The sequence below is a fragment of the Perna viridis genome, chromosome 3, assembly GCF_037379345.1.
Source record: "Perna viridis isolate PV_CMFRI_1.1 ecotype Kerala chromosome 3, ASM3737934v1, whole genome shotgun sequence".
In the NCBI taxonomy this organism is placed as follows: domain Eukaryota; kingdom Metazoa; phylum Mollusca; class Bivalvia; order Mytilida; family Mytilidae; genus Perna; species Perna viridis.
The window spans coordinates 3,976,341-4,194,987 of NC_142447.1; the positions used below are offsets into that span (position 1 = coordinate 3,976,341).

At 32.5% G+C, this 218,647-nt stretch overlaps 10 protein-coding genes across 24 annotated transcripts; 6 read left to right on the plus strand and 4 right to left on the minus strand.

Moving 5' to 3' along the window:
* Nucleotides 1-1,329: 1,329 nt before the first annotated feature.
* On the plus strand, nt 1,330-28,544 carry LOC148620709 (insulin-degrading enzyme-like). The gene is made up of 28 exons (XM_088574443.1): nt 1,330-1,466; nt 3,695-3,873; nt 4,303-4,379; nt 4,772-4,798; nt 5,206-5,309; nt 6,203-6,372; nt 7,300-7,422; nt 7,899-8,011; nt 8,678-8,767; nt 9,315-9,387; nt 9,616-9,708; nt 10,409-10,500; nt 11,521-11,601; nt 13,395-13,498; nt 16,044-16,146; nt 16,505-16,603; nt 17,473-17,579; nt 18,660-18,804; nt 19,141-19,251; nt 19,840-19,960; nt 20,532-20,623; nt 21,138-21,249; nt 22,588-22,755; nt 23,510-23,634; nt 24,162-24,309; nt 25,067-25,128; nt 25,521-25,676; nt 26,185-28,544. Exons 1-28 carry the CDS (start codon nt 1,387-1,389, stop codon nt 26,284-26,286), a joined length of 3,057 nt encoding a protein of 1,018 aa, XP_088430569.1. The 5' UTR covers nt 1,330-1,386; the 3' UTR covers nt 26,287-28,544.
* Nucleotides 28,545-30,943: 2,399 nt separating this feature from the next.
* LOC148620710 (transcription elongation regulator 1-like) lies at nt 30,944-49,097 on the minus strand. The gene is made up of 21 exons (XM_088574444.1): nt 48,915-49,097; nt 46,201-46,522; nt 45,656-45,823; nt 45,188-45,350; nt 44,571-44,612; nt 44,196-44,302; nt 43,640-43,769; nt 43,205-43,341; nt 42,952-43,049; nt 42,512-42,639; nt 41,992-42,040; nt 41,634-41,802; nt 39,751-39,959; nt 39,277-39,427; nt 35,362-35,529; nt 34,538-34,738; nt 33,975-34,154; nt 33,589-33,678; nt 33,027-33,127; nt 32,384-32,444; nt 30,944-31,752 (listed from the first exon to the last, which is right to left on the minus strand). The coding sequence occupies exons 1-21, from the start codon at nt 49,055-49,057 to the stop codon at nt 31,612-31,614; spliced, it is 2,958 nt and encodes a 985-aa protein (XP_088430570.1). The 5' UTR covers nt 49,058-49,097; the 3' UTR covers nt 30,944-31,611.
* Nucleotides 49,098-54,088: 4,991 nt separating this feature from the next.
* Nucleotides 54,089-74,066, plus strand: LOC148620711 (phosphatidylinositol 4-kinase type 2-alpha-like). 2 transcript variants are annotated; one of them, XM_088574445.1, is made up of 9 exons: nt 54,089-54,663; nt 64,144-64,344; nt 64,587-64,718; nt 65,036-65,189; nt 65,940-66,013; nt 67,804-67,903; nt 68,300-68,433; nt 68,638-68,697; nt 70,073-74,066. In XM_088574445.1, exons 1-9 carry the CDS (start codon nt 54,367-54,369, stop codon nt 70,241-70,243), a joined length of 1,323 nt encoding a protein of 440 aa, XP_088430571.1. In that variant the 5' UTR covers nt 54,089-54,366; the 3' UTR covers nt 70,244-74,066. The 2 variants fall into 2 exon arrangements, with proteins under 2 accessions (XP_088430571.1, XP_088430572.1); XM_088574446.1 differs by lacking the exon at nt 54,089-54,663 and adding an exon at nt 62,993-63,757.
* Nucleotides 74,067-82,469: 8,403 nt separating this feature from the next.
* Nucleotides 82,470-106,353, plus strand: LOC148620712 (condensin complex subunit 3-like). 3 transcript variants are annotated; one of them, XM_088574447.1, is made up of 24 exons: nt 82,470-82,531; nt 83,777-83,882; nt 84,773-84,997; nt 86,805-87,033; nt 87,184-87,414; nt 87,716-87,908; nt 88,365-88,514; nt 89,350-89,466; nt 89,888-90,101; nt 91,245-91,421; nt 92,642-92,749; nt 92,959-93,078; nt 93,548-93,760; nt 94,049-94,230; nt 94,846-95,020; nt 95,834-96,004; nt 96,582-96,702; nt 97,375-97,494; nt 98,081-99,571; nt 101,381-101,663; nt 102,310-102,405; nt 102,716-102,784; nt 103,798-103,860; nt 104,921-106,353. In XM_088574447.1, exons 2-24 carry the CDS (start codon nt 83,784-83,786, stop codon nt 104,940-104,942), a joined length of 4,869 nt encoding a protein of 1,622 aa, XP_088430573.1. In that variant the 5' UTR covers nt 82,470-82,531; nt 83,777-83,783; the 3' UTR covers nt 104,943-106,353. The 3 variants fall into 3 exon arrangements, with proteins under 3 accessions (XP_088430573.1, XP_088430574.1, XP_088430575.1); XM_088574448.1 differs by lacking the exon at nt 82,470-82,531 and adding an exon at nt 82,537-82,632; XM_088574449.1 differs by lacking the exon at nt 82,470-82,531 and adding an exon at nt 82,670-82,747.
* A 1,340-nt stretch (nt 106,354-107,693) lies between these two features.
* On the minus strand, nt 107,694-133,202 carry LOC148620713 (uncharacterized). Of its 4 annotated transcripts, none has more exons than XM_088574456.1 (7): nt 132,983-133,202; nt 125,199-125,679; nt 119,474-119,740; nt 117,758-117,924; nt 115,109-115,311; nt 111,233-111,412; nt 107,694-109,487 (listed from the first exon to the last, which is right to left on the minus strand). In XM_088574456.1, the coding sequence occupies exons 1-7, from the start codon at nt 133,031-133,033 to the stop codon at nt 109,316-109,318; spliced, it is 1,521 nt and encodes a 506-aa protein (XP_088430582.1). In that variant the 5' UTR covers nt 133,034-133,202; the 3' UTR covers nt 107,694-109,315. The 4 variants fall into 4 exon arrangements, with proteins under 4 accessions (XP_088430582.1, XP_088430581.1, XP_088430580.1 ...); XM_088574455.1 differs by lacking the exon at nt 132,983-133,202 and adding an exon at nt 129,793-130,073; XM_088574454.1 differs by lacking the exon at nt 132,983-133,202 and adding an exon at nt 128,600-128,817.
* LOC148620714 (zinc transporter ZIP13-like) lies at nt 127,116-159,049 on the plus strand. 2 transcript variants are annotated; one of them, XM_088574459.1, is made up of 9 exons: nt 127,116-127,261; nt 128,989-129,476; nt 142,857-142,961; nt 144,847-144,956; nt 147,966-148,136; nt 148,756-148,845; nt 152,112-152,225; nt 153,509-153,678; nt 154,411-159,049. In XM_088574459.1, the coding sequence occupies exons 2-9, from the start codon at nt 129,170-129,172 to the stop codon at nt 154,481-154,483; spliced, it is 1,140 nt and encodes a 379-aa protein (XP_088430585.1). In that variant the 5' UTR covers nt 127,116-127,261; nt 128,989-129,169; the 3' UTR covers nt 154,484-159,049. The 2 variants fall into 2 exon arrangements, with proteins under 2 accessions (XP_088430585.1, XP_088430586.1); XM_088574460.1 differs by lacking the exon at nt 127,116-127,261 and having other exon boundaries at nt 128,979-129,476.
* Nucleotides 159,050-161,414: 2,365 nt separating this feature from the next.
* LOC148620715 (uncharacterized) lies at nt 161,415-163,284 on the plus strand. Its single transcript, XM_088574461.1, has 4 exons — nt 161,415-161,689; nt 161,918-162,080; nt 162,379-162,554; nt 163,116-163,284. The coding sequence occupies exons 1-4, from the start codon at nt 161,531-161,533 to the stop codon at nt 163,266-163,268; spliced, it is 651 nt and encodes a 216-aa protein (XP_088430587.1). The 5' UTR covers nt 161,415-161,530; the 3' UTR covers nt 163,269-163,284.
* Nucleotides 163,285-164,119: 835 nt separating this feature from the next.
* On the minus strand, nt 164,120-170,620 carry LOC148620716 (PC-esterase domain-containing protein 1B-like). 4 transcript variants are annotated; one of them, XM_088574450.1, is made up of 5 exons: nt 170,534-170,620; nt 168,485-168,563; nt 167,683-167,762; nt 167,086-167,321; nt 164,120-166,390 (listed from the first exon to the last, which is right to left on the minus strand). In XM_088574450.1, the coding sequence occupies exons 2-5, from the start codon at nt 168,558-168,560 to the stop codon at nt 165,196-165,198; spliced, it is 1,587 nt and encodes a 528-aa protein (XP_088430576.1). In that variant the 5' UTR covers nt 168,561-168,563; nt 170,534-170,620; the 3' UTR covers nt 164,120-165,195. The 4 variants fall into 4 exon arrangements, with proteins under 4 accessions (XP_088430576.1, XP_088430578.1, XP_088430577.1 ...); XM_088574452.1 differs by lacking the exon at nt 170,534-170,620 and adding an exon at nt 168,292-168,362; XM_088574451.1 differs by lacking the exons at nt 168,485-168,563; nt 170,534-170,620 and adding an exon at nt 168,292-168,478.
* A 5,923-nt stretch (nt 170,621-176,543) lies between these two features.
* Nucleotides 176,544-193,188, minus strand: LOC148620717 (RNA/RNP complex-1-interacting phosphatase-like). 3 transcript variants are annotated; one of them, XM_088574470.1, is made up of 10 exons: nt 192,983-193,188; nt 188,814-188,889; nt 187,695-187,726; nt 186,847-186,946; nt 186,281-186,360; nt 184,905-184,951; nt 184,582-184,642; nt 183,912-183,958; nt 183,077-183,172; nt 176,544-182,873 (listed from the first exon to the last, which is right to left on the minus strand). In XM_088574470.1, exons 1-9 carry the CDS (start codon nt 193,069-193,071, stop codon nt 183,087-183,089), a joined length of 618 nt encoding a protein of 205 aa, XP_088430596.1. In that variant the 5' UTR covers nt 193,072-193,188; the 3' UTR covers nt 176,544-182,873; nt 183,077-183,086. The 3 variants fall into 3 exon arrangements, with proteins under 3 accessions (XP_088430596.1, XP_088430594.1, XP_088430595.1); XM_088574468.1 differs by having other exon boundaries at nt 183,077-183,146; nt 192,983-193,176; XM_088574469.1 differs by lacking the exons at nt 187,695-187,726; nt 188,814-188,889 and having other exon boundaries at nt 183,077-183,146; nt 192,983-193,177.
* Nucleotides 193,189-193,473: 285 nt separating this feature from the next.
* On the plus strand, nt 193,474-217,600 carry LOC148620718 (meiotic recombination protein REC8 homolog). 3 transcript variants are annotated; one of them, XM_088574462.1, is made up of 18 exons: nt 193,474-193,565; nt 195,261-195,326; nt 195,800-195,868; nt 196,501-196,643; nt 197,934-198,012; nt 198,724-198,835; nt 199,064-199,196; nt 200,632-200,714; nt 201,849-201,997; nt 203,870-204,011; nt 204,363-204,515; nt 206,375-206,435; nt 206,819-206,932; nt 210,034-210,137; nt 210,828-211,027; nt 211,934-212,122; nt 214,428-214,537; nt 216,166-217,600. In XM_088574462.1, the coding sequence occupies exons 2-18, from the start codon at nt 195,271-195,273 to the stop codon at nt 216,240-216,242; spliced, it is 1,974 nt and encodes a 657-aa protein (XP_088430588.1). In that variant the 5' UTR covers nt 193,474-193,565; nt 195,261-195,270; the 3' UTR covers nt 216,243-217,600. The 3 variants fall into 3 exon arrangements, with proteins under 3 accessions (XP_088430588.1, XP_088430590.1, XP_088430589.1); XM_088574464.1 differs by lacking the exon at nt 193,474-193,565 and adding an exon at nt 193,598-193,618; XM_088574463.1 differs by lacking the exon at nt 193,474-193,565 and adding an exon at nt 193,649-193,748.
* Nucleotides 217,601-218,647: the final 1,047 nt, after the last annotated feature.

Consider the following 218,647-nt stretch of genomic DNA (forward strand, 5'->3'; position numbering starts at 1 on the left):
AGGTACACAATAATAGAATATATGAATGGGTATGTCTTTTGTGCTGAAAAACATGAATTGCACTGATTTTCTTGCAAGACAAGTAGATGAATGGGGATGTTTTTCTTGTTCCAGCTGCACCCCGTATCCAATTTTCACAAATGTTGCCCCGTGTCCTTCATTTACATTCTTTTGGCCACCGTTCGAATCCATGTTTCCTCTGATTTTCCTTTGGCCAAGATACATGTGTGCTTCCTCTGTATACACTGAATCTGAAATGTAGACAACAAGATAACGAAAGCCGACTTTCATGCTTTGCGTGTGCATATTTTGATATTGTATCTCTGTGCTAAAAATGGGTAGATCGTGTTCTTAAAAACAGAGGTATATTGCTGGGTCGGTAAATGAAAAACTAAATCACTTCCAAAACTCCATTCTAATTTACTCACAGCAGTGAAGGGTGGGCTTGTAATAAAACCTTTTTTCACAAGTGGCGTGAATTAGATGAGGCTTCTAAAAACCAAAAGACCTTCGTATACAAGTGTATCGCCCCTAGTAGCATTAACCTTTGTAATAGTATATAAACTTTTGGTTATTTATTCTACCTATAGAACACAACATTCCACATGACAAGGTAGTAAAAACTATTTGAACAAACAGTGTGCCACTTTTGGTGGATCTGTTTGTTTATTCGCGTGAAGTTTTTATACGGGCATGCTACAGAGGAAAAAAGCGACAAGCCCAGTTATATATACAATTGTGTTATTTTTAATAACTTTCGAGAAAATGAGAGATAAGACAGATAACAGTCATTTAATATTATTTTAATTTAGGGCTTTTAAAAATCTTTTTATGTTATTTGTCTCGCTATATACAAAAAGTACATGTATATATAGGGTCTTTGTGTATATATAATATTGTATGCGCAACAGGGTATGAATTGTTTTTTTTTTTATGTAAAATGATTAACGGTTGTAAAATGCGAAAATATTTAGCATATACCTGTAATATTTAATTACAGGTCTCTGTATATAGGCAATGGCTATTTTGCCGGCTCCGTTAAAATAGCCAATTATAAAAGCTTTTACAAATTCTATTCTGTGATTTATTTTGTGTTCTTTTTGTGTGTTTCTTTCATTCCATGTCTGGTCTTGATCCCTGGATTCTTTTGATTTCCGCTAGAATCTTGGTTCCCTTGATTACTATTTCTAATAGCCCACAGGGGATCTGCTCCCACTATCGAATATGAAGCCCGACTATGATATATGAACACGATACACTAGTCATATTAGCCTAATCAACCCCAAAGGGCCCTATGCACTGGTCCGTAGAAATATCGTGTACATTCCGTCAAGGGGAGACAACATTGATTTTGTTTGTCATGATTTTGTAAAGTCATTTCAACATATGCTTTATTTGCGATCAGCTGTGCTTAGATTAGCTAGCTTTCAAAGTAATCTAGACAAGGGATTTTTCAAGAGACCCAGGTAAACCAAAATCTTGTCCATTTCAAAGCTAAAGAACTGTAAACTCGTCTCTAACCTAGCAACATTTTGTTAATCAAGATACTAATCTTGTGACATAATATTACTTCGTGTATTTCTGTTTATTTCTGACAAAAACACGCACACACATACCAACAAAATAGACTATCAATTATACAATTGAACAACAATTTCTGGTGAAGGGAAACATAGTCTTTTCTTTTCCTTCCATTCAGAATGCACCTCCATCAGAAGTATATTGTACATGCATATCCACCATCACAGTGAGCACACATAGGGTGCTACATAATGGTGAAATCTGTAACATCTAAAAAAAAATATGATGAAGGTGAAACCTTTTAACGCTCCCGAAGAAACATTAATAAAAACAAATTTTTTGTCAGCTTTTTTTTGATATGTTATACCTTTAAGTATGGTAAATTTTGTAATTATATATATTTGCCCTAAAGCATTATACTAATTGTCATGGTCTGATATGTCTATTTGCTGAAATGTCCGGCATTCATAAAGAATTATTGGTTTTCGTGGTCTGAAATGTCTTTGGGTCGAATTGTCCGGCACTGGTTAACATTATGGTTCTTAAAATTTGCGAAACGTTTTAAAAGATTTCTTTTATTGTATTTAGTTTCACTGCATTCTGTTTCATTTAGTATACTTTAATTATGTTTTTATTACAATTTGATTAATTTTATCTAATTGTTTTGTTTCAATTCTTTCCTTTATCGATTATTTTTGTTTCGTTTTGGTTTCACAATTTTTATGACCCGAGAATTATGGGTAATATTGATGACGTAATTTTCGTAAACATTCGGGAGCCATACTGCAGAGTATAAGGCCAACCCTATCGTGGAAATATTAGATTGATTTGTATTTAATTATCGAAGCTATTTTCCGAGACTGGTTTGGCGCTCAGTCGCACATACACAAGTATACGCAAATGAAGCTGCCATTGTGCTGTTTTTTAGCTCCTGAAAATGCAGGTACAAACTGGATATTGATGCTTTTTCTTGCCATAAGTATACAGAACCAAGTTGATAATACAACCATAAACACTCCCAATCATACTAAACTAAGGCTAAACTGGTTGTTGTCGAACAGGGTACACAAATTTATCCATGGTAATTTTATTTTCAATCAATGACTGTACCCTGGGCAAATTTATTTTCAGTAATCATACCTTTGATACAGTGCTTTGTCTTGCTAGTACACTTGTTTTAATCATACCACAGAAAATACCGCCCAATTGTTGCATTGGGAATTAACTTGTGAAGATGGTTAGTGATGTTGTTGATGTTTACAATATTACAAAATCATGGCATGGAGAGTAGAACAAGGGGGTCTTAAAGCACATTTGGAGTCCATTGAGACATTCACCTTGTCAACATTATCAGGAAAATGTGACAACAGAAAAATGGGAGGATGGTTTCCATAGTGACAGAGTTAGATTCAGTACAAAGGACAAGTTGCCTGTCCCAAGCAATCCAAATTCCCTGCTCTGGCTTGTATTGAGCAAAAACCTGTCTTAAAGTATCTCTATCTAACACATTTTATGTAAAATAACTTGTGTATAAAGACCACCTGTCTTATGTAATGCATTCTATATAAATTTTACATGTATATTAAAGATCCCCTGTCTTATATGACCATGATTTTGCTCTCCCTTGGCAGGTTACTTAAGACAGGTTTGACTCCCTGTACAGCTTAATTTTTATTTTAATTCTTAGCACAGGTGTTTCATTATTTTTTTGCAATGCAGGTACCTTTGATTTTGTAGGAGGTACTTTTCATCATTTTGTTTAATAGAAATGTATGTAATTTTAAAATTCTGGAGGTACCTTTCAGTAGTTTAGAAGGGTAAAAGTACCTCTTAATGAAAGGCCTGTTTTTAGCATAATTGCTTAACATGTTAATCACGGTTTCAGAAAAAAGTATATAAAAATTTTTTAAAAGGTAATTATACATGTCAAAATCACACTAACAAATGTGTTTTGAGATAAATGTAATTCTGAAAACACTAAAGAATCACTTATAGATTGACTTCTAAATATATTTCCAAAGAATGCACTGGGAAAGACAATTGTAAACACTGTTATGCAGATCCACACTTAAGTAGAATTTAAATGACTCATGACTACATTTGGTATAATCTTGTGGTTTTATTTCCATTTTAATTTTGCAAAAGTACTTACATTTTGTATTTTTTTTTTTAGATTTTTATCAGCTATGGCTAGCCAGTACATCAAAAGCAAAATACCACCAGACACAATTGTTAAATCTGCTGAAGATAAGAGGGTGTATGAAGGAATAGAATTGATAAATGGGATTAAAATCTTACTTATAAGTGACCCCGAAACAGACAAAGCTTCAGCTGCTATGGATGTCAATATTGGTTAGTTAAAAAATGTAAAGCTTTTCTTCAGTGTAGTGGGATGCATATTTAAGTATTTTTGCATTTTGTATAAAATCAGTGTAATGAAATGTGATTTTGCTAAAGTTCTCACCGACTTTGTATGTTAATACATGTAGATATACAAGTAGGTCACTGCAGGCGAAAAAATTATAATAACTTATAAATTTACTTTGAAATAGAAAATCAACTGCAATGAACATTGTTTTAGTATCATTTTCATATCAAGTTTTTTTTTTAAATTAAAAAAAAGTCTATGTACATGTATTAATATGATAATTAATTGGAAAGAGTGAATAACTGAAATATGATCACAAGTGCCGAAGAGCGCCTAGATTTATTAAGTATGCGGAACTTATAGATGTAGATGGATAACATGTAAAATCAGTCAAATATTTTTTTTTTATTTAGGGCATATGAAAGATCCTGCTGAACTTCCAGGACTTGCTCATTTCTGTGAACATATGTTATTTCTTGGGACTGAAAAGGTGATCTGGTTAAATGTGTTTTATATTTGCATGTAGATATACATGTATTTGAATAGAAGAGATTTGTGAAAAAAATTCTCTTTAAATGATTTTACTCAATCATTGATGAGGTCAAAGCTATCATTTATTATGTGTAATGAATAAAAGCAAAACGAAAGAAAAACAAACACAGCCATTCTACCATGAAACATAGTAAAATTCAGTATCTACACCATGTAGTTTTTGTGAATAGTTGTGATATATGTGATATGAACATTGGTATATATGAGGTGCATTGTGAATTTTGTTTGGTTTTTTTTTCTCACAATTTTTTAACAACCATTGAAGTCACCAAAACATAAAAATCTGTCATCAATGGCAATAAAAAACCTCTCCTCTTTTTCTCATTTCAGTTTGAACAAGAAAATGAATATAGTAAAGTAAGTATACATTATTGGGCCAAAGAAGGATAACCCTCTTAAACATTGTGTTGATTTTACTGAAGTAATAATCTGAATGGGACAATATTTATAATTCATATGAGGTATGAAAAAATCTGATTTTCTATATAAGAAAACCCTATGATGACGGCTGTATGTGGCCTTGTCAGCATTATCAGCCAATCAGATATTTTCAAGTGGTATGTCATGGACGATGGGCATTGATTGTGTCATATGTCATATCTAATTTGTGACTTTGCAACATAATAATCCTTCCATTTGAATTTACTTGTGTATAAGATAGAATTTCTCAACTCTTATGTAAAAAGTCCCAGATCTTCAATAGGTACTTGTTGAAGAATGTATTATTCTCTTACACCAATCTTCAAAAAAATTATTTGTTTCAGTTCTTGAATGAACATGGTGGTAGCTCCAATGCCTACACATCATCTGAACATACTAATTATTACTTTGATGTTTCACCAGAACACCTCTCTGGAGCATTAGACAGGTAAGTATTTGAAAACTCATCGTTTTTTATTGATTTATAAATGAAAATTACAAATAAAAAAATAATAATTGTTTATCACTTGAAATTTAAGCTCGAGATAATATATATTGCTGAACTTCATTGACTCAAACTTTGATGGTTCAAACACCTGGATTTTCTCAAATGCAATTCAATGTACCAAAATTTTCTCTTACATAATCAAGGTAAATAACTTCAGATTTCTCAAACACTCCAACTGACTAGTTGGTCCACAGGTTAATGAATCTTAAAGAATAACCCTCATTCTCTTTCACAGTGTTATCAGTTCTTTTTCTCCTTGTAAGGGAGATAAAGGACCTTTAATTTTGTGGAAGAGTTTGACTCAAACTTGTCAGCCATTTTGTCAGCTTGGGTAATAAAAGGTGTGAAAAACTGGAACCCTGTCATTAATCAAAGTGTCATTTTATGTGATTACAGGTAATATTTATGTCATCACTATTAGGTATTTTTAATTTAACAAAAAGTACTGATTGAAGTTCGTGAATGTTCTGAAGACCTCATGATGGAAGCATCAAAGAAAATGAAATGAAAACAAATTACTGACCCATGAACTTGAACTCTGAAAGTATTTAAAAGCAAACACAGTATTTTTGATATCAGCAAATCAACAGAACCTTCAAAAGCTAATAAAAAATATCCTAGAACTAACAAAACATCATAGGAAGTACCAGAAAGTAATTTCTAACAAGTTGAACTCGGACTGGCAATGAAATAAATCTAGAAATCTTTGAACTTCAATTTCTCAAACTCCCGATAACTCAAACACATTTCATTGGTCCCTTGGGGTTCGAGCTACCAAGGTAAGACTGTAATTTTATGGTATAATTGAAGTTAGAAATTAAAAATTTTCTTAGGTTTTCACAATTCTTCTTGTGTCCGTTATTCACTGAGAGTGCAACAGAAAGAGAGGTGAATGCGGTCAACTCAGAGAATGACAAAAATTTACAGAGTGATCCATGGAGGATTCATCAGCTTGAAAAGGCACTAACTGACCCATCACACGATTATGCTAAGTTTGGAACAGGTATGACCTATTTGATTGAAAACGTTTGATAGACCTTTCGTCAACAGGTTGGGAATATGGATGTATATGGTTGTCCTAATGTCCTTCCTTCAATCTCTCTATACATATAATTAAAGAACCTTTCTATAAAATCTTTTCAACCTGAAGCATAAAATAAAGGGTCAAAGTTTATTATGGTGTATGTTGCTTTAGTATTCATTAGTTACCGGTACATGCTTGCGCTTTTTCACTTTAAAATTTTTAAATGCAGGAGTAGTTGTGATCATCCTGTCAACTTCAATATCATAAGTGAAACAGTTTCTTGCTTTTAATACATAAATATATTAGGCACTTTTTCACCAAGGGAGTCACCCGTAAAAGTTTTATTAATGTTTTGTATTAAACTTTATACTTTATCAAGAGACCTGAACAACCACCCATATTCAAAGAATAAAAGTGTCTTCCCCCACACCTTATATGTTTTACTGGAACAGCCCGAAGCTAATTGTATTATGTACCAGTATAAATCTGATATTCATTTATGATGTGCTTAAAAAGGGCTTTAGTCTACAGCTGTAGTTAAACTTCGATAAACATATGATCTATATCATAGACTTACGACTGTCTTATTTCCAATGTGATGAATAAGTTTTACCCGATTCTTCAATTAGATATTTATGAAATCGGTTTGTTTTGAAGTACATGTAACGTTGAAATTGATATCCAAATTTTGACATTCAATTTCAAATGTAAGAGCTTTATGTTCAACACTAATATTATCCATGGTATATGTCTTTATGAAATCAGTAATGCTCATTTATTTTACAAAACTAAATGATAACACCCTAAATAAGATCACTAGTAATGAAAGTTTGACAAGTTTATCATATTAGAAGATTACAATTGAATATACATGTACATAGTTTCAGAATGTGCATTCTTTTGTAGGCAATAAAGATACGTTAGACACAATACCAAAGTCTAAAGGCCTGAATGTCAGGGAGGAACTCTTAAAGTTTCATGGGCAGTATTACTCCTCTAACATTATGGGCATGTGTGTTCTTGGAAAAGGTAAATATTCGAGGTGAAACCTGTCTAAACTGATCCCTGAATAACCTAAAAACCTGTCTAAACCAAACACTTTTTTTAAGTCCCATCATATCAATTTATATGTATTATGAACCTTGGTAAACCAAACACCTGTCTAAAAGAATTTATTTTCCTAAACAGGTTTGGTTTAGACAGGTTTTACTGTAATGCAGCAGTGTGTAAAACATTTAACACAGAATGTGTAACTTTAGTGTGAAGTTTGTTGCAAATAACAGTCACTGTTACTTTACTGTGTACTATAAACTTTCAAAAATGTCTAGCAAAACATACCATGTTCTAAGCTACTATAGCAATTATTAAATTTACCGATCTTTCTTTGCTTTAAAGATGAATTCTGCTTTTTAAATCAGGACCTTACTCTTACAATTTTTTTCTGTAATTTTTTTTATTCTGTATTTGCTTGTGATAATGCTTGACCTTCATTTATTCCCCTTTAGAAACAATTGATGAGTTGGCAGATATGGTCATACCAATGGTAGCCAATGTAGAGAATAAAAATGTTACAGTACCAGAGTGGCAGAACCATCCTGTAACTCAACAACAGATGAAGGTATGGAATTATCAAGTTCAGAAAATAAGTTGTGGAAAATTGATTTTTTGGTAGTTGAATTTACGGTAGATCAAACCTATTACAGGGAGCCTTTATTCTGTTACCTTATAAAATCACACAGAAGTATGTATTTTTAATGATCAAATAGTCTTTGTAAAGGTACCAAAAAATTTCTTAAAATTATTCAAAAATGTTTATGGAAATTTTTGTTTTTTTCATGTTATAAGAAATGATATACCTTAAGATACTTGCAGCCAGGACAGTTGAAGTTAGTCCTTTAATAGGTGTAGACTGTAGAATTGAATATTGGATACGAAGTGATGTCTTGAATTTCGGAAATCTTGAAAAAGTGTGAACTGGTTTTTCTCAGTTGAAAGCTGAAGGCTATATTCTTGTTCTATGTTCTGTTTTTTTTTTTTATATATATTTTACCTGCATCAACGATGGTGAAAACAGGTGTAGTTAGGATCATTTATTCTCTTTTCATTTTAACTTTGTGTACCCCACTGTTCATTAGACTTAGGGTCATTGCTGAAGTAAAAACTATGGTATTGTTGCCTTCTATATGAAACCAAAATTTGAGGACTAGCTTTTGGTATTCAGTTTTCTATGGACAATGTTTTAGCTTCAGCTCTTCAAACCTGTAAATATTGATATTTATTACAGAAAATATCCTACATTGTACCAGTGAAGGATGTCAGAAACCTTTCAATGTCATGGCCAATCATGGATCTCCATCCTTACTACAAATGTAATGTAAGTGTTCTAAAAAGTGAAAATTTCTCCTGTTTTTTTTCGTTTATTTGTGGATTTGATGGAATAAGACCTTTATATTACTCCTAGGCTGTAAGAGGGTAATATATTTTTGTATTTTTTTTCATATGTATGTTTGTGGATTTTGTGGAAAAACACATTTCTATCAATTCTAGGGTGTAGATTGGTAACTTTTACATCTGAAGTCCATTCAAGTAATTTCTTCACTTTTAAACCAATAAGGGAGGGAGGAATTTCTTTTGACTATTTTTGCCTCATAAGAGTGATTAGGGTGTGTTTAACATTGTTCTGAGCAAGAAAAAAATGATAGGGATATGCTTTTTGGGTTTTATATTATTGATAAAGTGTTAAAATGAGCAAATGATGCACCATCAAAAGAGACAGGAAGGGCTTGAGAAATAAGAAATTATATGTAGTTGGCCATAGTTGATGATTTGTGCTTATAGGAGACTATGGACAACTGTTCACACTAACGACTTAGTTTTCAAATAGTCTGGATAGAGCAATAATACATTGTTATTTCTTACAGCCAGGTCATTATCTAGGACATTTAGTTGGCCATGAAGGAAAAGGAAGTTTGTTGTCGGAATTGAAAAACAGAGGTATGATTTCCATTATACTACTTGTACTAAGATTAAAAATTTTTTATTGGCATCATACTTTTATTACCACCATAACCTTGGTTCCTTTGATTACTCTTATTAGAACATTTGTGCAAGCATATTTTATAAAGGTGAACTTAGAATCGAGCAAGCTCGCTACTGTGCAAAAAAAATCAACATTAAAATGCAATTTCCTTCAGAAGATTTACTTTAAAATGAAATTTTCAGGTTGGGTAAACACGTTATGTGGTGGTCAGTCTCCAGGAGCCAATGGTTTTATGTTCTTCAAGGTGGACGTAGATCTGACAGAGGAAGGCCAAGGTAAATGCTTTTATCTTTCAAAGGTCTCAGTATAGTGTTCTTGCCTCAAGTGCAGAAGGTCGTGGATTTGATTTGGGAGCAAGTTCAATTTTCTTTTGATCTGGGTATAACTTGTTTCAATTTTTTAATCAAAATGTTAATTATTGGGCCATCAAATAGGTAAAGGCTTTGTAAGACCTTCATATTGGGCCCCTGATATTTCAAGCATTACTTAAGGAGGTAGACCTAAGGTAATGGACACAACTCATACAAATCATTGAAACGTTTGTATTCAGCATTTTACATCACTCTCGTGTAAGCATTGAAGAAACTTGGATTGATTTCTTTCTGTCTCAAATGAAAGCTTGATAGGCTTTGGTGAAATTGAATATGATACAAACATATCACTGATTTTATGAGTTATGTCCCTTACCCTTGGTCTACCTCCTTAAATAAATGTTATTGACTGCCAACATACTTTATTTGAAACCGGTTTCATATCAGCTATGGACATTTTCCTACCACACCCATTTGGAAACCACATATGTAAAAAAAGGACAAAAAATGACAATTTTTGGTCGGAATATCCAATTTTGGTGGTGTGATACATTGTTCAAGAATTTTTTTAATTAATAGTAATATCTCTTTTGCAACATTTTGTTTGTATAAAACAAACTAGCTGTTTTTGTTAATAACAACTTTTTTTTCTGTGTACTTTCAGAACATGTTGATGATATTATAACTCTTACCTATCAGTATATTAACATGTTACGGAGAGAGGGTCCTAAACAATGGATATTTGACGAGTGCAAGGTAAATTGAACAATAACCTGACAATGCAGTGTTTCAAACTTTATTAAGTGTTTCTTAAATGTCAAGGTTTACCACCTATGTCATGCAATTGTCAAGGTTACTACTGATCCTACCATCAGTCAAATGTCAAGGTTACTACTGATCTTACCGTCAGTCAAATGTCAAGGTTATTACTGATTCTACTGTCACTCAAATGTCAAGGTTACTACTGTTCCTACCGTCACTCAAATGTCAAGGTTACCACCGATCCCATTGTCACTCAAATGTCATGGTTACTACTGATCCTACTATCACTCAACCGGCAAGGTTACCACCAAGCATACTGTCACTCAAATGTCAAGGTTACTACTGATCCTACTGTCACTCAAATGTCAAGGTTACTACTGCTTCTACTGTCAGTCAAATGCCAAGGTTACTACTGATCCTACTGTCACTCAAATGTCAAGGTTACTACTGATCCTACTATCAGTAAATTGTCAAGGTTACTACTAGTCCTGCTGTCAGTAAATTGTCATGGTCAGTTAGTTATATGAGGGGATGATATGCTGTGAAGGTAGACATCTTGGATAAGTGGTACAGTAAAACAATTAATTTTTGTGAGTGTAATAAAACAATTGAGAAAATATCCCCCCACAATATGAAATGCATGTTTTACAGAATGCTATTTGCAAAAGAAAAAGGGGGCAGTATTGAATTGATATCATGAAACACAAAAATCATTTGGGTTTACAATATTTTGGGGATTTTCTCAGTCAAATATTTCAGGTGAGTGTAAACTTTGTGGTCTTTTAAGAATTCTAAAAATGAACAAGGAAATAATTGTGTGCTAGTTATTTTCACAGATATTTTATGACCACAAATGTAGTGAAAATTTTCTTGTTACAATACACCCACATTTGCTTACACTTTTTAAAAAATCTTTTTTTTTTAGCAATATTATAAAGCAGCAACATAAACATACCATTTTATTTGAAGATTTGTTTAAAAGTAATTGGTGAACCACTTTAGTATCTATTTCAGGATTTGAGTGCAATGACATTCAGATTTAAAGGCAAAGAAAAGCCCAGGAATTATACAACACATGTAGCAGGTTTAATACACGTAACAAACTTTATTATTATACTTTATGTTGGTTTAATTACTTTGTGATCTGTTAGATTCTATTTATTTTCATTTAATTTTAATAGGAACAATACAATCAAAAGGTAATGATTGAATATTAATTTTATTGGTACAGGTATCTTAGCTGTGAACCTAAAAGCCTTATAACAAATTAAACCTGTAGCTAAATATTTATTTCTTATCTAAAACCATGTGAACCAAAACATCCATCTTTACCTGACAAACTTTTGTTATTGCAGCTATAATGTTTGTATTCCAGTAACTGAAATCAATACAATGATAGAAAAAAGGAATAGATATGGTGATATACGTCATTCTGCTATATAGATGACGTATTATCTTTAAACAATCCTAATTTCGGGGATTTGATACATCACATATACCCAAAAGAACTTTAGATAAAGGATACTACAGACACTGTGAGGTCAGCCTCATATCTTGACCTACACTTAGAAATCGCTGGTAAAGGACAAACGTGATGACTTTTCATTCAGAATTTTGTCAAATTTCCTTTCATTTGTGGCAACATCCCTTCAGCACCTGCGTATGGAGTGTTCATATCACAACTCATACGTTATGCCAGAGCTTGTCGAAACTATGCAGACTTTTTGTATTGCTTCAGAATTCTAACAAATAGGCTTCTGGAACAGGGTTATGTTGCTACAAGATTGAAGTTATCACTACAGAAGTTTTATGGTCGTCATCATGAACTCATGGATCACCAAGGTGTATCCATCTGCGCCATGAAAACTGATTTGTTCAACGTGTCATAGTTTTCCTTTCCTCTTTTGTCTACCTCAGACTTGACTTTTTATGAACAATTCAGTAGGTGTTTCTAGAAAAGCAGAGGATGCTTACCTACTGGTGCACCTGATCCACGCTCCCAGTTTTTAATGGAGTCCGAGTTGCTCATTTGCTTTTGTTACTTTGTATGTATGATTTTAGTTACTTTATGTTCTTTGTTGTGTATGTCTGTTTTCCATGTCTGGTCTGTCCCATGATTACATTCTTTTCATTACCGCTATAACATTGTTTCCCTTGATTACTCTTTCAAAATAAATAATAATTCAAATAATGACACAGAGACTCATGAATGACCAACATTGATATAAGGGCAAAATCATTCTTTTCTAACCAAGTACCATGCTGCTAATGCAGCAGACAACTTAGTAATAGTGGACAAACTTCTGAAATTGACAAAATTAGATTAAGGCAATCACCAAAAGCATGTTTCATTCTTAAATTATTTGTTGAAAATTTTGAATTTAATCTTGAACTTGATATCATGAAGAAATAAATCATGTGATAATAAACAATGCAGGGCCAAAATTTACTTAAAGATTTCAAAAGACATAAAATGAGATCTTCACTTTATATTGACTGTACTGGAATGCTGTTCAATTAAATCATGCTTTGAAGTCTCTATCTCAGTCTCTATACTATAAGGATTAACTGAATACCTCCCTAAACAAAACATGATCTTCTGAGAAGAGTCAGTAACACTAACCTGACCACAAGTTTGTGACTGGTAACTTTTGGATAGGATTGGCGGAGAATTATGAAAATTTAATTATCTGTGTAGCAAACTAAGTAAAACTTAAGCTCAGGGCTGGTTACATCTTTTAGTGAATTTCCAACAAGTCACTGTATTATTATGCAGAAATTCTGGTTTACTTGTCATGATATAATAACTGTTACATTTCAGTTTTTTTTTTAGTTTTATAATTTCAGACATTAATTTGATATGAACATTTTTGTTTTTCTATCCACAGAAATACAGTATTCCAGAAGTACTCAGTGGTCCATATCTGATGTCAGAGTTTCAACCAGATCTTATTACCATGATTTTAGATAAATTACAGCCTGAATGTATGAGGTAGGGTATTTAGTAATTTAATCCATCTTGTAATTCACACTTATTGGAATTAAATTATGATCAGAGTACTTGATATTCCTAAAGAATCATCTTGGACTCGTCTAATTGTAAAGTTATGCATACCTGGACATGTCCGCATGGCTTTATCAGCTGCATTCTATAAGTGGCAAATTTTGACAAATGAAAAGTAAGTCTAATTTCATAAATCATAATGATTTTAATTGTTAGACTCACCATGATAAAATTCTGAGGAGTACTCTTTAAGATTATCTAATTCTGCAAACTCCACATTCTATGGATATTTCATTTGATTAAGCATGAAACTTTATTCAGTGAATTAGGATGTGTCAGAATTTTTTTTATTACATGTACTTGAAGTATTTTTATTTATTGAGCACTATTTTCATATGCTGGTCTTTTGATGGATATATTATGGTATAGCAAGGCCATCCGTCCATCTGCAGATTCACATGTACTATAACACATAAATGTATTGAGGATTTTATTTGGGTACATTGTTTGTCTTTACGGAAGAAAGATATTAAAATAAGAAGCTTTTTTTGTTTCATTGTTTTTCTGATATTCCCTATCAGAGTTATGTGACTGGGTGGGGGGATGGGGTATCAAATGTTTTTTATATACTGGTTGCTATTTCCAGTTGGTTTTTATATGCCTGTCTAAGATGTGATGTATTTTTATACGCCTGTCTAAGACGGGGACGTATTATGGTATACCGTTGTCCATCCATCTGTCTGTCGTCCACAATTAGGTCAATAACTCATAAACACTATCACCTAATTTTATGAAACTTTAGTGATTTGTTCATATCTATTGACGTAAGCTCCCTTTCGATTTTTATAAATTTTAGATTTATCGTTTTGTGTAATCAATTTTTATACTTAAACAAGGGGGATTTTCAAGTTTCCAGACAGTAACTCAAAAACACATCACCAACTTTTATGAAACTTTGATGAATTGTTCATATCTATTGACATAAGTTCCTTTTCGATTTTTATAAATTTCAGATTGATTGTTTCTGTGTGATGAATTTTTTTACTTTAAAAAGGGAGATTTTCAAGTTTTCGCACAATATCTCAAAAAGACTTTCATCAACTTTTATGAAACTTTGATGAATTGATCATATCTATTGATGTAAGCTCCCTTTCGATTTGTATGAATGTCAAATTTTACATTTCCTTGTTTTGAAGTTTTACTCTTAAAAAAAAAGGTGGAAATGACCAAGGAAATTATATTTGTTGAATAATCGTTGAAAACAGACCATTTGTTATGATGATCGACTAATAAATATCAAAGGTACTTGGTAACCTTGTCAGAAAAGTATGTTTTGAACAAGAAAGAAATGTATCGGTGAAAAATCAAGACAACAAACATAGTTAAACTTGAGGTAGCCTTGATAGTGATAATTTTTTTTTTGGGTGGGGTGGGGGGGAGTATTTGACCGGGCTCACAGTATTTAAAGTTAATCATATAAATTCATTAAAAGCATAAGGACAAGTTAATAGATGGGCGTATCATGTACTTAAAGCGCAGCTCTTTATTGTTTATATGCTTAAAAAAAACTGTTATGGCACAATTGTCTTTGTCCATAGACTTTTAATTTCACACAATAACTTGAGAGTTAGTGTATTGATCTTTATGGTTCCATGAAAAATACAGTTGGGATTGAATTTAAGGGTTATTACTTTAATTGGGAATCAGGGGACAAAATAAAATATTTTACAATAACTTTAGTGAGATTCCTATTTACATTCAGTATTTTAATGGTGGATACTCAGTATTTGATAAATGCAGAATTGCAAATTTTCAATTTTTTAGCCACTTTCATTCTAGTCCAAATCTTACCATGTGTCAAACATTTAATCACAATCCAAATTCAGAGCTGTATCTAGCTTTAATGTTGTGCCTAGTACTTGCCACAAGTGGCCAGAGTTGGATCTCTGTAGTCGAATATTTTATTGTTTTTGTTTTTTTTTATGGATGGTCCAACAAGAATTAATGCCAAACACAATGTCCATTGGTTAAGCTATATTTGATATATTAGATGGGGGATTATACACCAACACAATGAGTTTCTAAGTTCTTTTTCTGGAGAAATAAATTTTTTGGAAATCAGATTTGTAGTCATCAACAAAAGACAACATCAAGCCATTTTGTAATTTATAGAACAGTTTTATGTGAAATAAACAAATAAAATTTTACTGCTATTTAACAGTTGTTTTATCCATCAATGCCGTTTTCTTGCATTTCATAGTTTGTATGAAGAACCATAACTAGCTTCTTATTTTTCTCTCAAAACACGCCGTCCTAATTATAACTTCTTTACCTGTGTGTGTTGGAGCATTAAATACAGAATAACCAGAGTGCCAACCTGTCCGTGGGCCCATTGTCAATTAATTCTTAGCGGGAGTACTACTTAATAATGTTTTGTCAAAACTACAAGAATTTGATTAAACACTTATATTGTAGCAAGATTTCTCTGTTACTTCAACTGCACATACAAGTACTATACTTTATATATTTTCAGGGTTTTTGTAGTTAGCAAGAAATATGAAGGGGAAACAAATTTAAAAGAAGAATGGTATGGTACAGATTACAGTATTGAAGATATTCCAGATTCCAAGATTCAGGTTGGCATTATTTGGGCACAGCAGAGCTAAAAAGCATTTTCTGACTATATGTCTGTTGTCAGATATATGAAAAAAATACTAAAGCAATATACAATGGTCAAAATGAAAATGATATTTGAAATTAAAGCTTTGTCCAGTGCTTACAATATAATTAAAAGGAGTATAATAAAATGTTTGCCTTCCCTTTTTCAGAAAGCTACTCTTTCTCAAGAATTTGTGATCAAATACAGCCAAAAACCAGTGTTTGTTTGGTTTGAGGACTATAACTTATTAAAGTAAAATGTATGTATCTCAATGAAATTTTGTAATACATGTTTTTTTATGCATCAAAGAATTAAAATATGTTACTGATTTATAGATGTGGAAGAAGTGTGGAGAACATGAAAATTTAACTTTACCACAGAAAAATGATTTCATACCAACAGATTTTGAACTGGTTCCTAGGGAAACAGAAGCTGTAAGTTGAATAAATTGTTGCGAGTTGTTCTTAAGTGGAGGATAACCTACCAGTTACCGTAAGCACTGATACAGAAGTGTTTCTACCGATAGCTTGTAAACTCTTACCTTTGAAAACAATATTTAGTATCTTAAATTGTATGTTTCATTTTCGTTTTCCTGTACATGGGAATCCTGACATACATTGAAACCAAAAAAACAATTTGTTTGACATGAACAGGTTGATATACTGGTCTAAACTTAGCGTTCTCTATTAGTTACTTCATTTTATCTATGTACATGTAGTTGTTTTTTTCTATTGTACATGTAATATACATATACTTAAATAGGGATTTCAGGCTTCAAGCATATTGTAACACATTATTATTTTAATTCAGAATTATTTTTGATTAAAGAAAATAAGTAAAAAAAATATTTATGAAACTTATTCCTACTAAATGGGTTGGTCATGCCATCATTGCTTAGTTGGTTGGCAGTGGGGTGGGGGGAGGTAGTAAGTTTTCCTTGCCTATTGTTATCCAACTACCTTACCCCCTAGCCATGCCAGCATGACTAACCCCCTTAGTAAGGGTTAGTTTCTGCAAATTAATCTTTTGGTCATTTTAATATACATGGACAAATGGCATCAGTATTTGAAGAAAGTTGTTTCTCATTGGCTACTATTAAAGAATTTGGGTAAAAAAAAGTTTCTACAATATGCATTTCACCACAATCCAAAAACCAACTGTTTACCATGTAAGACCACCTTATTTTGTACCTGTAAAAGCCCAAACTGTCAATTGTATCATAAATGCATTTACAAATTGGGTGAAGAATGATTCAGTTAAAGGTTTAATCTTGGCTAAGTTTAGAATCATTTAAATGTTTTAGGCTGCTTTGCCTGAGTTAATAAAAGACAGTGCTATGACACAGCTCTGGTTCAAACAAGATGATACATATCTCCTGCCAAAAGCCTGTATAAGCTTTGAATTGATTAGGTAAGTCAGTAGGTCTCCTTCTGTTATAAACCTTTAGTTGAGAAGGTAAGCTCTAAGCTTGTACATTGCAAGTCAGATTATTGGTCTTAGTGGTTGTTTCAAGCTTTTGGAACAGTTTTTAAGTTGAAAGCCAGTCTATTAGTGATTTTCCTTGATCAATCACAATTCTGTTTTTTTGGTTATTTTTTATCATCCTTAGTTTTATCAATAGCTGTTTACAGTATTTAGTTTATTTTGCTACTTGAGGTTGATCTCTTGTCTACTCCTGTTAACCTTGGTGTGGAGTACAAATGTATACTTCTAGTTTAAAAATTTCGAACATTTACTTTTGGGGAAGTTATTTGTAGAAAAAACAAATTATAAGGGAAACTTTTTTTAATCAATTAAAAATCAATTGTTGATTTAACAAAAAGAACTTAAAATTTTTGATACAAAAAGTCAGTGCAATATTTTGTTGTTTTTTTTTCTGAAATTAGTTATTGTATTTCTGAAAATGCAACTTCCAAGTATGGAATTTTTCTAGGTCACAAAGAGCCCAACAACTGTAACTGAATGTACCTATTTCTTATCATTTCTGCCCACTAGGTAACTCAGACCACAATAACTAAAACTAGATGTACCAGTAGCTATTCTTTATCATTTCAGCCCAATAAGTCCCACAGATCCTAACAACTGTTGCTCGATGTACCTATTCCTTATCATTTCAGCCCACTAGGTCCCACATACTCCAAAAAATGTAACTTGATATACCTCTTCCCTATCATTTCAGCCCACTAGGTCCCACAGACCCCAACACTTGTAACTTGATGTACCTATTCCTTATCATTTCAGCCCATTAGGTTGCACAGACACCAACAACTGTACATTGATGTACTTATTCCATATTGTTTCAGCCCACTAGGTCACACAGACCCCAACAATTTCAGCTTTATGTACCTATTCCGTATCATTTCAGCCCACTAGGTCACACATACCCCAACAATTGTAACTTGATGCATCTATTCCTTATCATTTCAGCCCACTTGGTCACACAAACCCCATTCAACTGTAATTAGATGTACTTATTTCTTATCATTTCAGCCCACTAGGACGTACAGACCCCAACAACTGTAACTTGATGTACTTATTCGTATCCCTGTTTAAAGATGCTTTAAATGAGTATGCATATGATGCTGAGTTGGCTGGTTTACATTATGGACTAGAGTGTACTATTTATGGAATGCAGGTAAAACTGATCATGACCAAGTAATCTTACTGTATCATGAATTCCATTGTATCTGTTCCATGGAGATCTATGATTTTTCAACATTACAGTGAATTTTATTAATTTTTGGTACAATAATTTGTCTTTATGAGAAGATGCTGTCCTTTGTTTTTCATTGTTATCCATTTTTTCTTTTCTTAGTTTTTGGACCAAAAATAGGTAAAAGGGGGGGGGGCAACATTCTAACAAGTCAATATATTTGCTACGTTGCTAGTTATAAGTCTGATCAATGCTCTTACTTTATTTAGGTCAGGTGAATAATTCAGGGTCGTTATATGCTCTCGTTTTTTTTTTCAGCTTTCCATTGGTGGATATAATCAAAAACAGAAAGTTTTACTGACGAAAATTCTGGAAAAGATGACAACATTTAAAGTGGATCCCAAGAGATTTGAAATTTTTAAGGAAATGGTATGTTGAACTAAATCTAAATGTGTTTGGAGTTAAAAGCTTCATGAAGTGGCAGTGACTGATAGTTTTAATTTGTTCTGAATAAGCATTTCTGTATATGAATTTGTCAGAACAATTCGAGTGATTGAAATAAAATGTGACTAATTATTGTGTTTCTGGGTTCTGTTGTGCATTAAGGGTTGAAAATTTACAATTTTGCCATTTTTTAAAGATTCTTTCCATGTCTGAATGAATTTAAAGCCGTCAAATCGGCTGAACATTTTTATTTATGCTGATCAACAATTTGCATATGTAAAGTGACTTGTTTAATGAGACATATACTTTAATTCTGTTTGTTATTTTATTGCCTTTACTAATTTTTTCCACATAATTTTAAATGCCACTAAAAGTAGAGCAATCTTACCTCAGCACAACCTGCCTGCAATCCTGAGGTCCTTAACATTATAAACCAATGTGCTCAGGGGAGAAAGGTATTCAAGTCTACAAAACTACCGCTTAAATCATATTAAAATGAAATATTATAAAAGTGTCAATTTTGGAAATACTAGCTTTTGATTTAGTTTGTAAAACCACAGTTCTTTTTTTCAGTACACTAGGGGTTTGAAGAATTTCAGTGCAGAACAGCCTCATCAACATGCTATTTATTACACATCAGTCCTAATGTCTGAGTTTATATGGACTAAAGATGAATTACTACAATGTGTTGATGGTAAGTTAAGTGTTTTATAAAAGACAAAATTGCCATAAATCACTCATTAGGACAGGGAGGCAAGATAAAGGCATAAAATAATTCCTGAAATCCATCACTTTCATTTTATGTTAGACCCATCAGTGAGTGGTATATTGGAATCACCTTGTCCATTCTTTGTCATTCCGTCCATCTGAATTTCTTCACAATTATCTCAACTCCAAATGGATGGATTGATTTCTAATTTGGTATGTGGCTTCATATAGATGAGACATATGTTGTAAGCAAATTTGATGTCTAACAACTTTCACATATGTCCAACTACATGTCATTGCTTAATACAAAACAGGATTAGCTGCTTGATTCCAGGTCCAAAACTGTAATTTTTTGTAGTTTTTACCTCTTAACTTGGAATTGTATTCAGGTTTTACCATAGAGATTAACAGTATTGTAAAGAATTGGAAGTGGTACAGTGCAATCAGTATGATTGAACATATTTTAGAGTTGTTTCCCCTTTCCTACTAAATAATATAGTTTTCTTCTTCTTGTACCTTTTCTTTGATTTTTCAACAGGCTGTTTATGTCTTTTCAGAATTGACAGTTGAAATGCTTGATGCATTTATACCTCAATTGTTGTCCAAGCTGTACATTGAAGGTTTGATATATGGCAATGTCACAAAACAGGTGAGAGTTTAGGCACTAAAATGTTTTGACATATATGATATCCTATTCTAAATCACTGTCTGTCTGTCCATTTGTCCACATGGTTTATAATAACTCAAAGTGGATTGGATAGAATTTAATCATGTAAAGGCATGATGTTTGATTTCATAAAAGTAAGCTTTGTTGAATTTTTATTGTTTTCCAATTTTTACTTCAATGTTATTTGGGGACAAAGGTACTGTAAAGGTATTTATTTTCATGTCATAATTTTCACAATTTTTATGTTGGAGAGAAAAGAGCAAAATATAGCATCCACAAAATTAATTTTTAACACTATAAACTGCTTTTCAGTATTGAAACCAGGAAGTTTGATACTGACCAATTTTTTTACTTGAAAGAATCTGCGAACATTAATATGTTTACAGCACTGTGTCATGTGCTGATGTGCAGCATTTTATTTAAGCAATTTTTGAAAGATTCAAAGGTTTAAGCTAGTTGATTGTTGTGGTTTCATGAATGTTATGTGTTTTAACAGGGTGCCTTAGATATAGTGAACACAATGGAGTCAATACTTACAGAGAAATGTAACACCAAGACCCTGCTACCAAGTCAAACAAAGAGGCTTAGAGAATTACAGTTACCTGATGGTAAAGTTTTATTTTTAGAATTGTAATGTTTACTTCTTTTTTCTATCATATAATTGGTTTAACTGAACTATTTCAAATGCAATAGTTAGAGATGATTTTTTCCCGCTTTTTAGCAGAATTCTGCTAATTGAAATAACGGATTTTACTGTGACAATTCTTTTTTTTTTACTGTTGATTTATTTCTGATTTTACCAATTTCCACTTTGTTTGACGATCTCGTAAAATCATCCCTGAATATTAACCATTCTTTTGTAAATTTGAGTTGAGAAGACAAAGCACATTATTGGCATTTTTCTCCATTCAGACCAATGTATCTGAGTGGGGTGGCATGATTACCTGTGGGATGTTGCTTCTGTGAGCTAGCACATTAAATATCCAGCTCAGCATGTCAGACAAGTACAAAGCAGGGTCTGGTCTATAGTAAAATCTTTTTGGTCCTATAGAATGCATGAAATATCTGCCATAAAATGTTTAACACAATCAATTGATCAATCAATCAGTCCATTCAGTATATGAAGCTGAAAACCAAATGGATTGACTAAATGGAAGAAATAGATAATAACACAAATTTAAATTGAATAACTTGCAGTGTTTAGATTTATTTTTAGATGTCAGTATTTTAATCCATGTTCTGTTGTACTTTACTCTGTAATCTTATAAATCAGTAGATGTAAATCAGGGGCAACATGTTGTTTTTGTTAGTTTGTGTCTCAGCCAATTGTCTTAGAGAAGTTAACAGTAATTGAGTATTCAACTTAGACCTGAGGTTGAGCTTCTCAAGTATTAGAATTTCAAAATGATAGGGGTCATGGAAACAGAAGAGTTTATAATCATGATTATCTAGGATATATTATACTATCGTAATAATAATAATAATAATAATAATACTTTATTTCAATAGTAATACTTTATTACTTTATTTATTTTATAAATGTTAGAAACTTCAAGATTGGTATAGTGGTAGGTTCAAGTAGGCCTATAAAATATTACCGAGAAAGTGTCATTGTTCATGGGGTACTAATTTTCATGGTTTCGTGGGTTTGGTAAACCATGTAATAAAGTTCCCACCAAAAACAAAATCACCCATTCATGTGTATGATGGAGTTGTCAGATCCACGTATTCAAGGATCTACGAACTGTCAATTTTCCCCTGAACCGCAAAAAATTGGTACCTTCACAGTATGCAAAATATTAAATCTGAAGGATATTGTCAGGGTTTATAACAGCTATTGCTTTTAATTACATATCTAGTTGATTTTCTAGTTATTATTATTATTATTAAATCATTTGTGAACCTATAAATCTGCATTTATTTAGTATGATTATCTGCTTTTTTAGGTTCTTCTTTTGTATACCATGAGAAAAATCATGTACACAAGAGTTCTAGCATTGAGATTTATTACCAGTGTGGCCTTCAGGAAACTGTGGCTAATATGCTGCTTGAAATGTTTGTACAGATAATAGCTGAACCATGCTTTGATATTCTCAGGACAAAAGAACAGCTGGGTAAGTTTAGTAGAGAATATCTCATTTTGTTAGAAATGGTTTTATACATGAATGTGTAGCACTACTTAAATTATGAATAAAGGTGAAGCATAAATTTGGAAAATTATTGCATTGTTTTTTAATATTATGAGAATATGATTTGTTTGTAATACCGGTAATTTAAATTCAAAATATGACTGAACTGTTTTTTCTCCCTACCCTCTAAGCTATAAATGCATTTTCTCATAAAATGACAAATTCACAATAGTTAATGTACTTTACCCCTGGTGGTCTAGTGGTAGTGTGTTTGCCTGAAGTGCTAGAGAGTGTGGATTCATTGTTCAGCTGGGTCATTCAAAGGACTTTAAAATTGGTAGTCATTGCTAGTCGACCAAGCACACAGCAATCAGAATAATGTGCCATAGTAGGACAAAGCTGCTTCCAATTTCAAAACTTTTGTGATGATCAAACATTGATCCCAAGACTTCTTCTACTCATAGAATAGTAAGTGGGGCTTTTGAAGACAAGTAAAACACACACGAATAAAAATGTACATACAGTCAAACCTGCCTTAGTATCCACTTGTATTCAGCATCAACCTGTGTTAAGAGACTTTGCTTAAAATATCTCTATGTAGTGCATTCCATGCAAATTAACCTGTATATTACAACCACCTGTATATGACTATGATTTTGTTCTCCATTGGAAGGTGGTTTAAGACTGTTTTGTTTGAAGAATTTTTTGAGCAATTGAATTAAACATATTTTTTATACAGGATACATTGTGTTTAGTGGTGTGAGGAGATCAAATGGAGTCCAAGGTCTGAGGGTTATAATACAATCTGACAGATCCCCTGACTATGTAGAGAGAAGAGTAGAGGCATTCCTAAATAGTATGGATGTAAGTCTAATTATGTAGGCATCAGTTACCATGTTATTGATTCATACATATACAGGTGTTTTTTCTTTGGTGTAGTTTCAGACTTAAGCTTCTCATTGAAAGACAAGAAGAAAGGAACTAGTAAATATTTTGTCGGTTACTTTTGGTAGCATTAATAAGGCCAAGGTTTGATGAATGAAATGTATTGAAAAGGAGGTTGTTTAGTTTCATTGCTTTAAAAATTGAGTCCTGTTGTAGGATGAAATGAAAAGATAAAAAAACACATGCATGATAAAGGGGAGGTAATAGTAGTTTACACATTGAGAAGTCTATAATATGATGTGCTTCACTTGTTTTTTTTTGTTTTTTTTTGCATGTGTAAGTTCAAGATCAGAGTTTATTTTTCTGACGAGTGTTTGTTGTTGTTCATTTTTAGACTATGAATATGGTTTATATATTTTTATGGGCAAATTATTTTAAGGGGTTTTCCTTAAATTTTTCTTTTATGTCGTATGGATTTCTAAATTATGTCTTGTTGCATTGTACAGGGTTATTTGAAAGAAATGGAAGAAGAAGCATTCCAAAAACATTTAAAAGCCTTGGTTACAAAACGTATGGAGAAACCAAAGAAAATCTCTGGTCAAAACAGTAGATACTGGTCTGAAATACTTTCACAACAGTATAACTTTGATAGAGGTAAGCATATTTTTATCTTTCATACTTCTACCTTTAGAAGGTGTTTTATAAAATATTATTGTTGCCTCTGTCCATCCATTTGACTGTCCATATGCTATCCATCCCAACCTTAAAGAAAACAATTGTTTGTATGGATTTGCTATTATTATATAGATAAAAAGGATAGACGACCGGTTTACTCAGAAGTAGCATAATGTATTCTGGTATGGTGATATACCAATTGGTATGTTGGGTTTCTGTGAATAAGCAAATTGAAAATATAACCTGTTGTTGTGACAGATTTAGCCTGTTGTTGTGACAACAAAAATGATATAAAAAATGACTACATGTTTTGGTAGAATGTTCGTCTTGACAGGAGGAATCTCCATTTGTTTCTATTATCTTTTTACTTTTTGTTTTAGAATTATTGAATTTCCAAAAGCCAGATGTGCATTTCCAGTGCTAAAGCTCAGACAGCTGTTTATTTTTATTTTTCTCTGCCAAAAAACTGTGGACCATATTTATTTTTAATTTGTGTTCAAATGGAATGATTAGAAAAAAAACCAGAAATGATTGTGATATATATTATGCAACAGAGATGTCGGAAAAAATTGGAACTTGTGTTATAAAATTGTTAACATTTATTCATTCATTCATTCATTCTTTGAATTCCAATATTATATACTTGAGGTGTATGTAATATAAAAGGGTTGTTCATTATCATGCTCATCTTTGTGGTGCCCAACTATGATATACAAACATACTTTGTTTTTTACAGAAAATGTGGAAGTTGAGTATCTTAAAACTTTGAAGAAAGATGATGTATACAAGTTCTTTAAGGTAATGTATTGTAGCTGGGAAGACAAACATAGATGTTTGAATTGAAAAGGCACTTTTATTTTCAATTGTTTCTCTTTTGAGCCAAATAATTTTTTAAATTATAGAAAAAATATCTCAAAATCATTCTTGACCAATATGATAGTGTGAAATAAAAAATTTTGGGGGAAATTTTATGAAACCTGACATTAATGGTCTTGATGTCAAAAAGACAATGTAATTTAAAATTGTATAATGTCAACAATCTTCATTTGAAAGAGGATTCAGTACAAAAACACCAGGAAAGTGTTGTATTTTTTGCAATGGTTGACACAAGTATAATTAATGTCTGTTGGTTTCTTTTTCAGCAAGGCAATTTACACAAAATCAATATTTTCTGTTACAATTTTTTTCAGGATAGAATAGCTGCTGATGGTCCTTGTAGGAAGAAATTTTCTATTCATATTGTTTCTGATGTTAATGGCACTAGTCCTGATAGCCAAAGCTCAGAGAATCAAACTGAGACTGCTCTAAATGGTGATAATCTTCTGCCAACACCTGATTTACCCCCTGTAAGTACTTATAACTTAGCATTCAATTCACCAATATCATTGTACTTTATTCTTGATGCATGGAACACTATCCCCTCATACATGTTTGATTTTTGCTATTAAGTTGCTTCATAGGTCTATATGATGAAATGTATAATTATTCATTCATATCTGTCTGCTCTTAGGAGATAATCCACATTGAAAATTCAATAGTTTCAATTGTATTTCAGTGTCATTTACAGAGTTATCTCCCTTAATTTTGAATTATACAGTGCATACTGTGTAATTTATATCTCATAAGTGCAAGGCTTATATTAAAAGCCACATGTAACTTTCTGTTTACTATAACATTTTAAACAAAATATCAAAAATAAAAAAATGTAGGGTTTCCAACCATGAATCGCAAAATTTTTATCTAGAGTGCTACTTAAGAACCAAATTTCTAAAAAGTATTATGTCGTATCATTGATTTGAAACTCATGTTAAAAATCTGAAAAAAATGCTTAACTAATTTCTTTTTAATTTTTAGCCTGTTGCTGTGACAAGTGTATCAGAGTTCAAGAGAGATATGGGACTTTATCCACTGCCTAGACCATTTATAGACTTACAGAAAGCTAGATCTAAATTGTGATGTTAACTCTATTTTTATGAAAGAAAAATTTTCTGATGTAATATAATTCTTGATTTTATAAAGCACAATGAATACTAACATGAAATCAGAAAAATCTGTTTGATTATGAAGTTTAAAATATGGAAGTCTTCTTCAATTGTTTCCGCTGGAGACTTTTTATTATTAGAATACTAAAAAATGATTTTTGACAGAGTTATATGTATTTGCCAATAAAATTGTCATTTTATTGAAATTATAATTAATAATTTCTTGGTTCTTAAGGTACAAATAGTCAAATTAATTTTAAGTTTCACCCACTGTCTGACTCTTACAGAAACTGACACATAAACAAAAATGTTTATGTACCATGATACCTAATTATTTTAAAGATTGTAAATAAAAATAAATTTCTGATACAACAAGTAGATTATGTGTGTTTTGTCTTCTTTGTAAGTTTTCTTACTCATGATGCTTCTTTTTTTGCTTGTTCAGCTGCCAGAAAGGAAAGTGAGGTTTTATATGGGCATTTACTTATTTTGTATAACAGGATACCTCACATAAATGGAACTTTATCATTTTGATTTGAGCTTTGCAAATATCTTTTTGAGAACTTTTGTTATCAACCATCTAATCAGAGTGTGTAATTGCCTTACAATGCATTTTCAACCATTTTATTATGTTGTTGTTTGTACAGGGCTGTTCCTGTAAAACATATACTCTACTGGGGGAAGACACTTTTTTGCCTGGTGACTCACCCAAAAAGTAATTATAATTTTCTGTCAAAGTACTTTTATTTGTAGAGATCTATTTTCGTGGATTGCAGACAAATTGTTTGGTCATGGATTCTTAAATTTGTGGTTTAACAATTCCCACAATACAAATAAAAAAAAAATATGTACTTTGTTGGGAATTTAATTTCATGGTTTGAGTCAACCACGAAATCCACAAAATTTGGCACCCCACAAATATAAGTACTTTCACAGTATATGTATTGTCAAGGTTTTTGACAACATTCCATTTGTGAATTAATAAAAGTGCTTTTCCCCACATCATCTATGTTTTACTGGAACAGACCTAAGGAGAATAAATTATACCAGTACATGTTGTCTCTTGGGTAGAACTTAGTACACAGGCAAATGTGCCACACATGGGAATCATATGGTTTGCACCATATGATTATCATATAAATTGAGCACCATGATAATCATATGATTCACTTGACATATGATAATCATATGCTTTCACAAACATATAATTGTCATGTTTTCAACCCAAAATTAACATGATTATCACATGACTATCATATGTTCGATATGATTTTTATGTGATTACCATATGATTATCATATATAGCACATTTGGCTGTGTATGATTATTAGTGAAAGGAGCTTCAAATTTGTTTTTTCTCTTGTTTCTGTTGTCAATGAGAATTGATTGTTACAGATTTTATCATGGCTTCATCTTACTGCTTATATTATTACCTCTGTTAATACCCTCTAACATATATTTGTCAAGAAGGAAGACCCATTCACTTAGAAAATTATATAGGTGCTAACCATTGAAAATTGTTAATGCTGGTGATCTCCCTCTAAATTTTCTCAAAGCCGGAGATTCATAAAGGTTTTGTTTTCATGACATGTTTTATAATGTATTAGCAACAGACCATTTTTTAACTTTAAATCCAATTTCATTGACATGGACATATAAGCCGGAGATCTGATCATTGAATTTTTTTCAGGAAATATAGGTAGGCTGCCCTAGAATCTGGAGACTCAACACCTATGAAATTAATTTTTGTGATTGCCATTATATATTTACTTGGTATTGAACTGTTTCTTGAATCAGTCATTAACAAAAAAAAAAAGAATTCTGGTGCCTTGCATTCAATAATATACTGAACAACTTGTTTGCTGAATTTTATAAGTGGCACTGTTTTTTTTTAATCTGGTAGGCATATCTTATTATATAGATTAGAACATATAACTTTGCTCAAGTGAAACTCAGGTACACCCACAATATGTACATTTCCTTAATAAAACAATAGATTTTTTTAAGTAACAATTTCAGTGTTTTTACCTAAAGAAAATTTAACCTTGGCAATCTCTTTGTAATAAGACCACTAAACATTTCCTTACATTTTTGTTCTATTTAGTTTACTTTTAATAGTACAATGATAAAGGTAATTTCTTCCTTAATTATGCTGTTGGATTTATTATAGTTGTTAGTGATGTCTTTTATCAAGAGATTATTTGACATGAAAAATAAAATGATCACTTCACAGGCTTCTGTTTTTATTCTATACTTACAAGTTACAGTTGACATAGAAATATGTGTTTGCTACTGGTATTATGGAATTGTTACTGACAAGAGTAGGTCAGGTTGCCATGGTTATTACCATAGAACTGTAACTGACAGCAAGAGTAGGTAAGGTTAGCATGGTTATTACATGAGACATAGAATGCAGATCAGTATCGACAGCAGGAATAAATCATGTTGTCATGGTTATTACCAGTGATCTGTTACTGACAGCAGAAATAGGTCAATTTGTCATGGTAATTGTCAGATATGTTACTTACTACAGGTATAAGGTTGTCATAGATCTGTTACTGACAGCAGAAGTAGGTCAAGTTGTCATGGTAATTGTCAGATATGTTACTTACTACAGGTATAAGGTTGTCATGGTTATTGTCAGAGATCTGTTACTGACAGCAGAAGTAGGTCAAGTTGCCATGGTTACTGCCAGAGATCTGACAGCAGGAGTAGGTCAGGTTGTCCTGGTTACTAGTAGAGATCTGTTAGACAGCTGAAGCAGTTCAAGTTGTCATAGTAATGGTCAGAGAACTGACAGCAGGACTAAGTCAGGTTGTCATGGTTATTACCAGAGATTTAGAACACGGATCTGTTACTGACAGCAGGACTAAGTCCGGTTGTCATGGTTATTACCAGAGATTTAGAACACAGATCTGTTACTGACAGCAGGAGTAAGACAGGTTGTCATGGTTATTACCAGAGATTCAGAACAGATCTGTTTCTGACAGCAGGAGTAAGACAGGTTGTCATGGTTATTACCAGAGTTTCAGCACAGATCTGTTACTGACAGCAGGAGTAAGACAGGTTGTCATGGTTATTACCAGAGATTTAGACAACAGATCTGTTACTGACAGCAGTAGCAAGACAGGTTGACATGGATATTACCAGAGATTTAGAACACAGACCTGTAACTGACAGCAGGAATAAGACAGGTTGTCATGGTTATTACCAGAGATTTAGAATACAGATCTGTTACTGACAGCAGGAGTAAGACAGGGTGTCATGGTTATTACCAGAGATTTAGAACACAGATCTGTTACTGACAGCAGGACTAAGTCAGATTGTCATGGTTATTACCAGAGATTTAGAATACAGATCTGTTACTGACAGTAGGACTAAGTCAGGTTGTCATGGTTATTACCAGAGATTTAGAACACAGATCTGTTACTGACAGCAGGAGTAAGTCAGGTTGTCATGGTTATTACCAAAGATTTAAAATACAGATCTGTATTGAAAGGACAGCAGGACTAAGTCAGATTGTCATGGTTATTACCAGAGATTTAGAATACAGATCTGTTACTGACAGTAGGACTAAGTCAGGTTGTCATGGTTATTACCAGAGATTTAGAACACAGATCTGTTACTGACAGCAGGAGTAAGTCAGGTTGTCATGGTTATTACCAGAGATTTAGAATACAGATCTGTTACTGACAGCAGGAGCAAGACAGGTTGACATGGATATTACCAGAGATTTAGAATACAGATCTGTTACTGACAGCAGGAGTAAGACAGGGTGTCACGGTTATTACCAGTGGTTTAGAATATGAGTTTTAGGACAGGAAGTGAACTAAACAATTAAGAACCTTAATTCCATTAAATTTTCAAATTAAGAAATACTCAAGCCATATGTGAATAAGAAATACTTTCTCCAATATAAGTTAACATATATCCTCAACACCAAAATACATAAAAATTAGATATTTCTATTCATGCAAGATCAATCCAACACTGGAAAAACCAAAACAAGATGTCAATATGTACTTGCCTTACCAGTACATTTTTTTTTTTTATAGAAAATCACATTTAAGAATATACCCCCAAAACCATATTTTCATATATTTTGGGTGAAAAGAAGAAAAATATAGATGTATGTACAGTATACAAGTATTCCAGAGGGTTTCTGTCCATTATTAAAACAATGAAAATATTGAGTTTTATGCTATCTGTGGGTCCTACATCACCTTGGAAGAATCTTAAGTATATGTTTGACAAAGTAGCTTCATGTATTTTGCCAACTATTTAAAAAATTGCTTCAGCTTAGTCCATACATTTGTAACTTCAAAATTTGTATCTCCTGAAGATGGTATCAAAAGAAACTAAACAGATAAAACATCTTTTAGTAGCAGACTTGTTCATACAAAATATGATTGGAAAATATTTAATTCAGTCCAAGTCAAATATTTCATCCATATCATTCATTTTCAGCACCTTAATGGACTAATTCATGACTCCAATGGACTCCAATACATGAACAACACAAATTTTTTGTCTCTTTTAGTCCAGATATTTTGGATATTTCAAGGTCTTATGAGCTCTACCACTTCCACATCTCCTACTTGTGTGCACAGAAAGATAAATAAAACAAGATATTCAGGACAACTTTATTTGAACTGACACATTCATGTCATACATGATAAAATGTTGAATTAAAAACCAACAAGGAATTTCTTAAATATGATGTCATAATGTTGATGTCTAAAATGATAAAATGATTGGGCCATGACGACTGACATAACATTACTTTCCTTAAGAATTTAAACTACCAATGAAATCCTTTGAATAATGAATAATATAATGAATTCACTAAAAATTCAAAATCTATGAAGTTGAATTTGGAAGATGAATTTAGCAATGTACAAGTACAATAAAATGTTAACGACTTGGACCATAATAAATACTCCTTCTCTGACCTAAGGAAGGGTACATATTTTACAATTTACATGTGTAGATACAGTAATTTTGAAAAGGGAACTTGCAAGCTACCATTGAACATTTTTGCCCACAACATCAAGAAAACTTTTCAACAAAATAGGGTTTCCAAAACCTAGAATACTCCCTTCCTCATTGACAATACTAAAATTTGCTACCTTTAAAATTTAAAAATGATCTAAAGAATCGCACATGGTCAGAGAAGCAAAATATTAATGGCTGCCTTCTTCACTGTTACATCACAAGTCACATAGAAAACAAATTTCCACAAAATTGCAAGTTAAGGAGTCTATTCAAATGACCAATGAATAGGTCAAAGTTCATCAGACTATTTGATTGAACGACGAGAGGGTTCTGAAGCGGTAGGAGGTGGGGGTACTCCTTTCTTGGCCAGGTCATCCATATATTGTACCAAAATTTTAGCTCTCTCTTCGGCTACACAATCTAGCACTAAGTATCTCTTGTCATTCTGGAAGAAAAAAAAAAAAAAAACAAGACATCAAACATTTTAATTTGTAACACTTTTTCATTCAACAATTTCAAGTGATAGAGAGTAGTTTATCATAGAAATTCTACTTATAGACTAACATTGTGACTTTATATAACAGTTGGTACCTACCAACTTGACTTCAACCATACAACTGTGATGCCTAAGAGTACCATATCCCAACATTTGAGAATGTAATTTTTTTTTCCAAAAGTTAGCAGCCATTTAAGGGAAACAGGAAACCAGAGTCTCAAGAGGACCTATAAGACCATTACAAGACACAAGTCATCCGTCTTTGAACAACTCAACATTGCCTGTGGTGACGATGTTTATTTTGATCAAATAATGTACAGAACATATCTCATTTTTTCCCTTGAAACATATTTTTAAAGATCTAATGGGTCTCACACATCAATGCATTGCCTCAAGTGATGAACAGTGTGTCCATTCCTTATGTAACAGTTTATTGTACCTGTGTGAGGTTTCATTCCAATCAGCTAAATTACAAGAAACAGGGCTCATAAAAATGTGAAAGACATATAAAACAAATCTACGTCTATCCTAGAAATGATGGAGAGATAACAATAGTAAAAAACTCCCTATTGAAGCTTACCTGAAGTATTGTCTCTATATCCTTCAAATGTGAGTCGGATTCTTCTATCAACTGCTTTGATCTGAAAATAAATGAAAATATGAGGATTCAGCAAGCAAGTATGCATGATATGTAAAAGGCACTACCTTAAATACCGACAAAGGCATTTTTCAGTCTAACGTTCAAATAAAAAATTACAGACACTGTGTATCTGTGCTGAGGTTTAAATGGACCAAGTTGTCCTTGTTCATGTGACTATCGGTAATTTCCAAAATATCTTATTATATTTTAGGTCTTATCATTTCTGCTGCAACAGGTATAGCAACTATGACATCCATACAATATTTGCTATCTTTGCTGGCATTCTCAAGAAAAAATGGTATCATACCACTACTACAATACAAGAGAGTTTTTTCCACCTTTTCTATATATATCTTTTTACACACTGAAACTTTGTTATCCCACTCATATCAAATTTTATCAATTAGTAAGAGAACAAGTTCAACTACTTAAGAGTTAGCAGGATATTGAAATAACATCACAGACATACAAGCTTAGAAAAATAAAAATTCATTATTCTGGTTGAAACAAAGACAAATCATGTCTTCACTTTTGGGTAGCTGTACAACTATAAGAGTTTTCAGTATGTTTAAGACAATCTTACTTGTAAGTTATAAGCTTGGTCTCCTTGAGTAACTCTCTGAAATCAGCCTTTGCTTGAACATATTTTTCTCTGAGATAATCATCAAACTCCTTTTCTCTCTTCTGCAATATAAAGTAACAATAGTAATAAGTAACACTTTCCAAAGTCTTAGATGATGTAATGACACAAAAATAAACCTAATCAAAGATGTAATGTATTTGGTTGAAATCATTTTAAAGATGTCAAATATTGAGCTTATTTTTATTTGTTGGGTACTAATTTTTCAGTTATTTTTGTGTAGTGTTGAACCAGGAAATTAAGATTCCACAAACAATAATTTCCAAACATGAATGTAATATTAGTATCATTTAAGTGACATGGAGGAAAGCTATATCAAGCAGTGGAGATCCTGTTAACTTCTATTGTAAAATACAATGAAATATCAATTGTTTACTAGGCTTATATTGCCAAAGGGATGGATTTTCTTTCTGAAGAAAAAAATCACTGACAGGCAAGTGCTTTGGGGTATGTGGTGGTGCCCGAGAACCTAGACTTTTTATTTTTAGTCTATCCAGATACATACCTTATCACTGCAGATAGAAGAAAACTTTGTGTATCTTGGGTCTTCTTTGATCATCTTCTTAGCTTCTTTCCAGCTTGTTGTCAAGTTAATCTATCCAAAAATAATAAATCTGGCCGTCAAAATATTTCAAAAATTAAGTATAATCTTGAGTGTTAAAAAAAACCAAGCCTTATTCTCCAGAGATATGTCCATCAAGCAAAACTTTAAATACGAACACTATCAACAGGATATTCAAAGTAAATCTTTTGCCCAGACCAATCTTAACCCAACCTAGACAAACTACTCCACACCAAAATTATCTGAAAAAAAAAACAACAGTGTTTTGCATACATCAAAACTAGACATCATGGAAAGTTCTTAATTCTAAACTCCAAAAGAAAACAAACCTCAGTAGTTTCATCCAGTAGCTTATGGAACATTTCTTTGCTCTTCTTGTAGAGATTTTCTTTGTGGTCCTCAAATATTTTTTCTTTCTCATCCCTCTCCAATAGTTCAGCCATCTCCCATCTATGATCCTTCCTCAACATTTTACGTGTCTCTCTCCATGATGAATCTGCGGTCTTTACCTAAAACCACAAAATTCATAGTTTACATTCTCCCTATCACAGAAATTATTTTACAAAGATCAGCATAGCAGCAAAAATGTGCAAAAAAATTTAGTTAAAATACAGTAAAATAGAGAAACAAAGCAGATAAATTGGGATTTGAAAAAGTGGAAATCTACTAAATACATTTAGCAGTAGAAATTATCCCTGCTAATAAGAGCCTAAAAAAACTAATTACACACTAATAAATATTTTCAACTTGTATCAAACAGACAAATTCAAAATAACCATTGGACATTTCTTTTAAAAATTTCTTTGTTTGTTTTTTTTAGCTATTTTCATGAGGTTATTTGATTTTTATCCAGTCTTTATTTTTAATCATCAGTTTAACCTGTGTTACTTACCAGATCAGCTAATAAAGCTTTGAATACTTCTATAGCTTCATCTTTCTTGTGTTGCTCCCTCTCCTTGTCTCTTTCCCTCAGGGAGGAAGACAGAGATTTCTGAACCTCCTCCTCACGTTTACGGATACTGGCTTCTATCCTTTCCTGTTTCTCTTTCTCTCTCTTTTCATCTCTTTTATCATCATCTTCCTCCGACTCAACCTTAAGGAAAAGAGAAAATAAATAAATAGATAAAAGGATAAATTTACCAAACTATGTTATACTGATCATCATCAGTGATACTGCAGTGAGTCAGAGAAAAATAAGGCATCTAATTGGACATTTATCATACTCTAATTTGTTACAAAAAATATTTATGGGTAAAAACAACTTAGAGTGGCAATAACTTTTGCAGACTTATACTTGATGACAGTCCATATTTTTTACAGTTTTCTATGGAAATGAACTGTAAAATCTTGAACCTTCTGAAATTTAAACAAAGGTACTATGGAGATATTCACAATTTGTAAAGCGTAATTTGCAGTCAAAATTCATAGAAAATACAGAAAAACTGTACAAGTAAACCCCCTGGCTTTGCATAAATAATCCAATCAAACTGATATTCAAAATTAATCAGTATTTATGATACTCAATAGACAAAGTTAAAAAATATCTTTCAATATCTTCTTTTAAATAATATCATCTTGAAATTTTAGTTTATTCCAGTTGATTTGAGTGGTCCCTTATACCCAGATAAACAATATGGACCAATCTACAACCAAAAATGTACGGAACCCTTTAGTTGAATAATTATACTTCTGTTGCACCTATACATCAACACTTACCACCTCCAGCTTTCTCACATAATCCCTAAACCAATCCTCTCTACGTGAGCTACTGTCCACAGCTTTGTATCGAGGATCAGAGTCAATTTTACGTTTGGTCTCACTCCACCGAGAACTCCTGTCCAATCCAGAAGTCTCTTTCAGCAAGGCAATAAAATCAGCCTTTAACTACAAGAAAAGAAAAATACAGAGATGAAGACAAAGTACGATATTTTTTTCATATTTTAATCAGTAAAATGGAATGGCAAAATATTTATTGAAGAATAATGTAAATTCATAGAAAGTCTGTCACTGAAAAAAGAATATGATTAGATTAAAACAGTGTACAACACCGAGCTGAAAAAGAGATGTCTGATTAAATTACAGTAAATTGAAGGAAGTACACACTTAGAAAACATTGATTCAAATTTTTTTTCTCTTTTTTAATCTTCTATTTTAGTAATAACAGATTATCAATTTATATAAGAAACAATCTTTATATCAACAAATAAAAATTTATTAACAATGCTTGATGCACATCCAGAAAAAATATAAAAATCTTTGAAAAAGATTACACACCAGATTTCACACAATATGCCTTATATGCAATTAAGATACCTTCATTGGAAGGTTATCAAGCAATGGGGTGACTCTAGACCCAAATTTTGTTCTAAAAATTTTGATATATTTAAATAGTCATCACATAAAAAATGCTATTGACATAAGGCATGAGAAGCTTGAAAGCCTATTTGGACATTGCCCATTCAGATAAATGCAAAATCAGAAAGGGAAAAAAGTACCAGGAGAATATCCGAATTTATTTGACATCCCATTACTTGATTTTCAGTATACATTTACAAAACAGTACGATAGAGAAAACAATATAATATAAGAAATTAAAATCTTTGACAATTTATTGAATTGACAATAAAAACCACTCCTTTACCAGAATAAAAATATTCATTTCTTGGAATATCAAAAGAATATACCATATAGCCTATCATTTCACAAAAGTATTTGCCATTCCAAAATATTCACCCTGTTTTTCTATTGTCAGTTCCCTGTTATGGAAGATATACTACTCCTTAGAAAATATAACCTTTTCCCCATAACTGACAATGTTTTTAGAAAGAACCAATGATGCCTAAAAGACTAGCTATTGGATATAAAAATGTTTTTGACCAGTTACCGTGGAGCTTGGCAGATATGATTTTGAAGACTGATATTCAGTTTTTAAAGTCAAGACAGAGACCCACATCAATCTAATTTCTCTTAAAAATCAAGTGAAACATTTTCTTTAAACAGAATAGGAATTCTTTTGTTTGCCACACTCTAGAATAGACTGTCCCAATTTCTGTTACACTCCATAACAATGAACTGACAGTTATTTGCACTGAAATCTTGCACTTCACTACTTAATGACCTTTTTACCCCAAAACATTATTTTTCTCTCCACCAAACTTGTGGTGTGATCAAGATAAATTTTATCACCAATAGGCAAACAATGCTTACCAGTATGCATACATGTACATGTTCTGTATTCAAAAACAGCTATTGAATGGCTAAGCAGATTTTTTTCACAATACATTTTTACCTCTTCATTTACAAACAGTGAGAATCAGACATCTTGAGCAATTCAATCTATAAACTGGAAGAGTTAGTCACAGATCACAAAACCCTAAGGCAATATTACTAAGGAGTACACCCTTCTAAAACTATTTAGAAATCTGGAGAAGTAGTGAGTGCAAGGTTTCAATGACCAAATTGATACAAACAGGCAAATAGAGAACTATAATAACTAATACCGCATGTTGGCCTTAAATTGATTGACTGTGGCTCCTGGTTTACAACAATCAGATTCAGCATCATGTGCTCTCGTTCTGAAGCTAGCCTCTTCAAGGGACAAATCAGAACAGTTAGATCAAACAAATTACCAAAATTTAACTTTATTTTAACATCTTACAATGAATCGATTATTGAAATATTAATTACATGAAATTATTATAGTGGAAAGATTAATAGGAAATTTCTATACCATTGTGGTAAAAAAAAAACAAACAAACAAACAAATTACGAAGGATTTATTCTTTGTGCCTTTAAATTCAGTATTATCCATACTTCAAAGAAACAATGTATTATATAAAACTATGAACCACATCAAGAGCACTTCTATGTCAAAAATATACATTATATTAAGTATTTGACTCTTTTTAAATTAAAAAAGCTGAAATAAAGTGCATGATTAGATCCTGAAACAGAAGTACATTTTAATTAAGGTTTCACAAATTTTTGCATATCACGTACATGAATTTACAAAATCTTTAATATTGTTCTTTTTGTGATGCAGCTATATTTTTCTCAGAAACAGAGGCCAGCATTCATAGACCCTATAATCCTTTTCTCATTAATATTAAAACAATGAACAGCTAATTCAAACCAATTTAACACTCACACCAAATCTTCACAGGAACTATGAATGCTAACACCAGTTTTAAGAAGAAATTAATAAGCAACTGTATTTTATTTTGTATAATACCACTAACAGAGCAATAAACATTTAATAAAGTTCCTGAAACATAAACAGAGTTATTAACCATGCAAAAAAAAACAAGAGACTTTAATAGAAATATCTATGTCAATGACTTGTTAACTGTAGTTAATCTAGTAATAGAAATTTGGTCCAATTCTTCTACTGTAAGTCTGTTATTAGAAAGTCAATTTTGTAGCAAATCAAGCCCAGTAAGCTTGATTAAGTTTTCCATGCGTATGCATAGTTGCAATGGCTGGTCAAGCCTTGATTTTTAACCAAGTCCTCGAGATATTATTTTTAAAGAAGTTAAGTTTTTTTTTAAATTGAAAAAGACCATGAAATTTTAATCAACAACTTTTTAATAACATTAAATAAATTGCAAGAAATGTGACTGAAAATGACTGATTCTGTTACATTCACTCTTTTTCTGGTATATTTTGCTTTGTTTATAACAATCCAAAAATAACAAAATTGTTTTCAAATGCAGAACTATTAATCTCATATATACTCTCAAAATTCTTCGGCTACAAAATAATACTTAAAATTTTGATTAAGTGAAAGAATAAGACTGACCATTCAGGTTTCAAGGGTGAAAAGTCCTTAACTCTTTTGAATCTTTAATGAAAGGATTCTATAAGAAAGTGAAAGGTCCACAGTAAAAGTAAACATAAATATAGTAGGTCAAGGACTTAGGAAAATAATATTTGAAAGACTCTGTATCAGAAACTGAAGGTCCCAGACCTCAGACTAATGCTAATTTAAATCCCTGGAAGAAGTAAATTTGTGTTTGGTAGTTTAACGTATACACCCACATCAACTTAGAAGTTAAAAAAATCCTTTCCCCCCACTCTCATAAGTAAAACTAAAAAACAAATCAAGCTTACCAGCCTATATCTACTATTTAGAAGATATTGTCAACAATGATTACAAATGAAAGACCATTACGTCAACAAATTACAAAGCTTTTTTTATAACAAGTCTCTTGTCTTTACAAGCACAGCCATAGGCCTCAAGTCTCGAGAAATAAAACTGAATTTTACTTGCAAGACACATAAATATTCAAATTCTAGGTCTCTTAACATAATAACATTAAAATTAAGAAATAATGATCATCTCAAACTTAAATATTTAACGAGCACAAATAATTTGTATCCTCTATTACAATCAGCTAACAATCACAACTTGCATTTTTTTTTTACAAATCATAGTTATTGATTCTGTCAAGAAGTAAGTAACTATAAATAAATTTACTTTTCATGGCTTAAACTAATTACACTGAGCCAACCAAACCTTACCATTATTTGGTTTGTGCTCAGGAAAGAACAGCTATATCAAAATATCATCAAAATGTTGAGACTTGAGGCCTTTATCTTATCTTCTAACTTACATCTTTCTCTGAGACCTACCTTTTCCCTCTGTAACGATTTCTCTTCCTTTTCCCTTCGTCGTAGATCGGAGCAGAAGTCACTGAAAAGAGCTTCTCTTTCTCTCATCTTTTCAATGCCTTTGAATCTTTCGTCCTTAGCATACTTTGCCGCAAACTCACTGAAGGATGACCTTAAATGGAATATTTATATCAAGTTTAATTACAGTTGCTTTTCAAACAAAAAAAATATTCAATACATATGTTTGTAGCAAACATATAAGCAGTTCACTTTCATTATGTCAGATTGTTCAGGTTTGATATTATTCATAAATCTTCTGGTGTGTGACAAGCTCATAAAGAAATTCACAGTTACTCGCATATAGCAAAGCCCCACTAGTGATACCCCATATCTCAACTTCAGTATACAGTCAAAATGTAAACCGAGTCATCAAACAGGAAGTCGTTGTAGCCCAACCCTAAAATCAAATCACAGAAAATCATACTGGGTACTCACTTTCCGTGTAATTTAGCATCTTCAAGCAATGAACGGAAAGAATCCTTCTTTTCTCTGAGTTTGCGATGCTTTTCTCTTCTCTCTTCCTCTGCTCTCTCCTTGACATACTGCTCAAATACCTGCTTTCTCTCCTTGGATGTCAGCAACAGATACCTCTGGTCAAAAACAATCTTGTGGAGCTCCTTTTCCCAAGTAGAAAATGCAGAAACCTACAAAAAATTAAAATAAGGGCAATAATATTTAATTCCTTGAATCTTCAGCTTTTTAAAATACTGTTATCACAGAGACACGTCTTGTCTGTCACACAATTTTACTGCTATTCAATATTTGATGGTGACAACTGGGCATAAGCATGAAACAGATATAGAATTGTAATGTTGTAATGCTAATGCAATGCATACCAAATATGACTGATCTAGCAAAAGCGAATCATATTAAACTGACTTACAAAGAAAACATTATCAGACCCATCGAAACCTGCCGGACCGTCAGACCTGTCCGGTAAAATTGTCCCGTGTCCGATAAATACATGTTGCTTGTCGGCCCATGTGTCCGATGTTTTTTTCTTACGTTAAAGAAGATTTTCTCAAAACCGAAGTGGTTTTTGTGAATAATAAAACTAGAACGTTTTAATAATTACGTGAATTAGTCTACAGTCTAGCGAGATAGTCAATCAATTTGATTGTAAACAATAATATGTAACTTCCGGTTCATTCGCTACACGTCATTTCGTCCTTTGATATATCGTCCCTTCCGTTGTCTCGCTACTCGTTTACATGTGAAACATGCGGTCATTATATTGTCAAAATAATAATGAAAAAAATAAATGAAACACAAAATACTGTTGATGTTATAATGACTAATGATGCAGATGTTGATATACTTGATGAAGAAAAGAATGATATTGATAATGTACAAGTTGAAGTTAACTCAACACTTAACATTGTGGAGAGCCTTTGTGACAATGACAATGATGATGATTATGAAGACAGTGAATGTTTTGACTATCAAGATGAAATGTTGAATTTTGAAATGATTATGTTTTATGCCAGAGATTGAGAATAGATTTTATAATTTAATAACAATACTTTATTTCAAATTTAAAAAATCAATAATATATAATACAAAGAACTCAAAACAAAGTACACATGTTTCGTTTATGAAGACTCATCAGATACACTCTAGCCAAAATGAATAATGGTGACAAATTAACAAATTCAAGAGCCCATACCCAGTAGTTTTAAAATCAGCTTGATAATAAAATGTACTTGGAGATTCCCACCCCCCATCAAAAATGTTAGCATGTCGATAAATTGTTCAGAGTTTTTTCGGTCAGACAAATTGTCGTTCGGTCAGTCAAGTCATCACCTTGTGTCTGACCGAATGTCAGATGTGCTTAAAAAAATTTCGATGGGTCTGCATTATAATTTAACAAGAAATTTGACATTTCTAAATCAATAGACCGTGATTGTGAGGGCATATGCATGAAGCAGATACAGAATTGAAATGTACTGATGTTAATGCAACTGCTTACACTATATAATTGACCTTGCACAAGTGGTTCATATTAAACTGACCTGATCAGAAAACTGAACATAAGATCTTAACATGGCCCCAAATGCCAACACTTGAAAAGCAATACCCTACCCTCGCCTTCTGTAGCAGACGAAACAAAAAGAACAGAAAAGCCTATATACTAGTTGAAAGATCTGTATTGATGCATGACCAAATAGTAAACCTTTTGTAGGGTTTTATAACATGGCCAATCATTTGTAATATTTGTCAAGCTTCAACCCCTATATACTTACAAAAATAATAGGGTAAGATTCAATATATAGACCTGTTTGTGTGTGTGTGTGTGCGTGTTTGTCAGGTGGACTTACATCTTTCTCAGACAACATGTCTCTGAACTGTTTCATCCTGATTTCCAGAGGTACAACAGCCCTCTGTCTGGCTGCTTGTACCTCTGCTTCTATGGCTGCTTCCTTTCCAACGTCAATGGTCTTCGGCCCACTTTCTTCTTCTTTCTTGTCTTCAACATCTGGGTCAAGCCTAAATTGCAATGACTCAGGTTAAAAGAAATTGAAAAAGCCAGTTGCATGGAGAGATATCTAAAAACTAATATAACTCATTAAATAAAAGTAAATATATGTGTCCTCAACCATTTACAGCTAAACCAGTGATTTTATATTACAAAATTTCTTATTGCTTTTTCAAATAAGCCCATATAAAAATTCATACTTTTGTTTCTTCATCAGAGGTTCATCATTTTCTTCCTTCTTCTCAGCTCCTGAAAAAAGAACAATTTCACTTTCATGTAATTTTCTAACAAATGCATTTGCTTATGAAAATTAAGATAATTTATAATCATTTCTTCAATTTGTTTATTTCCATTCTACCCAATAAAATACACATCCTTCTCATCTGAAACCATGATTTACGATATGGCACCAAGACATTGAGCAATGAGCTACAGACATATGAAAAGCATGCATTTTTGGTTAAAAACCTGAGAATAATGTCCCTTTTGAAGTTGAGAAAATATCACAATGAAGTAATAGGGTGAAGTTCTGTCAATGCTTTCAAAACTGACATTTTTTGTTGATCTATAATGTCTCAGTCCATTTGATGTAATGTTGTCATTGAAAATACCTTTCAGTATACCAGCTGTAGCCTGAAAATGAAACTATTAGGCAGTATGAAACAATGAAAAAAAAAAGATGAAAATGATGTATTTGACAATACAGACAACTTCTGTTACCTGGTTGACTTTGAACCATCTTGTCAACATCAGCTCTGCCTGCAAGCTCTTCTGGTCTCTCCCATAGAGATGATCGAGTACTTGGATTGTAGAAAAATACTCTGCTGTCCCCAGTCCATACAACACACCTGAAAACCAATTAGTACAAACAGTAGACATATGGAATTCATTAGAAAAGCATGATTTAATTCTAAAAAAAAATGATTAAAAAAATATCAAAATCCCCCCATAAGTGCTATCACAAATTTTGCATCTTGCATCATTTATGAATTCAAGAATATACTCTTTTTGGAACCCAGAATGTAGTAAAAGTAAAAAAAAAACTTTTTCACACAAAACTACATGGCACTATCAAATATATAATAATGCAGAATAAGTGAAATATTCAAACAACCTAATCAGACCCAGAAGGGATTGAAAAAGGAAGATTAATGACTTACCATGGAGTTCCAGGTACTGGGGTACTTGATACTGGCCTAGCTTTCTCTGCAGCCTTTTCTTCCTCAGATTTCTCATTGGATTTTTCATCTTTCTGTTCCTGCAAATAAAGGAATTTAGTCATTATTACCAGGCCAAAAAGCAATTTCATTTACATGTATATTGTATAAGCTTTTTCAACTTTTTAGAAGAGTTTTTCTAAAATTTACTTTATTTTTAATAAAATAAAACTTGCACCTTTTACAGAATACTCACTTCTTTGATTACTTCCTGCTCACTTGTTTCCATTGGTGTTTCTTCCACATGTCCATTGAGTTGCGGACTCTCCTCTTTGGCAGGCTGTATTAGGGTTGGAGGGGGCTGTTGGGTAGCCTGAAGCTGGGCCATCTTGGCTGAAATGGGAACAAACCAGTATAAAATCATGGACTGAAAGTTAGGGATGGTCTTTTATCTAATTGGTTTCTGTTTATAACAAATCACAAGTTTACTTAATATGAAATGCAGCATAATACAAAAACAAAATTATCAGATCATCACATTTTTTTTTGTACAATGTACTGAATGGTTGTATTTGAAGCTGATGTACTGGAAGTTATTTATATTTTTTACCCAATATTCTGAAAATTTAGATTATCTAGTCCAATGCATCTGGCATCAAGACATTTTAACCCTATTTACTGCTGAACTTACATTCCCAATCAACAAGAACCTGTGGTTTATCCCATGTAGATTCCATAGACCTTGAGTTATAGAAGTAAGATCTTCCCTCTGCATTTTTATGTTCAGACCACTCAGCAACTTCTGCTGGCTTCGGTGGTAACTAAAATAATAAACAGCATTCTTCAAATAAAGTTCAAAATGCATTTATGACATTCTCTACATTGCATAGAAGTGGATCTTTTGTGATTTAGATAAACATTTTATAATTACACATAAATCTTAACTTCATTTCATTTTTTTTATCTTTGAAACACCAATTTTACTTGTATCATTACTTGTTAATTTTCAAACAAAAAACTTTGATGAAGTGCTATATATATATAAAAAATAGAATTTGCAGTTGTATTATGGAATGTCAACTAATGTTGAAGACAGTATTAAATGAAGTTTGATTTATAAAACATAATTATGGAAGGCTAGTACTCTCAAAAGGTGTCCTAACATCTCCCTGATACAAGTAAATTAGGACAAAAAAAACATCACACAAGAATAAGTTTATGGTTATTGTATGCTCTTGACAAAATACCTGGACAGTTGATGGTTTCTGTAATGATCCATCAGTTGGTGACTGTCCGTCCATCTGTACTGGGGTTGGCATCAAAGGCATTCCACCCTGCTGGGGCATTCCCATGGCTGTAATCAAATACAGTATTTATTTTCAATAAATTTTCTTAAGTTCCTTGCTTTTTTCCACTTACAAAGAATTTGCTATGCAACTTTTCCTTCCTGAAGCTGAAGTTTACAATAGTGGTGACACTTCTTAAATCATCTTAATATTTGAATTCCATATGAACTTTGAACCAACATATTGAAGATTTGTGATTTTGAAGCCATAATTTCAAATTTATGACAAACAGTCCAGATCATAAGTAAAACATTAGCATGAAGACTGCAAATTTACCTGATGGATCAGCAACTGTTTGTGGCTGAGATGTGGCATTTGCTGCAATTATAAAATACATTGTATAACTGATACAGTAAAACATGTTTGAAAAGAGACAATAAGATGGTCAAACATATTAAATGTATACAAATAAGACAGATATCCATGTACAAATGTACCATTATTCTCCCTAGGGCCTTTTAGCATCATGGTAATGTAATGCTATCAAAACTGATTTTTCTTGATGTTATAATGTTAAAAATGTGATGCTACAATTTCAAAGGAAATGATGCAATCGAAGTTTTCTAGTAGATGCCATATGAATATTTTAGGGAGAACATTATGTATATGGTGTAACTGAACTTTGAAAAATATAAGTGTACATAATGTTAAGCATGACTTTGACATTATTAAGTCTCTGATCTTGAACCCCAGTCCATGCAGTTAGTCACTAGCCCCGAGTCCAAGACTAGTAAAATAAATGAAGGATAGTAGAAATAGGATAAAAGTTTGCTTGAATATTTAGAGTAAATACTTGTAATTGAGCTTTGGGTAAGCAGCCTAAAAAAAAGGTACAGGATCATAGTTTAAGTAAACCAGTAAAAGTCTAAAAATGAAGGTCAAACTTTCTGTACCTTGAGCAACAGCATTTTGTGCTGCTGTAGTGGGTCCACTTTGGTTGGTAGTTGACGCTTGCTGCTGTGCTGCCATTTGCTCTACTTCCGACTGTGTAATGATCTTAACATTCTCAGGCTTCGTCCAGGCTGCTTCTCTTGTTTTGGCATTGTAATAATAGGCCTAAAGAAAAAGAAAAATACCAAGTAAGGTCTGGCATTCTGTAGATTTCAAGACTACAAAGATAAAACCCTCTTACAATAGATCATATAACCCCTAAAACCAACCCCAGCTTTCAATTTGTGGCAAGGAACTGTATGTCAAAATTTTATAGAGGACCACTGACGAATACTAAGGGATGGCACAAAAACTATGGTACCTATCTAAGGATGATAGCAGCACTAACCATAAAATTTTGTGGTTGCAGAAAAATGAATGAGAAAGAGTATTATTGTGTCAAATAATAATTTTGTGTTTGAATATCATACCTTTCCTTCTGCTGTTTTAGTTTCAACCCAGAGTTCCTGTGATCCATCCATACCTGGTACACCAGGTGTTCCTTGTCCACCTGGAGGCATGAATCCTGGAGGGGGCATGTTGAAGTTAGGAGGAGGCATACCTGGAGGCATGCCAGGAGGCATCATGGGAGGAGGACGCTAAAAATAAAAATCATTTTTAAAATATTTACATTACATTAGCATCACTGCATGCTAATTATACTGATGTAAAATTTTGGAGTTTAAAATATAACATTCAATGTGAATATATTCTTGTAGCCATTATAACAGTACACGTACCTAATATTAAGAATTATGAGTGCTGGTGATAAGGAAGTTTAGGATTTACTGTACATATCAGTAATTTCATTAGGAAAAGCCTGAACAAACACTTCTTATAACAATGACATTAAAAACTTAGTATCATGATAACTTTATGCAAATGTACAAATTTGTTTTAAATCTACCTACTCCCAAAATATGGTTTTGACCTACAGATGAGCATTATATTTCAGAAAATATAAATTGGATCTTACCATCCCAGGCATCATTCCTGGCTGTGGTGGCATTCCAGGCGGTGGGGGCATACCAGGGGGAGGTGGCATTCCTTGATAGTTCTGTGGAGGTGGTGGACCACCGGGTCCTCCAGGGTGAGGAGGTCCATAATTGGGATCAAATGGTGGTCGGCCATATGGCCCAGGTGGGCCTCTCATTCCTGGAGGTGGAGGTCCTCGCATTCCAGGTGGAGGTGGACCTCGCATCCCTGGTGGTGGGCCACGCATTCCTGGAGGTGGTCCCCTATAACCTCTTGGTGGAGGACCACCTGGTCCTCCAGGGCCTCTGAATGGAGGTGGGCCTCTAAAAAATACAAAAATCTCAAGTGTATAGGCACAACCAAATATATTTCAAGAAGTTATTGTCCAACAACCCTAATGACTACAAGCAATATTGACAAATTTAATTATGATCATATAAAAATACTTAACAAGAATTGCCTTCACCAATGAACGGGACGTGAAATCAGGCAATACAAAGCTAAAATATCATTCTCCTGTGGTGGATAGAGTTGGACAGATTGGGGAAAGTCCTGAGAATTAGGGGTAACCCCAATTTAAGTTTTTTTTACCTAATACAAAAATTAAAAGAAATTTGGGATGAGGATAACCCCAATATCAGGATTTTCTCCTTGAGTGTTAGAGAGGAATCCTGGTCATTCAGCCCACAATCCTGTCGCTTCCCCGAGTCATTTCGCCAGTATTTCTGTTCACTCTGAATCAACTTGCGAAAGAAGTCCTTTGTTTTTGTTTGAAATGAAATTGATTTAATGTTGTTTTACTTGCATTGTGTGATGACATCTTAACCTTTAACACCATTGTAATTTCATTTGATATATTGGTTTTATTCTTCCTTATATAGCACATCTTAATACAACATGTTTTTGGGGTTTTTCTTTCCCGATTATGTTACCTAATTAACTGGTACTTATAAATTTGACACTGATTAATTATTTTAATCAGTTATATCACCTTTTAATTGTCATTTAATCTACTGTTATTCAAAATTTTTAAAATTTGATACTGATTTACTTATCAAGATATTTTTTGTTTTAAGTCACATACCACAAGTAAAAAATTCCCACCATCTGTGAAAATTTCCAAGAACTGAAATATTTACGGTATCTTTTCAAGTTAATCAGACCTGCTAAAACTAAAAAAGATGTTTCTAGAGATGCCTGTAAGGGTAACAAATAGTGAAGTTCTTCTAATTTATAAACCACTTTGAAAACAAGGGGGCACTGATACAATGCACCATATTTTCCAGGCTACAAGTCGATGTGGAGTATAAATTTAATTGCCTAATTTTGACCAAATTCGACGAAAAAATATAGATAAGTCGAATTTGCCAGATTAGTTGAGGGTCAGACATGTGCATTTATATCGTAAGTGTCAGCAGAGATCTGTGTTGAATGGTTTGTTTTTCGCTGCTTATTGTATCCAGCAGAGTTACTTTGTATAGTATTTCTAAATTAAATTACTATTTGTATTTTTGTTAAAGTGTACTTTGTCCGCAAGTTCAATTATTTTTTTTTTTTTATTAAATTACGTGCCAATTGCTCTGAAGCTTAAGATCATCAGATGTACGAAATCGAAAACATGTCAAGCGTTGGCACTCAGGGGTGAAATTAGTTTGACGAATAGGTTAAAATTACTCCGGTTTGACTGTTTGGGTGACAACTTTCGTTGATTGCAGTTTGCCCCAAGTTTTGAATGAAAGCAATCATAAATGAACTAAACAAATCTAATGAAATGCATTGTAGATGATCATTTTTTCTTGAAAAATCCTTATATAAGTCAAAATGGACGATAAGTCAAGGCTGGCCATTTCTTGAAAAAAATATTGACTTGAAGTCCCGAAAATACAGTATCTTTTCTAAAAAAAATGTTCAAAATTTGTGAAAAACAATTTTATACTTGTTGGAGACAACAGGGAGATAGTAGAAAGGATAATATAAGCGTGCAAATTGTAACATTAACAATTGTTAAAGTGTTGTTGTTTTTGTTGTTTGTTGGGGTTTAAAGTCCGAGCAGCAATATTTCAGCTATATTCAGACGATGAACATGAAATTGATGATAAAATGAAAAAGGGATGGGACACAAGGACAACAGGGTCGACAAATATTGATTGCCACTGGAAATAGGGAGAGGTGGGTAGGGTCGGGCAATTTAGCCTCCTGTGGCGGAGCCCTATGGTTCCTACTCCGGGAGAATACCACAGTAGGGTTATTTAAAATGCGAGGAATGTGGCATTTTTCCCAATACGGTGCACCACTATGGTTTGCGGTCAGGTTTTCCTTTATATAGCCTGACAACCCCAGCATGTAACATGCCAGGGGTACCCCATTCCACCACCTGGGGCACACATCCCAGTTGATCTGTGGGCAGAGCGCCCTAGCCCCCGGCTAGGATTCTGAGCACTATTTAGTTGCCTTTTACGACAAGCTTAGCGCTGCTGCAGGCCTATTCTTTTGACACCCGGACCTGCACGGGTCTTGTTAAAGTGGATAACCAAATCTTCGCAGTATTGAAATTAGTTCACATTCAATACATATCTAATGATGATTAAATTGGAGGGCGAGCATTAGCATAGTTACTAAGCCGACATGCGAATTTGATCTACAACTAGCAAAATGACCGCGGCCGTGGGCATGGCGAGATCAATTTTAAGTTAGTAAACTACAATCTGACTATACCTGGGACCTCTCATATAACCCCTTCCTCGTGGCGGACCACTGTAACTGTTGCCTCTATGCGATCTGTATTCTCTATCCCCATTTTCTCTTGGTCCATCTTCCTGTGGTTCCTGTTCTGGCGTAGCTGTGCGATCGTCGGCCATCTTTCCTTGTCGCTGGCGTTTTGTGGCTTGCTTGTATTAGTTCAATTGTACACGCCGGTTTCAGGGCATGTAGGGTACATTGTTAAGTAGTACTCTAACTAAGAATCATGCAAAAATCTGATTCATGGGTGAAAAGCCTACATATTTTGATATGTGATATTTTGTTTGAAATGCCATCCCACACAGAAATTAATATTCGGTTTTTCATATAACACATGCTCTTAGGAGATAAAAATTATATAGAATGCACTGTAGATTTCAAAACTAAAGGAGATAACTCTGTAGATGACACTCAAATAAAATAGAATCTATTGGAATTTCAATGTTGATTATATCCTAAGAGCAGGCAGGTTTGAATGAATAATTACAAATTTCATAATATAGACCCATAAATCAACTTCATATCAAATATAAAAATATGTAGCTTTTTTTAGGTGTATTGCATTTTACAGAATTTGCATGACTCTTACAAAGACTACTACCTAATTTTTAATAAATTTAATTAGCGCTATGAAATTTAATTAACACTATAACTAGCAACGTCAATAATCCCAGGACGAATTGTCGACTATCGTAAATCTGCATCGATTGGTTAGTGAAAATTTGGGTGTACTAAATATCGCATTTTTGAAGTTTACAGAGATTGGGTCTATGAAAAACTAAACTAAAAATTTTGTTAATACATTTTGAGATTGTCCAAAGCAACAAATATTGCCGTTTTATCAGAACTTGGAATACTTCCACTATACTGGGACCTTATAACACAGATATTCATGGATTGGTATAGACTTGAGATCTGACCATCAGAGCATTTGAAATCTGTATACAATGGAGACAAATGAAAGAAAATTTATGGTATTCCAACATTATCTTCCCGATCAGAAAATTGGACATAGATTTGACAATTTGAAAATGCATTAGCATTTAGAATGTTATTGATCAAAAAGAGAATAAAAGATTTTTTTTAAATATTGGGATATGATATTAAAAAATCTTATAACCAGGACCATGGAAAACTTAATACATACTTCAAGTTTAAAACAACCTCTGAATTTGAATGCTTTTAAGATATTAAGAATCAAGAAAAGCGTAAAAAAATCGAATAAGTAATCACTCACTCAGAATAGAAACTGGATGCCACGAGAGGAAAATAAACGACTTGGGCAAGCAAGAGATTTTTCCTCGCAGTGAAAGAGTCTGTCAAAATGCCGTTAATTGTATCGGAGACGAATTACACTTTATGTGTATTTGCCCCAGTATGATTTGAACAGAAAAATATTCAATGAAAAGTTATATACAACTTGTCCAAATCTACGTTTTAACCATGAAATGCTGTTTATCTGAACTTTAACCACTGGAAAAAAATTGAAGTTCTAACTTTCCTAGATGATTATTTGGAATCAAATTTGACAAAAGAAAGTTGTAAAATGCTTGGCTAGCATTATACGCAGACCATATGTGCAGGTATCTTGAATGGCTCTTCTATGTATACTCTTACCGTGATATCATTTTTTTTCTCTTTTTCTAAAATTATACGAATCAAATTAATGCACATAAGGTAAGAATGTTTGTGGTACTGTATGTCGTTATTTGTGGACTACGTTGCGTCACACTCTTCGTAGCGAAAAACAGAACGGGGGGGGGGGGAGGGTGTCAGCATTACACGGTGCAGGCGTGCAACAACAGTTTTCAGGTACAGGTCTGGAACTTTTTATTCTATGCTGTGAAATGAACATTTTGTCACAAAATAATGGTATCCATTTCTTCAAGAGTCTTTGGGCTTCCAAAACATACATTTTTTATATAAATATATCTAAAATAAAGGCTTGAATTGGTCGGATTTTCACGGTCAAAATGCTGTTTCAGAAAAAAAAACAATCCGCATCAAAAGGCAAAACAACTCACTAATAAAGAATCTGTAATTCATAGACAATCTAAGTTCATATTCTATTGATGATTTTATACTAGCATTTTGTTGGATAAAACCATCCAGTTTTTAAAAAATATCAAATCATGTTTATCGTTTTCACCTTTTGTTTATTCTTATATGTTACTTGAGTATATAGGGGCAACTCTTTTGCTGTATCTGTGTATAATGATGTTTTGGGGCCAGCTGCAGCATGCCCTGTGGTATGAGAGTTTCCTCGTCGTTCACTGAAGACAAATGGGTGGTCTTGGAGTAGCTGACATTTTCATCCCAGTGGGGTTGTTGTCCCTTTGACATATATACCATATCTATTCTCGTTCTATCATGTACGGTGAAGAATTACTACGGTTAGAATTACACAGAGGAATGATCAGCAGATGTCGGAAAAATTGCTAAATACCGGTGAAATGGAAGAAAATATGAATTTTTGAAAATTACCCTTTTTATGAAAAACTCATTATTGTCACATTGAAACTGAAAAATACGTGTCAGAAATTAGCAGATATGTTGGATACATCGATAATTAAAACACCTGTACTCAACATGTCTATTATACACAGTTTATATGCTAATAATTGATATTTTGGTAAATATTGTGGTAGTTTTTTCATGGGTAGGGGTAGCAATTTTTCTCCTAACTTGACTTGGAAAAGTTAAAATATTATTTGCTTGTATGGGTTCAGTTAAGAGACATTCGGCTACAATTTAATACTTATATATGTCAATTAACTTCATTTTGTAGAAAGAAGAAGTTCGAAGAAGTATAAAAAGTAGTCAAAAAAAAACAAAAATGCCTCAGTTTCTTTTTTTAAAATGATCCGTAAATGGAATGTGTAAGGGTAACTGAAAATCATATTTTGGTTTATGAGTGGGGGTGCAAGGGGTTTATCTCAGCCTACGTACTATAGGTGGCTGAAGATCTGAACAAATGTGGGACTTGACCATTTTCATGTGTAAAATTGACCAAAAAAATGGTAAATAACCCCCCCTTTTTTTCTGAGAAACCCTGGCTTGCACGTGTCTGCATCCGCCCCTGATACGTTACCCGATATGGATTAGTGTCATACAAGTCATGAATTTCTGTAAACCTACTATTTGCCAAGTTGTCTCGCAGTCCCTAAATTGGTGGCTTCTGTCCGGTTTTTCAATTGAGAATCCATGTATAGCCCTATATTTTCAATGAGGGGATTGTGGTGGCCATGGGGTTAAGTTTAAATGGTTTCAGTCATGTATTTTTAACACCCCGATTCGAGTTCTATGGAATGGGGCATAGTCGTTTTCCAGAAAGGGTCTAGCAACAAGTGATGGGTGGTTGTCAACAATGCTAATATATTGTGCGGCATTTATTGTATTTCTAACACCACATAAAGGTCCGATCCCATGATAGCATATCATACACAATTTACCCAGGCCATCAAACGGCGTATAACACAAATTCAAAATAGTAAACACAGATTCATAATTGTACAGTGCTACTTTTTAGGGTTATCAGAAAAAGCCCTGAAACGGCATCAGCCAGGAGGATGGGCATCAGCTAGCACAGGCGGATCAAGAATTTTCGAAAGGGAGGCGCTGTTTGCTTACTTGTTTAAGGAGGGGGCCATTATGACAGTTTTTTTTAATTTTCAATATATATTCAACCTTAGACCTTTACTTAATATGTGATTATATGAGCTCCCTCATAGCAAGATGGACTCAAAACGCTGACTTTAGAGGATGATGCAGACGGGAGAAGCATAGTAACCAATTATGCACATTAACAAATACCTTTCAGTTCCAAATTCAGGATGTACATTTCATAAACACCTGCTATACATATGCAAAATTAGCGAAAAAAATAAAAAATTCTTTATTTTCTTTATTTGCAACTTTAGCAGAAAAAATTAATCCCTTTTTTCTTTATCAACCATTTACGTAAAGAAAATGAACAACTACAATTGGTCTGCTAAAAAGTTTCTAAAGGTTTGCAATTTATTATTAAATGAAATTCGTTTTAAACTTCAGCATTACATAATGGTCAAATCCTTTGACCAAGGGCCAATTTGTGTATCGTCCTCTTTTAATATTAAAATAACTAAATATTAGATATCCTGATTCTAATAAATGCAGGGACGCGAGTTCTGTCAAGGTTGGTTAAAGGAGATTTTTCCATCATATCATTTTTTTTTAAATGTTCCCAGTTTTTTTTTCTTTCCAGAAGATCTACTTTCATCATCAAATAACAAGATTTTCCAATATGATATATAGTTATCCTCATTTAAAAAAATGCATGGGTTAGCTTGCTTGATTTTTCCAAACATGTCCAAAGTTTATCTAGCCTGAAAATGTTTCAAAAATTTGAACTGTGTGTAATGTGTAAATTATCAAAGTAAGACTTTTCAGGGGCAGACATGCATCTAAGAAAAAAGTGGTGCTGGAACATTATTTTTCATTTTTGTAATTTTTTCAAATGAAAATGACAAATTTTCCAATAAAAAGGAACCCCCTGCACCCTCCCACAGAATATAAGTCACCGCTTTATATAAGACAATTATCATCAAGCTGAATCAGCCAACAGTGGCTATAGATGAAATAGATAGGGAAAATAATCCAAACTATGACAAAGCCACTAAATAGAAGGGCTAAAATGTTCATTTCTGGATTCCAAACACTTAAAGTGAGTTTGTTTAAGGAATTCAAGCACCACACCTCAGAGCAATATGTAACCAGGTCTTGGAATGCATAGATATCTCTACCAAAAGACGTGAAACGTTATAACGTACCACTATCTATCAGTTAAGTGATGTGTCTTGTGACATTGACCGTAGGGATTACGCCGGTTTTCCTAATCAAGCATTAATTTATGCCCATCTTCGAACAACGAAAACGTTCATCGGCACCATCAACAATGATCAGAGTGGAGTTTTTATGTCATATTGAGTGGCAAATACAACTAACAATGTCATTTCCGAATTAATGCATAAAATAATTTTATTTTTAATAACCTGGTACTGATAACGCCAAAATTATTTCCCAGTTCACAAACTACTTGCCTAATCGAAATTTACTACAGACGATTCACTCGAATATGCAAGGAACCAGAAGCAACAGTCATCAGTGATCATGTGACAATTTATGTTCCCTGTAAATAGATGTTCTGAGATTTACAAACGAGAGTGAATAGTGTGTAGTCTATAGTAACAAGAACATTGATACGATAATTCTGTAAATGAATACGCACATACCATATACTATATTTTGTCATTATAGTGTAAAACCGTCTTTGTTGGTGTATGATTTGTTAATTGTTTGTTTCACTTGTCATTACCACATATAATTACGTGCTTCCACCTGTTGCTGTCCAATCTATACAGACTATCTAACTCAATTATTTTAATTGACAATGAGTTCCCATCAAATTGTGCCACCTCCAGATGTCACATTTGCAACCCCAAGTTCAACAGAAAGTCGACATCCCAGGTCTCCGACTCGTTCTAATGTTAGAGGTAATGAGGAAAGTTCACCACTACTGGCTCCAAGAGTTGAGCATGAATATGGACTTTTTGAGAACAATTTTCCTGAAGATCCTAAGTATCAAGAAATAATCCGAGAAGCAGAATCTGCTATTGAACAGGGTGTTCTACCTGAGAGGATATACCAAGGTTCCAGTGGCAGTTACTTTGCTAAAGATACAGATATGGTTAGTATAATAATAGAAATACAAAGTCTGGTAAGAAACTCATCATTAAAAATGAAATTGTGAAAATGAAATGGATGTGTTAGGAGCATGAATGCATTTGAATTTCAGAAAAAAAATAAGATACAATCTTGCAATTTGATCTTTTTATTGGACAGAATTTGCAGAAAAAGGAAATCAAGGGAACCAGGATTGGAATGATAATAAAAAAAAACTAGACAAAGAAAACACACACACACACACATCAAAGGACATGAAATAACCAAAATAATATGCACATAGGTACCAAAGTGAAAAGGTGAAATTAACCTGAAATATAAGTTGAATTTCATATAATTCCCAAACTACAATATAGTCTGCGATCTCCTGGTCCCACTTTTCACATGTTCTGTTGTGACATCATATAGTCATATATGAATCCACATATAATTGTTTCTTTTCTATTAATACATGTAAGGAATGTACTTTCAGAGAACTTGCAGGCATGTATCATAATGATAAATTGTTTAAAGATCTGAAGAAAAAGATTACATTTAAGATACTAGTCACACAGTTATGTATCTCCATTTTGTTAAAAAAAGATGATATGATATTCTTAGAATAGTGTAAGACAAAAATTGACAAAATTAATTGTGTGTTTCCTATTCAGGCTTGATTTTCTGCTGCTTATAAAAGTGGAATTCCATTTTTTCAACTCCAGATTTTTTTATTATAATTCTTTTTTAGCTCACCTGGTCGTCGTCATCGTCTGTCGTCGTCATTGACAATTATACAAAACTCTTCTCCCCTGAAACTTCTTGACTGATTAGAACCAAACTTGGTATAAAGGCTAGAAACCTCTAATTCCACTTCCCATAGGCTTTTATGCTAATTTCACAATATTCAATGGCTTCTCTGGACTTTACCTTAACTTTAACCTGCAGAGGACTATATATCAGCATGATTCTACATATGTCAGCTCACAATCCTCAGAATGGCATGTGGGGTTAACAGACTTGCAGTGCAGTACTGGCCACCGAAAGTGAAGGGTCTATAAATAGCATGGAAAATCCCAGTGTTTTCACAAGATAGGGGTATATTTAGAAACCATTATGGAGATTAGGCTTCACATCACAAGAAGCAAAATGCACCTACAAAATGTACAGAAATGTTTTTCCTTTCATAAACTGTTTAAATTTTTTAAATAAGATGAGAACTTTTTTCACAGCACTATAAGGAACAGGGGTAATTTCTGCGTAGAACTATTTTTGCGTACGTTCAAAATGCTCATTGGTTGAATTGGTGGTCTGTAACCTGAATGTTCCTTGGGGTATCCTGCATAGAACTGTTGTGGGGATTTTTGATTCGTAGAAAAACATGGCCACCAGTACTAAAAATAGAACATACGGGTCAGACAGCAGATTTTTGCATATATCTCCAAAACCGTTAGGGTTAGCTTAATTCTGACACGAGTGGAAGTGTTGAGCATGATAAGATCTATTTCTTGTCAAATATTGGTTTTAATCCATTAAGGTCTCACTAACCACTTCCGGGTCAAATGGCCACCCCCCTATGTAGTACCAAAAACACACTGAACCTAGACATATGCATTGTAAGTGCATTATTTGTGTGTATTATGATTAAAAGTAGTCAAAATAAAGCTGAGAATTTGTACTTTAAAATCATATATGTAATTAACTACAAAAGTGTATGAATATTGTTTACATGTGTGAGTAATTTGCCTCCATGCTGTCAGTTAGCAGAACAGGTAAAAATGTGGATTTTCAGTATTATTTATTCAAGTAAATTTTGTGAAGAATATCTACTATGATCGTACCATTAGCATAATGATTTTGGAAGCCTTATTTTCCAAGCTTCGCAACGGTATGCAGCTTTAAGATGTCATTTGTCCTGATAATTCACAGTGAGACTTTGAAAATTACTTTTTTAACATGTAAAGTAATGGAAACGTTAGAAGTGGTTAGTGAGACCTAAGCCATGTTGGAGTTACTGCCCTTTTTCAACAATTTTTGCTATTTTTAATGTTATTTCTTTCAAAAATCTGCTCCTCTGATACTACTTACCCAATTAAAACCAAACTTTGTACGAATGTTCCTTGGAGTATCCTGCATAGAACTGATGAGGGGATTTTTGATCCGTCAAAAAACATGGCAGCCGTTACTAAAAATAGAATATAGCGGTCATACAGTAGTTTTTCTCCAAAACCGTTAGGTTTAGCCAAATTCTTTCAATAGCTGAAATGATCCTTATTATTAGGACTACAAAAGTCTTCAGGGATAAAAGTTGTCAGATGCCTTCTTGTAAGAGTTATTGCCCTTGTTAGGTGAAAAATGACTTTTTTTTTTAACAGTTTTCAGTCAATATCTTGAAAACTATGATAAATTACAAGAAACTTTCAATTGTTGAAATGATCCTTATGATAAGCCCAACCAAAGACTTATTGAGTCAAAATTGTTGGACAACTTCTGGTTAAATTTATTGCCTTTGAATGGCTAAATTCAACCAGGTGGGTGATTCAGGCTCCTGGGAGCCTCATGTTCCTGTGTAAGTTTATTTTCTTCAGATTTTGCCAATTTCCCCTTCGTTGACCTTGAAAAATCAGGTATGTAATAGGTAGGGTAGGTTGTGTATTACAGGGAGGGAATTGGATGTATTATTGAAGGTGAATCTAGTATATTTTTTATTTATTTTGGTCATTTATACTCTGCATTAATGTGGGTAGTTCAGGCCTTTTAAAAATGTTAACTAGTTTGACCCTACTGTAGATTTCATGCGCCTGTCAACAGTCAGATGCTGGTCATTAAGGTGTCTTTTGTTATATTACTTCGTAGTTTGATTCTGAAGAATTTTCATCATTCTGTGGATTTTATAACTTTCATTGTTAAGGCCTTTCAGAGTTTACTGAAAGGTGTGTTTACACTTGTCAGTGTTCTCCCCAAGATTTACAGATAGCATCCTGGTAACCCCTGAATTTCAATATAGCATCACATTTAAATTGGACTTCATGGGAAGTTTTTTTTATGATAGCATCCTGGTAAAAATATAACATCAGGGCAATGTGATACTCTATAGCCCGGGGAATTATTGAAGACCATTTGGTGATCTCTGGATGTATTTTCTACATGTATTTTGTATTTAGATTATATGCTGATGTATTTCTTGGGTTTCACCATATCAATGCATTTCTCTTATGTAAAACATTTTGTTTTTCATAGTGTTTTTTTATAAGGTTCAGGCTTCGGCTTTATCCAACACTTTTTCATTTGATTTATACAGGAGTTAAAATTAGAGTTCAGCCAAATTTTTATGGAAAGTACAGACTTATTCTGACCTGAAATACATGTAAGGTTGAATTTTTACATGTATTGAAAAGAAGGAAATGAAGTAATAAGACCAACAAGAAAGTACAATGTGTTGTACAAGTGTAAAACAAACAATGAAACAACACAACAAACAAAAGCAAACAAACAAAAAGAGTAGAAAGTGGAAAATTATATTTTTTTTAAAGAGACAACAATATATCTACTTATTTATAGCTTTGTAAAAACTGCAAAAGGCATTCTATAGGCCTTCAATGAATGGTGAGAAATCCCCACACTCAGATTCTGACTTTGACTAACCCTTAAAACTACAAATATACTGGTTCAGTGAAATGGGCATCTCACTATACTCTATTTACATAGAAAAAAAATTGAATTCAAAATGATAAGAGATAAACATTGAGAAACTAGAGCTTCCTGACTTGGTACAGGCACAACAGATGCAACACAGAATTAGTATGTCAGATGTCCCATTGCTCCCCATCTCTATCAAATTCCAAAAACAACTAAGTACATATGATATAACACCCAATATTATACAAAAAAGAGGTTTAAGTCTACTGTAATTATAGGGAACATAACCAAGCAGAAAGCACTTTACAATTTACACAAAACTACTAGCAGTTACTTACATGCTAGCTCCAGACCTCAATTGAATTTAAATTTATGAAGAAGCAATTTTTTTTTCTTAGACTTGTGGCAATTTTAATTGATCAGATACCACTTTTTTTAATGGCAGGTATAGCCTTTTTGGTGCTGCTTTTTAAATTTTAATAGCTATCATTTATATTGACATTAACCAGGGTTTGGCACTGACTTCGTTCGTTTGTTGGTCAACTGGACTACTTCAGAGGTAAAACAGGTACTCCGCAGATGGTATTGACAATTCTGTTCTAAGATCTTATGAAAAATAAGGCAAAATGTAGATAGCCCATAGGACTATCACAAACATTTATTTAGTAGTCTTTTTTAAAATTATGGTGGCACAGGACTACTGGACTACTGTTAGTGTCAATCCCTGTTAACATCTATTACTATATTTTGCATATCCACAAACTATGAAGAATGTCAAAATATCACACAGGTGTTCATTATATTAATTAGTAGGACACATTGGTATTATGTAAGGCAATCAATAGTTTTGACTCTTAATTTTCACTAAGGAGACCTATCTGCTGAAGGACTGTTCAACTTGATTCAAATACCATAATCAAAGTCTCTACAATTTTGCAAATTGTCATTAAAATTTACCAGTATTTGAAAGTTTTATATATATTTCAATCAATCTAATCATCAAGCAAAGGATTACTGCAATCATCTATATAATACCTAATTTTCCTTTAAAATTATCAAAATTCATTGAGCAGTTAAGGAGGAGTTGGCCTTACCAGGTAATACCACTTAAACCGTTTAGTTTGGATTATCTCCCTTTGCAGACATCAAACAGAAATGATCATTCTTTAAATGAGATTTCATTAAAAAATCCATTGAGATTTTCAGGAGTTGAGATTACAAAATGTGTGGAAACAGATGAACAAGGATACAGACAGATACAAATGTAGGGTGATATACAATTATCCCCAAATTGTAGGGGAAACAATAGACATCAATCATTGGCTCTGCATGTTTAATTATTGTAAGAGATTTTTCATAAAATTTCTAGAGCTGTATTTGTCATTTTTTAAATTATAAATCACCGTGTAAGTCAATAAAAAAAAATTCCAGAAATTGACAAAAAAAAACTGGATGTGAAAGTAAATATTTTTTGCATGTGATTCAGAGTATCACATGTATTTGTGCATAGAGTTAAATATATCTATATACATGTATCTTGATTTGTGGAAGATAAAATAATCAAGACGGCAAATGCATTATTCAGGTGTGAAAAACCACAAACTAAACAAATTGAACACTTTTGTGTTGAAGTATTAAAAGAGGTATAGACAATATGATTGTATAAAAACCCTTAATTTGAAAAATATGTCAGATAAATACATGTAAATATGTTGTAAAAGTCTTATGGTATAATAATTTTCAATGGTCCTTAAGTTTATTGATTGTGCAATTGTTTTATTTTGATGATTACCTACTTTGACATTTTTAATGTGTTGCTAGGTACTTTGATATACTTTATGTTGATCGGCAGCATCAAAATTCAAAATATGCTCTGATCCATAAAGATACTCCTTTTAGAAATATTTTAAGTGTGCTTGCAAAACTTAGAAACATAGGACTTTTTTATGTATGTACCCTCTCAGTTTTCTGGTGATAATTTTAAGTTTTGTTTCATTCCGTTTGTTCATTGTGGCACCAGTATCGTATTGCATATCCCTGAGCAGTTGTATGTCAAAACATGGATGCTATAAAAATATAGTGCATTTTCTTTTTGCCTCTCTACAAACTAATGTTTTGTCAAAAGATATGAACAATGACTTATAAAATAGAGAAAACATCACACTGTAAGATGAAGAACTTTTTTAAAAGAAAATCTAACATAATATCATAAAAATGTTCCACTGAAAAGGTTAGTTTGGTGAGTGCAAAACAAAAGTGAAAGTAGGGAAAATGGCTATTTATAGTTCAAGACTACCTTTCTCTGATCTTCGTGGACTCACCCTATTTTCTTTGCAGGAAATTATTTTTTCACATGTCCTTAGAAATGTTACATAAGTGAAAGTTTTATTGAATCAATTTACATATTTTTTAAAAAATCCTGCAAATGTGCACTTCACTATAGGTACCAGTATCGTATTGCATATCCCTGAGCGGGTGTACGTCAAAACATGGATGCCATAAAAATATAGTGCATTTTCTTTTTGCCTCTCTACAAACTAATGTTTTGTCAAAAGACATGAACAATGACTTAAAAAATAGAGCAAACATCACACTGTAAGATGAAGAACTTTTTTAACAGAAAATCTAACATAATATCATAAAAATGTTCCATTGAAAAGGTTGGTTTGGTGAGTGCAAAACGAAAGTGAAAGTAGGGAAAATGGCTATTTATAGTTCAAGACTACTTTTCTGTCCAATCTTCGTGGACTCACCCTATTTTCTTTGCGGGAAATTATTTTTTCACATGTCCTTAGAAATGCTACATAAGTGAAAGTTTTATTGAATCAATTTACATATTTTTTAAAAAATCCTAAAAATATGCACTTCACTATAGAAGTCTATGGGAAAATTAATACGATACTGAGACCTAGTAAGCCAGTTTTTCAAGTAAAGTTGGATATTCAGCAAGTGGTCTTTACCAGCTGAAAAAGTAGTACCCCAATACAGGTAACACTTTTAAGATGAATTAGCCAACTTTTGAACCTGATTTTTTATGGTAGCTCAGGTTTTTTTCATTTATGGTTAATCTTTACCAAATTTGGAAATGCATTTTGTTTTCATGAATTTGTAGGATATCAGTTCAATAAAATTATTATCTTGACTATTTATGATGAGCATATCTATATTCAGGTAACCTAAAGCAAGTAATACTCCTGCATAAAGGATAGTTTTCAAGTTACAACACATTTTAAGTATGTGGTTAGGACTTGAAAATAGTCATTTTCCATACATTGCCTCTTATATATGAAAAAATGAATATTTTTTTTATTTTTTGTTTTTCTTTCAAATAAATAGCTAAAATGAGTTGCCATATAACTGTGTGGTTGATTTAAACACAGAAATGTCACAAAAGTCATCAGCCAATTTTTTAGTGGACTTTTTTTAGTGGTTCAAATGGACAGATTCTAATGCGGCAAGAAAAATAATGGTGTTTTTTCATATAAAAACTGAATTTTTTCAAAAAGTATCTAAAGCAGACAATTGTTATTATAATATTTATACCAGTAAACTATATTTCTTGCATCATAGCTATCTGTTTTAAAGAAAAAGTCTTTTCCCTGTCACATTGAGGTCCATTTGTATCTGCCTGGGGTACCAAGATGGCTTAAAATCTGTATTTTCTGCATATGAAAAGCTATATTTTTTTAAAACTATGATATTGATATAATTTTTTCTGGATTTATTATAATTGAAATGACCATATCTATAGTTTAAAACAGTTGGTTGTACCGGTCATTATACTTTACTTTAAACAAGAGGCTCCCTTGAGTTAAAGACAAAAAAGGAGGTTCGGATATTAATATTTCCATATATGGAACTCACAAGTGGGGATTAAATAATGATTTGGAACTCATAGTACAGCTCATGTATCTACCATGTCAGAATAAACCACAAAGTTGCTTAGTTTGATTAATGCAGCAGCTTTTTATCAAAAGTAATATTTTCTGGCTAACATTGAGATATTAGTCTTATGCCTGGAATAGGGTACCTATAGAAGAATTTTAATAGAAAACTCATGTTTGTAGCAGGGCAATGATATTCTGAATTTTCAGTATGGAAATGAATACTCTAGCAGAAAAACAACAACTTTTAGGATTATATTGAAATGTTTATTAGTAATAGGTACCAGTATCGTATTGCATATCCCTGAGCGGGTGTACGTCAAAACATGGATGCCATAAAAATATAGTGCATTTTCTTTTTGCCTCTCTACAAACTAATGTTTTGTCAAAAGACATGAACAATGACTTAAAAAATAGAGCAAACATCACACTGTAAGATGAAGAACTTTTTTAACAGAAAATCTAACATAATATCATAAAAATGTTCCATTGAAAAGGTTGGTTTGGTGAGTGCAAAACGAAAGTGAAAGTAGGGAAAATGGCTATTTATAGTTCAAGACTACTTTTCTGTCCAATCTTCGTGGACTCACCCTATTTTCTTTGCGGGAAATTATTTTTTCACATGTCCTTAGAAATGCTACATAAGTGAAAGTTTTATTGAATCAATTTACATATTTTTTAAAAAATCCTAAAAATATGCACTTCACTATAGAAGTCTATGGGAAAATTAATACGATACTGAGACCTATAGAAGTCTATGGGAAAATTAATACGATACTGAGACCTTGTGACTTTCAGTGCTTTGAATTTTTAGTATGGAGTTGTCTCCTCATAACAACCAGATTTGAGTTATGCCCCTTTATCCACGTAGCTGGAAGTAAACAACATTTGAAGTGTGACAATGTAAGTTCAAACAGCTGTCACATGGACGAAGATCATGTGTTCATTGCTGTGGAATGTCAGATTGAATGTCAACAAATCAATTTTGCATTTGAGCTGTAATTTAACGGAAGTTGGCTGCAAAAAAAAAACCGGAACTAAAATTTAAAGCGAGTGATGTATAATTTCACCATGCTTGTTTAACAATATTTGAAGGGATAAAATCGTTATATAACAGAAATTTATTGAATTAAGTGTGTAGAAAACATCTGATAAACATTAAATGCACTTGCCCGACTTGACATCTTACATAATCTTAATCGGAAGTGAAAGAACAATGTAACGTTCCCTAATCTTGAGATATTTTCAAGGACCTCTTAAAACCAGCTTATGACTCATGATAAGTACACTAATTTACTAATCTAACAGTAAACATGACAGTGATAGTAAGCATTACTAGCTATGGAAGTTAAAGATTCTGACACTGTAAATATCATTGTCAGAGAGGAACTGCCAAATAATGACAATTATGGGGCATGTGAGGATAGCCAACCTATTGACGTTAACACATATCATTCCCCATTTGGAAACAGATTTCCAAAGGATAGTGAATATGCTGAGATAGTCTATGATGCTGAATGTGCGATAATCTCAGGACTCAGTCCAATCCTCAGTGAAAAAGGGACAAGTGGATGTTACTTTGTTCATGGAAGAATGGGTGTATGTACATGTAAAACTGTTAAGTCATTCTGCCATTCAGTAGTTAAACTTTGCATGCCTTTGTCAGCTTTGAATGCAAATTACTATAGTTACAGGTACATGTGTAAATGCACAGAAGTAGATCTGTAAAAATTAGCAATAAAAGCCAAAGACACTTAAAGAGGTATACCACTGTTTGTTTGGAGGACACGGGTATCATTTGAATTTGTGCAGCCAGGTGTCAGTGGTACAGAATGTCCAAATAACAAAGATTAAGGACTTGGTGAAAATGTACATGGTTTACAGATCATTTTTGGAATTCAAAGAATTGTTTTGGTAATTGTAGTGCACAGTAAAACATATTTGTAGAATGCAGTGTTAATTATCCGTCTTTTTTTTTTTTTCAGAAAGTAATTGGTGTGTTCAAACCTAAGGATGAAGAGCCATATGGTCAATTGAATCCCAAATGGACAAAGTGGATGCACAAATTATGTTGTCCTTGCTGTTTTGGTAGGAGTTGTTTAGTCCCTAACCAGGGCTACCTGTCTGAGGCTGGTGCTAGTCTGGTAGACTCTAAACTTCAGTTGAATATAGTCCCAAAAACAAAGGTTAGGTTATTTTCACTTTTTAAATTAGAAATGGATACGCAGTTTCTAAATGTGCTGGCAGTACAATATCATTGCAAATGTGCAAAGAAGTGAGGTCAGAGGATTCTTTATAAAAAAATAATGTCATACTGAAAATCTGAAATGTGCTTACAAAAAACATGAGTGACTTATGTTTATTGATGTAGTTTGTAAGAATATTGTCTGCAGTAATCATTTTGTATAAATAAATTCTTTGTTTTTAGGTAGTGAAACTGTCTAGTGAAACCTTTAATTATACAGATATAGACAGGTTAAAATCTAGGACAAAACAAAGTATATTACAGAAAGTACCAGCTTTAGGAAAAAGGTTCCATAGATTAGGATTACCACCAAAGGTAATTATTCTTAGACTAGATACTAGCTTATAAAGGCCTGAGAAGCTGCATACATGTTCAACACATTTCTTATTTACCTCAAATTTACTGGAAACTGGTTTGCTGTTCTATAATAGACAAAAATTGGATTTTGGAAGTTCATTGTTAGTCCATGTATATTTGTCTAATTTGAGGCATTGAACTCAGAATTTACCGCAGCTGTTCTTTGAAGAGCTCAACTTGAGATGACTAAGTGCTGGTGAAAATCTTGAATAATCATTATCAAAACACTTTTAGGTGTTTACATATTCATAATTTGGTTTCTTTTTTTTTTCCAGACAGGTTCATTTCAATTATTTGTAACTGGTTTTAAAGATGCTGACTACTGGCTGCGTAAGTTTGACCATGAAGACCTCCCAATATCAACAGCGACTAGACTGCAACATCTGTTTGAAAGACTTGTAGTTCTAGATTATATAATTAGAAACACAGGTTTGTTTGTTTTTTTGTTTGTTTGTTTTTTTGTTTTTTTTTCGATATTATCTTTTTAAAAGTTCAGGGGTTCAAATTAGCACTGGTCTGAGTTCCTGGACTCTTAAAACTTTATTTACCTATCATATTTACGTTTAATCTGATTGAAGATCTTTTACTTTCTTAGGGAATCTTTTGTTTAGGATTCTAAAAAGTTTTTCTTGAAAGTAAATTTGAGCCACTGAAGTTACGTCATAATTTTCAGACCTTCATTGCTCCAATTTGTACATAGGTAATGATTGTACTTTCATTTTTTAAATGAAATAAAAACTGACTGCAGAATTATTTTGATCAATGAAAAAGATTGAACATTGCTGAAAACTCTTATCTGCTGATTAAGTGTTAACTTCAGGGCTTGCAATAAAGAGATACTATAGCGTAAACAAATTTGATGTCAAAATTTACAAATAGTCATCTTTTGACAAGACTTTAACTGTTGAAAATGAGATTAGGCCAAACTTTTCTCCATTGATATTTACTGGTGATTTCTCAGGTGAAGTATCATTGACATGATAAATTGTATGTATGTAGTTTACACTTCTAATTCTTCCATAGCCTTGCTTAATATTCATAAAGGCAAGATTGATGCAATTTAAAACAGGATGGGATGACCTTGGTATTGTGTCTTGTGTAACCTCTTGCTTTTTAGCCATGCATTGAAATAAGTAAAAACAATAGTGCTATTTCATTTGGAATTAATTTGAATTTCAGACAGAGGAAATGATAATTGGTTAATCAAGTATGAGCCAGTATCATCCAGAGGCTCCTCAGGGACAGATAATGAAGTAAGTTAACTGGTTTATCAAGTAGGAGCCTGTATCATTCAGAGGCTCCTCAGGGACAGATAATGAAGTAAGTTAACTGGTTTATCAAGTAGGAGCCTGTATCATCCAGAGGCTCCTCAGGGACAGATAATGAAGTAAGTTAACTGGTTTATCAAGTAGGAGCCTGTATCATTCAGAGGCTCCTCAGGGACAGATAATGAAGTAAGTTAACTGGTTTATCAAGTAGGAGCCTGTATCATTCAGAGGCTCCTCAGGGACAGATAATGAAGTAAGTTAACTGGTTTATCAAGTAGGAGCCTGTATCATCCAGAGGCTCCTCAGGGACAGATAATGAAGTAAGTTAATTGGTTTATCAAGTAGGAGCCTGTATCATCCAGAGGCTCCTCAGGGACATACAATGAGGTAAGTTAATTGGTTTATCAAGTAGGAGCCTGTATAATCCAGAGGCTCCTCAGGGACAGATAATGAAGTAAGTTAACTGGTTTATCAAGTAGGAGCCTGTATCATTCAGAGGCTCCTCAGGGACAGATAATGAAGTAAGTTAACTGGTTTATCAAGTAGGAGCCTGTATCATCCAGAGGCTCCTCAGGGACAGATAATGAAGTAAGTTAACTGGTTTATCAAGTAGGAGCCTGTATCATTCAGAGGCTCCTCAGGGACAGATAATGAAGTAAGTTAACTGGTTTATCAAGTAGGAGCCTGTATCATTCAGAGGCTCCTCAGGGACAGATAATGAAGTAAGTTAACTGGTTTATCAAGTAGGAGCCTGTATCATCCAGAGGCTCCTCAGGGACAGATAATGAAGTAAGTTAATTGGTTTATCAAGTAGGAGCCTGTATAATCCAGAGGCTCCTCAGGGACATACAATGAGGTAAGTTAATTGGTTTATCAAGTAGGAGCCTGTATAATCCAGAGGCTCCTCAGGGACAGATAATGAGGTAAGTTAACTGGTTTATCAAGTAGGAGCCTGTATCATCCAGAGGCTCCTCAGGGACATACAATGAGGTAAGTTAATTGGTTTATCAACTAGGAGCCTGTATCATTCAGACGCTCCTCAGGGACATTCAATGAGGTAAGTTAATTGGTTTATCAAGTATGAGCCTGTATAATCCAGAGGCTCTTGAAGGATATATATTGAAGTTAGTTAATTGTTTAATTAAGTAATCATCCATAGGCACATCATGGACAATTAATGAAGTAAGTTATTTGATAATATCAAGTATGAGTTTTTATCATCCAAAGGCTCCTCAGGGACAGATAATGTAGTTTATAAACAACAGCTAAAATTTATGATGCTAAATGGGTACCTTCTGAAATGCTCTTGTAGGAACAATATAGACTTGCCTTGTTCAATCAGTCCTCGATTCTGTTTTGGATAACATTAAACATTAAAAATGTAATCTTCAAATGTCCTATTGTACCTGACTACCTTATGGTCGCAGGGTACAAAAAAAAAGAGATGAAAAATCTCAAAATTTAAGTTGAAACCCAAACCACAGTCAGATTTATACGAACTTTGACTTGTTCTTTAAGCCATTTCATACATCAGTTGGCAATTTTAACATGTTTTGATAATAAAATTATGTAATTTTAACAGTCACAAGCCTTAACATGATGTTTTTTTTTTGTGAATAAAAGGTTCTTCCTGCACATATTTGTAGGAAATGTAGGTAATTGACTGATCAAGCGCACAATATTGATGTTTTTTGTCCCATGTACTATACTTGAATATGCATCATACACACCAAAATATTGTATGCAAGTTTTTTCATTGGAGTTAATTATTACAGGATAGTGACTGGAGTTTAGTAGACAATCCAGAAATCAACGTGGCAGCTATTGACAATGGTTTAGCATTTCCATTCAAACATCCTGATGAATGGAGGGCATGTAAGTTAAATATGAAGCCATAGTGGCTGATGCAGGAGGCCCCCCCCTCTCTTCTGTTGAAATATTTTGTTGATTTATGCTTAATTTGGGGAAAATGAGCAAATAACACCCTGGAAACCCCCGTCCCTCTTTTGATGATGCATTGTTTTTACCATAATTACCTAATTTATCTATCAAATAGTCCTGCAGGCTAACTAGCATGAAAAGTTAGTGTAAAACCCTGGACAGTTCATCAGGTATATGTCATTTTATGTCATTTTAATAATCAAGATAAGACCAACTCTATACTCAAAACATCATTATTGTATGCGCTCTAGAACAAAATTCTGCCAATAAAGACAATTATTTTCTTACATGTACATGCACATGTTAACCTTCTTTGTCTTTGTTCTCTAGATCCATATCACTGGGCGTGGCTTCCCCAAGCTAAAATTCCCTTCTCAGATGAAATAAAGGATTTAGTCCTTCCGCAGCTGTCGGATATGACTTTTGTAGAGGACTTAGTTGATGATTTACATGATCTCTTTAAAGTAAGTACGGATAATGTTTTTCTTTCTGATGTACCTATAAGTTAAGTATGCTTTTAGACATTGGAGAATTGAGCTATTTGTTATTACAAAACATGGGACTTTGTTGTTAACATGGATAATTTAACACTGTATTGTTACATCTCTGATGTCTCCACCAATTAGAACCACTGCATGATTCTTACAAAGGCTTTAATTTTATTTCAGACAGATAAAGGTTTTGACCGAAGAACATTTGAAAAACAGATGTCTGTTATGAGAGGACAGGTAATTAAAACTGTGTTACATGTACCATATTTTGGTGTGTATAATGGGCATATTTTTACATGTAATCATTTCCAGAGCATGTGAGTGCATATTATGCATCAATATATTAGATTTGCTCAAGAAATAAAAGATTTTTGTAAGAGAAAAGCGATTGTGCAATGAAAACAAACAAACCAGAAGTGAAATTTGACTGAAAGAAAGTTGATCTTCTTATCAAATTCATCTTCAAGTATTGGATTTTAAATGATATTGTCTTCAAATCATGTTTAAATGTCTTTATAACATGTTTCAGACATAGGTTTCTTTCTTATAAAACATGGTAAGAGATTGAAATTAAACAACTAAAAACCAAAAAAGTAACAAAGTCCTCTTTTTTTTGTCAAACCCTTCTTGTTGAATGCAGCTGAAAATGATTATTTTGAAACTGATGTTGATTGTTTGTTACAATTTTCTTTCTTAAAAGTATGTTTTAAAATGAAAAATCAGGTAATTTGAGTTACAACCAAAACCGGAAATTTCTGATTTTCCTGACATTGGATGTTGTTTTATAAGCCATTTCATACATCCTGTGTCAATTTTATTATGCAGCAAAATTAAAATTATCCAATTTATGTAGCTACTGATCTGTTCATAAATGCATACTATAAGAGTGACAAAAAACTTTTCAATGAGTCACAGTTTGATTAATAAATATAAAGACTTTAATGTAAAATAGCTGATTACTTAGTTCATGGACAACTTTCGTGCTCACCATTTATGTCAGATCCGGTGAAAACTGGTTTACTGTTTCGTATTAGTCAAAGAGAGGATATTGGATTTGAAAGCTATAAGAACAGTTATAGTCTCTGAATGTCTGAAATGTTTCTGTTATATATGTATCATTTAAAGATTCTATAGTGATTGAAGTACAGGTTTTATTGGCTCCCATTGCAATGTCTTCGATCTTTGACCCCAGTCGACATGGATATAAATAAAGAAATTTTCTGGAATGGAAGTGACTGTGAAAGTTGTCTTTTATTGTGTCAAAAAATTCATCTTGCAAAATACCATAAACCAACTTGTTTTCACAATTTTTTATTTTTTATTTTCAGAAATCCAATATCAATTGTATTTTTTTTTCTCAGAAATTTATACATTCTGTCTCCTGATAATGGGACTTATTCATACCAATTAATTTTCACTTTTTTTATGCTCATGAAAATAGATATCTTAAATATGAAAATAAGATGGTTTTATGGTAATACCCAGTATGTAAAATTCTGTTCAAAATATTGATTATACCAATCAGTGTTTTGAACAATCGACAAATGATCTTAATCAAATGATTCATCTTTGTAATTTTAAATTAATCAACAGGAATTGTTTTTGTTTTCAGATTTTAAACCTGACACAAGCATTAAAAGATGGGAAATCTCCAGTTCAGTTAGTTCAAATGCCAGTAGTGACAATCGAGAGAAGTAAAAATGCTGGAGTTCGTGGGCGAACAGACAGTGAAACGTTTACACAGAGCTTCTCACATAGGGCTCCATTCTTTTCTTGGTGCTAAATTGATGAACCAAAATATGTTCTCATGACTAAACTAGTCGTAGTAGGCTAAGCAGTGTATGAAAAATGGTGAAATCCATAATATTTGTATGGCTTGGTGGTGCATATGTGATAAATGGAAGAGCTATTTCAGGAATTACTATGTTGAGGGTTAACTATGGTATATAAAACATTAACTATTAATGAATCAAATTATGAAGGCAATTCAGGCAAAAATAATCAATATTAAAGAAAAATAATTGCAGTTAAAAAAACCCCAGATGCGTACTAGGTAAACCCATAGAAAGTAGTCACTTCTGAATAAATCTTTAAATGAATGTTTATGATTTGTTGTGAAAAATTCAATGACCATCTGATTCATGTATTTATTCCTAATTTCTTTAGTTTTTAACTCAAAAATATCCTTGGAACAAAGATGTCAGGTTCCACATATTCTTGAAAGAGTTTATACACAACTGTCTTCTTAAACTGTCTCATATTTTATGCGTACACAAATAAGTTTGGTCTTATAGATTTTCAGAATGTGTGTTTGACTATATGTTCAACCCCTACTTTCATGTACAGATTTTTTGTTAAAGCTTTCTCATTATGAAATAGAGTAAGTTCATCATCATGGTGTATTTGTTTAAATAAGGGATTAAAATACTTAGCCAATTAACTGTTAGAAATCCCAAATGGTGAAAATGTGTACCTTAACAAAAAAATCTGATCCAGAAATGGGCTGTAACTTTCAAAGAACTTGAGTCATTACACATGTATTTTAGTAATGTACAGGGAGTATGCTGTTATAATGTTATGTCCTTGTTTTTGAATTACATGTATTACACAAAATATGATTATAATTGACAATGGTACGCTATACAATAAAAAGATTATCCAAGTAACCAGTTAAAAGTTTAAGACAAATTTTGACACCATTATTCAAAATATGTGTAGGCTGAGGCCAGTGTTCTCCCTAAGATTTATAGATAGCATCCTGGTAACCGCTGAATTCCAATTTAGCATCTTGCATCTATAAATTATAGCATCACATTTGTATTGGACCCTATTGGAAGTTCTTTTCGGATAGTATCCTCATAAAAATATAACATTAAGGGAATGTGATAATAAATGGTCCTGGGGAGATCACTACCTCTCTTAAATGGTTCTTGTAGAATGCAGTATTTGGCTTCAACACTAGTATGAAGAATTTTAGATATGAAAATTGATGTAACACAAATTTTAGCAATATGTTCATGCCTATTGTTTCAACAATCAATCAGGTCAGTTATTTGTATAATATCATTTACACAGTATAAAAGTTCATGTACTTTGTACTTAAATTTCTACAAATAATGTTATACCACTTGTGTGATAAACAAAAACATTCCATTTGAAACTCTACTGATTAACTGTCCTGAAATTTTTATTCTTGATTGATTATGTATAACATGTCTATATTAAGGAGCAGCAATTTTATGGAAGGGTCTAGGATCTAATTTTGAATTAAAAAGGCCACACCAGTATTCACAATCCATTATGAGAAATTGGTTCTACTGGTATTACAAAAAATTTAGTTCATGATAAAGTAATTAAAATGTAATGAAAATAAATTCAGGATAAAAAAATGTTCTACCCACATCCCTTTCAATAAATCTAATTGTTACTCTTTAAATAGTCTTATCAAAAATGCATCATGCAAAATTCCCAAAGTGATTCATGAACTTTAAGTTTCAGCTGATAATATTTGCTTTACTTTTAATAATAGGTAGTAAAATTACTACTGACAATTTTTGCAGTTTGTGTTTTTTGTCAAATGTCACATGTATTTATTTTTTTCAATTTGATTTAAATGTACAATTTTCTAGATTGTAAATTAGCCAAAAACATCATACAATTTTAAGTAAAAATTGAGGATCATTTAAATTCATTTGAAGGATCTAGTCAATGCAGAATAGACCAGGTACTTGAGTCTATAAGACATCATTGTTTGATTGTAGTATTATCATCATTTTACAGGGAATAAAAAGTCAAATAGTTTAACTTATGGATGATGACTTTATACCGTACATCATATCTTGCATTTATCTTAACTAAGAAATAACACAAAGACCACTTTATATGATATTTTGAAAATATAAAACCTGAATTAACTAAGTTATATAACTGTTATATTATCACTTAAGTAAGCAAAAATTGATCAGTATTAATCTATATTACTGCTGATACGTTTAGTTTTTAACTGTTAAGCTGCATGTAGGATCTAACAAAACTCCATTCTACTTTCTGTGCAGATGAACTTTTCAGAATCCTTTGGTTTTTTCCTTTGAATAATGCTGTTATAGTCATGAAAGATGAAATCTAATTGGCTGATCAGAAAGGTCACTTGAACAGAAAGTAGAATATGTACCAAAAGCACATTTCCTGATGTTCCTGGACCTTATGGAGACAATCCTTTATAAAAAAAAAAAATTTAACTTGTTCAGTGTGGCTGTGGTTCCTCTTAGATGTAGATATTTTGAAAAGGGATGCTCATAATATTTGACTAAATGCGCAAAATGAACTTTTTTCCATCCACCTCCCTGGATCTGCCAATGTCTTTGTTTCACAGACAGTAATTTTTGTCAACTTTTACTATTAAAAGATAGAAAATAATTTATCTCCAAAATATTGCAGATTGATTGCTTTCTTTGGAAATAGCTTTATTTTGCTTTGTTTGCGTTTTTTATATCCAAGCCTCTGAACCATGTTGATCACTTGAAAGAATTTTAAAGGGAATCAATTTCACAATATTTTGTTGATATTTTGTTTTTCATGGATTGTGATAAGCACCATTAAAATTGCCAAAAAAATGCATATCCATATACAGCAAAATTTACCATTTCTCATTCAGAATAGGGTGGATTTGGAAATTTATTTGTAAACTTTGGTGAAGAATAGCCGCCTTGTGACATGTCTACAGATAGATTTCACAAAGAAGTTTGGAATGAGATTCTTGTTCAGAGATCTCTAGAATTATTTTCAATTTTTAAGCACAGAATTTCATATCACAGAAGTTAACAAACTGCCTTAGTTCAGTTCACAATGTCAATGTTTTTCTTAAATGTATTTATGAATTAGAGTGTGCTTTAAAGATTGACAACGTGGCCTTGATAATGTGTTAAGATTCTGCAATTTAAAAGTGGATCAAAAAGTTCTGTTATTTATCAAAATAGGCACTGTTTTGTAATTGATGGTGTTGACACACGTAGGGATCTCACATGCCATTTTTTTATTATATATAAATTTCTCTGCAGTTTGATAAACAACAAATTAGATACCTTCATGGAAAGATAATGAGGTAGATTTTCAGTTATAAGTACCAGAATTCTGACATTTGTATTAATAGATAAATTTGAAAGGCAGAGATATTAAGATTTAGTATGGTATATTGTGCCAAAAACTTAGTATGAACTATTATGAGAAAACACAATTCTACTATAAGCCATAATTTTCAATATTTATTTTTTATAATGAGGAATCACAATTGTAGTGGCTTTCCCGGTCCAATTCAGTTTCAAACATTGGACTATTAGCCTAAGACTGCTTGATATTTTCAAGATAAGGCTACTGTTACTTACTGGTACATAATTATTGTTAAGCCACTGGAAAGTGTAACAACTGGCTACTCTGTCCTATTGGGACCATAGTTATTCTTTAGGTATGTTATGAATAACCAGGTAAATGACTTGGTACTTAAAGAAATCTTGTGACTGTTGCAATATATGTATTATTGTGATATCTGTGCATAATTGTTATTCTTAACTAATTATTTAAAACAATGAAATAAATTTTTAAATCATTGACTTTGGTCATTTGTTTATTAAAATGTAAATGGATGATCACGTTACAAATAATGCTGAATTTGATGTTGTGCAATAATACTTGTTTGTTTTCATTACATCCTTATGTTGTTACAAGATCATCATCACCTACGACAAAAGTATTTTGGTAGTCATCATGAATTTTTGGATTGTTATGGTGTATACATCTGCGCCATGAGAACCAATTTGTTCACCATGTCATAATTTTACTTTCTGTTTTTGTCTATTCTGATAGTTACATATCATGTGCCTGTTTCTAGAAAAGCAGAGGACACTTACCCTTCAGGTGCACCTGGTCCGTGCTCCAAGCAGAGGACACTTACCCTTCAGGTGCACCTGGTCCATACTCCCAGTTATAAGTGGAGTCTGGTTGCTCATTTTATTTTTGTTTCTTATGTGCATGTTATTTAAGTTATTTCATGTTCTTTGTTGTGTCTATTTTTCTTGTCTAGTCATTATCTTTTGATTATGTTTTTTTATTACCATTGAAAGCCTGACTCTCTTCATTTCCCTATTGTAGCTCTACTTTGCTTGAAGTAATTCAGTTTTTTAAACAATTGTAAAAAATTGAAGTCATTTAATGGCTTGGCATTGTCGGCTTCCGTGTCTGTGGCTTGGTCTGTAAACACTTGGCTCATTACTTGAATATTAGTTGGTTGATCTTTATCAAATTTTACCACAAGGTTCCATACAAAAGGAAGATTGGTATTGTTTTCGGGTTTATGGCCACTGCTGATCTGGAATTAGAGGCTTAAACAAGTTTTTCAAAGAACTGAACTATTTTACTTCATTAAAAGCAAATGGATGTCTAGGATACTGTTCTACAATATTATATATCACTGGTTAAACTGGGATTGATTTTGGGGGTAAAGATTTGAACCGTTTATAAATAAGGGGCCAGAATTAAGTATTTTCCTGATGTCTGGACAATAAATTGACTCTGAGTAAATGGATTATTTCATATTCCTATACTTTACCTATTGCATACAAAATTTTCAATTATAAAAGGCTCAAGGCTAAACGACCTGACTGTTCTTGCAAAAACTCAACATTCCAACATTTGTCTTTCCAGCCACGTCATAACGGGAGATTTAAACTTCGAAATCGAATCTCCCGATAAATTGGAATTACAAATTTAAAGTCCTTGTGGATTTCGTGAAAGACTACGCGAGAAAATGAAAAAAAATGAGAAGAAGACATTGATTCTCTGTCAGGGTGAGTAGATGCTGTGAGGTCTCTAATTTTGAAACGTATGAGAGTTTTACATAGGTCAATGAGTGTCAACGTAACATCAATTTTCAAAGAACCTGATGTAGAAAAACGTTGTCGACTTTTCGTGACAAATATGTTGTGGTGCCAGCAGACAAAGACCAACACAACATTTTTTTGTTAGCAAAATGTATTGCATCCAATATAGTTTCAGAGGCTACTACACTATCCAAAGAAGAGATAGCGGAAAGCAATAAATCTGTGCTGTTCTCTTTTGGTCTCTCTACCAAAGACGATGAATGTTAAAAAAAAAAGTGCCATATAGCTGGATCTGCAAAATGCACCACCAAACCTATTTCGAAACTATTAACTTCTATACTCATACGAGAACATAAATACATTGATTCTCTGTCAGGGTGGTTAAAGGCCGTGAAGTCTTTGATTTTGAAACGACTGAGAGTTTTAAGTAGGTCAATAAGTGCCAATGCTACATCAGTTTTCAAAGGCCCCGATGTAGCAAAAACATATTCTACGATACATGACAAATATGTTGTCGTACAAGCAGACAAAGCCCAAATAACATTGTTTTTAGTCTGCAAAACATTTTACATCCAATATTTATTATCAGAGGTAGACGTAGAAAAGAAAACAACAATGATAAGACCTATACTGCTACCACACTCTCCAAAGAAAAGATTGTGGAAAACCATGAATCTGTGCTGGTCTTTCGACGATGATTGTGATTTACCGTCTATGTACTGGATTCTTAAACTGCACACGAATTCACACAAACAATGTTACATAGCTGGATCTGCAAAATGTACCACCAAACCTCTTTCAAAACTTTTAACTTCTATACTCACAACTGTCAAAGAGGGTCTGCAGTCCTACCACAACAATTGTTACTCCCGTAGTGGTATTAATTCAATGTGGATCCTGAAAAATTCGGAAGATCTTTTCCAAAAAAGATGGTACACCTAGATACAAATATATAGTTCTTGGTAGAGATTCCCACTACTTAGTGAAAAATAATTCCAAATTATCTTCCAAATATACAGAAGAAGTTTTCAAAATGCTGGAATTTTTAATCGACAATATTTGTCCAGTGTGATGAACGCTTTTTTCAACAAGCGGTCGGCTTTCCAATTGGAACAAATTGCACTCGTCTACTTGCTGACCTATTTCTTCACTCTTATGAAGCTGATCTGATCCAAAAGAAGGAAAATCGTTTAGCTAGGTTTCCGCTATATAGATGACGTATTATCGTTAAACAATCCTAGTTTTCGGGGATGTTATACATCGCATCTACCCCTAAGAACTTGAGATAAAGGATGATACAGACATTGTGAAGTCAGCCTCATATCTTGACCTACACTCTGAGATCGATGGCTAAGGAAAACTACCGACCATCTGTGGCAACATTCCTTCAGCCTCTGCGTATGGAGATTTCATATCACAACTCATACATTATGCCAGAGCTTGCCTTAACTACGCAGACTTTTTGTATCGCGATAGGCTGTTTACATTTAGGCTTCTAGAACAGGTTTATGTTGCTACAAGATTGAAGTCATTAATACAGAAGTTTTATGGTCGTCGTCACGAACTCAACCAATGTAAGAAAGTTGGCTGGCGAGCTATTTCGGGCTCAGCTCATTGCCATTGAAGTATGAAAGGTCATAATTCCAATCTCTTAAGTTGTGGAAATAGGAAAACAAACTAACACTCTTGAGAACTATAGTGTAAATCGGATGAACCGCGACCAATTAATTTTAATTTTTTTACTTTAAAGCTCTAATTCATGCATAAAAGGTCATGCAAGAAAGTTGACCAAAAAAGGAAATCTAACCCTTTCTGCATGAGATAGTGAAAGCGGGTTGTTGTTTCCCGATCATAATTCTAAAAAATCAATAAGTTTCAAATCAACTGTTCATACAAAGATTGTTTCATGCCTAGGTCTGCCAAGTGTATACTCTAACCCCTTTCGTAACTGCTTACTTTCATCTTGAAAGCAGCAAGAGCAAAGGGTTCCTTAAAATTATTGTGATTCTTACTATGCCAGGAGTGGCATTATTCAGATGTGGATTGTAAAATAATTCTAAATCAAGTGAAAGAGAACTAGAACTCTACTTTGGTTGAAAACTTTAAAAACGTTTTAAAACTACTAATGTCCGAAAACGGAATAGGTACTTAAGTGACCGAGATGATCTTCTTTGTACAGAACATCATTTTCCCCAGGTAATGAAACCAGAAATTCCTGTTCGTAGGTTGGATGTATTTGATGAAACCATTACTGTTTGTTCGACATTAGTGTAGACAATGTTCTACCCCGGTTTGGTAGACTTGGGTTTCAACGAACAATTATGTATAGACGTTCCAATGGGTTCTAACACCTGTACTTGCCAATATTTCTCTCTACTCACATGATGTAAACTTTATCCACAATTTACTCGATCAAAATTAACGCAAGTCGACAAAGTCCTGTATATATTTCAGCTTTTTTGTACATACATATAATGGTATATTATTGTTAATATTGTTATATAAAAAAAATGAATTTAAATAAAATAAAAATTTGAATTTCTAAATTAAAATTTTATATAACAATACTAAAAAATTAATTCTAGTATTTTCAATGGAGCAATGGTTGCCCATTTTATCTCATAGCTCAAACATTGACTTGACATTCGAGCAATCACATCACATCAACTCCCTGTGGTATAGAACATGAAATATTTAAACACAACATGGTTCTTATACCCATAGGTTGAAGTTTTATGGCCATCACGGCCCACAAGGTCTATAGTGCCAGTTTCAAACAATCAATCTCTGTCTACCATAAAAGCTCTTCCTCTTTCACTGGATATTACTATCAACAGACAACAAGTAAGAATAGGGAACTGCACGTCATTTGGATAACATTAGTTCATCGCCAGCTGGTTGCTGTGGAATTTGTTTTCTTTAGATATGCAGCGGCATAGCCAGACTTTCTTAGAAGTGGAAGCCCAGATTCCGCAAGGGATCTAGGGGTCCGCTCAAGGCCACAGTAGAGGACAGGGAGCGAAGTTCCCGGTGTATAAGCGTTTTAGACCCATAAACGCTAGTAAAAAATTATGCTGAAAATGGCTTTACTGCGAGATTATTTTGTGGAAAATGTAATTTTTTAAAAATTTGTTAATACCAGCAGTAACCGTGATCAGGATAAAACTCAAAGAAATTGTCCTTCCCAATTAGATATGTAGCATTTTGTATTGTTTTAAAATGCCAATTCTTTCTGCAACTGCGTATAGAGTTATTACATCACAACTCATACGTTATGCCAGAACCTGCTGTAACTACGCAGATTTTATGTACTGTATGTTACAATAAGATTGAAGTCATCACTTCAGAAGTTTTATGGTCGTCATCATGAACTCGAAAATCGTTACGGAGTATCCATCTGCACCATAAGAACCAATGTGTTCAGCGTGTCATAGTTTTCCTTTCTTCTTTCGTCTACCCCGGACTTGACTTTTTTATGAGCAACTGGACAGGTGTTTCTAGAAAAGCAGAGGATGCTTACCTTAGCAACCGGTGCATTTGGTCCATGCTCCCAGTTTTTAGTGGAGTCCGAGTTGTTCATTTAATTTAGTTTAAACATATTTATTCAAATATAAGCACAAGCAAATACAGTATACACATTTACATACAAACTCATGGTAGGATTCGGAAAGAAGCTAGATAGCTTATACAAAGTTCCGTGTCCTTAAGAGTCAACTTGCAAGAATATTCTTATAAATAAAATGCATGTGGAATGATTTTCATAATTGGCCAGTATATAAGACAAACGAATAGAAAAACAAAAATGGAATTACGAAATTAGTGTAGAGATGCAGTACATGGAAGTCATGCATTTATAAACCTTTTACTTTTGATAATAAACTTCTGAACTTTAAGAAAAACTTCTACATTTTCTTCAGCAATTAGAATATTTGAGCCATACAACAATACATTTACAGTAATAGGTACAACAAGTGCCATAGAAAATATGATTTCATTTCGTACTAAAGTATATTTGGGACAATAGAACAAAAATTGGAAGTTGATTCGACATGACCACATGTCCTACTGAAAAGGACACAGTATATCATGCCGGTACTATGACTTATATGGTCTAATTTTTCATCTCGCCTTTCTTACAAGACACCAATTAGTGCCATCAACCACTAACTAGTCGATCAGAGCAGAAAAGTAAGTGAGTAAAAACTAAAAACGCACCAGAAAATAGAAAACAGTCCTCATGTAAATATCCATGTAGAAACTGCAAAAAGGCAGTGACATGGAAAAAAACTGGTGTTTGTTTTGACTTTTGTAGTAAATGGTTCCACAATGTCTGTTTAGGAATACCGTGACCCTAATATACCAAGGGTTTACATACTTCTCATGGAACTGTGCATGACATCTGAGGCATACCCAACATTTCTTTACACATCTTTGATACGCCAACGCTTACAAGTGTGGATAGTAACAACTCACTAACTAATTCATCCTTTGAACTTATGTTCTTTGTTGTGTATGTCTGTTTTCCATGTCTGTTCTTTGCCTCCTGGATTACATTCTTTTGATTTCCGCTAGAATCTTGGTTCCCTTGATTGCTCTTTGATACACCAACACTTACAACTCACTTACTGATACATCCTTTGATATAGATAACTTAGGAAGCCCACCAGCCAATTCAGAAAGCTAGTCCTAACACTTACACTATAAAAACAAAGATCAGATACACCCTCAAGATTGTCAGTCCATTAAGAACATGAAACAAGAACTTGAAAATGTCTTAGCAAAGACGTGCAATTATTAGAAATAATCCAACCAAGGTTCATTCCCGTACAGAAAAAGATAGAAAATCTGACTGTCATGGAGATGTATTTATAATAGTATTTGAACCGACCTTTTTGTCAGATGTATAATTATTAGTTAAATTACAAATAAAAAGGGCACTAACATGTATGTTGGGAGTTTCTAGAAACCACCGATATTAAATGATGAATGCTTAAGTGTCAGTCACTGTAAAATTCAGGCAGTAGGTGAACATGGTATGAAAAAAAACATCATTTTGATAGTGTAATTCGACTATTTGCACCATCAGAATCAAGGAAAACAGACAAGATTTTCCAAGTCATGCTGGGCCATTGAGTTATAATTTAATTGAAATGCACTGAAAATGAACATTTCAAGGGCAGATAAGTCTGTCAAAAACCTCATTTTTCTAAGATTCTATTGAAAAACCAATGATGCAGAGATCAAATAATAATCTTTTCAAATAGAGAAAGTATCCTTGAGTGATGTTACATTGTCAGATTGGTGGGTTTTTGAAATGCATGTTTCTGATTTTTTCCGTTTTGCCTGATTCTTACAAATACTTACACTTAATGCATCTAATTTCTGGAGTATATACGTCTCCTATAGATACCACAATACCAGCAGTGTAACAGATATGCAAAACCATCTGCAATGGCCAACATTAGAACAAAGGAGAATTAATACTAGAGTAATAGTTTTATTTAAAAAGTTCATACTATAATTGCAGTGGACGCAAAACTTTACATCACTCCACAGCCAAATGTACATGTAATACAAATTTAACCCATTACAATTCCAATTTATAACTGCCAGAAAAAAAAAAAAAACTAAAGACAATGTTTTTTTTCCTCGATCCATAATTTTATGGAACAATACCGCTTACATATATAAATGCTGGGTCACTGGATCAATTTAAACAGTTGATCCGGGGTCAGAACATCTAAATCTCATTAACAGCTAAACTTGTATATATTTGCAAATTTGTTTTGTGCACTTTGTTGCTGAATGAGTTCATGGTTTGAGCTATATTCTACATTAATTGTTTTTAATGTCTATTAGCGCAGCACCGACGAGTAGTCATCAGTGTTGTGATGGATCGTCGTATTATGTAGATGCAGATGGTATACTTAATTTCCGGGACTAAATACCCCCCCCCCAAAAAAAAAGAATCATGAACATTGCAAATTACACATTCTCTGCTGTAAGCAAGGATTCATATATAGCATTTAACTCCTAGCTGTAAGTAAGAATATTATTCTCTCTTCGGGAGCGTTACCATGTTTCATATACACATGTAGTAACACAAAGTCACCGTTAGAATGAATAGATATATTCATAAAAGCAGTATAAGACCTTTTTTTGTAAACCCCACCCACAGAAAATGCGAGAACAAGAAGATAAATACAAATCCTTGATGAAAATAAAGATGCATGCAACAGAAAATGTTTCAATTCGAATCTACAGCATTATGTCCCATGTATGAACAGATATTTCTATGTTAAGCCAAAGTGGACAAAAAATGAGCATTTTCTAATATTAAAAAATGATTTTTAATATTACAAATTCATTTTCTAATATTACAAATTAGATTTCTTATATCACAAAACACTTTTTTAATATTAAAAAATCATTTGTTAATATTAAAAATTCAATTGAATTTCTAATAATAAAAAACTATTTTTGAATATTAGAAAGTGATTTTCTAATATTAGAAAACGGATTTGTCGTATTCAATGACGATTTTGTAATATTAGAAAATCATTTTGTAATATTAAAAAATGTGACTGATTTTATAATATTACAAATTCATTTTATAATATTAAAAATTCAATTTGTAATATTACAAAATGTGTGATATTTTATAATATTACTAAATCAGGAATTTGAAATATTAGAAAATGAATTTGTAATATTGGAAAAAATAAGTGTTTTCTTATACTAAAAAATGATTTTTTTAATATTACAAATTCATTTTCTAATATCACAAATTAGATTTCTAATAGCACAAAACAGTTTTTTAATATTAAAAATCAATTTTATTTCTAACATTAAAAAACGATTTTTTAATATAAGAAATTGATTTTCTAATATTAGAAAATGGACTTGTCGTATTCAGTTGCGATTTTTTAATATTAGAAAATTATTTTGTAATATTAAAAAATGTGACTGATTTTGCAATATTGCAAAGGGATTTTTTAATATTACAAATTCATTTTATAATATTACTAAATCAGGAACTTGTAATATTAGAAAATGAATTTGTAATATTAGAAAATGAATTTCTAATATTTTTGTCGTTGTAAATGTTCGGGATTGTGCATATTGTGGGAGTTTAGCATCAAGACCGGAAGTGAATCATTGGCGCGCCACCTTTGTTTTGAATTTTGTAAACAAGAGAGGTTCCTTTATCTGGTTCACTATTTACACTATCACACTAATACTTTGAATTGTACTTACTTGGTTAAGAATTTATCATTTCTTTTGCAATCAGAACGAAGTGGTAAGGTCTAAAGTGTGTAACCCGGATGCCGTACCCGTACCAACTTTTTCCCGTACCCGAATTATAATAATTATAAATACTATGTAGTCTATAGCCAATTTCTTCATTATTACTTGTAATTTCCAGCTGAAAATTAGTTCACATTTACAAAATGACGTGATGGCTAGGCTAGAATGAATGATTTGTATTTTTTTTCTCTTTCATAGGATCTAGAATGTGAACCAAAAATTCCAGTGTTCTATGATTTTTCAGAAATTGACGTTTCCTCGGGAAAAATTCATATTAAATCAACTTTCCCACAGTCAATGACTGCTTCCCTAACAAAACAAATCCTTATAGCATATGAAGTTTTCCACTTGCCACAGGAAAGTGTAACTAAGTACCTAACTTTTCCCGACCCAAATTTCACTTGTCCTGGGTAACGGGAAATAGGAATCCTAGAACACTGGCATAAATTTTTAATAATAATTAATTCTATGAAAATAGTTGTTTACAAATAAATATTTCAATTCTATTAAAGTAAAAGAGTTATAAAGTCACGTACAAAGTAACAAAGTATGATTTTTTTTATCTAAATGAAACAGTGAGTTTACAGAACCAAAACTAGATGTTAAATAACGAGGTTATAAGTTTTAAAAATAGGGATTCTATCCACGAAATTATCAATTGTTTATTTAGTTGTTTATTTGCCAATCTATTTGACGCTTAATGATATGCATATTAATGAATATGACAACTCTAATGAGATTGACATACTTTCCTATAAGGCAGACAACACCTGGAATGATCCATAAGGACAGAAATACTTACAAAACTTACTACATGTATGTGCAAACTCAGGCCTTTTATACAAATGTGAAAATAGAAACATCTTTGGCCAAATTGTTTGAAATGTGAAAATAGTCAGAAACGTCTTTGGGCCAAATTGTATGGCATTCGTAGGGAATTATGGGTCAAACTGATGAAGTCATTGCAGTAAACACTGGGAAAAAACACTTGGACTTAAATAATGAAAATAAAAATATTCTTCATTTGATAACATTAATCTTTCATTGTCTGTGATTGGTATAATGGTTCTTGTTATTTTCCACACATATTCACCATTTTATATTCTTAGTCATTTAATCATTACCATAAATTTTAGGGCCAACATGAAGCTGCCCACAATGAAGGATATATTTGAACAATGCCAGAACAGTATGAAAAGTCACAGCAATCTATTAAAGAACATGGAGAAAATTTATGACAAGGTATGTCCACTGTAGGAAAATATTTTAAGTTACAAGAAGTGTCTGACATTCAAAATGCTGCAGACATCCTTACAGAGATTGTAAAAATCACAATCAGGGAATGAGTCTGTCAGGGACCAAGTAACCAGTGCTGCTACCAATTTTATTTAGTCCCCAACTTTTTTCAGAAATATCATTGTCATTCTATACAAAAAAGTCCCTGTTTAAATTTTTGGCTCCTAGTGCAAAAATTTGAAGTTTATTCTTTGTGTTACATCAGATAATGTTAATGATATCGTACACTGAGTTGCCTACCGTTATGATTTTGGTGTAAGGCTCACAATTTATCAAGGTCATCTTACAATCTTTCAATTGTTGTCAAATAGTCCTTTCTGGTATGAAAATATTGAACAAAAACTTTGCTAAATGTAGTTCTGAAGAATATAATGATGCTCTTGGCAAGAAAAAGCATAAAACAACATGATAAAATGTACAATTGTATTCATTTTATTAATATATTCATCCATGGTATTTGGTGGTTTCTGTCAATAAAATCAGCTTTTTGCAACAAAAAATAAAACTTACCTTTTTTTATCTGTTTTGGGGGGTACTCCTTACTATTTTCATAAGTCTGCCTATATTTTTAATACTCATGTGTATCTGATGGTTTAATTCATTTATTTGATAAGAATATTATAACTTACTTAGTTTGTTCATACGTTTACACTTGTATCATTGCCTTTTTTTTTACCATTGTAGAAATTACTTGTACGTAAGTAGAAAAAAATCCACTTGAGCTTTTGGAAAGTTCTTCTGTTGCAAATGACAAAAATTGCATCAACAGCTAAGTTCCCTTAGAAATATTTTCTGAATTTTCAGCATCATTTTTAGATTCAATGATTGTTTTTCAGACTGACTTCACAGAATTTTGGCCAGAATTCAACCACTACTTAAAATACCCAATGATCTTTTTTCAACGTGAGCCAGTAGTAGAAAGAACCATAGATTTTATAGCTAAGTTTGTAACCTCTGTGAACCCTGACCCTAACACACCTGGCCCAGATCCAGATGATTCATTGCTTGATGAAGTATCACAGAACAAATTGCTGTTAGAAATGTTTGAGTTCCTTTTGAAGGTATGATGTATTACTTTAGGGCTGCAATGATACACCAAACAATAGGTATTGCAATATTGTGGACATAGGATAATATATATCACAATAGGTATTGTGAACAAGTACCCAAACACTAGTTCCACACCGGTTTCCATATTTATTTACATCACGTGGTGTACATTGTCGTTCACAATTTTTCGAAACTTTTCTCCTGTTGACACGTTTGGACATTTTTTTTTATGTTTTTTTTAGCTATTTTTAATGTTATAACTTTCTAAAATCTTCTTTTCTAAAACTACTGGACTAATTTGTACCAAACTTGGTATGAATGTTCCTAAAGGTATTCTGCATAGAACTGAAGTTGGGATTTTTGATCTGTCAAGAAACATAGCCACCATCAACAGAACATAGAATCACTTAAAAGGTTTTTGCATATATCTCCAAAACCATTAAGCTTATCCAATTCCTTCAATTGCCAATATGATCCTTATGATAAAGCCTAGAAAAGTCTGTTGGGATCAAAGTTTTGGATGACTCCTTGTTAGAGTAATTGCCCTTGAAAGGCAAGAAGTGATGTTTTAAGCAGTTTTCAGCCAATATCTTGAAAACTATAATAGATAGAAAGAAACTTACAATTGATGAAGTGATCCTTATGATAATTCCTACCAAAGTCTTCTTTTGTATCGAAGTTGTCAGACAACTCCTTGTTAGAGTTTTTGCTCTTGAAAGGCATAAATTTAACCAGGTGAGAGATTCAGGCTCCTGAGAGCCTCCTGTTTCAATGAAGGCCTACTTGAATATAAATTAATAATACAGAACATGAGTTTTGCACACAGCATAAAAACGAAGTTTTTTTTTTCCAAATTCAATATTTAAAGACGTATTAATGTTTGAATAAATGATACTGCACATTTTTGTACATTCTCAAAAAAAATTATATTGTCAGTATTGTTAGTGGCCTCACTCAGATTTAAATTTACTTGCTCACAGAACACCCCACAGGTAAGCATGTCACTGCACTTGGACACAATATTTTGATTTGGAGCCACATAGGGAGTGACTACCAATTTTAAAGTCTTCGGTATGACTTGCATACGGGCCCATGACCTGCACTCAAGACGAGACTGAGGCAGTTCATTCTGTTATATCATCTCCTGTCTATTAGAGTGTACTTTTAAGGTAGCCAATACCTATTACCGGTAGCATTCTTTTAAGTCATCTCGCAAAATCATAGAGACATACATATTTTCTATTAACTAATAGTGTATTAAATGATGCAAAATTAATTTATTTGAATTATTTCAATGATTTTTTTTTACAAAGTGTCTTTAAAGGGAAGATAATTGAGGGGAAAAGTTTTTCCAAGGGGAAATAAATGATCTATTGAAATGTGTAGGGTATTTTAGTTTTTTGATATTCTCTACAGAGTCCATATAAAATGTAGTAAAATATTGGCTTTTTTAAGGCTAGATTATCTCAAAATCAAATTTGGTGACTTATGTTTTTATATTAAACTTCTAAAGCATTGTCATTCAGGGTCATCTTTGAAAAAACTAAGAAAATTTATCTACTAGAAATATTATGTATATCTAACTCAATGATATTTATTTTTATTTCACAGTACAAATGTGGGCAATATGAACATTTATATTTATTCTAGTCCCACAGTGCTACATCCCGATCAGTTTTATATTTGTTCTGGTCCCACAGTGCTACATCCCGGTCAGTTTTATATTTGTTCTGGTCCCACAGTGCTACATCCCGATCAGTTTTATATTTGTTGTGGTCTCACAGTGCTTCATCCCGAGCAGTTTTATATTTGTTTTAGTCCCACAGTGCTTCATCCCGAGCAGTAAGATTCAGAGTATGCCAGTTGATCAACAAGATTCTAAACAACTTAGGAGATGATGCACAGATTGATGATGACCTGTATGATAAGATATACCAGTGCATGTTGGAGAGATTGCGAGATAAGGAGCCGGTTGTGAGATTTCATGCAGTGATGGCTCTGGCAAGGTTGCAGGATCCTAAGGATGAAAGTTGTCCAGTAATTAAAGGTATTTAATAATAACTAAAGCAACATTTTTATAATTATAGCAATATTAAGTGTAATTTAAAAAAAAATGAGAAATTTGTAGTGATAAATGCATGCATTAATTTCTCAATTTACAATATTTGAAGATTTAATGTCTTATTCTATTTTTTAGCCTACCTCTATTTGATCCAGTCTGATCCAAACCCAGAAGTAAGAAGGGCTGTTCTAACCTGCATTGCACCCTCTCCTAAAACACTTCAGGCTATATTAGAGAAGACAAGAGATGTCAAAGATACAGTCAGAAAGACAGCATACAAGATACTGGGTGAAAAAGTCCATATTAAAGCATTGTCCATCGCTAACAGGGAAAGGTTACTTCAGGAAGGACTTACAGATAGAGTTGGTAAAAGAAAAATTACAAATAATGACATTAACATACAGTTCTTGGGTCTGGATGTTTACACTACATTAAAGCATTGTCCATCGCTAACAGGGAAAGGTTACTTCACTTCTTGTGTCTGGATGTCAACGTATATTTTTACACCACCTGTTGTTTTGGAAATAGGTACTACATGGGTGCTGTATAAAAGTATAATATCTGTTTGATTTTAAAATCTCAAAACCAAACTAACCTTTGACCTGACACAATTTTTTTCTTTGAACCTTCAGTTGAGTTTCACTAAACATTTTCATGTCCTTTTCAGAAAGTGTCAAAGAGGCCTGCTCTTCAAAGTTGTTGCAGGCTTGGTTGAGAACATTTGGTGGAAATGTACTGGAGTTACTGGGAGCTTTAGATGTGGAATATGCAACAGAAACTTGTGAACTTGTGCTGAATACTCTTTTTAAATATTCACCTACATCTGAGTTAATTAAAAATTTTGACATTCTTGATGAAAAGTAAGCTGTGTGAATTCTTGGTGGTTAATTTTTTATTTGTATTGAAATGAAATGGAATAAGTTTCTAAACGTTATCATATACATGTAACATATAAAACCATCTTTTAAATATAAAGTAAAATAGTTTAGGATACAAGTCTCTTTTGAAGATCTGGAATCTTTTACCTAAAGAACATCAGTTAATATCATAAGAGTTTCTTCTGTAAAATACTGCAATTCACTGGCTTTCTATTTTAAGAGAGAATTCCTTCATTTCGCACAAATTTTAGCCACATTCGTTTTTCATGGTGAATTGATTTATAACACCTTTAATGTTTTTAATAATTTTTTTATTGAAATATTACTCATGTCAGATAGCTGTGTGTGGCCCTGTTTGTGTTAATATTTATCTTCAATGATACCAAACATTTTTTACAATTATTTTTTCAGACTAGTGTCTATCTGATTTCATTACAGGATCTTAATACCTCAAGACAAACTGAACGCAGAGAGTGTCTTGTATTGGAATATGTTATGTAAACATATCAATGGGCTGGGAACTGACTTTGATGCAGATTTAGAGAAAGTTCTACCTAACTGTTTGGAATTTGCAAAATATATGAAAGAGTATGTATTGTAAAAAACTTAATAATTTAGGAAAATATTTTTAAAATGTTACCTGAGAATTTATGTCAGTGATATATTTCTCACTATGTTAGATTGAGAAGTACATGTAGCATATTTGGAAGTATTTTTATTCGTGGATACCAATTTTTGTGGCTTAGGGACAAATCACAAATTCGTGGTTGTGAGATTTTCATTATACAAATCACATGGAATCTCTTTTTATTTGGGAACCACATTTCATGGTTTTGCCTACCCACAAAAACCACAAAAATTGCTGCCCCACGAATAATAGTACTTTCACAGTGCATTTGTATTGTTATTGAAACTTCTCTTACTATTTACTTTGCAACATGTCTTTAAATTTGTCTTTGTTTTTTTTAATGGTGTATGCAACTGAAATCGGTTATGTCTGTTTGCGTACCTACAAAATGTATAAGTGTAAAGCTTTTAGAATGAAGTAGTATTATTATAGGATACATTTTTTTAATCATTAAATAATTAAAGGACTTGTGACAATAGAACTTGATATCTGTGTAATGGGACAAATTAAATTAACTTGTTGATTATTTTTGTAAGGGCTTTGCAAAGTGGGGAATATAAAAATAGGAGTGTCCATACCTCCTCTTATCTGCAACACCACTTTCCTGCTGAATTGAATATGATGAAACTTTCACAGAAAAGTTTTTGGATAGTGAAGACATGCACCTTCTGTTTTAAATTATGATCAGAATGTTTTTTGTTTCTTAAGGGGGCTCCTATTGCATTTTTGTTATCAAAATGGAGAGTGTGGGGTATGAATTTAATGAGTTTCTGGTTCTCCTTTGTGTATTTACAGATATGTAGATACTCTAAAAGGATGTGATGATATTGATATACAGTTACAGAAACATTTTGTAATACAGCAACTTATAGCAATCACTGGTTATATGGATCTGGCAGATACTGTGTCTAGGTTTGTTAGTCTTGTTTGTTTTTGGTTGATAGGAAAATCAGACAGAAGTTCAAAAATTTTCTTTTTTTTTTTTAGATTTTAAATGATATGTGTAGATTTTATATATTTTGTTATGTCTGATAAAATCCTGGTCTTAGTGCCACAAAACTGAAGAATGTACTTAGTTTGCCAATATTTTAAGTAATGGTAACTCCATTCCTAAGACAACTGTTTCCAATATTTTTGGACTGAAGTACTTTATAAGTTTTGTAGCACCTGTGTCTGGTTTAAATTGATCAGGGGAAGTTAAAAACATAGTTCAAACAATTATTTAAGCAATAGTCTAAGAAATGTAACAGGACAAAAACAACATGCATCTGTTATACTAAATGTACAATCTCTATTTCATCCAACATTTTGATTTCATTTTACTTCATTTTAGGAAAGCATTGGAAACCTTATTGAACTACATGCTGACACAGGACCATGTTGCATTCAACCTGGTGAAACACATTGTTCCACGTTTGTGTCAGATCAAGGACTATTCTGAGAGTTTGGTTATTCAGATGGCTGAGACAATATCAGAAATTAGAGAGCCAATAACAACTGTGGAGAAAGATATCAGTGAAGACATGAGACGACAGAATGATGTGAAGGTAAAAATTCATTGTCTCTTATTGCAGGCCTGCAGTGTGACAGAGGAGCTTAGTAATGTTCTCCCTCCATTAATCCTTCCATCTGTCATCAGTATTAAGTGGGGTAACAGTGGTTGCGACCAATATTTTGATAATGGGGCACGTTTTTCTTATATCTGAAATAAGGATATTTATAATTTTAGCCAGATTAGGTAAAACATGTAGCATTTTTGATATCACAATAAAATGTTTTATGATGCAAAAACAATAAAATTACTGCAGGCATGGCGTTCTGAATTGGCATACTAATAACTTGGGTGATTTTAAGGTTTTCTAACTGGTTATAGCCTCTTTAGAGAACTTAATATCTAAGGTGTCTGAGATAACTCTGTCTTGCTGAAGGGAAAACTAAGGTATTGATTATCCATGTAAATATTTTAATGTTAAGTTTACTGATCAAGTCAATATAACATGAAGAGCATGTTCTAGTTCAATGATATTTATAGTTTATTTGCATTAGCATCACTACCTTGCACTTCTATATCTGTTTCATGTATATGCTCCCTGCAGTTAGTTTCAAATTTTGAATAACAGTGACCATATGAGACAGATTAAACCTTTATCTGTGGTAACAGTTTATTAATGATATCTAGTTTTTCTATGTGCCATTCCGTAACACTATCTTTAAAAAAAATTATTTGAAGGAGACATTTTCAGGTGGAATGTGATAAATGGTGCATAGCCCCCTCTTATCTAAATCACTGGGTAGTTGAAACCATGTAAATGTTACCTCGTCATTTTATTCCACAAACTTTACAGCTGTTATTGGAATTGAACAATTTGAATTTTCACTAGGGGCAAGGAGCATGTTGTTCTGATAGTATTTTAGATTTTGATTGGTTGCTTGGACACTGCTGGAGACATTTGATTAAGTCAAAATTGTGTATGCATGTGGTGATTAAGCCATGGAGACAACCAATCTTCAACAAATGAAAGATTTTTTTTCTACATTTTTTTTTTGCTTCAACATAGAGTGTAAATTGTATACAGCAGGATCATATGAGTTCAGAGGGTAAACAGCTATTTCTTCAAATTACTGGAATTTTAAATAGAAATAGTATTTTTTTAAAGGACTCGAGTAGTATTTTAATGTGATATTTATAGATTGCTGGGATAAGGGTCAAGATCAACCAGCTGAAAGAAGAATTAGATGAAAGCATTAGGAGTCAGGATTTCAGTAAGGCACAAGACATTAAGGAATCAATTAAAGAATTAGATGAGGAAAGAGACCAACTGTTGAAAGACAATGAGCCACAGGTTCAGGAAGTAAGATCAGAAAAGGTCAGTTTTCATGGTTTAGTATATACCCTCCATAGATTTTTCTGCCTGTAAGTGAAATTCTGCATTTTTCATATCCCGATTTTACCAGTACAATTTTTTTTTTAATTGTGTGTTCACTCCCAATTTTTGCTATTTTGTGTTTTTTGTTAGTGTCGTGAAATCAGATCTGCCTTTCAAAATAAAGTTTTGGATGTAAGTCTATGTGTCAAGCTATCTGTTTGGATATGTCTATGTGTTAGGCTGTTTGGATATAAGTCTATGTGTCAAGCTGTTTGGCTATCTGATACAAGTGTATGTGTCAAGCTGTTTGGCTATCAGATATAAGTCTTTTGATTGCTTTTATTCAAAATTTTTGGTAAAATGCAATCAACGAAAGCCGTCACTCAAACAGTCAAACCGGCGATTGAATTTGAATATTATTAATCGCTGATGCTATCCTTTATAAATGAATATGATGATGTTAATAAGAACTGAAACTTTGAAACCGGGTAAAATATATAAATAAACTCTATAGAAGATATGTTAACAAAACTCTTTTTTAACTTGGAAAACATTATCGAGTGTTTTGGAGTTACCGGTCCTTTAATATGCAAATTTATACCCATTTACGGTATGTCGTAATACATTCGCACATGGCTCAAATTATAATGAGTTGAAGTGTTATCTAATTGGCTAATGGCAACCAAATTTGCAGGTAACAATTATCTTTTATTGTATTTCGTAATACCAGGTAATATTGTTTTCTAAGTACCGCTCGTAATTATGACCAATTCGTCAAACAGATTTTCGGTGCCTGTGTTTGACTTGTTTACGTTTTCATTCTCCTAATGATCTAAAGCTTCAAAGCCATTGACACACCATTCAATAAAAATAATTGAACTCCCGGACTAAGTAGACTTTAACAAAAACAGAGATATTAATTTATTTCAGAAATCTTATCCTAAGTAACATCGCTGGAATAATATGCTGTTGAAAACAAACCGCTCAACTCGGACCTCTGCTGACATGTATGATATTAATGCACACGTCTGACCCTCAACTTATCTGCTGAATTCGACTTATCTATGTTTTTTCATCGCTTTTGGTCAAAATTTGGCAATTCAATCTATACTCCACATTGACTTATAGACGGAAAATACGGTATTAAAAGATCCTAGTGTCTAAAAAACAGAGTTTGCTGGAGCCACACACTGTCAGTAAGGTATTATTTCTTTTTTCAGACTGATGTTGCTACATTGCTCAAGTGCCAAGCTATTGTTGCTGAGATGTTGGAAGCCTTACCTCTGAAAACCCTTAATCCATCCTTACAGACTCTTATAGAAACTTTGGTAGGAGATATTTAATTATACCCCCACACAATGTCGGTTTGGAATGATAAAGAATTGATTTGTCATAAAAATCCCAGCTTCCCCTAGATGCCAGGATCAATTTTACATTGTCTCTTTAATATAATTCTCAACTGATTTATATGATAGAAAGTCATGCCTTTGAACTTCAAGTGTTGTGTTTTATTACACTGACTTTTTGTTATTTGTAGATATTACCTGGTATTATGAATGAAGATGCTGGAATAAGAAACTTAGCAGTCAGGTCACTTGGCCTCTGTTGCTTGTTAAATAAAGATTTGGTGCTTGTTCACTTACCACTTTTCATGCAGGTAACAATTTTGTTTCTTTAAAGTACTTTAAAGTGATAAAAAATTATACCAGAACTTTTTAATTAATAAGAAGTTGATATTTATATGTAGTTTACTTAAATTCAGTAATTTTTACCATATTCTTGTTTAAAGTTTTCAAAAAAAATTGATGGTGAAAATAAATTTTGCTTTGGTTTTAAGGTTCTGAATGATGAATTGTACTGTATGTTGCACTTCTTTTTCTTTGAAAGTAAAGTTTCTCACAGCAGACTTAGTCTGAATACATTTCTTTTAGTTTTACAATCCATATATGAAACAAATTCAGATCACATTTCTTTTATGATAAAGGTTTGTATTAATTGCAATATCATCCTAAAAGAAAAACTCGAAATATTGGGGGTTAAAACGGGATTGGAAGAGCTTGGAAAGTCTGTAGAAGTTGATAGCTTTTGAATTACAAAGCTTTTAACATCATTGTGTTGCTTTATAGGCATCCCAGATAGATGTTGAGGTAGTCAGAATTACAGCACTAAAGGTAATGATAGACCTGTTACACATGCATGGTACAGAAGCTATCAAACATGGGTCGACAGGACAGAAACCAGCGGATCTTAATACCAGTGGTGATCTATATGAAGAATCAGATAATTCAGAACAAGCTTCAAAATTGGTGGCTTTCCTTACAGCTTTCCTTGACAGTCAGGTATGAAGCATTCTTTTTCATGAACATATTAGGAAGCTGGTTTGCTTTTTAACAAGCCTGTAAAGTTTTTAGTTGTACCATACACTTGCATGTACACACAACTGAAATGATGATTGTGAAGTATTCTGCATACTTGTAGCCTCAACATAACTATCTTTTCTTTCTTTTAAGATTTTGTAGCATTTTACACTGTTGTAGGAAGAAATATTATGAAAATATTTCTTCGGCAAAAATATCATATTTCTGAGCTTGAAAAAAATTTAAATAAAATAATTATTTCTGTTGTAGAATTCTGAATTACGTACCATTGCTGCTGAAGGTATGGCTAAGTTGATGTTATCAGGCAGAGTAATATCTTCTAAGATACTGTCTCACCTGTTATTACTATGGTACAACCCAGTAACAGAAGATGATACCCACCTCAGACATTGTCTTGGAACATTCCTGCCTATTTTTGCATTTGCTGGAAGGTTTGTTTTTTTTGTTTTTTGTTTTTTGGTCCTTAAGGATCAAAATACCTTATGTTGCCAGTTCATCAATGGAACTTCCCTACTATTTCTGAACACTACACAAAAATATAGTCCAAATGTAATTCCTATCATCCAATATCTCTTTCATATCAGTAAATATGTTTCTGGCATTTATTCAGCTCAGTATTATTCTATCATTTCTACAAATAAAATTAAGATCTATAGTTCAAACCAACTGAAGATTTGAGTGACTCCTTTTTGGCCATGAAAGATATTTAGTAACAAATTTGCATTTAGGGAATTTAGTTCTTGCAGTAATGTGTCTAGAATTATTAAATGTACTGTGCTCCTTTAATTACTTATTTTTACTGTTTAGAGAGACAGTTTTAAGAAATCAATGTTTGCTTATATGTGTATCAATACAATATGGATTTCCTGGAAATTAACAATTTATTCAACCTTCTCGAAACTATTGTTAAAATTATATTTATCATTTGTATGTTACACCATTTTAAGAAAGTACAATGTTGCATAATAGTATTTTTCCAGTCAATGAGTTTATAATCAATTGAAACATAGTAAATCTAAACTGAAGCCAATGAGTTCCTGTTCTAGATCTAACCAAGAGACTATAGAAGAAGCCTTCCTTCCCACACTGAAGACTATTGTGGGTGCTCCATTGTCCAGTCCTCTGGCTGAAGTGAATGCTGATAATGTCGCTGAACTACTTGTACAACTCACCAACACAAAACTGCTTCTAGAAAACCAGAAATCTGAGGAACAAATCTCTGTAAGGGATGGTATATTTATATAATTTAATTTCAGATGTAATATGCTTTTATGATTGGATGAAACATTTTGTCCATCATCTCATAGACCAAATTTTGTAATGTGACTGTGACGTCATCAACCTTCTTTGCTGATTTATTCGTTAAATTTTGATACTAAAATTAAATTATAAGAAATGACTATTATAGTTTTTCAGTGTATTTGAAATAACCTCAATGTCCATGGTACACCACATGATTTAGGTTATTTCCTCATATACAGAAAAACTATAACAGTCATTCCTTAAATAGACAACTTTTTTCCATAACTTGACTATTAAACACAAAGTGGAGAAATTTATACACTTAACTTGATTTAGTTATTTTTCTATCCCTATCCTCATTTGTAAAAAAAATGCAATGTATGATATTTTTAAGCCCCCACTCAGTGAGTGGGTGGTATATTGGAATCACTTTGTCTGTCCTGTTATTCAGTCCATATATGGATTTATTTCAAGCTTGGTGTGTTTCATATAGATGAACATACATTGTAAGAAATTTTTGGTGCTGTCCAATATCAACTGCCTGTACAATTTTGGGTATGCCTTGGAACTTTATATTTTCCTTTTGTTCAGAGTTTTCTTTTAATGCAAGGACTAGTACAACTTGAAGATTAACACTGCTACTGCTTACGTTACAAAACTTGGTGTTATTGTCTCTAATTCAGACAGTTATGCCAAGAAATGATATCATAAGTTTGAAGGGGCTGAATCCATTTATTCACATATGCCGATCTGTTTTAGGTACAATTTTAAAATAATTTACCTTTATTTCAGGAGAACCCAGGTCATGATAATTTGAGTATTGCCATCTGTAATGAGATCCTTTCCAACCCAGAATCTAGCAGTCTCAAACTATTTGTCAGGGTTCTAAACCAGCTGGAGCTATCACCTACTAATATTGTCAACCTGAAGGAGGTTGCTGTTCTTACTGACAAATTATCCAAGGTACAATTGAATGTGGTTGTACATGTATATTGATTATAATCATTGGTATTGATTTTCTTGGATTAAAACCGCTTTGGTAGTCTCATGGTAGGATGATTTCTTTGATCGCTTGAGGTTGAGATTTCGATCATCAGGAGAATCATGCTAAAGACTAAGAAATAAATTGGTATCAACTACTTTTCTGCTACTTACGTGGCATATATGAGATATATGGAGGACTTGTTGGCTTGAATGTCAAAATGTGGGCGAGTGTGTCGATATGCCAATTTACAGGCTGTTAATTCTGTGAGCTAGCACATTTGAAATAAGGTTCTGTGTATCTGACTTGCATGAAAACAGGGTTTGTTTGATAGACAATTTTTTCTTAAAATGGATGAAATATCTGCCATAGAATGTTATAACACAATCGTAGATAGAAGATTGATTGGTGAATTTTCATAGATAGAAGATAGATGGTGAGTTTTATTTATTGTGATTTATTAAGTTACAATAGTGACCAAGTCTGGAATAAAGAGTTTTTTTTTCTTTCTGCCTAACTTTTTTAATCTTACAAATGATAAAATTAAATATATTTCAGGTTGTCAAAGATAATATGTGTCTAAAAACTATTGAAAAGGTCAAGAACCATGTAAAGTCATTGTTGCCTGAAGAAACATCAACAATGGAGGAGGAATCAACAGAAAACAAACCTGCTGAAGGTATATTTAAAAGCTTAACAAAACTTATGGTATAAAGCATTATTTTTAGCAGTGTAAAATTGTGCAATATATTTTCCACTCTGGTTAGATTTGAAAAGGTGGAGGATTGTGATCATGCCAAAGTACTTTAACCCCGCCACAGTTTTTGCACCTGGCCCAAGTCTAGAATTTCTGGTTTCTGTCTTGTCTCGTTCTCACTTTCAGTTTATTTATGTTGCTGCTCCACACTTTTGTGAGCACAACAGAACCAAGGAGACAAAAACAAACTCTTATTCTATTATGAGCTACCCTTGGAAACTAGATTTTTTTTTGGTTGAAAATCCACATTAAAGACAATGAGTTATACCATACAAGTACATGTATTAGTCTGTAAGTAACTTTCATCAGTTTTTATTTATTTTAACATGAAGTTCTAGTGTTTCTTTTATATCTGTATATGATATTTATCAAGGCCCTTATCCAGGGGTTATGAAGCACCCCTCCCCTTCGGTAGAAAAAACTCTTAAACTTGACCTTAAAATTTGCTAAGGTTTATCAAAGTCCTTTAAATTTAGTCCAATTAAGCTCCTTCCCAGTCCACCTAAAACATATTTGGGGATAGGCCTTATTTTTTTAGGTAAAACGTACGCAATGATTTGTTACTAAAATATGTATCTGCACTATTTTTTCTAGGAGAACAAGAAAGAGGTGCTGGTGACAGTATGAATACAACAGTAGATAGATCAGGTCTGAATGATACTGCGCAACAGTTAGATGGATCACTCTTCCAAGAATCTAGGACTCTTAAGAGAAGTAAGCCACTAAGAAAATTTTGAATGGTTTGGTATCTTTGATTACCAGGGCCTGGTTTCATGAATAATCTTAAAGTATTTTCCTCATATCCTTTCTAAACTCAAACTTCGACCAATCAGATTACTTGAAATTAATGATTTGAGGAAAATCTTAATTTGAGAGTTTTTATGAAACTAGACTCTGATAAACTTTCTTTAGTTGAGCATTATGATGATTATAATTTTTGTTGTTTATTACCTTATATAGGTTTATGCATGTTTTATAAGAATATTTAAGTCTGTAAGCTGAAGCTATGATCACTTTCTATGCCACTCTGATTCACTTTACATGAATGATTCTTTGAAAAACAAATATCCCTACTTGATTTTTCAATAAAATTACTAGTGTTCTCTTCAGATAGGTTTGGGTGGGTGTGGGCACCCTGCCATTCTCGCTAAAAGGATGTTAATGCTTGCATGATATGCCTTTGCATTTGCCCTGAACGTGCTAGAGTGCCCTTTTTTTACTGGCCTCTTTCAAAAGCTTCAAGGAATACTTCTTTTTTTATTTAATCACAGAATGAATTGTCCTGATTATTTTTTTCCAGTAAAGTCAACAACTTCTACAAGGTCTCTGGATTCAACTGACTTGGAGGTTGATGTACGAGAACTTCAAGTTTTCCCTGATATTCAAGAGGAACCAGAAACACCCAGATTAATTGGTGTCAGAACTCCAAGTAGTAAAAAGACCCCAGCTAAAGGGTCAACCCCAGCTAAAAGTCATACACCTGCTAAAACCTTGAAACCCAAGAAGTTGGCAGAACAGGAAAATGTGGAAAAAGACAGTGAAAAGGAGAAATCTGTTGATGAAAAGAAAGAAAGCCCTTCACTAAGAGGAAAGATGCAAAGTAAGAGAAAAAACACTGAAAAAGAAATTGTTTCACCTAAGAGTAAATCTCCAGCAAAAGAATCTTCACCGAAAGGCAAATTATCTGGAAAGGACTCTGGTGGTAAAAAAATTAGGAAAGATTCTCCTGTCAGGAAGGAGTCTCCAGCTAAAAAGTCCAAAGCAGGAAAAGATAAATGTCCTGCCAAAGAGCAAACTCCTACAAAGAGAAAGTTGGTTGCTGATGAAAAGAGTCCTGTCATGGGAAAATCACCAAGGAGAGGCTCAGGAATACTTGCATCTAAGAAAGATAACTCTCCTGAAAGAGGCGGTACTCCATCTAAGAGAAAATTGGCAGTTGAGGATAAGAGTCCAGTACAAGGGAAATCACCAAGGAAAGCTCCCACACCAAGAAAAGACAACAGTGCAAAGGAGAAAAATTCTAGAGTTCAGAGGTCAAGTGTACGATCAGCCCCACCAAGTAAAGAGAACTCACCAATGAAGACTCCTACTGCATCTAGAGTGAGGTCTCAGACTGGAAAGAATGATTCACCAGCTAGGTCAGATATCTCTTCAAAGAACAAGACTGGAACTCCTGTCAGAAATAAAACTGGTGCTGTTGAGAAAGGTACCTTAGCAACACCTCCACTGAGAAAGGGTACCAGAGGAAAATCACCAGTAGGCATGGATTCACCTGTGCAAAAACCAAAAACAGATTCTAGCAAAGTTGTTAAGTCCAAGACTGACAGCCCTTCAACCAAAAAGACACATGGTGCTCAAAAGAAAGAGGATACTTCAACACGTAGAACTAGGACACATCAAAGCAGTGACTCCCCATCACCTGTAAAGGCCACAAAAACTAGGGGCAAGAAGACTTCACTTGTTTTAGATGAGGAAAAGGAATCTCCAATTAAGTCACCAAGGGGACAAAAGAGAACCATACCAGCCTCCTCTGAAGAAGATGAAATTCCTTCAACTGATTCTTCCCAAGTATCTGTCTCACGGAACACACGTAAAGGAGTCCCAACGAGCAGGTCATCTGTTGCATCTACCTCAAAGAATACCAGGAGAGGTAAGACTCTCTTAGAGGAGGATATGGCATCAACTGATTCCACAGTGAAATCGTCTCCAAAGAAAGCCAAGAAGAGTACTGCAGTTAAACAAGGAAGTAAAACTACAAGAGGCAGTGCTAAACCATCCTTCGATGATTCAGGTAAGCTGTCTTGATAATTTATACTTCCATTTTATTGACCTAGTCAGGTATCATTTGTTACCACATGTACTTCTTTTGAAAGGATTGGACACCCCTTTAAGTGCTTGAAAAGAAAAATTAAAATTGTTTTGGGGTTTTTGATCCTTCAGAATCCAAAAACCTTCTGTCACCGGTCTACCACTGGAACTTCCCTACTATTTCTGAATACTACACAAAAATATTGTACAAATGTAATTATACCCCAGGGTATAATGTTTTTGACCATTCAGTCTGTCAGTCCATCTTCAGTTTTCTGGACTTTTTATTCTAGACACTTGCAGACATTGACATGATTTTTGGTATATAAGTTCACCATTTGTTACAGGTCAAGTCTAATTTTCGTTCTGCTCTGATGATTTTTACCAAAATTACGGGCCTTGAACTTGGCGAAATTCGCAGAAATAACAGTTTTTTTTACTTTTTTTCTAAACGTTTGCAGATATTGACGTGATTTTTAGTATATAAATTCACCATGATAAGTTACAGGACAAGTTTGTAGTTGGATTCCACTCTGATGATTTTTACCAAAATTACAGGCCTTGAAATAAAACTTAGCTGAATTCACAGATATAACCATTTTTCAGAATTTTTTTTTCTAAACGCTTGCAGATTATGACATGATTTTTGGTATATAAGTTCACCATGATAATTTTCTGGTCAATACGTTTTGTTCGCGACGATATTTACTTTGGATTAACTAAAACTCTAAGAAAAGGAGTTTGAAACTACCATTCTGAGTAACAGAATTTTGTTAGAAGATGAAGGTCTAAAGTCTCAAAAACACTCTTATCCCTTTTTTTTTTTTTTTTATCAGAGTCCTTCTACATGTATTTCTCTTATGAACAAATTTGCTGGAGTATCCAATATGGGGACATGTAGGGTATGTGAGTGCGCTTGCTAAGGTTCTTTATTTCCTTTTATATCATTCAATAGCTCTTTTATAAACAGTAAATATGTTTCTTGCACTTTATTTGCTCAATAATATTCTATTATTTATGCAAATAAAATTAAGATCTAGTCTTCATATCAACTTGAAATTTGAAGAACTTCTTTTTGGCCTTGAAAGATATTTAGTAATAAATTTACATTTAGGGAATTTATTTCTGGTAGTAATGTGTCTGGAAGGATAAATGTGTTAAATATTATCATTTTAGCACACTTGTAAGTCAAATTATCCATCCTATCATTAATATTTTACGATTTATAAACAGGAAGCGAAGAGCAGTTATTTTTAACTAAGTAAAATTGGTGGGAAAATTCAAATTGATAAAAGTGTCTAGTTTTTGAAAATCTTGTGATAAGGAAATTATTTTCTGAAGCTGATATTGGTTTTGTTTAAGTATAATTGTTATGTAGGATTTAATATTGTGGAAAACGGTGAAATGGAACAAAAATTTGTAAATGTGTGTGAAGTTGGGTCAGTAGTATAGATTGACTTTCAGTTTATACATATTAAAAAAAGGAAAGTTCTTAATAGTATTTTAAATGCAATGCACAATTTTTTTTTTTTTACATCATATAATTGAAATTTTGTTCATACTACAATTTTTACAAGAATCAAAAACTGCCAGTGCTGCTTGTGCCAAAGCAAAGTATTGAGGTCAACTTGACCTGAAATAAAGGTAAATTACAAATAATTCTTTTTAAAAATTTTATCTAGAAGTTTGGCTCATTATTCTGAAAATGTGTAGTTTGCACTGTGACAAAATTATATGGAAATCAAATGCACTCAGCTACTTATTTATGGTTTTTTTATTTACACCTGAATAGATGATGATGACATGCTGTCTACTGACACATCAATCAGATCAGTGACAAGAGTTACAAGAGGTAAAGCTAAAGATTCTGATTTAGATTCACCTGTGGCATCTGTAAGGTCATCTAGGGTCAAGGCAGGTCAGAAATCAGACAGTGATTCCAAGAAGACTGTTATACGAAAGAATGTACGAACAGCAGCTAAAAAAGTGACAACTGACGAGGACACCGACTCTTCTATTATATCTAATCCTAGAACAACAAGGAAAAAAAGTAGTGCAAGACCTATAAATGAAAGGTACAACTTTAAAAATTACTGTTAGATTCTAACTATAAAATTAATTCTATGACATGCTCCAAAGCTCTTTACACCACAGCCATGGTAAAAATGTGATAAATGCATCACCAACATTCTGTGCAATTCATAGGCTGTGTCTATTCAAAAATATGACAGAATTAGTCCTATTGGAATCGATATAAATCACTGAAACTCCATTTTATCATTATTTTACCACGGGGTAAAACCTATGTGACATAAATGGCCAGCCCATGGTAAAACAATAATAAAGTGAAGTTTCTGTGATTCATTTCGTAAATATACAGAGAGTTCAGGGCTTATAGAATTTCTCTGTTCAGCTGTTCATCACTGAAACTGTAAGTTGTGTTCAAACGTTTCTATGAAGTTGTGGTCATATCATTTATATTACCATATTATTAATTGTTGAAAAAATTACGGTGGACTCAAAAGTCAACTTATGGATCACACACTTTCTTGTTATTCTTTTCTTCATGTGTAGGAATTTGAACTCAGCCTTATTTTTCTCATAATTAAAAGAGTTTAAGTATTATTAAAGTATAAAAGTGTTCAAATAAAACATGAAATTGCCCCTATGATTAGTGGCAGGAGTGCAAAACAATAAAATTTGAAAACTTATTTATTTCAGTGATTCAGAAACTAGTTCTCCTACAAAACCCTCTACCAAGTCCTCTAAGTCTACAAGAAAGTCTGCCAAGGAGTTACAGACTATTTTAAGTGACAGGTATAGTATTTCAATGAATGTATGGAATCTGGGTTCTCTATATGTAGGCCAACATGGTTTGAATTCCCTTAACTATGGTTGAAAAAATCACTTCCATTGTGTAATTGACGTCCATCGTGATTTAATTGTATAGGATTCCTTCCATGAAATTTTAGAAACTTTTCATTTGACATACTTTTGGGGCTATATGGTTCTATGGAGTGGAGCGAGGCAGGGGTAAGTGGAGGGTCACCAAGTGAGCTTTGTGCACATTTTTTCTAGTTTTGTTGTGGCTGTTTAAATTCTAAATTGTGTTTTGTTCTATTTTCAGTGATTTAGATAACACTGTTTTTGATTCTCCAGCCAGAAGCACAAGATCTGGGAAGCCATCAACTGCTAGGTATTTAATCTTTAATAGTAGGAACCACCTTGGTACCAGTTATTGCTTAGAGAAAGAACAGTAAAACCAATCTTAACCAAACTCAGAATAACTCCGAATAATCTGAAAACCTGTCTAAACCAAACTCTGAATAATCTGAAAACTTGTCTAAACCAAACTGAATAATCTGAAAACCTGTCTAAACCAAATTCTGAATAATCGGAAAGACTGTCTAAATTGGACACATTTTAAATTCCTTAATATCAGTTTAAATATGCTTTGAAAGTTTGTAAACTGTACATCTATCTAAACTGGATCAATTTTAAAGTCCTAAAGGGATTGGATTTAATCTGGTTTTACTGTACAAAAAAACATACCTGATTTATTGTGAATATAGGTTTTCTGCCTTTTTTTAAGCTCAGTTAAAGACTGTAGCTTTCATCTTAAAAGTAAAAATAATACATGTCTGAATTCCTGAAGCTTTGTAGCTCAATTTCTCAATTTAAAGTCCAGTATTTACCATTTAAGTCTTTTTTACTGTTTATTAATGTTACAATTTTGTCAATTACTGTTCTGTTTATTGACCTCTTAAAATCAGGTCAAGGTATAAAATAATACTTTTTTTTATTAAAGTATTAGATTGCCTTGATGAGTGCCATTGTCTATCTATAAACGTGTGTGTACTCCTAGATGTTTCATGGATTTCATTGTACCTGTGATAGTATGGCATTATAAATGCATATCGATATGCAAAATGTTGAAAATCTAGCATCTCTGAAAGTGACAGACAAAAAACGTCTTTGAAGATTTGTAACACCCTGATGGCCGTTATTTCTTTGTAAACATGCTAAGTTAAAATACACTTCTTCATCAACATTGTTCTATCTTGCATGATTAAGAACAGAAAAAAATGTTCAAAAGTGTAAAAAAATCTGAACTTCAAGAGATCATCCAAATAAGGATTTAGTTGAGATTGTCTTCTGTTGGTAGTACAAAGTATTTTTTAGTAAAGTTTGCAATTTTAAAAATTGCAGTCAGAAGCCAACAAGACAGACAGGGAAGCTGAAAGAAGGCATTAGGACTGCATCATCTCTTAGGTATTGTTGTTTACTAGTATGGTAATCAAATGAATTGAAATATTGGTATGTGGAAATTCCATTTAATCTGAATCGAAATATTGGTTTGTAGAAGTCTCATTTAATCTGAATTGAAATATTGGTATGTGGAAATTCCATTTAATCTGAATCAAAATATTGGTTTGTGGAAGTCCCATTTAATCTTAATTGAAATACTGGTTTGTAGAAGTCCCATTTAATCTGATTTGAAATATTGGTATGTGGAAATTCCATTTAATCTGAATCAAAATATTGGTTTGTGGAAGTCCCATTTAATCTGAATTGAAATATTGGTATGTGGAAATTCAATTTAATCTGAATTGAAATATTGGTATGTTGAAATTCCATTTAATCTATCGAAATATTGGTTTGTGGAATTTCCATTTAATCCGAATTGAAATATTGGTATGTGGAAATTCCATTTAATCTTAATTGAAATATTGGTTTGTGGAAGTCCCATTTAATCTGAATTGAAATATTGGTATGTGGAAATCCCATTTAATCTATTTTAGTCCAGTATTAATTTATATCTCAAGTGATTTCCAGTTTTTTGGTGTGAATTGGCAGGAACTAATCTAACTAAAAAGTAGTTTCATGTATGTCTTGCCAACAAAGTTGGACATTTAAATGTTTATTTCAGGGTCTGCGATAAAGCCAGTTTTCTATTAAGACAGTGCTTAAATCATTATAGAACTTAGTACTCAGCATCATGATTTAAACTTTGTTGTAACATAATTATGGTGGTGGATCCACATATTTTGAAGAAGAGGGTTTCAGAAATTGGTGGGGGGAAGGGGGGGTTCAGGGTTTTCTTTGCTTATTCTACCCAAATTTTTCTGTCTGACTGTCTGCCAGTATCAACAGTTCTGCTCAGACTTGTTAGATTTTGTTGAATTTTTTTAAGAGTTGATAAACACCACATGTCACGCTGCTATTTATTAGATTAGAAATTTATAAGAGATTTGGATTTAAATTTTACCAGTGGCAAGGGACATATCGCTACAATAGGCAATTTTTAATTTTTTGTTTTATTAAATTTCAGGAGAGTTGCAAGAAAGAAGTAGATTGTAAAGAGTATGAGTGGATGTACTTTGGATGAAGTTTAATTAATTATGGACATGTCTTTAACCTTAAGACAGCAGTGACTTTTAAGACAAACTGATTTTTAGCTCACCTGGCCAAAGACCAAGTGAGCTTATGCCATCACTGGGTTTCCGTCATCGTCATTGTGGACAAATTTTATAAAATCTTCTCCTCTGAAACTACTGGACTGACAGGTTTTATACTTGGCATGATTGTTCCTTAGGGTATCCCGCACAAAATGACCGATTGTTGATTCATGAAAAAACTTTGCCGCCGTTACTAAAAATAGAACATAGGGGTCAGATGGCAGTTTTTTGCAAATAACTCAGAAACCGTTGCCTTTAGCAAATTTTTGTGTGGATAATATTGTTCAGCATCATGAGACGGACCTATGCCAAAATTTTCAAAATGATTGGTCAGCTGATGTAGGAGTCACAGCCCCTGAAACAGTTTTTTTTGTATTTTCGCTTGTGCAACTTTGAAAATTTTCTTCTTAAAATCCATTGCACAGAATTCAGTGGAAGTTGGCATATATGTTTCTTATGGTATCCCACACAAATTGACTGTTGGGATTGTTGATTCATGAAAAAACATGGCCGCCATTACTAAAAATAGAACATAGGGATCAGATGGCAGTTTTTTGCAAATAACTCAAAAACCGTTACCATTGCCAAATTTCTGGCATGGGTAAAATTGTTAAGCATCATGAGAAGGACCGATGCCAAAATTTTCAAAACCATTCCTTGACTAATGTAGGAGTTGCAACCCCTGAAACAGTTTTTTTGTAGATTTTTTTCACATGTACATCTTCGAAAATTTTCTTCTCTAAAACCATTTAAGATCATTGAATGAAAATAAGCATAATAGTTCTTTAGTGTATTGTGGTCACAATGACTGTTGTGATTTTTAATTCGTGAATAGATATGGCTGCCGATGCTAAAAATGGAACTTAGGGGTCAAAAGACAGGTTTTCGAAAGAAATTCAAAAATTGTTGCCTTTAGCAAAATTCTGGTTCAGGTCATGAAAATGCTATGAAAAGCATTTCCTGCATTTGACAATTTAGTTGATTTTAACTTAGCCTGTGTCATTCCTCAAGTTTTTCAAATAAGCAAATGGTTAACCAGGTGAGCAATTCAGGCTCTCTTGAGCCTCTAGTTAAATAATTCATACAGAAAGTGGAATCAAACAGACTAAGGCGCTGGTCTTATTATGTTACATGTCAAATATATAATTATTAATCACAGAATGTGTTCATAAACTCTTTGTTAATCACTTGAAAGTGTTCACTGTAAAGATTTCTTATGTGTTTAGTTTTAAAACAATTTTTATGGAATGTTGCATTTATGAAAAGTAATGTATGTTTTTTTATTTGCAATAAAAATGTAGATTTATTTATTCTTTATTGAACTTCAATTTAATTTAGTTGTAAAGATTTATTTATTGTTTGCTCACCTTGCCCAAAGAACCAGAAACAAGCATTTTTAAGGATGTCTTGACAAAACCTGTATTTTGAATGTTTCTCTTTGAAATTGTACCACAATGAATCATACCACAAAAAGAAGGCTTGGATTGATTTTGGAGGATCTGACTCAAACTGTTATGGTATTAGGGGCCAGGAACAAGCATTTTCGAGTGATGCAGACAACAATTTGAGTAAATGTGAATGAAATTATACCACAAGGTGTCATACCACAAAAGGAAGGCTAAGATTAATTTCGGGTTTTTGATATATCAACCAGTAAAGAATTGGGGAAAAAAAAACAAGTAAATTCATGACGTCTTGACAATTACTTGATTAGACACAGACTATTTTCTTATTTTCTTCTTCTTGTGGGGAGGGGGGACTTCAGCTTTTATTCGGAGTTAGAATTATTTTTTTTTTGCACCAACGTGAAAGATAATTAATTTTTTTTTTAAAGAGCAGCCAAAGTTAAAAATTTTTATTTGAAAATCTACATTGTCAAGTTACGGGGGGGAGGGGGGGGCTAATATTGAATCATATTTTTTTCTATCCATAGCTTAGTAAAAAAAATTTTTTTGCTCAACTTCGGAATAACTCAATTTTTTTCCAACAAAATCGCAGGCCCCGGTAATAGTAAATGGATTATTTTTGAACTTGTTCCAAAAGGTGTCATACTATCAAAAGGAAGCCTTGGATTGATTAAGAGTTATGACTTCAACTGATGAGGAATAAGAAACCAAAAACAAGCACTTCCCTGATGAACATAAAATAATCTGAGTGAAAGTGAATGGATCTCTGAAATTGTAGGGTGTAGCTTTTGATTTTCTGCATTAAGATGGGTCATTTCAAGATGATGACTTTCATATCACTCATGGTGATGTTTTACTTCGAACTTTGTCCTCAGTGTCTTAATGATTTTGCATGACAGATTAATGTCTGGGTTGCAACTTTTTTGTCTTTAGGTGTATGCTTCAGAAATTTGCATGATGATTGACCAGCTCAAGATGATGTGTTGCTACTCGTAGTTGTTGACCTTTGACAAGATTAAAGTATGATTTCAGCATTATATTACTACAGCAGGGTTCACAGAGATATATATCAACTCAATTATATCTAGTTGTCTCTCTGAACATGAGATAAGTTAGATTTCAGGAGTTTTAGCATGTTTGAATATTGACTTTTACATTTTGATGTAATAGTATTTCTATGACAATTGATATTGATGTGAAGTAACATATACATTATCATATAACAAAATTAAACCTGATGTATGTATTTTAAATATCATTTTATTTTAACATTCCTGCATTGGATTGTCATAGATAACATACAAAATAAATGAATAATATCTAATTAACATAAATAAATAAAATGTGTAAACTAAAATACTGCCATATGAACTAACAAATGTCAATAAAAATTTGACATTGTCATGTGTTGTGGACAAGATAGAACACACTAAAATCAATACTGCACTTCCCAGTCTAATATAAATCTTTGGTTTTTCTCTGATGTAGGGATGTGTAAAATGCTCAGGCAAGATAACGAAACCATTTCTTGGAGGAATAAGGGCTTGATGGTATATTGTCATTGTACTCCCATACATGAATTATTGTCTAAAATAAAGGATCCAAGACACCAGTAATATCAATGCCTACCCCATAGCTTCCCACCATTTATGAAATTGACAAAAGAAAAAAAATCTCTTACAGGAATATACTGGTCCTTTATCATTTTCAGTAATCTTTGTCAACTGTCACCTATTCAAAGTTTTGTTTAGTACACAGTTATATGTTATACTTGTACTTATAACATAATAATGATAATAGTACAATAAAAACAACCTTAAAAAATCTCCAAAATTGGATTTTGAAAAATAATTTGTTTTTTAAATGCTAACATTAACCATATAAACATTATTTTTTTTAGAAATCACCATTACTAAATGTATATGTGCAATGACTTTGCTGAATATGTGCTTGGCACTTTTAACTTGTCACTCATCATCATAAAAAATTGTATGCCACAAATATTTATGTAAACTGAAAAAGGAAAATAAATCAATCTGTTACACCACATATATGAATTTATCAGAAAGTTTGATTTTCAATTACCGGTACATTGTTACACTATACATAGTGAAATACTTCATGGCACAATTTATGTCCTGAGATTCTTAAACAAGAATTACAGTTTGAAAATCCAGCAACTTCAGTTTTGATGATGAACTTTCTGATTCATAGGTCGAAAAATACTGGTAACATAAAAATATATTTCTACACACATAAAATGCTTGAAATCTCCTTAAAAAAAAAATGTCATGTTCATCGCTACATTCAAACAATATGTCATTAAAATGATGTAGCCAACTGTCAATACTAATAGAAATACTCTTAAGCAGATTAATTTTCGCTATTTTTGTGGTGGTTAAATAAGCACCAAAAGTAGTACCTTAGAAATTTATTTTTAACACTTTGAAACACTTATCATTCTTTAAAACCTTGAAAATGGATACCCAAAAATATGCTCACCTGACAGAATCTTGGAAAATCAGCAATCAAAAATATCTGAAGCATACACCTAAAGACAGAAAATTAATCCGTTTACAGTATCTAGTAAAGGAAATATGCCAAATTCAGTTCTAATACTCAACATTCAAAACTTAAACAGAATAGGAAATCAAATTCCAAGATTCCATGATGAAGTCTCCAAATCTGAGGAATCAGTTACCACGGAACCTACGATAAATGTCACCTCTTCCATGTGTTTCACTATCAAATGGAAACAATTACCAAGGAATCTATGATAAATGTCACCTATTCCACGTGTTTCGCTATCAAAATGGAAACAATCTCTAAGGGGAGTTAATCCTGAGTTGGTAAATGATGGATTCAGTTAAAGAGTAAGTCATTATAATGATTCAGCAGGCTTACAATACTGGTACAATAATTTGTTGTTGTTCGGACAACTTTCTGTCTGTCAGCTCTTTCAAAGTTTGATTTGACCATTTCATAGTACTCTCCATCACTCAGTGTGAAAGATTTTAGATAGGGACATCTCAATCTGAAAAGAAGACAATTTTATATCAATTAAGAAAGATGTTATATAAGTATTAAAGTACCAGTCCATATAAAATTCAGAAACTGCATGTGGTAAGGTGATTCATGGTGTAGAAAAACCCATGGGTCAGATGATGTTTTTTTGGTCTTTTTTGTGACGATAGTCCCTTCTGTATTTAGATCTGTACTTTTGAGAAAACTACACTAACTTCCCACTAAAATCAACCAAATGAAATTAAATCAAGAAGGATAACTCATGCAAAGTGCTAATTTCATGTACAGTCTATATAAATTTTATTTCAAAAGTGTAACCCCCAAACGAAAAACTAAGGCAGGTTATATGGTCTATAGCTGTTTCTGAGCAAGAAATAAAATTGATTTCATTTGGTTTTGGACATTCATGAAGCACTACCTGTCTGATTCTTACAAAGACAACTACTTCAGTAATATGGAAAAAAAATAATAAATTCTTGTCATCTAGTGTATTTGATAAGGTGTGATAACCAAGGTGCTTTGAACTAAAAAAAAAAAAAAAAAAAAAAAAAAAAAAAAAAAATAAAGAAGTAAAATTTAAAACTGAAAAATTAGGAATTTTATTATAAACAGAAAATAGGTTCTAATGTATTGTAACTTTACATTCTTTTGGATTTTCACACCATACAATAAAATTTTAAGTAACGTTTTTTGTAACTATATTATGTTTCAACAGGTTCTGACGATGTTGACAAACCAGACTGTTCTACAGTAATGTTATAGTGCTGACAGACAGTTAAAACTGGAGTATGTTAATGTTTCAGAGGTAAATGTTTATATATTGTTCTAAGAGAGAGATTGTTTAACCATATTATAGCTTGTATATAAGGCCAAACATAATGATTTGTTTGTTTGGTTTTCCTCTTCTCAGTTCATAGATAGGTAGGAAAATTAAATCTTATGGACAGACACTCAAAGCCTATCATAATCATTAAAAGCCCTACTATATATGACTGCAGATACAGATCAAGGAGAGGATAAGATATTTTTGTCAATAAAATGTTTTAATAGGGAACCTGTTTTATGAGTAAATAGAGAACATCAAATAAAAATATTTTTATTAGGCCTAACGTGAAAGTTTAATTTCTTACTATTATTACTATTACTCTAAACAGTTTCTCAGAGATGAATGATCAAATCAACAAAGTATGGAAAAATAGTGCATAGTTATTGATGAGAGGAGTTCTGTGTTTTTATCACTTTTTGATTACTTGAATTTGTTTGAAATTTAGAAGGGGTTTCAACTATCATCTTAGAAAGAAGTTTTTTTTCATAAAAAAATTCTAGAAAAAAACGGAAATCACCTTCCTAGAGGATAAAGTCCTCATAACAGTAATCAATACGAATTTGACCTATGACCTTATTAGCATTGAGAGCCCGATTAAGTCTGACATTGACAGCCTGATTTAAGTCTGACACTGAGAGCCCAGTTAAGTCTGACAATGAGAGCTGATTTTTTAAGTCTGACATTGAGAGCCTGATTTAAGTCTGCCATTGAGAGCCTTATTTATGTCAGACAGGGAGTTAAGTTGTAATACAGAGTAAGTATCTTTACTAGTTTAGTATCTTTAATAAAAACAAAATGTTCATAGCTCACATCTTAAAATTGTATTGAATATATCTTGGCTAATGTAAAACTGTAAAAAGAATAAAAATATTAATACACATGTATTCAACTCCTACAGGTTACATCTGCCATATATTAGGGCTACATACCGTATGTGATCTATAAATTTACTGCTTTTGTCACTGAACCTAATGGTGTCTGGATCCCACTGAATCTCTAATCTCAGCATCTTTGGACAGTTCTGAGCTATGCCTTCTATGATCTGATCAATATGGACTCTGCTTTGAATCTTCAAAAACCAACCATTAGCAGTTCCTAGGACACAGATCCTGTTGAAGAGTAGAAACCATGACTGTTAGATTATGTGATAGACTATTACCATGTAGATAGCAATGATTTACCAAATGTCAGTGTAAAAATTTTCGAAATTTCACACTGTGAAATAAATTTGATAGTTCCCTCTCAGTCTTTTCCTGCCAAAACGTCACAGCACATATATCAATCCACCACCACTGTTCACAAAATAAAAAATTTATATTGAAAATAGCAACTCATAATGGAGGAAATCTATATAATAAACAGAATAATCGATGGGTTATCTTGTATAATCAAAATATGATCACTCATGCCAAGAACACATAACTCGTATGGGGAACTAATTCCACACACTTGTTAAATCTAGGCATTCTTTGGCACTCTTGACCATATTTTGGTTATTCACTCTTTCCAACTAATTATCCTATTATTATTGGCACTTTCTATTCAAATACTTCATGTACAAAGGTTTAAATATTTGGGGACACAGTACCAATTTTATAGCGATAAAAAAAGCAAAGAATAGTACTGGTACACAGTCAAAAACTTTTATGTCTGTCCATACATCTTGTAAACCCTAACACTCAAACCACTCAATGGGTTAAATTGAAACTAGGGTTGGTCATCAGACAAATGTACATTAAACAAGATATAAAGCATTGTTTAAAGTTTGCAAGAAGAGGTGTTCCAAGTTAAGAGTTTTACATCTTTTTGAAACCACTGCATATAATTATTGTGATTACAATATTGGTACACAGAATTTAATTTATGTACTAGTACATATATTTCATTTATGAAAGAGGATCACTATCATTTAAAAAAAAAACAAAATTGAATAACAAAATAACTTGCTAAATTTGTAAATTATCCTAAGAATTATTGTAGTTTTTAATGGTAAAGTATAAATAACTGAATGAGTACTGTAAAATGCAAATCTGTGAAGGATCAGTAAGTTCTGAAAAAGGGGGAGTGGGCTTCAGTGTTTGTTTTTGTAATCAACCAAAATTTTCCATGCTCTTTGGATCAGCCTGTGCATATATATAACCACAATCATTGATTTCAGATATGTTTTTTATTCAGATATATACTAGACCTAAATAATAGTCAATGTTGGAAAAATGATATTTTACACTAATAGTTAAATCTATAACAAGTTACGTAATATGGACACTGAATCAATGTGATTTGTGCTTTTGATATGCCAATAAATACAAGCTATAATGTAGTTTTTCGATTTAATAATTATAAAAAAGCATTTGTCAACGAGTGTGTATGTAGTGACAGAATTAATATGATGATCAACACTGTATTATGAACTTGGCATTCTAATATGAGGTGCTATAAACATCAAACAATAAATAATAGGTAATTTTTCAGGGTGCAAATTTTGGCGTATCTTGGCAGTTTGTCTAAAAACACCAAATACGTCCAGCAAATTATTTACTTAGGGCTTAAGTACATAATGTACCACTTAGCATCCACAAAAAATTAGAAAGGCAAAAAATCATTGTATACTTTTTTGCCTAAAAAAAGCAAAATTCTGCACCCACTAAATTAGCCCACCCTACAGTGTATATTGCCACGTATATATAACTCTGGGCAATTCAGATGCTGAAATTGTCTTTTTGTCATATTAGAATAGACATAGTTCATGTTAGGAATAGTGTGCACAGGTTCAGTGTTGGCCTTTTAATTCCACTATTTTAGACGTCACTTATGCTTATGCTCTGTATTTAAATAATGAAAACCCAGGCCGTGTGTAAATGAGTACAACAGCACCTCCATGAATTATTTCTTTAATAAAATAAGAACTGAAACATTTTTTATTTTATATTAATGACCATACCATACTTATTTAATTATGGTTAAATAGACTTTTATTCAATGTTTCTAAAATACTGAGTATCACTCCAGACCAACATAGATGATTCAAGTGATCTCAGTCATGTTACAGGAGTTTTCTTGATAATCTTGATATTATCTTTATTATTTTTTAAGGTTTTTTCCAATTAATCAAAATTAGGGGATAAATTCTCCTTGGTTCTTAATCCTTTGGAAATGAGACTTTATACTTGGCCTTGAAGAATGCTTGTATAATCTATTTGTAGCTAAATACAGCTAAACTTATTGGAACTGCCAAATGAATACACCAATTTTCCCTCTTTAGAATTCAATTAGCTTTTCTGACAACAAAATCAATATAATTACACCTTTTATAGTATTTTTAGTAAAACAAATAGATTGGAAAACATGTTCATAATGGAGAGGGTTATAAATTGACAACAAATCAATATAGCCTCTGTAATTTGTACAACTTGGTTTTCCAGTGAAGTTCAAATAAAAATAAATTGATCTCTAACAAATGGCTTACGCTGTAAAATGTATGGTTGATTTCTGTCAGATAAAGGCAACAAGTTTAACCAATAAGGGAGTAAATAGTTTATTATTTGAACTGGAATTTTTTATGATTGCCTAAACAGAATCTGAAATTATTTCTATTTCTAAACTAATGAATTTAAATAAATGTAATGAGAACTACAAACCAATGACTGTCATTGCAACTAAGTTGCAATTTTCTCAATAATAAGAATTAAAAGAAAAATTATTATACAGTTAAACCTGTTTTAACTGAACCCTTGGAAAACTGGTTTTCTGTGTAAACCAGATATCTTCTGGCCCCAGCTCCACAAAACTTGAAAAATTACTTATGTCTAAGAAAATTCTTAACTGTTTGTTACGTCATCAATTTCAAAAACTTTGATTGGAGTTACCATGGAAGTTGAGAGTATTCTCAGACTTGAGTATTTTTTTAAACTTTAATGGCACCTAAGCCTGAAGTCCCTTCATTTCACTTTTAATACTTTGATCCTGTGAAAACCAAGCACATATGCATATACAGCATACGTTTGCAAGTTATACAATTGATGAAATTTTTGCAGTTCTATGAATCTCTATGAGATTTGAATACTATGATTAAACTGGAAGAATGGTGTCCATATAGGATAATTATGCAATTGAACCCAGCCCCCAACACCCAAAGCTTGTCTCAGGCAAGGTACAACTCATCATGCTGAAGCTGCTTATAAAATTTCAAACCATTTCTATGAATAATTTCTAAGCTTTAGCTAACATTTAATGTGCCAGCTGCCTTCACAAAATAAAAAAGACCTTTGCTATCAACGAGCATTCAGAGAGTATTAGCAATACTAAGTCCCCTCCCAGAAGAAAAATCTAAAGAGAAGATTAGAAACTACATGCATTATTTGCTATTGAAGAAAGCGTTTAAAACTGAGTTTTTGCATTTATATAAGTCAAAGGGTCATATCTCAACAAATAATTAACCAGAACAAATTTGAACTTGGTTTGATACTTGTCATGGTAAAGCAATTCACCAAATATTAAAGGACAATTTGCAAGTGTGACTAAAAAAAGGTGCAGAAAACTGAGTTTTTGCATTACTTATCAAAATCAACGGGACATAACTCAGCAAAAAAAAATTAACAACTGCTAGAAAATTCAACCATGATCTGTAACTGTAATTGTTAAGTTATGGTATGTATGGTACAAATCTTGAAGCACAACCCAAAAAGTGTGAAAGACTGATTTCCTGGACAGACAGACAGACAGACAGATGGACGTAGTGCAAACCTTAACTCTTCTTTGACAAAAGTCACTGGTAAGGGACTAATAAACATGTTTAATTAACTTACTCAATATTCTTTAAGAAGGGTATGACGTTAATCCAGAAGTTCTCTGTTAGTTTTGGTTTGCCATTCAACATCAACCCACTGAGTTGTCCGCCATGTTTCTGGATGAACTTGTATATCACATTCTCTGACAGAGCATTGGTGTTACTAATGTCTATAGCTTTCAGATTTGCAAGTTTTCCTCTCTGAACCAAGAGCTCTAAAATCTGAAAATATAGAGGGGTAGCAGTTTGTCAATATAATATGTTATTTGTCTCACACATCTAATTTTTCACACAAGTTTTTACATAAATCTGTATATTCATTTAATAACTACAGTTAAAACTGTCTAGACCAAACCCCTTCTGGACTTTAATGAATATTGGTTTGGTTTAGACAGGTGTTTGGTTCATCAAAGTTAAAATTGTATTTAAGCTGTTTCAAAGGGACTTTTAAAATGTCTGGTTTAGACAGGTTATTGGGTTATTCAAGCTTGGTTTAGACTGGTTATTGGTTTATTCAGTGTTTGGTTTAGACAGGTTGTTTGTGCATTCAATGTTTGGTTTAGACAGGTATTTGTTTATTCATGGTTTGGTTTATACAGGTTATTGGTGTATTCAGTGTTTGGTTTAGACAGGTTGTTGGTTTATTCAAGGTTTGTTTTAGACAGAATATTGGTTTTTTCAAGGTTTGGTTTAGACAGATTATTGGTTTATTCAGGGTTTGGTTTAGACAGATTATTGGTTTATTCAAAGTTTGGTTTAGACAGATTATTGGTTTCTTCAGTGTTTGGTTTAGACAGGTTATTGATTTATTCAAGGTTTGGTTTAGACAGGTTATTGGTTAATTCAAGGTTTGGTTTAGACAGATTATTGGTGTATTCAAGGTCTGGTTTAGACAAGTTATTGGATTATTCAAGGTTTGGTTTAGACAGGTTATTGGTTTATTCAGTGTTTGGTTTAGACAGGTTATTGGTTTATTCAAACACGCAACTTCCTGCACTTTAGGTCATCAGGTTAGCAAGCTACCTTTAGGAAAATTAGGTGGTAAAAATACCAAATAATCCAGAAATTGACAATTTCTATATGAGCTATGTGTTGACATTTTATTTTTTTGCAAATAGTATTGGAATGAGCAGAGAGAAAATAATATTTCAGATTAATTTTGTTGTTGCAGTGTATTAGTATCACTAAAGTAAAGCACAAATTTACAGTAACATTGTCAAAACTTTGTATTTTTTTTTTTTAATATATGCTTCAAAGGAGAGAGATCACTTCTAAACTAAGCTCAGTATGCCGAAATCTTGTTCAAGTCCAGTGGTCTAGAATTTTTTTTTTCTTACAAGAAGTTGCCAAATTTACAAGTAACTCATTCAACTGAATTTTTCTTGCCACAGGAAACAGAAAGTCTAAATCCATGCGGTGTCCCCAGAATTTGATTTATTGATGGATGACAACCATGACTCCTTGTTAAAGACAAGTTACTCCATTCATCATGACATTAAGTCACTTACACATATTTTATTCCCAGAGCCGTGTGACATTTGATTGAATTGATCCCTGTTCCATACTTAGTTTTATTCTCTATCATTAGCTGTATGGAGTGAGTTAATTAAGAGGTTATAATCAGACCTAGTACAGCACTGAGAAACTGCATGACTAGATCATTAGGAATGGACACTGTAGGATATAGAGAATAGTTCCAAGCTTGTTTATACACTGTAGGATATAGAGAATAGTTCCAAGCTTGTTTATACACTGTAGGATATAGAGAATAGTTCCAAGCTTGTTTATACACTGTAGGATATAGAGAATATTTTTTGTTTACTGCAATAGTTCCAAGCTTGTTTATAGACTAAGTACTGTAAGTCTCTACAAAATATTTATCTTCTATTAAATGAAGAAAGTGACTGTAAGGTGTTTTTTATGAGATATTTTAGGTGTAATGTGTTATGTCTCCTTTAAGCAAAAAATTCTACTAAAAAGTCCTTACTTTTCAGGATACAAATTTTTCCTGACTTTTAGATTTATTAAAAAAAAAAAAGATAAATGTAGACATTTGTGAAAAAGAGATTAGAGTGAACTATCCATTGAGTGGTGACCATTTACAATATAACTAGTACATATACTGCAAATACATTGATTGATTATGGTTTAACATCCTATTGTATATTATATGCCTTTCAGGACAAGAACAACTGACCAATGGAATAGACCCTTATTTAAACAAGTCTGACAGCTGAGCTGGATCTTTATTGTGCTAGCTCACAGAAACAACAGCCCTCTGGTATATAGGCATGCCAATCAGAGCTTGTGTGTTTTTTTCATGGACATTTTACTCATCACTTTGTTTCACTATGACTGCTTTGGTAGTTGTCTGAGGGACATTTTACTCACCACTTCCCTTCACTATGACCGCTTTGGTAGTTTTCTAATGGACATTTTACTCACTTGTTTACATCACTCATGACAACATTTATAATGACTGGTTAAACTACTGGTATTGTTCAATGCTTCTTGCTCACATTTAAAAGCAGTACCTATATCTTATTTCACAAAAAATGGGTCAACAGAATGTTCTTAAACCACAAAAATAGTGATTACAGAATAAACATCAAAATTAAGTGTATCAATTTAAAATGCATTCTTCAGACATGAAATGATAGAAGCTTACTCTATCTGTGAAGAATTCACAATAACCAAGTCCTAGGTATGTAAAATATGGAACTCTCAACAAAATGTTTTCTAGACATTCCCTGGAAAGCTCAGTTGATGTCAAATCCAGTTCTGTTACAACAGATGATTCCCATGGTGCATTCTTCATGTGCTCATCTTCTACACCTACAAAAATAAAAATAAATTTATTTTTAATTGATGGAGTGACAGTTCAGTTAATTACTAAGTTTCCTGGTTAGAATTAATCTTTAACTATTACACTTGCTTTAGCATGTAGGCAAATATGTTTTATGAATAGGTTGAAGAATTATGGTTATGACAGGAAAAAATTGAAGAGTGTGAACTGTTTAATGAATTGGTTTTGGAACTCTGCAGATTAAATTTTAATTACGAGTATCTAATTTTAACTAAGATCTATAATCACTTGTTGATTTTGTCACGCATATAGAAGGGTGAAGTGTTTTGGCTTCAACCATTACGGTAGTATCAAGCTAAACCCAGAGAGGCATGGTTTTGTTTTATTTGTTGTTTCAGTTTCTGCATCCATGACTTTGTTTTTGTTCCTTTACATTTGATCTGTATATTATTCTGACAGAATTTGTCTTTGTTTTAACCCAGACTAAGACAGAGTGACTATCTCCAGACAGCTAACATTTCTGCCATTGTTTCAGTTGATTTATTATAGATATTTTCTACATGCAAATCATCAGTTTGACACCTTCGGTACTAAAAACCTTATCCAATGATTGGATTAAAAGTACTGTTGTAACTGAAATGCTATAGATCAGTCAGGGAATTATTGATGATAGCAGAGAACATCTTTTCCCTAGGTGGGTTTTAAATATGCTCAAAGTTCACATAACATTAAAAATTAATCGGATTCTTTGAAAAACTTTTCTGAGCTCAGACAAAACATGATTGCTTCTACAGTGAAACATCATCTCCAGACAAAATATAACTTTATTTTCAAATCAATAAGGATAATGTTCCCTTAGATAACTTAATTTTTCAGAGCGATCTTATTCAATAAGCTGTTGGAGTCATTTGTTCACATTGGTATTAGTTTCTTGCCTTATGACACGGATACATCAGGAGTAATGGATTGATTTTGACTCAATCTCTATTTCAGGAGGCCTTTCTTGACAAGCTTGGATCAGAATTATAACATACGTGACAACTTGGCAGAGGGTTGTTCCTTTGGTTGAGTAAAACTATAAGAATTGATTTGGTAGTAAAAAAAAATTAAATAGACCCTTTCGTGAAAATTGTGGGATAGTCCTGGAGGAAGTATAAATAATAATAAACCCTTGCATGTAAACTGTGGGATAGTCCTGGAGGAAGTATAAATAATATATAGACCCTTTCGTGTAAACTGTGGGATAGTCCTGGAGGAAGTATAAATAATAAATAGACCCTTTCGAATAATCTGTGGGATAGTCCTAGAGGAAGTATAAATAATGCATGATCTCAATACCAAAGGTTATATTATTGACAAGCAAATGCAATTTTATGACCTTGATGATTAAGACAATGATTCTTCTAAAGATATCATGTATGTGAAATACATACACCCATGTTCCAAATAGTAAAAACCAAGGTCAAATGTCAGAGAGTGTAACAGACGAGCAGACTGACCAGTGAAGAGTAATGATTTTATGGCACCATTTTGCTCTATCAAAAGAAAGTTCTGCAATTAATTTAGACACTCACATACCTGTGTGTTGCAGCAGTAGTGATTTCAACTTCTTACATCTTTGAAGAAGGGTTTTAAAGGATGAACCTTTTACTCTAAGACAAAAGTTCAAAGCTAGTGTTTCCAGATGGATGCAGTTTGATGTCAGTAGTTCAATATGTGAATCATCTATGAATGATATTCCGTACAGATTAACCACTTTCAGATTTGGCGTGTGGGATTTGATTTTTCCAATGTTGACAACTTCATAAATGTCCTCCTCCGCCTCAGTTGACATTTCAAAAGTACCTGAAAGTAATAAACAATAATTTGACATAAATGACTGGATATGAAGCAGGCTTGTTTCTATTTGACTCGTAACAATTCTACACTGTAAGAGGATGTTATTGAGTACCCAGGCAGTGGGTGGAACATGCCCAGGCGACAAATCTACACTGTAAGAGGATGTCTATTGAAGACCCAGGCAGTTGGTGGAACATGCCCAGGAAACAAATCTACACTGTAAGAGAATGTCTATTGAATACCCAGGCAGTGGGTAGAACAAACCCGAAAAATCTACACTGTAAGAGAATGTCTATTGAATACCCAGGCAGTGGGTGGAACATGCCAAATTTCATTTCAAAAACATTTTTTATTCATTAGAGATGACAAACTCATGTTTACTAAAATTTGAATATTGGTTTTCATTTTATTGAAATTGTAAGAATAAAATAAATTACGTGGAAAGCACTGGAAATTTAAAATAAAGGGAAATAACTTTTTGATCTGTTCATAATTAAGTTGAATTGTGAGGGAAATTTGAACATATTTCCTGAGTCATCCAGTTTTTATACAGAAAAATCCCTTTTCCTTCAGATACATAATGAGATAAAAATAACATTGGAACAAAAAAAAAGAAGATTTTTATCAAATGTACTCAGTGCTGCCTATATCATAGGAGGATAATAACAAAATCAATAAACTCTTAGAAATAGTCAAAAGAAATAGTCATAAAGGAAAATCTGTATAACTAACCACCACAATGGTTCTGACTTGGTACAGGTGGAAATGGTGGGTAAAAAAACAAGTTTTATAGCACATGGATTAAAGTTGCTCAGTAATTATTTCCAGGATGTTACAACACGAACTGGCATTACAAAAATGTCCAGTCTCTTACATGTAACTATTCTCTGTTTATCTGCAGTACAAAGACCTTGTGTCACTGATAGATAGTTTTAAAATTTATTGTACATGTGTAACCATATTTAGTCTGAATGAGGGGGCTTTTAACGTCCTTGACTACCCTGTCGAGTCTCGTATGGACTGCCCAATTTGATGGGCTTTAAATAAACATTATATTTAGTGCTTGAAAAAATAGAGAGGGACTAGTAGCAAGTCTAGCAGACTATGAATGTTAAATTAGAAAAGTGTGTCATTTTTACAAGACCATTGCTCTGGTTTCCAACTTTCCAATTATTGCCATTTGTACCAATTTCTTTTTTTACCATTTCCTGTAACTGTTGCCTATGGCTTATTAGTTCTGTGATTTTTATTATAATTCATTACTGTTAAATTCAAAAGGCCACTCTTTACATATTTATACATCATTGATTTACTGCGAAAATGCTACTGTATTTAGACTATTTTTCCACTTTTAAAGGCAAGAATTAAATACATTTGTACTGTTAATACTACAATATTTTTTTTAAACTCTTTTGATGGGCAGAAGGCACTGAATTTCACTTTTCTTGTCTAGCTATTAAGTCACTGGTATTAGTTCATAATGTATTCTTTCATGGTAGTATGATATTACATTTATATTCAGTAGCAGTCTTTATAAAAATCAGACAGGAGGTGATTCATTAGTTTTAAAAACTCACATATTCACTTTTATTTGTCATTCAGAAACAGTTACAGACTGCATAACCAGACTTAATTTGTTATTTTGAGATAAAAATTGTTAAGTTTGTATATGAAATTGGCACTTTGTAAGAGTTATCATTCTTGATTTGATTGATCTATGTGGGAGGTGAATGTACGATTTTCTCAAATATGCAGATCTGAAAACAGGAAATTGTTATTTAAAATTTAGTATATGTAGACCAAGAAGACATTGTTTGGTGGGTTTTTCTTCACCATGAATCACTTCTACCATTGGTTATGTCTGAATTTTATATGAATTGATACTTAATGCTTCTTTTAACAATGGGAACAAATTGTGCTCCTTTACTTGCTGACCTATTCCTTCACTCTTATGAGGCTGACTTTATAGCTGATCTGATCAGAAAGAAAGAATATCGTTTGGCTAGATCCTTTAATCTCAGTTTTCGTTATATAGATGATGTATTATCTTTAAACAATCCTAATTTCGGGGATTTGATACATCGCATCTACCCAAAAGAACTTGAGATAAAGGATACTACAGACACTGTGAAGTCAGCCTCATATCTTGACCTACACATGGAAATCAATGGTAAAGGAAAACTATTGATCAAACTTTACGACAAATGTGATGACTTTTCATTCAGAATTGTCAACTTTCCTTTCATCTGTGGCAACATCCCTTCAGCTCCTGCATATGTAGTGTTCATATCACAACTCATACATTATGCCAGAGCTTGCCGAAACTACGCAAACTTTTTGTATCGCGCTAGAACTCTAACAAATAGGCTTCTGGAACAGGGTTATGTTGCTACAAGATTGAAGTCATCACTACAGAAGTTTTATGGTCATCATCATGAGCCTGTGGATCGTTATGGTGTATCCATCAGCACCATGAAAACTGATTTATTCAACGGGTCATAGTTTTCCTTTCCTCGTTTGTCTACCCCGGACTTGACTTTTTATGAGCAACTTGGCGGGTGTATTTAGAAAAGCAGAGGACGCTTACCCTACCGGTGCACCTAGTCCATGCTCCTAGTTTTTAGTGGAGTCCGAGTTGCTCATTTGCTTTTGTTACTTTGTATGTATGATTTTAGTTACTTTATGTTCTTTTTTGTGTATGTCTGTTTTCCATGTCTGTCTTTGTCCCTGGAATACATTCTTTTGATTACCGCTATAACCTTGGTTCCCTTGATTACTCTTTAATAGCAAGCAATTCTATTTCTTGCTACATGTTTTATGATAAGAAGTAACTTAAAAAATAAAATTCCTTGTTGCAGTACAAATCTAGCCACGAAAAAAAAAAAAAATACATAACCTCCATTTTTTCATTGAGGCTTTTCAACTGTAACATTTTATAGCTAATTCCTGTGTAAATGACATGTATAGTCGACATTAAACTACGAACAGAATAATAGAACACATGACCTTTCCAAAAGAAAAAAAGCAGATGTGATCATCTCATAAAATCTTGTTTATTCCATGAACATCCTCAATATATATACTCATTTACTTTAGTGAAGAGTTTGGAACATTCTAAAATCATGCTTTACAGTATCTGATAATTGACTTTGTAGCGGTATTTGTGGAATAAATTGGATATTTGTATGGTTATTTCCAAACTTCCTTGTTACAAACATTGCATGCTGTGAATCAGTAAAATTACTTGAAATTTGAATGCTAAAATGCAATCTTACAGAGCTACAATTCGATAACGAAAGTTCTTTAGTAATGGAAAAGTCTCCTATTTGAAGTTATCAATTTGTTATATTTGTCAATTGTCCTGATTTTCAAATGTCTTAATGGCAAAAACCTTTTATATTGAGGAGTAAGATTACTGATAAAAACACATGGGTGAACAATTAAATAAGTATTGTTTATTTGTTCATCCTGTGTTCTTATTATGAGCATTATTTTCTGAGCAGGAAAAAGCTATTTTGGCCATTTTTATGTGCAATTATCAGTATTCCATCCATCTAATAGAATTACATTTGTATCTTCATAGAAAAAGCTATTTTGGCCATTTTAGTACACAATTATCAGTGTTCCATCAGCCTATTAGAATTACAATTGTATTTCTATAAGCATGTTCGCTTAAAAACTGTACTAACTTGTTACTGGTAGTTACTAATAATATGTGGCCTTTATCAGTTTAGAGAGAGACTCCATGCAAAAACCAGGCAGTGGTTGGCACATGCCAAATTTTGTTTTCAAAAAGATTTCACCCATTTCATACCATGTAAAGAGAAATAAATTGCATAGAAAGCATGGAAATTCACTGAAAAGGGGAGATAACTCTTTAATTTGAGCAAAATATTGTTACATTGTTAGGAAATTTTAAAGTTAATTGTCAATTTAAAACACTTATACTATTTGACATACAAAAGATATATACATAACCTTGGAACAAAACATGTAGTGGGATAAAATTTACCCTGCGCCACCTATAACAGGATCTGCTTGATTTTTACATGGACAGTCTCTTGATGAAATCAGTTGCCATTTTTTCAAATATTCATCAGAGATTTCATGCACAGAAGTCTCACACAGTTGCAAATGTACATTCAATAGGCAGTTTTGATGATTAAATTGGCTTTAAATTCTAAATAAGGTGAACAATTTTTATTTGATTTAAGATATAAGGTAGGTAAAAATTCTATAACACCTTTGGTGATCTCTGGATTTTTTATAAAGGTTATATGATGGTGCATTTGTGGCATTTCACTATATCTTTTTTTTCTAATGCAACTTTGTCATAACAGTTTAAATGGTGGAAATAGAAGAATTATAAATTTACTCTCTGTTTAAAAAAATACTGAAAAAGTTCTATCCTTGATTGAATGTGACCACCACCTGAAGAACTGTCTTATGGAGTCAACTGAGTTATTTAAACACTTCCTACCAGACATAGATTCAAATACTTAGTTTAAATATCCTTGTCAATGGACTGAAACAGACACTGTATTGCATTCTGGGATTGTCATTATTCATGAATCCTCATAGGTCAAAACATATTTTAAGAGAACACTGCGATGACACAATTTTGTTTACAAAAACTATGTAAGGCAGTTCATCAGGTAATGGTTATTCAATCAATGGAAGACCAACTCTAACCCATGAAGTTTACTATTTTATTTGCTGTAAATTCCTAATTACAACCTGTGTATTGTACAGCTGACTAAACATGGTTTTCATGACATAACTCTTTATTAAGAAATTTTGTTGTTGCTCAAAGCAGTGAAAGCAAGGATGCATGTGATTTAATTAAGCAAAAGTAATGAAGGGAAATTATCAACTGCATTGATCAAGATGATTTCTTTAAGCCAAAAGATCATTATGTAGGTTTCTCATGATACTTTGATAAAAAAAAATGCTGTATCAGAAAGTGAAGAATTTCATATGTTTCAAATGTTATTTAAATTTATATTCTATAGGTGTTTATAAATGCTATAATTTGGGAGAGTACCAGGGACATAGTTTATATTGCTCTTTATTAACTAAAAACTGTTAAGTTTTTTTCCAAAAAAAAATATCAGTTGGATTTTGTTCAAATTTTTTATAATTTTAAGTAATGAATATATTCATATTGTAGTAAATGTGCATCAGTCTATTAGTTTAATAATGAAATGACTCTGAATAGATTTTTCCTCAATGTTAATCCAAAATCATGGTTAGGCTCTGAATTCAATGATCATAGCCTTCTCTCTCCTGATATCACATGGGTTCATACATATAAGAACTGGGAGAAAATCAGAGCACCAATAAAGAATTCTACTAGCTCTAATGTTGTGATATTGGTTCATTAGATAAGAATGTTATTTCAATTTCCATGGTTACAAACCAATTAGAGGCAACTATTTGATATAAAATGTGTAAACTTAATTACCTATAAGATGCAGCACCTCTAGGGAAGAAAGACAGCTGTAGATTCTTCTCATAAATCCTTCCAAAAATATAACCTCAGACAGGCAAATGCATAAGGTTCGGAGATTACATGGAAATGCATTTAAATCATTAAAGTCATGTAACTGCATAGCATTTGAGAAGTCCAGTGTCATATTTTTCAAAATGGGACACTTGTTCGAAAGCTCATGAAGAACTGGAGCTGTTATCAGCTCACTGGGAAGTTCGATAGCTTGCATGGTATTTCCAAAACGTATTCCTATCAACTGCATTAGAATTTCAACATTGTTGACATGTAAGCCACCGAACTCCGGACGTAAGGACACATTTTTCCAAAGCTGAGTATTGTACACTATCATGCGCCATTTCTTGCAGACTCTAGCTAGTTTACCATAATCTTGGTGCTTTATGTAGGAAAATATTTTCATCAACAACTTTTCTGGAAGCTGGTGGATCTTTAGTGTCTGAAAAGGAGGAAAAAAATTCTGATTTAAATGATAAGCATCCAATGACAGACTAAATCTATAAAGGCTTTGGTGATGTGGTAAAATGCTTGGTTTGTGGGTCCAATACCAAGATAAGTTTAAATTAGGTGTGGCTGTTAGACAACAGAAAATTTTCATACCTTTTTTGGAGTTCTGCCCTTACGAATTTAGTTTCTTGAAATGCACATTATCTGACATGCAACTTCTCACAAACTACTAAACAGAATTTCGTGAGACTTGGTATGTTATAAGGACACAATATATATATTACCACAAGAAATTTTGATCCCTCAAATTATGTAAGACTTATTGATGCCCCTTTTAAACTTAGTTTCCTGAAGTACACTCCTGAAGCATCTTGTCATCGCAACTCCTCTCAAACTACTCAACTGAGTTATATGAAAATTGGTACATAGTATGGACAAATTATGCAATTGTGTGTATTTCTAGGAAATTTTTTCCCCTAAATTTTGTTGGAGTTATGCCCCATTTTTAAATAGTCAACTGAAATGCATTACATAATAGTGAATTTAGTGCAAATTTTTTTCAGGAAAGATTTGTTGAAAAAAAAAAAATTAACTCAGTGACAATGCGTTGTCTGAAGATGTGTGAGTAGCATGACATAATGATTTCATTTAGGAGATCTCCCAGAATAGAAATCAGATGTCCCTTCCATATTAAACAAATTGTGTGGGCTAGTATTTTATTTCAATGTTTAGTTTGAAAGACCTTTTAAATTCTTTTAAAAAAAGCAAGAGCCATAAATAAAAGTAAAGAGACTATGGACCAAAAGTGATCCCTGCACTTCAAAATATATTGTCATCAGACAATAAAAAACAGAAAGCTATAGTTAAGGCCATTCAAAGTTCATTTCATGGTTCTCATGCCTATTTTCATGAAAACCAATAAGTGAGGGAGGGCATTACATTTTACCTTTTTATTGCTCTGGAAATGGGATGAGTTTGCTTTTTATATTGTTCATAGCCAGAAAAAAATATGAGGGGTGTATTTAAATTTTTTGTTTTGTATTTTTATATGGCAATAATACGGGTAATGAAGCAGTCCCAAAAGAGGTGGGGGCAAGAGAAAACAAGAAATTAAATTTGATTGGCCTAACAGCTTTCTGATGTTTGTAGAAAATTTTGTAAATAAGAGCACTGACTGCAAAAACAAAAACTGGACAAACCCTGAAAATAAACTTAGTTATTAAAAAGTTAATGACTAAATCAATTAGGTGTTTTATATTGAATGAAATGCAATACAGCAACCAGAAAAGAATCAAGTTTTGTATTATCACAGTAGGATGTTTGATGGAACAGATGTTTTTGCAATAAAAATAATATATTGAACTTAATGCTTACTGATAAACAGTCAGTGTATTTATAAAAGAGTGTTTATAGATAAAATGATGTGATGATGTGCAGGAAGGCTGCTGGAACTTTAAATAAAAGATATCTAAGTGATTCAACATCCTTCTTGCAAGGATTGCTCCTGGGAGCTTTCAGGACTGCAAAGTTTGGTGCTTAAAATCATATATTGAGAAGTTTTGCTGCATAAAAAGGTAATGAATGGCAAAAAAATCTCTGCATTTAGCAGTTATAGAGAATCTCTCTTTCAATGAGACTGAGAGGCTTTAACAGACCCTTTTAAGATAATCTGATGAGCATGCTCACTATATTATTGTAACTTTCCCTAGTTTGGGCTTGGGAAGTGGGTATTGAGGGCTTGGGTAAAAAAATAGGTGTATATTGAGCATGGTCTACGCATGTTCAGACTATCCTATAGTTAGCACAAAAGGGTCTATTGGAATTTTTATAAAATTAATTTAAAAATACAAATTAAAATTTTTTATGTACAAATAAAAATCTGTAAAATCGTCATAATCATTCATAATGAATAGTCCTTGTTCAGATGTTTAGAAAATTCTTAATGATTAAAAAATTGAATGTACTAAATTTTCCTATTTGTTATTTGATGTGAAACTGTCAGACGTGGATCAAGGAAAGGTATGCTGGGCATATGCCTCACCTCCTAAAAAACAGGAATTTTTAGAAATCAATCTTGCTTTTTTACAAATTCTATCTCTCATATTTTTTCTTGCTTCACTCAGCTTTTAATTCTATTCATGTACGCTCAACTGAAATTTTTGATCCATCTCCTGGCTGCATTTATTCATATGTGGTATAATTTGGTACTTTGTTTACTTTTATTAACTATTTATGTTTGATAACATCTGAATTACGGGTAAAAACTTGCATAAATAAATACCTCTGCAAATATTGAAAAGGACTGGTTTGAAATCCCCATACTGGTCAGAGAGTAGATCTTACCATTTTCAAGACAGAAGCATTTCTCGCCAATCTGCTCACCAAAATTTTATTCCTCAATGAAAATAGTTGTATAGTTGCTCAGTTTTGAGAGCAAAACGTTTTTCCTTAAATTTTGGGCATGAACTTGTTTCGGAGGAAACAAAAAATTTGTTGGTGAGAATTGCTTGCCAGGGAGAACTAACCTGGCTGAACACAATTACTACAGACACACTTTTTCAAACGATTGAAATTGTTTCTTGACCAATAATGTTAATATTGACTTCTTCAAGCTAATGGTAAATGGTTTGAAAAAATGTATTAACATATTTCACACATTCCTATTTACTAAGTAATAAATAATTTACAATGCAACACTTTGTTAGAGAAGGTACTTCATATTATTACATAGTAATTAAAAAATGTACAATAATTACTAAACTATACATGTACTTTTACAAGTAGATCTACGTGTAGTAATTTAAATGTACTTGGTAATTTTCTTTAAAAGGTAAGGTTAAAATTTGATTTGTCCTTTGCTAACAAAACGTTACTACAACTACTATCAAAGAAAAAATAGAGACTGTACCAACCGATATCACAACGAATTGATCAAACCCATCCTGAGGAGAAATCGCTAACTTGGTCCTCGCTGATTCAATGTCAACATCATAAATTGTTGTTTTTGTAAAATCCATGACAAAATATTTTTCTGATACATCATATACCACGATCAAAAAAGAAATCTAACCTACTGATTGAGATTAGGATGCCGGCTGGATGCTGAATGAAAAAATCGTCTGCATATTCTGCAGAAATCATTTTATTCGGGATTTCTCTAATCTTTTCCTTGCGAGAAGTAAGATCGTTAATCTAGCATTAAATAGGGATGATGTGAGATTGTAAGCTATCGATTAGACCTAATTGTACATATATTTAGCGTCTTGTCTAGACGGTTCAAATTGACACTTCAATCTTGCAGGCATTAGGATTGAAAGACACAAGGGATTCCACGGGAAAAGATTTGAAAGGTCAAGGACTTTTACTAGAGATACCCCTAATCACTTAACTAAACTCCCGAGAATCTCGGATGTTCAAGTATGAATGGGATTTCCCATGTAAACAACAGCTCATCATAGAAGATAACGATGTGACCACAAACAATGACAGCTGAAAGCCGAAATTTGTTAACATTCTCTATCTGTGTTATACTGATAGCCCTGACAAATGGAGAGATACATCGAGCTAAAAGTCCAAATACCAAATCAATCGTCAGAAACACGAGGACAACATCTGCCGAAGCTAACGTGGCAGAGAATTTCGAAGAAAAAACTAACAACATGGATGATGGACGGGATCCTTACGAAGTTTGGATCTATTCTGTTTGTGGCTCAATAGCTGTGGGACTTAGTGGCATATTCCCATTACTGGTGATACCGATTGAAGCCGGTCCTGCCCTGAAGCATGGGGGTAAGTTAATAGCTTTTTCTGCCATGGGGTATCGGGTTTCAAACAGATGCTGGGAGATTTGCGACTTATATAGAGTGTATTGATGTGGAAAATATGTTTCTCAGCGAATTCAATGTCATTGTTGGAGAAACGATGCAATTAAATGTCACTTAAACTTAATTTTGAAATATCAACACTTGAAAGAAACTGAAAATTACTTGTAAAATGCATTATTTTCAGATTTTTTAAAACATGACAAAATATATTAAAAAGAGATTTTAACTTATGATAACAATTCTTAAGATTTACTTTTGCATAAAACAACTTATTTACTTACTGATAAATATGGAGACAATGTCTCTCTAAAGCTCTCTGAGGTTTTTACTTTACTTCCCATTGTCATTGTGGAGATTATTTCCCAGCCACAAAATATGTGAAAAGCTCTTTATTGAACACTTGTGTTTTTTCACTTTCTATGTGTTACATCCACTTAACAAATCTGCAGTTACATGTTTTATCCGAAATTTCAAGGTCAGTGCAATATAGTCATTTGCAGAAATCTGCCAAATGATTAGCCCACTACATGCAATACACACAGGAGAGAGAGAGAGTGATCTAATTAAGACAAGATGTATAAACATTGTGACTTTTCATGATGGTAGTCTGGGTACCTCTGTAATTAATAAACAGATATACATAGATTTCTTTTGTTTAAGTTGCAAGGATAATTTCTTTTTTCCACCTGTTCAGCTTTTCAGATTTTATGATGCAGTTGTTGAGGTCATTTATTTCTTGTACATGTAGGTTGATGGCAAAGATTATACTGGTGTATTTGAAAGATAAATCTCTAGTTGTTGTTCAAAACTAGGAAACATTTCAAGAATGGAATTTGGATAGGTTATTGTTCAGCATATCCCCAGTGGCAGATAGGGGGTTAAGGGGGTAGGGAGTTAGGAGGGGAGTTTTAGTCCACTTAAAAATGATAAAATAAAAATGCATTTTTGCTTGAAAACTTCCTTTTACACAAATCTTGTTATTTGAAAAGTTAAAATGTTTTGGAGAAAAGTGTTGTGATTTTTGTCTTCAAATCTTCAAAAGAAAAAGAGCCTTGCTTCACTAGGTAATTGATTAAGTCTATGCCCCCTAACCTGAAATCTTCAGGGAAGAAAAATATTTACACTCCCACCTGCAAAGTGGTTTAATACAGTGATAGGGGTGTCCCTCTTTCCTTCCCTCTGTTAAGCATAAGGGGACACATATCATATTCATTACTCCTCCTACATCACTGAATGGTATTAAATGTATTTAGATATTTTTCAAATGCAAAATTTTGTATGGCAGTAATATAAAACTAAATGGATCTGTAAGAAATTTTAACGTGGTGTTCTTCTATACATGTATTTTGTTATGAAAGTTGACAATGTTATCCAAAGTTGTAAACTAATACTTGCAGAGTTTAAAACAATTGCCTAATAAACATGCATAGTGATAAATTTCAGTGTAGTTAAAAATGCCTACATCTTGGTAAATTTTGATGAGGTATGTTTTAATTTGTTTTTATTTTATACTGCAATCAGTCCCTTTTCTTTTTGTTAACCAATGATCTTGATATGACTTCAAGAAAATGTAAGGATATTTTTAAGTTGTATCCAATTTTTTCTTCAAAGCATTTTTTTGTACATTTCATATATTAGATAAGAGAATTTCCTCTTCTAAACAGCTGAACATGTGGCAGGTGTTTTAAATGAAATTACTTTGTTTTGTTTTCTGTGTTCATTTAAGAAGCCTTTCTTTGTTTACTTGAGTTCATCCTTTGTACTTTACAGCTAAGTGGAATACATTTGTACATTTGTTATCTAGTCAACAGTTCTTGTACGTTCTTGTACATAAACTACATTGAAAAGTATTTTATTGTTCAATTTTACCGAAATAAACATAAGTTAAGGAAAATAAAGGAAATATGTTGTTTGTTGACTGGTTGTACTTGTAAAGTTTTATGATGTGTATGTGTATATGTATGTGGAAAAGAGAACTTGTTTTATATCTGTATATGCAAGTATTTAAACAGGCTATTATACATGTATCTTACATACAGTGAAACCTAAACTAAATCCCCTGTTTGACTGATTTTGATAAGTTTAGTCAGTTGTCCAGTTTACACAGGTTCAAAATACATTAAAACTGATATGAAGACTTCAGAAAATGTCTGGTTTAGACAGTGATTAAATTCAGTGTTTTGTTTAAGGAGATAAATCTAGGATAAGTGACACAACTCTTACAAATCATTCAAACACTTGTATTCACCATTTCACATCAATCTTATGTAAGCACCAAAGTAACTTGGACTGATTTCATTCAGTTTCAAATGAAAGCTTGATAGGCTTTGATGAAATGGAATATGACACAAATATATCACTGATTTCAAGAGTTATGTCCCTTACTCTAGGTCTACCTCCTAAAATAGGTTTCTCTGTAGATAATTTGTGAATTTCAAGTCAAAGGAGGACTTCATTTCAATAAACAATTTATTACCTGTACTATGTTGCAAGTCAGGGATTTGTTACATAATACAGGTCAAAATAACCTTACATGACAATTAAGTCCTATACCTTTAAATATGTCAATATCATAGTAGGCCACCTTTTGAAATAAGCTAACAAAATCACTACATGTCATACAAGATGAGAAGAAAGGTACATGAACTCAAATATTGTAAACATAGATTTTTCTTAATGTACTAATTTTCCTTTTTTTCCAAGGTGGACAAATAAGCCAGAAAAATAGTACCTGCAAAATTTATTATTTTACATATCATGGATGCTTATCATTTTTCTAAATCAAATACTTGGCATGTTTATTTGATTCTTTGAACATAAGGAATCAGGAATAATTTATCTCAGTTTTTGATGTAGATACTTGAGTCTTTAAATTTAGACAGCTCATTAAAAAAAATTGTAAACAAAAATAATTTGGACCAAGGTGTTATTTCTTATTTTTCCCTGTAATGATACTGTCTGCTCTAGAACACATGCTGCAGTGGGGGGTATTCCAATATTTAGACCTTTTTAGGACATGCAGTTCTCCTTTCCAAGAGGTGATCTTTGTACTTTTATACACATACAACTGTATTTTCATATGTTAAAAACGGTCTCTGTATCATTTTTAAATTAATGGTAATATTATCCTTTTATAAAAAAAATCATGGTATGACAGCTTCATGAACTATTCATTTTGCAGAAAGTAATATGGTATGTATATCATATATTATTCTTACAATCTTCAACATAATATGAGAAATCTGTTTGAAATAGAAATTAAATGTTACAGTAAGAGCCTAAGATTATCCAACTTAATTAAACTACATGTTTGAATAACTAAAACTTAATAAACAAAAAAGCACATTACTTGAACATTCTTTCAAAATTTGGTAGAAAAAAAATTGCAGAGAGGTAATTTAGAAATTATTGTTAACATATGCTCTGGTACAGTTTCTATTATTTCACTTAATTTTGAATTAATTGACTTACTGAAATATAGAGAATAGATTCCACTTGTTGTGCTTCACTGTGTAGAGTCATTTCTCTTATGCAAGGTTCACTGCAAATGAGATTAGGTCATCCCAATAAGAGAAAGATAAGTCCTTCACAGCGGGTGCTCTTTGTAAACTATATCAGTAATTGTTAATCACATTAATAATTTAATGGAAAAATATGCCACCAATTGATTAATTGGTACTGTATTTAACTTCGGCAAACTTTGGCTAGCATTGATAATGATCGCTTTTGAATTGTTTCTATATGCAGCTTCAATTGGCAAACAATTAAAAGCGAAGCATGTTTAAACCTTACTATAACATGGATGCGTTGGTTTTCCTGCTTTTTTTTTAATCATAGAGCATTAATATTTGAGTGTTACTTTCGTGGTCTAGTCAGGAGAAATCAATAGAATTATTTATGAAGCTAAAAGGTAACAATATATTACCATGTTCAATATCGGTAGATGAAAATTGTCCCCCAGTTGAATTGAACAAAGGCTTATATCTCTCTTGTAATATCTATAATTGAAATTATGTTCCATTTGTTTGTATTGTGGATAGAAAAATTGTATTTTTTATATGAAATTATTAAATCAATTATTAAATAACAAATGGAATTAAGGACTAAGTGAGCAAAACCTGGTAAGTAATGAGCTTGTTAAGCACAGGTATTGTAGTGGCTCACAATGGGTTCATTTGTACTTAAAATTTTAGCTCCTATTGGAACAAAGTTGTTTTATCTCTCACAGGAGATTTGTAAATATAGGCTTTTTTTAAAGTTAGGGTTTGAAAAATTGTCACTTCAATGGTAAAATTTCAAAAAATAATTCTTGGAAGCCATGTTACATTGTTATTTTACCATGACTCAGCAATAATATGGTGTTGGTGTACACTGTATATAGGACAAAGTGATAGAAAAGGGAACAGATATAGTTAAATGCCACAAATGCACCATCCTATAAAAGAGATCTTATAATATAGATGGCAGTGAATAATCAAATATTTTCTGTGTAATTAATTTCATGACTCCATTCTTTTGATATTAAAAAAAAAATCATCTGTTCATGTTTAGAATTGAGTACACAGTCAGACTTTCTTATCCCTAGTCTGGATCGGGCCAAACTATCTCACTTTTTTAATTCCACATTTTGACAGGATATTTTTTTTTAACTTCCTCTCAGAATAATTTCATATTGTTCAGAGATTCAAAGGTCATAGATTAAATTGGTATAGATTACTGTTGTGAGGACTTTGTCGTCTGCTATTATGTTATATAATGGAGGGACAAAATAAATTCAATGCTAACCTTAACCAATGGTAAAATAGCAATAATTTATATCCAGAAAAATAGTTTCGACTGTTCCTTCACAGTATTTATGCTCCCCACTTTGCGGGAGTGATCATGGTGTCCATTCCTCCATTCTTCCGCCCCTTGTTCCAATCTGCAATTCCTCTGAAACTGCTGAATGGAATTTGATGAAACTTTCATAGATTCTTTATTACATGATGCCAATTTTAGATTTTCTATTTTCTTTTTCTATCGGAATGCTTAAATCACCCATGAGGTATCCTATATGGTTTCTGGGGAGGAAAGGAAGGGGGTATCACCAAGTGAGCTTTGCTCCCAGTTTGATTAGTCATGACTGTAACCTAATTAATTTACCACTTTAGATACTCTTATTAGGAATACATAGATATTGTGAATGTAGACTTTGATTGAATATAATGTAATGTAACCTTCCAGATCACAGCACTAATGTTAAACTATTGTAACATAATATGTAAATAGAAAAGTTTCTGTAGGAAGTAGACATGTTCTATAATATAGTTTTCTTACTAACAATCTTACTAACAATCGACACAATAAGGATGAAGCATGAACTGATAGGGATGAAGCATCACATGTATGTAGATCCTCTGAAACATAAATATGTCATTGTAGGAAGTAACAAATTTTGAAAAGTCAAATGATTTTAGCTCCATCACTTATGGGCAAAGCCTAAAATCATAATACTAGGAAAACTGACTTCTCATTTGAAACTGTTTATTATTGTACCCTTTAAATAAATTGTACCACTTTTCTACCCTTTTATCAGTCTATGCCATATGAAATTTTATGAATTTTTAACAACCAGCCCAAGCTAAAAATATTTAATGAACTTCTATAGTAATCACATTGGCATTTAAGCCAAATTCTGCAAGCCCACCAGCATTTTTACCAGCCATGGCTGTCAGGCTGGTGGTCAATTTCAAAGACTGTTTTATTCCACCATCTTTTATATTCTTTGGTTATGACATTTATTGCAGATGGTAATTGTTGCATATGATTTATATAAAGTGCCATTAGAAATAAAAGTCAATTGATAAAATTTCTGATGCTATAGCTTTGTTTATTTTGTAACTTTTTCTCTTGTACCCTGTAAATTATCTCCCTTTAGATAAAATTTCTATAGATAATGTAATTATAAATAGGTAGTAAATTCAGGAAGCTGTAGCAAAATGGGGGAAAATGGTATACATTATCAGTGTGATTCACTATAATTTATCATATATATGTATTGGGAAATAGTATCATGTATTTGTTGGACAAAAATAACTTGCACCATCCACCTACTCACTGCTACATTGTATTATGTAATCACATTTGGAGAGAAATTTATTGAAAATCATCCAACCCATTAACTGTTACTTAGATGTAAAATTTGAATAAAGAAAAATGCAAAATTTGATCAAACGAGAATTGTATTCAAGAGAGTTATATGGCAATATAGGCAACTTTGCTGGCAGTTGATCTTATGAAACAAAGACCAGGATGTGCCAATAATGTATAAGGCGACTTAGAAGCCTGAGCACAAGCCCAAGTTGATGACCGAATTATCTGTGCCCGATCCTAAGAAGATGACCTGATAACTTTTACTGAACTCTAGAAGATGACATAGCAGTGATTTGAGCCTGAGCCTATGATGAGATAGTGATTTGTGCCTGAGCCTAAAATGAGATAGTGATTTGAGCCTGAGTCTAAGACGAGATAGTGATTTGTGCCTGAGCCTAAAAAGATAACTTAAGATAATATGAGCCTAAGTCACAGAAGATATAAAATTTGAGTCTGAGCCCAAATGATGACATTGTAGTCATATGAGTCTGAGCCCAAAATGATGACATTGTAGTAATATGAGTCTGAGCCCAAAATGATGACAATGTAGTCATATGGGCTTGAGTCAAAAGTGATATCAGTCTCTGACTAAACCAAAGAAGATGACTGATGTAGTCTGAGCCTGAGCCCAAAATGAAGAAGTAATCTGTGCCTTACTCCAAGAATCTTTTATGAGATAAAAACCGTTAAAACTGTGCGCTCTACAAAAGAAGTGTACAGACAAAACTTCTTTTTTTGTTTTTTTTACACAAAATCTTACTGGAGCATGTAACTGATATTTTTGTATCTCTAATGAAATTAAGCTGCTCATACATTGATATAGTCAGGTGTCAAGATTTTGTGCAGGACTGTACGAGGCACTATTTTAATGTGATATGACGAGTCCTGTCATAGCATGGGACCCTAGTAGTTTCAACTTGTCAATGATGAACAATATTATTTGAAACATGACAGGCACATTTTTTACATTCCCAGAAAATTCCCCTTTTATTACTAAATACTGTTTTGCATGATTTACAAGTGGCTGCATCTTCAAGGGAAAAATAAACAACATATCCAATGTTTGTATTTAGATGTTTGATATGTTTTGTACATTAAATATCAATTATATCTCACTAATGGTCATTTTTTTGCTGATCTTGGACTGAAATCTATGTAATAGACTTTCCCCTTTGCTGTAATATAAAGTGTAAGTTCTTGTAAGAATCAGGTGAAATGGGAAAAAATAGAAACATGCATGCTGAAACCCACCCAATCTGACAATATTATTTCAATCAAGGATGCTTTCTCTATTTGAAAAGACCATTATTTGATTTCTGCATTACTGGATTTGCTCAGAAGTTTTTCAATAGAATGTTAGAAAAATGAGGTTTTAGACAGAGTTATCTGCCCTTGAAATGTCAATTTTCAGTGCATTTTAATGAAATTACAACTCAGTTTATCAAAGCGATATGGAAAATCTTGTTTTTTCCCCTTGATTCTAATGATGCAAATTGTTAAATTACACTTTTAAAATGGTAGCCTTTTTTTATGCTATGTTTCACCCACTGCCTGATTCTTACATATACTGACACTTTAGTCCTATACAGGTAGACTGAAATGTCTCTTGTGACCATTTTAGGTTAAACTATCAAATCATTTTACAGAACTTTTTTTTATCTCCACAATGCAATGCATGGAATCAGATATGCTAGGCATATGTGCATTAGTGTATCCGTATGTCACACCTTGTTAGCATTTTTACAGATTTTGGTCAAATTTAAATATAAATCAAAGGTTGATACCATGAATCTCTCAGTTCTTAAATTAATGGTTAAAAGCAAAAATTGTGATAGTTACTTTTGAATATCCCTTGGAAATTGAAATTTCTTTAAAATTTGTTTTGTCTGCTATTTCACACCCACTCTTCTCAGTGGATTTGGATAAATTTAATTTGAATTGTTCGTTCAGTCATTTTTTCTAGGCTTTCAGAGTGTTAAAATAAAATTCTATCTGTTTGTGCTCCTAATTGTAAAGAATAGTTTGGAATAGCATGGAACAAAATTTAACAAAAATACAAGTGAACCATAATGGTTAAAGTGAAGTTGCATAAAGTGTATCCTCTCTCAATTGAGTTCATTTGGCTTAAAACATATAAATATGTTTAGAGTTAATTTAAGAAAAATGGGTCAGGCACATTGTATGCAGATATTATCATTTATGGGTAATTGACCTTTTTGTGTGACAGTCAAAAGACAATACTTGTATGCAATTGATATTGTAAATGTTTATACATATAACTGAAGTGAAGGTAGAGACACAAGATCACTGGGTAGGTTAGTAATTAACAACTTTCTCATAACGAATAAAAAAAGCTATTGATGGAAGGACATTTTTTTTGTCTGACATGAGCATTATGACATCACTGGTTTAGACAGGTTTCCATGGTTACTGTTTCTTCAAAAAAAGTTACTGTTCTTCCTGTATTGGTAAGGAATCTTTTCTTGTCAAATATATTTGCAAAGGGAGATAATCCATTTTCACACACAACAATAAGAGATCTCTTCAATATAATTTTGAAAAGACATCAGTTTATCTCTGATAACTTCAAACAATTATTAATCAGGGAAACGTTAATAAAAAAAACCTAAATACAGCTGAAGCTTAAGGAATTTAAGCCTTATTATAAGTTAAGAGTATTAAAATGCTGAATCGTAAGATAAACACCACCTAGTGGTAATATACTTACATAGGTAGAACGAGAAACATCCTTCAAGCATGATTTTATATCAAACTTGTACTGCTTTGATATCATTATCTGCATTTGGGAATAATTCTCTAAAGTAAGCTCCTTCAGGTCTTTCACAGACTGAATTCATTCAAGAGGAAATTGGAACTATCCTTATCTAGAACAACACATATAGGTTGTATATTTTACAACAGCTTTTACAGAAATGTAGAGAAGAGCCTCTAATTTGATTATCCTAAATGGGTTTTGCTATTCCTTGTAGATAGTTACAGAAAGAAATTTACTCCAGATTTTAGAACTGTTTGCATTTATCCAGAATATGAGACCTAATTTTCTGTTTTAGTTTGGTTCAACATGTTAATGTTCTTTAAATTAGGTTCTGCCATAGCTATGAATATTGGTCTCCATTCTTCAAGAAAAACTTAAAATGATTACCAGTCTTAATTTCCTTTTAAGAAAATGAGTCCATCTATTTTTCCGCCAAAAGACTTGAAGTAATTCTGTTCATAGTTTTATTCATTTCAAGCTTTTGTAAGATCCTTTTAATTCTATTCCCCTTTTTTGTCACAGATGATGATTACAATTTACTTTTTCAGAAAATGAATTTATCTAAGAAGTGATGCACGTGGTGTTAATATCCTTCTACAAAAGAATCTGATTAAACAAAGCTCTTTCTAAAGAATAGGTCGTGTTGAGTGATTTCTTCCAAGTACAAGCAGGTCTATATTATCTATTCATTCCCTCAATAAAACAACTGGGTTTATTTACATGTAGTATCCAGATATAGTTTTAATTGTGTTAATTTCCTTCACAATGCTGCCAGAATTGTTTTCTCCAAAATAGGATAATAAACAGAACTTAAAACCTCTTTAAGGGGCACTGCACTTATAGAATGTTTGAAGTCTCTATTTGAGTAAGCTTATAAAATGGTCATTTCGATTGTTACTTTGTTTGTATAATGGTCTCGTTCAAAACTTAAGTTCCGTCCTTAATGTCACACTTGCCAATTATCTTGAAATGTATTCCTAGAGCAGTGCTAGGAACAACACTTATCACTTATAAATGAATTCACATTAAGAAACTTGTCAATAATTTTCAACATAAATGCTGCAGTTTGTCACTCTTCCTTACTATCAAGCCTTCAAAGGAATCTCTTCACAGTGTTTAATTCAATGAATTCCTCAAACAGTAAATTTGCTGTGGAAGTTCTTGCATGAAAAACCAAGCCAATTTGTCGGAGGAATTTTTGTTCTCCGAAAGCATTCAATCAAAGTCATGAATCAAATGCAAGATTTATTTTGTAGAAAGAAATAGAATTATTGAATATGTAACTATTGATGGATGAAGGTGTCGGATATTGGAACAAGTCTGTGCCGGAATTTCTCGTCAATTTATATTATCTTGGAATAACTTTTTTGCAACAGCATTCTATGATGTAAAGGGATGGTTTATAAAGCTATGGGGCTCCTTATGAAAAAAAGACATGGAAAAAAAAATAATTTGGTCTTCTTTTGTGCACGAAAGCAATATGTAGGAATCGAATCAATAAAGTTGTTTCTGCTAGTAAGATCTTTGGAAGGAAAATATAAGTTTAAAAATAAAATTGTAGTTGGAAAGTTATGCTGAATCAATTTATTTGCTATATTGTTTTTAGGTAAAGTATTTGAAATGATAAAATCTAATCCAAACTCTGAATTTCATGAAAACATGATCTAAACCAAACCGACCATTTCGTAGATATAAATTGAAATTGAATTTTCAATGTGTGTAGAGAATCTGACAATATTCAATAGTAAGTTACCTAAGGAGTCAACACAAGTACTTTCGAATTCTCTATGATTTCTTTTAAAACTGAATATACTAACCAAGATTTTGAAGACAGCCATGTGATTTATCTAATCATAATAACAGATTCAATCTTCATTTATATACAGAATAAATGGAGAAACAAACATGAACCATGTTGATTTCTCATATATTTCAAGGTACCTGATAAGTGGTCAATTCCAGTCCATATATTTTTTTCGAAGCTTGATGGCTTGCTCAATAATGATGCCCTCTTCCATGACCTTTTGGCTTGACCTTTAATGATGTAGATATAAATCAGCTCAGGCTTTTTTAGAGTTTAGTTCTTGTCAACAAAAGGCTTTCATATCTTTCTTTATTTCATTTGTCACAATTTTACTTTAACAAACTTTGTTTTGGATCCTAAGACAATTGCAGATACGGGGAGCATGCTAGGGGTTAGAACCCAATTTTATTTTATTTTTTTTTAGAAAATTTTGTTTATTTTATGTAAAACTTGGACAAAACTATAAAAACTGTAACCTGATTACCCCCCCCATTTTTTGTTAACATGCACCTTTTGACTTCCATATTGATTTGGATCAAAATCTAAAATAGGGGGTGCACAATTGGCATTTGTAATAAAGATTCTGTGAAAGTTTCATTCAATTCCATTCTGTGGTATCCAAGGAGTAATGGATAAAAGATGGGTCCCCCTTGTGTAACAGAAGTAAGGTAGTACGGACGGTATGATAGGAAGTCACCCCTATCAGTGATATTGTTTGCCTTAATTTACCTCCGAAATAAGGCTGTTTTCTCTAATGAAAGTTTCCCAATTTGTCTGAAAAATGGCTAGAAAATAACCCTAAACAAGATAAACTCACAACATTTTCCAATTAGTAGTTGAAGGGTTGGAAATAGTGTTTTTTTTTTTTGAATTATATTGATTAAATGATTTCTAGACATTCTCTATAAAATTAATCATTTTAAGATTTGTATGCTTAGTCAGAATTTTCCAATTTAAAAAAATGATGCATATTTTCCCAATAAAATAAGGATTTAAATTTTGAAAAAAAAGGCCAACAATATACACTTCCTATCACTATTCCCCCCCCCTCACTTTGCAAGTGGCAAATGGGGGTGTAATAAGCAAGCAATGACTTGAAAACCTCCTTTTTATCAATTTCTTTCAGACCACGATGGTACTGAATTTAAAGCACTGAAACCAAATTACCTCTTCAACAGCCTCCGAAGCTGTTTGACTTGTGTTTAGTTGTATCATGAATACATTGTCGTGATAACGTTTTGTTGAGATGTAATTGAGGGCCACTATTGATCAAATATTTTATTGGAGATAGATTTATGGCCACATGTTACTGTATTAAGAAGTACTTTTTACCTAATCAATTGAAAATATCTCTTTTTATGTGACGAAGATTAATAAGGCTTGTTTTGTATTTGAAAAAAATGATGCTTTGTAAGAGAGACGATAATGAGAGTAGTATTAACTCCATTATGAATTATTTAATCAATGCAAAATAAGTAGAGACTGTTATTAGTATGTTCTCTTAGTGAACAACAATTTCATTTTGATAGAGCAGGAGAATTGTGTGGGGGTTGATTCAAAATACATGAAAATATATGTGTCTCATATGTTTGGGTCCTCATTAAAAACATGGAAAACATATGCTTTGGACAAACAAATTGATTTATGAAAAACAAATTAATAATATAAAAAAATCAGCATTCAGTTTTAAAAAAAAATTAAGTGTAAAATACATTGTAAGGTCTGACATCATATTGATAGTGTCATTTTCTGTTGCACTGTCAGAACTTAAAATCAATTTTACTAATGCTGTGAAAGTACTTTTGTAAGTAGAGTACCAATTTTCATGGTTTTTTTGGGTAGGCCAAACCATGAAATTAGGTTCCCAATGAAAAGGAGTTTTCCATTGATGTATATACTGGAAAATTCAAAAACACAAATTTAAGAATCCATGAAGTTGTGTTTCTACCCTTATCCATTTTTACAATATATGTACAGCTTTTTATTAAATGAACCACAGATCCTATCCTTTTCTTTTTCAATCCTATCATCCTGTGTTTTAAAATGTTGCAAGGGCTCTCAATACATATAACATAAAACAAAACAAATAAATAAAAACTAAGTAAGACTTTAAAGAAATAATAAATCGATTTTTTTTGCTTGAAACTAATTGACATGTACCTATAACTCTCTTGTATTTATTTTCTAATAAATACAACACATTTCACATGTCTGCTATTCTTTTAATATTAGGAAAGAAATAGTCTTAAATACAAGTGAACTGAATTAAATTTCCTTCCTAAAAAGGTCCAAACTTACCATGTAGTCAATATTTACATTTTAAGAGGATATTCTACCAGAGTCTAGGCATTGATCCAAGGAAAGTTGTGCTTGGCATATGCAACCATAAATTGGGAGAAAATAATTTTGTTGGCATGAAATCTTGATTTTACACAAATTCTAACCCTGACATATTTTTGCCTCACTCTGCTTGGCCTTTAACTATTTTATGCCACTCTTATCAGGAAATCCTGGATCTACCTTTGAAATATATGTATAAAAGAGCAGGCCACACTTATAATAATACCTAATTCCAAATGAACCCCACAAGACAAATTACTCATGCCAAGTAAATGCTTTTTTTCGGTTTTCAGAAGCAGCTAACAAATTGAAGTTGTTGTTAAGTTTTGCTGTTGGTGGATTGTTAGGTGATGTCTTTTTACATTTGTTACCAGAGGCTTGGGAGAGTTTAGATAAAGGTAAGTAAAATTGTTATCAGAGGCTTGGGAGAGTGTAGATAAAGGTAAGTAAAATTGTTACCAGAGGCTTGGGAGAGTTTAGATAAAGGTAAGTAAAATTGTTACCAGAGGCTTGGGAGAGTTTAGATAAAGGTAAGTAAAATTGTTATCAGAGGCTTGGGAGAGTGTAGATAAAAGTAAGTAAAATTGTTACCAGAGGCTTGGGAGAGTTTAGATAAAGGTAAGTAAAATTGTTACCAGAGGCTTGGGAGAGTTTAGATAAAGGTAAGTAAAATTGTTACCAGAGGCTTGGGAGAGTGTAGATAAAAGTAAGTAAAATTGTTACCAGAGGCTTGGGAGAGTTTAGATAAAGGTAAGTAAAATTGTTACCAGAGGCTTGGGAGAGTTTAGATTAGATAAAGGTAAGTAAAATTGTTATCAGAGGCTTGGGAGAGTGTAGATAAAAGTAAGTAAAATTGTTACCAGAGGCTTGGGAGAGTTTAGATAAAGGTAAGTAAAATTGTTACCAGAGGCTTGGGAGAGTTTGAATAAAGGTTCCAGAGGCTTGGAAAAGTTTAGATAAAGGTTAGTTGGATTTTGAAAAATTGGATAGGGGTAAGTTGAATAGTTACCATGGGCTTTTGAAAAATTGGATAAGGGTACTGGTAAGTTGGACAGTTAGCAGAGGCTGTTGAGAATTTGGATAATGATAAGTTTGACTTTTACCAGAGGCTTTTGAATGTTTGGACAAGGGTAAGTTGGATAGCTACCAGATGCTTTTGAGTGTATTGAAAAGATTGCTTTGTACAACTAGGATGTTGTACTGAAACTACACAGGAAACAAATTCACACAAATTGATCACATTTATTCAAAACAAAGTATAAAACCTTCAAGATATTATGTAACTTGTTATACCTGTAAGAAAACTAAAATATTTCTCTCTTTTCACAATTGCTTGGCAAGAACAGCAGAAAATAATTACTCTTAGAAATAAAAAAAAAATATGTTAATTTAATCATGGGCCAGAGATGAAGGTCACTTGAAGGTCATCATGCTTCATGATAGGCCCCATGTACATGTACAAAAAATGTACTTCTGTGGTTGCCATGAATATCTTGAGGATTTTATAGAAAAAATATGAAAATTGATGCAATAATGCATTCCCTCATGTTGAAGTTAACTAAGGACATGTAGAAAAATATGGGGTGTCCAAGAAAATCAGGAAGAGAAGTGGTTTTGAACTGAAAATTGCCATTTTCTCTACTTTCACTTTCATTTCTACCTTTTCATAACATTTTCATGTTATTGTGTTAAATTTGTCATGGTGAGATGTTTATTTTATCATATAAATCATAGTTTATATTTTTGTTGACAAAATATTACTTTGTAAAGAGACAAAAAGTAAATTTACTATTTAAATGATACCCTCTATGAATTGACATACACCTGCTCAAGGATATGAAATATAAGACTGGTTTCTATTACACTGATACAGCTACATGCCAGAGTTTTGCTGCTTAGGTCTAAAGTATTTAAACAAGTTAAGGTGAGACATCCACAGATCCAAGGTTATAGTGGTAATCAAAAGAATGTAATCCAGGGCAAAGACCAGACATGGAAAACAGACATACACAACAAAGAACATAAAGTAACTATAATCATACATACAAAGTAACAAATGATACATTGAACAAATCAGTTTTCATGGCATAGATGAATACACCATAACGATCCACGAGTTCATGATGACGACCATAAAACTCTTGTAGTGATGGCTTCAATCTTGTAGCAACATAACTCTGTTCCAGAAGCCTATTTGTTAGAATTCTAGCATGATACAAAAAGTCTGATTAGTAAAATACCTCAGTTTATTTAAAGCTTATTTCATTCAATTTTTTTTTTCAGATAGCCATGACCATAGTGGACATTTATCTGTTGGATTATGGGTATTAGCTGGCATTCTCACATTTTTGGTTCTGGAAAAAGCTTTTGCAAAAGAAGGAGAATTTGATCATGTATGTACAGATATTGTAAATTATCAATGCTATGAAACTAAGGACTGTTCTACTGAATTTTTGACTTAATAAAATATATTATATTGTATATTATATTATATAACCAAACAGTTAATATCTAATGAACTTTGACCTAAGTGATATGCAGGTAGTACTAAAGAGATTCTAGATTCTAACTGATACTTCAATGTAATGCTAAAATTTCACTGCCATTAAGATTCAGTATTGGTAAGAATCAGGCAGTGGGTGAAACATGGAATATGATAACCTGCCACTCTGACAGTGTAATTTGATGTTTTGTACAATCAGAATCAAGCATAGTCCTTCTCTTTATATTAAAGAATATATAAAAAAGTTTATTGATTGCATGTATCTCTCTGACAGCAAATCTACTGATTATTTTGGGAGAGGAGAAATTCACAGAAATTAGTAGTGGTGTTATCAGAGGTTAATTACATAGATTTTCTGTGTCATATAGAAGAACTTGTAGCAAGTATAAATCAAGCAATAAAGGCAAGATTTTCCATATCATTTGGTTAATTGAGTTGTAATTTTATTTAACTGCACTAAAAATGAACAATTCAAGGGTAGACAAGTTTGTCAAAAACCTTTTTTCTTACATTCTAATGAAAAATTTCCAAACACATTTTATCAAATAGTGGTCATTTCAATAAGACCTATTTGCATGAAATTATAGTATCAAATGAGTGTTTTTTTTATGCCCATGTTTCAGATCGATTCCCATTTTGCCTGATTCTTACAAAGATTTGTACTTTAAAAGATTTTTAACAGTGAACCAAGAGCTTGTTTTCAGCTTTTATAATGGTGTTGCAGAGCCTTACCTAAGGTTTAGAGACTGACTTAGAAATATAACTACACTTGTTCAGCTAATATTTTAACTGAAGGGTCAAAAGTTTATTATTGTCACTTTCAAGGCTCCCTGAAATCGTGATAAGTGATATGCCCAACCAAAATGATTGTGAAAAATACATGGTGGCCTTTGTAATCAACATCTAAAGGCATTTGGCAATATGTTTAAACACTCATTTCATGATTACTTATTTTATGCACGTACTCTTGAATACTTTTTGAAATGGCAAAAATTGATACTAAGAAACATGTATCTTTAAGGCATTTATATATATCTGGTAAGCAATAAAAGTCATTATGAAACTTTAATGATCTGCCATGTTACATGTCAAAATGTTGACTGAATAATTCAGCAGAGTCAAGCATAGCTAGGATCTTTTCTTGTATGAAATTGCATTCTGTTAATTCAATATGCTAATGTTCTTTTACACTCCAGGGATGTCAGTTGCATTCAGAAATGTAATTTAAATGTTATTATCTTTATTGTATTTCATTTATTTTATTTGATTACCATGAAATTTGCAATGCATGTTTATTCAACGAACACTAATATCACAATGTTCTGTATGCAGTAAAATTTGCATTCATGGGGTATGTTCATTTGTATGTTAGTATTCTCAAATAAGCTGTTTTTTTTTTTTTTGTAACAATTGTAAATACAAAGGGATGATGTATGTATCCTCTCACCCTTTTATTATTACATTATAAATATATGGTAATGTTCTGTCATTGGAAATAGGCAAAATTAGACTCTACAAATATGATTACCAGTAGATCTATATGGTATACAAAAAAAAACTTATGTAGAAAAAGGGAAATATGCTGATACTTATGATCTTGTTGAAATACAGATAGCGTGTTTGATGTCTGATATGTTTGAAATGCTATAAAATAGTCTTTCATGCTTTCAATAAGGTGATTAACAATCTATCATATTGTAGTCTTCTTAAGAATGGCTCCAAATAAGAGTTATGTTGAAACAGAGAGATAAGGTATTACATGCACATCTTTTTCTGGACAGAAATGCCTAAAATGGACTTCATATACAGCATTTTGATAATGAGAGCCTAAGTGATATTTTTATTAGCATTTAGAAGATAAATTTCATCTTAAATTCAATTAATTTTTGTCAATCTTTTTTCTTGATATACAGTCAAAAGTGCTTTGACACGTTTAACTCGATTTTTACTGTAATATCCAGGCCGGAATCCAAGTAAATGTGTATTTGGTGTATGTCCCACTTAAATTTGATAAAAGGATGAATTTGAAATCTAGTTATTTTACAAATTCTACTCCATGCTCTAGACTTGCTTTGCTCATCTTTATACTGCCCACCTAACATGCAATTCTAGATACACTCCTGATCTCTTGATATAAACATAACAACTATATAAGTATAAATTAAATTAGATATGTCTATCACATTTTGCATGATTTAAGTACAAGTATTTGTTAAAATCTGGCATTTTGTTAAATCTTCAGCATACATGTAAAAATATAAGACTGCCTGATTCTTGTTTGGAATGGATCTGTCACAGAATTGTGTCTATGTTTTTGTTCAGCAAATTGTTCTTTGAAGACAAGGTTCACTAAGGGATATTCTAGACTCCTAATAGTCTGAAATTCTAAAATATCTTTATGGAAATGCTACCAATTTGCATTATTAGTAAAGGAAATTTAATGTACTTCAACCCTAGTACAATATTAGAATTTATTTTTTTTTTTTTTTTTTTTTTTTAGAATAACAACAAGTTGATTGTAGTTAAAAAAAAAAAAAGACAAGCTAGATTTTTATGACAGTTAGGTCATATATTTTGTAATGCCTGTACCAAGGTAGACCTGCCAAACCTTCATGAATAAGGATAAAATGATAAAAAAAAATTGTTTGCGAATATCAATAATTAACATTGTTATTGAAGCAGAAACACTTATATCATGTTAAAAGGAAAATTTACTTCCGGGTTTTCAAAATTGAAGATAATTCACTAATTATGACACAAATGTGCAATACAAATAATGGGCAAATTTTTGTTCCATGAATAAAAAGTTGCTTGGATTCAAACATCTATTTTCACGAAAAATAAACGGAAAAGGTTTTATCCATAAATGTACCTCATCCTTTATTCTTTTATGTTTCAGTTAGGTGATGAATGTGAAGAACCAACAGTACAGAATGACAAACATAAAAATAAAAAAAATAAAAATTTACGACATCGAGATCGACATAAAGGGAAGAATACAGAGAATGGGAACGTTTCTCATAAAACCAAAGTTCAGTCTAATAATACTGAACAAAATAATAATATAAAAGTAAGTCAAAATTTCAGGCCTGTATCAAGGCAGATTTGGTGGATGGGATTGGAATGAACTCTGTTAAAAAAGCTTATAACTTGTTGAGCAATATTAAATGAACTTGAAGAAATTTTGAAAAAAAATCGTCTAAATACCCCCATTCCAAAATTTCTTGCTTTTGGTCTGAAATCAATTTTTGTTGTATGTGTAGATCGGAGCTTATAAGACTGCAGTTTGACAGTACATCCTCTGGTCACATTATTTTGAAAAACTTTTGTTCACATCTTGCCCAGCACTTTTACATGTATTTAACATATTTATGTTAATTTAATTTGGATGGAAAATAATGATTAAGTTCTTGTTAAAATCAACTTTTTTTTAAAGATGTATTATAGTTGAAAAACAAATTAATGTAGTGTTTCCAATTTTGATAACTTATAGAACTGTCACAAAGGGGAAATAACTCATTTGAAAGGTTTATGATGATTGGATAACTGTTCAAACTCTTTTGATTAGCAGCTCTTACCATTTTGGAAATTGATTTGTTTCAAAAATGAAATATGATTTATTTCTGTGTAGCTGTACTAATACATTTCCTTTGTTTTGCCAATTGTAACGTGCTACAAATATTTTTCAGATAAGTGGTTGGTTGAATCTATGTGCCAATGTAATAGACAATTTTACCCATGGTTTAGCTGTAGCTGGTAGCTTTGTAGTTAGCAATAAAGTAAGTTCTAATAGGAATATAGCTATTTCAAATATATGTATAAGCAAACCCTGGATATATCAGAAACCTGTGTACACCAGTCCCTACATTTAAATTTCCATACATTTTGAATTTGTGTAAACCCAGCAACTGCTTAACTAGATAGACATAGGGCAAGGGTCACACCTGTTACAAATCATTGGAACATTTGTATTCACCATTTTACTCTAATCTCATGTAAGCATCAAAGTAACTTGGACTGATTTCGTTCTTTTTCAAAGGAAAGCTTGAAAGGCTGTGGTGAAATTGATACAAACATATCACTGATTTTAAGAGTTATGTCCCTTTCCCTAGGTCTATGTCCTTAAACCAAACAAATAATTCATCCTGAAAGGTTCAGTTAACCAGGTTTCTCTAAGTTGGTCCTTTTCTGGTCATAGTAAGGTTGAATTTTAAGATTTTATATTTATCTACCTATTTGGTCAAAAGATTGATTTATAATTATATAGCCAAAGGAAAAAGCATTTTGATACAATCAAGTTTATACCATGAGAATATTTCATAATTCATCTCTAATGACTATCCATTTCGATTTGACCACTTAATTGAGGAATTTAAATTATAATCTCCCCGCCATTGGCACTGTCTCATGTGGGAGATTTTTACGTAAAAGTTGATTTTTGATGTAAAATTCAATTATTTAGTATTTTCACAGAAAATATAGTACCAGTAATTTAAACAAAAATTCTCCCATAAATCTTATTTTTTGTGGGAGTCTCCCTCTATTGTTAGAGGGTTAACAGGTATGAACAAGACCAACTAAGATAATTCCTTGTCTTCAGACCCTGGTTTTATTTTTAGGTGCCTCATTTCCCATTACCAGGGTAAATCACCATTTTCTTAAAGCAAAAGACACCTATGTTTTTTTGCCTCAAAACAAGCTTACTCATCACATACTTTTGAGGATAATTAAAGCTGAAGATACACAAATGGCAATCAACTTAAAATTGACCATTTAGTAAATGAACTTTGACCTGTATTTCCAAGCATATATATATATATCACTGCAGTTCAGACCATTGCATGTTTGGGGTGCTGTAAATATATTAATTTTTTTGCATTGTACTTATTTTCGTTATTTTTTTGGCGATGGACAGTTATAAACACAAAAAATAGTACCCGAGAATTTGATTTTCTACATTTTGAAATGTTTATTATTCTTTACAACTGCAAAAATTAATACCAGCAGATATGCTCACTTGACAAAATCCATGAAAAATTAGTAACCACAAAATTTAGTCTGTTTACAGTAATTAGGAGAGAAGAATTTTATCACAAGAAAAGTACATTTATTGTAATAATGAATTGTAGTATCTTAAAAGTGTGTATTTGTTTAATCTGTTAAAGTATATCAGTTACTGAACTTTTCTGATTGTGTTATCTATATACATACAATACTCGATTTATTAGATACAGACAAACCTGTGTTAAATGAGCCCAAAAAAAAATAGTGGTACAAACTGGAATAATAGGTTCTTTAAAAAAAAAATAGTAGTGGTTATCATTAGTAGTGCTTTTTGTCGAGGTCTTGACAGAATTATTTTTATCAGTATTGTGATGTTTTGTTGTGATTATTACCAATATTTTTTTAAATACTAGTAGTTTCATGTTAGGAGGGTTTCCAGGCAAAAACCAGGTGGCACATGACAAATTTTGTTTCCAAAAAAATTTCGCCCATTTCATATACTAATGCACCCTTTCTCAAAGTTGAATGTTGGTTTTGGATTAACTGCAATGATAAAAAAGAAATGTATTACATGGAAAGCATTATTGAATTCTGATAAAAAAGGAGATAACTTTTTAATTTGAACGAAATTTGGTTGCTTTGTTAGGGAACTTTTAAATCATTTTCTGAGCCTTTCATTGTTGACTCAACACAGACTTTATGTTTTTGACATACATATGGTATATACATTACACTTGATTAAAAAATTCAGTGTGATAAAATTTACCCTGTGCCACTCATATCATAGGATCTGCCTGATTTTTCCATGGACAGCTTCATAACAGTGGAGATGAAAGAATAGAAGTAAGGTGTTAAAGTTTCTGATCAACTGCTAACTATATTCAGAAGACCTATCATATCAAGATGCTGATTCACACAGGGGTGTTGACCTGGCACAAGCCTACCCTAAATAAAAAAAATACAGGCGTTTTAAATAAAATTTAAGTAACTTTTCTTTGACATAATGAAATCATTACTGTCCCCTACTAGTGTTATTAGTTTAAACATTTACTATACCCCTCTTAATGAGAGGTAAACTGTTTTACTGTTTTCCATCCATTTGTCTATCGGTCCATCTTTGTGTCGGTCTGTCACAATTTTTTGCAACAGTTTTCTCTGCAACTGCTTGTCACACTAACTTGATATTTTGACACAAACTTTACAAATTTGGTAATTTTGATAAATTTGAAGTCCAGTTATTAAGGTTGGTTTCACTGTAAACCTTTTTCTCTTTACCCATGTATGTGTCTGTATTTTTAACTTTGAATGTGATTAACTTTTTCTTCCTTGATCCGAAATGTAACCTTCTATATCAATTTCCCATTACCTTGACATATATATTATGTTACATGAGTGCAGAAAAAGATCTACAATTCTTAACCTTGTTTAAGGTTGCTTTACTGTCAAATAAGTTTGCTTATTTAAAAAAAAAAGATACAGATCATTTGTCTTTTTGAGGGGGGCCTGGGATTTATTGTCGAGTTAGAAATAAAATTTTGCACAAGCACAAAAATAATCTATTAATTTCGGCAGCAGCCTGAGTTAAAATTGTATTTGAAAATCTATATTGTTAAGTAATGGGGAAAATATAAAATCATATTTTTTTCTGGCCATGGCTGAGTAAAAAAAAAAAATGGAATAATTTAATTTTTTTCAAAATAACCCTAGGTCCCTCTCCCTTCAGTATAAAAATGGTTGGTGCCTAATTGACCTGGGGGATTGCTTATTAATGTTCAATAGCAAATTCAGAAATTAAGAAAAGGGGACCAGTTAATTGGCATAAGAAGGGTCCACTCCAAGGATTTTGAAGGATTTTGCAATTTATCAACTAAATTGGAATAAATGAGTTGTAACAAACTTATAAAATACATTAAAATACATGGAACATTTTTTTTCACAAAATTATGCAGTAACTTCACATTATTTAGTGGTGCTGGTCTACTTGTGAGAACCCACATTTCCTGAAAAAAAAATTGACTAAATGGTACCTCTTTTTTTGTAGGTTGGTTTCATAACATTATTAGCAATATTACTTCATGAAATACCACATGAAGTTGGAGACTTTGCCATATTATTGAGGTCAGGGTTCAACCGATGGGAAGCAGCTAAAGCGCAGGTAAGATTGAAAAAGTACAACTCCACAAATGTTTAGGCATTGCCTTACAGTGTTCATAGGGACGGGGGTATCAGTGATGTCCTACACATGTAGATCCTTTGTCACGAATCTGAATGGCTCAAAACCTTTGTCGGAACTGATGTAGTTAGGATGTGATTGTTTGAACTTTTAACGCAGATACACATCATGCATGTGTTATAGGAACTCCTCAGATTCTGTTGGTTGAGATGGGCTGATGAAAATCCAATGGAATTGTTGAAGAGAAAATGTATAGATTTAAGTGCTAGTACATTTAGTTGAGAAAAAAAATCTGCTTTGTTTTGCAGATAGAAATAATGATATTTTTGTACCTAAGTACAGGTTTACGTAAGAATGATGCAGAGGTTGATAAGTCCATATTTTTCCCAATTTTCTAAATGGTGTAAATTTGTAAAGTGATACAAGTTTTGTTGTTAAGTTTCAAGCTTAAAATTGTAATGAATTCTTGTCAAAACAATTTGATCTTGAATTTGTGAGTAAGACCATTATTTTACTATCATTGTAATAAAGGGAAACATTGCATGTCATCTTCCAGTGAAGAGGATGTCACAAGTAAATGTCGCAGTGAATAAATAAACTCTGTTGCTTAACCTAAAATATGTCCCTAAAACATAACCTTAACAAATTTCAAGCGTGAGAAAATTTTAAGAGATCTCCCTCTTTAGAATTTTCAATGGTTAACACCTGTGGATGTAAGAACCACTGAAAGTAATGGAGGACCTTAAGATTCCTTTATTTGCCTTATTCTCATGTGAACCTGTAATTATTTTAAGTGGTCAGAATTTGAGTTGAAAGCTGTGGAAACAATTTTGTGGCAGTTCCCATATTTAATTTTCAATATGTTTCAATATTCTTACCAGAAACTTAACACCAAACCTGATACATAATGGCTTTGACATGCTTTTGTTAAAGAACATCTGTTGTCAGATATATTGAACTAATGTCAAGGTTGATCCATTCATCACATCATTTAACAAATATATATAGTTGTATTGTATTACATCACGTTCTTACATATATCATAATTGCACCTAATGGAACAAAGTTTCAGTGTCCATCATGGTTTGTTCTACTTACATGTATTATAAGTATACCTAATGCAACAAAGTTTGAGCTATTTTTTATGCCCTCTGCAGATTATTTTTTTCATTAGGGACCAAACTATATTTTGTCTCAGTGAGAGAGAACACACGTAGAGCCTCTGTTTATATATAATATCTAATGAGACTAATGCTATTTTACAGTTGTTAACAGCCACGGGAGCTTTAGTGGGTGCTATTACAGCCCTAACTGCTGAGTCAGCAAAAACAGCTGGAGAGAGAACAGCCTGGATATTGCCCTTTACATCAGGCGGTTTCATTTATATTGCATTAGTTACTGTAGTGCCAGATTTATTACAAGAAGTTCATGCTAAGTAAGTCACATTTAACCCAGGTATTACTTCAGTTGTTTAAGAAGATTGGGTAGTTCTTACCTTCCAATTTGCACATGACATTAGTTACTGCATTGCCTGATTAATTAGTTAATGCAAAGTACATGTAAGCCAAATTTAACACAGGTGTTACTTCCATTGTTGAAGAAGACTGGGTGTTTCTCACCTTTCAATTTGCACATGACATTAGTTACTGCATTGCCTGATTAATTTGTTCATGCTAAGTACATGTAAGCCAAATTTAACACAGGTGTTACTTCCATTGTTGAAGAAGACTGGGTGGTTCTCACCTTTCAATTTGCACATGACATTAGTTACTGCATTGCCTGATTGATTAGTTCATGCTAAGTACATGTAAGCCAAATTTAACACAGGTATTACTGGGATTGTTTAGGAAGACTGTATAATATGGCAAGTCCATCTTAATTTGTGATTTGTTGTTATATTGTTGTTTGGTATATGTATCAGTGATTGGTCACACTGAAAAAAAAAACATACTATAAACCACAAACTTACTGGAAGATATTGTATTGTAAACTATTAATTTTTGTGGTTGCTATTATTGCAGATTCTTTCAAGTGAACATATTAGCTGGTATAAATTTTGGCAGTTTCAAAAACTAATTAGGATTATACATATACAGTATATTTTTTTTCATGCGTTTATCTTCAAAAACAAACTTTAACTTAGTTTGGAATTTTTTTTCTGTTTCAGAGAGTCAGTAAAGCAGTTATTATGTCTGTGTGCAGGTATTGTAGCAATGTATTCAGTCAGTTTAATTCACTGAAAGTGACTGATAATCTCAGACGACGCTTAATATTCTGGTTGTGTTCATTTTCTAAAGGCCAAATTCACCATATGTATAATAGGTTACAGCTACAAAGTAATTCAGCTTTTTTTCATGTTTACATGTTACTGGGTATGTTATTCTCACAGCCTTATCTCAATAGAGAACTATCCATTATTTCTTAGGTATTTGATTCTATGTCTGATTAAAAGTTTAAATCTCCTTGTCAATTGTCAAGTTAACTACGTAAGACATTTCACCTGGTAATGGTCATTCTGTTAAGGGAAGGCCAACTCTATTCCCTGTAGTTAACTATTTATTTGTATCTAAACTCAATATCCAGTTAAACGTATCTAAAGTCATTTCTGAACAAATATTACATTTGGTTCTATCAGGCATGCTCTAAAAACTTTTAGCCAGATTGTAGGTAATCAAAAGTATCTGCCTTAACCAAAGGTAATGTTGGTACAGACAAAACAACTTGAGCAGATTTCAGCCAGTTTCATTTTGAGTGTTTTATTATGCAAATGTTTCAAATAGAAAGCATTTCTTCAATGCATGATGTTTCTTGGTCAGAAATCTTATTTTAAGTTATAAAAGAACTTTTCTGTTTAAATGGTTATGATCTCTGAAAGTATTTCTTATTTTGTATTTAGGTTATATGCTGGTGCATTTTTTGCATTTCATGGTATTTGTTCTATTTTCCATTAACATCTTTTGCATTGTAAGTCCATTGATTGTTGACTGATATATTGTTGGCAACAAATCTTTACAAATCATTATTCAGACAGGTTCAGGTTTTACTTGCTAATCAGAAAAAATCATTGTAACAAGGCAGTGAAAGTTTTCTCATCTGTGTGGTATCTGTTAATGTTGCATTAAACTGCTATATATTTATTTTCTTGTTTTACGAACTGCTGCAAAGGGGAATAATCAAATTGAAACATTTAAGAATGGATTGGAGTTTGATTATGCCCCTGTTGTAAGCATACTTACATTAGTTTTACATGTATTAAAAGAGTGAAAAAATCATGTATATATTGGTAGAAGACAGTTTAACTAGAATCAGCTATTTGTTATCTAATACAAAATTGATCTTGTCCAAGCGAGATTAAAATCATCTAACCAAAATCCTAACAGAAAAAAGCATAGTGAGAATATTAGAAAATAGGTTTAAAACTTAACAAATTATTCTTGTACAGGACTAAATTATAGTTCATTCAAAGGTTAGAGGTATAGAAGTCTTATAATAACAGCTGTCTTTAATTAAACTGGACCGAACATTCTTTATGTGCAAATCTGTGATGTAGTGTCTGATATTTGAAGTTTTTCATTATTTTAATTTGTTTCATTTTCATATTTCAGTTATGTGTGTAACCTGAAATAATAGAATTGAGTAATTTCTGTTATACTGTATGGTGGGTTACTATGGCAGGTGTAAAATTTGGCAGTTTTAGGCTTTAGATTTACTTGAACTCAGTAAATATTTAGCAGAATTTATTTTGGCATTTTTAGACAGTCTGCTATACTACACCAGAAGTACCACCCAGCAAAGGTCACCCACTATACAGTACAACATATGCCAGTATATGATTTCCCCTTAAAAAAAGTTTGTTTTTTGTTGGTATTTATAGTTATGGTTATTATGGAGACTAAAATTAGATGACAATTTTAGTTACAAATTTTAATATTTTGCTGGCGAAGATTTTCCTATTTTAGAAAGAGGAAATCCCAAATGTGGTATGATTGAAGTACTAGTCAAGCTAAGAATCATGCCAAATATGATACATGGTTTGAAAGCCTAAATTTTTTTTAACTTTTTATATAACATGAATTAATTTATGACTTTTCATGTCTTAGATATAGGTTATATAGAATGTTTTTGTAGATTTCAAAATTAAGATAGATAACTCTGCAAAATAATACTGCTATACAAAAGAAACTTGCATTTTTTTATGTATTGTCTGCTAAGACCAGACAGATTGGAATGAAATGAATGAATACATTTTTATTCTACAGACCCACAAAGCAACTTAATAACTAAAGTAAAAATGTAGCCTTTTTTCGGGTGTATCACCTATAACAGTATTTGCATGATTCTTACTAAGACTGCTACTTTTCATATTCTCAGATAAAACTTAGTCTTAGCAATGTGATGTATTAATCAGGGAGTATCAAAAGTGAATCAAAGTTACATGTATATGATCAAACATATTTATAAACAAAATTTTATAATTATAAGACAAATAGAAATTTAGTAAATGCATTTTTAAAATGTGTAGATCTTAGGTATTTATTATTCCAAATTTAATTAGAAGCTATGTTGACACTGGCCTGTCCAATAACTAAATATAGTTTTATTACACTATTTCTTGGAATGTAACAATTCTTTTTTTTTGTATTTTCCATTCTAGTGTATTTGTTCAGATAATTTTCAACTTCTTTGAATCTTTTTTTCTCTGTCACTGATATTTTGCTTGTCACAATCCCTTAGTTTTTCTCTCATTTTTGTATTTCAAGCATTGTGATTGGTTGAATGTAGAACTAAAGAAAACTGAGCCCTGATTCTGTATAGCTTAAAGCATTTATGTTTCAATTTTCATCTTTGAATCTTGTATGATTATTGTTTAACCAAATGCTTTTCTTCCATTAGAATGAAAAGTGATACTGTGCCTACCTATGTGTAAGGATGCAGTATATTCCTGGATGGTATTTATCCCTAACTTTTGACCCCAAGGTTGATATGCCTTTTATAAAGGATTTCAATACAATTTAATTAAAATTAGACCTAATAATCCTCCAATTCAGTCACTGCATTTGAATCAAACCAATTTTAATTTCAATTCAGATGACCTATCTGCTTGGCCAATCAGATTTCAACTGTCATGATTGTGAAAGTATTATGTTAAAAAGAAACAATAGGATTTAGTCTGTTGGATAATTTTGTTTTTACCCTTCACCATAGGATTATAATGTTTATCTGAACAAAAAGGGTCATAAGATTCTGTATTCTTTTTCTGAATGGAACAATTAGTATGTCTTATTTTAATTGGATGTCTATACATTTTCAAATGTGCCTGCTTATATTGTCTATTAAGGAAACCAGCTTTAGCTCTTAATGGTAATCATTTATAATGTCATGCTTTTTTACTTTCAAATTGTTAGTGAATAGTAGTTTTTTTCTTGGGCAGAGAAAAGGGAGGTTTGGGGAGCATGTTTAATCATTAACAGCGAACTTGCCATTTAGATATGAAACACATCATATTAATCTTGCTTTGTACATATACTAAGATTATCAAAATGACCCACCATAGGGTTAGCCCTTGACTTTTGAACTTATAGTGATGAACAAAGAACATTTATTGTGTTTCAAAGATATGAATAGTTAAAACAATTTTTTTTATTATATGAACACGTAGATAGGAAAACTGTAGTTGTAGTGTTTCAATAGTGTATAAATTTTGATAAATTCTCAAGTTTTTACCTACAAATAGACATTATATCATATTAGATGATCCATGTACACTATTTTTTTACAAGCATTTCCCATACTTGTGTTTTTATGCAATGTTCCCTTAAGCAAGAGTTATCTTCCTTTACAAAGGGGTAGATAACTCATATATTGTAGATCCGAAGGAATTATTCAGAATGACACAAATCATGTAAATCCTGTAGAGAATGAACAACGTGGAATCTCTTTATTTATTCTGACCATTTATTTTTTTTTCCATTAGCCATGTATTCATTAGTGTATATTTACAATTAATTTAATGTATTTTTTAAAATGTTTTAGAATTAAAATGCTCAAGAAGAGTTCATTATGCAACCTGAACTAAGCCAATGTTAAAATACTGCAAATATAGTAGTTTTTGTTTTTTTACCTAAAAACAAATAAGTGTAAAAGTAGTAACAGTGAAAGTATATATTTTATCCTATGAAATATTTGCCTTTTTTTCATAACCTCAAAACATTTTATCTTCAGTTCCAAATACATTTTTCAGAATCCACAGAAATAAGGAACTTTGAAAATAACTTTACAGTAATGTACATGACCAAGTTCACCAATCGACCAGTTATGTTATTGTGTGTGTGATCAAAATGTTTTCTTGTTAAATCAGTGACTATTTAATATAAAGTATGTGTATTTTATTATAAGTTTGAAATAGTGTAACTACCAGGGCCTGGTTTCATATAAAAATCTTTAAACTGAGATTTTCCTCAAATCCTTGAGTTTGTCCTCAAATCTTTAATTTCAAGTGATTTGAATGGTTGCAATCTGAGTTGAGGAACGTTTTGAGGAAATCTCAATTTAAATTTTTTTTTATTAAACTGGGTTCTGAACAACTTTCTATTATTTCAATTATACCTATATCTGAGTATATGTTTCAATGGTTTTCTCATGTGTCAGTGAAATCCTCATTTTGTGATAGAAGGTGCCATGTATATGAATTGAATTATGTATGTAGACATTTTATCTTGATTGTTGAACTGTCTCATGCAGTACATTGTACATTGTTATGAAAATGAAGTATGCACAAGGAAAAGAAAATAAAAAATTCGCAAGAATGTTTGTTTTTATTATACAGTTTCAACAGGGCCTAATCTAGACATCCTTTTAGTAAATTTTGTTTGAGAAATAAAACAATATTGCCATCACTTGGCGTCCGTCGTCTTCCGTCATCGTTAACAACTATACAAAAATATTCTCCTCTGAAACTACTTGACCAATTAGAACTAAACTTGGTATGAATGTTCCTTGGGGTATCCTGCATAGAACTGGTGTGGGGATTTTTGATCCATCGAAAAACATGGCTGCTGTTACTACAAATAGAACACAGGGATCAGACAGTAGTTTTTCGCATATATCTCCGAAACTGTTAGGTTTAGATAAATTCTGACGTGGATAAAAATTTAAGCATGATGAGATCTATCTGCGGTCAAATTTTGGTTTTAATCCGTGAAGCCATGTAGGAGTTGTTGCCCTTTTTCAAGGTTTTTTGCTATTTTTAATGTTATTTCTTTCAAAAATCTTCTCCTCTGACACTACTTGACCAATTCAAACCAAACTTGGTACGAATGTTTCTTGGGGTATCCTTCATAGAACTGATATGGGGATTTTTGATCCATTGAAAAACATAGCTGCGGTTACTAAAAGTAGTACGTAGGAGTCAGACAGTAGTTTTTCACATATATCTACAAAACCGTTAAGGTTAGCTAAATTCTTTCAACAGCTGAAATTGTCATTATTATTAGGACTACCGAAGTCTTCTGGGATAAAAGTTGTCAGATGACTCCTTGTAAGAGTCATTGCCCTTGAAAGGGGAAAAATGGCTTTTCTGGACTTTACCTCAACTTTAACCTGCAGAGGACTATATATCAGCATGATTCTACATATGTCAACTCACAATCCTCAGAATGGCATGTGGGGTTAGCAGACTTGCAGTGCAGTACTGGTCACCGGAAGTGAAGGGTCTATAAATAGCATGGGGAATTCCAGTGTTTTCACAAGATAGGGGTATATTTAGAAACCATTATGGAGATTAGGCTTCACATCACAAGAAACAAAATGTACAGAAATGTTTTTCCTTTCGGAAACTGTTTAAATTTTTTAAATAAGATGAGAACTTTTTTCACAGTACTATGAGGAACAGGGGTAATTTCTGCGTAGGAGAATGCTCATTGGTTGAATTGGTGGTCTGTTACCTACATGATTCATTGTACATGTATTTATCTAGTTATCTTCTCCAGAGGGAAGAGGAAAGTCTGTCATTAGAGCACTTTTTTTCCAGACAAGAAGCCCCCTGTGGAGAATGCATGATTTTTCTCATAAATACAGATATGAATACTGAAAGGACTGTCGTTTCGTAAAAATGTAGCATATGCAGACTGAAAAAGCATCGTTTGTCCAGTTTAAGCATTGACGGATCTAAAAATTTCCCAACTGTTAGAACTGTCAAATGTGCGAATCAAATTCGAATATATATGCAGTATCTTCTATGGATTGGTACTACATTGTTGACACTTTCCTGGGTAGAACACGAATACAACAGATTCATTTTGTACAATGATAAACATGAGCTCCATAGAGCTTTTTACCGAATGTCACATATAACAAATTTTATAAGATACAAAGTAATTAACAAACACACAAGAATTATAACATAAGATGTCAACAATGAACAGCGCAACTAAAGCTCAGGTGTAAATGCATATAAAAATAAATAAAATACTGTTGGCAAGACAAAATAAACATAGAAAGCAGCAAAACTACATGCATACAGGATGGGTAGAAAAAAAGCAATAAGTTTTGAAAAAACACTATTTGCAACACATGGAACAGCGACATACCGAATCGTTCCAGGACTGGATCAAGCTCTTCAGTGGGAAAAGCCCTGAAGTGGTTAGGCAGGCTATAAGGTAGCAGCAGCAAAACGAATACTTTTCTTACGCAATATGAACAATCTTGTCCAAGTACAACATCTGAGCACCGGCTTCAGAGGAATGATCCCACACACAAAACGGCGTTAAACCCCAACAATCAATCAATCACACACAAAACGACTACTCTCATAGTATACCTGGGACGGGCGGACAGACACAATCTCTAAGATCCTTTATCAACAGTCCTATAAATGTTCTCACAGCTTAGTTAAGCAAGCTCTAGAATACCACCGGAATTGAGATTTAATAAAAGACACGTCGAATGTAGGAACGGGTGGTATGGCCACTAATAAAAGGGGAAACGACGAGGAATTAAGTTATTGGGTTTGCTGTAGATTTTGATTCAATCATATGACTATGAACGTCACTTCTTTGATACGTTTTCAGCAAAAAATATATCCCTCTTTTTATAGGTACTCTCCGATGATATTGATTCACTACACTGTATACGCGATATTATTACCGAAATACCGAAAGTTTGCTAGTATTCATTTCGACGTTACAATCGACCTTATAAACGTCACAATATTACTAAAGCAACGTATTGCCTTCTTCCGCTTTCCAATAGAGCGTAATGTAAGGTACCGATATTGATACAAAGAAAATATGAACCTCGACTGGGTCTGGAACCATATAAACACAATTGGAGCGACAGTAGGGGGAGTTGCAGCTACTGCTACCGCAACTTATGGTCTTTACCGGTTCTGGAGGTCAAAATACTACAAAGATGAATACTTCAAAATAGTTAAACATTCCTCAAACTCGGTAGGTTTATTTTCAGAAGTACGTTTGGTTAGTTGGTAAGTTTAAACTAAACATATAGTATGAAAAAATATCGAGAACGTTTCATTTCTGCTCGATTCTTCAATAACGCAAATTACTTTTATGAGATGTTTTGAAAATATGAGACCATTCAATTTGGAATGGTTAAGTGTGAAATTTGTACTAATATAAAATGTATATATACATTTATATCTTTTTACCTTTTTACAGCCAAAGCCCAAACTTATTCTTGTGATTGGATTGGAAGGCAGTGGAAAGTCATGCTTCCTTACTTCTTTTGGCGAAACTCGTCCGATAAAGCGAGCACAACCGACGGCCGAGATGACTCGCCGTACAGTTATCATTGAAAACACAGAGTTTACTTTATACGAAGGTACATTTATCAGAGTCGATGGGTTCATAGCCTGTGTATGTTTTGAGGGGCTGTCATATACTCCAGTATCATATTCGTTTCAGATCCTGTGCCAGTTTTTTTTTTTTTTTTTTTGCTGCAGTTCAAATCTAGTTTTACAGGTTTTTTTTTGTTATTCTGTTTTTATCATTATCAGAGAATAAAGAGAATATTGGAACTGTATGCAATTGTATCAAATTTAAAAGCCATACTTTTCAGCCTATTGCCCTGTAATGTAATGACATGGTATATCGTACTTTTCTCTCTTACTTTATTTCAGTGAAAGCAAAATCCTACTGGTCTCAACTTCTGAACATCTTGAAAATAAAGAGTGTTGTTTTTGTGGTTGATTCCTCGGATCATTCCAGTATGCCGAACGCAAAACAGGAACTTGCCAAATTCTCCAGCGAGATTGATACTAAAGATGTACAATTACTAGTAGCTGCTAATAAACAGGTATGAATCTCAGGCTTAGCTGTAAAGGAAAGGTTCTTTACTATTCCGAATTCCATTGATCGCAACCCTCTTTTTTTAAATATCGATATGTCGAGTGTTATTATACAAATGAAAAGGGAAATGTTGCAAGGTCAAAGGAATTTCTTACCAAGTCTTTATAATGATCCAGAAATTATTAGTTCTGTTTATTTATTTTCGATTTCAAACTGACATAACCTGTCAAATTAACTTCTCTAAAATGCGTAAGGGTAAAGAAAAAAAGCGGTACTTATTTTGAAGTTGTAAATCATATCAGGCTTTCTCGCTCCCTAAAATGCAACTTGCAAACAAAAGAGGGTATCACCCCACCGGATACCCTTTTGGATCCGCCAGTCGATGTACTTGCAATTAGAATCACTCGATCTTTTTTGGCCCGGGGTGGGGGTGGGTGGGCAATATCAAGTTGTTGAAAGTTATCGAAAAGAGAAGCCTGAAGCCTTTGATATTAAATACAACAATTCCACAATTTATGTGAATACTTACACGAAGATTTACAGTACTGACAATTTTTTTTCTCGTTAGGATGTTCCAGGGGCATTGACACCACAACAGGTGCTACAGAGTGTAAGAGATGATAAGTTTACATACAATGACATCCAAGTTGTAGGAACAACAGTCGGAGTCGGAAAAGGACGGAGTGGAGTGTTCGATGCTTTCCAATATTTGTCTCAATAAATCTCATATTAGTTCATTTTGTGTGATATACGCAAAAGCTATACACTTCATATTTATTTTGACAATGCTAACGTATCGAAACGGATATTAGAGAAAGTAGTCGTCATACATAACAAAAATAAAACCCCTAGAAACACATTTGACACCGCCAATCCCCCATTTGATAACATGCACCTTTTGACCTCCAAACTCAATTCGATAAAAATCTTTAATAGGAGGTACACAATGAAAATTATGCGAAAGTTTCATCATTAAATTCCATTCTGTGCAGGAGGAGGAGTAACTGATAAAAGGTGAGAGGAAGTATACTAAGGGAGTACGGGCACCCTATCACTGTATAACTCCATATGCTCCCATGGGGGTATAAAAACATGTCATCAGGAGTAGATACTATACTTTTTTTCATCTTTTTATTTTCATGTTTCCAAGAAATGCACTTCAATGATCTCTTGTTGGGTGCATTTCCGTGAAAAGGAACGTTTTGTCCATCTTTAATGAAAACGACACACGTGCAATTATATGTTTTGTCTTGATGTTACTTGGGCCAGACAAGACAATTTCTTCAGATGTTTTGTTTCATGGCATTGTATACTTTTTTTATTGGTGTAGTCATATTTTAATCGATACTGCATCGTACATCATTTTATTTGGTGGCTGGGGATTGATCCCCCAAATAATGTTAAGAGTTCTAGATTATATTTTTGTTGCTTACTGATAATGCTTCTCTAAACCAAGGAAGATTTACGTTTTTTTAAGTGGTAATATAATGGTATGTTGTCTGTAGACACTTAGTTTTTCCTCCAATAACTTGAAAAATTTAACAAGGTTCGTTGTCACACTCAGGCACCAAACATCTAGTTCTACTTTATTCCATTCAAAGAAATATTGTTTATAAAATTGTAAGAAATTTCAGGGATTTTACCTTTCGAAAATTTGTGCTGAAATTTCTTAAAACTTAAAAAAAAGTTAAATTTCTGAAGAGTCATGATGAAATGATTGTCTAGATTAGGTCAGATCTATTTCGGTCCATTTTCCAAAAGTCATATGTTCTTTTCATTTAATAATTTGTTCATACAAAACTGTAAAATAAACTCCTCAGCTTTAAATGATAAAAATATATCTTTCAAAGAACACACAAGAATTTTCCTGATAGTCATTCAACAGTGTTCTTGGATTCCTGTTCTTGTCAACTTACTTAAGTGAAATTTTGCTGCTGATTGAAAATATTTATGATGTTCCACATTCTCATAAACAAGAAGAAAACTTAGTTAAGTATATAAAACAGATGCTGGTCGTCCACAGTTAATTTTCATTTGGAGATTTCCAATAGAAACTTGAAATTAAAAAAAATCATAAAGCACTGTAAAATCATGAGGTAAATACATATCTATATATGCAACATGGATTTATAACCTATGAAGTATATACTTAGTTGAGTATTAAAGATGATTATCTAAACTTTATCTATCCCTTCCAGTATATCTACAGCATAACAAGCAGAATAAACAAAAGCTCATGCAAAGTAAATGTCCTCCAAATTATTTTGATAGAAGTTACAGTATACAAGTCGTAAAATCTCACATGATGTATTTTAAACTTTGACCTTGCATCAGTTCTTAATCTGATTCTCTGTACTTCAATGCTCTAGGATTTATCAGAAATTGAGCTTTCCCTATAAAATCAACTTTCCCACAGTCAATGACTGCTTTCCTAACAAAACAAATTCTTACAGCATATGAAGTTTTCAACTTGCCATGGGAAAGTGTAACCAAGTACCTAACTTTCCCTGACCAAAATTTCACTTGCCCCAGGTAACAGGAAATAGGAATCCTAGAACACTGGTACTTGTAACTTTTACTTTTATGGCGTAGTTAGCATTTTATACTATATTTATACTTCCTCATAGACAACTTAGTATAATTTTATTTCAAAATGGCCTCCCTCGTCTCCTCCCTCTTCCTCCACCTCTAATAGGTCTTTGATATGGTTCATATCGTTCATATGGCTGCTGCTGCTCAGCACTATACCCTCCATGAGATAACTCTTCCTCTTGATATGGCTGCCATTGGTTATTGTCAAAATTCAACATCTGGAAATCATTTCCAGTAAAATCTTGCTGTTGAAAAGGGTTGCCACCATAATTTTGATCATACTTATCAACTCCTCTGTTTTGAAACTGGTGCCCACCTATATATTCCTGACAGTGATACTGGTTACCACCAATTTGTTGCCTTTGGTAATCAGGGACAATGGGGTGCTGATGTACAAGATGTTGAGCAGCATAAGGACTGTTACGTTGCATGTGATGTTGCTGAGGAGAGTATTGATTGACTCGCTGTTGAGCTAGTTGATGATTTACAAATTGAGAATTAGCTTGTGGTCTGAATGAATTGTGGCGCATTTGAAAGTCAGGGACACTTGATGCTGGTCTATGCTGATAATCATATACATTTGTATTGTCAACAACATTTGGGTTTTGCTTCCTTTTCTTTTTCTTCTTTTTAGGTTTGTTATTCCCCGTTTTGTTTTCATTATTTGATGTTCCAGGTGCATTATTGTCTTTTTCTATTTTAGCATCTGTATCCTTATCAAAGATACTTCTGAAATTACTTTCATTTGATTCAGAATTAGTGTTTATTTTATTTTGCATTTTACTTTGGAATTTTTCATCATTTTGGTTTTCACGATATTCTGAGTCTTTTTCAGACTCAAAGACTTCACCATCAATCATGACTTTAATATGCCTTGGCAATTTCACATCCCATGTTTGAGCAATTTGAGTAAGAATAAGATTAGTAATTCTCCTATGACCTGTCATGTCCCAATGAATACCATCCTCAGCCCTACGGTGAATTTGGTGACGAAGAAAATAATGCAGATCGATCACATCGTGCCCATGCTCAATTGCTGCTTTAGATGCATAATAATTTGCTTCAAGCACATGTAACTCCATAGAGTCTTTTAAATGATCAGTTCCAGGGACAAACACACCTCCTTTAGGGTTATGAGAAATAGCAGGACTAGTGTTCCATATAACTAAACAATCTGGTAAGTCTGCTTTCAATTTTTTGAAAAGTTTATGCAAGTTCTGCTTGTATTCTTGAACTGGTGTTTTCCCATACCTGAAACAAAGATTCTTTCAAACAATAAAGAAAAACATAGACATTTTTTTTTTTAAATAGAACAAACTAAGATATATCCTATAAAAGAGATATTCTTTAAATAACAAATTATACATATTATGGCTTTTTACATGAAATTAGGTTCAGTAGTTTCAGAGGAGTTGAACTGTAATATAATTTGGGGGATTCAAAAAGGCGTAACTACCACAGAATTTGAGGGATCAAAAATTCATTTCAATATCTACAACTGCATATAAAATCTTTGCTAACTTCTAAGTTTCATGGAATTTGGTTGAGTAGTTTCAGAGAAATTGTGATGACAAATGGTAATACACAATTGGCAGTGAAAATCTGCACTTATTAGGAAGATTCTGACACATCTATAGGTGTTATCTAAGTTCTTTGATACCTGTAACCAAAAAAAAATAAAGAAAGAAATAAAATAGAAAACATATTTCCTATGGTGCCATAAAAGGAATTTCAGGCTTTTAACTATTCATAATTATGATAACAGGTATCAATGTCAATACTGTATCAAAGCAAATGTCCAATATTAAAATATATTTTAAACATTTTTAATATCATATACCTATATCATTGTAAGTGCTCAGTTCATGCTAGGACCTCTGCCTAAAAGGCAGGTCTTAAAAGAACAGCTAATACTGATAATGCAATGTAATAATCTGTAGAAGTACCTAGTAATATCCCAAAGGCAGGAGTTGACGATAATAACATCAGGTTTTTGTTCAGCTGCACCAAACTTATTAATGACAGACTCAACATAACTATTGTATGATCTTGTCATGAAGACAAACTGGAGGAAGTAGAAGTCTGTCTGGTATTGACGGACCTCTCGGTAGCCAACACCCTTCTTGTCTGTACCTCTCATTCCTCCATCCAACAGCTTATCACCAAGGCATGTGTCTTCACCCTTCAAAATATTGAAATGATAGATCATGATGCAAACAAAGTTTTAGCTGTTAAAAATTTGTAGGATAGAGAAAAACATAACAAGATAAAAAAAGATTGCAGAAAAACAGATATGTAGATCTTATTCTAATGTTTATTTTAACATGAAAAAGAATAAAATCATGATACTAGTACATGTACCAGGTACCTTATTGATGGCAACAAGTTTTCATTGTTTGGGAAAAAAATTTTAGTTTGTAGATTGTTGATTTTGTGAATTTGGCAACACCAACTAATAAATGAAAGAAAAAATTCTTTTTCATTGGGAACCAAACTTCATGGTTGCCAAAATAATAAAAGAATATTTCACAGTATTACCTTACCTTCATCCTTAGTAGATTGTCTGTGAGATAAGTATTTCCTTGGATAAGTCGGATTAAATCCTTATAAATAGATCTCTGGACTAGAAAGAAAATAAAAGATAAGAGAGCGTTAAAATATTTAGGTAAATGTCTTTTGTAACTCACACAAAGCTTGCTCCTTCAACCTTGAAGAAATTGTTTATTATTCATTCAAGTGCATGCAGCATAAATAGATCATCTTACTGAAGATCTGAATAAATCTTGTCATACTGGTACATCCATTTGTTTGGATTATCTGTTAACACGAGTTTGAAAATTTGTATAAAGTAAAATTATTAGAAAACAATAACACGGGTACATGTACTTATATTAACATTTAGTAATTACATGATACAAAGGTACTTTAATGTGTGTCTGGTTTAGATCTTCAGTGCCCATTTTAGACAGGTTTCACTGTATGCAAAAAATGTTTCAGAGGATGCAGATTAATACAACCACAGAGGTCAAACCTTGAATAATTGGGACAAGTATGGACATGACATTCAAAGTCAATGCTGCTCTATTCAGCTTGTGTATATAGGTCCAATACAACAGATACTCCCACCACATATACTGACCTTATTTACTTACATGTGTGTAGAGTGCACCCATTGTAGAAGGTCGGGTCAGGAAGTGTTGCCAGCATTGCATTGTTGCCAAGCCTATTGAAAGTGCAAAGTGGTCATTTAAAATGTAAGATTATCTTTCAGCAGTCAGTTTTAGCTATAAAACATTACAACTTCATCTGAATTCATTGATGACACAACATATCTGTATTACTTACTGGATCCACCCATTACTACAACATATTTATTCTTTAAAAGCGCCTGAGCATCTTTCTGTAGGAAAATTGTTGCCATGGTCTGTAAAATAGTCGTAAAAACATGTAATTGCAAGTAAACGACCCAGAACAGGTCCATAGTGGACAACTGTTTTCTTTCAAATATATACCTATCTTTTAATTCTAATATATTGAGTTAACTTAATCTTTAAATCTTTAATTCTAACTTAAACAAAATAAATAGTTCCAAGAACTGCTAGTACTACTGATGAAGAATTTATGTAGCATAACTAGAGGCTCAAGAAAGCCTGAATCACTCACATGGAGAACTTGAAATAGTGGTCTTATTTGATTGTTTAAAGGTTAAATGACCTCTGGTGGCCAACTTGTTCAATCAAGCAAAACCAAAATTTTATCAGATCTTGAAGTTGTCCCTATTATTATGTCTGCCAAATTTGGTCACCATTGGCTCAGTAAAAGTAAAGATATAGGCCAAAATGTGATTCCCCATAGGGTTTCAATGATAACTTTAAGTGGCCGCAGCCACTTGCTGAGCCACTTAGCCACAAAAAAAAGTAGGCACCATTGAGGTCATTAACTCCATCAAGTTTCAAAACATTGGCACATGTGATTTCAAAGTTGTTGATCATTGAAAACTGGCCACTCCCAAGCAGAAGCTTAAATGGCCTCTGATGGCCCTTTTTTTTTAATCAAGCATAACAACAGAACCAAAAGAGGATCTTTTGTAAAGGCTTTAGCCTACTTCACTTCTGCCAAGTTCGGTAAAAATTGGTCTAAGAGTTTTCATGTAGTTGAGCAAAATGTGAAAAGTTTACCGATGACTAACACATAGTGATGGCATAAGCACACTGGAACTTCAGGTCCAGGCGAGCTTAAAACTAGCAGTGCTACGTGTACAACAGAGTCCAAGAATCTATTATGATATCAGAATCCACTTGTTTAAAAATCATGTTTGTATGCAGACACATCAATGGCTTTCTACTAATTATAAGATTAACTGCATCAAAAACTCAATACAAAACTACAGAAAATTAATTTGTTGACATTATGAAAATCCATCATCTATGAACAGTTTGTCAGAAATAATATTTCTTGGTAAGATCTGGATATAAAAAAAATAAAACTTTTTTAGGCAGTGTGAAATGCATTTTTTCATTAACTCAGTCCAATAGCCTATCTCTCAGGCAATGATGGTTCAGTAAGATTTTGAGAAGTAGACACTACTATACTAGAGCTCTGCATGTACACAGTGTAGCCTTTATTCTTTTTTCCAAAGATTCTATTATTATCTAGGATTATAAAGTAGTTCTGGTAGCTAAACCTAGAGGCCAAGAAGGCTTGAATTTGAATGGCTGGAGCTCATTTCTTTGGCTTGAGAATGTATGATCCATTCTCATTCATTTTGCTACGTTCTAATAATTTATTTTCATGTTGTATATGTTCATTTAGTTGGGTCTTTAGTTAGAATAGATTGTGAACAAATCCTGAAAATAAGGATTATAGCCTCGAACCCTCTAAAAGGTATTAAATTTATTTCCAGACTTTCCATTTTATCATTTGTAAAAAAGTGTTTTGTGATATAAGAAATCTAATTTGTAATATTAGAAAATGATTTTGTAATATTAAAAAATCATTTTTTAATATTGCTCATTTTTGTCCACTCTGGTTTGCCATACTGATACCCCTTATTTCAGAATCTGTTGGCACATAGAAGCTTAAAATTTTATCAATAAAGAAGTTGAAAATATCAGTTTTCACACTGTTCAAGATAAGTTCAGTCCTGGTATGTGCCTGTCACATGTACATGTTAGTATTATATAGTTCGCTGTTCTATGCCTGTGGAGGTGACTTGAAAAACACCCAGTCAATAACAACTGAGCCAACTCGCACGAATTCAACATTGCGAAGCTGATTAGCAGTATTTTCTTTTGAGCTATTCATCATTACATTTGGTGGGAAGTGAAAGATAAATATGATGAAGTTCATATTCATATTTTTCCTTCAAATGACTCTTTTTGTGTCGAAACTTACGCGAACCCGAAGAAAACAAAGTTGAAGTACAGTTATACTTGAGGGTGTCTTGTAAACAGGGGACGGAAACTGTACTTTATAGGATTTTCGTCCCAGTTTCAATTTGTCCTTGGTTAATTTCCAAACCCCCTCCAAACTAATCATAGTTTTACTCCAATTTTCGTTCTGACCAATTAATTACTTTGAAAAAAAAAGATTTATTCAATAAATTTGCTTTTGGAACAACTGCAGCCTCAAGGAAACCATGTGTTTTCCATGTTTAATCCTTATATAATAGTCAACATGCACGCAAATACCTCCACCTTGAAACAGAAAACCGTGTGTTCTTGTGCATCTCTGGAACTAAAATCGCGCTCTTTATCTCCAAGGCATTATTTGAATGTTGTAAGTTACTTAATTATCTGTTTAATACAATCATAATTGAAGTATAACCAAAAATGATAGATGTACTTATCTCAACACACAGTAGAACATCGATTTTTCAGTTTGAAAAAGCACAAAAAGGCTCGTGCAGCGTCCCACTTCAAACGCGGACGTGACAGAAAACACGACGTTTCTATCACGTCCGCTGTCGAACAATAAAACGAGCGACGTCGCTGACAACGTTGTCATTCGGTGAAGAGATGTTCTTTGGTCCGGTTGTTACCGAGAATACTTCTTTCGCCGTTTCGACGGGCGGAACTCACATTTTTTGGGACTTTTGCCATTGAGGAGGCTTTGCGTAATAATTTTCCTGCGTTTCTACTAAGCGAACGCGTCTTTTTGTGGATCGGCTTTTTTATGCTTAGAGGGTCCGTTTTTTTTTGCCCCGAAGAGACACAGGGAAGCTACAAAAGAGTCTTGTCAATGTCAAAAGTAACTTAACTTGGGGGGCCCACCTCCACATAGCTCGGTGCCTTGACGTGGCGTGGGGGCTCTTTCGTTGCCTACAGTTCAAAATCTAGCAGAATTTTTCTCAGATTTTGGCTGTTCGAAGCGATGGTCTAAAACGGGCTTTTTATTTTATATTTCCTACCATATAGAGTAAACAATAAAGGATTAAAATAAATCAGATAAAAAGCCAAACAAAACTAACAAAATCGCTGCGCATTATGACATTCACCCTGATGCGAACACAAAAAACATTTTTTTGAATAGCTAAGTATATTTTAATAACTTTCCAAATAACACATAACAGAAGCGGCATGAGTTTGATATAATATAAAATCCCTGCAAACAAATATGAAATGCAACGAGAATGGAAATGGTGAATATGTCAGACTGAGAAAATGACCGCACCGGGGTGCAAAATGTCAGCTCAATGTCGTTCATGGTTTTGCAATGAACGACGAGGAAACATTGAAGGTTGCAGTTGGCCCTAAAACAATAAATCTATACACATGAATCAAGCATAAAAGCCCCAAAACAATTTTAGAAACACACATGTACATAAAAATACCCATGCACAAACATAAGTGTACTTTATTTAGACAATTTATATACGAAAACAGGAAGCCAGAAAGCAAAAAGAAAACTTGGAGGTTAACGAACGATACGAGCAGTACATCGATATTCTGCTCAACTCAGGAAAATCATGGAGTCAAAAAGGACATATTCTACGAATAACAACTAGACCAAGACAAGAGATAGATACATACAACAAAGAACATAAAATAACCAACATAATACGCACATAAAAACAACCCAGAGTCCACTGACAAGCCAGGAAATGAGACTAGTCTGAGAGATTGACATCATAAATTAACCAGCAGCATACGCACATAAAAAAAAACCCAGACTCCACTAAAACGGAGCTTGCACCAAGTGCACTGCTGGGATAAACGACCATTGCTTTCTATAAACAATGCCCGCCGAGTTGCTCATAATATAAGGTATCGCCTTGTGACATCGGAAGTGACAAATTTTAATAGAACTATTCTTAGACGAAAGCATAGAAAATTAATAATGCATTTTTCATGGAATGGTGTCAATCTGCGGTCTGATGTTATAGCTAGCATATTTGTAATATACAAGCTATTTGCATATTTTTCTATTTGGCCAGGCATTAAACAACTATATGTTAAATCAGTGCTAGATGTGTCTAGGATATGTGATTTAAGAGCTTTGGGTATTCAAGGGACTTAAAAGTGTTTCCTTCACCAGACTTTATTGTTGAAATTCGGCTTTTACAATAATGTAAAAGTCTCTGGATTTCGAACTAAATGTCCAGAATCTAAGTGCTTTCCAATGGCGGGTCCAGAAGGGGTGCAAGGAGTTGGCACCCCTCCTTTTTTATTGGAAAATTTGTCATTTTTATTTGTAAAATTGACAAAAAAATGGTAAATAATGTCTCAGCACCCCCTTTTTCCGAGGAACTCCGGCTGACATCCCTCCTTTTCAAAGTGTCTGGACCCCCTAGCTTTTACAGGACACATAGATGTATGAGCGACAATTTGTAGCACTTAAGCTATAGCTTATCGACTGAAAAATAGTTGTGGCTAAATTAATGTGAGGTAAATATATATCTAATGACAGAATTTATTTCAACGATTGTGGCTCGAGTTTAATTGATTTGACCGACAGTTTCGCCTTAGATTTCGCTAAATTGAACTTCGTCTTGAATATTTAGATTATAGTTCATTTTATGCAGGATGTCGGAGAGTTTTGTGTTCATTCATCCGGGTGCTCCATGATTAAAACTGAAAACGAACCTGAATATAACGCAAACTAGCATTGGTGCGATGCTATGGAGATTTTTGTGCGATATTTTATAGATAAACTAAAAATTCATAACCAGAATGGGGAATTTAAATCAAGGAGTTAATAATGTTAACAATTTACAACAACAAGCTTGTGTATTTAGATACGTTTGAAATTGATCTCGTTTTTTTCTTTCATCCTATCCGTATTTTTGCAATTTGACGATTATTACAAATTGATTCAGTAACAATGAGTACCTTGATTTAAGTAAAAGCAGAACAAAAAACGTGATATCTGTGTGACGGGGTTTTTTCACACTGAAAACACGTGAAATTTCTTATATTATACATAAACCGTTTCGTCAAGTGTTGTGTATGTTCGCTGTGTTGAAAGAGAGTTCCGCTAGAATCTTGGTTCCCTTGATTACTCTTGTATAAGATTCTTCTAATACATATATGTTAAGTCCTGTGATTCTAACCTTAGCTATCTATTTTTTTCACGATTGGTTCCTCTTTCTTTCTTTCCTTGGTTCTGTTTGGATCAGGTAAATTTCCGTCCATCCCATGAAAAGGAAAATTATAAAATACAATACAAATTACTTGATTAATTCAGCGAAACATATCTGCATGAATCCTTTCGAGATGTAATGTAAGTTTCTTCTTGTTACCTTTTATTATAAGATTCAGAGTGTAACTACAGCATGAAACCCTCTCCATAAAAGTGCTTGTTATTCGTGTTTGTGATATCAACTCATTTTTACACTTATCTTTTCGAAAAGTTGTTGCCCCTTGATTATTATAGTTTATATTTTCTTGTAATACTTTCTGATTGAATAACACATATATTTATAATCATTCTTGAACTTTTGAAAGAACATTTATATTGAAGTCACAGGGTTATTTATCGTGTGTATTTATTTGAAGTGAAGTTTTATGTTTTGTTATTATTTCAAGGTTTTCGTATTGCTGTAATAAAGCGTTAGAACCCACAGTGGAATTGGTTATTGGTAAATTCAGAAGACCAACTGCAACATCAATAATAAATAAATTCACAGAAAACCTGATCGATAAGTAATCATATATCCGTTTGATCGGTAAGTCAATATCTGCGTTTATTGTACAAAGTACTTTATGAGGGCGAGACTTTTGTCCGTTTGTCTGTCTGGATTACACTTAACGGTGTTACGATTTGTAGACCTAGTCGTTGAATACCAAAAGTAACATGTCATGTTCATCGAGTTTTTATTAGGGCTACATGAAAAAATAAAACTTAAAAAATAAGGTAGTAGTCCTTTACAACGAAATGCCTGGTAAATGGAAGGTATACAACATGCAGGTACCAACCAATTCCTGAAAATAATAATAAAATTACAGCGAATCCAGACTGGGTATTTTTTGGGGAGATTCTGTTAATTTTATGCGAAATATTGGCAAAAATTAGTACATAAAAACCTTAATCCCCCTTTCATCTGGAACCACGTGTTCAAAATCTATTGGTCCATGCCTAAAATTAATGAGTTGGGGCAGGGGTGCAAAATGGACCCTTCAAGCCTAAGGTCAATTAAAAAATAGAGATTTTATTTTTTATTTTACGTGCATAAGTCGATAACTTCAAATAGGTTTACACCAGGACGGCAAGGTACTTAATACTTTTGGTATGGTTATTTTAACCTGAAATCAAGGACGAAGAGGTGTATATTACTACAGTGTACTGTTCTGAGCGAACCCCGCACCCATCGCTATACTTATGCACAAATCATATCCTTTTATTGACAATAAGTGACATACATATATTAGCTACTCTGGCATTGCCAATGCGAAAATAAATAATATTTATCCCACAGAACAAAAGATACAGATTCCCTTATACAAAAAGGCTTATCTAAAGAATTAACTTCAAATTTGATATGTCTGCCTAAATATCTACAAGCATCGGAATGAACGTTTACAGCGAGTAGAATAACGTTTAAGGAAACGGCAAGCGAAATTTACGTACTTCATTGTTGAATGGCGAAATGGAACGGGTATGCACGACATGCTATGATCGTTAAGATTTAAGAAAAACCGGATTGTATTCAAATGTGTAATAGTAATATGTTTCAGTAGTTCACAACCAACCTACAACAAAGTTAATTTCAATTAGTAAAACTTGATAAAAACTTCAAGAACTTCACTTGTTCGGTTGGATTAGCTCTAGAAGGTGGGTTATAATAACAGAATATAGAACCATTCCCAAAAATCTGCAATATTTAAAATTTTATTGCCCTTCTATTGTTTTTTTTTCTAATTAATTGAAGATTATCTATATATCCACATTTTTTCTACCGGGCAGTTATTGCTCGTACTCATTGTTTGAATTAGGATTAACATGTGGTTGTAAAGAATTTCCTAAACAAATTCGAAGAAACTTGCTTAAGGAGTTAAAATGTCAAAGCTTTGAGAAAAAGGAAGCGGTTTTCTCCATATTGCAAAGTGAATTGCCTCAAGAAATCAGCGACATCCTGTTTTTATTGACTTTTTATCGAACAAATATGTAGGTATATTTATCTGTAACATCTATTATATATCTTTAAAAAAAATAAATAAAAGAGAGATGTAAGAGATGTGGAATTATCTCTTGTAAAGATCTCTCGTACAAAAATTCTTTCAAGAACCTTACCCAATTAGAATACACTCATTTATTTCCTCTATGCATCCAATACATGAAGGAAAAAGAAATGAATAATCATGAATGATAAGTGCAAAAAAATGAAAGAAATTTGTTTACAATTACACTCTGTGCACGCGCAAGATAAAAAGAAAATAAATCATAAACTCGGGAAGTATGTCTAACTATATTATAATAAAAATAAAAATTGTCAAGGATGTCGTTTAGTAAATATTTTTTTTTATTAAGTTTTTGGAAATAGATATTCTGGCCCTAAAACATTGAAATTCTGGCCTACACCTCCTAGAAAATAAATAACTTTTCAGACCTCAATTCAATTAAGTTTCAATAGTAGACTATCAAAATCCTTCCTCAGTTCAGATACTTAATATGATGAAAATGAATAATCTTTCCCCGATGTGGTTGACAATTGATGTTCTGACCCCCAAAATCTGCAAGCTCCACCCACGTGGCTCCACCACAGAATCAAATGATTGCCCACTTAAAACCTTTCTACCATCATATATACACAGAACAATAATATTAGAAGTGTTGTTCCTGTCAGGCTCTCGAGGAAGAAAACAATGGAATATCCAATATTTTCGGTGCGTGATCTTGTTTGGTTGATATTAGTGAGCACCACGTGATTGAGGTTTTTTGTTCTATGTTACCCCAATGCATGCTAGTAAGTAAGTAAACTTTATTTAGAGTCAGCACATATATACATTTTAACAAATCAACACGAGCTCTTATGAGCTCTTTAACCAACTATAAAATGTACAAAAGAGTAAAACAATACATGGCATCATACAAAATACATAATTATTATAAATAATACGTAGTAAAACATATACTAACTAATAGAAAGATATGGTGCTCCAGACAGAAGGATCAAGTACCAGCCAGTAAGCACCACTCTGTATACCGATCCTTAAGTCTGGGAAACCACACTTTATAAGGCTATAGACATAATTAAAATTCAGATATCATATTCAATTATAAAACCATGATCAGATCAGAAACTGGGGAATCAGACACGAGACAGCACAGGTTGAAATTTGCAAGCAGTGCAATTACATTTTCTGCCTCCACACCGACTACTTATATAGGTCTTAAACTGGTTAAAGGAAGTAAGTGATCTGGCCTCATTTGGTAAAGAGTTCCAAACCTGTGCCTGTGCAATAACTAAAGTTTGACATGATAAATGAATAATAAATTGTAAGTTTTCCAAGTCTGTTCAAATGTTTTCCAATTCTTTTTAAAACGTTTCATTGCCTTGCAGCCTTCTTACAAATGTTTGATATATGTGAATTAAAATTCAATTTGAAGTCAATTGTAATACCAAGTAATTTTACTTCTTCACCACAAGAAATACTAATATCATTTAAATCAAAAGTAATATTTTTGTCATGTGTTCTCTTGCCAACCGAGATGGCTTGGAATTTATCAGGATTGGCTTGCATTTTATTATCTGAAAACCATTTAATTAAAGATTTACTGTCCCTTCTAAAGATGAAATAAACAGAATTTAAACATTTACCAGATTTTGAAAGGGTATTGTCATCGGCATAGTTATAAAGATAACAGTTTTTCGCAAAAAAAATAAATCATTTATAAATACATTAAAGAAAACTGGACCAAGTATTGATCCCTGAGGTACCCCTTTAAATATATCCATCATACTACTAGTATTTTGACAAATTTTGACACATTGTTTCCTATTAGAAAGGTAACTAGTAAGTAAATCTGTTGCAGACTTTGATAAACCATAGTATTTGAGTTTAAGTAAAAGTAGATCGTGAGGAAGGCAATCAAAGGCCTTAGAAAAGTCCATTAAAATTGCAGCTAAATATTCGCTGTTATCTAAGGCTTATTTCCAATCTTCAATCACACGCAAAAGAGTTGATTGACAATCGAAACCAGATCTAAAAGCGGCAAAAAACGGATTGAAGACTTTATCAAAATGTTCTACCAACTGGAATTGAATAGCATTTTCAAAAATTTTGGATATTGCAGGGAGGACACTAACTGGTCTGTAATTACCTTTCTCAAGAAAACTATTTTTCTTATGTATTGGAGCAACTTGTGCTTGTTTAAGACAATCAGGAAAGGAAGACGAGGACAAAGACAAATTTACTAAAGTTGTAATGGGCTTGATAATGACGGGTTTTGCCAGATGAAGTAATTTGGGGGAAATGCCGTCAATACCAGTAGTTTTTTTAACATTTATCTTCTCGATTCTCTTACGTACAAAATCCTCAGTAATATGATCAAAAGAAAAGGGAATATCAATTAAGTCAGGGTGATTTTCTTGAATGGCTTTTATACTGGGGTGATCCTCATCAACCTTCATTTGATTGTTTCCAATAGTTTTAGCAACATTTACAAAGTAATCATTAAAAATTTCACAATTTCACTTTGCTCTGTTTTTAGAGCAGAATTTTCCGAAATTAATATCTCCCTTTGACTGATGCTGCCTTTATTGGTCAAAAACGGCTTAACGGTTGGCCAAAAGTCTTTCGACTTCGGACCGCCCGCGCATCTTTCAATAAAATATTGATTAATTGACTTTTTCTTTAACTTTGTAACATAGCTGGGTAGTTTCCTACAATTCTCCCAGCTATTGCATAAATACAGACCACATTTGTATAATTTACAGCAGAACCATGATTTCATGTGTGTGTGGGCGTTTTGGGAAACGGGGTGGCGTGTATGCCCGGCACGCCTTTCTATGATACGTGCCTACATGATGTTACATAAATTTGTATTGGAATGGTAATATTCTTATTCAACTTGCTGTTTTTGCTATAATCTTTGTTATCACCAGAGAAAGATGCAAAGGATCATTAAAGAAGATAAGGTGGAAAAGAAGAAGATTGAAATGCTTCACACCTAAAAAAAATTCGACATCAAATTAACATTGATGGAATGAATGGAGAGCAGGAAAGTAAATCGATTGTCTACCGAAAGTTTCGCGAAACATATAGGAAGATTAAAGAGGAAGTTAGCATTCTTTATGTGCACAGGCGCTTGTTTCTGTCTATGTGGAGGAAATACTATCAAACACGGGTCGACTATCAATGCCCAAGTATTGATAGTCGACCCCTGTTTGATAGTATTTCCCCCACATAAACAGAAACAAGCGCCTGTGCTTATGTGCCGTACTGGTGAATCAGATGTATGTGTACACTGGTTGTGTCGGGATGTGTAGAATCTCAGACAAATGGGTGACTACCTCGGACAGTGTGTATACCTTCTCAAGAAACTTAAACATTATTTAAGTCAACTGAATCAACTGAACGGTCATGTATTTTAGTAGCAGTAGACACAGGATCAATTATATGGTCAATCGGAACTACTCGGCGATTTCCGCTACACTAAAAAATAACTATTTTCTTTTGTGTATAAACTAGAAAGCATGAGGATTTCCGATTGTCATATGTAATTATCATATGTTCCATATGTGGTACATTTGTATGGTGATAAACTGTGGAATTAATTCCCCATTTATTGATATTAATAAATATTTATCAACAGGTGCATAAATGATTTCTTGAAATGAATAAATAGACGAATTAGTAACATGTTGATAAATCATTCACTGATATCAATAAATTGAATGAATCATTAACATAATAATAAATATAAATTAAAGAGTTTTAAATCTTATTCCAGATTATGCAATATCCAATAAAATAAGCAATTAGAAACACTTTTCAGACCACGAATAAACCACCTATAGTGGTGCCCTCTTTATTAACACATTACTTATTCATCTATTTATTGATATCAATAAATGATTTTATAACATGTTAATTAATATTTATTAATGTAAATAATAAATCGTTAAGTAATTGATACCAATAATTAATTACGAACATGTTGATAAATCATTTATTAATATCAAATCATTTATTGATATCAATAAATGATTGATATTAATAAATATGTAATAAATTCCACAACAACTTGCCATACATTTGGCTTGATAGCACACTGAGGTTTAAAACAAATTCATCTAACAAATAAAGAAAAAGGTGATGAGTCGAAAATTTTTGACAACTTTGACAAACTATCTAAAACCTTTCAGGAACTTGAATTTATGATAAAAATACAAATAGGAGTTGTATTAAAGGTTGGAAGAGTATTTAATAAAGTTAGTCAAAGCAAATTTGCTGAATTAATGTAAAATATTTTCACCATTTTTGTACACATCACTATATAACCAGTCTATCTCTTTTTTCTCCCTTTCCCAACTTTTCATTACTTTTATTGGTTTTCAATCACTAATAAAATGCACTGTAAGCATTTTCACTTACAAATAGACAAAAAAAAAAAAGACTTGTTCTCCTGTGTGTGATTCTTGGGTTTACATGTACATGTACTTAGAGAACTTCCAATATTCTGTTTTAATACTTTTTTCTGTATGTTTCGGATGTTAGTCCCGATAATCTGAATAATACAGTCAATATATACTAATCCCTGAAGTCACTAAAGAAGTCTACACGTGGGTGTAATGAAATTACTATCATTCTACAGAAGTCAATAAATTGGAGCAATTTTACATAAACCCAATAGTATGAGTATATTATTTTAAGACTTTTTCTGGTTCCTTAACAAACAGAATAAAACATTGTTTAGGATGAAATTTTAATATGGTTTGCGCTACAATGTTCTGTTTCCTTCATTAAAAAGTTAAATATTCTAATCTGAAAAAAGAAAAAAAACAAAAAAAAAAGGATCAACAACACAGACAAGACATAAACATAAAAGAAAATGAAAATAAAATCATAGAAAGCATTTTTTAAATTGAAAAAAACCTGTGCAGGAGGACAGACATATTTACACTTGTGGATGCCATTGATGAAAACAATATATTTTCCCATTGTTTTGATACTTAAGTTTCTTTAAACTGAAAAATTACTGACATCACAAAGTAAAATTACATTGCTTCTCTAATGTCAAAAAGTTATTCAGAGAAAAATGTGCCCTCATGTATTACACTGTACACAGTTTATTATTACCTGTATTACAAGAAGCTAGCACAGAGCAAACCAGACACCATCAAAATGTTTGAATGAACATGCATCTTAAATTGAAAGTGTGAAAAAAATTCTATTCATCAATGTTTTGAAGTTTGATTACCACTGCCTCAGTATTAGCAGAGATATAGGCCAAAACACAATTGTTTCTTTGGAAACTTAGAAGCAACAGCCACTCACTGAACCGCTTGAGGGCCACAAAAAAAAAGTTGCCTGATGAAGTTGCAACAAAAGATAGGCCCCTGTAGCCTTTGATCCAGGTGAGCTTAAAAAATGGCCACCTTTTTGCTTATTCTTTGATAATTTAATAACTTTCTAGAGCAAAACTTTGTTGCAGCACACATTTGGTTAAATTTATAAAAAATCATCACACTACTTCTTCATAGATTGCTAAACAGTTCCCTTTTCAAAAGATTCATTCAACAATATGTACAATTTTATTTACCTCAATGATTTGAACCCCCCTCCCCCCCAAATTAAAAAAAAAAAAGAAATGAAAAGAAAAGAAAAGAAGTACCAATAAATAGATCATGGAAATCAATATCAAAACTAAGCACAGATTAGGTTTTGTTTTACCATCTAACATTTTCACTAGTAGTACCAGTATTTTTAGAATTTCAGCCAAACATAAAAACTGATATACCTTTAACTTATATTTTATGATTAACTTGGCTCACAGAAATACTTCGATGACCATATAGTTCTTGTTGTCAACAATTATTTTTATACATATGAATTACATCCACAACTACATTAAACTAAAAAGAAAAGTTGATTTGATCGTCACCTCTACATTCCAAATACCATCTAAATCTCAAATGAACGAGGATACACCTATGGTTCTGATATGTACAAAGCCAATTCTACTGGAGTCGACTTGTATATGTATATTGGAATGAAAGGACATTTCCACAGTTAAAAAAGGGCTGTCAATCCAGAACAGAAAGCAATAAAAATCATACCTGCGATATTGAACCTAATTCTTAAAATATCACCATTAAACCAAGTCTGATGAATTGACAAATAAATGAATGGACAAGAGGATCACCATATACCCCTGAATAGTTTAGTGGGGTATAAGAAACAAAGGAAAGCCTATATGAACCAGGCAGGGCATCTAATCTATATCATTGCAAAGTAGCTTTATGTTTCGTTTATGCATTTTGTTCTATCCCTGGTACAACCATATGATTAGAATCAATACAATCTAAATTAAATCTGTCTAGCATGCTACAAAGTATGAGCAATTTTGTATGTGAATATTCTTTACATCCAATAGATATTTAAAGCCACGACTTGGAAGGTTACCTGATATAACCAGTGGTGAATGTACCAACATAAACATCTATAAAAATCTACAATTCTATCTAGTGTACTTTGAAGAATGTATGCGATAAGAATTCTGCCGACGACTAGAATTTCCGTGGGAACTATTCCCTCTCTGTGATGCACTATATCTATATCTGTCATTATATTGCCGAGGATGATTATATGGATAAGTCCGTTGTTTATAATTACGTTTGTTTTGATGACCATACGACCATTTTCCTCCACCATAATCCTGATAACCTCTGGAATAATCATTGTTTCGCCAAGATCCCTGCATACCATATCTCTGTTTTCTGTCATGCCCCCTTTGGTGACCTCCACGATCAACCTGGGGATTATTATTGCCAAACGAATGTTGGTGACCAAAACTGTAAGAAAAATTATCTTCTGCAACATTTTGAGGCGGTTCATTTGATTTATAGCCATCAAAATAATGGGCACCTTGGTAGCCCCTTTGGTGTTCCTCAAATTCATTAGTTTGTCTTTGATATTGATCACTCCGTTCCATCTCCATTGTGCTCTCTGGGGCTCCTTTAGGGTGTTTATTTCTCTTCCATGGTTTGTATTTATCTTTATCATTATTTTTCTTCTTGTAAGTTTCTTTAAGAACTGGTGGATGGTTTCCAATCTCATAATGGGGATTGCTGCAAAGTAAATTCATTGTTTTTTTTCTTGCAAAGAGTGATTTTATAAATACTAATAAAAATAGAGAAATTATAGGGATATTGTCATTTAAACAATATGATTTTATATTTTGCAAAACAGAAAAAATCTTATTTTAATTACTTGAAAAGTTGATGATAAATATATATTGTAAGACAGAATGGTTTTGCATAATAAAACTTACTGTTTTCTTGTCAGCAAGTCTTCAATATAGTTTTCCCTCTCAATGGGGTGACCTCTGGCTGTTTTAAAGGCTGTAACAGACAAAAAGGATCATCTTCTGGAAACAATAAGTCAAAAATAGAACAAATCAAAGTGCTGTCAGCACTAGAGGTTTTTGATTCTTGTGAACAATGTAACATGAACAAAATTTTTAAGATTACATGATGTAAAATAAAAATTGTGATCATACACTTGCATTTTCCATATTTAACATTAAGAACTGTTATGATCCAACTTCACACACAAATACAAATTTTGTTCCATTTCACTTTTTCCCTAATTTTTTAAAACTGTGCAAAAGTTAATTTGCATTATCATTAAAAAACTATAGTAACAGATTATTTATTATACAATGCACTCAAATAAAACCAATTTCAGCTTAAGAAAATAATTTCCTTGATGAACAAAAGATTTCCAAAAACTGGTAATAAAAGAGGTATTGAATGATATAAAAGGAATTAAATTTTGACCATATTTTTGTGTAGTGTTCAGAAATAGTAGGGAAGTACCAGTGATAGACCGGTGACATAAGTTACTTTGATAAATCAAAAACCTAAAAATGAACATAGAAAACTTGTAGAACATTCTAATCTTCAAACAAAAATCTATTTGGAAGATTTTCAGACATTTTGATGGAATGTAAAAAAAAAAAATGGTAAGTTAAACTTGAGTTTCAAACTGACAAGTTCCAATACAGTGTAAATAAATTCCCCTTTTTCATGACTGCACTCTCTGCCTTTAAAACTGCTTAAACCACTGGAATCCAAATTATACACTTTATATTCTACATAAGTTACCATTTATTGCTTCATTAGGATCAAAACCAAGTCTTTCCACCATATACCTGCAAAAAAAAAAATGAGGTCAGCATCTCTTGAAAGGGCCAAAACTGATAATAATCTTTAATTTATCATGACAAACATCAACAGAGATACTCTTTTACTTTGGTATTCCAAATTGGCTCTCTATTCTGAACTTTTTCTTTCAAATCCTCTATCATTTCATGAGTCCAAAAAAGTTTTCTTTTCTTAATTTGAAGCTATTACCATGCTTTCTTTTTCTGTCATATTACAAGGTGTATTTGATTGTAAACAAAAATTTGCATCAATGCAAAGCTCAACTCAGTTTGGTCAATTTCCGTCAAAATCCAATCAAGCTTCAAGAAAACTAGGATGAAATTCTATTCCATCTAACTGAATCGAAGTTTTCATTGATGGTGGACACTATAAAGGAAAGCTTCAAAAACTGACCAAGAAAACTTAATAGTATCAACATTGGTGTTTAACTACTTTTAAGAACGGCCCTATCAATTTATTAGTAATGAAAGGAGCCATATTACATCTTGATTTTCAGTCAAGTTAATGGAAAAGAAATTGTGGCCCATCAAGTAGCAAAAAGGCCGCTAATGATTTTTGTCAAAGGTATTTTTAGTGCACATAATTAATTTCTATCCAAAGAGACACTTACCTGCATACAATATACCCCGTCCTGTTGACACCGTGAGTACAATGCACACCAATGACCATTTCTGTAAAATAGTTTCAATAGGAATGAGTATTTAAGTAATTCTCAGTCTAAGAATCAGGCAAAATGTGTATAAGGTGTAGCACAGGTAGAAAAAAACACTCATCTATATTTGAGACTAATGCTGTTGATGAGTGGTTACTCCTTGCAGCATATCAAAATTTGCATTATATATATGATTGGTATTTGTTATCATGAAAAAATAGCATGAGAATCAAGAAATTAACTTTGAATGGCTGAATATATATTTTAAGAAGTATACTTACCATCTTTTTTGTCTCTCTGAATAAACTTTTCCACAACATCAAAAAATCTAAAAGGGTTAAAAACACGTTTTGTCATAAATATACTCACTGCTGGGTAATGGTATTACAAAATACTTGTTAATAAAAAGAAATGAAATGACTATGAACAAACTAAATCTTAATTAATATTTAAGTAGTACTCCACATAACAGTCATGCAAAATGTAATTCATGGTTGGAAAGCCTACATTTTTTTTAATTTTTGACATTTTGTTTAAAATGTCATAGTAGACAAATAACATGTAGTTTTTAGTTGTCCCATGTTCATAGGAGATAAAATTATATAGAATGCACAGTAGATTTCAAATTTAGGGGAGATAACTCCATAAATGACACTCAAATACAATAGATTGGATTTTCAATGTTGATTATCTCCTAAGAACAGGTAGATAGGAATGAATAATTACACAGTTCACAATATAGACCCATAAAACAAACTTAATAGGGTTTGTAAGTCTCGCTCTATTTTTGTTTTCCATACTGGAATTTTCTAAGTAGAACGTATTGAAATCAAAAGACTGATCTGCGTTTTATTGTTTACTTCCAGGTTCTGGTTTTCAAAGTAAAATCTTCTATTAATTGCCTTTCTTAACATTTTTAACATGTAAAATGAATTTTTATCATTTTTATCATTATTTTTACAAGAGAAGTATTTTTGGCTTTTAATACTTGAATCAATGCTCTGTAAATGACAATTTTCATGCCTTTAAATGGTAGACTTGCACCCATTCTCATTAAACCATGAAGTCACGTGATGAGACTTACATACCCTATTACAAAAATAAATAAATGTAGCCTTTTTTGGGGTGTATCACATTTTTCCGATTTCACATGATTCTTACGAAGACTGCTACTGTGTATAATTTTTTTTTGTTAGTACATGTATCTTCATCATAGCATAGACCCCCTATTATCCATGACCCTAGTTATTAATCTGCATTACTATACTCTCCTGAAATATTGTTTTATGTCTATGTCTTTAAATGTATACAAACCTAAGCAAAAAAATATGGCATTAATGGAATATTACTGAAGTGATACCCCGCTACAAAATGGTGAAAAAAGGTGGAATGGCAAAATGTTCAAAATTGCTTTACTCAAAAACCACATTTTGGATTTTGCTGAAAATCAAAATTAATCTGTAATTTATGGTACTTAACTGATCTGTGTAAAGTTTTTAAAAAGTTCAATGATCTATTGTCAAGTTATCATCTGGAAACTGGATGGGGATGGACAGACAGAATGACTGACACACAACTTTTATGAGGGTATCACATGATACCTCACCACTTTTTTAGGCGGGGAATAAAAACCTGAATTCTGCTGAAAACTGAATACCTGTATATCACAGCATCTTTTGGCACAAAATGTCCTTCAGTATAAATCTTTTCATGTTCTACATTTTGACGACAGAATTCCTGTAACAAATATTTATACTTTATATTAGCAATGAAAGTTTTGGTTTTATTTATACTTAAGGGAAACATAACACACAATCAATCAAGGAAAACATAACATACAATCAATCAAGGAAAACATAACACACATATGAATCAATCAAATTTACTGCATTTTTTGTCATTCTTATTCTTCTAACAATTTAAAGTATAACATGTAATTTTTAGCTATTGTGGAAAAAAACACTGAAAAACCTCAGAATAAATCTTTCAGAAAGAAATGAGAAAATGGAAATGTGTGATAATTTATTTGATTATATGTATAATATCAAGATGACATCCAAGAAACACCTGGAGAAAGATCAGTGAAGTATAAAATGAAAGCAGCTGACTATAATTGGCAGTTTTTGGCGCAGCATGTCCAACACAGAGTGAGGTGGAGAATATTATCTGTGTCACCGTGTAAACAATGCACAAGTCTAACGCAAGAATATAAATACTTCTTACCCCTTTATGGTAGTATTTATCTGAGTAGTTGACATCTATAACAAGCCCTAAAGTCTTTCCTTTTTCCTTCACTTTTTCTATGACATCTAGTGGGCGAAAACTGAAAATGACAAAAAAAGACCTTGTTACTAATAAGTAAGATACCTACATGTAGTTAGGGACCTGGAAACTAGTTTCTGGTATACAAATCCATTTATTACAAAAGAAAAGTTTTTGGTTCAATCTATGTATTATCTGATATCATTTTGACATGCTTATGATACATGTATTACAATGTACAAAATGACATGTACAGGTATGAAATCTTTTATGTCTTGGTTCAGTAATTCCTTTCATACACCAACACAGTGGTCAAGCTGAGATTTACACTAAAATATATGTGGCAAGTATCTGTGGCGAGTATACTGAAATCTCGCCACGTGAGATATTGCGATGATTTATGAGATGTGAATCCTTCCATATTTAATTCTACCATACAAATGTCTTTTAAAATAATTTAAACATGTTGTTTTTACATCACTTCAAAGAATACTAGTTGATTGAAAATATATATGTACGATTTGCAAGATGACAGGAAATGGTGAACATACCCCTTTGCCGTAAATCGTCTTATGTGCACTTTGTGATATACTGTGAAAGTACTTTAATTCGTGGATACCAATTTTTGTGGATTAGGGAAGAAACACAAGTTGGTGGATTCTTGAATTCCTGGTTTTGAGGTTTTTAGTATACACATATATGGGAATCTTCTTTTCGTTGGAAACCAAATTTCTTGGTCTAGCTCACTAAAGAAAACCATGAAAATTGGTAGTCCACGAACAATAGTACTCTCACAGTATACCTCTTACCAATCACTGGGTGAAAGCCTAGTCAGGAGTTCCTGAAAAAGTAATTTGATGGAGAGATGAATAAATCACAAAGCAAGACTTTTTGCAGCATGATCAATATGAGAGCAATTTTAAAAATGTTAGTAAGCATTTTATAGGTGAAAAGAAAAACTGCAGAAGAAGTGATGAAATAAAAATTTAAAGCAGAATCTGTGATTTTTTCTTCTGGCCAAAAATCAAGACTAATTTCTGAGAAATACATGTACCAATCATACAGATGTTCAAATAATTAAAATCTTTACTGAAATAATGGATAAATATGATGAAATAAGACCATGATAAAAATAGTAAAACAAAGCCATGATAAAATATGTCTGTATAAGTTTGCACTGAATGAAAAAATAAGGGTAAGTATTTATTCTTTATTTCAGTAAAGATTTTAATCATTTGAATACAATATTGCACAATATTTTCAAATTCAATTGAAGTTCTGCTTCAGGGTGCATTCATGGATCACTTTGTACCTCATAATCTAAAAAAAACTGTAAATGATCGAGTAAATTTGCTAAGTATACTTCTTCAAGCTCTTGTATTTAGGCAGGGAGTTTCATATGAAATCCAAATAAAAAAAATTTCAAAACTGCACCCAAATTTTTGGGGTGAGGCCCTTTTGGCCCCTTATAACTCAACAACTAAGTGAGATATCTGTTATCTGTATTAAAAAACACAATTTTCTTGTGGAATCTAATAACCAAAAATATCAATATTGAACCAACAATGAAAGTTTATTTTTTAAGGTGTGTCCCCACTTTGGCCCTCATAACCTGACAGTAAGTACTATTTAAAATATCATAAAACAGAACTTACATGTAAAAAGAAACAAATTAAAAAAAGACATAGTAAACTTTCTAAATCAATTTTAGATTAACACCTACAAATTTGTTGTATTTCACCCGTTTTGTTCCCTTTTTTTGCACCACAAAATTGTCGTCATAAAAAAAAAAATGTCATCAGAAAAAACACTGGTAACAAATATCTAAGCATCAAAGCTGAAGGACATCAGAATCCAACACCGTATGGCAAATTCATGAAAAATCATGTCAGTTTTATGAAGCTTTTACTGATTTGACAGATGCGTACCTTTTTAAGTGGTACTTTAAATGCTATGAACTTAGTTCCTGGAATAACTTCACCAATAGGTCCATACTGTTCCCACCTACATGTATAAAGAATAAAACCAAAATTATTTAGCATTCTCATTTTTGGTGTGACAGCACAATTTAAATCGATTGGCTAATTGATCGAATGTAAATGATAAAAAATCCTTATTAATTACAACCGTCCATGGGAGACTCGTAACAGTAGTCAAGGATGTCAAAAACCCTCTTAGTCTTATTTTTAATTGTAAATTATCTTCGAATATACATATTAATATTTTAAATACTTTGGGTAATCTGTTCAAAATATCATTTAAAAGAAGATTTTTTATGAATAAAAAAAATAGCTGCATCAGATTTTAAGTAAACCAGAGGCACATATGAAGCCTCACCTTGCTGCACTTCCTAGATTGGGAAGTAGAAAAGAGAATACCATAATATTGTTTCAAACTAGAGGCTCAAGAGAGCCTGAATCACTCACCTGGTTAACCATTTGCTTATTTGAAAAACTTGAGGAATGAGACAGGCTAAGTTAAAATCAACTATATTGTCAAATGCAGGAAATGCTTTTAATAGCATTTTCATGACCTGAACCAGAATTTTGCTAAAGGCAACAATTTTTGAATTATTTTCAAACCATGTCTTCCGACACCTAAGTTCCATTTTTAGTATAGGCAGCCATATCTATTCACGGATTAAAAATCACAACAGTCATTTTGAGCGCAATACACTTAAGAACTATTATGCTTATTTTCATTCAATGATCTCAAATGGTTTTAGAGAAGAAGAAGTTGTACACATGAAAAAAAAAAAAACAACAACAAAAAAAAAACTGTTTCAGGGGACATAACTCCTACATCAGTCAATGAATGGTTTTGAAAATATGGCATAGGTCCTTCTCATGAAGCTGAACAATTTACCCCAATGCCAGAAATTTGCTAAAGGCAATGGTTTTTGAGTTATTTGCAAAAAAACTGCCATCTGACCCCAATGTTCTATTTTAGTAACGGCGGCCATGTTTTTTCATGGATCAAAAATCCCAACAGTCATTTTGTGCAGAACACCCTCAGGAACAATCATGCCAAATTTAACATCTGTCAGTCTAGTAGTTTCAGAGGAGAAGATTTTTGAAAATTTTGACGACGAAGGGACGCCAAATGATGGCATAAGCTCACTTGGCCTTTGGCCAGATGAGCTAATAAAAAATAAATTACATGCTACAGGGTAGAAGGCACTGAGGCATGATCTGCACCTACACAAAAAGGCATGAACAAATGCTTTCTAATCATCTCGGCCAAAGAACGTTTCGGCCATAGTCTATCACGGCCATAGTCGTTTCTGCCACGGTTTTCAACATACAATCAATTAAGTAATTAAATTGATTCATCATTTAAAATATTAATTGAATAATTATCATTTCATACTAGAGACGTAATTATATTTAATTAGTTCTATGCTAAAACTACAAATAACAAATCTCATTAAAAAAAAACTAGTTACATGTACGTTTTTATATGTCAAATTCTTTAAACTTACATGGGGAATTTTAAAAACTTAGGTATAGAATAACTGGGAAAATAAATTATACCTTTTAAATATTTTATGCAGATAAAATGGTATACACAAATGAATTTGGGGAGAACTTGTGCTGAATATTGCTGATTTGTTGAAAAGTACTTAAGAGAATCAAGTTATCAATAATTCAAATAAATTTACAGAGTTTTCCTAATTCGATCTTTGCTAATAGCTTTTTACAAAAAAAATTACATTGCAGTTTATCAATACGGTACATTTTTTTTCTGTTGTTTTCATACGCAGGACAGTTAATTCCTGATTTAATGAAATTTGTCTACAATTTAAACGTAACAGAGATACTTTTTTTTGTATCTCCTTCAAAGTATTAGTACTTTCTGCTTGCCACCATTTCAACTTGAGTAATTATTCAAGTTGTTCCATAAATTATCTTCATTGTGTCTTAAATATAAACTGGTGTCTTCTCTCCCTCAATATTTTTAATAATTAAGCACTAATTTGTTCATGTTATTGATCTTTTTTCTGCTAATGTAAATTGCACTTTTTTTAAATCATTTATTATACTATTTTAACGCACTCATCCATCTTTATTGACTTAACTACTTAATACTTATAACCATAAGTGTATGGATGAAATATACTGTGGCGGTGATAACTATGGCCATGGTGGTAGTGTGGCCCAAACGATGTGCATCAGAACAAATAAGAAAGAGAAAGTAACATAGATCTACCTTTGTCCAAGGAGTTAAATATGGAAGGATTCACATCTCATAAATCATCGCAATATCTCACGTGGCCAGATTTCAGTATACTCGCCACAGATACTTGCCACCTATATTGCTATTGAAGTCAAAATTATAAAACATGGATATCACAAGTGTAGAGGAAGCTACAGCTACATGTATAAACAACCTTAGCCAGCACTCCACAGTATTGTAGAACTGCCTAATTTTGGTCTTCTAATCTGATGCTTGGTAACATTTATCACTTTAAAAAGTTGTCAAGCATCTGTAAATATATATATCTAGAAATAGCTCAATCCAAGGCCTTCAGGGTGCAGTAAAAATTATCTGGAAAAAATTACCCACAGCAAATAGGGTTACCATAGAAACCATGCAAAAATATGCGAAAATTTGCAAAAAAGTTGATAAAATCAGGTTTTTCCTCAAAATATCTTAAATTTTTATTTCATGCCCTGATACTGTCCAAACTTTTTCCTTCAAAAACCGCTTCCTCATATGGGCATCGCCGGTTAGATTTTGAGCTATTTCACTTTGTAATCCACTTATTAAATTTAGCATGGTAAAAAATTGACTTACTTTCACTTTCACAATAAGTCAAATTGTCACTGAAAAAAGTCCCTTTAACATTGAAAATATATAAAACATTGCAAAATACTTTGAAAAGTCCCCTTTTTCAGAAAATGTTTTATCAACAATAGAATCTTCATTTTTAATCACAATAGCAACCACCGGTTTCCATTAATGTCATTTTTCATACTTAGCCAAAAGTGCGAAACTAAACTAACTGTGGAGTGCAGGCTTATATACACACTCAGTCCATTTTTTTTATCAATTCATAACAAATTTTATGATAATCGTTTCGGGTTTTGAAGGAGTTAGAATTTCAGTTTAGGAGGGAATACCTTTCTCGATGGTGTGACTCCAGCCATCATTATTTTTTTATATCAACAGTTGGTCAAATAAAAACATTGATAACATGAAAGAATGGGAGGCAACAGCTATAAAATTTCCTATATACACCCTCAGACTATTTTTGTTCAATTTAAAACAAATTTTATGATGACTGTTCGGGTTTAGAAGAATGAATTTGAAACCGTCTTTGAAGGTGGGGCTATGCAGTCACGAGTCAAAACCAAGGCATATAAAAATGTTGATATCACAAATGCAGGGAAAGCTACAGCTATAAAAATACTTATATACACCCTGATACCAATTCTGATCAATTCAAAACAAATTTTATGACGACTGATAGGGTTTGAAAAAGGAGTTTGAATTTTAAATGAGGAGGGAAGACCAACCACAAAGGTGGGACCAGGTTGAAAATTTGGTAAGAGATTACGGTCTCTAATTGAGGTATTGATAAAAAAAAACACTGAAAAAAGTCTGGAGGCTACTTGATGTGGGATATTTTATTTTTTTTCAATCCATATGGGTCAGAATACCTACATTTATCATAATGAAATGTTGAAGTGATGGAAATCCTCCACCATTAACAGGGCACGACCAGCATCAACGAAAAGCATCATGGGTAATCTTTCTGTATACCTCCCCACAGCGACGCAACTTATTTATTATAGTACTATATAAAATTGCACGAGATTCCAAGCCTTGCTTTGTCATTGTGATTTTGTTGATAAGTCAATGACTTCCTCTAACGCCTAGGACTTAAGTATAAACAAGGTGACTTATTGTACCCTTACACAACACTTACTATCTGTTAAATTTCTTCTGTCCAGCAAATTATCTGTATCCACATTCATATAACTTCCATAAATTAATAACGTCACCATATGGTTCAAATACAATTACTGTCTTTCCAATCCAAGTTTTCATTCAAATCAAATTATTACGGATGGAACGAATAGATTGAACTTACCTTTCTGGGGGCGACATGTCAGGGGGGATGGTGTAAAAATGTCTCTCTGTGGCAGCTTTTATAATAGATTTTCTGACAACCTTAAACATGTACGGAATTTCATACCAAAATACTTTCGATTTTACTTTATCAAAAATTCAGCAACTTTTTTATGTTTCACAGTACCTATTTTGGAAATCATGACCTAAGCGTTTTAAAGATAAAAGGGTGGTTTCATTAATTAGCAACAAGTGACGATAAGAAGGGACTCAATATGAAAGGTTTAGCTAAAACTCAGAACTCGAAGTTTATTCAGAATAAATATTATAATATGAACAAGGGTAATGAATTTTAATATAAATTTAGCAAAAACAAAAACAAAAACAAAACAAACTAAAAAACAAAAAAAAAAAAACAAAAACAAACAAAAACAAAAAAACAAAAATCACACTCTTGTCACCAGGAACTTTTAATTACACTCCCTGTTGTCACTTTATGTCGACTCTTGTCGCTAATTATAGGCGCCAATTGGAATGTTTAAAAAGCGGGAAATTCAAACCGGAAATTGATAGAGGATAGAACAGTACTGTCCACTAGTGGCAAGGCAATCATTTGTTTGGTTTTAATCAATCTTGTTTCATAATATGAATCTTTCTTGTAAGACGACAATGCCAAACAATATCCAAAACAAGTTCAAGTTATAAACAACCTTTGCCTTTGGAAGGCTAATTTTTATTCTGGTTTTCAGCCTTTGGGCATAAACGTCAGATTTTTTAAAAGAAAAACTGTAAGCATTGCTCATTAACTTGATACTACCACTCCCCATTTAAAAACATATGCATCCTTCGACCTCCAAATTGAGGAGGATCAAACCTAAAATATGAAGTGCTCAATGGACGACTTTTACATTTGCCATTTACACAGAATCTGTTGGTAACTAGATTACGGTTTATGCTATGGACATAGAAAGGATATCAGATTCAAAACTAAAAGAAGAGTAATACAAAATGTAGTTATGTGGAAATACATCTCTGAACATTAAAATAGCAGAAAAGCTTCTACAATACTGTAAAGGCCTTAGTTTTTCACCATTTACGTGGTGGAATACTGTACCCACAAAATTGATTTTTGACACTATTGATCTTTTTTTTTCACAGTTTGAAACCATGAAGAAATTGATACCCTAGAATATGTACATTTGACAGAATCCACGAAAATTAGCAACCTAGAAAATCAATATGTTTACAATATATGTATCATTTAAAAATTCCTGATAGTAATCAAATCAGGTTTCTGTTCCCTTGGTTCCCATTGCAATGTCATCCTATCTTACGCATGCTGACCCCATTTGACCTCAATATAATTGAAAAACTTTTCCAGAATAGAAGTGAATGTGAAAGTCATCTGTAGTATGAAATAAAAATTCTGATAGAGTTTCATTGAATTCTATTCAATGATGTAGGAGAAGTAACAGATAAGAGATGGCAAAGAGTGATCACAGGCCTTAGGCGAAAGCCTGATCATTCAGTGCGCCCACCTCATTATTCAATTCCCTATTTGCCCCTGGATGGTACCCCATTGTCCCTATTCACAAATGATAAATTCTATGTTGTGCAGACTGTGAAACCTCCAAATTGATTATGTGATAAACATTCTGTGAAAGTTTCATTGAATTGTATTCAGTGGTATATGAGATAGAAAAGTTTCATTAAATTCAATTCAGTGGTGTAGGAGTAACAGAAAAGAGATTGGTACCCCTTTCAGGCCTTTCTGTAACTGAAGGGAAGAAGCACAGAAGGGTGGAAGTAAGAAAGGAAGGAAGGATGGACAGACACTCTTATCACTATTATATGAGTGTCCTTCCTTCCCAGTGACCCCTGACATGATTTCTTGGCACAACTCAAATACACTAATTTTACAGATTTTCTAACTTCGGACTATAACTCTGAACATCATATTTTCTTACTAATGTGCTTTTTTGGATTCAATTTGATGCATTTGGAAAATTAAGTTGTGATCAGTCATTACAAAAATCAAATGATGTACTTGAGAGTTCATTATTATAAAAGTTCCAAGCAAGAACCTAGTAATCATGGTACAGTAAGTCAATGCTCAGCCTCTAGTCTACCACTTGAATGGAACTGCATGGGTATTTAAATCTACAAAATGTACATGTAAAAGGGAGCAACTGCTACAATGATGATGTAGTTTAACCATTTAACTGAAAAAAGTTTCTGTATTTCAAATCTTCATTTCCTTTTGGTTTTTGTTTTTTTTCATCTGTCAGTTCTTGTTACAGATTGAAAACAATGTTCTACCATCAAGGCATTTTACAAAGAAGAGGTGGAAAGTTTGGAACAGTGTGGTAAGATATGCTACAGACCTTCAGGGGCAGATCCAGTGGGAAAATTTTGTTCAATTTGTGCATGGTATTGGCAAAAAGAACTACTAATAGCATGGAATTACCCCTTTATGAATCCTTGGCCTCAGTGACAGTAGTTGAAAAAGTTTATCTTAGATATTATTGTTTTATTGATTTAACTGCTTTTGTTAATTTTTAACAATTGCTACATTTCTGTTTGGGCCAAAATGAAAAATAGATTCCCATCCCCTCCCGTCCCAAATTTTCACCATTCCCAAAAAAATTTATTTTGATTTTTTTCCCCCAATCTAGGTCAATTTCATTCAGATTGACAGCATTTTTTACTTATATTTATAAACAAATCTAGAATAAATTTTTTGAAAAATCTTGGATGAGAATCTAGAATTTTTTTTGATAGCCGTGAATAACAATATTGGTTTATACATGTATATTTTCACTTCTTTGAATTTTTTTAGGCTTGCAGCAACAAAGATTGACCAGTTAAAGAGAAGAGACTTTTTTGCAGTCAATGTTAGAAGAGCATGGTTAGAAATTTACATTTTGATTGTATACTTTATGATATATGTTATTGATACATACAGCCTGTCACTTTTTTTTAATTGCCATCTCTAATAAAAATTTATACAATCTTTTCATAATCAGACCCAATTGTGGGATTTTTTACTAGCCTAAGTTATGGTTTTGGTATAGTGATCAAAAACTTATTGTTGGCATACTTATGAGTCAGCCTGTGCCTGATTATGTCTATCACAAGGACTCAAATTCAAATATTAAATATTTTATACATGGCAATTTTAAAAATCTTTATAACATCCATTTTAAAGCAATTTTGACAATATTGTGCATCTTTTTTTTTTGTAAATTAAGAAAAAAATGAAATGGCCATTTTAGGCAATTTTGGCAGCTTGTGTACTCAATATTCTTCAGTCATATTGTCTAACACAGTTCTAACATCAACTGAATGATTAAAGTTAAAGGTATCCATGGCCATTAGATTGGCTACAAAAGTTTCATAAAGGAAAATTTTAAGTTTGATTTCTATCCCTTTATTTGTGTATTGATGTCAATTATTGCATACATTTAAAATATGCTTTCAGGAAAAGTAGGAAAAGCTACTCTTTAAAAAAAATAAAACAACTAAATATTATACTTTCAGTGATGATATCCTGGACTACATTTTGGTCAGAATATTGCCAAAGAGACATGGTACTGGACACCCTAGATTCTCCTTATACTTATCATCACAACTTATGTATGGAGTGATTAGGATTTATAAAAGACAAAATGATTACCTACTTGGTAAGACATTCTTATTGGAAGATGAAATGACATAGATAAGGCCAAGTTCAAAATATCTTTGTCGTTTGCTGCAGTCTGAATCCTAGATTATCAGGCCATAGTTAAAAATATCTGTGTTGAGTGTTGCCTTCTGACTCTTCTCTTATAGGTTACTAGGTGGTTATTGAATTCAAATTATCAACATTGAAGAAGAAAGATGTACTATGTGGTTTATAAATCCATTGCTTTTTCCAAATGAAATTACCACACAAATACTCCTTATTTTATCACTAATCTGTGCAAGCACATACAAGCTGTGTTAGTTGAGTAAGTATCGGGGATTGAATTTCAGAATTTGTTCCACTTGCTAAATTTAGCAAGTACTGAAAATTAACACTCGCTAAATTTATGTTTTTTGAGTTATTTCTGGACTTTACCCATAAGAAGTATAGAATTCCACTGGCAAATTTTAGCAAGTACAAATAATTTCTACTAGCAAAATTGAATTTCAACTTGCATTTAGCAAGTATTTCCCCTTAAATTCGATCACTGGTAAGTATAGTATGCACAACAAACATTTTTTTGCCTGAACAATTTAATGTTTACCTATTACTGTTTTCTTAAGATTTTTTGGATAATATTTAAGTAATCAAAATCCTGCATTGCCTGAATGGTGGAAAACATCAAAGAAGTGAAGAAAATATCAGAAACATTGAATTCAAATTATCAACAATGAAGAAAAAAGATATACTATGTGGTTGATAAATCCATTGCTTTTTCCAAAATTTGCTAGCATTGTTGTTTAGTTGACACATTCTCTGTTTCTACTTTTTTCTCTAATTTTCATTAATGACATAATCTTTGGTTTTCAAGAAAGAATGATAATGGGAGATAACTCATGAAAATTATTACATTGTACTTTGTCTTTTTAGATTAATGTTAATGCAACTTACTAGCCTAAGATGTATGCAGTGCATTTGTTATATTATTTTAGATTATTCTCAAATTATTTACTTTTTCATGTGATATGCTAAAAGGTGAAAATTGAACAAAAAATGTCAATTTCACAATTAATCTTTCCAATTGAAATCTATATACTGTTAGGTTTCAAAAGTTGAAAAGAATTTGGAGTCTTTCATATATTTTCTGAAATATATTTTATTAGCCTTAAAAATGAAATGAAACTATGCATTCCTTCAAAATTGCAATTATGAGAAAAAGTAAAAGATGAAAAATACTACTCACTAACAACCTTTTTTTCTAGAGATTAAAATTCTAAAGAGCATGAAATTCTTGTTATGTTATTTACAGATGATGTAACCAGCTTTTTCTGTAAAATGAGAATTGCTGTAGCTACTCTGGATGAAATTGACATGAAGGCAATCAGCAGGTAAGGCCAAATAAAATTGCAACTCTGTTTCCTGTTACATGTCCGAAAAAAAGTAGTAGGTCAGAATTTTATTTTATTTTATTTGCTTATTTTTTCCCAAATTAACCACCTGGACTTTGTGGAAACTGAAAATTGACTACTATCTGTAAAATGTCTGGTTGTTTGATGGTACTTTATTTGTTGTTTGTTAACTTAAAAATAAGTTGATCGGGTAACAGGAAACATAGGTATAATTTTATTTGGCCTAATGTATTTTGTTATATATTTTTCCATCAGTAGAAAATATACTGGATTTACCATACTGAATCAGTGCCTGCTTTTACGTGATGTGTGTACAGAAATAAATTCTTGGGAACTCTTTAAATATGCATTTTGAAAAGTCAACTTTTTGGTAGCATCATGGTGCACTGTCCACTCTGTCTACTCTGTTATACTCTGTCATCTGTAACATACCTGCATCATACACTAACTCAATAACTCAAGCTTGCCTTTAAGGACTTGTATAATTTTTTGGACAATTGTATGCACTGATGTAAGACTCTTATCTATTGTATTTTATTAGTTCCAATTTTTTTTGTTTCAGAGACTTAAATTTAAAATGCCAAAATTTAGGGATGGATTCATTTGCTTTAGAGAACCGATTCATCTAAGTTATCACAATTTTTTTCATGCTGTATATCTTACCCTTACATCATGATTTTGTTGTTGCAGACCTGAACAAATAACCATAGATTTTGATGACTTATGTGCAGAAAATCCATGGTTTGGAACACTTCATATGGAAAGTGGAGACTTACTGAGATCCCCTCAACTACCTAACCTAGTAAAGTCTTTTTAATTTTAACATTAATTGTGTTTTCATATTTTCCAATATTTCTTACTGGTAATTTACATTTCTTTTAAAGCATGAGTTATCTACCTTAGATATATTTGATAATTTGCATTCTGTAAAATGATTGAATTGAAAAGTTGTGGCAATTTTTAACGGGTTCACTTTGAACATTTCCTTGACTTTTTAGTTGACAATTATTCTGTATAAAATTTTTTGTAGGAGACATGGAGAGTTGAATCTAGTCTGTCTATACCCAGATCTCCGGTGATGAGTCCTGCCATGAAAGTTGTCCAACAAACTGGTCTGCCAGCTACACCTCCTATAGTCATTACAGAACCTATACTAAAACCAGGTCTAAATTTGTGTCAATGTTTTGTCTGTAATCATGAAATTTAGTATGAAGTATTGAAAATATCAATTATTTTATAGTTGGAAATGGAAACGTTGATTACAGAATTTTATCATATATTTAAAGAAAAAGACCACCTTTTCATCAAGTTGGGCTCTTATGATAAATCGTACCCACGCAAACAAAAATAAATAACTTTTAATGAAAAATGCGCTTTTATAAAAATGCTCAAGGCTATGCAAAGTTCGAAATCTTTGAAATATAAGTGGATAGCCATCTTACAGAACTCACCTATCTGAAGGAAGACTTTATTGATTTTTACCAATAGCTTCTGATTGCCTTGTGTAGTCACTAAGTCGGTTTAATATTGATACAAGCACTGCAAATAATATGTAAACAAATAATATTTCGTAAAATTTCTACGGTCCTGTTTATCTAATCACTGAAACATGTTGTCTTGTCAAGCTTATGATTATTTGAAAAATAAAAGAGAAATATTCTAAAAGGTTTTTTTACGGCAACACGAACATTCCTTGGAAGTAGCTGTTAGATTTTCCTCAGACATACTCTAGTTTTCTATAGCTGCAAATCCCATTGTTCGTCAAAGTTGTCTGACATTTGCTTACATGTTGTGCCTCAATCTCTTCTTCTGTTTATTTTGGGTTGAATTGTATTGGAAAAGCCCCAAAGTTGCGATTTCAACGGACATTGTAATCAATTACCTATTTACTTTCACTTTACAAACCGACTTCGTGAAGTCATAGCTCAACCCATCATGGTGGCGCCCGTAAGTGCAGGAAATTCAAATTCCCTATTTATAAATCACAATTAATTAGTTAAGAAAAGGAAATTTTCATTGTTTCAATTTAATTTTCATGAACTTTTAACAGATTAGTTTCGACATTTATGACTAGCATAATAACATGGTCTTCTCCTTTAAAAGTAATTAAGTATTTTGAATATTGGATAAAATCTTTAATGTTTCACCTATATCAAACATTGTGATGTTACCCTTTATCACACCCCTGTATCACATGGCTAACCTTTATCACACCCTTTATGGCATGACTGAAACTTTATCACACACCTACTGGGAATTCTCTATCATTTTTGTAACATGCTCTCTCAAACAGTTTCCTGTATGTATACTGTAATACTCTCTCATTCAAATGCATACTAAAGTGTATATTACATGGCAAAATCTATATCACCCTCAATCAATATCAGCCCTCTGGCCAGAGGCTCTCGAGTTGATATAGATCTCTTTGGATGATACCTCATGAGATACAGATTTTGTCACGTATTATATTATTATTATTTTATAACCATAGACAGTTTTTAATATTGTAAAAAATTTCAAGATCACAATTAAGAAGATTTCATGACATTGTGGTGGTTATGATTATAAATAATAAAAATTAAGCATTAACTTTTGTAGATACTGCTTCACCCCACACTGTTGCCAGCAAAGAGGAGATTACTATTCCTGAAATTGATATGACACTGTTTCAAGACATTCAGGTATATTAAGACATTCAGGTTTGTTAAGACATTCAGGTATATTAAGATATTCAGGTATGTTAAGACATTCAAGTATGTCAAGTTATTTACTGGTTTAATATAGCAGGGCAAGTGTAACCTGTAAAAGTATGAAATCCTAAATATATGGTTAATACATTTCTTTTAAATGCAAAAAAAAGTACTTTTTTTTTTTATAATATCTGGAGATTACTAAATGCTTCAGTCTGAAAATATTCTTTACTTCCATGGTAACACCAATGAAAAGCTTGTGATTTTATCATGTCATAAGCAGTTAAGTTGTTTTGGTGCCGCCAGGAACATTTTGTACTTTTTCTAATATAATGAGATGTGAATCATCTCATGAACTTTCTATCTGGACTTTCATTATAATCCAGCAGAAATGGTATCCTGGTTACTGAAAATTTGTTCTATACTACTATAACTATGAACCATTTACACAAGGTGACCAGTTTAGTCAACATGTGCAGTAGATTATTTTATTCACTGTCTGTAAGACTGAAAGCAAAACTTGAAAAGGGTATGATGTTTAGGACTTAGTCTTTTAGTATGGCTTGATTATAACCAGTCTTTCGAAATATTGTAAGGCACTGGGTGTTTGGTGGCTCAAAAGTTAAGTTTTTATCATTATTATTTTTTAAATTATTGGTTAAATATTGACTATAATTAATACTGGATGATTGTATGATTGAATGTTAAATCTAATAAAAGACACACTTTTACCTCTTAATTGCCAATATTCATATGAATTCACGAACATGATACCTATTAAGGCTCTTTAAAGTTAATATCTTGGTTCTCAAATTAGTTTTATGAAAACCGATGAGGGAGGCATTTTTTCACCTGTTTCCATATAAAAAGAATTGATGAAGGTGCTTTTTCATTGATTTTTTTTTTATAATGAAGCACCCAAAAGAGAAATGAGATGAGGAAGGCTTTAGAATCACATAATCCATTTCGTATACATTAAGCTAGTGTATCATGTTATATGTGAAGCAAAATCAATTGTTTCATGGCTTCTCAATTGACCATTGAATTTTTTTTAAGCAAAATGAATCTGTTTTAAGTTTGAAGAATTCTTAACATTTTAAACAAAAATGCAATTGTTAATTACAGATACCACCAGAACATGACTTGCCAAACTTTGATGGAAAACAGGTAGAAAGTATCTTAGAAGAGCCCCTACCAGGAGAGCTGCAAATGGGAAAGTATCTGTCCCCAATCAAAGTACCCCAGTATGAGGAACAACAGTTAGATCTTGCACAGTAAGTACATTAAGGAATGACTATCACTTCAATACACTGTTCTTGTTACAAATTAATTATTAGAGTAAGTGTTTGTAAGAATCAGACAAAATGGGAAAAATCAGAAACATGCATGTCAAAACCCCATCGATCTGACAATATAATATCACTCAAGGATACTTTCTCTATTTGAAAAGACCATTATTTGATCTCTCCATCACTGGCTTTGCCCAGAAATTTTTCAATAGAATATTAGAAAAAATAGGTTTTTGTCCTTGAAATTTTCATTTTCAGTGCATTTCAATAAAATTATAACTCAATGCAGCAACATGATATGGAAAATCCTGCTTTTTCCCTTGATTCTGATGGTGCAAATAGTCAAATTATACAGGCTTTCAAGCGGGCCCTTATTTTCCTTATATTCCTTATTTTTCAAAAGCAGCCATAATTTTCCTATTAAATAAAAGGAGAAGAATTCTAAAATAGCCCATTTTTGTTGAGAAATTCCTTATTTTTTCAAATTTGGAAATTTTTAAATAGTAATTTCCCTTTATATTGTTTGTATTAATGGAATCTAGCTTAGTATACTTTCAGAAAATGAATATTGTGATCAAATAAACACCTCAGAAGACATTTTGGTGGTCATTAGCAGTTAATTCACAGCATTCTTTGGACCCATACTAGTTCAACTTCTAATGGTCGAACTGGCATGCTGAATACAACTGTTGATGGCCACTGAAATGATCTTCTGGGTTTGTAAATAGCTTTTATATTGTTGTCTTTAGCCAGTAGTAAGTAACTTGTTTTTTCTTTTAGTATTATAATTGAAAAAGAAAGAGTGTCATCCCTTATTTTTGTGTTAAAAGCCCTAACAATCTAGAATTTAGCCCTTATTTTTTAAGAATTTGGCCCTAAAAATAGCTCTCATTTTTTACAAAAAGTCATTTGAAAGCCTGGTTATACTATCAAAATGATGGTTTCATACCATGTTTTATCCACTGTCTGATTCTTACAGAGACTGATACTTAAGTTTATTCTTTTGGACGATAATAGTTGGCAGTTACCTTTTGCAGCAGCATAGGAAGGGGATCAAAGTGTGTGTGTGATTTGGGGAGCATTGTACTAATTAAGAAAATAGAGAGGGGATCAGACATCAAAACATCAGATAATAATTCAAAAATGAAAACAATATACAGTCGAACTTCACTCGCTTGAACTCGGATGGCTCAAACACCCGGGATTTCTCGAACACAATTCAAAGTACCAAAATTTTCTCTTATATAATCAATATAAATAACCTTGGATTTCTTGAAATTTGATTTCTCGAAAACTCGAACTGACTAGTCGGTCCGTTTGGTAATAAATCTCAGAGAATAAACCTCACTAACTCGAACTCATCAGCCATTTTGTCAGCTTGGGTAATAAAAGGTGTGAAAAACTGAAACCCTATCATTAATCAGTGTCATTTTAGTTAATTACAGGTAATATTTAAGTCATCACTAATTAGGTAGTTTTGATAAAACTGATTGAAGTTCGAGAATGTTCCGAAGTCAGTATGATGAAAGCATGAAAGAAAATCGGATGAAAACAAATTATTAACCAATGAACCCGCACTCTGGACATTTTTAAAAGAAAACACAGCATTTTTAATGTCCACAAATTAACATAATCTTCCGAAAGCGAATGAAAAAGATCCACGAACTAACACAACTTCGGACAAAGTAAGCAATTTCTAACGATAAAGTCAAACTCGGACCGGCAACGAAAGAAATCCGGAAATATACGAACTTCAATTTCTCGAACCCCCGATAACTCGAACACATTTCAATGGTCCCATGGAGTTCGAGCTATTGAAGTTTGACTGTAGCTGTAAAAATACTGATCTCTTTACAGTGGAATGCTATCTCCTAAAGAAAGAACTCCTATGATGAGACCAGATAAATCAAGTGTGCCCGAGAGAAGGGAGAGGGTCCTGTCACCTGGTATCACACCTGCCCCACTAGTAGAGGAACCTGCTCAAAGACCAAGGAGAAATGTGAGGAAATATATTTGTACTTGTAGATGTAAATCAACTACTATGACTTAACTGTGTATTAATTTTTATGTTTTTGTCATTTTTTAACCATCATGTGTTTTTTTATTTTTGTGACACTAAATCCATACCGTTATATAGCTGCAAATGTCGAATTAAAATTCTACTACAATGATAGCAAAAGACACAAAAATTAATTATTGCGAAGATGGCTGTGTTGCATTTTTTGTAATTAAGAAAAAGCTCACTATAATTACTGAATATACAGTTATCTTTTTTTGGTGTGTACTTTTAGAGCATTGGTATATTCATTGTACTCATACTAGTAATTTAATGTTAATTTGTATGTTGCAGAGGGCAAGCTTCATTCTGCAACTTTCACCGGTACCACCCAGCCCAAGGAGACAGAGAAAAAGGAGACATCTTTGTATTGACCAACAAACTCAGATACATAAAGACCAACTCAAAGAATGTTTCAGAAATAGAGATGATATAATCCGACCTTTTGTAAGCATTTATATTGCCTTAAAAAATTTTTTTTTGTGTACCATATTGTTTTTTTTTTGTCAAAATTGCCTCTTGCTAGGTTTATGAAAGAGAATAAAGTGACTTGGAACCATAATGTCTAAGATTTTGAAACAAATTTGATTGAGAAGGGATTCTTTTAAATTTTGGGTAAAGAAGCATTTTTATAAAATATTAGGTAGAAAGGGTTTCTGGTTTAAAAAATAATACTAGGAAGAATAATACTAAAATCAAATTACAAGTTATGGTATTTTTATTTATTACCAACAAAATTTAATCAATGTATTCAACTGTAAACTTGTCACCGCTTTAGGTTTGCATTGCTAGCATTTTATAGCCTTTAACTGTGAATATTACAACTCCTTTGTTTTTCTTTGTCTCAAATTTTTCATCCCTTTTTCATTGAATGCTGAAGGAAAAGAATATTAAGTAATATTATATAAGGTTTGAAATTTAACAGAGACCCACTCCCCAATGGCCCCTTAAATTTAATGTGGGCTACTATAATTTCTACTATGGTTGTAAAGAAATATACATTATGACTACCAAAATTTAAGCTGTGGGCTACCAAGCCAATATTATGAAGTTAAAACCCTGTTATACCCCCACTCAGCAGGTTGGTGGTATGTTGGAACCACCTTACCTTGTCTGTTGGTCCATCATTCCATCCCTCCAAAGTCCATTGCATTAATCTGGGCATCCAATGGATGGATTGATTTTAAATTTGATATATGGTTTTATACATTGTGAGCCATTTTGGGTGCTCTCCATATAGACTTCCGGTTTGGTGGGATCATGCCATTTTTCACTGAAATGATATGAAAAAAATCGATGGATGGATTTCATATTTGACTGCAGAAATTTTCTGATTTTCATATTTGTTTTGGTTCAGTTCCGCTCTGTTACTATTGTACCAATAGTCAAAATGAAATGAAACTATGTAGAAATGTTAATTTAAAGAAAATAATGATGCTCCTGCCAAGAAACAACTTGAATTAAAAAGTATGTTTAAATTCATTTTATTGATATTCAACAACCGAAATAGTGGTTTCTGTCCATAAAATCAGATTTTGGCAGCAAAAAACTGAACCTTACTATTTTTTATCTCAAATTACTTTGTCGTAGAGTGCACCTTATTATTTTCATCAGGAAGGGGAAGGCAAGTCTAGACATACATCATAAGCGATTTTGGGTATCCCTAGCAACTAAATGTTATTCTAAATTACTGTTTAGTTTTTGTTTATTCATCAAAAGATTCTGTCACTTTGTTTGATATGGTACACTCCTCCTCCAGTTGTATCTTTGATGTTATTATACAGATAGCTGCGATTTATTGAATGTATCATGTGTAAAAATGTCCATAATTTGCATTGAAATAAATCTTGTAATTTCACTGTTGGACTTTTTCCCACCAAAACATCACAACATGAATATCTATCCACTGATCACAAAATTTTAAATTTATGTTGAAAATAGCAAACGATTATGGAGAAAATATATAAAAATATATAATAAAAATCACTTGGTCACCGTGAATAACCAAATTATAATCACTTGCGCCAAGAATGCATTAAAGTGTAAGTACACAATTTTTTTTCAAATTTTGCATTTGGAACATTATTTTGAACATCTCAAATATTTATAGTAAGCCAAAAATTGGCCCCGAAATATCAGAATTCTTTACTACGGAGGTCACGTGATTTGTTACAGGTGGCCTTGTATTTGATCATGGGCGTGGTCATTAACTTATTAAATCTAGGTGTTTATTGGCACTCATATTAAAACTTATTTTGATTATTCACTCTTTCGAATTAACTACCCTGTTATTATGTCTGTTAAAGGTTTTACCTGACATGAAAAGTTCATCAATTCAAGATTTATTCAACAATCCTGGTCAATCTGGTATGTACTAATTGTTTTATTAATATGGTATATCTTGGGCTGGGGGTTTACTAAAATTTAAATTCAAATGTTTTGCTGTTTTGCCACTTTTAGAACACTTTGCAATTGAGTAAGATTTTTTAAGGCCCAAAAGGAATTTTTTCTTTGAAGTTTAGTGGAGATGGTAGTTTTTGTGAGTCAGTCATTTGACAATAAATTCAGATTTTTTTCATATTTAGGATGACTGTAGTGGTGGATATTAAACTTTAAAAAATACGCACTAAATATTTTTTTTTATACAAGAATATTATAATTTCTAAATTCAACCCTTCCAAAACTTCCTAGATTTTTCTAATTTGATAGAAAACAACCTTTTTAAATATTACTGTTATTTCTCTTTATAGGTTTAAACAGAAATCCGAGACTGTTGCAGCTGTGGAGAAGAAATGCTGTGTATGGGTTACTAGAGACTGAATCAGATATTGAACAGCCAGCATGGAGTGTGCCTAACCTACTGGGTAAAAGTTTATTTTCAGTTCCAAGTTTTATTACATCAATGATAGAATCAAAACAAATCCTAAAAATATGGCAATGCAATTTGTAAAATGATATTTGTTCAGGCCATACAAAAAAAAATGTCTAGGTTCTCAGTCTTAGAATCTAGACAGGGGCCTGGGCCACCAGGCCCCTAAAATCTGCCTTGGGCCCTTAAAATTATGTTGTTAGGAAGCCTGATGGACTTCCAAAAAGTTTTGGGGTGTTGTAGTGTTCTGTTGTTTGTTGTTATGTAATTTCATTATAACAGGATATACTTATTACTAGAATAGATTCAGATGATTTAGGACTTAAAAAAAAATGTTTTCATATAATTTCAAATTTTTTTCGGGCCACTGAAAAATCATTCAGATTTCCAATTTTTGTAACTTTGGAAGTCTGAATTGCTTCTGTCTGAAAAAGTTAACCAAGAAGACTGGGTTCTCAGGCCTTTTTTTAAAAAAAAATTGATGTGGGAGGGAGGCTTTTTTTTTATCAGGAGCAAGTTTCCTTTTTTTTTGAGAAATTTCATTGCATTGAACAATACTGTAAACGTACAGAATGTTTAGAAGTTAAATAAAATACTCCATGGCATGAAAACTTTACTGGAATATGAGATGTGGCAAGAAATAAGAGCCATCTCACCGCCACAAGACAAACTTTCGTTTTTAATGATCAATGTTCAATAACAGCCTCATTCGCATCATATTTTTTAACCTTTCTGTCAAGCATGCAGACGATTCCATTAAATATTTAAAAGTTGATTCCGGACTGGATATGAAAATTTCCTGATTTTACCATAATAAAAATCACAGATGTGGGAGGGTTTTTAGGAATGCAGCGGGCCTGAGAACCTGGCATATATTTTTTTTAAGCCAAATTGGAAAATTAGAATTTGAGTTATCTCCCTTCCCTTGTCACAATTTACATTAAAGTTTTTGTGCTTTCTGATTTAACATGAAGTTGCACATGTTGTCTTGCTACTCATACAGAAAGTAAATAGGAGAGTTCTTTGTGATGTCATCACTTACCTGTGATTTGGTTTTGGTTGGCAAAAAATCCAGTGAGTGGCATGGGGCATCAGCTTTAAATCATAACTTTTTCATTTTTTAAGATAATTGAAAAATTCCTTTGGTTCCAAAAATGGCAAATAAAATACTTTTTATCCATGGAATTTTAAAATAAATATTCAGTAATTAGACTATATAAGCATAAGATTTTAACTATAATTTTATATGAAAATAGAGATTTACAAATAAATATCATTACAAATTTATTTTTCAAGTAAAAGAGTTATAATTTCATATACAAAATACAAATTATTTTATCTAAATGAAATACTTTACAGAACCAAACTTGGATTTAAAATACAAAGTTATAAAGTTTTGAAAATTGGGATTCTAATCATAAAATTGACAACTGTTTATTTAGTTGTTTATTTGCCTACCAATTTGACACTTAATGATATGCAAATTAGTGAATATGACATCACTAATGAGATTGGCAAACTCTCCTATAGCAAACAGCATCCAAAATCACTTACATACATGTTATAAGGTTCTTATTCAGAACAGGAAGATTTTGCTCAAGAATCAGGAAGATTTGGAGTAGCATCAGGGAGATTTTTAACAACATAATTTAGTACCATATTGTGCATAAAATATACTTTCAAATCTAACACAATAGTATTTATCACGGAAAACTCATACACAGTTTAATTAAACAACAATGGAGAATAATCTGTACTTGTTACTGTGTTTCAGTGAGTCAGTTTTTATGCTTTTATAGCATTTGACAATAGAATCTTTGATGGCTGAAGGTTATAATACTCTGATTCATAATTGAATTTGACAGATTCCCTCTAGAGTCATTCTCAATTTTCCTCAAAATGGATTATGACCTCTCTGAATCAGTATTGCTGTGTGTCAAAGTCAATACAATCAATGCCAATTCAGAGAGCATATGGAATCTGTCTTTTCCATTACTGACAAATTTCGTGTCAGCCCAATATTCATTTCAACGTAAAATTAATCCAGAATAGTTAGTGGGTAGGCAAGTCCTTGTGAGGCGTTAAATGAAAGTCAATGGTCTGCTCTCTGATTTCCTCCAAGTCAGTCTGATAGTACGAAAAATCTCTATAACCAAATTTCTGTTGATATTTTGACATGTCTGTTGTCTTTTTGATCAATGAAACTTCATCAGAGGGAAAATGTTGCTTCTGACTGCTAGTCCTTCTTCAAAACTAAATTGTTTATTCAAACTACCTATTTCAATTAGGGCAATTACATTTCACCTCATTTCACACCTTTAATTAGTTAATCAGCTGATTGTGGCTGTCAAAATCCACCAACTGTGTCAAATGTCATAGCTGCATATTAGGTACATGTTGGTCACCTGATCAATATAAAAAATAGCTTGTGTAATGGCTGAGATTGTCAACACTATGCCAAGAAAATCTGTGAGATTAGAGTTTTCCTCCAGGAGACTTCTTTTCAGATGAAAATGCAGTAGACTTATCACATGTATGCACTTTCAACATGTGCTCCATCTATACAAGGCCACAATCTAAATTTGGAAACAATCCAAGAGGCGTTAGTTTTGTGACAAAAATTCTCTTTATCAATCCATGCAGTGAAAAATGGCAGTGTCCCACAAAACAGGAAGTTGATATTGTACAGCACTCAATATCCCTTACAATGTTTGACCTATCTATATAAAGCCAAATAACAAATTTTAAATCTTCCATCCATTAGGAATCCAGATAAATGTGAAAAATTTGGAATGGATGGACAGACGTACATCAAAGGTGATTCCTACATACCACTCACTCATTGAGGAAGGATATAATAAGATACTTGTTGTTAGGTGCTTGTAGAGTGATTATCAAATTTGAATATATTGTTTTTGAAAGCTGGAGGTATATAGTGATCTTGGTGTCTGTCTGTCTTTTAGTTGTCAGGGCCTTTTTGTTGCATTTTATCTGCAACTACTTACTTATCACAGCCGAAGGAGGTATCCTTTAGTGAGCTTTACTTACAATTTTTGTAGTTTTTACATACATTTTAAGATTGAAGTTCTATTGTAGAGGAATCAAGACCTACTCGTAGTAAGAGAAGACTGGTTGCCCCTCAAGAATCTCCAGTAAGACAGGAACCAGATCCCATGCTAATGCAAGAGCCAGGGCTTGAAGTGCGTTTATTTATCAATTTTCTATTACATGTTTACAACATTTTTGTTTAAATTCTTTTCTTTGATTATGTTAATTGTTTACAAAAAAATATACTACTCATTCATTATATAATCTAAAACCAAATGAATAACATATAAAATGTTATTTCATTTATCGTTATACCAGTATGAATAGTTTTAAATATTTTATAAATATTTCACAAATATATATATATGTCATTTTAAACATGTGCTCTGTCTCTTAATTAAAAAAGTTGTTTTGAGTAAAATGGGATCACTGCACTTATCGTCATCATACTTGGTTTTTATTACAAAATGTTTCATGTTACAATAATATCCTTTTATGTTTAATATCTGTGTGTTACTGAAATCATTCAAATCATGTTAATCATATGTACATTTGGATTTATATTTAATTGTTCAGCTCATTTTTGTCCACTTTGGCTTGCCATATGTTCAGCTCATTTTTGGGCATTATGATTGACAATAAAGCATTTGTTTGTTTGTTTATATTGGTAAATAAACTTTCTGGTGATATAACTAGTCATTTAAAATCGTGCATTTAACAACTTATTTTGATCATCGAAATAACAGTTCATTTTAGTGAACAATAGATTTAGTTTTGAAAAAGAAGAAAGTTGTCACATTTCTTTATAAGTAAAAATAAAAAACATTCATTTCATTTCTAAGCCAATACCTGAACAGACCATTATGATGGAAGAGCAGCCCTCAGTTGAAGTGGCTCGAGATGGCTCCATTTCTATGGAGAGAAGCAGAGTATTGGATGAAACCCCAGTCTCTATACATCAGAAGAGCATCAGATCTGAACATGACAAAAGTCGAGAATTAGACCAGAGTAAATCCAAGGACCCACCTTCTTCAAGATCAAAGTAAGTTGACCCTGGTGTTATGCCATTAAAGAAGGAATCCACTTTCCTAAGCATCAAGGTAAGTAGTCCCTGGTGTTATGCAAAGTAAGGACCCACCTTCTTCAAGATCAAAGTAAGTTACCCTGGTTTCTTCTAGATCAAGGTAAGTTGTCCCTGGTGTTATGCCAAGTAAGGACCAACATTCTTTAAAATCAATTTAAGTTGTCCCTGGTGCTATATCAGGTATAATTCCTCTTGTACTAAATTAATATATGTTGTCTGTGGTTGAAAGTTTGTGATTTGTACACTACAGGAAGCTTAGTAAAAATTCTTAAAAAAGATACTTTGCAGTTTTGTTATTTGAGTCATTTTAGAGCTAATTTCTCCAGAACCAGCTCAAATTTGCAATATTCTCAGGAAAATGTGAGTTTTTACTATTGACATAAAATCATAACTCTTTGAAGTTTTTGTTATATTTATAGCACAATCTTATGAGTTATTCAAATAGACTTTGAACCCACAGGGTGAGAAGTCTATTTGGATAACGAGGAAGGTGGTGCTATAAATGATTTGTTACATGAATTGACCACACAATAGTTGACCAATTAGTAATATACAGGCATGGGAAGCTCATACTCTTGTTCAGCGGTAAGTCAAAATAAAATGTTAGAAATGTATGGCAATTCTTTAAGGGCAGAATCATTTTCGTCAGACGCAGAGTTGTCCCTGTGCAATATTTATGTTAATGAGGTTGGATATTGCATGGCTGTTTTCTAATTTACTTATATTGGAAGACTTGACTTTTCATGCAATATCATACAAGATTTCTAGTTTTAGCACACCAGGTCTTTCTCTCATATTTATTATGGAAAAAGAACAAAGGAAAGATATTGATTTATGTTACAAACAAAACTTGTACCATTTTAGGAGAAAATCCAGGACAAGAGGTAGTATACCTGGTGAGGAGATGGAAGTAAACATACCAGTCATGGAAGACATTTTAGGGAACCAGTCAGTTCTACAGGAACTCTCCTCTGTGATGGAGGAGAAAGAAATACCCATTACACCTGGTCCCCTGCCTGTTATGACAACACCAACAGCTGAAGATCTTCTTAGGTAATCAAATACCATCGTGTCCTAAATCCTTGGAAAGGGTGAAACCTTGATGTTTTAGTGGGTGATGGGTGGGGCTGAGATGACATTTTCTATTCTGTTTTTTTTATTGATAATAAAGGTTCTGCTTTTTATATCCATGGGGGTATAAAGAAATCACCCCGTCTGTCTGTTCTTCCCTTCTACCTGTCCATATTTCTTGTAAGCACAACTCCCCCAAACTACTCAAGGGATTTTGATGAAATTTATAGGAAAGTTTGGTATCATATGTAGATGTGCATGAAGTAATATAATTACTGTCTGGGGGACTCCTAAGGGAGATAATCCAAATGAAGGGTTTTACATGGTCAAACCATGCAAGTTCAACTCATCCGAAACCGCTGAAAGGATTTTGATGAAATGTTGTAGGAAAGTTGGGTATCATATGAAGATGTGCTTGAAGTAATATAATTACTGTTGTGCTTCCTATGGGAGATAATCCAAATGTAGGGTTTTACATGGTAAAACCATGTAAGCGCAACTCCTATTAAGCCGCTGAAGGGATTTGGATGAAATTTTACAGGAAAAATTGGGTATCATATGTAGAAGTGTTTGAAAGAATACAATCCAAATTAAAGGTTTTACTCGGTAAAACCTTGTAAGCACAACTTCTCCTAAACCAATCAAGGGATTTGGATGAAATTTTATAGGAAGGTTGGGTATCATATCTAGATGTGAAATAAGGACTATAATTACTGTTGGATGACGCTAAAAGGAGATAATCCAACAAGTATTTTACATTTAATCCATTTATCTTTGTGAGCTTGCTCACAGTATTTCTAGTTGTTCTTGCTGCTTGATCTGCCTTTTTATTTCTTGAAAATATCAATCCTGCCTTTTTATTTCAACATTATCCTAGCCTTGTCTCCATCCATCTGTCTTACACACTTATGGGGTACCAACTTTGTGTAATCAGTGAATATTGAACCAATATCATTCAAAGTTTGCACAATGTTTATATATACAGAAATTGAAAAAAATGTGCACCTCCTATTATGGGGAAATTTGACAAGTGTTTTCCTACATGTTCAGCATATTGAACTGAGCCAGTTTCCATCACCTTCTGTTGTGGATGTTAGCTACTTAATGTAATCTGTTACTCAAAAAGAATTGAACGTTTATTGTTCATTAAACTTTGCAGTGTTTATACACATACTAAAAATGTGAACCCTGTGGACACAGCAATGAATATCAATATGATTTTTAACTTGCTAATATTGTTAGCGACTTGTTGCACTCATAATTTCAGTACTTAATATTTGCATATGATTTGCATAGCATCATAGTTCTAGCTTCATACAAGATAAATATGTAACTTTTAAGTATCATACACTTGTGTTCTACCTGTGTTTCTTGCTTGTATGAGAACAGGAAGTTTACATGAAATGATCTGTTAGCTTTGAACATTACCCATTTTCTGATTCAGGCACTGATACTGGTTACACCACTATATAGGTCATATACATTAGCACGCCCCGTTATTTATGAATATTCATTGCTAGCTGCTTAATCTGGTTCCCTAGTAAATATCATAAGCAACCTCCTCTTTTTTTAAAACATATCATACACGTACTTAGATCCAAAAAGGATATTTTTCTTAGGAGACAGGTATAATCATAAAACAATAAAGTACTGTGGAATTACAAATGTACTAATGTTTGTAGTGTACCAATTTTTGTAGTTTTCGTAGATAAGCAAAACCATGAAATTTGGTTCCCAATGGATAGAAACTCCCATTACTGTGGATACTGGAAACTTCAAAACCACTAGATCAAAAATCTACGAATTTGTGTTTATTGCCTGATCCATGAAAAAGAAAGAACTTTCACCATATAAAATAAATTTTTCATGAAAAGTATCTTGTAGTAGAAAGTAATATACAAATTTACAAATGTAACTTTCCTGGCCTTAATTTCATGTGCCATATGGGTAATGGGAAATGGGAGTTAGGGAGCAACCATTTGATTTCTATTGGGTTACAATCAAATTTTGTGTACTTTATTTTTTTTTTTCAATATAATTTCTGTCCTGACTTTTTATTTTTAATTCTAGCCTGTCCTGGATTTTTTTTCAAACCAAATCATATATTTTTTTTCTATCACTGGCATCCTGCATTTTTATTCGACCCAGTTGTTCATCCTGGATTTTTTTAACCATACATAACCCCCCTTTAGAAATCATATGGTCACCCCCTTATAGAGTGCTATGTTGGAGTTGTGGGAAAAACTACCTCACTTTTCATGCAATAGCTTTCTTTCTCTTTTCACAGAATGATAAGGAGATGCAGTAATGAAGATGAAACAGTAACTTTCCAAAGGTTATGTCCTCCTGACAGATTTGATAGAACTCAGGCAGCTAACATGTTTGCTGATCTACTTAGTATGTGGAATGTATATGAATATTTATAAATCTTAATCTAGAATGAAATTCCACCTCTTTTCTAATAGTCAAGGAGTAATCAAGGGAACCAAGGTTATAACGGTAATCAAAAGAATGTAATCCAGGGACGAAGACCAGACATGGAAAACAGACATACACAACAAAGAACATAAAGTAACTAAAATCATACATACAAAGTAACAATAGTAAATGAGCAACTTGGACTCCACCAAAAACTGTGAGCATGGACCAGGTGCACCGGTAGGGTAAGCGTCCTCTGCTTTTCTAGAAACACCCGCCGAGTTGCTCATAAAAAGTCAAGTCCGGGGTAGACAAACCAGGAAAGGAAAACTATGACCCGTTGAATAAATCAGTTTTCATGGTGCTGATGGATACACCTTAACGATCCACGAGTTCATGATGACAACCATAAAACTTCTGTAGTGATGACTTCAATCTTGTAGCAACATAACCCTGTTCCCAGAAGCCTATTGGTTAGAGTTCTAGCGCAATACAAAAAGTCTGCGTAGTCTCGGCCAGCTCTGGCACAACGCATGAGTTGCGATATGAACACTCCATATGCAGGAGCTGAAGGGACGTTGCCACGGATGAAAGAAAAGTTGACAATTCTGAATGAAAAGTCATCATGTTTGTCGTAAAGTTTTGTCAATAGTTTTCCTCTACCATCGATTTCTAAGCGTAGGTCAAGATATGAGGCTGACTTCACAGCGTCTGTAGTATCCTCTATCTCAAGTTCTCCTGGGTAGATGCAATGCACCAAATCCCCGAAACTAGGATTGTCCAAAGATAACACGTCATCCATACAGCGGAAACTGAGATCGAAGGATCTAGCCAAACGATACTCTTTCTTTCAAGCACAGGCTCATGAAAATGCTATGTACATTTCCGTCTTAACATACATTATCAAAGAATTATTGATAGTTGTGAAAAAGAATCTTCAGTAATGAGGGGTGTAAATTATTTCTCAACTCTGATGGCAAAATTAAGATTTTAAACATGCAAAATTCAGCATCTCTTTAACCATGAAGAGGGGAGAAATAGTTTTAATCAAGAACAGACAAAAGGAGAATCTGTAGAAAACTTGAAAATGTAAAATGACAGGAAATCTCTTGCACAAATTTATTCTCTGCCCACTGGTTAAATAGTCACATGCATTTAATCACAAGATTTGAATGGGAGAAAAAAAAAATTTTTCTCTGTGCTGCAAAAATGAGTTGTTCTTAATACAGCATTACTGCACTAGAAATGGTTTTGTAACCCATTATACACTTTTTGTCCTTTACTAACTTGCTCATGCAGTAGTTTTAGCCAAAATGCAAAATAACCTGTGCATATGTTCTTTTAAAAATCCTTGTTACTGCCATTGCCATTCCTTTCTTCAAAAGTTACAAAAAAATAAAAATAAAACAAAAACAAAATAAGGAACGAAGGTGACAAAATTCTCTCCAGAAAAACCCAAATCTGCATGAATACCTAGCCTGATACTTTAATTCCAAAGTGTCATGACTGACCCTCATTTCAGAATTATGGTGGGAATAATTATCAGATCGCAATTGCTTGGTGTTAAATAATGAGTTGTGACAATCGATTTAATACTTCTATTTCAGGTCTCTGTAAGAATAAACTGGTGAATGCAGAACAAGAGGTAGCATTTAAGGACATTTACATCTGGAGAAATTATTAACATTCTTTTAAAAGATCAGGAGCTACTTCAGCTTGTATAAAGATTTTTTTTATAGTTTGTACGATAGCAGATAATGATGGTGGATTAGCAGCAAACTATTTTTTTTTAATTTCTCCCTTTTAAATACTTGAAAAATAATTGTGAAGATTTGGGAAATTTTGATATTTTATGAAAATTCATCTCATCTTTACATTTACACAATATTGATACCTTTCTGAAATGCCTAAACATTGTAATATACTGTGAAAGTACTTTAATTCGCGAATACCAATTTTCGTGGATAAGGAAAGAAACTCAAGTTCTAGATTCTGGAATTCATGATATACACATCAATTGAAATCTCCTTTTCGTTTGGAACCAAATTTTGTGGTTTTGCCTACCCACGAAAACCACGAAAATTGGTACCTCACGAACAATAGTACTTTCACAGTAATGTACTCCTATGAAATGGTAATTTCTGTTAATTGCATAATTCTTTCAGACAAATAGGCAAAGCAATTCACAAGAATCCATTGATATATTCTGATGAAATTGTAATTTTTGGTAATTGCATAATTTTCCCAGACCAATAGGCTATGCAATTCACAGGAATCCACGATACCTTTGGTAAGACCCTTCATACCCATCGCTAGTCATTTTTTAACTTGTGGAACATTTTCTAGTCAAAGTATAGAAGAGGAGAACAATTTGATCAGAAATCAATGAATTTTAATCATTTGTTGTTGAATATTTTTATATTTTTGGTTTGCTAATACTGTTAACAGGAAAATTTTTGTTACATTCGTGAAAATAATTCTCATGTGGACAATTTTCTTGTTTAATTTGTTCATAATGGTAAGACATTGGACAGAAAAAATTACGTCTACGTGAAATGTTTGACCCAGTACATCCTGAAAATAACGTCCCACAACAATTTGCATGTTTATAGTGCTATGGTGCAGCTATCTGGTATATTAATTAAGAAGAGATATTGTTATTGTCAAATCATGTATACCTAATGAATTAGTTGTTGTGTACAACATGGTTGCCATACCATTGTTATATTGTTAATTTTTTACCGTTTTTATTTTTAGTTTTACACTGTTGTTATGACTTTTTTTGTATTGTTGAATTTATCATCTTGTTACTTGTTTTAAACATTAGTTTATTGCGATGTTACAATGCATTTGAATAATAATCAGACCTGAGTGCCATGTTTTCTTGTTTAAAATCACGACTTAGGTGTGTTTAGAAATGTTAATGCTATTACTGATGTTTTTTTTATGATGGATAAAATAATTTGAGTGACTTATTTGTTATGATTTGTAATTTGTTATGTTTAAAAATCATGTATTAAACAGTAAAATATGTTGTACTAAGCATTATTTCTGTGTAAAAAATGAAATTTATAAAAAAAATAAACCCCAAAAAACAAAAACATATCACCTTTCAGTTTCAAGCAAGGGTTACACATTTTGATTCCTAGTCATGTCCATATTAGTTGCATTAGAGCAAAACAAAAAGCTCCTCTGGGCTACCAGGTCCAACCAAGAGCAGTTAAGAATCATGTCCATGCTTGATAGATTTCTTAATTTTGTACTATGTTTAAATGTTTGACACAACAATGGTTTTGGGCAGTGTAAATATGATTTCTAAAGTACAAAGAGTAGCAAAAAATACATGTAGTCTTTTTTCAGTAAATATTCAAAGTCCATAATTTTACCTTGCATCAGGGGGGAGAAACAAAGCAAACTTGATCTGCATGTTTAAAAAAAATTTACCTCCATCCTGTAACCAATAAAAATATACCAGAGATAAATATCATCAAGGGTTTAGAAAAAACCACAAATATTTATTGTGAAAGGTCATTACTATATACAACTGACATCTTTGTGGTAGCTATTCTCTTTGGAATACTATTGAAAAACAGTCAACCCTGTCTTTAGAGACCACCTTTATTTAGCAATAACCTGTGTTTAAAGACTATGATTGAAATATCATTATGTAGTGTTAAGTCAATGTGAAACTAACCAGCAAATAAAACCACTAGCATATGTGACCATGACTTAGCTCTCCCTTGGAAGGTCACATGACATGTTTTACTGAAAATAGTGTAAGTTCCATAACCCCTACAAAATTTTTTGAATCAAAATGGCTGTATAGCATGCACATTTTCACCTTGTAACAATACATCCATCCAAATAAGGAAGGAATCCATCTAGCTGTTTTTGATTTGGGCTCACAAAGACTTTTGTTACTTTGAACAGCTGAAAAAAGTAAAAAAGTCACATAAATCCTATAAAAAATTTGTCAAATTTAAATTGTGGTATAGTATGCACAACTCCATCTTCTTACAATACATCTATCTAAATACGGTAGGAATCGATCAAACAGTTTTATAAAAGCTCACAAGGTCTATTGCCAAT

Bases quoted from the DNA above. Each gene is read 5' to 3' on its own strand.
- LOC148620713 (XM_088574454.1), bottom strand. From the start codon at position 128,704: ATGGATTTTACAAAAACAACAATTTATGATGTTGACATTGAATCAGCG. The intron at 117,925-119,473 runs GTATGTGAGTGT...TTATTTTTGTAG, and splicing joins ACTACTGCTGCAACACACAG to GTGTAGAAGATGAGCACATG. The intron at 111,413-115,108 runs GTAAGTTAATTA...ACTCTTCAACAG, and splicing joins CCCTTCTTAAAGAATATTGA to GATCTGTGTCCTAGGAACTG.
- LOC148620716 (XM_088574450.1), bottom strand. From the start codon at position 168,560: ATGGCAACAATTTTCCTACAGAAAGATGCTCAGGCGCTTTTAAAGAAT. The intron at 167,763-168,484 runs GTAAGTAATACA...TTTTCTTTCTAG, and splicing joins TGTAGTAATGGGTGGATCCA to TCCAGAGATCTATTTATAAG. The intron at 167,322-167,682 runs GTAAGGTAATAC...AATATTTTGAAG, and splicing joins ACAATCTACTAAGGATGAAG to GGTGAAGACACATGCCTTGG.
- LOC148620714 (XM_088574459.1), top strand. From the start codon at position 129,170: ATGACAGCTGAAAGCCGAAATTTGTTAACATTCTCTATCTGTGTTATA. The intron at 129,477-142,856 runs GTAAGTTAATAG...TTCGGTTTTCAG, and splicing joins TCCTGCCCTGAAGCATGGGG to AAGCAGCTAACAAATTGAAG. The intron at 152,226-153,508 runs GTAAGATTGAAA...GCTATTTTACAG, and splicing joins GGGAAGCAGCTAAAGCGCAG to TTGTTAACAGCCACGGGAGC.
- LOC148620715 (XM_088574461.1), top strand. From the start codon at position 161,531: ATGAACCTCGACTGGGTCTGGAACCATATAAACACAATTGGAGCGACA. The intron at 161,690-161,917 runs GTAGGTTTATTT...ACCTTTTTACAG, and splicing joins TTAAACATTCCTCAAACTCG to CCAAAGCCCAAACTTATTCT. The intron at 162,555-163,115 runs GTATGAATCTCA...TTTTCTCGTTAG, and splicing joins TAGTAGCTGCTAATAAACAG to GATGTTCCAGGGGCATTGAC.
- LOC148620718 (XM_088574462.1), top strand. From the start codon at position 195,271: ATGTTCTACCATCAAGGCATTTTACAAAGAAGAGGTGGAAAGTTTGGA. The intron at 196,644-197,933 runs GTAAGACATTCT...TGTTATTTACAG, and splicing joins ACAAAATGATTACCTACTTG to ATGATGTAACCAGCTTTTTC. The intron at 212,123-214,427 runs GTAATCAAATAC...CTCTTTTCACAG, and splicing joins ACAGCTGAAGATCTTCTTAG to AATGATAAGGAGATGCAGTA.
- LOC148620717 (XM_088574468.1), bottom strand. From the start codon at position 193,071: ATGTTTAAGGTTGTCAGAAAATCTATTATAAAAGCTGCCACAGAGAGA. The intron at 186,947-187,694 runs GTAAGAGGTATA...TGTCATTTTCAG, and splicing joins AGGCTTTCACCCAGTGATTG to TTTTCGCCCACTAGATGTCA. The intron at 183,959-184,581 runs GTAAGTGTCTCT...TTTTTTTTGCAG, and splicing joins ACGGGGTATATTGTATGCAG to GTATATGGTGGAAAGACTTG.
- LOC148620709 (XM_088574443.1), top strand. From the start codon at position 1,387: ATGCTTTATTTGCGATCAGCTGTGCTTAGATTAGCTAGCTTTCAAAGT. The intron at 4,799-5,205 runs GTAAGTATACAT...TATTTGTTTCAG, and splicing joins AAGAAAATGAATATAGTAAA to TTCTTGAATGAACATGGTGG. The intron at 25,677-26,184 runs GTAAGTACTTAT...TTTAATTTTTAG, and splicing joins CAACACCTGATTTACCCCCT to CCTGTTGCTGTGACAAGTGT.
- LOC148620712 (XM_088574447.1), top strand. From the start codon at position 83,784: ATGAAGCTGCCCACAATGAAGGATATATTTGAACAATGCCAGAACAGT. The intron at 90,102-91,244 runs GTAAAAATTCAT...TGATATTTATAG, and splicing joins GACGACAGAATGATGTGAAG to ATTGCTGGGATAAGGGTCAA. The intron at 93,079-93,547 runs GTAACAATTTTG...GTTGCTTTATAG, and splicing joins ACTTACCACTTTTCATGCAG to GCATCCCAGATAGATGTTGA.
- LOC148620710 (XM_088574444.1), bottom strand. From the start codon at position 49,057: ATGGCCGACGATCGCACAGCTACGCCAGAACAGGAACCACAGGAAGAT. The intron at 46,523-48,914 runs GTATAGTCAGAT...TGTATTTTTTAG, and splicing joins GGTTATATGAGAGGTCCCAG to AGGCCCACCTCCATTCAGAG. The intron at 41,803-41,991 runs GTATGAATTTTT...ATTGCAATTTAG, and splicing joins CCTCTGATGAAGAAACAAAA to GCTTGACCCAGATGTTGAAG.
- LOC148620711 (XM_088574445.1), top strand. From the start codon at position 54,367: ATGAGTTCCCATCAAATTGTGCCACCTCCAGATGTCACATTTGCAACC. The intron at 64,719-65,035 runs GTAATTATTCTT...TTTTTTTTCCAG, and splicing joins GATTAGGATTACCACCAAAG to ACAGGTTCATTTCAATTATT. The intron at 65,190-65,939 runs GTTTGTTTGTTT...TTTGAATTTCAG, and splicing joins TTATATAATTAGAAACACAG to ACAGAGGAAATGATAATTGG.